Genomic DNA, 261,610 nt, shown 5'->3' on the forward strand with positions numbered 1-261,610 from the left:
CCAAGGGACCCACAGAGCAGCCCTTTGTCTTCCCTCTGGGGAACAGCTGTGAGGAAGAATGAAAAGGGGAGGGTAGAAGAGAGCCCTGTTCTCCATCAAACACACGAGCAGGAGGAGACAGACCCGGTGGTGGGTCTGTCAGAGCTTATAAAGGTGGGGGCTGAGCCTGCCCTACGACCAGCTTCTCGAACTGAGCACTTGGGCAGCACCTTCCAGAAGCAGCCTGTGGACCAGCTTGGGTGAGCAGGACGGGGGAGAGCCCGAGGCCTCAGTGTTTGTCTCCCTTTTCTTTCCCAAGAGACCGTCCCCAGTGTTAGTCTTAGCTAGCTATGGGACCCCTGGGTCCTGGTGCACTGTTCTGGCCGTCGGGACGGGGATTATGGAGGAAAAGCACAGCTTGGGGGCAAAAGCTGTGGATCTGGCTGTGGGTGAGGGTTTGCACCAGGACAAAGGCAGGGGCCGAGGGGAGAAGGACATGTATTAGAGAGACGTCACTCTCTAATGCTGTCATAGGGCTTTGGCAGTAGCTCGGCTTTGGGGGTGAGGGAGTGTCTGAGAACTCCAGCAGTCCAAGAAGACTCCAGAGTTGGGAGCCTGGGGGGCTGGGAAGGGCAGCACCAGGGGCCTTTGGAAAAGGGAGGCTGAGAGTGCCTTTCGGGGCCCAAGGCCGCCCAGAGACGAAGGAAGAGGACTGGGAAGGCCACTGGTTTTGGCCACTAAAAGCTCACTGGCCACACTTTGGGTGGGGAGAGGAAGCAAAGGGAGGAGAGAGGAAGAACGCTGGCCAACAGGGGGAGAAGGATCAAAGAAGGGGAGACTTGGGCAAGTTCATGAGCAGAGAGTAGAGAAGCCCCTCCTCTTCCCTGAGCCTCAGTTTTCCCATTTGTTAAATGAGAGACTAGGTGGCCTTGGAGGTCCCTTCCAGCCTGAGGCTGTGAATCCCTAACCCTAAATTCCCAGCAGCCCCTGCCCTGCCCAGTGATAGCATGGGTCGGGGAGAGTCCAGACTAGGAATTAATTACCTTGAGGAAGCATGACAGGAAAAAGGAAATGGTGAGGCTGGAAAAGGGCAGCCTGCCTCCCTCCCCATCAGGGCACTCCCAGCTCACCAGTGCCAAAGAGCTCGGCTTCTTGATCCCCCCCACCTCACTCCCATGAGCTCTGTCAGGGCCAGGGCTGTCTTTGGCTTCTTTTTGTATCTCCTGTGCTTAGCTTGGTCCCTGGCGCGCAGTAGGTACTTAATAAAAGCTGACTATTTAAAGAGGTGCAGAGCTGCAGGGACCCCTCCACCCGGCCCCTGAGCTGGACTGTGCTCCCCAAACAAATGACCTGGGCCCGGGGAAGGCAGGGGACAGCACTCAGGTCCTCGGGAGCACGGCGAGGACCATGGCGCTGGTTCTGGGTGAATGTTGCTGGCTGGAGGAAGGCGCCCTGGGCCTGTCCAGCTCGGAAGGTTCCTAGACTTGGGAGACTTTGGTCTTTGGTGGTCACCTGGGTCGCGCTCCCGCCATCCATAGGCGATGGCCCCTGCACCAGCACTGCCCCCCCCCCCCCGCCCCCAGCCCCAGAGAGCCCCTCAGGCCACCGGTCAGTGCTACCTCTGGGGCCTTGCTAGGAGATGCAGTGCGGGAGACAGGCCGGCCGCAGGCTGAGGGGCTGGGCTTTCTCTCTGTCCTCTCCATCCCTCGTCCTCTGTCCTCCGCCTTCCGTCCTCCATCCTCTATCCTCCATTTGCTGTCTTCCAGCCTCCAGCCTCTGATCTCCATCCTCCATCCTCCCAAGGGCCTCCACTGCTCCCCTCGCCTCAGCAGGTGCAGTTTGGCTCATTGCCTGTGGGTCTCCCCTCAGGCCTGGCCCTTTCTGGAACCGCCCTGAGCCAAGATGGTGACCCTGCTGCTGCTCTCTGTCCTGGTGGGCCTCTCCAGCGTGGCTGATGGCCAGGGCGTGCACCTGGGCTGGTGTCCTGAGCCTCCCGTCCAGGAGAACTTTGATACCCTGAAGGTAGGACCGGCAGCCCTCCCGCGCCCCTTGTGGAGGAGGCTGCTGGGAGAGAAGGGGCCTGACTGCCCCGGGGGTGAGGACTGGCTGCAGAGGCGAGACGAGGTCCCCAGAACCTGGCCTCCGCCCCCTTCCCCTGGGGAGGCTTCCAGGGCTGCAGCCCTCTCGCCCGTCATGGACGCAGGGACTCGGTCCTCTCCTCCTGCCTGGGCCCCCCAGCCCCCGGGAAAATGCGATTGCTTCCCATTGTGCTTCTGCAGCCAGAGGAACAGTCTGGGCCAAAGGCAGCCTGAGGCAGAGGGGCTCCGGAGCTAAGGCTGAGCCCCGGCCAGCGGGTCTGGCCGTTGGGAGGCTCCCGGTCCCTTGGGCTCAGCTGGGGCCCCCCAGCCCGGGACACCCCCAAGGCTTGGGCCCGAGCCCGGCTCTGAGGCCGTGATCCGAAGCCTCACCCCTCCGTCTGGTGACTCCGTACGTAAATGTCCCCAAGGCCAACCAGCCAGTGAGAGCTCAGGAGCAATCTGGACCAAATTCTGCCGCTTAATGGCGCCGACCCGAGCCAATGAGAGGCCCAGCCTGGGACCCCCCTGGGATCTCGAGCCAAGTCTGTGCCTTCCTCACTGCGGCCCTGGCCGGACTGGCTCCCTCAGACCCCTGGGCCCTCCTCAGGCCACTATGCCGGCCATCTCGGTCTGCCCCAGACCCACTGACCCCCAGGGCAGCACCCGTCCGGGCACAAAGCCCAGGTTCTTGCAGGAAGGATTCTCGTTTGGGCTGCAACCACGGGCGACAGCCTGCCACCCAGACGCCCGCCTCTCCTCGGCCCGACCGCCGTCCCCCAGTCGCCCCGGCCTCGAGCCTCTCGTGTCCTCCCTTTTACAAAGCTCGTGCGTCCCGCGGGGGCTGCTCAGAGGGCCCCTGCTGGGCTTCGAAGGCGCCCCCACCAACCCCGCCATCTTGCCCCTCCAGTACCTCGGGAGATGGTACGAGATTGAGAAGATCCCCGTGAGTTTTGAGAAGGGAAGCTGTATCCAGGCCAATTATTCCTTGAAAGAAAACGGGAAGATCAAAGTGCTCAACCAGGAGATTCGGTAAGTGGCCCCTTAGCCCGGCCGGGCCAGCCTGGCCTGAACCCCCCGGGGAGCACCTGTGGGGGCCGCGCCAGGCAAACTGTCCTGGAAAAGGGCCCGCTGCCGGCTGTGATAAACCGCAGGCTCCTCTGGGAGCCCAGACTCAGAGAACCTCCCCATTGGGCCCTTGTTCTGAGGGACCCAGGACAATCACCCGAGGCTCCAAACGTTTATTAAGCACCTGCTGTGTACCAAGAGCCTCAGCCAAGGGAAAACCATTTTGGTGGGAAAGGTGCCCTGCGTCCCTCTGGGGGGAACGGAGTGAAGCCCTCTGGGAGGGAAGAGAAGGCTGGTCATGAGCCCACAGACACTGGCGACAGCTTGAGAGGAGAAGGCTGCAGGCCCGGGGAGCTGCCCTTGGTTCCCGCCAGGGGCAGCCTGGGAAGTGACAAGGGGAAGGGGAGGCTGAGAGAGCGGGGCAGGACCAGCCTCCCCTTCTGCCCCCTCGCAGACCCGATGGCAGTGTGAACCAAGTGGAGGGGGAGGCTGCTCCCGCCAACCTCAGCGAGCCCGCCAAGCTGGGAGTCAAGTTCTTCTGGTGTAAGTAGAGTCTGTCCGGAAGGACCAGAGACCCGGGAAAGAGGGAATGGAGGGGCGTGGCCCAAAGGGCTCGGGGGATGCTGGGAGCCCTGCAGGGGCCATTGGGGGAGCCTCTGAGCCGGGGGGCGGAGTCACAGGGAGAGCCCGCTGCTGAACCCTGTCTCCTCCCCAGCCAACCCTGGGCCCTCCAGCGGGTCCTCCCCGAGCCTGAGAGCAGGGCCCTCCAGCCGGTCCTCCCCAGCCAACCCTGGGCCCTCCAGCTGGTCCTCCCCAAGCCAACCCTGGCCCTCCAGCCAGTCCTCCCCGAGCCTGAGAGCAGGGCCCTGGCAGGGAGGCAGGGAGGCCCTGGTGGGTCTGGCCCACATCCTGCCTTGTCACCACAGGCCCTGCCCCCTCCCCCCCTTCTGCCCTGCCTCTTGCTCTCCAGGGACAAGCAGACTGAGGTGGCTTTTGGTGGCTCGAAGCCCACCCCTGGGGCTCGGCTCTTCGTTGGGGGGGCCTCAGAGCTCGGGTTCGGTCTATCTTAAATGGGAAGACCTCCCTGTCTCGGCCTCCTCCGGGCTGGGAGCGACCTGGGCCCTGGGTGCAGGGGATGAGGCCCGGGGGGGGGCAAAGTCAGGGCCCTTTGATGGCCTCTGTCTCCCACGAGGCCCTTCACTGGCCAGGGGCAGGGACCCCAAGCCCGAGATCAGCCCCATTAGCGGAGGCCGGAGGAGGTGCCGGGAGCCCCCCCCCCCCAGGCCTAGTGCCCACTCTGACGCCATCCCGCCGGGTCTTGTAGTGATGCCCACTTCTCCCTACTGGGTCCTGGCCACGGATTACGAGAACTATGCCCTCGTGTACTCCTGCACCACCTTCATCTGGCTCTTCCACGTGGACTACGCCTGGATCCTGGCCAGACGCCCGTACCTCCCGCCCGCCATGGTGAGCCAGCTGAAGGGCATCCTCAGCGCCAACGGCATCGACATTGAGAAGATGGTGCCCACCGATCAGATGAACTGCCCCGAGTTCCTCTAGAAAGCCCCCGGGCCGCCAGCCCCCACCTCCCTGGGCCACCAGCTTGCTCCAGCCCGGCTGCCCTGGGGCACCGCCCCTGCCTCTGGCTTTGCTCTTTGGAAAGAAAGCAGCAGCCGGGAAGCTGGGCCCAATCCCCGGCCTCTCTGGCTCCAGGGAGCTGGGATCCATGGGGAGGGGGAGCCTTTGGGAAACGTGGCCTAGAAACCTGGCTTTGTCCCCCTCCTCCCCCCAAGATCACTAACGTCCCCCAGCACTCGCAGCAGCCCCGCCCCCGGGCCAGAGCCCGGCCTCCCTGATGCGGCCCAGGAGGAGAAAAAGCCGGGCGCCCCCCCATCCCCCCCCTGGGCCCCCCCCTCGCCTCTCCCTCCCCCTCCCCCCGGCCTCCCTCAGCCTCCCCAGCGAGGGCACCAGAAGCCGCGTGCTTAGCAAGGCTGCCAATAAAACCTCCAGGGTCAGCCTTAACCCGCCTGGTTCCTGGGCTCTGCTGAGGGAGGCGGGTTCTGGGGCCCTTCACCCCCCGCCCCTCGGGCTCCCTCTGGGCTTCATGTTGGGGGCTGGCTCCCCAGCCCCTTCCGACCCCGCCCCGAAGAGCGGCTGCAGCCTCCGATCTGTCCGGTGGGCACATTCCCATCCCAGCAGGCGGGAGAACTCCAGGGAGCGCAGGGGAAGCCAGCGCACAACGCTCGGAGCCGCCGCTCTCCCTGCCAGAGCCTGGGAAGAGCCTTCTCCGGCGCTGGCTCCGAGCGTCCCGGCGCTGTCCAGGGCACCACCGGCTCTCCGACCCCCCCCCCCCTGCTCTCCCCCCTCCCCAGGGCCCACAGCCCCCTCTGGGCCTCAGCCCCCCCCCCCCCCAGCTTCCACACTGCCCGGCCCCCAATCCAAAGTCCTCCGTGCTCCCTCTTGCCTCTGGGACAAAAGCCAGCGCCCCCTCTGGCCCCTCCGGGGGCTCACCTGTCCTGGACGGCTTCCCATCACCCCCTGGGCGCGCTCCGTCCCCACCAAACTGGCCCCGAGTGACAGCCGCCTGTGCCCGGGCCGGGCTCTGCCCTCGGGTGCCCAGCTTTGGTCCCCTGGGGGCGCCTTTCCTGGCCTGAGGAGCTCCGCCTGCTGCGCGGAGGAGGGGCAGAGAGGCCTGTGGGGGCGCAAGGACCCTCCTCTGCCTAGGAGCCTGCCCGCCGTGCGCATTAACAGGACAGGAAGATGGACGGCGCCCAGGTCCAGCCCCAGCCTGGGGCCCCAGAACTTCCATCCTCCCTCAGTTCTGTGGCATCTCATTCAGTCCAGGATGGAAACCTGGGGATAATGACAACTTATGGAGCCAAAGGCTCCACCCCATCCCACTAAGGTTTCTTCCTATCTTTCTGGGACCCAAAGAACCCCAGGCTCCCTTTGTAGCTGCGAGAACAGGGCCTGCAGCAAAGCTCCTCCCGGCAATTATGGCAAAGGTCTCTCTGAGCTCCCTGCTCCCCAGAGGCAGCCCCTCCGTCTCCTCCAGATCTGAAACTCCAGGGGGGCAGGGGCTTCCCAGAAGCACCTGCAGAGGAAGCCGAGAGACTGCATTCTACAGCCAAATTAATCTTGCTAAGGCACAGGCTATGGCTCTCTGTCCCTCCCTCCCTCCCTCCTCCTCCTCCTCCTTCTCTCTCTCTCTCTCCTCTGTCTCTGTCTCTCTCTCTCTGTCTCTGTCTCTCTCTCTCTCTCTCCTCTGTCTCTGTCTCTGTCTCTGTCTCTCCTCTGTCTCTGTCTCTGTCTCTGTCTCTCTCTCTCTCCTCTGTCTCTGTCTCTGTCTCTGTCTCTCTCCTCTGTCTCTGTCTCTGTCTCTGTCTCTGTCTCTCCTCTGTCTCTGTCTCTGCCTCTGTCTCTGCCTCTGTCTCTGTCTCTCTCTCTTCCAAAGACTCTATGACGTCTAGGATCAAATTTCAAATCCTCTATTTGGGTTTAACCCCCTCCAAACCCTGTCTCCCTCCCGTCCACATTTTCCAATCTTCTTGTACCTTTCTCAACCTTCTTTACACCTTTTGCCTCACCCAGACTCTTCGATCGGTGACCTCCGGGCTCCTCCGTGTACCTTGACCCTGCTCAGACCCAGGCATCTCCCCTGACTCTCCCCCAGTTGGAAGGTGCCCCTTCCCCTTCTCTGCCTCCTGGTCCCCGGCTCCCAGGTCCCGGGTGAAAGCTCGCCTTCTGCAGGAAGCCCAATCCCCATTAGTACCAGTGTCTTCCCCTTGTTGGTCATTTCCAGATCAGCCCGTCTCTAGTTTGCCTGAGCTGTTTGCTTATGGTCTCCCTCATTTGAGAGGTTCCTGGAGAACAGGGACTGTCTCTTGCCTTCTTTAATACGGTGCCTGACACATGGTAAGTCCTTAATAAACATTTAACTGAAAACTAAGGCGGGCCGTCCCAAGGATAGTCAAGCACCACAAACAAGAAAATGGAAAAGGGTTTTTTGGCAAAATCATTTGCAAAAATCGCTACAACAAACTTTTCTTCACCACAGACCCACCTATGGACCCCGATAACACTAAAGAGAACAATGGTAGGGAAGACCACCCACCCGGATCAAAATTCTTCAGAGAAGACCTCTGGGGTGGGGGAGAGGCCCTCAGAAGGCTAGCTGAGGTAGCTGAGGGAGGAAGGACACTAAAGATGGGGGAGAACCCAACTGGGATCTTAATATTTTTTTTAAAGTGTTCAGGAGACCATGCTCAGCTACCTATCTCCCTGCTTTCCTGTCTTTTTTATGTATCCACATACATGAATCAAGGACCTCCTCAATAAGGGTGAGTAGGAAACAGGGTTGAGAAGGACCTCCAGCATGCCGGCAGCAGGCAGAACACTCTATCCGTGCTCTGAGCTGGGAGCACCATTGGCCAGGCTGCCATTATACCTACAATATGGTGCTACTGAGTCACCAGGTGTCAAGGAGAGGCTTGGGGCCATTTTCCTAAGGGTGGAGGGGAGCCACAAAGAACATCAATCAGGGACAGAAAAGTATCTGGGGTGGGGATCTGATCAGAAGTGCCTAAGGGCGTGATCTCTCCTATATAAAGCTCCCTCTCTATAGTCCCCGCCCTTCTATTAACTACGGGACTGACACGCCCTGTCCTGAAAAGAACCCAAGAAAAAGATCTGCTGCTGGCTTAGAATTGGCCCCTGGGGTGGGCTGCCCTGCCTTCTGATGAGGATGCCCGACAGAGGGCCAGGAGCTGGCACAAAATTGGAAACCCTGGGATTGGGGCACGTGTGGCCACATTTGGACCACCCTCCTTACACCAGCCCCCGGAGTCAGAATAAATTCCATTCTCTACTTATGGCTTAAAAGAAAAGAAGAAACTTTTGCAGCAACAACCCCTTCCCCACCCCGCCAGAGACAAAACTAATGAAAGCAAGGCAACACACACAACCATAGCAGTACTTGGCCCGCTCCCGCTGGCCTGAGCGGAAATGTGTCAGGACCTAGGAGAGCAGCCTTTTATTTTGGACGCTTCACAAGGACACTCAAAGGGCATTTAGGAAGGAGGGAACTGACAGTGGCCCCCATCCCCGCTCAGAGATGACTCTTGGGTCCTGGTATAATGCTGAAGAAACTGAGCAAGACAAGAGATTAGAGAGTAATTCAATAGTTTATTAAATGGAGAGAAATACTGGGACCAAAGGATCCATGTTTGATCCCAGGGCTGGACGAGACTATCATCTCAAAGAGTCGGGACAGCAAGCTTTTTATAGAATAACAAGAACAATGACATAGTGGGGGAGGCACCTAGATGGGGATAACCTAATGGTGGGGGAGGTTACTGATATTCTAATGACATCTAAACCTTTATCTTGTCAAACATTAAGAAGGAATGTCTATAACCTAAAGATATAAAACCTTTATCTCAAACATTAAGAGGGAAAAGTTATAACCTGAGACAGAATAACTAAATAGGACAATTGGAGACACTGGGTCACGACATTATAAAGGGAACTTGGGTACAACACCAGGTGACCCTAATAAGCCTTGTTGATGACAGGACTTGAAATGGGAAAATGGGACCTGACGTCAAACTTCTTCCCTGAGCTCTCAGAACTGGTGGTTGTTTACCATTTTGATAATTATATTTTGCCATACTTGGTTTTCTTTTTAATCTCATAGATTTTATTTTATGTTGAACAACATGATTCTGAAAAGGGCCCAGAGATTTCAGCAGCTTGATAGCCCAAGGGGTCTAGGATACAGAAAAGGTTCAGAATTCCTGATAACTTAAATAACGTTTTAAAAAGAGGAACGGGACCATTGCCAGACAGGCAATGAGAAATCAGTTCCAACAGCCCCGAAAGGGAAAGACTGCCACATGTTTGAGTTTCCAGGTGAGCTTAGGTATTAGCTGTTCTCCAGAATGCATTTCCAATCTCTTGCCATTCCCCCCCCCCCCCCCCCCCCGCCCCCTCTCCACACACCTACACCAGATAGACATAGAACAGAATCCTTTCCTCTTTGAAGGCTCAGCTCAGGGGCTTCTCCGGAAGCCTGTTCTGACTCCCCTCCATGGAAATCTCACCTTCACTTCATCATCATCTTTCTGCCATTATGTTTTTGCAAAGATCTCAGACTGCATCGAAAACATTTCAGCAGAAATGAAGCAAGGATGCTCTCAGAGTCTCTCTGAAGAACTTGGGAATTGTGAGGTATGGGAGACAGTGTGGTCCAGGACCACCCAACAAGGCACCTGCGTCAAAGAAGGGAAAGCAAAACTACAGCAGCTCAAAAAACAAACTTTGAAGTACCATTTAAATGTGAGCTACAAGTACTGTTTCTTGAAAAGAATTCACCAAACCCTAGCTTTGGGAGCCCGAAGGGACCTCTGCTGATTTTCTAGGGGAACAGTATTTCTCTGCTGATTTACGGTTTGCAAGGAGCTTTTGGTAGGAGGGTCATCTTACCTGACCCTCACAATGACCTAGTGAGAGTGTGCCCTCAATGCAGGCTCTGAGGCTGAGATACAACAGAGTAGGGAGCGATACTCTACCCCTTGTGCTAATTTTGGCCTAACAATCAACCCCCAAAAGACATCAGTCAGCACAATCCCCTCCCCCCTTCTATATATGGAAGCATTTTGGTTTTTGAGGCAATTGTGGTTAAGTGACTAGTTAGTTCGTGTTAAGTGTCTGAGCCTGGATTTGGACTCGGGTCCTCCTGACTCCAGTGCTCTATCCACTGGACCACCTAGTAACCCTGGAAGCATCGTGACAGCAAACGGAGAAATTGTGAAGCTGTGGGTAAGTTCCCACACTTGGCAGTATACTTTCCAGGGACGTCCACATAGATGATCAAGTGGATGCATACATTGCCAGAGCTAGCTCAGAGTTTTGGAGGCTCCAAAGGAGAGCGTGGGAGAGGAGGGCATTGGACTGACTGCCAAAATGGAGGCCCCCAGAGCCGCTGTGCTAATCCCATGTTGTGTGTCTGTGAAAACAGGACAGTCTACCAGTACCATGCCAGGAAACGGAATCGCTTCCATTTGGATCGTCGTAGGACGATTCTGAAGATCGGCTAGCAGGGTCAGGGGCCAGACACTGAGGTTCTTTCTTGAGCTAAAGTGTCGTAGACATCCCATCTCTACTGCAGAGAGAATGACCCCGGCCGTGTTGTTTGAATGTCGGACATATGTTTGCTTTAAAGACTATTTGACGTGGAACTCGCACAGTGGAGGAGCTCACTCGGAGATCGGCAGAAATGACGCAAGGATACTCTCAAAGTCTCTCTGAAGAACTTGGGAATTGCGAGGTATGGGAGACAGTGGTCCAGGACCACCCAGCAAGGCGCATCTGTGTCAAAGAAGGGGCCGTGTTCTATGAGGAAAGCAAAACTACAGCAGCTCAAAAAAATGAGATGCCCAAATTTAGAGCCGTGTCACTTCCAATGTTAATACGAAGCATTTATGTCTAATCTGTGGTGGAACCTTCTGAGCTTGTACTGGTCTGATCAGCCAAATACACACTAAATCTTGACTCCAATACAGTTTTTGGTCCCCCAGGGAATGGAAGATGACAAATTCCCATTGGACAGAGGAGGAAACTGAGGCTGAGCAAGATGAAGTAACTGGTTCAGGGTGATCTGAGTGATTGGAGTCAGCTCTTCCTGACTCCAAGTGCAATAGGCCATAGACTTAGATTGTACAATGCTTTCTCTCAACCTGTCACCTTAATCCAGCCTATCCCTGAAAGCAATCCTTACTCTAACATACCTTTGAGTGGCCCTCAGCTTCAAGGTGGAGAAGCTCAGTACTCCCTGAGCAGGCAGCTCCTACTTTTGGACCGTCTGAATGACAAGCACTTTTACCTGGTACCAAGTTGCAATTAGGGTCTCTGCCACTTCCACTCATTAAAATGCCCTCTGGGGTCAAATGGAACCAACCAGAATCCTCCTCCACAGGCTAAGTCAACCAGCTTGTCCCCCAAGTCCTCTTTCCCAATCTAACTAACACAAGCTCCTTCAGCTCATCCTCCGGTATTGAAGACTGAAGCCCCTTCCCCAAGCTGCTTGTGCTCCTCAGATCATGAACTAGTTAGTTTATCGAAGTCCTCCTTAACCTGGCATGCCTAGACATTGTTCTCCAGGAGAAATCTGGCAGGTGGAGGACAATAGTACCATCATCCGCCTTGTATTCAGGAAGGGCTCTCTGCCTGGCTCCTCCCAATGCAGCCCAACCAAACAGGGAAGAGCCCACTGGCCTGCCCTTTACAGTTTACACTGGCTGGTTCTCATTACAACCAGGAGACAGGTAAATAGCAAAGAGCAATGAGAAAAATGTAGACAGGAAATAATTGCATATATTAAGTTTAATCTGCATTTTCAACATTTTCTCCAACATTTAAAAATGCAGATTAAACAGATCAAGTGCTGGTTTGTACCAATTGCTGATTTTCAAGGTATAAATGTTCATAATGAAGTCGAATAATTGGTTTTTATATATCCTAAGAGCTTGTTTAAGCACATCTTTGATTCTAACCCTGTGAGCTTGCTAGTGCCAGTGTTATTACCTATCCCCTACTCACACTTGTTTTTACAGAGTGGGAAACTGAGTTGCAGACAAGTGAAACCCATTCCCAGGGACGCTTAGCCACCTAGCCAAAAGCTAGAACTGCAATCGAGAGTTCTTGTAATGTCCGGGCTAGCTTTCTGGAGGTCCTTCGGATGGGTCTTGGTCTCAGCAGATAGACACCATGAGAATGGTCAAGATTCTTTATTCTGGCCCAGTCTTGATCTTAGTGCAGGAGCATGAGAGCCATCATGAGGCTGGTCAAAGACAGAATGTCTCTCTTCCAGTCCTTCTTAGCCCTTATATACCTTATTGTAATTACATCATTAGAGCATACTGATTATATGTGAACTTAGAGAATCATGACATCACCATCCTAAGTACTAAGTATATATTCCAACTAGACAACAATCATCTCATCAATTCCACTGAGTTTACACCTTGTTTCAAGTATACTTCTCCAAAGTTCCACCCTCTACAAGTTCTGATCTCCAGGATTAAGGCTCATCTCTCCACCCATGGCTGCCCTTGCCTGCTGATGGGAAAGGGGCCATGGCTGAAAAGGAGACAATTGTCACAATGAAAAAAAAAAAGCTTATTCCTAATTTAAGGACCAAAAATAAATAAATAATAGAACACTGCATATGTACAGCAGAACACAAGAGGATTTTCATAGAGAACTATCAGAAATGGTAGTTTCATACTATTTGCCTTTTTTTTAAGTACACAGTAAGTTTCTCATGTTATTTTCAAAGCTGATCTGTTTATCTATGTTGCCCTCTGACCTTCTTTTAAAAAAAATATTATATTGGCTTTCTTTTATTGGCACTACTCTTGCTATTCCTTCACCCTTTATATCCCCCTTCTCACATTAAAAAAAAAGAGAGAGAGAAAAATCTTAACAAATAAGGGGGAAAAAAAAAAGAGTCCACTGAGTATCTGAACACGTATGTCCCCTTCAGTATGTTGTGTCTGTCCATTACTTCGTTCTGTCAGGAGGTTGTGTCCTAGATCCTTCGGAGACACAATGAGTCATCACATTCCCATCACCCAACTTGTCTTTTCACATTTTCTTTTCAATAACAACAATGTTGCTCTCCTTATATTCTCCATGTTCTAGGAATTTCATTCAGCATGAGTCCACACCTTCCAACACTGTCTAAAACCTCTTGGGTCATTTCTTATGGAACAATATCCCATCACTTTCATAAATTTGCCATTCCCCAGCTAAGAAGCAATGCAACGAACGCCCTTGCATTCTAATACTGCAAACTCTTCTTTATTCCTTCTTTTAATTTGCCCCTTTGAGATCAGGAAGCTTATTTCACTTGTGACTATTCTCTCCTTGATCTAATTCTTCTTCACTCCATTCCATTCTTTGATTCCCTGCTTGACCCCCAATTGAGTTTGTTGTATTTCTATACCAAACTCCATGTGTATGTATGTCTGTTCTTTGTTCATTTCTGACACCATTGCCCCCAACCTTTCTCCACATTTGCATGTTCTTCTCAAATACAGTTATGAGAAACTAAGTTCCACTCCTTTCTTTCTCCTTTCTACACTGGTGTATTCCCCCTTGTCCTCTTCCCTTCTCTTCCCTTTCCTTATATCCTCAGAACAGAACGACTTTAGCCCCAGGATCTCTATTTTTCTTACTGAACCCCTTCAATACTCTTTGAGGTTATTAAGGTTCCTCAGGAGCACATTTCCCCTTTCTTGTTAAAATGTTCCAAAAGTTCAAGGCTTTTCTAGTCTTTTGTATTTGCAATTCAAGCACTAATCTTTTCATCTGTAAAAATACTCTGTTTTGTTAAGTATCCATTTTCTCCCCTACAAAATTATACTCAGCTTTGAAAGTTATTCTTGCTTGTAAGCCCATGTCTTTTGTCCTATAGAATATTGTAGTCAAAACCCGCCTCTTGTTTAGAAGTCGCCAAATGTTGTTTTATCTTGATTGTGGTGTCTTGGTGTTTGAATTCCTTCTTCCAGGATGTTTGTAGTATTTTTTCTTTGACATGGAAATTTTGGATCTTGTTCACATTTCTGGAGCTTTTCCTTCTGGGGTTCTTTTCAGGAGCTGATCAATAGATTCTTTCTAGGATTTTTTTTCCCCACCTGGAGGCAATTAGGGTTACTCGACTTGCCCAGGGCTACACAGCCCTGGAATTGTTAAGTGTCTGAAACTAGATGTGAACTCAGGTCCTCCTGACTTCAGGTCTGGTGCTCTATTCACTTCACCACCTCGCTGGCCCCCTCCTTTTTTTTTTTTAAACCGAAAGTGTCTTCGATTTTGCCATGGTTCTCAAGGAGTCCACTTAAATTATCTTTCCTGGCCAAGCTTTCTATGCCAATTGCTTTTGATAATAGCTTATCTTACATATTCTCCTTTCCCCCCCAATCTTTTAATTTTCTTCTCATATTTCTTGGTGCCTCATGGAGTCATTGACTTCCAGATTGGTCTATTCTAATTGTAAATTGTTGTGCCACCTTTTGATGTCCTGACCTAGTTTCCCCATTGTCCTTTTTAGTTATTATGCCTCAGGTTATAACCTTTCCCTCTTCATATTTGATGAGATAAAGGTCTTGTTATCCTGTAAGAGTCTTGCTGTCTAATGCTCAAGGCTGGATTCTTTGAGATGATAAATCTCTCCATTTAATAAACTATTAAGTGGGTCTCTAATCTCTGTCTTGCTCAGTTTCTCCGGCATTGCAGAATGAGTCTGCTCCTTGAGCAAGTTTTACTGTTTTTTATTCCAAATTGCTTATTCTCCTTACAAGGTTTCCTCCTCAGCTTTTTATTTTTTTATCTCTAGCTTAATCTTTTCTAGGTATTCATATAGTTCTTATGGAAGACCCCCCTTTTTTTCCTTTTGAGCCTCCACTGACAGCCATCCTCTTCTTGAAATCTGCACTTGGAGGCCTCTCTGGAGCTATGATAATGCTTTATCCCTTCAGTCCTCTCTCCAGCCTTAGTTCTTGGGCGCTGTGCTTTAGGGCAGGACCGCCAGCCTGTTTTTGACCTCATCCCCACCTCCGTGGGCGAGACTCTTGTGGAACCTTCATGCTCAGCATTTATACCCCCGTGGGTGGAAGGGAAGCCGGGCCGCGCCACGGACGCCAAGAGGGTGCGAGATCCCGTGGGACGCACGGAGCTGCTACTGTCCTTCTTCCTTCTCCCCGGCCTTTCCCGGAAGTCCATGTGGCTAAGGTCCGGACGCCTTCCTTGTCTGCCTGGGAGCCGCGGGCTCCGAGGCCCGGCTGCACGGGCCGTACACACCCACACAGGGACAGCGAGGGCCTGGGGGCCGTAACGAGCTGGAACCGCGGAGAATGGCCCTCCCTGGCGGAAGTGTGCGGGGTGGGGGCGGGGGCAGAGTCTCATCTGTTCGCAGGGACCCCTCTGATGTAAAAACACCGGTTTCAGTGCAGTCGCTCGGCCGTGGCCGCTTCTTTTTTCCGTCCGGCGGGACTCTCCCTTGGGGCCTTCTTGGCAGAGACGCTGAGGGGTTGCCATTCTCTTCAGGATCCTCGTTTTGCAGATGAGGAAACCGAGGCACGCAGGGTGAAGGGGCTTGCGCGGGTCACACAGGGAGGACGCTCCGGAGCCACGCCGGAACTCACAGCCGGTGGCCTCCAGGGCTGGCGCGCTACCCCCTGGGCCACATGTGGCTCTTCTGGCCTCAGTATGGACTAAAGAGCCTGCCGCGCACTCGGCGCCTTACAGTCACATCCCTTTGGATGCTCACAACCCCCCTGGGAGGCAGGGCCTCTCTCCCCATTTTACAGGTGAGGTAACCGAGGCAGGCAGTGCCCCCTCGCGGCTGGGCTCTAACCACAGGGGCTACCGTTACCGTAACTACCACCTCCAGAGACTAAATGCACACAGAAATCCATCTCTCCAGAACTCGGGCGTAAATCAAGCAGGGAAGCCGAGCCCTACGGATTGCCTCTCACTCGTGACACCCTTCTCCGCTCTTCCCCCTTTCCCCCTCCCGCGTCCCTCACACCCAATCACACCCAATTCCTCACATACGCATGCTCAAATTCGCACTCCGCCGCGAGCCGGTCAAAGCCGCGTTAGGGCATCTCGGGCCCCGCCCCTGAATAGGCCCCGCCTCGCTCTTCAGCCTCGAATGGGGTGGGAAACCAAGGCGCGAGCGACAAGATGTCGCGAGAGTGTGCGCGGTTGGGGTGGGTGAAAGGGAAGCTGGTGCGTGCCTCGGCCCTATTTCCGGCGAGACGCCAAGAGGCGTGTAAGAGCTCGCGTCAGGACGCCGCGTCGGGACGCCGTGACGGAGGGACGCTCCGCCGCGACGCTCCGCCGCCCCTCCCCGCCCGGCCCGCCTCCGTCGCCTCAGTCGCCGCTTGCTCGGCGGCCTCCTGCCTGCTACGACCTCAAGCTTCTTGAGGCCGTCAATACGCTCTGTCTTACGGCAGACTGAGGCCCGAGGACGGCGGGCGGACGGGTGGGCGCCCTGACGGATCGGGCGCGGCGGAGCGGGAGGCCAGGATCGGAGGCCATGGCGGCCTCTGCAGCCTCCCACCGGCCCATTAAGGGGATCCTGAAGAACAAGGGCGTTACCGACCGCTCCTCCGGCCTGCCTCCACCCACCGCCGGCTCCTCCGGGACGCTCAGGCCCGGCTCCAAGCCCGTCGAGGAAGACTTCGGGTGCGTGGGGGTGGGGCGCGCGGGGCGGGGGGAGGGGCGGAGACCCCCTATGTGTGTGGGGGAGGGGAGGGGAGCTTAGCTGCGTTGGGGAGAGGAGATCCCCAGTGTAGGAGGGACCGAGGGCCGGTTCTGCCGTCAGCTAGAAGGGGAAGGAGGGGTGACTCCTCTTCCTCCAGTTACAGAGTGGGAAACTGAGGCAGGGTTAGCCCTGGGAGTTGAGGTTGGACACCCTCCAGGCCCGCCCATCCTAGGGTCAGCTTTCTGGGAGGCCTCAGGCTTTTTTAAAGCCCCCCCCCCCCCCAAATCTGGGCTTAAGCCGGCAACTGTGGCTCGAGAAAGGGCCGCCTGCTGTGTTCCTGAGTGGCCTCCTTCCTTTGATGCCTTCCACGGGTGACTGGTCCCAGGCCCTCGAACCGGCACTATTTCCACCTGCGCCCGGGGCCGAGCTGCTTCTGTGTCACTTTTCCCTGGCATCCCCGGGCGTGAGTGTGGTTAGTGTTTTTGTGACCCAAAGAGCTAGCGGAGATTCCCCGCCCTTAGGAGGCCCCCATGCTCCGGGACGGACTGGAGACCCCCCCCCCCCCCAAAGTCTGAGGCTGCGCAGACCCCGGAGGCCTGTTCCGAACCTTTGTCGGGTCTGTTTTTCCCCGACAGGTAAAAGCCTGGCCCGGGGACGAGCTGCCCTCTTCCTCCCGATGAGGTGGAGCTTGGACTGTTGGGCAGTAAAGGCGGGGGCGCCCAGCCTTGGGGGCAACACTCCCCCTTCTCCAGGGATCCCACTTTACAGATGAGGAAACTGAGGCACGCAGCGCTATGTGACTTGCCTGGGGTCCCACAGCTAGTGCCTGAGGCAGAAGTCGGACTCTTCCTGGCTCTAGGGCGCCCTCTCTCCCTCCCCAGCTGCCCTTGTTCTTTCCCTAAGTCCCTGGAATAGTGATTATGGTCCAGCCTTGTCCACATTTCTTTTGAAAGATGACTGGAAATCTTGCCCTTACCCCAGGAGGTCAAGGGTAAATTTGATTCCAGAGACTGCTGGGTTTGTTCCGAGTGGAGCCTCTGCTCTAAGTTTGCTTCTTCAGAAAACATTCCTGCTTCTGTGGGAAAGGCCGCTCCGCGGTTACCTGGCCACCCTTTCCCCGCTCTGCACCCAGTCGCTTGCCCCGGACTTCAGGTGCCCTCTTCCTTCTCCACTGCATCCCTCAGCCTAACAAAAACTGCCACGGGGGGGAGGGGCCAGCTCTTTTATCCCAAGGGCAGTACAAATGCACTTGGCTTTGACTGAAGCCTGACAGAGCCAGGACCTCTGCTCTGGGAAGGCAGAACGCAGAACCTGCCATCGGGAACACAACCCATGAGCCCCGGGGCCAGGAAGGATGGTTCTCTTGACCTGGAGAAGTAGGAAGTAGAGGCGGGCTGAAGGGCAGAGGTTGGGACATCCAGGTGGGAGGACTCTGGATTGGAAAGGGGTGTGGTTGGAAAAAGTGATTCATCAGAGAAGAGTCTCTGGGACCACCCAGTCATGGGGACTAGACATGCAGATCCCATGGGAGAGAAGAGGGTCACCAAAGGTCAGAGGTCAGCTGGGATGGGGAGCCCACATCTTTATAGATGAGGAAAGAGCCTTTCTAGCACCTGGTAGACACATAGCCAGTGCTTACTGATTGATTGCTTAAGTTGTAGAGTCAGGAACGGCAGCCACATCCCCTAATCGCTAATCTAAGGTGTCGTATCTTCTGGGAGAAATGGGGTTTCTGGGAGCACTAAAAGTTAGGAAGAGTTTGGGAAGAAGGGATCTGCCCAGGGAAGTCTGTGAACAGTGACCCCTGTCTTGTCCCCCTTACCTGCCTGAGGGAGCCAGCTCAGGGAAACAGCTCAGGTGTTTTCCTCTGGGAAGCCTTCCCAGATTGCACTCCTCTCTCTCTCTGGCCTCTGGCTAATGCTTGGCTAACCTCCTCCATTGGCCTGGTGCCCACCAACATTAAATACTGGACCTTTGGGAGGTGAGTGCTAGGGCTCTGCTAAATGGCCTCTGCCTTTGAGTAGCTGCATGAAGAAGCCTTCAGTCATTGGGAGAAAGGACAACTAGAAAGCCGAGGGTCTCCAAGCTCAGAAATAGGCCTTGTGTTACCCCCAGAGAGGGTGACGTACGAGCCAAAATCGATCCCGGACCCCGGACGAGCATTAGAACAATAAAACTGAACCAAAGATGTCATTATGCCTAAGCTGAGACTGGTGGAGAGTTTAGGATCCTCCCTGCAAGAAGCTGCCCCGGGGGGGTGTGTGCATCAAGTCCCCTTCCTGGTCATAGCAAGTCCATTGCCAAAGCCGGCCTTGGAATTCCGGCCTGGGTCTTCTTGTCTACAAATCCAACGTGCTCCGTTATAATTAACTGCAATAAAATTTACTTAGTTCGGACTGTGCAGTATTTTTAATTTTTAATTAGTATCTTATTTGTCTAAATACTTTTAAATGCTATTTCTGAGCATTTATACAGCCCCAAACTCGTGACTAACAAAGTGTGCTCATAAACTAAAGCTGTAATGCTAAGAGAGAAGCCATTTAAACTTAGACTGTTCATTGTATAAAAGTGCTTAAGGGTTTTTGTAACAGGTTCAACATCTCCTGCAATCTGATTCTTGGGCTGAGCTGCATTTTTAGCTTAGGTTTTTCCCATTGATGAAATCCAAATTTAATGAGACTTGAACTATAGTTCAATTGTGAAGAAATGTCCTTGTGCTACATCAGTCCAACGATTCCTTCTTTGCGCTACCAAGAATCTCTTCCTTGGGCCAGCGATGTAAGGATTTTTGTGATGTTTACATGGAGTAGAGACAGGCCAGATAATGGTGCTCCAGGGATGTCATAACTTTAATAGTGTTTTCTCTGGATCGTCTCATATGACTGTTGTGTTTGGAATCGTCGTTCCCACCACTGTCAAAGGGATTTTTCTAAAGCATAGGCCTGGCTATGTTACTCTCTTGTCCAATAAACTCTAGTGACTCCCTATTAACTTTCATAGCCAAGTACAAACTCCTTTTATCTCACACCATGCTCTTGAGTTCAGCCAAATGCATATATCTTTCCATTGCTCTGCACCTTTTTTTTTTTTAAGTTGCTTTTCCAAATTCTTTCTTTCTCCCCACTTCCTGCACTGAGAGAAGAAATAGAATCACCCCTATATGATAGTCACATCAAGTGTTTCTGACTAACTTATATTTCTTTATCTTTTCATAGGCTGTCCCACATTTTCTTTAAATAGAAATGTCTCCCCCTTCTGCTAGTTTGTCTCTGTGAAATTGTTTTTGTTTTTTCTTTTGTTTTGCTTATATTTAGTATATGCTCATATGTACCTGTTGTTACCTGGTATAGAATGTACATGAAGACAGGGACTTTGTGACCATTTACAGTATCTGTCTCCAACACTTAGCACAGCTACTGCAGCAGCATAGGTATTGAATACATGCTTGTTGGTTGATCAGTGATTGTCATAATTCATTTGCTTTAACTCTAGCTTGCATTTTGCCCCAGAAAACGATTTAAATTAAGATAGAGGTCAACACTTGGAATTTGAATATTTACCAATTTTTGATTGGGAGGGGTTTAGAGTGGAGGGAAAATTAATCTTTTATTGTTTTGAAAAATATTTTTTCCTTTTCATTTTAGCAAAAAATCCCAGAAGTGGGATGAAATGAATATCCTAGCCACCTATCACCCTGCAGATAAAGACTATGGTTTAATGAAAATAGATGAACCCAGCACTCCCTACCACAGGTAAAAAAAAAAAAAAGAAAAGAAAAAGTTTGATATTGAATGTAAAGGTCTGGTGCCTCATAAATTTGTATTCTCTTATGCAATGTGGCTGAACAGTCCACCATGTGATGTCATGCAGAGGTTTCCATATTTGAATCAGGTGTTGAAAATAGGAAAGACTTATGATCGAGTTAAATGGGAAGAGTTGGGTTTGCCAGAAATGACTGAATGAGTACTTGAAAGGTTATTGAACTTGATCTTATTTTTAATAGCATGTGTAGCCAAATCATTTCTTCTAAGTTAAAAAATGAGGCTGTCTGAGATTCTTGCACTACTAGCTAGCAGTGAAAAGAACTTGGGACTACTAATTTATTCCACAGTGGTGAAGAACTTAGAAGGAAATTGGTGGATTATTTGAAACTCCTGCTGGTTGATGATACTCACTTGCGAAGAGGTTATTCTAACCCTGAGAACTCACTTACTGGGTTTGGGCAGCTTGGCAAATCTTGCCGAATCTCATAAGTGCTTTATGTTCTCTCTTGTTCTCGCTTTCTCTGTTTAAGTGTGTGAGGCAGTTAGGGTTAAGTGACTTGCCCAGGGTCACACAGCTAGGAAGTGTTAAATACCTGAAGCTGCATTTGGATTTAGGCGGTGCTGCCTTCTGAGCCAGTGCTCTATCCAATGTGCCACCAGGCTAGCCGCCCCACGTGAGTGCTTGATGATGAAACGAGTGTGGCTGGGCAGACTCCAAGGTGGGTGGATTTGCTGAAGTTCGTGGGCTGCAGTAGGCTGTGCCAATTGGCATCCCCACATCTGATGCCGTCAGACACCAAGAAAGGGTGGGGAAGATTGGAGGTTGGAAAGGGAGGGAGCAGGTGGAGGCAGCCGTGTGTGGCCCCCACCTTCCCACTTGGCTGAGATAGTGAGACCCCATCTCAAAGGGCATGGAGGCTCAAGAAGCAGTCGACAACTCCTTGTGCTTTACATTCTGGCCCTCCTGGGAGGAGAGCCCAGAGGCGTCGCGGTCTGCGAGATCTGACCGTTGCTCAGACGTCGTAACTGGAGAGAGGTTGTAACCCGAGTGGTAGTAGACTGCGTGGTTCCATGCTTGGAAGCAGAGGTGGTGTCTTGTCATTTAAAGCTGAGAACAGGAAGGGCAGTAACAGCCTGAGAAACAAGAGAAGGTCATAGGTCATAGGACCCATGGTAAAGAGAGTCATAGGAGAGGAACAGGAAGACCACAAGGCCTTGTCCTGAGAAAGGGGGAGCTCCTATAGGCAGCTGTCGGAGAAATGTTCCTGAGCTTAGTGGATTATTGACTCGGGATCTCATCTGGGAAGCTCCTGAGCACGTCGTGCAGAGCAGCTGGGAGATGGAGAGGAAGCACATGGCCCAACCCAGCCTACCACAAGTTCAGCGGGTCCCTGGCAAGATGAACTTTCCCAATGGAAGGCACAGGGTTTCTCATGCAGGTCTAGTCTCTTGCCTGAAAAGTGGAGAAGTTGGACCAAGATACCAAATTATTTCTTTGGAACTAAGGTGCTATGAATAATTTTTTAGGGCTTCACGATGGGACATTAATTGAATGATTGGTGCCTGTCTGATGGAGAGTTACCTTATAATGTTGAAATTTTAATTCAATAAACATCTGTTACAATTGTGTGCAAGGCACTTTAATGTAATGTGACTATTTGCAGTAGTGTCCTAACTAACTTCAATCAGTTTGCTCTTCTAAGTAATTAGTGAGTTTTAAATGGCATGGCACTCATCCCAAGAAGTTTTAGAGCACATTTAATTCTTGGTTATATGTGGGAAAATTCTGTCTAGGAATTAGTTCTTTAGCTGGGTGCTTTTTTTTCTTAGTTTGAAAAATGTCTCTTTTCAGTATTCAGTTTAGAAACTGGGAACCAAGGAAGGCGAGCCGAAATGGGTGCACTAAAGAGCTTGAACTCCCCGAGTCAAAACTTGCCTTTTGACAGTTTGGCTGGAAGTCGTAGAAATTTCCACAGCTTTGGACACATCCATGTTCAGGCCTCAGTGTGAAAGTGTATGTCCAAGTGTAAAGTGACAAGAGTGGGTCTGGGTAAATAACTGAGTGGAATGTATCCATACCTTCCAGATGTTCAGGTTTCTAGCCTAATTTTCTCTTCCCATTGGTGATTAACATTATTTTAAAAGTGTTTTCAGATGCAGTGTTCTTCAGCCTGAGCAACTTGGTGCACTCGGTTTACAAACCGGATTGGCTGGCAGTCAGTTGTTCTATGCTAATTAGGCCTGGACAGAAATGTTGTTGTCTCTCCTTGTGTTTTGTGGTTGCAGTCATGCGCTTCAAGCATTTCTGGTCTGTTTGCCATTCCAGTATGATTGGCGAGAACGATGACGACGTCCTGAGTGACTCAGAAACGAACGAAACCCTGTCCCCAGAAGTCCTAGCCCGGAAGTGAGTAGTGCTCTTGGGGTGCTCCTCCCCTGGATGTGCTCAGAGGAGCTTGTCTTTGGCTTCTAGGACAGCTGGCATTTATGTGGGCCTCTTGAGCCCCTTACCCTCTTCTTTGACCCTCAAGTAGCCCTAAGAGTTGTAGGTTCTAGGGGTGTTTTATGCCATCTTAGAGATGTCAAAACTTGAGAAGACATGACGTGTTCCTGTTAGGAAGGGAAGAGCCAAGATTTGGCCCCAGCTCCTCCCACTCCTTATGGAGCCCATTCTACCCCAGCATCCTTCTTGTATTGCGTTTAGTAACGCAAATATATAATAAAGGTGTCCGTTGATTAGCTAGGCCTCTCAATTAGCAGGAATGATCGTCACTTGTAACAGGGACCTGAAAGGGCATAAGATCTAAGACATCCACTGAAGATAGCAGAGGAATTAACGTGGAGAGCTTCAGGATCTATTCTGTGGTTCTCATCACCCACCTACCCACATTCTGAGGGCTCAGCCCAAGAAATGAGAAAGGAAAAAAGATCGCAATCCACCGGGGTCTCTCTTTGTCTTTACTGGCTTCCTCCATCTGCCCCCTTCTTGCCTCCGTTGTAATAATGCCCGGGGGAGGGTGGGGGGGAGGTGTGCACATGTGCATGTATATGTACGAATGTTTGTATGTCGTCGTCCTCTAAACGATTGACTCTCTTGGGTAAGGTTGACGGCTGTAGAAGGCACTGAACCAAAGTTTCTCATTCGGGATGACGAGAGTAGTGAGGAGGAAGATAACCTGACACCTGAAGAGCAAGGTAAAGGATTTTCTTTACTGCTTGTAGTTATTCGTTGGGCCAGGAGGACCAGCCAGTGATTTGCCAAACAGTTCCTATCTTCTCCATTGCCAGGGGACAGGCAGGGAGCGATTTGGGGTTTTTAAAAGTGGCAAATAGCTTTTGGAAAAGGTAATTCATGTGTTCCCTGCTTTCAGACTGTGTGATTAGAAGGGCAGGTTACTTCCTGTAAGGTGGATTCTTGACTGTGTGTTGGTTTGGACAGCAGCAATAAGTGGGTGCAGTTGGCCTCAGGCCAAAATGCATATCACAGAGGTAGCGGATTGGCTGGGGCTGGGGTGGTGGTGGTGGCTAGAATTCAGTTTGGGCAGGTCAGAGCCAAGACGACCATTTCTGAAAGGTAACTGTAGGCGGTTCTGCTTCTTACAGCTCAGTTGTGGGGTTAGGTGGCCGCACCCTCGCTCCCCTTGGAGTTGTGACTTGAGGGTGGTGGGGAAGCAATCCTGCTTGGGAGCTTCTTCCTTACCTCCCTCCCCGCAGGGGACATCTGACCTTTTCCCAGGATGTGTATAGGAGGGAGCTACAAGAAGTAGAGGTTCCCACATTGTCCAAACTGATCAGAGGACGGGGGCTGGCTTGCCAAGCTTTTTCAATACCATATCTCCATGTGTCCTCCTGGGCAGGTGTCACAGAGCTGGGATCATTTGGGAATTTCTATTAACATCTTACCAACATTTGGGGCAAGGAGTAAGTTTTTACACTTTGTTGCTCTATTTTTGCCACCATGTATTATAGAATATTATAATTAAATGCATTTAGATTTTAATGATAAAATAATGTAAATTAACATAAACAATATCATATATAATAAAAACATTATATAACACAAATATGCAAGTATAATTAAAATAATGAATAAATTTATAAATAAGTTTGAATAGTAAGCTATTAAATCATAATTTATTAATGAATAAAATAATTAGAATTAGAATAATAGAATTATAATTAGAATATAATTATAGAATGTCAGAACTGGAAGGAACCTTAAAAGTCATTTAGCCCCTTTATAAGTTTATTGATAACCCAGAAAGTCAGTGACCAGAAGTATTACTAGAATCCAGCACTCCCAGAGGAACCTACCTTCTCCATCAAGTTCCAGAAGCAGGATCCTAAGACACCATATCACCCTGTCTTCATGGAGAGCTGGATGCTTTTTAGCTATGGCCTGGCTTCTGGTTGGTTCCCTGCCCTTCGCTGTAATTTTTCAGGATTGAGGTGGCAGCAGAGATCTTTGCTGAATCAAATCACCTTCCCAGAAAGATCGTGGCTCAGCCAGAGCAAAACTTGCATTTCTGCACTTGGAGTCTGCCTTAGGAAGCTCTGGTGAAGGCAGATTGTGGTTCCGCTGGATTTTGGCTCAGGCGTGGAGCACATTAGCCAGTGGTACTGGCATTGGGTGGACCATTTAAAAGCAACCATGCAGTTTTTCTGTCAGCCTCTTGGCAAGTCTGTGATTTCCTCTTCATGTTTGCATGTTCTCTTCGGTGCATCTCTGCTTTTTCCCCAGACCCTGGCTCAGTTGTCTCTCCAGTGTGCTCAAAGCCTCCCTCTTTTGGGGAGGGGGGAGGGGGCACTGTGTTTCATCACTCATCTGTCCATTAGTCTTTTCAGATAGACCTCTGCTCACCTTCAAATGAGAAGGGGTCTGCAGGGCCCTCGGGCTCCTTGTACCTCAGGTGGATCACTGGAAGGCCGAGCCCCTGCTCTCCCAATCAGTCATCTGGTGTCAGATCGACATTTATCTGAAGCTTTGATTCTGTTTTCCCCAGTCCGGCCTCTACCACCCGACAGCCCTTCCCATGTGCATCTATCCAGCCCTGCAGCATCCTGGCTGCTGTCCTCAGAATGAGCTCCACAGTAGCAAGTTTCTTACTGAAACCTGCCACCCAAAGGTAGTGTGGCCAAGGACCGGCAATGGTCTGCTTTAGTCCTGGAGGAAAAAACAAAAAAGAGCCAGGTATTGTTAGCTCTCCTTACCACTCCCAAACTCTCCCTTCACAACCATTACTTAGCAATAGCTTCCTTTTTTGAGCTTCACGTTATCCAGATTTATCACCCAGTTCAGATCCACATGGCCCTTGCCTCTACCCCTAGACATGCTCCCTGCTGCCTTAACGAGGTCAGTGTCTGGCACGCAGACACCATTATAACTCTTAACCTAGGAGACCTGAACAGCTATTGATGCTCTTTCTACTCTCCTAACTTCCCAAGTTCTCATTCTACTCAGCTCCCACAAACACCACTTCTGCTGTATCTTAGTTACTCCCAGGTATTCTTCTCTGATCCACTGCCATGTTCGTAAACTTTTATTTTTGATCAGAATCTTGTATCTTTCCATCTTTTCCTGCCTGCTTCTCTTTTCCAAGTTTTTCTCACTAAGGCCCCCAAGGCCCGCTCCTTCTCATCAGTTCTCATGGATTTAATTATTTCTATGCAGATGCTTCTTAGACTATTTATCCAGCCTCAATTTCTCTGTAACCTCCACCAGCTTAATGGACATTTCAAACCCAGTATGTCCAAGATTAAACTCATCCCTTTTTACTTCTGACCCTCTTCTGTTCAACTTTCCTCTTACTGTATAGATCACCCCTGTCTTTCCAGACCCCAAACTCCAAAACCGGGAATCATTCTGGATTTCTCTTCCACTTCACCCTACTTCCTGCCAGATTCAAGACATTTGTAGTTCTTGGTCACCTCCCTCCACTCCCATCATCGTGGATGTCCCCATGGTCCAGAACAGGGTCCAGACCCAAGTGACAGTGGGATAGGGTAGGGGCTGTCTTCTTGAGAGAATCTTTTTATTTTAAATCACTCTCTCCATACCCTAATTAGATCTTAGCATTTCTAAGTTGCTCCCTCATTTAAACACTCTTTTTTCTTGATTATGAAAGGGTCAACAAGAAGCAACTATTTTAAGTTTCCGATAAATTTTAAAATGCAGTCTGTGTACCTGTGTTTAGTTTTTTGTTTTGTTTTGTTTTTAGAATCTGGTATTGCTTTCAAACTAGTGCTCGCTCGTTCTCTCTCTTTCTCCCTCTCCTTCTCTCTCCCTTCCCTCCCCCCACTTGTTCTGCGACCGGGGATGGCCTCTGCCTGTCATCTCTTGGCTTCTGTCTCATTCCCTGAAACCTTTCAGCTTGTTCTCCTCCAGGTGTTTATTGTTGTTGGAATCCTTACTAACTGCTAACTAATTAGAGTTGATCTAATCTTACAAGATGTTTTGGCCAGAACCTGAAACTAGGTACTAAGTAGAACTAATCAATACAAGGCTTGTGTTCACACCTTTACTCATTGGAGTCCACAAGTATGCTAGCTTCACAAAGTACACTTTCTAACTTCAAGGGAGTCCACACCTTAAAGCTCTCTGGCCCAAAGAGCTTTAAGGAAGGTATGAACTCATTGAACTCCAATGAGTAAAGGTGTGAACACAAGCCTTGTATTGATTAGTTCTACTTAGTACCTAGTTTCAGGTTCTGGCCAAAACATCTTGTAAGATTAGATCAACTCTAATTAGTTAGCAGTTAGTAAGGATTCCAACAATTGTTATTAATATTTTCTGATATTAGTATTTTCTTCATTTTCTCCTTCCCCGCATGAGCTGACAGTCCAGGACACAGGTGTTTCCAGGGGGGAATTGGTGACCATATGGGCTGGGGACTAGACGCCAGCCGGTTCTTTGGCTTTTCCTCCAGTTCTTCACTGATGAAGGAGTATGGAGGGGAGCAGGTGAAGCTTTGTTCATCTGCTCGGTTGTCAGGATTTTTAAAAGGGTGTCAAGGAGAGGTGACAAGCCCTGTTGCACGAAAACTTGTTTTTGTGTCCCTTAGAGATTTTCCCTTCCTTTTCTCAGTCCTGAGGAAAAATGAGGTGTTGAACAGGATGTTTTCCCTAAAGAAATGTCTGGGACCACAGATTGGCAAACCTTTGAGAAGCCAGACTTCCGATTTAGGATCCCGTGAAAACTACCCAGTGGAGGAGGAGGCAGACTCTTGAGTGAACAGGGAGGGCCTGCCTTTGGGCCGGGACGAGAGCCCCTGGGAGGCTCCTGGGAATCTGCCCACCTGGAGGATTCTGAATGGTGTCCGGAGCAGGCGGGTGAGGCAGGGTTTGAGACCAGCAAGGGAGAAAGCTAAAGAGGAGACCCTTCGGAAACATTTGGGCTGGTTTCTGCTGAGTCCGGGGTTCTGGGAGTGAGTAGTGACAGATTAAAGTGGTAGCAGAAGCCCAAGCTTGTTGGGTTTGGGTATTTGAACAAAGGCTGATGGGTTATTTTTGTGGGCAAAAGGAGGTGGCGTCTTGGATGGGGAAGCAGTGCCGTTGATTACAAAGTCAGAAGGATCGTGGGCTTGAGGGATGGTAGAACTGGCTGGACTTCGGGAGGTGACGGGCTCTCACAAATCCTTCTTTCCACCTAGTCAGTAGGAGGGCCACCTGCAAGAACGTCTGTTGTTCTGAGATACATTTCTTCTCATTGATCGAGGGCAGTGGGTGGTTAACTCAGAGACAAGCGAGTGCATAACAGCAGTAATGCAGAGTAGAATCAGCCCCAAACCAAGGGTCCGGCCCACTGTGCCACTTTTCCCCTTGGAAAATCCAGATGTTATCGGAGTCCTGGGAGAGGGGCGGTGGGTCTGCGAGTGCTCTTACTCAGGCTGCTCCTTCCGTCACCTAGAGAAAAGGCGTCAGTTTGAAATGAAGAGAAAGCTTCACTACAACGAAGGCCTCAACATCAAGTTGGCCCGGCAGCTCATTTCCAAAGAACTTCGGGGGGAAAAGGAAGATGAGGACGACGATGACGATGATGAGGAAATGAGTGAGTCTCCCCGGGGGGGTCAGGCTGCTAGTTTGGGGGAACCCGGCACCACGTGTGTGCGAACGGCCATTGCTTCAGTCACTGAGAATCGAAGGCCTTTTTTTAACAGCAGGCAGAATGAACTTAATGGGAGTGGGGAGTTGTGGGAATTTAATTAGAAATGAGCAGACCCAGCCCCCCTTGTTGATAGGAATCCCTGTGGGAACAGAGAGCAGAGATGAGGCAAGGAGGGAGGTCTGCCCCGAAGGTCTGGCCGAGGAGCAGAGATCTGGGGTCCGGCCGCCCCTCAGGCTTCTCTCCAGGCCCTTGGCTTTTATTGGATCAGATGCCTGAGGCTGAGGGGGATCAGCAGGCTCTGGGTGCCTTGGCTACTTGAGGCTTGTGGGGTCTGTTCCTGTGATTTTATTCTGGCCTCCCTCCAGGAGGGGACGCCCCATCCTGTTGGAGTCCTGCCTCTCCCCCCAGGGTGGTTGGGAAGATCTGCTGAGGTGGTCACCAGGAAGCCTGGGGGCTGTACCCGGCTGGTGGGCCCTGGCTGCCCCTTCTCTTCTCTCTTGACAGTCACACGCACTGTGGGGTCCTTGGCTCATCCAGGGTCCCATGTGCTTGGCATAGGTCTTGGACTTGGTTCTTTCTGACTCTGTGTCTGAGGCTTTGCCCACTGGGTCCCACTGGGAGATGTATTTTGTGTGTCAGAATTAGTGAGTTGTGACCCCTCGTGGAGGTCTCCCTCTTGTTACCTCCCAGGAGAGCATCAGACTGGTGGGGTTTACCCACCTCAGCTCTTGGCACTTTGTAACTTGGGGTGGGGAGGATCTCCTCTGCCCTCCCCCTGTTTAACTCGGGGGGCGGGGGCTCCAAAGCCCAGGTGATCGCTCTGGCCATGTCCACCAGTAACGGTTGCCCCCTTTTCACAGAACCAGGGAGGAGCAGCGAGCGCCAAAGCCAGTCCGATGTTCCCTAGAAGAGGTTGGAATCGCGGCCCCGGACCTCCACTCCTTCACAGCTTCACGTTCTCTGCACTTCACAACTTAGGTGTTGAAATGAATATCAAGTGTATTGCCAAGAATTTTAATGGTAACATGGGCAAGAGACTGCTGGATGAGGCAGAAATGGCGGCGGCGAACACCTGGCGCCTACGATAAGAAGACTCATGTTCACACTGGCGTTTCCAAGTGGCATTCCTTTCCTAAGAACACGGGTTAATTTGTATAGGGTTTTATCACTTTGTATACTTTAAAAGTTAAACAGTAGCTTCCCGTTAATTTATTGCTATAGTTTGAGAGGTGGGATATCACGCATAATTTTTTTTTTTTTAACCCCAATGATATAGCAAGTAACAGGTTGATAAAATCTCATCCTGAGTAAGGGTATTAACCTTTTTTTTTTTTTTAATTGAAAAAGGGATTGTTTTAGCAAAAGCTCTTCTCTAGCTCTGCCTGATCTAGCAGCTAAAATTCTTATACTTTTCCTTTAGACATTAAAAGGAAAGCCTGGCATTTTGTAGCTGTTCCAAAGTAGCTGTTTTCACAGAAGCGTTTCAAGGTTCAGTTTGCACTAACCCCAGCCTCCTACCCTTTCAGACACTAGATGGGAAGATTTTTTTTCTTTTTGAGCAGATACAAAGTCTACAGTCTCTCCACCCCTTCCCTGCCAGCTCCCGTAACGATGCACAGCATCGGCAGGTCCTCGAGTTTAGAATTTCAGTATGGTCTGAACCGAGCTCACACAGACTCCTCAGACACTCCCCATTGTAATCCATGGGCCACCCCAGTGGCCACTTGGGCTTCTGGTCTACCCGGGCAGCAGGTGGCGTTGTCCTCAGGAAGAACAGTCTTTTCAAGAAAATAACTTGAGTTTACCTGAAGAAATCAGTTCTGTTCTCCCCTCCCTGTGAGGAATTTTCAGCCCCTCATTAAATCACTGTTGGAGTGCTTTTTTCTTCTGTCCCTTTTCTGAGCTCCTAGCAGATCCAGACTGCATCCATTTGCATGACCAGGAGAGGACCGTGTCATGTGATTTGGTAGGCTTCCCAGGACTCAGAGGCCGGCCGAATGTGCTCTGATCTTCCGAGCTTGAAGTCCTGGAGCTTTCTCTAAGGTGGGGGATGAATCTAGTGTGTTTTTTGGCCTGGTGACAGCTTCATTTGTAGTCAGCTATCTGTAGGTTAAATTTGATCCTTCTGAAAACAGATTTTCCATGATATGGATGTACTTTTAAAGATGTGTGTGTATCTTGTATCTATGAAACAACTCTTTATTGAGCAGCTTGACTTTGCCACATGTGACTATCGAAACATCAGTGTATGAGTAAATAAAACAGTGAAGACTGGATGCTATTGGAAGAATGTGGTACTTCTTTTAAACATTTTATGAAACAGAAGTATTTTTTTACAGTGAGAATCCAGACAAGACCCTTGGAGCTGCAGTGGCTGTATCCCAACTGATGGAAGTCTTGCTGGGATACCTTCCACTGCTCGTACCCTTCTTCCTTTAATACAGTGTTACCCTTTTTTTTTTTTTTTTTTAAAAGCATTCTAGCCCCGTGGGAAGGGGATTGTCTCTTCTTTGTGTTTGAAAAAAGGTTTTGGGGAATTTGTTTTTTTAAATATCCAAGTTCATATGTATGTGAAAACAGTTGCTTTTTCAAGACCTGATATAGAAAAGGTTCTTGGGGCTAACGTCTTAGCTGATTCTTGACTGCTCTTTAACAAGTCTGGGATTCTTTACCAGAAGCAACGGGTTTAAAAAGTTAATTGGAAAACCACTTTTTTTATTCTAATCCCTATCTTCTAAATTTAGGCAGCCAGAGAAACTTTATTTTCTCTGTAAAACAATACAGAAGATATCTATTACTTGGAATGTGTGTGGTTAAAATCTGTTATTAAATATGTCGTGACACAAACTTGGCCACGTATTTTCATGAAGGGACATATTTTCATAAAGTCCTTGCTGGGTTACTCACAAATTGCTATTACAAAGTTAGCATCTGAAAAAGTACCCGATTGTAAATGTACAAAAACAAATGGATAAATAAAATTTGAAAGACTTCTAATTTTCTTGAATTTTTTTTAACTTGCACGTAATACTTTTTTTTCCCTCAATAGTATTTTATTTTTCCAAATACGTGTAAAGATCATTTTCAGCATTCGTTTCTGTAGGATTTTATGTTCCAATTTTTTTCTCCCTCTTCCCTGCTTTCCCCCCATTCCCAAGAGAGCAAGCAATCTGATACAGGTTATACATGTGCAGTTCTTCTAAACATTTCCATACATGTTCTTTTGTGTGAGAAAAATCAGACCAAGAAAAAGCAAGCAAACCATCAAAAAGCTGAAAATATGCTTCAATACACCTTCAGTCTCCATAGTTCTCCCTCTGGCTGTGGATATTTTCCATCCCAGTTCTATTGGAACCATCTTGGGTCACTGCATTGCTGAAAAGAGCCACGTCCGTCACTGTTGGCCATCAAATAATCTTCCTATTACTGTGTATGATGTTCTGGTTCTGCTCACTTTCACTCGGCATCAGTCCACGTAGATCTTTCCCAGCTTTTCTGAAATCACCCTGCTCATCACTTCTTATGGAACAACAATAATCCAATGTAATACTCTTCCAATAAATTCATTTTTAATGAGCATTTATGCATCATGTCAGGAGAGAAAAATTCAGAGCAAAAGGGAAAAACCAATGGAGAGATAAATAATAGAAAAAAGAAGTGAACAAAGCATATGTTGATTTACATTCAGTCTCTATAGTTCTTTTTCTGGATGCAGATGGTGTTTTCTGTCCTAAGGTTATTGGGATTGCTTTGGATCAATGACCCACCTAGAACTGAGTCATATCACACATTTTTGATGTTACTGTGTACAATGGATTCCTGGTTCTGCTTGTTTTGCTCGGCATTAGTTCATGTAAATCCTTCCGGGCTTTTCTAAAGTCAGCTTGTTCATTTTTTATAGAACAATAATATTCCAAGACCTTCATGCACCACAACTTGTTAAGCCATTCCTTGATTGATGGGCATCTACTCATTTTCCAATTCTTTGCTATCACAAAAAAAGCTGTTAAATATTTAGTTCACTTGAAGTAAAAGGAAATTTACTTTTTTTAGGCTCTAAATATAAGGTTTTTTATTTCAGTTGGAAAGTTAAATCGCATTGTAATGATACAGTCTGTAGATGTGCGAATTTAGGGTCAGGGCCACATAGGTACCCGTTTGGGTGCTAGCTTCGGGACTTGGAATTGCGGTCCCTGTGCAGCTAGACCAAACTTCAAAAAAAGAAAAAATCGACATGCAATATTCCATCCCATGGTTCTCTACCTCTTTTCCCCCCACCATATGAATTATATATTGAATAAATACATACACTGTCATGTAAATTACTTAACAAAAAAAGGATAACGTATAATTAAAAAGTCCCTCTTCCCTGGTTTCCATTTTTACTGGTTGCTGCAACTCTGAAATGGAAGGAATTGTAACAATCAAAAGAACAACTTTCTTTAGTCCAAATTACAGGTGCTACCCACGTGCATCCCATTTGGAGTACATTTGCACTGATATCTTTATTTTTTAAACCCTTATTAAAGCAAGAGAATTGTTATAGAAATTTTCATGGCATAAAAATATAACTGGTGATATTATGTACAGGAAAAAATCTTTTAATTTTTTGAAACATTGAAAACGATACTTTAAACTTTAAGGCACAGGATGTAATCCACATGTACAGATTACCCAGAATTGCTGTTTGAAACTCATTTAAGCAGATTTTTTTTTCCTGTTTGGCTCAAAATGAAGTGTTATGTCCTCTTTATTCACTTAGCACATGTATTAAAAATTAAAACCCAAAAATCAATACAAACTCATTTTTTCCACTATTGAGAATGTGGTTCTAACATTCTAGTCTTCACAATCATCCCATAATCGTATCTTTTGGGTATTTCCTACTCAATCACCCTCCTTTCGTTCCTATGTTTTTATGATACCATGACATCACCTTAAGCTGCCTTTTCATGTTCTACAGTTAAAAGGTCAATTATCGAACCAATTAAGAGACAGACTCTGTTCCTCATCTCTTTGAAGGAATTATCTTCTCATTTGGGGGGGAGGGGTATCTCTTGGTTGACAAATCTCATGGCCTTTGCTCAATCTTATTTTCTCCACCTTGCTAGGCCTTCAAGTGTTTCCTTGTGTAAACATTGGGGTGGGGGAATGGAAGTGGTGGAGAACCAAGATAGAGTAAAATGAAAATTTTTTGCTGAGCTTTCCAACGTGTGTAAAACCAACTTCTTGGCAGGAAAAGCAATTTGAAAAGTCATTTTAAAATTCATTTTTCAGCCCAAGGAAGCTACTTCTAAAGACAAAAAGAAAGGTCTGTAGATGATGGGGTAGGGGCTGGCCAGAACTGGCCCTGACCATGGGCAACAAAGCCTGGCACTGCCCTGAGAACAGTGAAGGTTCCTTGGGGAACCCCCGCGTTAGCACTAGGCATAGGATTTGGTACCAATCGGCAGCTCTGCCTCCCGTTACCCAGCTCCACGTTGAGGTTCCGGGGCAGAGAATGATTGTGGTTGTGTGGGAGCAGGATCCCTACCTTGGTAGGCACTAGGAGGTGGGTGACCAAAACCACCTTGGAAGTACCAAGTACACGATCTAGCTGTGAGCCCAGCAGAAAGGAATCGGACAAAAGCTTAGACCAGATATTCCTCAGGCCTAGAAATAAGCGGACGCAACTAAAAGTAAAATTAAATAAACTGGGAGAAATGGGTAAACAACCAAAAACCCTGATCATCTAAAGTGGTGACAAGGAAGCCCAAGACAAATTCAGGAGAAGACATGCATGTGAAAACAGTTACAAGCAAAACCTTAAGGAAAAAACGCAGATTGGACACAGACCTAGCAAGGATTCTTAAAAGAGCTAAAGATTCTTTAAATTTAAAATTCTTTATTATTATTATTATTTATATATATATTATTGTTATTAAAGAATTCTTTTAAAATTCTTAAAAAGAAAAAAAATTAATGCGTGGTAAAGGAAAAATGAGAAAAAGAAATGAGAATAAGGTTATGTAAGCGAGGCACAAAAATGCTTAGGAAAATAAATTTTAAAAAATGGCATCGGTTGAATATAAAAGGTATAAAACCTAAATGAAGAAAATAACTCCTTAAAAATTAGAGTCGGGCAAGTAGAAGCTAATGACTGAGATACCAAGGAGCAAAGCAAAGTCAAAAGAATAATAAAAAATATAGAAGAAAGCGGGAGATGTCTCGTCAGAAAAACAGATGAGCTGGAAAATAGAGGAGACATGATTGAGGACTTGTTGGACTCCCTCACACCTTTCAGGCTGGCTGAGGTGAGTGTCTTCTCACATCCCTTGGAGGCAATTCTGAAAACTTCCCTTGCAGCTTTGGGGGGAGGAGGACTGGGGGGCTCTGTCCATTCCCAGGGTCCTTGGGTCTTGTTTTCTAGCTTTTGCCGCCCTCCCTCTGCACGAGGTCATTTAGCTCTTCCCAGGCTTCCCTATAGCCATAATTTTCCCCAGCACAGTCATTACCCATTACATTGAGGGAGCCTAGTTTAAGTAGGGCTAGAAATACTTGGATGTCTTCATCCTTTCTTCTTCCCAGCAGCCTCCCCACCCCGCCTTCCTTCCGCAGGAACCTCCGGCCCCGGCTGCCCAAGGCGAGCCGGTCCCCCTTGCAGACATTTTAAGAAGGCGGAGACTCCTCCCTCCCCCCCCCCCGCCCCTTCCTCGCTGGGGGATGGGAGAGATGCTCCCGTGGCGGGGAGTCTGCGGCCGGGGACGGGGCGGCCGGGGACGGGGCGCCCGGATCCGCAGGCTCACTCCCGGATCTGGCGATTCACGAACGCTCATTGCTTCGTGGGGCCGCGAGGTGGCGCCCTCGAGCACAGAGCGCCCAATCCGGAGTCCGGCCTCAGCCCCCGCCCGCTGTTCGGTCCGGGCCGGTCCCGGGTCCGCCTGCCTCAGTTTCCTCACTGTCACGTGAGCCGGAAGAGGAAACGGCCACGAGCCCCAGTATCTCTGCGAGGCCGCCCCAAGCGGGGTCACGAAGCCTGGGCCAGAGGCCCCCTGATGCTGACAGATTCGGTCCGGAGCGGGGCGGGGGGAGGGGGCGGGTCTGGCTGCCGGGGTCCCGGCTCTGCCCGCACCGGAGCGGTCCCGTTACTGGGCCGCGCCTTTAGACGTTGCCTTGGGAGCTGGACCCAGAGCTGGGGTTTCGCCGCGGGGGAGGACGGCTTTCGGGGCAGGGTGGCTGTGAGTGGGAGCGGAGGGACAGGCGGCTTGCCTTTTGTTGCACACGGGCACGCGTGCAGGGGGTGGGGCCGGGGACGCTCGAGCCTCTCTCCCGGAAGCCCTCCTGCTTCCCTCCCTTCTGGCCGGCCGGGTCCGGAGGTGTGGAGCGGGGCGGCCGGGCCGGGGGCGGCGGGCCGGGCTCTGTCCTGCTCTGTCCGTCGGGCTTCCTATGGCCTTGGTGCAAAAGTGCTCTGACAAGCAATTACTGAGCGCCAAGTGCATGCTAGACCTTCCGGGAGGGTAACCCCAAGGGCCTCTGCTGGGGAGGAGGAGAGGGAGAAGCGGTGGGGGCCGAGGCTCTGCTGGGGAGGAGGAGAGGGAGGAGCGGTGGGGCCGAGGCTCTGCTGGGGAGGAGGAGAGGGAGGAGCGATGGGGGCCGAGGCTCTGCTGGGGAGGAGGAGAGGGAGGAGTGATGGGGCCGAGGCTCTGCTGGGGAGGAGGAGAGGGAGGAGCGGTGGGGCCGAGGCTCTGCTGGGGAGGAGGAGAGGGAGGAGCGGTGGGGCCGAGGCTCTGCTGGGGAGGAGGAGAGGGAGGAGCGATGGGGGCCGAGGCTCTGCTGGGGAGGAGGAGAGGGAGGAGTGATGGGGCCGAGGCTCTGCTGGGGAGGAGGAGAGGGAGGAGCGGTGGGGGCCGAGGCTCTCCTGGGGTCTGTGAGAGGGAGGAGCGATGGGGGCCGAGGCTCTGCTGGGTCTGTGAGAGGGAGGAGTGATGGGGGCTGAGGCTCTGCTGGGGAGGAGGAGAGGGAGGAGTGATGGGGCCGAGGCTCTGCTGGGTCTGTGAGAGGGAGGAGTGATGGGGGCTGAGGCTCTGCTGGGGAGGAGGAGAGGGAGGAGTGATGGGGCCGAGGCTCTGCTGGGGAGGAGGGAGGGAGGAGCGATGGGGGCCGAGGCTCTGCTGGGGAGGAGAGAGGGAGGAGTGATGGGGGCTGAGGCTCTGCTGGGGAGGAGAGAGGGAGGAGCGATGGGGGCCGAGGCTCTGCTGGGGAGGAGGAGAGGAGGAGTGATGGGGGCCGAGGCTCTGCTGGGGAGGAGGAGAGGAGGAGCGGTGGGGGCCGAGGCTCTGCTGGGGAGGAGGAGAGGGAGGAGCGATGGGGGCCGAGGCTCTGCTGGGGAGGAGGAGAGGGAGGAGTGATGGGGGCCGAGGCTCTGCTGGGGAGGAGGAGAGGGAGGAGCGGTGGGGGCCGAGGCTCTGCTGGGGAGGAGGAGAGGGAGGAGCGGTGGGGGCCGAGGCTCTGCTGGGGAGGAGGAGAGGGAGGAGCGATGGGGGCGAGGCTCTGCTGGGGAGGAGGAGAGGAGGAGTGATGGGGCCGAGGCTCTGCTGGGGAGGAGGAGAGGGAGGAGCGGTGGGGGCCGAGGCTCTCCTGGGGTCTGTGAGAGGGAGGAGCGATGGGGCCGAGGCTCTGCTGGGGAGGAGGAGAGGGAGGAGCGGTGGGGGCCGAGGCTCTGCTGGGGAGGAGGAGAGGGAGGAGCGATGGGGGCTGAGGCTCTGCTGGGTCTGTGAGAGGGAGGAGCGATGGGGGCCGAGGACCTCTGCTGGGGAGGAGGAGAGGGAGGAGCGAAGGGGGGGCCCACATTTCCCTAGGAGTTAGGGAGAGAAGATTGCAGTTTCCTGGGCCAGCGGACAGCCAGGCCCTCCCCAGCGCACACAGGGCCCGGGGCACTCAGTGCTGACCCAGCTCCCGCTCCCAGAGGTGCCCCCCAATGCTCAGCTCCCTTTTACCTCCACCAGCAGCCTCCCGGGTCCATGAAAGAAGGTGGGCGGATATTCCGCTGCCCATTTACAGAGAGAAAGCCCCAGGCCCAGAGAAGGATTTGCCCAGATCAGTGCCGAGCTAGTCAATACCAGAGTTAGGTTTAGAATTCAAGACCCTGGTTGTGTCAGCCCAGCTCCCACCCAGTAGCTGGGACAGTGGTCTTTCTTCCAGCCTCCTCTGTGTGACCCCAAGTGTGAACTCTGGCCTCCGATGCCTCTGTGGGCTTCCCCTGGCTCCCCCCGCTCCCCCTCAGCTGCCACTCTCCTCCTGGCACCTGCTGGGCCACACTGCCCGGGTGGGGGCCGGGATGGCTCCCAGCCTGCTGGCGCACTCTGCTCCTGGGCAGCGCTCCGGATTCTCTGGAGTCTTTGCTTGGGGCTGCGGAAGGCAGGGGACCCTAGGGAAGAGGCCGAGGGGTGAGGAGAGCGCTCACTGGCTGCCTCCAGAAATCCCTTTCTAAGAGCTGGCTGCATCGCGGTCCCCTGTGCCTCCTCCACACAAGCTGCCATCCAGCAGGGGTGGACGTCCCACGGCACCAGAAATGGCAGATGAGCCATCCCCCAATGGAGGCTTTCTCCAGGCAGGGCTGGGGGGGGGGCGTTGTTGCCTGGCAACAGCATCCCAGATTCTCTAACCGCCTCCTGGCTCAGCCTGCTCCACCTGGGTCGGGGCTGCTTCCAGGACAGACTCCTTGGGGCTCGAGGCTCCTTAGCCCCAGGATTGGGTCAGGGTCAAGTCTGAGAAACTCACTCTGGCCAGCAGCAAAGCTTGCTGGGAAGCTTGGCCTTCGGTCAGGATTTCTGGAAAAGGGCAGCGAGGTGACACAGTGAATAGGATGCTGGGTTAGAGTGAGGAGAACAGGGTTAAAATCCTGCCTCAGACACCGACTTGTGGCCTGTCTCTGGAAGGTCACTCCAGTGTTTATCTCAGTCTCCTCTTCTGTCAACTAGGGTGGAGAAGGAAGGGGCAAACCGCTCCGGTATCTCTGCCAAGAAAATCCCAAATGGGTCGCGAAGCATTGGACCCAAAAGAACAAGAAACCTGGAGAAGGAAAAAATGAAGATTCCTGGGCTCCCTCCTCGGGGGGGTCCAGACTGTCCCGTATCCGATTCGAGGGGCCCTTCCGGCTGCTGTGCTCGCCCTGTGTCCTCAGCAGGTCCCGGGAGCCTTTTGTAAAAGCTAATGAGTGTCGCTGGCTCAGTGACACTGGGGAAACTGTCAGGGGGGCAGTCAGTGATAGAAGGGAGATATGACCATTAACTGTTATCGGCCATTGATATGGGGAGGAGAGAGGGGAAGGGATAGAGCACAATGGAGCCTCCTGTGGCTGCATGGAGAATGGAGGGGAAGGGAGAAACTGAGGCAGGCAGAGTCCCCCTACAGTGGTCCAGGAGTGAGGCGAGGAGGGTCTGCACCAGCATGGGGACAGGGTCGGAGGACAGGAGGGGACTAATTAGAGAGATGCTCCAAAGGGGGTTCGGGCAGGCTTTGGTTCCCTATTGGAAATGGGGGAAAGTGAGAGCCAGTGACGGGTCCAGGAGGGACTGGGGACAGGCGGGTGCTCTGAATAGTAATGGGCCAGTTCAGAAGAGGGACTGGATGGAGGACAAGAGAATGAACTTGGCTGAAGGCATGTTGAGTGGAACATTTGGTTTGAGCTGGTGGCACAAGGCTGATGATCAGCAGAGAGGCTGGGGCTGGACCACGGCCGTGCGGAGGAGACGGGTGGTCCTGGGGGAGCTGATGAGGTCACGGGCCCAGTTGTACTTCCTTGGTTTTCACTTGTCCAATGGAATGCCTCATTTGCCTGAACACAATGACTGAGCTCCCCCAGGTGTCCAGCTCAGTTTCTTCTCCTGACTTTCCGCCTCTGCTCCAGTGAGCTTGACCCCTTCTTTTCCACCCCCTGCAATTGTGACTTATCTCCAAGTGTGGTCTTCCCGTTAAAATGCAAGCTCTTCAAAGGGTGTGTGTGTGTGTGTGTGTGTGTGTGTGTGTGTGTGTGTGTGTGCTGTATTTGTTACCCTGTGCAGTTCTCCTCCCTTTCCCTGTTTCATTTCTTTGTCGCTCTCCATTTCCTTCCCAACTCTCTCCTTTTCTTCTGCCCCATTTCTCCTTCTTTCCCTTTTTTCTCTCCCCCCTCATTCTTTCTCTTGCTCCTCTCGCACTCTTTCCCTCTTTCTCCATTTGGGGGACTAGCCTAGAAGGACCAGCAATTTGTCATTATTATTATTCAGACGCATTTTGGATGAAGCCCCTGACACTGCTCCCTAAAGCAGCCCGGCCCCCTGGGCTTGGTAAGTGCGTCCCCTGAGGGAACAGCTCAGCAGGGACCTCAACTGAAAGCAACGTGGCAGAGAAGCGGGCCCAGGTGAAGCTCTCCTCGGCTGCGGAAGCTCTCGGGAGATCACTGGGGAGCGGGGGAGGGAGGAAGCAGCAGTACTGAAACAATGTCCAATTGAGGACGCCCCTTGGATGTGGGAATTGTCCTGGCTGCACGTGACAGCCACTTAACAAGCATTTATTAAGCGTTTGCTGTGTACCACACACCGTGCTAAGTGTTAGAGCTACCAGGAAGCAAGTTCCTGCCCTTGGGGAGCTTGTCTAACCAGAGAGAAAGCCTGGGTGCAGGGTCACTTTAGAACAGGAGTTGGGAGCCGGGGGAGGGAACTGAAGAAGCTGAGTCTGGAAAGATGGCAGACAAGGGAGCAGGGGGGACATCGGAGTGATGAGCAACGGCCGGTGTGATCCCACGGAGACAGGAGGGAAAAGGTGGGTTTAAGGAAGAGCTGGTGGGGCTGGAGCAGGGAGCCTGGAAGGGAGGACAGATTGTGCAGAGCCTCCCCAGCCACACAAAGAACTTGGCATTTCACGCTGGACTTCACTGAGTAGAGGATCTTGTAGTCAGTCCGGGTCCTACAATGAGCCATGGCCGGCTGCATGTGCCCAACACGTGTGGCCCCACTCTACGTTCCCTGGCCTGTGTGCTCCTGTGTCTGGCCTCTCTCCCACCACTGGCTGGGGCTCACGGACCGGTGGAAGATGCTGCCCCACAATGTGCCTCAAAGCTGGGGGGCTTGGAAGGTGCAGGAGTTGGGGAAGAACTGGCGGCTCTTTCTGCAGTGATTTCTCCCTCTCACAGCAATAACCATTGCAAAGATCTGAATGCAGTCGTGACTTCTGCTGAGGGTACTCTGGGTAGTCCTGCTGCTCGCCAGCCCCAGCCAGTGGGCTCCCATGGATGATCAGCTTTTAGCAAAGAGCATCCACTAAGCGGCTATGACAATGTGCTCTTACCCGCAGAAAGCAGAGTGGGCGCCAACTTACAGTGAATGGGGGCGGAACACGGACCACCAAGGGCCCTGTGAGGCAGCTGTCCTTGGTCCTGAGAGGCCGCTTCTAGAGCAAGGGTGCTGACCACTACCTAGGGCCCTAAGAGCGAGTGATGGTGAGCTGAAAGCTGGCCACAACAGCCTCCCACCGCAGGGGGTTTTTAGTTTATAATTTTGTACGGACCGCAAATGGTGTTATAAAGATCCATGTGGCCTTGGCAGAGAAAAGGCTCCAGCCCTGCTCTGGAGGGTCCAAAGCCAGAAGGGGACACAAGTCCTGAAGCTCATAAGGACTGGGGGCTTTTAGTGAATAGTATTGGGGCACAGGGCTGCAGCTGCCATCCTTAGCCCTTTTTGGCAGCCACTGTTTCTGGATCTGATGAGACCTCGGCTCTCCCAGATACAGAATCCCTTGGAGTGGAGAGGAGAGGGAAGAGAAGTTCCCAAGCTGTTCCCTCTCAGGGACTTGGTTGGAGCTCCTCCATCACTCTTGGCTTGTCTCTGGCTTGTCTGGGAGAGGGAGAAGGCTGATTCTTTCAGCTGATCCCAAGACCTGTCCCATCCGGTGTCCTTGGGTCTATGAGCTTTATGAGAAAGCACATTATTCATTTAAGTGCATTTAAAACTTTGAGCCTAGTTTCAGTGATCTCGTGATGAAAAGAGCCATCTATACCCAGAGAGGACCGCGGGAACCGAGCGTGGACCACAACAGAGCATTCTCACTGTTGTTCGCTTGCATCTTGTTTTCTTACTCATTTTCTTTCGTTTTTGATCTGATCTTTCTTGTGCAGCAAGAGAACTGTACAATTATGTTTACCGATATTGAATTTAACACCTATTTTAAGATACATAACATCTATTGGATTACTTGCCATCTAGGGGAGAGGATGAGGGGAAGGAGGGGAAAATTTGCAATACAAGGCTATGATCAATGTTCAAAAATCATTTGTGCATATATTTAATTAAAAAATAAAACTTTGGGCCTTATTAGAGTTTTGATAGATTGGTTCAATCTACCTCTCTGATCTTTCTGGGATTATATTATTAGGGATAGGGGGTAGGAAGGGAAGGCAAGAAATGTTTACAGAGCACTTAATAAATATCTTATTTGATCTTCATCCTATGAAATAGGTGCTCTTATTAGCCCCATTTTACAGATGAGAAAAGTGAGGTCACATAGCTAATAAATATCTGAGGCAGGATTCAAACTTAGGATCCAGCTAATGAGATCTTCAAATAAAGTAGAGAAGATAGGAGGATGCCAGACAGAGCCTTGTGGACTCACAACTCAAAAGCATGATCTGGATGAAGGTGAAGGTGGGGCGGTGGACACAGTGCCAGACTCGGCACCGGGGAGATCTGTGTCAAACTTTCCCTCAGACACCTATTAGATACGTGGTCCTGGACAAGTCACTTTCCTCTGTTTTCCTCAGTTTCTAAAACAGTAGGATGGGAATAATAACAGTACCTGCCTCCCAGAGGAATCAAATGAAATACTTATCGTGAAGTGCATAACACAGAGTTAGTGTTATGGAAATGTTATTTATGTTGTCGTCCAGCAAAGGAGACTGAGAACAAGCCATCCAAGAGGTAAAAGAAGAACCAGGAAAGAAGAGAATGTTAGGAAGAAGGTGATCAGAGGCTGCAGAGATACTGAGGAGGGTGGGGTTAGTCCTATCACACTCTCCTCCTAGATACTCTAGGTTTTTGGGGTGCTGCTCTCTCCTCATTCTCCTCCAACCTCTTTCACTACTCCTTTTCAGTCTCCTTTGCCTGATCTTAATCCAGGTCACACCCACTAATCAAGGCTGTCCCCGGAGTCGAAGGTGGAGCTTTAATGGCTAACTCACCTTTCTAACCATTTCAAAACAAGACCTGCCCCTCTGGGCTCCAGGCCTTCTTTTTGCCTCCTCCCTCCCCTGCTCTGACCCCTGGCCTCCCCCTCCACAGCTCCTTCTCATTCTAGCTCTCAATTCCCTCTGTTCATCATTTCCCATCCACCCAGGCTGTGGCCTGTTTTGTCTGTATTTGTTTGCTTGGTGTCTCCCTTTGGACTGTTGGCTCTTTAGGTTCTAGGCTCTCTTCCCTGGAATGGAGGGGCTCCCACTGAAAGCATTCTCCCTGCCACAGCACAGCCAGTGAATGAGTGAGCCCAACTCCGGCTTCGGCTTGGTGGGGCGAAGAGGGTCCCCCTTCAGGACCTTGGATACCGCCTCCTCAGGCTCAGCCTGTCACATGGGATGTGAGCCCTGCACTCAGAGCAGGGCTCAGGGTTAACCCCTGCCCTCACTCTAGTCCATTCTCCATTTAGTTGTCAAAACGATCTTCCTAAAGCCCAGATCTACCACCTCATGACGCCCCACTGGCTCCCTATTACATCCAGGCTCAAATGTGCAAAGCCCCTGATCCCCTTGTCCCTCCCTCCCCTTTCCAGGCTTCTTACACCTTACGCTCCCTCCTCCAAGTGCTCTTTGAGCCCATGGTTCTGGCCCCATTGATTCCCCTCAGACAAAACACTCCATTTACCAGACCTGCAGTCTTCTCCCTCCTCTCCTCTCCTCCATGGCTTTTCTCGAGTCTCACCTGAACCAGCAACAGGAAGTTGGGATGGGTTAGGGCACAGGCAGCCGAGGCCCCAGAGCCTCATTCATTCCCCATCATCTGCTCCCATAGCCTTTTTCTAAGGACCAGGAGTAGCCACGATGGTGAGAACCAAAGTGAAGGGGCCTGGCCCGTTGTGCCAGATGTGGTGCTAGTGGGGGGAGTTCTCAGATTTTATCTTTGGTCTGGCCCAGTCTTTCAACTCTTCAGCTCCCTTTGAATTTCACCGGGAATTGGTTATTTGCCCTCTGAGCTACATGACATCTACACCTTCAATAAGTGTGCTAAGGGAGCTTTTATCTGTTGGGGTTTTTACTCTGGGGCCCCCCGACCAAGGGGTCTGTGGACAGACTTCCCAGGATCAGTGATCAGAGATGGGAAAATGTGATGTCATTATTTTCACTGAGCTTTGCCTGGAATTGAGCATTTCCTTCAATTCCTTAACAGCATCCTTTGAAGAAGGGTGCGCTGATTTCACCGGGCACCTCTGGAGGGCCCGGGACGGTTTCCGATTCTCTCAGTGGCCCGGACCCGGGCCAGCTGTCTGAGGCACTCCGCTAGAGACATCCTGCCAGGCTGACACTTTTGGAGTCTGGCCTATCACCTGCTTCTACTAGCAGCTCATCAACAGCCCTTCATTTTTTTGTCAAGAATTGCGGGCCTCACAACCCATCTCCTGGGTCTGCTTTGAGCTGGGACCATGCCTTCACCACTTCCAGAAAGATGTGGGCTTTGCTCTCTTGCATAACCTCAAGCCTCTCCTCAACCCCAGGGGGAAGGAACTCCATGATAATGGGGCTGTGTCAGAGAGAGCATCAGCGATGCCCACTCGGGAGACTTTCCAGGGAGAGATGTCTGCCCTCCCTGCCTCTGACTGTGTGGCTTGGGGCTCTGACAGGTCTCCTCTGGACTTCTCATGTGATAGAGAAGGGGATTTCTTCTTCCGCTCCCCCTCTGTCACTGTGGCAGCAGCTCAGACGGGGCGGTGAGAGCATGGCTTTGTGCAGGGGAGCCCGAGGCTGCCTCTCGGGCTCCCAAGAGCCTCTCTTGCTTTGTTTTCTCCTTCCTCAGCACAGGTGATCAAACAATGCTCAGGGAGAGGGTGGCTGGTTGTTTTCTAAGCTGCTACTGTCGGTCCCCCGTCCAGCCCAGATTGGCACTGGAATACAGAGAGCCGTTGTGGAGAACAGGGGCTAGCGAGGAGAACGCGGCATGCTTTGCTGCATCCCCAGGGAGAGGCTGGGTGCTGTTTGGGGCAAGAGCAGGCTGCACCTTCATCCCGGAGCCCTTCAGTGGAAACTAAGGCCAGCTGGCAGCTCTGTGAATTGTTCCCCATTTCTGAATCATAAAACCAGGGCCTTCTGAGGAAATGCCCTGTGCCCGGGTGTGGTCCAGGGGGAGGAGCCAACGCGAAGCCTCCAGCTCTGTCCCTCTGACTGGCTGATGGGGGAGGCCAGCAGCATCTGCAGGGACTCAGGAGGCCCCAGGAGGGCTGGGTTGAGCTAGATGCCCTGAAAGCTCAGGGTGGCAGAGGGCCCAGGAGAGCTGGATCAGCAGCGTCAGGTTCCAGATAGAGCTTGAGGAAGGCTGATAGAAGACTGTCCGAATGGAGGATTATAAGCGTGTTGGCCACTGTGGAAGAGGCGCTTTGGGTTGAATGAACTCAGGCAGCAGATCAAAGGCTTCAGAAGCAGCTTAAAAATAACCAGCCACCCTCCCCGAGCACTGTTTGGTCACCCGCCGGAGGAGGCTTTGCACAATTTGGAAGCTTGTTGGACATGGCTCCAAATCGCTTTCCAGAGTAGTTCAATCACTTCACAGCTACGCCAAGAGTGCATTCATGTACTTCTTTCCCCCGGTTTTGTTCTCTTTCCTGGCCTTCTGAGGGCGAGTCTCCCTGCCTAGTAGCTAGGTGTGTGGTAGAAAGACTACTGCTTCTAGAATCAGGAGGCTCTGCGTTCAAATTCGACCTCAGGTCCGGCAGACTCGGTGCTCCACATTCCAGGAGGTGCTCCATAAATGCCGATCCCTTCCCCCCGTTTTCTCTCCGTTACATTTCTGGAATTATGGGTGGTTTGGAACATTTTTTCAGGCAACTGTTGATTCTTGCCTTTTTCCCTTCCAAAGACGCCCGCTTCTATCTTTTAGCCCTTTATTAGGGATGGTTCCGGGTCTCATGGATACGAATTCCTGGTGCTTCATACAAAGCCCGAGTCTCGCCAAGCAGCATCGATTAAACGCTTACTCTGCGCTTGGGCGCCACAGTGCTGGGGGCCCCAGGTCCCGGTCCGAGGGATACAAGGTAACTGCGGACGGATACAGTGTAGCGGAGACTGTAAGCACTTCAGGGCCCTCTCGAGGAGCCCGCCCTTCTCATCCCTCGCTTGATCGAGGTGCTCCGACGGCGCCTCCCCATTGGATGGTGCGCTCCTTGAAGTGCACCCTCAAGGGGATTTGGTATTGCCAATGTCCGGCATACAGTACGTGCTTAATTCATGCTTGTGGCTGACTGGTGCCACCTTGCCCCTCGGACTGCCCCCGGAAGTTGATTAGGGATAGACAGGGAAGTTCTGAGGGGGGTCGGGACACATAAATGAAGCCCCCCAAGTAAGGAGCCAGAGTGGAGATTGGAATACAGATTTCTGACTCGACTGAAGGGGTCAGCTCTGGGCCACGTGGGCTGCTCTAGAAAGTCACCTTTCTGCGCCGGCACTTTAAGGAGGAAAAAAAAATTCCGCTCCTGCCAGGGTCCTCTCCACTGCGTAGCCGCCAGAGCGCAGCCGCAGTGGGGGCCGGGAGAGGCGGTGCGAGCGAAGGGAGGAGTCACGTGAATTCCTTACCCAGGCAACTAAGGCCGCCCGCTTAATCCCGACCGGGCCGCAGGCCCGCCCTCTTACAGCGTGGCGTTGCGATTGGTCCGCCTTTTCTCGGCGCCGCGTTTCGATTGGTCTGCTGTCGTCAGGAAGGGGGAGGGATTTCCTAGTGCTTCCTCTCGCCCGTGGGCCCTGGGAGCCGTCGCTCATACGCGTTGCCATAGCTCTCGTGAGCGCCCGGGCACAGGCTCTTCTCATTGGCCGGCCAGCAGGCTCGGCCTGTTCATCAGGGCCGACACCGCCCCGCGCCGCGCGGTAGACCCAGGCCCCGCCCCCGGCCCGCCCCGCGCCGGCGCGTCCTTCCCGCGGCCCCGCCTCCGCCTCCGCCTCCGCCCCGGCCCGGTTCCCTGAGTCTCAGCCTCCGCCCCGGCCCCGTTCCCGTGTCCGTCCCTCCGCACGTCAGGCCCGTGCCCGCGCCCGGCCGAGGCAGCATGAAGGTGACGGTGGACTTCGAAGAGTGTCTCAAGGACTCGCCTCGCTTCCGGTGAGACCCCCGCCCCGGGGGAAGGGGGAGGGGGCCGCTGCCAAAGGGGGAGGGGGCGGGGCCGCCGCTGTCAGGCTCCCCTCCCCCTCCCTGCGCCTGCGCTGTAACGAAGGCGGGGGGGGGGGGTTGGGGAGTGGGGGCAAGTCTGGGAGAGTATGGGGGCACTCTGGGCTGGGGGCGGAAAGGGTCCGCTTCGCAGCATCCCGAATCCGAGCCGGAGCCCCGGCCCTTGGCTTTGCAGCGGAGCAAACTGAGGCAGCCCCGGGAGGACCTCGAGGGGAGGGCGAGGGGCTCCCCGGGTACCCCCCCCCGGAAGCTGCTTTCTCACTGCTGGCTTGGCTCCAACGCCCTCCCTGCAAAGCCTGGGCATGGGGGCAAGAAAGTGAAACCCCCGGGGGTCTGGTAGGGGGGCCTCACCGGAAGCTGTGGAGGACCATGGGGGGCCCGACGTTCATCAGACCCCTGGCTGATCCCCTTAGACGCCCCCCAGGCAGAGGCGATTTAGGGTTGGGGTCACCCTTGGACGCCGCAGAGTCTTCCCTCTGTAGGATTGGGGTCACTCCTTAGGCAAAGCTGAGGCTTCTCTCTAGCATTGAGGTCACACCTTAAATACCTCCTAGGTATCTTCTCTGTAAAAATGGGGTTTGCTAGCACAGCCGGGCTTCTCTCTGTGGGATTGGGGACCCCTTAGACACTGCTGGGCTTCTCTGTAGAATTGGGGACCCCTTAGACACTGCCGGGCTTCTCTCTGTGGGATTGGGGACCCCTTAGACACTGCTGGGCTTCTCTCTGTAGAATTGGGGACCCCTTAGACACTGCCGGGCTTCTATAATATTGGGGACCCCTTAGACACTGCCGGGCTTCTATAATATTGGGGACCCCTTAGACACTGCCGGGCTTCTCTGTAGAATTGGGGACCCCTTAGACACTGCCGGGCTTCTATAATATTGGGGACCCCTTAGACACTGCCGGGCTTCTATAATATTGGGGACCCCTTAGACACTGCCGGGCTTCTCTCTGTGGGATTGGGGACCCCTTAGACACTGCTGGGCTTCTATAATATTGGGGACCCCTTAGACACTGCCTGGGCTTCTCTCTGTGGGATTGGGGACCCCTTAGACACTGCCGGGCTTCTCTGTAGAATTGGGGACCCCTTAGACACTGCCGGGCTTCTATAATATTGGGGACCCCTTAGACACTGCTGGGCTTCTATAATATTGGGGACCCCTTAGACACTGCTGGGCTTCTATAATATTGGGGACCCCTTAGACACTGCTGGGCTTCTATAATATTGGGGACCCCTTAGACACTGCCGGGCTTCTATAATATTGGGGACCCCTTAGACACTGCTGGGCTTCTATAATATTGGGGACCCCTTAGACACTGCCGGCTTCTCTCTGTATTGGGGACCCCTTAGACACTGCCGGGCTTCTATAATATTGGGGACCCCTTAGACACTGCTGGGCTTCTATAATATTGGGGACCCCTTAGACACTGCTGGGCTTCTCTAATATTGGGGACCCCTTAGACACTGCGGGCTTCTATAATATTGGGGACCCCTTAGACACTGCCGGGCTTCTATAATATTGGGGACCCCTTAGACACTGCCGGGCTTCTCTCTGTGGGATTGGGGACCCCTTAGACACTGCTGGGCTTCTATAATATTGGGGACCCCTTAGACACTGCCGGGCTTCTCTGTAGAATTGGGGACCCCTTAGACACTGCCGGGCTTCTCTGTAGAATTGGGGACCCCTTAGACACTGCTGGGCTTCTATAATATTGGGGACCCTTTAGACACTGCCGGGCTTCTATAATATTGGGGACCCCTTAGACACTGCCGGGCTTCTCTGTAGAATTGGGGACCCCTTAGACACTGCTGGGCTTCTATCTTTAAGATTGGGGACCCCTTAGACACTACCAGGCTTCTTTGTAGAACTGGGATCAGTTCTTAGACGCTGCTGTCTTTCTGTAGGATTGGGGCCACCCCTTAAGTACTTCCTAGGTGTCCTCTCCTGAGAGTTGGGGTTACTCTTAGACTTGCTTCGGGATCTCTCTTTGGGGTTGGGGGTCACCAATCTCTCTGAGGCAGCCTCACACTCAGTGGCTTCTGGCAGGCTCGAAGTCCTGGCCCTGACACACAGAGATTGAGCCTGGCACTTACCTAACCCTTGGATGGGCCTGGGCACTTGCCCAAGAAATTTCCTTATGGGGAGGGGGCCCGGCAGCTCTTCTTCCCAGCTGGGGATCTGTGGGGGGGTGGGGCTGGAGCACATCTGCCCCAGGGCGGCAAGCTTGTCTGGCCCCTGTGGCTGCTCTTCCTTTGAGAGAAGAAAAAGCTTTCCCCACTCACGAATTCAGACTTGGGAATCATATTTTAGAGCTGCTGCCTTTTGGGGACCCAGTTGTATGAGGAGTAGGACCCAGGCTGTGGGCTGATGAGAATTTTCTGCCGTTTTTCTCTTGGTCTCTCTCCATGTGACTTGGGCAAGCTCAGCTGGCATCGGGCTTCCTGTCGTGCCCAGATGGGAGCCTCGGTGGCCGGGCTCGTTTAAAATGTACCCTCTCTGCTCGTGGCAGCCGAGTCGGGCTCTGGAAGTTCGAGTTGCTGTGACTCAGCAACTTACTTATGGGAAGAGGGAAGCCAGTTTCCCTTCAGATGTGCTTGTGCTGGGTTTGTCTCACCCTTTAGTTTGGAGAGCATCTTGGATATTAGGAAAAAATTCCAGCCACTAGTGTCAGTCATAGGTCATGTGAGAGCTCGGGACTTTGTGGAAATAGAGGAAACCACTGGAAGGTCTTTGGAGGCTGAGAGCGGGAGAGAAGAAGCTCAGAGATTGGATTGTGTGAGTCACGGAGCAGTCGGGGGGGGGGGGCATCTTTTGTGGCTGGGAGTCCGTGTGGTTTGGTTGCTGCTCCGGGCAGGCTGCTGTCGATAGAAGATGGTCACGGGCATAGGGTGGACTTCCTGAACTCAGCCATTGTCAGCGGGAAACTAAGGAGACAACACTTTAAATCCTTGAAAAGACGGAGTGTTTTTTTCCACTTAGTCTTAAAATGCCCCTTCTTGGCCGGGCTCAGGGAGCACGGAGGAGAAACCGTGGCCTCGGGTTGTCCCAGGGTAGCCAAAGTCTGACGGTGTTGTGTACGTTAGCTGCGGCCCAGCTTCGCAGCCATGGCAGCATTTGAGTCCGTGGTGCTGTCAGGTGCCTAAGCATTATCGTCTCATTTGGCACTTGAGAAAACGGAGGCTGAGAGTGAGTGAGAGCTGGAAGGGACCTCGGAGATCCTGGGGACCCCGGCAGCCAGTGGTCCGGTGGAATGTGAGAGCCCTTCTTCTAACCTTCCGGGCATGGAGAGTGCCCTGCTGTCTCACTACTAGGACATAGCAAGTCTGAGAGCTGTGTTGGCCACTGTTGAAACAGGATCGCAGATTTAGAGCCTTTTAGTCTGGGCTCCTTCTTATTTTACTGTCATGGAAACTGAGGCCCAGGAAAGTTAAGACACCTCCTTGAGGATCAGAAGCAAGTGGCCAGGCCAGGATTCCCCCCCCATGTCTTCCCCCTTCCAGATCCCAGCCCGCTTCCTGTCGTGATGATTTTACACAAGAAGGAGAGGAAGAAATCTTTCATGGGGAAGAGTAAGAGGCTGATAAAAAGTCTCATCCCGTTAACTTGAATCAAGTTAATGGTTAATTTAATTTACTGCCAAACATCACTTAAATTTTAATGGCCACATTTTAATTGTATGCATGTGTGCTTCCAGTTCATTTTGAAGTATGTTTTAAGTTCATAACTAGTGTAAATGTCAGCTTCCAGCTTAAAACATGCCTCCAAAATTAGATTTCCATATCTTTCCCATCATGGGCATGTATATTTTGACCAGGATTTGTTGGAGAATATTCCCCCGATTTACACCTGGATTTTTGTATTTGCCTTGGAGCTTTCAAAGTTGACAAACACTTTATGGAAATGATGTCTCTTTATTTGTTAAACACATCTTCCTTTGGAAACCAAAAGCTGAACTCGCTGGTCGGAAAAACGTTCTGTACCTAATACTCAGTATTGACTTGAAATCCTTTTCCTTATGCTTCTGCCCTGGGTGCTCCCTTTTTTGGGCAGAGGGAGTGACTTGGGAGCTCCTGGTGAAGAAATGCAGGTTAGTCATGCAGGTCAGCACCTGCTCTGAAGCTGAGTCTTGCTGAGAGGGATGGGGAGTGCGTGCAGGGAGGACGGGCCCTGAAGTGATGTAAGAGGGGAGCCTGTCCCAGTTCCCCACCCTGCTGCCTCCCAGGTCCTCCCAGCCATGTGGATAGACTGTTGACAAGCTTCCTGAGAGCTGGACTGGTTTCCTTTCTTATCTTTTGAGTCCTCCTGGCACGTAGTAGGTACTTAATCAGTACTTGTTGATGGAACCCTAAAGAGCCTCCATTTTAGTCAAGAAGGAAGAATGGAAGAACACCCATAGAAATACATGGCTCCTACACGCACACTCTAGAGATGGGTCGGCCTTGCTTTCCCGGGTCTGCTCATTTCATGTTGTATCAGCTCACATTACTCTTTCCATATTTTTCTAGTCCACTCTTGATGAGTTTGGTTCTCCTTAAAGAGTTTGTCTTAGAGGAAATCTAAGTTCTGTTTTGACCACGTGGAAGCCAGGTATTGGAAATATCTTGTAGGCAACGAGAGAGATGAGATTCCCTCAGGAGATGTGAAGGTCATGTGAGGGAGAGCATGGGAATGATGGAGTTTCAATGATTAGACTACAGATAAAACATAAACTAGATTTAGGGACAAAACCATGGGCATCATTGTGTAAGTGAGGGAGGAAGAGCCTCAGAACAAGAAGAGTGGATCTGGGAGAGGGTGGGGCTCTTGAGGCTGGCGGAGAAGAGCTGACCTAAAGTTGAGTGGTAACTGCTGAAAAGAGCCGTTCTTCCTGGTATCCTACAGCCGTGGCCCAGGAGGAGTAGAACTTTCGAGGGAGGGGAAGCATTCTGGCCAAAGGGGGACCGTGGGGTGTCACAGAGTGGCTCATAGAGCCTTAGCCCTGAAAAGCTGAGAACTCATTGTAAGTGGGTTTGGAGACATTGAAGCGTAGAGAGCTTGACTGCTTGCTCATTCCCTAGTATTAATTTAAAAATGTGTGGGACTACTTTTAAAGTTCCTGCTAGAGCCATTTCCCATTCTGCTGAAAACCATTTGGTTGGGCTCTTTTTTCCCTGTGACATTTTTTAGCCTCACAACTGGAAGGGCGGAGGCCACTTATCCTCCCGTGGTCCAGTTCCTCTGCTGAGGTTTGCTCCTTGGGTTTTTATTAGAAGGTCTCCAGAGGATGTGACCCCAGTGCCTCCTTTCCTTGGGGAGTTTTCATGGTCTGGTCTACATCTGCCTGCCTGTAATGGATGCAAGGCCAAGCGAAGTGTGGCTTTCCTGGATTTAAAGATGGCCCCTGCGTCTCGTCTTCCCTAGACTTTCTAGGTCTGGCGCTCCGAGCTCTTGCCTTCTCTTGGTTGCCCTTCCCTGGTATTTTCTGCTGCATGGCAGCTTCTGAAGGGGCGCTCTCCCTGGCCAGGGCACGGGCCTTCGCTGGGCGGGGAAGCTGCCTGAAGCCCGCTGGCTTTCATGCCCATTAGCCTCTTAGCTCATCGAGCTTGCCCTTTCATCCAGGACCATCTGCAGCCGTCCTGGTCTCTATCTGGCCCCCGCACCCAAACGGCTCCGGAGGAGAAAGTGAGCAGCCTCCCTCGCTTCAGCCCAATTCACTCGTCAGTCATGGCGTCATGTCCCGGAGGTCGTGGCTTGAGAACGAAGGACAAACCACCAGCAGCATATTGAGCTTGCCATTCATTCTGCCTTTTGTGAGCCATCTGATCCCCCCTCAGCCCATATATGTCCTGCAGGTTCACATGCACGGTTTTACAGATGGCTCCATGGAGTTTCCTTATAATGGTGTTGGGACCCTTTTCAGACCCTGACTCTGCCTTCTGGGAGTTTCCTTTCTCTCCCAGCTTTAGGGTGCCGCAGACTTGGCGAGAATGCCCTCCCTGGCTTTTTCTAAGCGATTGAGCAAAATGTTAAACTATTCAAGACTAAATCCAGACTCCTAGAGCGGCTGCTGGGGCTTCCTAGCTCTCCGACTCTTGGGGTGCAGCTTTTCACCGGCTTTGGGATTCCCCGGGCTGCGTCAGAACGAGAGTGTTGTAGTTGCAGCGGAGAGTGTTGGTGACTTAGCTGAACCTGAAGCAGCAACAGCTCTGGCATTCCCTTCCTCTCACATCCCAGTCAGCCCATCTCTCCACACCTCTCTCGCCCCATCCCAGCCCCTTAGCACAGGCCTTCTAGGGGCCACCAACTCTGGCCGTTGGGACGACTGCTTGCTTCTATTCCTTTCCTGCCCAGACTCATCTATTTTTTGTAAAACATTTTTCTTTAAAGTTTTGAGTTCCAAATTTTATCTCCCTCCTTTATCCTTTCCCCTTCCCTGAGATGATAAGCAATTAGGTTCCATGTTAGTTAGTACAAGAAGACTTGAATAAAAGAAAAAATGAAAAAGTGAAAAAGAACATGCTTCAGTCTATTCAATCATCATCAGTTCTTCCTCTGGAGGCAGATACTCTTTTGGGCTTGTCTTGGGTCATTGTATTGCTGAGAATAGCTAAGTCATTCATAGTTCTTCATCATAGTATCGCTGCTACTATGTAGAACATTGGCCTGGTTCTGCTCACTTTATTGTGTGTCGGTTCATATAAGTCTTTTCAGATATTTTGGAAATAATTTTTCTTATAGCATAATAGTATTCCATTATAATCATATACTCCAGCTTATGTAATCATTCCTCGATTGATGGGCATCCTTTTGATTTCCAATTCTTAGATATCACAAAAAAATTGTTCTATTTTTGTACAAATAGGCCCTTTCCCCCCCTTTTAAAAAAATGTCTTTTTGGGTTACAGACCTAGTAATATATTGTGGGTCAAAGGGTATGCACAGTTTTATGGCCCTTTGGGCACAGTTCCAAATTTTTCTGTGGAATGGTTGGATCCATTCATAACTTTACCAACAATGCATTAGTGTCTCAATTTTCCCCACATCTTCTCTAGCATTTGTCATTTCTCTTTTCTGTCATTATCTACTCAGAGAGGTGGGAGGTCTTACCTCAGAATTGTTTTAATTTTCATTTCTTTGATTAATAGTGATTTAGAGCATTTCTTTCTGTGACTATAGATAGCTTTAGTTTCTTTGAAAACTGCTAAGCTTGCATAGAGCCTGTTTTTGTCCCGCCTCTGCTCCTGGATCATTGGCTTTCTCCTCAGTGTCCAGCCTGTAGTTCAGGCCCTTCACAGTTGGTTGTCATCCTGTCTTTTGGTCCCTCATATTATTCTCCTCAAACTTTATGTTTTCACCAGCCCATTCTCCTCTGTTCCTTAAATATGCTTTTCTTCTTCAGCAAAAGAATGATTCTTTCTTTCTCTTTACTTGTTCAGTTCTTCCCCAACTTCTAAAGCCCAATTTGAATTGTTAGTTCCTTTGGGAAGTCTGGCTTCATCTGATTGGTGTCATGGAGCCTTTTGTGAAAGTCTCAAATTTCAGACTCTTTCAGGTCTGATTTCCAATTGATTCAGAATAATGTGATATTGAAACCAGTTGATTTGAGCAAACCATGGGAGCTGGAGGCTTGGGGAGTTCTAAGTGGTGAGGATGCTTCCCAAAGGAGGGAAGCAAGGCTTGGTGGTAAAACCTGGAATGCCAGTTCTTGGGTGGTGGCAAGGAGATGTCAGAGACCCAGAGGAAGGAGAACAGGACCAGGCAGGAAGCCACGTTGGACAGGCTGGGGAGGCTTCCCGGGACATCGGGCAGGCTGCAGTCGAGGTGTTAATGTATTGTTGTAGGGAGTCCTGGCTTAGGTGTTAGAGGGCTTGTTTGGCTTCCTGACTGGGAAATGAGGCTTCCGGGGCCTCCTTTCAGATCCAGATTGTATTGTCCATGTTGGCTTCGAACTTAGTGGTGATGAACATAGTGGAATGTAATGGAATAAGGTATCTCATGTTTAGATTACTTTAAAACTCGCCCCATATCTCCCTCATAAAAAAACCAATTTGATAAAGTAGGATAGGGAATTATTCCCATATCACAGAGTGGAAAGTGAGACTCAGGGGCTTATGTAATGAATGCACATGGAATGGAGCTTATTGAGTAGGAGTGTATGTGCCATGGTCAGACTATGCTCTAGGGAATGTCTCAAATCTAGTGCTCTAAGCTCTGTATCATGTTCCCATATTAGATTAAAGTTCTATGAGAGCCAAGGTAGTATCTTCTATAAACTTGTGTGGAATGGGTGAAATAGGACTAGAATCTATCCTTAGGAAATATCAGAGAGTATATAAAAAAGCTGGCTTTTCCTTCTTAGAATAAATTTAATTGATTTGAGAAACAGAATTGGGGTTTAAACTATTCCTTTGCATCATGTGATCCATTTGCTCCTTTTAAAAAGTCCATCTTCAAACAATGTCAAGCAGAGATAGCTGAGAATTAGAAGACGAGTATATTTTATGATAGTGCTAAATAGCTTGAGACTACAGATTTTATTAACACTCATTAGCCAGATGCTTATGAAGTGCTTACTGTGTGCCAGCCCCTGCTAAACACCGGGAATAAAAAGAGACAGGCCTTACCCTCAAGGAGCTTCCCATCTAATAATATACCCAGCAAGCTCTCTAATTAACAGAGGGAAGGTCTGGTATTAAAAGGAGTGTTGGGAAAGGTGTCCTGTAGAAGGTGAGATTTTAGTTAGAATTTGGGAGATCAGTGGTCAGAGCAGACAAGGGGATGGGGGACAATCAGAGAGAATTCTGGGAGCAGGGAGATGGAGGGGCTTGTTCATGGAACAGATAGGATGGAAGGGGATGAAAGAAAGGAGAGGGACTAAGGGGTAAGGAGGTTGGGAGTGGAGTAGACTTGGTTATAAAGGGCTGGGCTTTTAACACCAAACAGAACATTTCATATTTGATCCTGGGGGCAGTGGGGAGCTTAGTGAGTAGGAGTATGTGTGCCATGGTCAGATTATGCTTTAGGGAAGTCAGTTCAGTGGCTGAATGGTGAATGGGCAGGAGGGAGATGGGGAGACAGACTCAAAGAAGGTGACACCTCAAGTAGGTTATTGTAGCGATCCAGGCTTGGGGTAATCAGGGTTTGTACCGGGATGGGCAACATGAGAGGAGAAGGGCAGATAGGATGCAAAGGGGAAATCCATAGGCCTTGGCAGTCTGCCAGTGAGGGGAGGGGGTTATGGAGTCCAGGATGTGTCTTGGTTGTCAGAGAGCCTGAGAGGCTGGTGCTGCCCCGAACTGTGATAGGAAAGGCAAGAAGGAGGGTTGGGGGGGGGGAGGATAACAAATTCCCTTTTGGACATAAGTGAGTTAAGATGTCTACTGGACACCCAGTTCGAGATGGCTAAATGATTTTCTATCCTGACCTGACTGTTCCTATACTGAGATGATTTTCCATATTGACTTGGCTGTTCCTATAAATAATAGAATACAGCAAACACTTTTGACTTTTAAAAAATGCCCGATTTTCCTTGCTACTTATTTTTTTTACATCACCTTCACTTTTGAATGTCATCTTCCTTTCCCTTCCATCCAGTGCACCATTCTGTAAAAGAAACAAGTGAAAAATAATGAAGAAAAAAGAAAGCATTTTAGCAAAATCAAGCAGCACATCCCCAAAGTCTGACAGTATTTCCAGGGTTTACACGCATAGTTTTCCACCTTTGAAAAGAAAGGAGAGAGTTGTCTTTATTATGCAAGTAATGTTACAGAACTCTGTATCGGAGAGAAATTTTAGACATATTATAGCCTCATATTTAAAATCCTTAATCTGTTAAAGCCTGTTTTCTTCCAACATTTTATATGTATTTAGGGGTATTATAATTTTTATCCTTAATGATGTATTTTTTTCAATGATCAAATTTTAAAATTCTCCACATGTATCTTCACTCCCTGCTCCTATTAAAAAGAAAAAGAGAGCCCTTGTTAATGAGAACTAGAGTCAAAGATAACAAATTCCTGCACTGGCCATTTCCAAAAAATTATGTTTCAGTTTCTCCTACGAGTCCCCACTTTGTATGTCTGGACATGGGTAGCATTTTTCCTTAGTTCTCAGGACTAAGGGTTGATCTTTATATTTATCAGAGTTTGTAAATCTTTCAGAATTAAGCATTTTTACAGTGTCAGGATTATGGTATCAGTTGTGCCGTTTACTTTACCCCGCATCGATTCATACACATCTTCCCAGGTTCTCTGAAATTGTCTCTTCATTTATTATTATTTGATAATATTCCATTCTGTTTATAAACCACATTTTGTTCTATTCTTCCCCAATTGATGTCCACCCCCTTATTTTTCAATACTTTGCTGCCACTGCTCTATTCTTGTCCTCTTTCCATAACCTCTCTTGGGTATATGCAGTCAGAAGCTATGCATAGTGAAGTAACTTTATGGACATCATCCCAAACTGCTTTCCAAAACATCAAGACCAACTTTGTGCCTCCACTGATTGTGTATCAGTGTGCCTGTTTTCTCCCCTCCCCTCTAAACGGTAATTTTTCTTGCTGGTCCTTTTTGCCAATCTGATAAGAATGAAGTGAATCCCAGAGTTTCCTTAATTTGCATTTCTCTATTAGTTATCTGTAGCATTTTTTCTTATAACTCAGATATCTTCTCTCGGGGATTACCTGTTCATACCCTTTGGCCATTTATCATTTAAGGCAGGCATTTTATTTTTATAAATTTAAATCAATTCCTTGTCTATCTTGGAAATGACACCTTATTAGAGAAGCTTGCTGCAATGCTTTTTCCTCCCAGTTCATATTATTCAATCTTTTCAGTCATGTCTGATGGTTCAGGAACCCATTTGGAATTTTCTTGGCAGACTTACCGGAGTCGTTTGCCTAGTCAGGCTCATTTTACAGATGAAAAAATTGAGCAAACAGGGTGAAGGGACTTGCCCAGAGTCACCCAGCCTGTGTCGGAAGTTGGATTTGAACTTGGGAAAATGAGTCTTCCTGTCTCTAGGGCTGGTATTTTATCCCCTGCAGTGGCCCCTAAATGTCCAGATAGCTAATGATTCCCTTAAAATCTTAGCTGCATTCAATTTGTTTGCAAAACCTTTTAAAAAATGACCATTTTTTCTTTGGTGATTTCCCCCCTCCCTTGTTTGGTTTTTAGTCGTAGATTTGTGAGTAATTTCTTCCTGTTCTTCTAATGTGTTTGTAATGTGACCATTAATATGTAGATCTTGTAGATGTTTAGAGCTAATCTTGGTGTATAGTGTAAGATGCCGTTTTAAAACTGATTTCTGCTGGACAGTTTTTGTGAGAATAAATCCTTACTCTACTAGTTGGGTCTTTGGGTTTACTACAAGAATATGCTAATAGCTAGAATTTATGGAATGTTTCTGGCTTTGCCAAGGGCTTTACTTTTGACCTCTCATTGGGTCTTCCTCTAAGTTCTACAGGACAAGATTCTGGTCATCCCCATTTTATAGTTCAGGAACTGTACGTTGACAGAAGGGAAATGATTGAAACAGGATCCCTTAACGTGTCTAAGGCTGGATTTGAACTGAGTTCTTCCTGACTCCTAAGTCCAACACTGTCTCTACTGGTCAGCCATCCCATGTTTATGTCTCTCCTGTGTGTCTACTTTGTTCCATTTTTGATCCCCTCTGGTTTTTAAACAGATATATACTGTTTATCACATTAAGGAAAGATCCTTTAACTTCTGTGTTTTCTGTCCCTATTGATGTGATCATATGATTTTGGTTCTTGTTATTAATATATTGGCCAATTTATTGTGATCCCCATGTCACAGTGGATAAAGCTTCGAAGTCAAGAGGACCTGAGTTCAAATCCAGCCGCAGACACTTAACACTTCCAAGCTGTGTGACTGGGCAGATCACTTAACTCCACTTGCCTCAGGAAGAAAAAAAAAAGAAAGAAAAAAACAAAAGACCGATATTAAACAGTATCGCATTGTTCTTTATGATTTCTGCTTTGCAGTATCTTTCGAGATCTGATGCTGCTTCCCTTTACCTTCCTTATTTTTCATTATTTCTCTTTTGTTTCTCCAGATAATTTAATTTTTGTAGTACTATAAAGTAACTTCATTGGTGAGGCACTGAACAGGTAAATTAATTTAGCTAATATTGGCTGTTTTTATTGCATTGGCTTGGCACATCTGTGAGCAATGGAGATTGCCAATTGTTTAGATCTATATTTCTGCAAACAATGTTTTGTAGTTGTATTCATATAATTCCTGTGTACATCTTGCGTGCACAATGAGTATTTTATATATTCTTCAGTTATTGTAAATGGAATTTCTCTTTCTGCCTTTTCCTGTTGGCTTTTATTATAGTATATCAAGATGTTGATGATTTATGTGGCTTTAATATTCTGCAGCTTTGCTGAAGTTATTGTTTCAATTATTTTTTGGGTTGAATCTCTAGGATTTCTTTAAACACATCATCATATTGTCTGCAAAAAGAGGTTATTTGATTTCTTTTTTGCCCATGATTGGGCAATTTTCTTATTTCTGGAACTAGCATTTCTAGCACTGAGTCAAATTGGAGTGGTGCCAGTGGACATCGGTGCTGTATCATGACTCTGATGAGACTCAAGTTTACTCGCCTTGTATAGAATGCTGGCTCTGTGTTTCAGATATATACTATTTATCACATTAAGGAAAGATCCTTTAACTTCTGTGTTTTCTGTCCCTGTTGATGTGATCATGTGATTTTGGTTCTTGTTATTAATATGGCCAATTATATTTATAGTTTTCCTAATGTTAAACTAATTCTGAATTCCAAACTTAGAGTGTTTCACCTTTGTCATATGTTGCTGCAAGGTTTTTGCAGAGTTTTAAAATATGTCAGTCCTGATATTTTTTAGGAATATAGATCTGTAGTTCTCCTCTTTTGCTTTGACTCTCTCTGTAGATTATCAAGACAAGAATTGTGTCAGAAAAGGAATTTGGTAGGATCTGTTCTTTGGTTATTTTTGCAAAGAGTGCATGTAACATTGGAATTAAGTGTTCCCTGAGTTTGATAGAATTTCCTTATGAATCCATCTGGTCCTGGGTTTTTTTTTTTTTTTCCTTTGAGAGTTCATTTAGGGCCTGTTTAGTCCTCCCTCTTTTCCCTTGGAATTTGATTGCTTCATTTTCTATTTCCTGTTTTCTTAATCTGAATAGTTTGTATTTTTGTAACTGTTTATCCCGCCTCCCCCCTTTTTTTTTTTTTTTTTTTTTTTGATGTGTGAGGCTGTTTGGGTTAAGTGACTTATTCAGGTCACATACACCAGCTAGTGAGTAGCAAGTATTTAAAGTTGAATTTGAACTCTCTCTACTGCAGTGCCATTTAGATTCATCTATTACATTTAAGTTTTTTATTAATATATAGGTAGAAAAATATTTCCTAATATCCTTGATTTCTTCATTTGTTGTGAACTATTCTTTTCCTATTTGGTTTTCTTTTTAATACAGTTAATGACATTTTATTTGTTTTACTTGCTCTTAGTTTTATCTATTTATCTATTAAAACTTGTTTTTCTTTTTTCTTTCAGTTTTGTTGATCGCCTTTTTTTCAGTATTTCTATTTTGGTGTCCAGTGGAGTTTTAAACATTAGTTTTTTTGTGTTTTTTTTTTTTTTTTTTGTAAAGGTGTCAAGCAGAGTTGAGAAATAGGTATCCTTTCTATTTCATTCAGCAATTCCCCAAGTATTATATCTAATTTTTCTAAAATTCTATTCAATAGCTTCTCTTCCTTCTTGTTTATTTTTTTTCTAGCTTTAAAAGGTGGCAACTTAAGATCCTCCCTGTAGCCTAACTTTAATGTCACCCTGTAACTAGATTAGCTTTTCCTATTAAGCATTTAGATGCTTTGCCATTTGTTGCATATGTTAAATATTAAAATTAATTCATTGTTTATGGTACTTTTTAGTTTTATGTAGTTTTTCTGTTTATCTTTTTAAAGTAAGTCCATTTCTGTGATTGTTTGAGCTCATGATTGCTACCCCTGAGTTTTTGAGTTCAGTTGGGACAATACAGTGTTTTGCATCAATTTCTTATCTTTATTCTATGTGAGATTTTTTATTTACTTAAATATATACATAATATATAAATAAATATAAACACTTAAAATAATTGCTTGCAAAGAACCTATTAGATACTGCTTTTTAATCCCCTTTGCTATCCTCTTTGTTTTATGGATGAATTCATGAGTAAGGATTGTTAATTGTATATTTCCTTCCATTCTACTGGGTATTTTTCCCCTCTGGTATTGGACCAGAATTGTTCTGTATGCCCTTTGTTCCCAAGGCAGGAAACAGAGTGATATACAGCTATTCAGTATAAAAAATTAGAAAGATATGCCTCAATTCCATATTGTGAGAAAGAATGGGAGGGAATAGGAGAGAGACGGAAAAGAGAAAGGGAGACTGAGAGAACAAGACAGAAGAAGACAAAAAGCACTGGGAAAGAGGCCATGACTCCTCACAGTCTTCTGTCTAATTAATAGATAGACTTTTAGCCTAGTGAGCCCTGAGCCTCCCACCGGTTTCTGAGTCTTTTGCTTATCCTGAGTCCAGATGTCCTGAGCTCCAGAGAGCTCCAGTAACCTATTTCCCATTCATTAGTAAACTGACTTGTCAAGAAATTCCAGCATCTCATTGCCTGTGCTGTTACAGGGTACGAGTTCTGCCCGAGCACCTGAAGAAAGGATCCCCATCATGCTCTGTATAGTCTGGCTCCTCTTTGGAGCTGAGAGTCTATATTTTACTAGGACCTCTTATCAGAAATTGCTATTATATAAAACCAGGCTTCCCCAGAGTCCTAGTTTTAAGCTTTAATAGCTAGATGAAAGTTGAAGTCAGTCTTTGGGGGCACCCTGTGTATGTGTTATATAAGACATAAATACAAAATGCAGATATTCCCATATGTGCATATTAATAATATAAATATGTATTTCATCTATAGGTTAGCAGTGAGGATTCAGGGATGAGCTACAGATGTTTAGTTGTACCTAGCCAGGAAGGTTTTCAAATTAAGCCACTGGTCAGATAGTGCTTAGAGGCCAGTCCTCCATTTCTGATTTAGAAGTGTGTGGTGGATCTGATCTCGGATGCACTTGAGGCTCAGCTCTGCTACTTGTTACTCTTGTAATCTTGGAGATAAAAATCCCTTGTAATAAATAAGCCTCATTACAAAACAGATCCACATGGCTGACATCTCCAGAAATGTACACCTCTGCTCATTGTATCTATCACCTTACCTCTCTGTTCTGAGATGGGTCCCCTGGAGATAGCAGGATCCTTGAGTTTTTCCAAGTTGTTTTTGTTATAATGTTGCTGCTGTTGAGAAAGTTGTCATTTTGGTTCTACTCGCTTCACTCTTGCATCCTGTCCCAGGATTCTCTTGTCATACTTGATGACACAGTGTACCATGACATCCATGGACTGTGGCCTGCTTGTCCAAACAACGAAACGAAACCAGATAATAATTTGTAAAGAGCTTTGTAAAACTTGAAGTGCTGTATAAATGCTGGCTATTTTTGTTAGTGCTTTTGTTTTCATTTCTTTTTCATTCCTCCTTTTAATTGTCCTTTCTGGATCTGGAAGTTTATTTTGCTTGTGCCAGTTTGCTCCTGGGCATTATCTTCCTTCTTGACCTCCTGGTCCCTGCTTGTTTCCTTGTATAACTTACCTATTTCTACCTGTAAGGTCTCTATTAGTGTGAAAAAGAACCTTGATTTGGCCCCATATGTTCAAGTCTGTACTATTTAAAGCTAATTATGTAAAATATCATCATTGGTTTTAGCCCAATAGAAATTTGCACCATGCATTTGAATAGTGCTTCCACTTCAAATGGAGTGCACTAATTGGCACCTTGCTGTCCGTCTGTTGTGTCCTTATATTCTGTGTATTTTAGGTAAAAGTGAGGTTCATCTGTCACCTGTTTCCCCTACCTACTTCTTCATGTTTATATTGTCTCACATACCCAGGTATAGAAAACCAGCCAATTCTACCCCTTCCCTCTCCTTTCTAGAGCAGTGTATTACTCCTTTTACTCTCCCTTCTCTCTTCCTCCTTTTAACTCTGTTAACCTCTCTGTTCCTTTTGTAGAACAGAACCAACCCATCCTCAGGTTCTCAGCTTTGAAATCTGAGATCACAATTGAACTCAGGTCCTCCTGACTCCAGAGCTGGGGCTTTGTCCCCCATGTCATCTCACTGCCCTAATTAGCAATAATTTTTGATATGGGATAGTGTTTTATTCAATTTCTTCTTTCCCCCAGCTTTAGGTTCTGAATTGGGCCAAGCTCTGTCTTCATGCATGTTTGGGTGAAGTATATTCCTATTAGATGTTGCTCTGGGTTCTTTCACCCAATCTGTACTTACTGTTTTTTGCCACTCCCTCCTAGCCTTGTCTTTGAGATTCAGAATGATGTCCTTTCCAGCCTCTATTAGTTTGCTGGAGCTCTTGGGCCCTTGAGAGTTGGGTTTGAGTTGTCCACTTTGACATTCTGTGGGTTGTTACCTGCCGCCTATTTTCTCCAGGACTTTCAGTGCCCTCTTCTCTTTTCTTGCTGCTTTGTTGTTCAAGGGTACCTGACACAGCTTTGAAGGATCTAGTAAATGTCCAAGATCTGTTTTACTGGGGGAGAGGGGGAAGCCCTTACTGCCACAGGCTTCTGGCCTATTTTTTGTGCTTCTAGTTCTCATTGTGGTTTGTCACGATTTGGCCTGGTGTGAACTTCAGGCTTGTGTGTGGGACCTGGGAAACACTCTGCTTTAGAGGGTCATCTTGGGAGACTCAAAATACTCACTTGGCAGGCTTAGAATGTTCTCAATTCCATATATATATGTGTGTGTGTGTAATATCAGGGGTAGTCAGTCTTCAGCCGAGAAATTTAAAACAAAATCGTTTTCCACTTCATGATTTCCCTATTGAATGTCATTGCATTGTTTTTTTTTTTTTTTTTTTGGGGGGGTAGGATGAGTGCAGAAAATTTTCCATTTTAAGTATTGAGAATTATTTATTCTATCTTTTATGATCCTCTATAGCCCTTGTTGTAGTTTTTTTTTTTTTTTTAAAGAATTCTCTTCCCTTTTTTTTCCAGAGTTGTGAAAGTTATTACCCTTCTCTTCTGTTATTTCCATGACCTTTATACCTGTCTTGTATCCATTTGGAGCTTCTTGTGGTTTATGGTATGAAATGCTGGTCTAAGCCTCACTTGTACCAGTTTCCCTTTCAGATTTCCCAGAAGTTTTGGCCAGTGAGCTAGATCTAATATTGGATATCCTGTGGCTAATTGAAAACTGCTGAGACCAGTTGCTTTTGTGTGTTGCTTATCTGATATGTTGTACTGATCAATTTCTCTGAATTTTGCCTAAATAGTTTTAATGGTATAAATTGGTAGATTTATAATGTAGTTTGAGACTGGTACTTTTGGGCTTCTTTTATGTTGGAATCTTTACAAACTGTTAAGTCGTTTGAGTTGAGATGTTTTGGGCCAGAACCTGAAACAAGGTACTAAGTAGAACTAATTGATACAATGCTTGTGTTCACACCTTTACTCATTGGAATTCACAAGTATGGGAGATTCACAAAGTTAACTGTGTAACTTTGTAAATTCACACCTCCCTTGAAGCTCTTGGGGCCAGAGAGCACTCTGGGAAGAAACCCATAATCCCTCTCTCTCGAAGAAGCATAAATAGAGCTTCAATGGGCCAGTCAAGAGAGTTTTTCAGAGTGAAGAAGCTACGAGTCGAGAGTTCAGCTGATTTTAGATCGAGAGGGGAGCGTCAAGTGAGGTCAGCCAGAAGCCCTCTCTGAGTGAAGAGTTTTTCTTCTGAACATTGACTGGGGTCGGAGAGGAGCACTCTGGGAGATTGAGAGCCAGAAGCCCTTTCTCAGAGGCGAGACAGATTCAACTTGGTGCTGGCTCTGGAGACTGAAGAAAGCAGAGGCAGAAGCAAAGGACAAAGCGGCAAGAGCTCTTAGAACCAAGCAGAGAGATAGGTCTCTAAGCTAACTGGGCTATATTGGAGGCAATAAAAGATCTGAACTTTTATCACCTGGCTGCGTTTTGGGTGATTATTTACTCTTAATTGAAACTAAGGCTGCCTCCAGAAAACTTCCCCAAGAAACCTGCTTTCTCCCAGAGAGAACCGTTTTTATGTTATATTTTAAAGAAGGAAAACACCACACTTTTATCCCAGCTTTTCTTTATTTCTGACCCTTGCGGTACTTAACCTTTTATTGCTCTAAATTAATTTTCTTCTTTTGTTTAGTTCTATAAAATAATCCCTTGGTAGTTTAGTGTCCAGCCTGCTTTTCTTTTTCTTTTTCTATTTTTGGAGGGGACAAGGGACTATAAATCATTACACTTTCTCAAAAGTCTCTTCGCCACCTCATGCCTACAATTTAAAAAAAAAAAAAAAAGATCGTCTCACAGATATATTCCAGAGATATTACACAATTTCAGTCCTAAATGACATTTTGTTCACATTTGGAAGCTCTATTGTGATGGGTTTTCATTTTATGCTCCAAAAATCCAACTATGTTAGAATATGTTCTAAGCAACGAAGAGTGAAATCTCTGTATGATGACCACAACCATAGAAATGGAAGGAACCACCTCAAAACAGTAGAAAAAAAATAATAAAGCCCAGATGCTGCAAAATTTAAAAGAATAATCCTGCCCCTTCCTTTGCAAAGTTAGGAAATCTGTGGGTGGGGAATATTGCATATATTTTCAGACTTTTTTGATGGATTGATTGATTTTGCTGATTCCCTCCTCTCTCCCCCCCCCCCCCTTAAAATATTCTGTTATGGGAATACTCCTCTCTTGATGTAAAAACCCTATATATACTTATTATTTATTTATTTATTTGTTTGTTTCTTTTTGCTGAGGCAATTGGGATTAAGTGACTTGCTCACTTAAGGATCAGGCAGCTAGGAAGTGTTGTGCCTAAGGTCAAATTTGAACTCAGATCCTCCTGACTTCAGGACTGGTGCTCTATCCACTACAACAACCAGCTATCCCCACCAAAATATATTTTTAAGATTTATTAAAAAAAAAATAAAGGCTGTAAATTCAAAGTTAGATCCCTTTGTGGAAAATTAAAAGTGCCATAACAACTGTTTATGTTTCTCAGCATCATTCATTATGACAGATGTGGGGTAAGAAAACTGGTTTCCAAAACAAATTCAACTAAAAAATATAATAAACACATTACTGGGACATTATAGATAAATGTTAGAAATTTTCTTTTTTTTTTTTTTTTTTTGTTGTTGAGGCAATTGGGGTTAAGTGACTTATTTGCCCAGGGTCACAAAGCCAGGAAGTGTTAAGTGTCTGAGGCCAAATGTCTTCCTGACTTCAGGGCTGATGCTCAAAACACTGCTTCACCTAGGCTGCCCCTGGACTTTTTTTTTTTTTTTTTGGAAGTAGATTAATACACCCCTTGAAAAAAGGGTTCCCTGAAACGCTGAAGGGAGTATAGAAGCAACAGGAAATTTAAGACAACTTGATAAAATAGTAACTTGCTTTATCTTTGGAATTTACAAGTATGTTGTTGATGGAGAGGATAAACTACTGTCTTGTTTCGGTAAATGTCTAAACTACACATAACATGAAACAAATGGAAATTACAACCTTGAAGTCTGTTTGTAGAATATATTGGCAAAAGTATAACACGAAGGATTGCTTGCATAATATAATGTTATTTGCCAAATAATTAAGTATAAAAAGGCTCATTCAATAAAGCAAATGATGCTCCCGGCATCTGTTGATATAGTCAGTCAATCAAGCATTTATTAAGAGCTGACTATGTGCCAAGTGAGTTCTAAGCTCTGGGGATGCCAAAAAAAGGCAACGTCCTTCTGACCTACCAGCAGCTCCTGTTTTATTGGGGAGAGGCCACATGTAAGTAGCCACGAACACTGAATATACGCAGCATATCTGGACGGTCACCCCAAAGGGAGGACCGTTAGGGGGGGAGGGAGAGAGGACCAAGAATGGCCTCCTGCAGAAGGTGATCTGGGTGCTGATTCGGGGATGATTTCAGGAAGTGGAGGAGATAAGGGCCACTCGTGTCAGGCCCCAAAGTTGGGAGATATGGTATTGTGGGGGAGCAACAGTGAGCAAACTGATGTAGCTGGCTCCGAGAGGACGTGGAGTTTGGGGGGAGGGTGTTAGGAAAGTCCCTTTGACAGGAGCAGAGAGTGCTGTGGCGTAGTCCAGACATCACGTGAGAGAAGGGTCTGCCCCACAATGGGTAGGGAGAGAAGTAGGCAGAAGTCTACAGGGCAGTTGCGAAGGCCCAGGGACCAACACTACACAAGAGACTGGATCTCTGAGAGGAGTTTGCACAATGAGGGCTGAAGGATGATACTGAATTGGAGGCACGTTGATGGGTATTTTGTGATCCTGTCAGCGTGGATTTCAGGCTGTTACCAAAGTCAGAGAACCTGATTGGACACAAATTTCCTCCCTGGGATTCCACCTTGTGTCTTTGTACTGTCCCAGATTTGTTGGACGACAGCCCTCTGACAGGACTAAAGCCACTTTCCTTTGAATGCATTTCTCTGTCTCTTTCTAATTAAAAAAGTTTTTAATTTTGAGTTCCAAATTCTCTCCCTCCCCGAGATAGTAAGCAAACATATTTAGGTTATACATGTGCAATTATGTAAAATGTTTCCATATTATCCAAAAGATAGAAAATTCAGAAAGGGGTCCCAAATAAGTCCTAAATAAGTAAATATGCGCCAAAGGCAGACTGGGACCATTGCTGGGATGAAGCTACTATGCTTTTTAGTGTCCTTGTGATGTATGTAATTAAAAAAATTGCATGAATATTTATTAAGGCAATTTGTCTATAATTTTCTTCTCTGTTTTGACTCTTTTTGGCTTGGGTTATCAATGCCATATTTGTGCTGTGAAAGGAATTCGGTGGGACTCCTTCTTGGCCTGTTTTTCCACATAGTTTATATAGTATTGGAATTAATTGTTCTTTAAATGTTTGGTAGAATTCATTTATGAATCCCTCTAGTCTTGGAGATTGTTTCTTTGGAAATTCATTGATGACTTGTTCAATTTATTTTTCTAAGATTGGATTAAGAGTTTTATTTCTTCTGTTAATGTGAATAATATATGTTTTTGTAGATATTTATCTATTTCATTTATTGTTATATATTGTGATAAAATCAGGCAAAATACCTCTGAACAATTGTTTTTATTTCCTCTTCATTAGTAATGAATTTATTGCTTTCATTTTTCATACTAGTAATTTGATTTTCTTTCCTTTGATTAATCAGATTGGTCATTGGTTTATCTATTTTATTGTTTTTTCCCCATAAAACTAGCTTCTAATTTATTTTAGTTCAATTTTTTTTTCAGTTTTGTTAATCTCTCCTTTGATTTTCAAAATTTCCAAGTTGGTGTTTAATTGGGGATTTTTTGGTTGTTGTTGAGGCAATTGGGGTTAAGTGAGTTGCTCAAGGTCACACAGCTAGGAAGTGCTGAGGCCAGATTTTAACTGAAGTCCTCCTGACTTCAGGGTAGTGTTCTATCCACTGGGCCACCTCACTGCCCCATTAATTGAGGCTTTTTAATTTGTTCTTTTTCTATTTTTTTTAAGTTGCATACCTAATTATTTGATATGCTTTTCCCTTTTAATCTGAATTTCTTGTTTTTTTCCTTGCTTTTTTATGTTTTAATATTTCTCTTGAATCTTGTATTAGTTCACTTTTTTTTTCCAGCTTTGTTCTTTAGAAATGGTTGAAAATCCTCTATTTTGTTAAATGTCCATTTTCCCCCCTGAAAAACAATATTTAGTTTTGCTGGGTAATGATTCTTGGTTTTATTCTAATTCTTTGCCTTCTGGTGTATCATATTTCAAGCTCACTAGTCCTATAATGTGGAAGCTGTCTTATCCTGACTTTAATTCCATGATAGTTAAATTGCAATACTTTCTTCTTGATTTGTGAGCTGTAGAATTTGACTATTGTGTTTCTGGAAATTTTCATATTGGGATCTCTTTCAGGCTGTGAAAGTAAGTCTGTTTTGCTCCCTGGTTCTGCTATATCAGGGCAGTGCTTTTGGGTAGTTCAGTAATTCTCATATTATCTTTCCTGGATATATTTTCTTGGTCAGTTGTTTTTCCAATAAAAGAATTTCACAGTTTCATATTTTTTAAAAAAAACTTTTGATTTGATTGATTATCTTGTGTCCTATAGAGTCATTAGCGTCCACTTGTTCAATTGTAACTTTTAAGGAATTATTTTCTTCAATCAGCTTTTGTATTTTCTTTTCCATATGGCTGATTTTACTTTTTATAGAGTTATTTTATTCAGTAAATTTTTGGATGTCTTTTCTTATGCTATTGATTCTTTTTTAATGCACTACTTTCGTTTTTTTTTCTCAGTTTTTCTTCTGCTTCTCTAATGTATTTTTAAAATCCTTTTAAAACTCTTCCAGGAATTCTTTTTTAGGTTTGAGATCAAATTACATTTTTTTTTTTTTTTTGTTGAGGCTTCACATATTTTGACACTATTGTCCTCTTCTAAGTTTATACTTTGATCTTCCCTATCACCATAATAACTTTCTGCATTCAAGCTTTTTTTGTTTTTTGCTTATTTTTCTGGTGGGTGTGTGTGTGTGTGTGTGTGTGTGTGTGTGTGTGTGTATGTGTGTGTGTGTGTTTATGTGACAGTTGGACTCTAGTATGATCGCATCTCTTGAGTCAACAATAGCTTTTCTCATGATTGGAATCTAGCAGCTGTGGCCCGACCACAGAGGCTTTACTGAAGTAAAATGATGACACTGAGGAAAGCAGATTTTGGTCACATCGATGATGTTACTGTTTTTCTAGCTGGTGTTGCATAATTCAGTCTCATTCTTACAGAAGTTATTTTGTTGTCACTTTAATTTTTCATCATTTCAGATATAAGTATGGTAGGATTTATAATTTTAGAAATTTCACAGTAATTGCTTATTTGATTAAATAAAGCCACTTGAGCAAACGACCATAATTAAATGGGGAAAACTAATGCCTTTAAAATTGGCCCCAAGATGAGCTAATAGCAGTTGAAAATGAATACTAATCAGCAAGCATTTATAGTCTTTTATATGACAGGTACTGTGTTAAGCATTGGGTATAAGAAGTAAACCCTCCTTGTGCCAGGGAGGGAGCTGACATGTAACTGAATACATAGTACATAATACATATGGAATAGAAGGAAAGAAGCATGGGGATCGGGGGGGAGGCTAATAAGGCAAGGAAGGGAGATGGACCTAAGATGGGAGATTATCTGCAGAAGCTGCATTGGGAAGGTTGGAAATCTTGAAAGAAGCAGTGGAGATGGAGAGGCAGAGAGTTCCAGGCATGAGAGAGATGGAGGTGGAGTGGTGGGTTTGAGGAAGAGCATGAAAAAATTGGAAAGGTAGAAAGGGGCCAGATGGAAAAGAATCTGAGAACCCCAAGAGAGGAGCCCACCTCCAGGCTTTTTTGCCCTTTTGACTGTCCATACAGTGCTTTCTTGATGGTCTCCCACAGCTTCCTTGTTAGCCTCTTGCTTGCTGGCTGAAAACCAACTAACCACCAACCCTTTGGTTTCCCCTTGCCTGACAGTTGTTTGTTGAGCTCAGTATTCAAAGTTCTTCCTGGTGTGGGATCCTCCTATCCTTCCTGGCCAACCTGCTTTCCTACTTTTCTCACTGGAAAATCTCGGTTCTAGCTAGGTGAGTTTCCTTACCTTTTCCTCAAGGTACTTGGTTGTGACGTTAAGCATTTGCTCCTGGCCAGAACCTTTCCTTTTATCTAAGCCCTGTTCTTTTGGGGTGTATTCTGTTTCTCTATAAGCACACTCTTAAACTGCTGGTGTTCCTAGGGACTATCTTTATAAAATATTTCCTAGTCTTTCTACGAAAAAATTCTTTGAATGGGGCTTTTTGTCTCCTACTCTTCCTTGACATTCTCATCCGGTTGGGTGCTTTCAAACTCCATCATATGCAATGATTTTTAGAACAACACATGCAGTGGATGTGGCAGAGAAAGGTGATGTTGTAGAGTTCAGAAAATGGACTTCTTGAAAAGTTACAGGTCACGGATCCAGGAACTCAGAAATCATTTGGGCTAGGATGTCTTTGACAGCAAATTATTAGTCATCCAATACTTGAAACTCAGGTGATCCTTTTTGCACTTTAGAATTGGTGCCTTTTTTTTTTTTTTTTTAACATCTGTCATTTCCTGATCTATGTCCCTCACCCAAAGTGAAACATAATGGGCAGAAGAAAAAAGTGACTATATTTGACCATGTGGGCTATATTCCACGGTCCATAATCCTCTTTAATAGAAATGGTGTACGATATACCTCCTGTTGTGTGAAATCAATATTGTTCATTGCAAGTAATCAGTGGAATGGGGTAAGGATGCTGGTGGAACCCTCCTCTCATTGAGCTTCTCATGAAAATAAAGGCCTCGCTTTTCAGTACTAATATCTGACTGACTTTCCTATATGGGAGTAAAAGTGAAAGTCCCTTGCAGCTCATGCACTACCTAGCAGTGGGCCACACTCTAAGGGACTGGAGAAGTGCACGTTGGCAGGGATGAGGGGCTGCAACATGCCATCAATGAAGAAGGCTAGAAAATCAAACTCCTGTTCACTTTAAAGTATATTTCTAAAACATTCCAATATTAGCCAAATTGCAAAAAAAAAAAAAATCATGAAAAGTAAAAAATAATATGCTTCAGTCTTCACTCAGTCCATCTCTCCCTGCAGGTGGCTAGCAATTTTGATCGTGGGTCCTTTGAAGCTGTCTTGGATCATTGCCTTGATCAGAGTAGCTAAGTCCTTTGCAACTGATGGTTACAGTATTGCTGTCAGGGTGTATACTGTTCTCCTGGTTCTGTTCACTTTGCTTGCATCAGTCACTTTTCCACTACTTTTTCCTGGTGCACTTGTTACCTCTTCCAGCAGGACGTCAGCTCTTCAGGGGTTGGGATTATTTCTTTGTTCTTGTACTCACAGGACATCACACAGGGTTTGCCATAGACTGTGTGAGTGATTGGCTAGGAATGAATGATGTCATCTGGCATTTGGAGGTCAGGGGGGTCCCATGGGAAGAGTGAGCGATGAGAGGTGGGCCCTGGGCTGCTTGCTGAGACCTTGGGAGGAAGCAAAAGTCTCCTGGTGAGACTGGGGTGCGACTGTGAGGTGGGGAGGCCGTGGCCCTGAGTCACAGAGGATGGGCAGGGCCTGGACGGCTGGTGATGGGCTTCCTGCCACAGTTCTTTATGAGTAAAGGCCTCGAGCCAGGGAGGCCAGTCTGACTATGAGGCTGCTCTGATCCATCGTGACAGGCGAGTTCCGTGGGCTCCCCCTTGAGTGAAGTGCTGGGAGCTAGAATCTGTCAGGGTCCCCATTTTACAGCTGAGGAAATGGAGGCCATGGAGGGAGGGACTTACCCAGGTTCTCACAACTGGCTGAGGGGTGGGGAAGGGGCGTTCCTGACTCAGACCCAGCACTTTGTGCACGGCGGTACCCCCGGCTGCCTTGACAGGACCACCTTGTGTCCAGTGCCATCAGAAGAAGCAGCTTTTGTACTTGGCACCCATGGCTCACCGAGCCCGTTTTCTGTGTATCCTAGGACGGGTGACATTGATGGGGACCCAGCCATGTCCCCATAGGCTCCTCCATTCGATCCTCGCTGCCCTTCTAGAAAGGGCGTCTTCTTCCAGGAGCGTCTCTGGGACTGAGGGGACGCTCCATGCTTCCAGGCCATCCTGCTCAGAGATGTCCGCCCAGCACCGCTCCCAGGCTTGCCTTGGGACCGTGAGTGACCGTGCCCATGTGGGGCCCTCCACGCTGGCGCTGGGGGCGAGAAGTGGAAAGGGCAGGTCCTCCTCAGCCCCTCGGGCATCCTCTTTTCCCAGGAGCTTCAAGAGGAGGCCTCACTTTGTGCTGACTCACACTTTTCAGAGCTAGAGCCAGTGAGGGGCCCAGTTGTTGTGCCCGAGGGGGCTCCTCCCCGGGCTCCGTCTCCCCCGAGTTTTTGCCGCGGCTGCTTGTTAGGAAACTTGGCCTCGGAAAACAGGAAATTGGGCTGCCACAGGAAGTAGAGATGACAAATGGTCGGCACGCGGGCTTGGCCGGGCCAGGGGTGAGGGCCCGACTACACAGCGCTCACCCTGGGCTGCAGTCCCGGTTCTTGTTTCTCAGTGTGTCTGGGCACATGGCGGATACAGCATCACCTTAAAAATGTGATAGATTGCGTCTTTCCGGGTCCCCTTCCTTTGTTGTCCTTCGGGGGGGTTGGAGCTATGATTTGCCTCCACCCAGTCCTCCCCCGCATCGCCCTGAGCGGCTGCCAGGGAGAGGAGGGCACTTGCCCAGGGTCACACAGTCACCATGGACCTGACTCCACCCTGTCCCGGCCGCTTCACACAGGAAGTGCCTTGTGGGCCTTCCTGAGCTTTCTGGTCTCTCCCAGAGGGAGCGGCCTGCCAGCCCTCCTCTCCCCTCCTGGCGTGCTTGGCTGAAAGGCCCTTTCCGAGGAAGTCCTCCTGGTCCCCCTCCACTGCGCCCCTTTTCTCTTGGGGGTCACCTCTCTCAGCTCTGGGGTTTTGCCTTGCTTTGTATACCAGCACTGAGCACAGGCCCGGCAGTAGAAGAAGGCGCTTAATAAATGTCTGTGGGCTCAGGACAAGCTTGCCCCCTGCCTCCCGGCTTCCTCCTGGTTAGAGCTGCCGAAGGCCGCTCTCCCTTTGTGTTTCCAGGCTCATGTGGCTGGGAGCATTTGCCCAGCGTGCACCTGCCTGAGAAAGCGCCAGAAGGTTAGTCACTGTGCCGTTCTAAACCAAGAGCTGTTGACCATGGCCTTGCAACAGACGACCTTTTCTTATCCCTGGGACCCTTGGGACCCCACGTGGTGCGGGGTATGTGGGGTCTCAGTTGGGGGGTGGACTTGGTGTTGGACCAAGTGACTGCTGGGGCTTGGAATCCTTGATGGTCAGTGCATTTGGGGGGGGGGAAGAGGCGGGGATGGCGCCAGGTGACCCCTTAGGCCTCTTCTTGGACCCTTGGTTTGTGACAGTCAGTACAGGGGGGCCCCTGAGGAAGGAGCAGGTGGTCGTCATCCCTGAATGGCTGCGGCCTCAGTCAGACTGGGGCTTGTTAAGACCTGAGCTTAAAAAGGCCGAGGGCTCCCATTGCTTCCATCCGTGTGAGAGTTGACGAGTTTCTTTTTCTTCTGGCGGTAGTGGGGCTCTTCAGGATCCCATGGGATCTCACCAGAACCTCGGTTGGTTTTCAGTGAAGATTGCCTCTCGGTCCTGCCTGGTGAACGCCAGGCTCTCCATCCCCATCAGCTACCATTTGCTCCCAGGAAATCCAATTGACTTTTGTCCCTTCCATCCCAAAGCAGTGTTCACCAAGCCAACGGAGAAGGGAATCTTGGGTGAAAGGTCATCCTATTTTCCCAGTAACTTGCAGAATTAACCTGGCTGTGTGACCACCTTCTTGCCACATCGGAGCAGTCTTGACAGGGTTGAAAAGGCTGAGAAGAGAGAAAGCCGTATTGCAGGTGCTTGAGCTGACTCTTGGGAATTTTGTCTGTTCACCAAAGTGTTCCAGGGCCTGCAATTTACTCTCTTTTCTTAAGTTGTCTGTTTTCTTCTGCAGATTATTACCTTTGTGACTCTGGACAACTCACTTCAGCTTTTGGTACCCAGTGTCCTACTCTGTAAAATAGGGTGAGGTAGTTGGCCTGGGGGCCGTGGGCTCTTTCCATCTCTGGCTCTGAGCCTCTGGGGGGGGCTCTGGAGGGAAGATGGAGGCTGAGCTTCCTGACTCCCATGCCAGCCTTTTCATCACCGCGCCAGGCCGCTTCTTGCCCATGGAGAAAGTCCAGGCAGCCGTGAAGCCAGTGGGATTTCGTGGGTTGGTGCCTGGCACAACTTAGGAGACGGCTACAATGTGCAGTATTGTTTAATATTATCCAAGGCTGGGCGGTAGTTGATTGAATAAAATTTCACATACTCATGCGCTTCTACAAACTCACGCTCTCGAGGACATGGAGCTCTTCGATGCTCAAGTCCCATTTGTGCTCCTTCCATCCTGTTTCCAAGCCTCGGGACGTCACCAGGTTAGGGAAGCACGTGGCCTGGCTTCTGGAAACACGGCTGCGCGTCCCAGGTTCGCTCAGCCCCGACATTTGTTGGAAAGCGTTGCTGTCTCGTTTTCCTTCCAGCTCTGACATCGTAGGACTTCTTTTGTTTTCTTTTGGTTCGTCTGCCCTTCCCACCATCATTTTATTTCAGTGTCATTAAAGTTCCCGACTTCTTTGCCTTTGCACTTTGACAATAAACATTTATGGCTCCTTGTATTTGTTAATTATTACAACTGTGGAGAAAGGCAGTGGTGGAGTTGAGAAGTCCTGCTTTTAAATCTTTCTAGGCCGCTTGACTGAGTGAGTTACTTAACTCTCTCAGCCTCAGTATCTTGCTCTTTAAAATGGGATTAACAAGACTTCTAAAATTGTGCTCTAGGATTTTTCTTTTTCTTTTCTTTTCTTTTTTTTTGCTGAGGCATTGGGCGTTAAGTGACTTGCCCAGGGTCACACAGCTAGGAATTGTTAAGTGCCTGAGACCAGATTTGAACTCAGGTCCTCCTGACTTCAGGGCTGGTGCTCTATCCACTGAGCCATCTAGCTACCCCATGTGCTCTAGGATTTTGAGGGTCAGGCAGGTGCTAGACTGGAGAGGCAGTGCTTCTCAGCTCTTAAGTTTCTCAGTTTAGAGTCTTGAATTCTGCTGGTGATGCTAATTAGGTCTGGGACCAGGGGCAAATGAGGAAGAGGAGGAAGCCTTTATCCCCTTCCTTGCGAGATTCCTGGGGAGCTTGACTTCAAGAATGGCTTTCGGATGTACAATATAATACTTTAGAGCACTATGAACCTAACCCTTTGGACCAGTTCTGCTTTTATTGGTATGGAAGGAAGTTCTTTTCCCAATGAAATTGGGCACCTGCTCTGCTACTCGTGGATTAAGGAATTGTCAGTGAGTAGCCGGCAGAAGAGACCAGGGACCCAGGGCTTTCTCAGCCAGTGAGGCTGGTTTTCTGCTCCCTTTGCCCTCTTTTCTTAAATTTTAAGACTGTTCAGATGAAATGTAACCTGTGGCAGCTACTCAGCCCTTGTTATTGCATCCTTTCATTGGCTTTCTGGATAGTAATACTTTTAATAGTCTTTAAAAAAAAATCCCTCAGGAAAGTGGAATTGAGGAAGTGATGAGTGAGAAAACAAGCTTTTAGAATATACTCCTCTAATAAAGGCTATGTGGGTACTCCTCCCAACAGGGCAGATGGCCTTTAACCTGTCAGTGCCCACATGTCCTGTGTGATTGTTGCCATCAGCTACTGGGGACTCATCCCTTGTGGCTGGAGGCCTACTTCCTTCTCTTGACCTTGCTCGTGTACTTGTGGGTCATAGAAACTGTCCGTCACTCAGTGCTGATTTTCGATACTTTGCCTCCCTTTTCCTGGATAGATTTTAGATTTTAGATATTGGGGCCTGGTTTCAGGAAGATGACAAGTTTCTCAGGAGTGCTTCAGCCTCTTATGGTTGCTCTATGCCCTCCTTGCTTTTTTCGAGTCCCAGCTCAAATCCTACCTTCTAGAAGAAGCCTTTCCTGGTCCCCGTCATGCCAGTGCCATCCTGTGTTAATTATCTCCACTTTATTTGGCTGTAGCTTTTCTGTGCTTTTTGTTTTGCTTGTGGTCTCCCTCACTAGACTGGGAGCCCTTTGAGGTCTGGGCCTGTCTTTTACTTTCCTTTGTACCCACAGGGCTTCATCATAAATGATTGCCAACTTGACTTCTCCTTTTCCTGTGCATATTTATTATTGATTTTGTGTGCATGTGTGTATGTTATGCATAGACAGAGCGAGGAGAAGGGGGATGTCAGCACAGCTTTTGTGGGAGAGCCGAAGTCTCTCTTTCTCATAAACTGTATTTCCTTAGCAGGCATCCCCATTAGTAAATGAAAATGGCTCCTTCCTAAAAATGTGCTAGACTCATAAGTCCAGTCAGTGGGAAAGAGGGGGGAGGCCCGCTGCACGGAGAGGACGAGCCTGGGTGCTCTGTGGCCTGCTGGATCTGCAACTCTGATGTTGACCCAAAGAGCGGGAAACTTTGTTTGGTGGTCCGCAAATAATGTTTCTGCTCTCTGTTTTAATAACCCACTTCAGGGTTAGAATTGTCAGAACTGAGATTTGGGGGATTATTAAATGGATTTTTGGCTGTTTCTGATGGTTTTGTAATCAAGGCAGCCTAGGGGAAGTTTGGGGATGGGGCAGTGGGCAGAGTCCTGGCAGACCTGAATTCAAGCCCAGCTTCAGAGTAGCAGTGCTAAGCTTGGCAAGTCATGGAACTTCTCTCTTAGCCTCAATTTCTCCATATGTAAAATGAGGAGACAGATTTTTCCGAATCTCACCAGATTGTTTAAGGGTCAAATGAAATAACATTTGTAAAGTGCGTTGCTGACCTTGAGGTGCCAAATAGTGCAGTTATTATCATTATTGTTATTATTGCGGTTTTTGATAGAATAGGTGTTAAGTGCTTCCTGTGGGCCAAGAACTCTGATAGTTGCTGGAAAAAAATACAAGTGAGCAGGAAAGCCTCATCCCTAAGGAGTTTGCATTGTAATGAGGAAGCTGGGAGCCGGGAGGAGTAGGGGTCCTCTACAGGAGTCAGAGGTTGTCTGTGGTTAATGGAAAAGTCATGTGAACCACTAACTTGTGCTGCTCCCAGAGGCACACGTATTTTAAAGGGCTGACTAGGGAGAAGATGATTATGGAAACTCCATCCCCCAACAGCCCGGGGCCAGCAGGTCCCTCCTTGAAAGGCCCGAGTGAAGCTTTCTCCAGACAATGACATTAATTGGAAAACTCTTTGTTTCCCTTCTTCATTATTTTTAGCTGTGAGGTGTCTCAATTGGCGGCTGAGCAAGCTCTGGCAGAGGGAAAGGGTTTTAGTGACAGACTCAGGAGCTGGGAGAATCCTGCTTTAAGAAAATCACATCCCCATGCTGTTTGCTGCACCTTGGCACATAATGGTGATTCTAGAGGCTTAGAATTCCAGGATTTGAGGGCTGAAGGAGACTTGGAAAGTTCTTGTGGCTCACAGCTTCCTCCCTTCTCCAGCCTGCTGCCTCAGGCTACACAGCTACCTAGCATTAGTTATTCTGGGTGTCTCTGACCTTATTATTATTATTATTTTTTAAAGGAGATAGACACTTTGTTCCTTAAAGACTTCTGAGAATGGAGGGGCAATCTTAAAGAGAGCCCTTCGGTCATTTTGACTAAAATCTGTTGGTTTTACAACTGGGACTCTGAAGGGCATGAAGGTTTTCTCTTATGTCTCTTGGGCTGATTTTAAGGATGGTCTATATGAAGTTGGGGTTACTTCTACAAGACTAGGTATGAGTGAGTTTCCTACTTATGTCCTATGCCATTGGCCACAGAAGTACCCCTTGGGAAGGCCCAAAGGTGGCGACTATACAGAGAGGCCATTGGGTGAGTCTACATGGAGTAGTTTTAGAACAGAAAATGCTGTTTCCCCTTTGCAGGAAGAAAGTGGACTCCTGTTGTCTGTGCAGATTTGTGATGGATGGTGGTATTTCTCCCAGCCTTTGATCTCTGATGCATGTCTTTTTAAATTCAGAGAGTTAAGAATGTAGTTTTTGAGTGAGGAAGAACTAGGATTTGGGTCTAGACTTCCTGGCTCTGAGGCCAGCTTTTTGTGCCCTTGGACATAGATTAACTTTTGTGGTGGCTTGTTTGGTTCCCAAATTTACTGAATAAATGAGTGGCTGATCACCTTATAAAAAGGATTTTGTTAAAAGGCAGACTTACGTAGAACATGATTTGGCTTGAGGAAGACCATATTATACACAGATTTTCAGGATTAAGTCTGAGCTCTAAAGCACAGAATATCTGTATTTGAAAACACTAGTAGTGTTAGCAGTTTTAGGACAAAAGCTGATGCATTTCTCCACTGTATTCCTTCTACTCTGATATTCTTTCCAAAGTGTCTTCTTAAGGGGCCTTGGATCTGATGGGGGCCTTGCTCTGGAGCGGCAGGGCAGCAGATCCTTGCTTGCAGCACACCTGGATCCCTGGTGAGCCTGTTCATGAGTGTTGCTGCCCCCATCAAAAGCACTGATGCTGCTCAGGGGGCACTCTATGACCCTCCCTGTCTGTCCTGAGATGGAGCAAAGTGCTGGTCTTCCAAATAGATCTTTGTCCTCAGCTGGGGCAAGAAGGCCCTGGCCAAAGGACTGGGGTTGTCCTGACTTCCCAGTTCTCACAGGGCCCTGCCCGGCTCCCTCACCTCACCTCCGTAGCATCCTTTATATCCACGCCTTTCTCTTCAGGTAAGCAGCAGAAGCATCTCCCTCTTGCCAGACTCTCAATGACTCTCCAGTTACCTCCGTAACTCCAGCCCCCCATCTGCCCTCCAGTTAAATGGACTCATAAACTTCAGCTGCTGCTTGTATGCTGGGGACTCCAGGCCTTCCCTGGTTGCTCTCCTCAGGATGCTGTCCAATGTCCAAAGCCTCTGAGTCATGCTCCCGTGCTGACCAATCTCCAGAGGAGCTCGGCAGGATTGCCACCCCCATCTTGAAAGTTGTGCATTTGCCTTCACTAAGCTTTCTCCAATTGGGAGGCCAAGTGTAAGACTTTGGCTTAATCTCATTTTCTGTTCCTCGTCTCTGTGCTTTTATATTGACAGTATAATCTGTAGCCTGGATAGTTAACTTTGGGCTAAATTATCATCATTTATGCAGAGTAGAATTTACCGTTTTTCTTACTCTGTCTTTAGAAGGCTTCCAAACTTTTTTTATTTCAATAGAATTCCCTCCCCCAAATACATGCAAAGATAGTTTTCATCATTCACCTTTGCAAAATCTTGTGTTCCAAATTTTTCCTCCTTCCTCTAGACAGCAAGCAATCTGATATAGGTTAAACACGTGCAGTTCTTCTAAACAGATTTCCATATTCAACCTTCTGGGCAAGAAAGATCAGATCAAAAGAGGAAAAATGATGAGAAAAAAAAAAAAAAACCCAAGCAAACAAACAAAAAAAAAAAAGCTGAAGATATCATGCTCTGATCCACACTCGGGCTCCATGGCTCTCTCTCTGTGGATGCAGATGGCATTTTCCATCCCAAGTCTGTTGGAATTAGAAGACTTTCACATTTAAGGTACTTCTTGGATGCTTACATCCAGGAGGTTCTAGTATGCTCTGACAACTAAATGCTTTTCTTCCCCCCTCTTTTGATTATCGTCCATTGGGCTTTTCCTGCTCTGATTCCTGGATTTCCTTACAGAATTGTCCCTGCAGACTAATGTCCCCTCCACCCTCTTTTCTTTGGAATAAGCTACAGCATCTGGAGCCATGTCCCCGGCCTCAGTTTTATCCTGCTAGCTCTTAAAGATGAGATGGAAAGTATTTCGTCCTGCATTGATCTCCAGTTCCTTTGGGTTGTTGCAGAGTAAAGGATCTAATGAGCCTGTTGTCAGATTGTCATGAATAAGTAAGGAGCCTAAATCTGCAACTGTGCCTCCCTGACTGTTAGGTGATGATTCACATCAAAGGAAATTTGGAGTCGAAGCTTCTTGTAAAATGTCAAATAACTTTTCATACATATGAGAAAAAGTATTTTTCTATTATGTCAAAATAAGTGGATAGTAAGAATTTTTTTCCAAGCTTCAGATTTATTATTTTAAAACATGTTCTATCTTTGAAACACTAAAATTGATTGTTCCAAAGTTTAACTCATTAAAAACACAATTTACAAACATTTAACCTGCCACAAAAAATTTCCAAGTTAAGAATAAAAATATGTATACACTATATACAGTCAAAATACCTCATTAAAGCTTCAAATTCCTTCAGCTCCATGATTGTTTTTGGTTCTTCAAGGTCTTCTGTTAAACCTCTGAAGCTGTTTTCCATGACAACAGAAGGAATAGAAATTCTCATCACTTTCTGGATCCCATACATGCTCACTCTGTCACCCGGGGTTACTTGCTGTAGCAAGAAGTTTTCTATGCATCTTTCCAAGCAGAGATTTTAGTTTTCTAGTAGAAAATTTGTCTTGACCATCCTGAGTTCCAGTGTCCAATAGTGGTCTTTATATTAGGTGATCAATTACTCTCCAGGTCTGTCAGTTTTGTTCAGAGGTTCTGTGTCTTGTTTCTGCTCTTAGGATTTCTCTTCCCCTCCTCTCCCTCCCTCCCCCCCTCCCCCAAGATCACCTTCCTCTGCTACTTCCACTTCTCCTTGTTTCCTTTTTCTCTGTCCCTCCACTAACAGGCGGTCAGGAGAGTGGATGACTTGGCCTCTTGATGCCATGGAAGGGCTTCGAAAGAATGCTTACCTTGCTCTGTTAAAAAAGCAGCAAAAAGGAGGGTTTCCTTTTTTTTTTTTTTTTTCTGTGATGCTTTTGTTGTCCAGGATTTAATAGTTGTTTAAGAGATTAAATTCCTCACATTTCTATTTTATGACTATTAAATTGAGCCTCATTGGTGCATGGAGTTTCCTCCCTGGGAGCTTATGGGATTATAGATCTGGTCCAACCAGAAAAGGAACAGAAAGAGAATGTGCTAAGAATGTCCCAGGTCAGGGTCAGCATCTGACCATGTCCCTTTTTTAGAAGGGATTTGGTGACACAGACCTCACCGTCTCATTTGTCAGAGCATCCACTTGACCTTCCTGCATGGCACAGACGTGAGCCTTTCAGTGTTCCAGGGAATTCTGTGGCCAAAAGTTTGCTCTTTAAGTTGGGAAGAAGGTGATGGAAGTCCTGGGAATGGGACTGATGTAGGTTGGGAAGTGAAGCCATGTTAACTAAGTGCTTTATGGTAATTTTTGCAGGGCTGCTTTGGAAGAGGTGGAAGGAGATGTGGCCGAATTGGAACTCAAACTCGATAAGGTGAGTCCAGTCAGACTTCCCCTCTCAATCTACAGACTCTCAAAATCTTTAAGCAAAGATTGAAGTCACCTTTGTCTTCCATTGTTTCATAGACCCATGCAAGAAGGTTGGGGGATAGTGATATTGATCCACAAGATGGCAGCTATCATTGTTACTTTATAATCTGATAGTGAAATCGTTATGTTAGTAATCTGAGGGTACAGATTCGGCTCCACCCAGTTTCACACCACTTTATAGTAAGAAAAAGTTTGTTTCCTGTCTGTGGCTTTTCATTTTTAGATATTATTCCAGAAATGGTCACGGTCATGAAGAAACCTCAGGAAATCAGTTTGCTGATTACTGATCTCTGTGTTGCTGCTGTTTTCTCTGATCTTGCTTTTGAAAATTTCCTCTTTAATTATTGTATAGAGAATTAGAATATTCCTGAGGTTCATAGCACCCAGTGATATGGTTCATGTCAAAAAATGCTTATTAAGTACCAGCTGGAACAAGAGTGCTATGCTGGCTTCTGGATCCAAATAAAAAGATTAGCTAAGACACAACTTTTATCTTCTGTTTGTAGTCCAGGAACACCAAGAGTACTAGAACTTACTGCAAGATGCAGGAGCAACACAGGGAACCAGAGACCTGGCTTCCTTTGTCTTGGTTCTACCAGCCACCTGACTGCCTCAGGTGGGCACCTCAGGAAGCCCTTTCTTTATTGTGCCTTCCCATTTCCCAGTTCCCACCTGGCTCTAGACACACCCACTCTTGTCTGGATACTCTCTTTCCTGAGCTGAAGTCCAAATCTTGGGTCTAAGATATTCTTCCCAGCAGTCAATTTTTTGGGGGCCATCTGTCCTCTAATTGCTTCCTAAGCTCTGGTGGGTCTTGCTGCTTCACTTTTTGGACCCTAAATATCATCTGGCATTTTCATTGACTATAAAGTCAAAAATCAAATCTTCCTTAGTGGGTCCCTCTCAGAGTGCTTGCTGAAAGTTGTCATTGTTGATGTCATCCTTCCATATTCTCTGGGCTTTAAAAACCAAGGTGATTAATTAGTTTCCAATGTATCAGCATTGGTCTCTTTAGGAAAAAATTTTTTTCCTCATCTGAATTATTTCTCTTTGTTCAGAATTTACTTTTGAGCCTTTTATATCCTTTCTCTAGTCCTTTGAAATCTGCTCTTCTTGACTCTAAAGAGCACATCACATTATATCCGGCTTTTCCTCCGTTCTCTACCACAGATTGTGAGCTAGAAGCATCTTTTTCCCTGTATTCTTAGCACTCATTCCTCTGTTAGTAGCTCTTCCTTAGTGGTGAGATCCATTCCCTATGCTTCTTGTGCCCTTTGGACATTGTTATTAGCTCTTCTGTTTTGGATTGAGTAAGAAAGAGCTCTGCCACCAAGTCTAAATACATGAAGTCCCTTTTCCCAGATTATGCTTCTCTGTCAGGCTTCTGGTGTTCCCGTGACTCCCAGTCTCCTACTTCCTTCTTCGTTCTTGCCTGTGTTGCCCTTTACACACACCATCTGTCTTCCACCATGTCTCCTTCTGGTTCCTGGATTTCCTTGGGAGTGTATCTTCTCTGTACCCAAGGCTGCTCTGCTCCTTCTTCTCCCACTCTCACTTTGCTCCCTATCCTACCTTTGTTCCTTTCCTGTAGACTTTGATATACTTTTCCAGAGTTCTGTGCCCTTCAGGGGTTCGATTCAGTGATCCCTGTGAAACCCGTTCCTTTCATCATGATCTCAGATTCACATGGCTTGTTGCCCACACTCGGTGCATTTTGAAGACTTCAGAGGCTTGGGAGTGAAGTGGTTTGCTCCTTTCTTAGACTTTTTGTCACATGAATTTCTGGATGACTTTGCTACTTTTCACACTGTGTTGTAACTTTTTAAATTTGTTTCCATCTTAGTGGGTATTTACTAAATAGGCAGTTCTCTCCCCTTCTCTTACTTTTTAGGTTTCCTTTTGATTGGAAATTATCAGATATCAGTCAAGCATCCTTTTTTTCTTTCAAAAACTGCCTATTTTCTTGTAAAAAACTTCACAAAATAATAAAATCAGACATTATAGTAACTTAAGTTGTTCAGTCATTCCGCTTGATGGGCACTCGTTCCCAGTTCTTTGCTACAACAGAAGCAATTTAGGGTTATGTGCATCTTTTCCCTCTTTGCTTAACTCTTTGGGTTGAATGCTGAAAATGGTATCAGCTCAAGAACAAGGGAATACCGATGATGATGATGATGGTGATCAGTATTTCTGTGGCACCTACTATGTGCCAGGGATACTATCTCCTCCGATCCTCACACCAGCCCTGGGAAGGAGGGGCCAGTCTGATCCTCCTTGTCCAGATGAGGAACCTGAAGCAAGTAACAGTGAAGTGACCAGGGTCACACAGCTCACAGGGGTGAGGTTCTCCTGCCTCCAGGCCTTACACTGTATTTGATGGATGTCAGTAGAACTTCAGTTATTTTTATTAATATTCATTGCATTATTAATCATTTGGAGAGGTGATTTTCCCCTCATGTAGCCATCGATTGTTTGGCTTTCTTCCCTTGAGAATTGACTGTTTACAGACTTTGACTGTTTATCTATTTGGCAATGGTTCTTGCTCTTTTTTACTTGTAGAATTCCCAACATCTAATTGGCTGTTAGAGTTTTATTTTCTCCAAAGATTTCCTCCCCCCAATTAACTGTTTCCCTGCTGTTTTTGCTTTCATTGGCTTTGTGCTAAAGCTTTTGATTTTATATAGTTAAAATTGTTCATTTTTTTCTCTTCCCTTTGGTGAGTCAAGCATTTTCCCCCCCCAAATGTAAGAAAGGCATCTTCTCTAACTTGTCTCAGTTTTATTTCCATTTGGAGCTCACTGGAGTGTATGTGAAATGCTGATTTAACTCTAATTTCTGGGAGATTGCTTTCCAGTTTTCTATTCTGAAACCCTGGCCTCCAGCAGTGCTTCCTCATATCTGTGAGGATTACAAGAAGGTGGGTGGTAGGGAGCAGATTTTCTGGCCGGCCTGCTTGGGATCAAGCTCTGGGATTCAGCTGAGCTGCTCCTCTGAGGCCTTGGGGGTTTTGTTCTTAACCGATAAGAGTTTGAAGTGAGTTTGAAAGGGCTCTAACTGGGCCCCAGGGGCTTAGGGAAAGTTTGGTAAACTGGAGCTGTTTCTGTGACTGGTCATTTTGTTTACTTAATGATGAAATCAAGTGATCTTTCATCTGCCTTGCAAATAAGGTGTTAAAACTCTGTTATGTAAAGGATTTGTAAAATTGAGATTTGTAAAACTCTGGGTTGTGTTTTTTTTTTCCCCCAGCTTGTAAAGCTTTGTATCGCAATGATTGATACCGGAAAAGCCTTTTGTGTCGCAAATAAGCAGTTTGTGAACGGAATTAGAGACTTGGCTCAATATTCTAGTAGAGATGCTGTGGTGGAGGTGAGTGTGAAAATAAAGACAATTAGAAAACCCAGATTTTAGATAAGGGCAGCCATCCTCCTTGTGCCCAGAGTGGTCCTGCTGGCCCCAGAGAGCTTCTTCCTCTGCCCTTCTTCCCCTCCGCCGAGGCCCAGAGAGAGATGGGACTTAGCATCCATGTCTCCATCTCCTTGGCAAGTCTGTGGGTCATTGCGGTGGCTTTCTCACCAGTGGGGGATGCTGATGCCATCATAGATGACCGTCCATCCCAGTCAGATGTGCCCACACTGGGACTTCATTCTAATTTCACAGTATTGGGAGGTCAAGGGCTTTCTTCTTCAGGACTTGGAACTCAGACTTTGCAATGTTTCACTTTAAATCCCGGGAATAGTCAGACATCATTCATAGGCACGAACAGGCTGAGAGCAAAGCCAGGCAGCCTGTTCCTTGTTTCAGGGGATTCAGAAGGCTACAGGCACCTTGATTCCAGTATATTCCTGCCTTCACAACCTTATTGGCTTAGACTGCGCAGTCCGTGTCTGGCGAGTCATTGGGAGATTGTCCTTTTGGTGATGGGGAGAAGTATTTGTTCCCGCAGATCTTTGCCCAGCTGAACCACAAATATCTGTGGCCTCTATTTTAGTTTTTTATACTAAAAGGAGAATAATATTTATTCAAATAAAAGTGCTTAGCCCAGTGCCTGACACATAGGAGGTGCTTTATAAATGCCTTTTCCCTTTGCTTAGATCTGCTCTTGATTTCTTTCTTTTGCAGACAAGCTTGACCAAATTTTCTGAAAGTCTTCAGGAAATGATCAACTTTCACACAGTAAGTGCTGCCACTAACAAGAATGTGAAGAACTATGAGCAATATTTTCCTAAAAATTCCTTAGTGATGTCCAAGTTCTGCAGTTGGGAAGGGAGGGGGCAGTTGTTTGGGACAAAGTTGGAATTCTCTGAGTATCATTTCCTGATTGGCTGCAGACTGTGTGGCTGGTCTGATCATAGATCTCCTTTGCTCTTCTTACTTTTGGAATTTTGGATTTAATGGGGTTACTTTGAAATGGAGTGGATTGGGGCATTGAGGGTGGGGTCAGACTCTTGAAATAACTCCATTTAACTCATTAGCTTTGAGGAGTTTCTTTTTTAAAAAAAGAACATTTTATGATTTTTGCTACAAAATCTCTATAGCTTCAATTTGTTTTAGGATGGAAGGACTGCATTGACTCAGAAGTAATGTCTCCTATTATCTGAATTTTAAAGAAAATAACAAGTAAAAAAAAGTTAAACACTCAAGTTTTTTAGAATGCACCTTATACATTGGTCATTTAAAAAAATCTTTATTTAAATATTAAATTACTATGTCTCATTTAAATTTAATTTTTGTTTCTATATTTATTCCTAATAAGCTCAGTGAGTATAAACAGCTTATATTTTGACAAATGATAAATAGTAATTTTGATTTTTTTTTCCTTCTAAAATTTCTGATTGTTAATTTCTTTTTTCATTTCTTTCTTAGCTCTTTTTAGTCAGTCTCAGGAAATAAATTGCTTATTAAGATTGACTTTTGGAGGAGCCATTTCTATCCAATTCATGCCTCCTGCTTTTTTTCTCTGGGGAAACATCCCTCCAGTCCCCATCCTGGTCCTTCTTCATTCTCTGTCCTAGTTCTTGGTGACCTCGTTGACTCACTGTACACAACTGATGAGGCCCAGCGGTAAGTGCTAGACTTCCATCTCAGCCAGTCACGAGCTCTGTGGCCCTGGGCAGATGGCCGGAGCCTCAGTTTTCTTGTATACGCAAAGATCTTAAATGGGACTTCAGTGAGATTCTGTGAGGTTTTTCCCATCCTTTTCTTTCTTTCTTTTTTTATGAGGCAATTGGGATTAAGTGACTTGCCCAAGGTCACACAGCTAATAAGTGGTGGCCAGATTTGACCTTAGGACCGGTGCTCTAGTCACTGTGCCATCCAGCTGCCCCCTTTCCTGTGCTTTTTATATGAAAATGCATGTTAGTGTTTTTCAAGGGTATAATAACTTTTTTAAATTATAGCTTTTTATTTACAAGATATATGCATGGGTAATTTTTCAGCACTGACAATTGCAAAACCTTTTGTTCCAATTTTTCTCCTCCTTCCACCTCCTCCCCCAGATGGCAGGTTGACCAATACATGTTAAATATGTTAAAGTACATGTTAAATACAATATATGTATACATGTTCATACAGTTATTTTGCTGCACAAAAAGAATCGGACTTTGAAATAGCGTACAATTAGCCTGTGAAGGAAATAAAAAATGCAGGCGGACAAAAATAGAGGCATTGGGAATTCCATGTAGTGGTTCTTAGTCATCTCCCAGAGTTCTTTCTCTGGGTGTAGCTGGTTCAGTTCATTACTGCTCATTTAGTTTATCTCATTGCTGGAGATGGCCACGTCCATCAGAATTGATCAACATATAGTATTGTTGTTGAAGTATATAATGATCTCCTGGCCCTGCTCATTTCACTCAGCATCAGTTCCTGTAAGTCTCTCCAGGCCTTTCTGAAATCATCCTGTTGGTCATTTCTTACGGAACAATAATATTCCATAATATTCATAAGAGTATAATAACTTTTAAAAACTTCAAAAAGCATTCGTCAGTTAGTAAGGAGATGGGCTGTCCTCCAAGAGCAGCTAGGAAGGCCGGGCTTGCCGGGTGTAAAGTACATGAACCACAAAGTTGGGAGGGAAGAACCAGGACGGGTCACACTTTGGTGAGCTCTGTTTGACCCTGGAGGTCCTAGGGAGTGGTGGGGGTGACAGTGGCCCTATCTGCACTTGAGGAAAATCCTCTCGGTGCCAGAGCAGGGAGAGGTGCCAGGCAGACCCATGGCTGCGGGGACCTAGAGGACAAAACTTGGAGACAGATTGTCTACGTGGGATGAGCTATGGACACTGCCCTTAGCAGGTGCAGGGAATGGGGAAGAGGAGCTTTGGTGAGCGAGATGAGGACTTCTGCTTTTGAAAGGGGAGTTTGCTTATGGGACATCTGGCTTGAGATGTCAGAGATGTGAGACTGGGGCTCGGGCTGGCTCTGTGGGCCCTAGAGAGCTCCTGAGAGCTGATGAGCTGTGCTGTGGACATCACAGAGAAGGGGAGGCTCAAGAGGGAGCCTTGAGCATCTCCCCTGTGAGGGAGCTGGATCAAGATCCAGCAAAAGAGATTGAGAAGGGAGGAGGAGAGCTGGGGGAGAGCCATACTGTGGAAATCAAGAGGGAAGGGGGCTCAATCATGTCATACCACAGAGCAATCAAGAAGGATCAAGGCCAGGAAAAGAGATTTGGGGATTGTGGGAGGAGAGTTTTGAGTCTGGGGGAGAGTCAAAGCTTGATTTCTGAGAAGTTAGAATAAAGCAAGAGGATAGGAAACAGGTGCTGATTGCAGAAAGCACTCAGCCCAAGAGGAGAGGAGGTGGCTAAGACATTAGCTAGTGGGGCTGGCTTCTGAGTGTTTGTGGGGAGCAAGGAAAAGCTAGCACCTAGGGAGGAACTGGAAGCTTAGAGGGAGAATGAGGGTGAGGGAGGGGACACACAGATGGAGACGATGGGATCCCAGTTGCACATGGATCTGGCTAAAGACCTCTTCAGGAGAGATGTGGATGCTGGGGGAGCTGCTGGAGGAAGGTGTCTGAAAGATGTGAGATGAGCAAAGGGAGAGAAAGAGGAGCTTTCTTCCATGGTTCTTCTGTGTGAAATCCTGAGAGCTAGCTGCCCCTTGGCTGAGGGAGTGGGGAGATAGGGAGCCAAGGAAGGCTTTGGGAAGCTGCTGGGGCAGTTGATTAGGAGCAGAAGTATTGATTGCTGCAGTGAGAGCCCTGAGGAGATTAGGGAACAAAGTCATAGAGACTTCGTGACTCTCTTCACTATAGCACACAAAATCATAATAGAGACAGGACGCGTAGGTGCAGGATGTGTATTCTCTCTGACCTGTGTGGTGGCTGTGCCTCTGCGCCCAGAGACACAGACACATGGAGTCGTGTATTGGAGGTAATGAAGCCAGCTCTCCCAGTGCTTTCCTTGCCTGGGCCCTCGGGGCTAAGCTAGCCCCGTTTTCCCGAGGGGTGGCAACAGTGGAGACATGAGAAACTGAATTTTACAGAAAAAGAAAACGGGTCTAGGAGTGGTCACTGCGGGGCAGCTTCCAGATCTCCTGCCGGGCATTCGCGGCTTTTTGACTGTACCACAGGGCTGTCGGTGAGGGAAAGTCAGCTGAAGAAACATTGTCCATTAAAAGAAGCTGACAGAACAGGCCCCTCCGCAGGAGGTCGTTCACCCTGCATGGTGTCCTAGCCCATGTGATTGCCTTGTTTCGAGCAGTCTGCTCTTGGTTCATTGAACTGTTTCAGACAGGATCAGATTCCGGAAAAATGGCAAGTTTGCCAGGTTACTTGTGAAACAAGTCGGGCCCTTGGCTTTTGTTTAAAACAGAAGCAGAATCACAGAAATTAGATGCGAGGCTCTCCCTGCTCCATTCCAGCCTTCCCTCACCAGCAGAAGGGATTTTCCTAACACTGGGGTTTAATTGCCACCTCTTCCCCCTCAGTAAACTCCAGTGACTCCGCAATAATTCTTGCATTGACTATGAAGTACTCCCGCCTTTAAAGAACTTCAGAGTTGGTCCACTCTTACCTTCCCCGTATTCTTGCCCTCTGTGATCCAACCGTACCGGCCCACGTGCTGTTCCTCGTGTACACCTGTTTGCTGTCTTTATGCTTTGGTATTCGCTGGTCCCATAGAAGGTGCCCATTCCTCTTCTCTCTTTACCTTTACTTCCTGGAGCCTCTGGCTTCGTCAAGGCTCAGCTCAGATGGCCCTTTCTGCAGGAGGACTTTCCCCATTTTCCCAGCTGCTGTTACCAAGATTTTCTTGCATTAACTCTATAAATCTTATATGTACCAATTATTTGCACCCTGCTTCCCCACTAGAAAGTAAGTTCTTTGTGGGCAGGGACTATTGATCCTTTATAGCACTTCCTTATCAAGAAGTGCTTACTGCTTAACATGAGCAGGCCCACCTGGGCTGGGATGCTTCCCCTGACTCATCGTCTCCACACACAGCCCATCCCAGTTAGAGAGAACTTCCCCAGCATAAAGCCTGAAGTCGCCCCTTGGCAGCTGCCACCTATTGTTCCTGCTTCTAGAAAATGAGAAACGCCATTTCCAAACTGAGTTAGCTTTGACAAGCTTTAGAAGCAGATACAGCCATGGGGCAGCTGGATGGCGCAGTGGATAGAGCACCAGTCCTGAAATCAGGAGGACCTGAGTTCAAATCTGGTCTCAGACATTTAACACTTCCTAGTTGTGTGACCCTGAGCAAGTCACTTAACCCCATTTGCCTCAGCAAAAAAGAAAAAAAAAAGGCAGCAGCAACAGCCATCAGGGGATCTTGTCCCTACTTGGAGCTGTGTTGGGGGAATGTGAATTTTGGCTACTAGAACAGTACGCTAGAACCGAAGACATAAGTTCCAAAGGAGGTTGTGTCCAGTGACCTCAAATAGACTTGGAGTACATTTGGAACAGGCATCTTGTGGAACTTAGAGGTTTCTGTGACGTCGTGAGTGACTTTGGGTTCTGAGCAGCCTTAAGTTCTAAGCTCCTTTGTATTATGGTTCAGTTATATCTTTGTCAGTTGGATGAGGTTTCATAATGGATTCTTGGATAAGGCACATGGAAAATGCCTGACATAATTTGGTAAGTTCTGGAAGCAGTCGGCCTTAGCCTGCTCTAGTCAACCACAAATTTGTAATGCATTTCTTTCATTGGAAAAGAGACCCAGCAGATCTGTCACAGGCCTGGTTCATTTGGACTGTGTGAGTTGGGTTATTTAGTCTTTTTTTTTCTAACTGCAACAACATATTACTAGACCCAGATATATATTAAGCATATTAGGTTGAGGTAAATGTGTTAATGTAAAAAACATTGTGACAATTGTTAGGGTTTAAGAGTATTGGAAATCTCTTTGTTTTCATAAGATGCTGTAATTTGCCATTGAATTTTGGCCTTTAAGTGACTATAGTCAAGTTGGAAGAACTCAAGCAGCAGCCTTTTTTTTCCTTTCTATTTTAGGAAGTTGGGTTGTATGTCACTAAGCTGCCTCCTTCTCCTGTTCCTCAAAAAAAAGACATTAAAATCATTTTTTTTTTAAGATCTCTTTTAAAGATCTGAAAATGAGTCAGTCATTTAAAATCATCAAAATTGTTTGGTACTGGTTGAAAAATACAAAAGTCGACCAGTGGAGAAAAATTAGGTATATGAGCTCCAGAAGCAACTGAAAAGAGTAGTATGGTATTAGATAAACCCAAGGATTGCTAGTGCTAGAGTATGGATTCACTGTTCAACCGAAAATCTTGGCAGAGTTGGAAAGTTGTCTGTCAGTAGAGGTAGACCAGTGTCTCACACCATATGCTATAATATGATCCAAATGGATTGAAGACCTAAATATGAAAGATCACATCATAAATAAATCAAGGAGCAAGAAAGGTGATATTTTTCTTAATTATGGGATGTGGTTAACAGTTTTGGTTTTTTTAATTTAAAATTTCGAGATCCAAATTCTATTCCTTCCTCTTTTCCCTCTCTGAGACAGAAAGCAGTCTGATATAGATTATACATGTGCAGTTATGTACAACATTTCCACTAATTAGTCATTTTGTACAGGAATTCCTGAGTAAAAGAAAGAAAGTGAATAATAATAATGTGCTTCCATCTCTGTTCAAACAATCAGTTCTTTTTCTGAAGGCAGATAGTATGCTTCATTGTTAGTCCTTTGGGATTGTCTTAGATCATTGCTGAGAATAACTAAGTCATTCCTAGTTCTTCATCAAACATTGTTGCTGTTACTGTATATGACATTCTCCTGGTTCTGTTCACTTCACTATGCATCAATTCATAAAAGTCTTTTTAGGTTTTTCTGAAATTATTCTGCTTGTCCTTTCTTATAGCACAATAATATTCCATTACAATCATATACCCCAACTTGTTTAGCCCCATTAGTCCAATTGATAGGCCTCCCTTGGATTTCCAATTCTTAGGCACCACAAAAAGACCTGCTATAAATATTTTGTGCAAATAGGTCCTTTTCCTTTTTTTGAAAGTCTTTGAGAAACTGACCTAGTAGTGGTATTGCTGGATCAAACAAAGGATATACACAGTTTGGTAGCCCTTTGGGCATAGTTCCAAATTACTCTCCAGAATGGTTGCACTGCCAGTAGTGCGTTAATGTCCCAGTTTTCTCACATCACTTCCAAAAGCTAGCATTTTCCTTTTTTGTCATAGGAATCACTCTGATAGGTGTGAGGTAGCATCTCAGAGTTGCTTTGTTGTATTTCTCTGAGTGATTTAGAGCATTTTTTCATATGACTATAGATAGCTTTGATTTCTTTGTCTGAAAACTGTCTACTTATATCCTTTGATCATTTATCAATTGGGAAATGCCTTGGATTTTAATAAATTCAATTCAGTCCTCTATATATTTGAGAAATGAGATCTTTATCAAAGATACTTGTAAACATTTTTTACTGTTTTCAGTTTTTCTTATAATTTTGGTTGCATTGGTTTTGTTTGTTCAGAACCTTTTTAATTTTATATAACCACAATTATCTGTTTTTGATTTTGTAATGTTCTATCTTCTTTGGTTCTAAAGTCTTTCCTTATCCAAATCTGACAGATAAATTATTCCATACTCTTTTGATTTACTAATGATATTATCCTATATGTCTAAATCATGTACCCGTTTTGATCTTAGCTTGGTGTACAGAGTGAAATGTTCTATAGATTGTCCTATAATTAGTTTTTCCCATACTGTTTTTTTAGTTTTCCCTGAAGTTTTTGTCAAATGATGAATTTTTGTTCAAAAATAATGAGTTTGGGTTTATTATATGTGTAAGATACTGTATCATTTTTTATAATGTAATTTGTATCTAATCTCTTCCACTGATCCATCACTTTTTTTCTTTTCTTTTTTTTTTTTTTTTTTTTTTTTGCTGAGGCAATTGGGGTTAAGTGACTTGTCCAGGGATTACACAGCTAGGAAGTGTTAAGTGTTTGAGACCAGATTTGAACTGAGTACCAGATTAGCACTTTATAATACAGTCTGATATCTGGTACATTATTTTTCCATTGATTCCCTTGCTATCCTTTGAGCTTTTGTTCTTCTAGATGATTTTTGTTATTCTTTTTCTAACTCCATAAAACAATTTTTGATAGTTTATTTGATGTGGCACTTAATAAATAGATTGATTTAGGTAGAATTGTCATTTTTGTTACATTGAGTTGCTTACCCATCAGCAATGAACATTTTTCTAATTGTTTAAATATGACTTTATTTGTGTAAAAAGTATTTTATAGTTGTATTCTTATAGTATAGTTCCTGAGTTTGTCTTGGCAGGTAGACTATCAAATATTTTATTTTTTCTACAGTTATTTTAACTGGAATTTCTCTTTTTGTTTCTTGCTGCTGGACTTTGTTGGTATTATGTAGAAATGCTGATGATTTATATATTTTGTGTCCTGTAACTTTCCTAAAGTTGTGAATAATTTCAAATAGTTTTTAAGTTGAGTCTTTAGGACTTTCTAAGTATACCATTCCTGTGGTCTGAAAAGAGTGATAGTTTCCTCATTGCCTATTCTAATTTCCTTAACTTCTTTTTCTTATCTTCTATATATAGCATTTCTATTACAATATTATATAAAGAGGTAGAAATAGACATCCTTGCTTTACCTTGATTGTAATGGAAATGCTTCTAGCTTATGCCTTTTATGCTTGCTGATGGCTTTAGGTAAATAGTACAAAACGTTTTAAGGTAAGCTCCATTTATTCCTGTGCTTTCTGTATTTTGTCAAAAGTGGTTTTTCTGCATCTATTGAGATAACTATATGATTTCTCTTGGTTTTGTTATTAATATTGTCCTAACATTAACTCAGCCCTGCATTCCTGGCATAAATCACTTGATTAAAGAAAGGATAGAGATTATGAAAAATAAATTTTCATTGCATAAAATTAAAAGTTTTAGTACAAACAAAATCAGAGCAGTTAGAATTTTTTTTTTATTTTTTTTTATTTTTTTTTTAATTTTTTATTTAATAATTACATTATATTGACACTCATTTCTGTTCCGATTTTTTTTCCCCTCCCTCCCTCCACCCCCTCCCCTAGATGGCAAGCAGTCCTTTATATGTTGGATATGTTGCAGTATATCCTAGATACAATATATGTTTGCAGAACCGAACAGTTCTCTTGTTGCGTAGGGAGAATTGGATTCAGAAGGTATAAATAATCCGGGAAGAAAAACAAAAATGCAGATAGTTCACATTCGTTTCCCAGTGTTCTTTCTTTGGGTGTAGCTGCTTTTGTCCATCATTTATCAATTGAAACTCAGGTCTCTTTGTCAAAGAAATCCACTTCCATCAAAATATGTCCTCATACAATATCGTTGTCGAAGTGTATAATGATCTCCTGGTTCTGCTAGAGCAGTTAGAATTAAAAGAGAATGTAATTAGGAGAAATAATTGCAGCAAATTTATCTGATAAAAGTCTTGTATCTATGAAATATATATGTGTGTGTGTGTGTATGTGTGTATGTACGTGTGTGTGTAATTGAAATAAATAATTACGAATACTAGCCATTGTCTAATAAGGGTATAAACAGGCAGATCTCAAAAGAAAAAAAGACAAACTATAAACATTCCTGTGGGGAAAAATGCACCTCATGAGAAATAAAGCAAATGTAAATTAAAACAACTCTGTGATTCCATCTTAGACTCATCATATTGCCAAAGATTACAAAAATTGAAAATGACAGAGGCGCCACTCCAGAAAGATGAAACCACTGTTACCTTCTTATATTGAATTTGTGAATTGATCCACTCATTCTGAAAAACATTTTGGTGACTATAAATAAAAGATTGTTACCGTGACCCATAGTTGATATCCCTTCTGGGTATATATCACAGATTAATCAGAGACAGAAAATGGCCCTTGAGTACAAAAATATTTGTATACTTCCCCCTAGGAACTGCTTTGGCTAAATCCCATAAATTTTGGTATGTTGTCTCACTATTGTCAATCTCTTGCATGAAATTAGCACTTGTGTTTATGATTCCTTGTTTCATCAACTCATTCTTTAGGATTAGATTATTTAGTTTCCAATTAATTTTTGGTCTATTTTTTCCTGGCCCTTTATTGCATTTAAATTTTACTGTATCATGAGCTGAAAAAGATGCATTTACTATTTCTGCCTTTTTATATTTGATTTTGAGGGTTTTGTGCTATAATACGTGGTCAATTTTTGTGTAAGTTCTATGTACCATGTAGAAAAAAATATATTCCTTTCTTTCCCCCTTCAATTTCCTACAAAGATCTGTCATACCTAACTTTTCTGAAATCCTGTTTACCTCGTTAACTTCTTTATTTTTGTGATTCGATTTATCTTGCCTCTAGAAGGCAAGGTTGAAATTCCCCACTAGTATAGTTTTGCTCTCTGTTTCTTCTTGCAGCTCTCTTAACTTCTCCTCAGGAATCTGGATGCTATATCTCTTGGTGCATACATGTTTAGTATTGATAGTATTTCATTATCTATTATATTCTAGCAAGATGTAGTTTTCTTCCTCATCTCTTTTAATTAGATCTATGGCCCATGCACATATCTTGTAAGTAAAAAGCTATAATAATAATAATAAAAAGAGATTAAGGTTCACACAATGCTCATGCTCCTTCCTTCTTCCCTCAATTGTAATAGGTGTTTTTTGCATTGTCATATGATGTAATTTACCCAGTTTTACCTCCCCTTTACTCTTCTTCCAGAACAATCCCTTTTCCATCTCTAGTTTCTTTTCTATATTATCACAATAAAGTCAAATTATACCTATACCCTCTAAGTATATATTTTTTTCTGAGGCATTTGGGGTTAAATGATTCATCCAAGGTCACACAGCTAGGAAGTATTAAGTGTATGAGGCTAAATTTGAACTCAGGTCCTCCTGATTTCAGGGCTGGCATTCTATCCACTGCACCATCTAGCTGTCCCTTTAAGTATACTGCTAACAAAGATACAGTTCTCAAGAGTTAAACATATCTTCTTCTCGTATAGGAATGTAAACATTTTAACCTTTTAAAAATATTTTCCCCTGTTTCCTTTTTATATGTTTATGCTTCTCTTGAGTTCTATAATTTAAGATCATATTTTCTGTTCAGCTCTGGTCTTTTCATCAAAAATAAATGAAAATCCCCTATCGAATGTCGTGTCTTTTTCCCAGAAAGATAGTGCTTAATTTTACTGGATAATTGATTCTTGGTTGCAGTCCAAGCTCCTTTGCCCTCCAAAATGTCATATTCCAGGCCCTTCGATCCTTTTAAAGTGGAAGCTGTTAGGTCCTGGGCAATCCTGATTGGAGCTCCTCCATATTTGAATTGTTTCTTTCTGGCTGCTTGTGGTATTTTCTCCTTGAGCTGATAATTCTTGAATTTAGCTATGATATTCCTTGAAGTTTTCATTTTGGGATCTCTTTCAGGAGATGATTGGTGAGTTCTTGAAATGGATATTTTACCCTCTAGTTCTAGGATATCAGGGCTAATTTTGTCTAGGCACTTTTTCATTGTGGTTCTCAGGTAGTCTAGTAATTCTTAGATTATCTCTTCTGAATTTCTTTCCAAATTGATTGTTTTTCCGATGAGATATTTCACATTTTCTTCTATTTTTTCATTTTTTTTTTGTTTTGTTTGATTGATTTTTGATGACACATTGAGTCATTCACTTCCATTTGTTTAATTCTAATTTTTAGTGCATTATTTTCTTCACTTAGCTTTATACCTCCTTTTGTATTTGGCCAATTGAACTTTAAAATGAGTTGTTTTGCTCGTTGGATTTTTTTTTTTCATTTCACTGATTCTATTTTTTAGGGAGTTGTTCTGTTTCCATTTCATTCAATTCTGTTTTTCAAGCAGTTGGATTTTTTTTTTCATTTTGCCAAATCTATTTTTTAAGTAGTGATTTTTTTTTTAATTAAAGCTTTTTATTTACAAAACATATGCATGGGTAATTTTTCAACATGAAACTTTGTAAAACTTTCTGTTCCAATTTTCCCCTTCTTCCTCTCACCCCCTCCCCTAGGTGGCAGGTAGTCTAATACATGTTAAATGTTACAATATATGTTAAATTCAATATATGTATACATAGTTATATAGTTATCTTGCTGAGCAAGAAAAATCAGGTAAGAAGGGAAAAAACTGAGAAAGAAAATAAAATGCAAACAAAACAGCAAGAGTGAGAATGCTATGTTGTGGTCCACACTCAGTTCCCACAGTTCTCTCTCTGGGTGTAGATGGCTCTCTTCATCACTGAACAATTAGAACTGGCCCGAATCATCTCATTGTTGAAGAGAGCCACGTCCATCAGAGTTGATCATTGTATGGTCTTGTTGTTGCCATATACAATGATCTCCTGGTTCTGCTCATTTTACTCAGCATCAGTTCCTGTAAGTCTTTCCAGGCTTCTCTGAAATCCTCCTGCTGGTCGTTTCTCAGAGAACAATAATATTTCACAACATTCATACACCATGACTAAAGGTATGCAAGAGAAAATCAACAGCTTGGAAAAGGAAGAACAAAAACATTTTTAAAAGTAGAATTAGCCAAATGCAAAAGGAAGTAAAAAAGCTAACTGAGGAAAATGATACAGTAAAAACTGGAATTGGGCAATGAGAAGCTGATGATTTGATGAGACATCAAGATTCTGTCAAGCAAACTAAAAAGAATGAAAAAATAGAAAAAAAAAAAAAACCTCACAGGAAAAACAAACAACCTCGAAAATAGATACTGGAGAGGCAATTTAAGAATTATTGGACCATTGAAAGATGTGATCAAAAAAAAAAAAAAAAAAAAAAAAAAAAACCCTGGACAGTATCTTTTAAGAAATCATCAAAGAAAACTGCCCTAGAACCAGAGGGTAAAATAATGATTGATCACTTCCAGAAAGAGATCCCACAAAGGAAATTCCTCTAATTTATTTATAATCTCGTTCTTTATGCCTAAATCATGGACCCATTTTGATCTTATCTTGGTATATTGTGTTAAGTGTGGTTCATGCCTAATTTCTGCTGTACTAATTTCCAATTATCCCATCAGTTTGCACAAGGGAAATTCCAAGAAATATTGTCACTAAAGTCCGGAATTATAAAGTTAAGGAGAAAATAATCTCATCAGATTTGGCTTAAAGAAAGAATAACATACACACTTAATTGGTTATAGAAATTTATCTTACCCTATAGGAAAGTAGCAGAAGACAGGGCAAAAAAAGGGAGGGGCTAAATAGAAGGGAGGGCAAAAATAGTAGGAAGAGGGTTGATATAAGTGAGGGCAGATTGAGGGAGGGACCTGATCTTCAGAGAGATAGTGAGGAGGGATAGGGTGGAAAAAAAGAAAAACGTATAAATAGGAGAATATAGATGTAGGGAAATACACACGTATATATAATGGAATGGGATGAACTCTCCCACAAAATGGAAGCAAATAGCAGAATGGATTAAACAACAATCCTATAATATGTTATTTTTAAGAAACACATTTGAAACAGAAATACAGAGTAAAGGTAAAAGGCTAGAACAGAATATATTATGCTTCAGCTTAAATTAAAAAAAAACAAACCAAAAAACAGGGTAGCAATCCTGATGTCAGACAAAGCAAAAGTAAAAATAGATCTAACTAAAAGAGATAAGAAAGGAAATTACATCTCGCTAAAGGATACCATAGATAGTGAAGTAATATCAACACTAAACATATATGTACCAAGTGATATAGCATCTAAATTCTTAGAGAAGTTGTCAGCTATAGGGAGAAATAGCAAGAATATACTAGTAGATGACTTCAATTCCCCCTTCTTAGGGTTAGATAAGTTTAACTATAAAGTAACCAAGAAAGAAGTTAAGGAGGTGAATAGCATTTAGAAAATTTATATAAGATAGATCTCTGAAGACAATTGAATAGAGAAAGCAAGAAATATGCCATTTTCTCAGGAGTGCATGGAACCTACATAAAATTTGACTATATCAGGGCATAAAAAACTCATAATCAAATGTAGAAAGGCAGAAATATTAAGTCATCCTTTTCAAATCATGATGCAATAAAAAATACATGCAGCAAAGGGCCATGGAAAGATAGACTAAAAACTAATTGGAAATTAATAATCTCATCTTAAAGAATGAGTCGACCAAACAACAAGTCATAAAAACAATTATTTTATCTAAGAGAATGATTCAGCAACATATCAAAATTTATAGGATGCAGCCAAAGCAGTTCTTAAGGGAAATTTTATATCTCTAAATGTTTACATAAATAAAATAGAGGAGATCAGTGAATTAGGCATGCAACTAAAAAAGCTAGAAAAAGAACAGATGAAAAATTCCCAATTAAATATCGAATTAAAAATTCCGAAAATCAAACTAACAAAAATCATATGATTATATCACTAGATGCAGAAAAAGCATTTGACAAAATACAATATCCATTCCTATTAAAACCACTAGAAAATACAGGAATCAATGGAGTTTTCCTTGAAATGATAAGTAGCATCTATCTAAAACCATCAGCAAACATCATATGTAATGGGGATAAACTAGAAGAATTCCCAGTAAGATCAGGGGTGAAACAAGGTAGCCCACTATCACCATTACTATTCACTATTGTATTAGAAATGTTAGCTTTAACAAAAAGAGAAGAAAAAGAAATGGAAGGACTTAGAATAGGTAAAGAGAAAACAAAATTATCAATCTTTGCAAATGTGTGATAGTATATTTAGAGAACCCTAGAGAATCAACTTAAAAAATGACTGGAAGCAATTAACAACTTTAGCAAAGTTGCAGGATGTAAAATAAGCCCACATAAAACTTCAGCATTTCTCTTTGTATCCTGGAAAATATTATTCCAAGTCCTCTAGTCTTTTAATCTTGTGTTTTCATGCCACATCTTATATTATTATGGCAGTTGTTCCATATTTGAATTGCTTCTTTCTGGCTGCTTGCAGTATATTCTCCTTGACCTGAGACCTCTGGAGTTTGGTTATAATATTTCTGGAAATTTTCATTTTGGAATCTCTTTAAGGAGGTGATCAATGTATTCTTTCAGTTTGTTTTACTCAATATCTTGGCAATTTTCCTTGATAATTTCTTGAAATATGATGTCTAGGCTCTTTTTTATCATCATGACTTTTAAGTGGTCCATGAATAATTAAATATCTCTCTTCACTCTGTTTTCTAGGTCTATTATTTTTCCAATGAGAGATTATATATTTTCTTTAATTTTTAAAAATGTATTTTATCATTTCTTGATGTCTTATAGAGTCATTACTTCCCCTTTATCCATTTCTGATTTTTAAAGACTTTTTTTCTCTAGTGAGCTTTTATTTCTCTCTTTCAGTTTGGCCAGTTTTGTTTTTTAAGGAATTCTTTTCTTCAGTGAATTTGTACTTTAATTGTACAGAACAAGCAAATGGGATTTACAGAATTGTGGCGTTCAAAGAACCAGTAGTCCAAACTATTTGAGATTTCACGACAGTAAAACAAACATTAAGATTGATGCGTCAGGTTAAGTCTCCATCTTACAATTAATCCCTAATAGGAGGTTCTGAGGCAGTGAGGTGAGGAATATTGGGCATAGAGTCCAGGAGTCGGGCACTCTTATCTCCAGTTAGCTCAATGAGCCTTGTGGCAAAGCATTGAAAGGCTCTCAGCCTCAGTTTACTCATCTTCAAGCAGGGTGACACTACCCGCCTCCGCAAGTGATTGACATATGTAATGCTGGGTGTGGTGGCGCACTCGGCGCTGGTGTCTCGGGGAGAGACTGGATTGGGGCTTCCCCATCCATCTGGCACCAGCTGTGGCCTCAGGAGCAGGTCACTGGCATGCTTAGGACCGTGAGAGGCTGCCGCAGTGCCGCCAACTCTCAAGCAGTGTCCTCCGAGGCAGGAACTGCTGGACAGAGCAGTGGGTTGGCGGGCGCAGCTAGAACAGAGAGCTCTGAGGAGGCTGGGGCCTCCATTTGGTCATTTTCATTTCTACACAGGGAAGAGTGATGCAGAAATCCCATTTTCTTCATGTATTTCCAACCCCTTAAAGAGGCAGTTGTCCTCTGTGCCAGCTTGGTTCACAGTCGGGGAGGGTCTGAGAGGCAGCTGACGGGGTGGCTGAGACCCACATGGTGCCTCGGAAGGAGAGGGTGCTGCGCTGTCCGCTGGCACAGCGTGCTGTATTCGGGCAGAACAGGAAGCAGAGGGTTTGCGTTTGGAAGTCCCCAAAGAAGGAATTCTGGGAGGGCGGGGAGAGCATCCTCCTCAGCCTTTACCAGTGCTCACGTCCTCCTCTGGGGGTCACCTGGCCCAGAGACTTTTCTCTCAGAGTCCATCGGCCTAAACATTTCCTCCTCTTGTTCTCTAGATCCTGTTTGACCAGACGCAGAGATCCATTAAGGCACAACTTCAGACGTTCGTTAAAGAGTAAGTCAGCCCTTGGTTCTGTTGCCGAGGCCGGGGAGCTCCATAAAGAACAGAATGCCATCAGATAGTGGGGGAGTTAGGAGTCTCTGCAAGAAGTCATGGAGCTTGAGTCCCAGGGCCTGGGGCCAGGCCGGTGGCCGCGCTTCCAGCGGGTAAAGAGAACATTCCCACGCATGGGCGAGAGCAGAAGAGAAGGCCCGCCCCGGACGACCCTGCCGGGTCTCTTCTGTCCCTGGCATGTCTCTTTAAGGCAGCCTGAAGCCTGGGCAGCCTGATGCACTTCTCTTGGCTTTGCTCGGGCCTCGCTCTGTGCTGCTTTTCAAAGGTGCTTCGGGGGCCCTTTTGCTGCTGCGCTCAGGGTCTCTGCCCCCTTCCCATTGGGAAAAAAGAGCTTTGCATTGTCACACAACCACATCCCCCTTGGTTGGGTCTGGGTATGTGTCTGGCTTCCAGTCATTCCTCTTCATCAAACTCCCTCCTCTTCTGTGACCAGGCCCGAGAGCTACAACTCCTCCCCTGGCAGCCTCAGGCTCCCCCCTGTGCTGGGCGGTCTCCCGGAGGATGGCCATGGGATGGATTGGCACGGACAGGGTCCCATATTACTGTTCTGGGCTTCTTGGGCTTCCTGATGGGGGCACGCCAGCTATTCCTGTGGGTGCGCCAGAATCAGAGCCAGTGACCTGGAGACTGTTGCTGGTCCTCTTGGACTGACCTGTCTGCCCAAGGCATTTGGCTCATGGTTGGCAGTGGTGGTGAGGGTTGGTACCTTTGGACAGTGGCTCTAGGGGGTAGAGGGGAAGGATGGTCAGTGGTCAGGACTGGCACTTCTGGTCTGGGCCTCCAGGATAGTGGGGAGATAGACCCAAATGTAATATTCCGCAGCCTCCACTAGGGCCTGTGGCAGGGGCTGCACCTAGAGGAAAAGGTCTGGACCTGCTGGTCATCGACTGCCTAGAGTGGTAGACAAGAAACTGTTGAGATTGTCAGCTCAGAGACTTAGTCAGGGATAAATGGATGTTTAGAAGTGTTTCATCCTTTCTTCAAAAATTAACTTTTATTGCGTGCTCTTGATTTTTATATTGCCTGCATTTCCCCATTTGTCCCTCCCTGCCTGTCCCTTCCCAGTGAGATCATCAGAACACAGGAGATGTCTGGCTCGGTTGTTACCCTCCTGGGTCTCTGGCTCAGCAGGTCAGGGAGCCCTGCTCCTTCTCTCAGCTCTGGGAGGGCCTGCCTGTCGCTCTGACCATTCTCAGTAGTTGTCTTATTGGCCGCCATTTTGAAGTCCAGCCACATTCCTTTGCATTCATGGCTGCCATTGCTTTAGCTGGGGCTGGCCCATGAGCATCTTACGGGGTCTCTGTACAAGAGCTGCTGTGAGGCAGTGGGTGTCTGTGGGGGCCTTTGTCCATAATCTCCTTGGGGGATGTGCCCAACATGGAATCACTGGGTCAGAGGGTCTGGGCATTCTCAGCCCAGAAGATCTGGTGTTTCTGAATTGGGAGAGACAGACATGGGGTACAAACAGAGGCATAGCTGAGGGGCAGTGGACAGAATGATTTTAAAGTAGATTCTGCCAGACTTGAATCAGTGACCTTCTTCTTTTCTAGGGATCTCAGAAAGTTCAAAGATGCCAAGAAACAGTTTGAAAAGGTCAGTGAAGAAAAGGAAAATGCCCTAGTGAAAAACGCCCAGGTTCAGAGAAATAAACAACATGAAGTAGAAGAAGCCACCAACATTCTGACGGCCACCAGGAAATGCTTCCGGCACATCGCCCTGGACTACGTCCTGCAGGTAGGCTGGGGAGCTGAGCCTCGCGGGCTCCGGGCCACAGAGGCCCCCGTGGGTGGAGCCTGGAGGCAGAGAGCGGGGTGTAGCCTCAGAGCAGAGGGGGACCCTCTCCTCCTCCCTCTCAATTTTCTGTCCAGGAGAGGGCAGGTCACCACAGAATTTCAGAGTGGTCGAAATTCATTAAATGTCCCTTATGTGCCAGGCACTGGGTTAAGTGCTTTTCAAATATGACCTCACTCGAGCCTGACAACAGCCCTTTTGTTATCCTCATTTTGCAGTTGAGGAAACTGAGGCGGGCAGAGTTGCAGTGAGTTGCCTAGAACCACACAGCTAGTGAACTCAGGTCTTCCTGACTTTAGACCCCATACTCCGCCCTGGGTGTCCCCCTCACTGCCTTCTGCACACAAATTTCTCTCTCCATCATGTACTTGTTTAGTGGATTTTTTTTTTCCTGGCCCAGGGTCAGTATTCTGGCCTGCTTGGGCTTTCCTGCACCTTCCACTCCCGGCCATGCCATTTGTAAATGTGGTAGGAGGTCCTACGGACCCATTGATAAAACTGAAGGCCAGCTGACACATGTGGCAAGGGCCCTCCCACCACCTGCCTGGCTCTAGGGCCTCCTCTGGCTTGCCGCCATCTTGGTCACAGAAGACGCATAGAAACGCTCTCGAATGCAGTTCGAGCTTGTTAAACGCTGCCTTCCTTGGCTTTCTCTTGGGCTTAGGAAGGACACAAGGTGTTTGTTAGCCTTGAGTCGCTTGTTGACCCTGCTCTGTATGTGCCTCTTGGGATCGTCCCCTGGCTCAGGGGCCGCTGAGTCAGGAGACTCACCAAGTGAGGAGAGCTGGAGAACAGAGCACGACTCTTTGTCTCTTGGTCACTGGGAGGATTAGGATCAAGGCCCTTGGTTCCTGCCTCTTGTGTCCCTCTGAGAGCTTGACTCCCCTCCTTAGCAACTCTAGGCTCATGAAGAAGTTAACTTAAAATAGATTCCTTGTAAAAAATTCTCTGGGGAAGGTGGGATTTTTTTCTTTTTTGTTCAGATGCTTCCAGTTTCCCCCCTTCCCTGCCCCACTGCAGCTTCTGCAAGGTGTCCTGGTGGAACCCTCTGCACCGGTGTATAGCATCGGCTTCCCTGGAAAGCTCAGGCTAACCGGGGGCTGGGGGAGTTGGGTGGCTTTGCGGTGGATTTGTGGCCGGCTCAGACTCAGAATAACTTAGTCACTCACAGTTGTTCTCTGACCAGTCTGACTGCTCCTGGAGACAGTATTCTCTGGTTCTGCTCTTTTCCCTCTTCATCATTTCATACAAGACTTTCCTTGTTTTTCTCAAAACAGTCTGCTTGCTCTGTCTTAGAGCATGAGGGCATCACACCATGGCGTGTTTAGCCATTCCCCAGCTGGTGAACATCCCCTCACTTTCTAGTTCCTTGCCACCACAAAGGGAGCCGCTATCAGTAATTTAGAGCATTTTGCTCTGAGCATCTTGGGACGGAAACCTAAGAGTGCTCTGCCTAGAGCAGCTTTACAAGCCTGGGCCGTCCTTCCCCGTCGCCCCATCTTCCCAGGTCTCCTCTCACATTTGTCATTTTCCCCTTCTGCCTTTCCGGCCAATCTGATGGGTGTGAGGGGAGAGCTGAGATTTCATTTGCAGTTTTTTCACCAATGAGGAGGTAGAGCCTTTTTTCTGACTATATACATTTGATTTCTTCATTGACCTGCCCGTTCATATGATTTATTTGATGGAGAATGGCTCTTATGCTTATAAGTTTGATGGAATTCTCTATCTGGTGGAGATAGGAGGTCTTTGTTGAAGAAACTGCCTCTCAAGCCCTTCTCCCAGTGTTCCATCTTCCTTCTGAGCCCTTCTTCCAGCTTGGTCTTTCTTGGGCTCACACCGGTCTCTTCTGATTTGGTTTTTCAGCTGTTCCCAAGGGGTTTGCACTGTCACAGTAGTCATCGAACTGTGCAGGTGTGAAGGAGACCACCCTTGGCAGGTCCTTCACAAAATCCCATTGACTGGTATTTTGGGAGAAAAAACCCCCGTCTGCTTGTGTTAGCTGCAGTTTCATGAATTCAGCTTTCTGATTTAAGTCTTGACTTTTTTATTTGAGGTCTAGAAGAGGATGAGAGGTGGGAATTTTCTTTGTTAATTTGCCACTTTCCCTGTGAGTACAAAATATCCAACAAAAGCCCTTGGAACCTGAGGCTGCCCTGGGCGAGCCCTCCTGGAGACCTTCCTTTGAGGCCTGGGTGAATGAGCTGGTTTCCCTGGCATGTGTCTTTGGTCATTTTCCTGAAAGGAAGCACTTAACCGCTTCCTCTTTTTCTCTCCCCAGATCAATGTGCTTCAATCAAAAAGAAGATCGGAAATCTTGAAATCAGTAAGACATTTTATGAATCCTCTCAATACTTCTGTATTCCAATATATAAAAGGAGACCCAATTGAATCCCCCTGGGCTTTTGGAAGTGGACACCATGGCCTGTAAGCCTTGAAACTATTGCTTTATTTAGGGATGTTTGTGAGTGCTTCAGATGTATCCATTAAACAGGGATAAAGACTCCTACTTTACACTAGTCTTCCTTTGTAGCAGTTGGCCTTTTTTGTCATCCAAAGCTTTCTGGGTCTCCAGGACAATCCCAAATGTTAAAAATAGTGTGGGCTCTGGAGAGACTGGCTTCCTATTACAGACTTTGGGGAGCTGACTCCCCTGGAATCAAGGCCTAAAAGGAAAAAATCCTCAACGCAGATTTGCTTCTTGCCCAATTGAGTAAATCTCAGGAAAAGCTCCTGGCTGAGAAAATTTTGGATTATTTCATTCAGGATCAAGAACCTTTCCATTTGTAGGGTATGTGTGTGTATGTACAAGTGTGTATGTGTGTGTGTGTATTTGTGAGTGTGTGTATGTCTGCTGGAGAGCCAGGCTCAATCTAATAAAGGGATGTGCATTTATCTAAGTCAATGTGCATCAAATCGATCTGGTAAAAAGCAGTCAGGAATCCACAAGCTTCGACAGGAGTTTGCAGTGGCCTGTAACAAAGGTCGATTTGTGTTCTTTTCAGTGGGGGCAGAAAGTGCCACTTTTGTTTAATTTGATTTGAAAAATGTGCACTCTTCCCTGGAGACACTTGGGATTGATTCACAAATGTTACCATGAGGTGGTAATGCAGGCGATCTTTAGCTGGAGAAAATAATTCCCATCATGCTCCAGATTATTTCTCTTAACACCATGTAGTAATGTTCTTAATGAATCAAGTCTGGATTTAATGATCTTGATTGCAATTATTGTGAACTGTTTTTCTCCCTCCAGATGTTATCTTTCATGTATGCCCACCTGGCCTTCTTTCATCAGGGATACGATCTTTTTAGTGAGCTCGGGCCCTACATGAAGGATCTTGGCGCACAGGTAATGCCCGTTCCCTCGGAGGGACCCTCCTTGGTCTCCCGTGGGGTGTCGAGGGTTGCTAACCCACGGTGCAGCCTGAGGACCATCTCTTTCCCAAGCTGCCCATGATCTGGGTTTTCTCCCAGCGCAGTTTTTTGTGTGTTTACGGGAGCTCCTTGAAGGCAGAGACCATTAGGTTTGTTGTCAGGACCTAGGACACTGCTTAACACATAGGAAACCCTTAGTTGGTATCGGCCTTGGATCAGATGGGTTAAGATGTGAAAACATGGACTTTATTAAACAAAGATTTCAGATGTAGCCATTAAACAGGGATAAAGACTCCTACTTTACACTAGTCTTCCTTTGTAGCAATTGGCCTTTTTTGTCATCCAAAGCTCTACCCCGAGCCTGAGAAACAGGACTTTGGAATCGTGTTGCCACTTGACAATGTTCATAGAAAGGATGTTTTCTTTCCTTATTTCTGACGTTCTATAGCTCGTGAAGCTAGTGTTGTTGCTGCCGCTCTGTTGGCTACGTCAGCACTGACATCACAGGCTTCTGAGCATCATCAAACAGAATTTAAAACCCTCATGACTCCCAGGAAGACATGAATCCATTTCTGATGTTTTAATTCCTCTGATGATTTTGTGATGTGCTCCCTTGCTTTCCTCTTCCCCCACAGCTGGATCGACTGGTAGTGGATGCAGCCAAAGAGAAGAGAGACATGGAGCAGAAACATTCCACCATTCAGCAGAAGGTACTGTCCAGCTATGAGGTGCTGGGAAAGATGGTGGGCAACAAGTCAGGCTCCCATGGAGAGTGGGGGAGAGAACCTTCTTTTGGGATGAGTTAGCTTGTCTTGTCTTGGGGATGAGGTCTTCCCTCTGACCCTTTGAAGACATGAGCCTGCTGGTTATGATGACGTGTTTTAATGAGAAGGCGAGCCAAGGGGGCAGTTGGTCTTGGACCTGAGGGCCCCTGTTACCCAAGTAACTGGAAAGGAGTTACTGACTCGAAAGGAAGACCTTTTGGTGGGACAGAGCCCCTGGATCCAGGCCCTATTACCTTTGCTTAAGGGAAGGGAGGCAGTGGTGGGAAGTGTATTCCTTTAAATGAGACTCTGGGTCCTCATCCTCTTGGTGCTTCTGCATTCACTCACATTCACCCGAGGATAATGAAAGGACTTGGCAGATAGTCCTAAAGGCACAGTACTAAAAGCTGCTTTTTCCCTGAGGAAATCTGAAGTTGCCACAATCCACCATGACAGGAAACTCTGTATGCCCAGCAGGTGCAATAGAGAACACATTCTTGCAGAGGTTTAAAGGTCTCAGTTTGTTCTGATTTATCAAGAGTAGAAAGGAGAAACTGAGCCAGAGGATACAAAGAAAGAGGAGGTGATTATTGAGGAAGAGAATGTTGCCATGGATGGGACCAGAGCTCTGCCCAAGAGCATCGAGAAGTTCAATCCCCTCCTCAGGAACATTCTGTAGACCCAAGATCCCCCAAAGTCAGAAGGATTCCATTTCCATTTTAAAATATCAAAAATCAAATTTGTATATGAAATACTTAGATGATCAGTAACTTTTGAAATATGAAAATAGGCTTTATTTTTGCTTCAAAATGTCCTTGACCAATCCCTTTTAACTGGAGAGAACCGTCCCCAAATTCTCCTGAAGATAGAGGTTTATTCAGAGTATTTCAAACCAGTATTATGTGAGGTACCCCAGGATGTGGTCAACATCTGTGATGGTTGCTCCCTCTCATTATTCAATTGCATGAGCAAAGTCTTTGCTTGTGGAGCTAAATGTAATTTATTTTTAGAGTAAAACCCTGAATGGAAGAGAAGAAAACTAAAGACAAAAAGGATTGTTAAGTAGTATTAGGTAGAAAAAGAGGATTGCCAAAGAGATGGGCCAGTGCTCAGGGGGCCTGGAAAGAAGGTGATACTCAACTAAAACAAGGAAAGGCAAGCCTACCTCTGGCTACCGTGGCTCACCTCTTGTAGGCCAGGTGGTGGAAGGAAATTGTGGTCAGCAAGACTTGGCCATGGAGGTTCTTGGTTGTTGGACTGAGAACCATCAGAGTGCCAGACTGAGTCGTAGACCACTGGATGTAATTCTGATTATGACTTTTCAATTTCAACTCTACTTTTTAAATTGGTTTCCTTTCAAAGGTATATTTATATTAATCATGATGTATATTTTATTCTTTTCTTTTAAATGCTAACACAAGGCCGCATTACAGGTAAAAAACATCAATTAATCAAGAAATTATTCTTAAAAGCTGTTTTATAAAGGAAAAAGTTTCTAATAGTTCTTATTTATGCCTTATAGACATTGTTAGTTTTAATATTATACTTTTCAATGATTTCTACATATTCTTTATGTCATTCATTTGAATTTAAGTGTAATTATAGAAACATTCACTTCTTTGCATTGTGTATTAGATTTTATTCACTTAGGAAAACCATATCTGATAAACTTTTTGATATTAGTACGAGATCAAAGCCACTATGAAAAATCAGTGCCCTGGGTATAATTCACAGCCTTTTGTTCTTATTCTGCATTCATTTCCTCCCAGCAGCAGTTATGTTGGAGACTCTCTGTATAAGGCTCTTGAGAATGGATAACATGGAATGATTTGTGTTGTTTTTCCCTTTCTTTGTATCCCCAGCGCACAGGAAGCACTTAAGAAATGCTTGTTGGCCAACTGTTGCAAGCTGAAAAATGTCCTGCCTGAAATGGTCATTTAATTTCTTTGTGGTCATTTCTTTCAAAATATGGGTTTAATTAAGCTTTATGCCTTGGTTCCTTCCTGGTTTGTTGAACTCCCTTGTTGTCACTTGTAAAATGATGAAGTCTTCGTCATTTGTACTTAGAGATTCATTGGTTTTCAAAAGCTCATTAGAGATATCTTGCAAAGATTTTTTAAAACGAACTCCTCATTCAGGAGAACGTCTTGTCTTTAAAAGACTTTGTGTTTAAGATGTTGTCATAAGTGAAGGCTGTGGGGGAGAGGGTGGCAATTTTAAAAAACAGCCAGGAGACACCTCCAAGACTGTCTGAGGTGCCACAGAGTCCCTAGAGATGGAGCTATTGGCAATGGTTTCTGCTGTTTTGTTTGCCCCACACTTGTGCTGGCTGTGCCCGTGAGCGTGCATTGGTGTGTTTGCAGCAGGAATATTGTGTTCCGGCTGTGGAGGTACCTCCTGAGACCTTAGATTGCCTGCCTGCCAGAAGGGCCACAGAGGCTCTGTGAAATCTGGACCATCTGCCAGCGCCAGGTCAGGAAACAGACGCTTCCGTTTGGATTGTCTTAGGAAGATTCTGAAGATCGCCAGGCAGAGTCAGGGGCCAGACACTGAGGTCCTCGCTCCAGCTGAACTGCCAAGTGTCCACATGCTACTGTTCATGGCCCCATCCCATTGGGCTGGCCATGTGGTTTGCCTAAAAGACAGTTTTACAGAGAATTGCCACTTGGTGCTCACTTGGAGATCAGCAGAATAAATACAAGGACACTCTCAAGGTCTCTCCAAAGAACTTTGGGATCGATTGTGCGATATGGGAGACCGTGGGCCGGGATCGCCCAGCACAGGGCGCCTGCTCAAAGAAGGCCCAAAAGTAGAGCTGTCCCCACTCCAGATGTTGACGTGGACTGTGTGTGCCTGAGGATATGGAGCCTTCTGAGCTGCTTTTGGTCCTCTTTGAGCATGAAGGGCAGCAACCAACCCACCTCCTGTTCCAAATCAATTCCAACGATGAACATCTGTTAAAGGGACAAAAACTTGTCCCTTTCAGGGGGGGGGGGGGGGGGGGGGATATAGCATAAAGGAAGATTCCATGGTCTGTGTTACCTGTTTTGAAATACTCTTAAGGATGTGTCCTGATACCTGATTTCTATTGAAAAGATTTTTTTGTTGATCCCAAACAATATGGTGAAATAAGAAATCACTCATAATTAATTCAAAAATTTCAAGGAAGAAATGCTGTGTGTGCATTTTGAGATGCTTCCTTTGGCAGGGATCCAGGGTGTCATGCCTTCCCACCCCCAGTCCAGTGCACTTAGCAATCTTTCCTCAAATTCTCATTCTCTGTCCCTCTTGTCCGTGTCTTCCACATGTTTGCTGTGGGAAATTGTGTGAATTTGTTGGAGTTCTAAAGAGTTCTCGAGCAGCCTCTGGGATGCCCATCTGTCCTTCCATAACTGTGTCCTTGCTTCTTGGATGGTGTCTTTTTTTTCTTTTTTTCCATGGCACTCTACAATTGGTTGATGATCCTGTGCTCCTTCTTCTCTCCTCCCCTTACCCCCCTGAACAGATGTCCCTCCGTTGTGAGCGTGCTGATGGAGGCCCCAGTTTCTGACCATGCTACAGAGAAGAGCCGGAGAATCTGACATGTATGCATGTAGCATCCAGGGCTTCATTCTGGCCTGTTGGAGCCTGCTCAGTTGGTCTTGTTTAAAAAAGCAGTTTTCAAACAAGGAAATCATAATTTCACGATTTTAAAGTGGAGGAAGGAGAAAAGGAAGTAGAAAGGGTGTGGATCAGTTCCCTTTTCTGTGTTACTTGAGTGAGTGACTTCAGGAGAGAGTTACCACCTGCAAAATCAGACTCCGCAGGCTAGGGCCTTTGCTCATTTCTGTTACAGAAACATTAAGTGTCATTGAAGTGCGTTGGTTGTTGGGGTCCTGTCTGCTCAGGTGGCTCAGAGAGGTGGATGAGGAGCATTAGGGCGGCCCTCGCGCCATTGACTGAGCCTCCCTGTGCTTTCCCTGCTTTATAATTCCTAGGAGAAGGTGGCAGCCCTTGAGTTTGTTTTGTTTTCTGAGGTTGTGATGCTGACTTGTGGGGCATCTTGGTTTTCATCGAGACCAGTGGGGTGGATGTGTCCAGGACATGGTCCTGCTGTGAGGAGGACCTGAGTTCAAATGCAGCCCCAGACAGTTTCTGGCTGGATGACTCTGGGCAAAAAGCCTAAAGCAGTGTAGGCCTTGGAAGCGTTCTCTGTGGTGCATTTGTTGTGTTTGCTGGAGAAACACAGCAACATGCCAATCTTGGGGGCCTTTATTGTGTATGGAGAGGGGTGAGTGTGGAAAGGGGCAGCTAGGTGGGGCAGTGGATGCTCTCTGGGCCTGGACTCAGGGAGTTCATTCTGGATGTTTGGACCCAGAAGAAAGAAGACAAGTTCAGGAAGTGCGAGCTCTTCCTTTGCCAGACCCTCTTCTCGCACCGCCCCCTGCTTTCATGTCTGTGGCTGTGTCTACCACCCCTGTGTCCCCTCCGCAGGCACCCACCTGAGCAGGCTGAAAAGGTCCCATTTCCTGCAGGGGCTACCCCTCCAGGTGGTCCTGGCTCAGCCACAGATGGAATCACCTGCCCCTTGTCCCTCATTGCTCCCAGCTGGCATTTCTTGTCTTGGTCCCATTGTGCATAAATATATGGGAGGCACATAGCTCCGTCATCTTCGATATCTTTGAGAAGCAGAATCGGAGCTGAAGTACTTGCCTTTGCTTTCCCCCGCTCGCTCATGTTCCTTTGCAGGGGTATCTGAGGCTTCCGAGCAGATCCAAAGCAAGCCTCCGCTCAGCCTCCTCCACAAGGCCTCTCCCGGAGCTGCAAGTGCTGCGCTCTAAGGCAGCCGCCATCATGGACCTCGTGTGTTCTGGCTCCAGTTACAGAGAGACCGAGGAGAAATAGAGGCGCAGTTTGCAAACCAGTCCATGGTGTCGGTGTTGCAGCAAAGGGTGCTCCTCGATGTCTGGGAGGATCCTCCACCCCTGTTGTAGTGACGGGCAGCATGGTGGCTCCAGACTCCCTCGGCTGCCGTCACTCATTCCGAGAAGGCGCAGGAGTGTGTCCTCGTCCCTGGGCTCCCCTCTCCCAGATTGACGCCTTGGTGTCCATTGCTCAGCGCTCCTGGCTGCGCTGCTGCTAGCCCCCGCCTTGTGCTGGATCCCACCTTGCTTCTTCAGACCTGCTCTCTTGGGTCTCCCGTCTCTTCCAGAGCACTCTAAGGGTGTGAGATCCGCATCCTTGGCAGAGCAGACTGCATCTTCTCTTTGGGATCTGCCTTCCAGTTTCATCCCTAAATGCTCCTCTGTCCTGTGAAACAGTCCCATTCGAGGTCATCCACCATCTTGGTTTGTCAGCTGGCTGATGGGTTTAGTCCTGATCCCTGCCTTTGGCAGCCATTTCTCCATTTGGAAACTGAGTCACATAGTTATTGAGTAAAGGACTTTCTGAACTTTGGGGGCTTATTGGGACATTTAATTTGCATTAATTAAACTTCTAGCTACAGTTTCTATTGTCTGTTTCCCCAGATTTCACTTTTTTTGAATAGTTTGAGGTTAAGTTATTTCTCTTGTACACCATTGGTTTTTCTCGTTTTTCTCTTTGCTCTTCACTTAGGTCGATGGTCTGACTGTCCACAGCCAGTTAACTCTCTGTAAGCCTGGGACAGTCACCCTATTAATCACCAGCCTGCCCCTGGCCTTGTTTGACTTTGGTGGCAGTGGGGAGCCTCTGGGGCATGTGCCACACCCATCCCTTGGGAGATCCGCCCTCAGTCCGCTTCTGCCCCCCTCACAGGCCTGACCACTGAAGAATCAGTTTATCTTTGAACAGGTCCAATACCAGAGAAGCTCCTGCCCTCTGGGGGACCCTGAGAGGTGGTGGTCCAGCTTCTGCTTAAAGGCCCCCGGTGGTTCCCACCACTTGCCCTTGAAGCGCTAATGGTCTGTTGGCTCTCTTTAGACTAAAGATGCTTCTCCTCTCGAGGAGCCAAAGTCTGGCTTCTTGCCATTTCTGTTCTGGTTCAGCCCGGGCCTAGAGCCAGGCACCATAAGTCCAGCCTCTCCTGTCGGGGCCCTCCCTGCACCCCCACGCCTTTCCCTCCAAGCCTGCATCACGCTCAGACGAGGGAGAAGCCGATCGGGGGCCAGCCCCCGAGGGCGGCCATCAGATACCGTGCACGCAGGTTTTAAAATTTGCCTGATGCTTTTTGACCAGCTGAGAGTTTTCGGTGTCTCTAAACAATGGTGAGGGTAATTCTCCCATGAGGATTGTCCAGCCACGGCACCAGTCTCCTTGTCTTCCCGAGCCTTTGCCTCCTGTGCCGCAGGCGTAATAATCAGTCTAGAGCCCAGACCCGCCGTCTCCAAAAAGTGCCCCGCCTTGAACTGAAACGCCATTTAAAGATTCTCTCTGTCGTTTGACCTAGGATTTCTCCACGGACGATACCAAGCTAGAATATAACGTGGATGCGGCCAATGGCATTGTCATGGAAGGCTATCTGTTCAAACGAGCCAGTAACGCCTTCAAGACTTGGAACAGGTAACGTGTTTTAAATACCCACTTCTCCACACTCCTGTGCAACCTCCATTTTCTGTCTTTCCCCTGCTCTCAGGCTTTTACACTTGATCACACAAGTTGTATTTTAGGGAAAAAGGTGGGGGAGTCATTATACCAGGAATCTTCAGTTCTAAAAATTAAAAGAGCCCATTTGTTTATGTCAATGACACCAAAAAGTCTGCTGGTCCTTACAAATGACCAGGCTTGTGCTCTTTTTTTCTGCACAGTATAGCCAACACATGGGACCTGCAATACTCAGTTGTAGGAATCTTTACAAATTAAGTCATTAGAGTTAATAGAGACAATGATTATCTAATTTAGCCTGGTTCAGTATCACTGATCTGATCTTACAAGATGTTTTCGGCCAGAACCTGAAACAAGGTACTGAGTAGAACTAATTGATACAATGCTTGTGTTCATATCTTTTCTCATTGGAATTCACAAGTATGGGAGAGTCACAAAGTTAACTGTGTAACTTTGTAAATTCACACCTCCCTTGAAGCTCTTAGGGCCAGAGAGCACTCTGGGAGATATCCCACACTCATGGGGTGCGGGTCTCACTTAGCATCCATCAGCCCCGTGTAGGGAAGCCGCCAACAAGCGAGGTTTGATTTGTCTGGGACTGCCACAGTGGACGGGTTTCCTAGGGACTTTTCTGAGTTGGGAGCAATCCTGTAAAAGTGATCGAGCCTCTCTATGCTTTGGTATCATTTAGGGAACAAGCAGCAGGGACATCATCGAAGAATTAGGGAGAATAGGATGAGACCTGAAGGCCGAGGCCCTTGGAGCCACTTCTGAGGGGAGTTAGTGTTTTGTCCCAGCTCACTAACTGCAGCTTCTCGTGTCCCAATTCATTTTTCTCTGAAAAGAGAAGGGCCAAAACAAGATGGCTAATTGAGCATCCGTGAGAGTTGGAGTCTCTTTTGTGTGTGGGGGGTTTTTTTTTTTACAAAATCTGCTTTTCGAGGAAATTTAGTGGTGGGTTTTTACCGTATCTGCAGGTTTTAGTGTTACATTTAGTTAAATGTTAGACAGTAGAGAAACACAGTTTTGTTTATTTGTTTATTTATTTATTTGTTTATTTGTTTATTTAAGATGTAGACTAAACCCTGGGTGTAGCTGTCATTTTTGTTACTGATTTTTTCCAGGTCTGTAAGCTTTTCTTAAGCTCCTCCTATGTATTCCAGGTCCTGTGCTAGGTGCCAGTGTTCACAATACATGGCAAATCCTTGCCCTCTAAAGAACCTGATTTTGGCTTCCTGGGGGGTTCACATGTTGTGGGAGATCCATGCCCCTCTTGGGAGTTTTTTCCTGATGGCAGTGACTTCTGGGAGAAAGACCTCAGACTGGAGATGGGTCTATGCCAGCCACTGACTTGGTTCTTCTTGGGTCACATGACTATAGCTGGCTAAGACTTGGCTCAGAACAGCTCGACTGTGCTCTTGGGAAGAGGGCAGCTCTGTTGCCCGACACAGGGCTGAGAACGAAGGCCTCGAGTTGTCAGGGACTGTCCGGAGAGAGCCAGGAAGGAGAGACAGCGTTGCACCCACTCAGCCATCCTGCTGCAGGGCCAAGATAGCGGACCTGCCAAGTGGAGACTTGGAGCTAACAGGGGAATCAGAGGCTAAAGGAGCCAGTCTCCTCTTGGGGAAGAAAAAGTAATTTTCCTTAAGGTTGTTATTTTGTTATTTCCATGAACTGATATAAAGAATCAATAAGACTAAACTGTTCAGAAAAGAGACTTCTTGCTCATCACTTGGTCAGAGGGAGCCAGCTTTAGAATCAGAAAGATCTTGGTTCCAGCAGAACCTCTGCCCCATCCTGAGCGGCCAGAGGGCCTGAGGGTCTGCCAGGTTTCACCCTGATGAAGTCATGGGTCTGCCTAACTCGGAGGTTCCGGTGTGATCCTGCCCGCTTCTCTAAAATGAGCACCGGTGGGTGCAGCTAGAATGCTTTCACCTTGGGATTGGAAATGGCAGCTCTCAGTTTCGGAGAAAAATCTCTTCGTCTTCATCTCCGTTTGTGTGATATTCACGGGGTCATCCCGTGGTCCAGAATGACCGGCCATTTCCATCAAAATGCTAAAACAGACAGGATTCACGAAGAAGGACGTAACGGTCTTCTCTGGATGACAGAAGAACTAGTGGGCAGCTGCTACGATACCCAGAGAGAAGTCTCTGCCGGGCTGTGGAGCCCGCTCCCAGCAGGAGGCCTGGGCCTCTCAGGGCTGCAGCAGCAGGCGTCCCTTCCTCTCTCGGCACTGCCTTTAGCTGCCGCTCCGCATTCCCGGCCCTGAATCCACTGCGGCCTTTGTGCTTTTTGGCTCCGAACCTTGAGTGTGTAACTTGTCCCAGATCTTGCCTTTTCCTTCGGCTGGTTCGGCTCTTTCCCATGCCCCTGGCTTTTGTCTTCTGAACCGGAGAGGGTGTGTTGGAGGGGGGCCCAGCTTCACACGCTCCCGTCAGCTGCCAGGCGCCGAGGCTTCTTTGTCTCTCAGTCCATGGGGCTCACTGGGTCCCGGAAGAGTTTTCAGTCACCACGAGGCTGGACATCAAATATGACACACTAGGAGAACAGGGCAGATATGCTCTAACTGCCTGGGAGGCCATTTGGATTCAAGACCCGGGGACTCTACTTTACTTAGGGGGAAACTTGTTGCCCCACAGATTACATCAGTTGAAAGAAAAGCACCCATATAAACAAGAAAACTACTGTATGTATAAACATTGGTCTAGGTTCCTCTGTAGACTACTCTCTAATAAGAGGTCTCATTAAAAGTGATTGAAAAACTAGACCTGATATGCTCCAGTCATCATTTTTAGTGGTGCTTTCACTACTTTTCAGCCTTCACTGGGATCCTATTGGCCCAGCTTTGGTTAGAAAGGATTTCAGGCTTTGGGGAGCTCACAGGTGTGTGCGTGTGTGTGAGCACCCCTGGAGAAATCATTAGAAAAGAAAGCATTCATAGGCGGTGCAAAGTGAGTTGGGATGGGCCAGAATCCTTATTGACTTTTCAGGGCATGAGGGCCCTGAATCAGGGAGGAAGGTGCTTTTTGGGATTTAAGCAAATTAGAAAGTCTGGTGAGGTCTAGGACATTTCAGGTTTAGGAAACTGAGTGTACATGTGAGGATTTGTAGAGGTAGTAAGTAGGCTACTTTGAGGGGGAAAGGAAGAATAAGCATATATGTAATTCAGATAGATAGCAAAAAAGACTAATCACTCACCCCTAAAGTATTGATTCTGCACCCTGTGCCCCACCAATTTCTGTTATGAGAAGATTATACTTAAGAGAAGAACATTACAAATCTCCACTTTCCAAGAGGCTTGTACAAGCCAATCCCTCAACTTAGTTACATACAACCACTCCCACCACTTTCCCCCTCTTCCCCTGCTCCTAGTGCCACAGAAAATCAAAAAGCAGAAACTTGTTCTTGCTGGTACTGAAGCATGGCAGTGTGTGAGAGTGAGCAACAGAAAGAACTTCTTGGTGTGGGACACCAGAGTGCCTATGGATCTACCAGACCTGCTCAAAGTAAAGAGTGTAGCAGCAGCACCAGCTGGAGCCCTTCTGTCTTCTCTTCTTCCTATCCTCCCATGCAGAAATCATTTGAGGCAGAGACTAAGACTGGTATCATGACCAGCTTGGGAAGGGAATGAATCAAGCTTCAGGTCTAGTCCCCAGGGGAAAGTTCAGTCTAAGGGGACTGTGACAATAGGGGAATATAAAGAAAAAGAGGGAAATCACCCAAGAATTCAGTTAAAAATCTTGAGTATAAGCAGATAAACCAATAAGGAAGATATTAATAACAGAAGGGAATATGACCTCCATCAGTAAAATAATTCTAGATATCTGTAAATAAATATTATAAGTCACAGGAAAATGAATTAGTCCTCTGGTACCCTGTGGATTCCTGAGAGAGTGGAACATAGCAGGTGTGCCTGAATGATTTAAAAGAGAAGTAAGAATTATGCAAGGCTATGGCTAATGGAGCGGATGTAATTGGAAGAATAGAAAAAACTCGAATCCACATTGGCAAGTCTTCAGCAAAAAAGAGAATAACTGATTGGGAATGCAAATACACAGAAATGAAGGACAATCTGAAAGAAGAGAAGTGAAATGTTTTTAAAAATATGATTTCAAAGACAACTTAAGGATTATAGGTCACACAGAAGAATTACAATACAAAAATCTGAATGCCAAATAAAGAAAACTGCCCAGAACTTGAACACAGAAAACTAAAGTACCAATTGAAAGATTTCATAGATTGTTTTCAGAAAGGGGAAAAAACCCATCTCTGATGCAAACTCCAGGATATATGGTTGTTAAAATATATAATTTCAATGTCAAACAACAAATTCTATATATTCCCAAGAAGAGGATCAAACATAAAGGAAAAGCGATTCTAATAATGCATAATTGTTGTGACTCTGCCAGAAACCCTAGAACAGAATGGTATAGTGTATTTTAAAAAGAAAAGGAGTTCTAGGTAGAATCCAAGGTGACCCACCCTGCAAACCTGTTCCTAATCATGAATGAGAAAAGGAGGCTATCTAATACAAAAGGGACACTCAGAGCTTTCTTAGAAAGAAACCAAACCTGAACTAAATATTTGGGACAACTCAATACCAGAGGCAAACAAACTGAGCAGCCTAAAGCAACCAGGAAGAATGAAGCAAATAGAATTGACAATAGAGAAACAGACCTGAAACAGGAAAGACTAAACTTCTTAATATCCTGTCTCAAGATAGATCACTGTTTTTATGGGACTAAATTTCAGGATGAGAGGGCTCATTTAAAAAAAAAAAATGAGAGGAAGAAGATAGAAGGAAATATACTTGGGTTAAGTCAAAAGAATAACAGAGAAAGTATAACTCCCATAGTCTCGAGAAGAAGAGAGCTTACAGAAGATTGGGTAAAGAGGCAAAAGAAGGAAGAAAATCAATCAATAAACATTTATTAAGAGCTTAGTATATGTCAAGTGGCTTGATTAGATGGGGCAGTGGATAGAATGTAGAGTCTGGAGTCAGGCAGGAATGAGTTCAAATCCAGCCTCAGACACTAGCTGCGTGATCCTGGACAAGTTTTTTAGCTTACTTGCCTCAATTTTCTCATCTGCAGAATGAGCTGGAGAAGAAAATGACCAACCACTCAAATATATAAATATGTGTACCACAGAAACCTCCCAATGGGGTCACAAGAACTTGGATACAACTGAAAGACTACATGTACCAATTATTATGCTAAGTGCTGAGGATGCAAAAACAAAGTCCCTGTCCTCTAAAAGCTTACAGTTTAATGGGGGAAGCAACAGTTTATACAAAACAAGCTATATACGGGATAAGTAGGAAATAATTAACAAAAAGTAGGATTTTACTTAGGACTTAAAAAAAAAAACTAGGGTATTCAGTAGTTGGAGTGGAGAAGTGAGAACATTCCAGGCCTTGGGAATGCTTAGAGAATGCCTCAGAATCAAAAGGTGGAGATCTTGTTCATGGAACAAACACAAGGCCAGAGTTATAGGGTCAAAGAGTATGTACGTGGTAGCAAGTAAGATTTAAGAAAACTGGTAGATGTAGGAGGGGCTAAGTTATGAAGGGGTTTGAATTGCCCTTTTTTTTTGGTATGTGCTGGAGGCAAGAAGGAGCTACTGGAATTGGTTAAGTAGAAAGATGAGAGGATCAGATCTGCACTTTAGAAAAATGACTGGTGGTTGAACGGAGGGTGGACTAGAGTAGGAAGAGACTTGAGGCAGGCACAGTCACTGAAAAGGCTATTGCAGTAATCCAGGTGTGAGGTGAAGAGAGGTGAGGGCTGTGTCAGAAGAAAGAAGGCAAGTATCGAAGAAATGCTGCAGAGGGGACATTGGCCAGAGATGCTGCAGAAGAGAAATCAACCAGGGATGCTACAGAGGGGAAATCGACCAGAGATGCTGCAAAGGGGAAATTGACCAGAGATGCTGCAGAAGAGAAATCAACAAGGGATGCTGCAGTGGGGGAATTGACCAGAGATGCTGCTGGGAGGGAAATTGACCAGAGATGCTGCTGAGAAGAAATAAGAGGTCTTGGCCACAGCTTGAATAGGAGAAGTGAGAAAGAGTAAGAGATCCAGGATGATTGTTAGGTTGTAAGTCTGAGGGACAGGAAGTAGGGCAATTGCCTTCCACAGTAATTAGGAAAGTAGGAAGGAGGGGGAAGGTTTAAAGGGAAGGAGAATGAGTTCTGGTGTGGATATTTGAACATCTGCTGAACATCTAGTTTGAATTGTCTAAGAGGCAAGTTAAGTGATGTGAGATTGGAGGTTAGCAGAGAAGCTGGGGCAGGATAAGTAGGTTTGTGAATCATTTACATAGAGATGGTCATTCGATCTTTTGGAGATGATGAGCTCACCAAATGAAGACATCTAGAGGGAGAAGAGTAGAGTTTATTTACTGAAAAATAAATGATGAAATTAGATGACAATGGTTACCAGGGATGGAAAGATCCTAGAAAGGGTTTTATCAGTCCAAGGGAGATGTGAAGTCCAGGTTAGCACCCTGGATGCCTTAGAATCAGCCAGAGTCAGGATAAGCAAAAGTCCTTGGTCTTTATTCTTGGTCTTTAGGGGTAGAAGTCAAGGGAATGGAAGCAAGATCTCCATGACCTTCCTTCTCCTTGACTACCGCCAAAGTGACCCTGACTTGTCTTATTCCACCCCCTAATCCCTCCTACAATTCTCTCTATACACCAAAAGATCGAGCCAGCCCAGAATAGTGGGAAGGGCCATTTTCCAAGCATAAGCTAATAGAGTATTGTACAATGGGTAATTAGTCTTAAGTGCTCAGTTAACTGAATCCAGTGCGCTTACTCAAAGTTTCAGCCCTTTACATTGAGACTAGAACATTTTGTGGGAATTAGGAAGTAGCCAGTAGAGAGGGAGAGATAGAAGACAAATGAAAGTAGGGGGCAGTTTGCTGGGGGATATAGAATGAAAGGGAATCAGTTGTGCATGGAGAGGATTGATTTTGGTCAGGAATGAGGTTATTTCATCATATGAGATGGGAAAAGGAGGAAAGAGGGACAGAAGGTATCTGAATGATGGGAATTGGGGAAAGGGGAAAAGAAAAGAACTAATCCAGTTTTTTCCTATAAATTATGAGGCAAAGATCTCAGCGAAGAGGATTGAGGGAGAGGAAGCCATGGAAGGTATGAAGACTAAAACAGGTAGAGAGAAAGGGGGAATCTTATTTCAGTTGTAGAAGGAAGTATCATGAAAGAACACTTCTACAGGGGAGGAGAGTGTATAAAAGGAAATGTGCTGACTTATTGTTTAGAACAGAAGCCCTCCTAAAATCAGAGGACCATAAAATATATGACATCAGAAAAGATAGAAATTGATCCTCCTAGCAGGACGGAGCCCCTAGAGTTTTTGAGTAGAGAAGCAATAGGTTAGTTTTGTGCTTATCACTTTGGGAACTCTTTGGAGGATAGCTAGAGATGGAAGGGGCTTAAGTCAGAGGAATGGTAGCTGTGATAGAGCATCATGACATATCAGAGAAGTGCTGCTCAGCATCCCTGAGATGCATCCTGATAAAATTCCCAAACCCTCTGACCCCCAATGTCTTCTTAGAAACCCCATCATTTAGATCTTAACAAAGACAAGTTCTAGGTGTAGAAGTGAGAACAGAGTGGGAAGTGTTGGCTGCCTGGTTCTGATGGCAGTGGGACAAAACTCCGGAGTCAGATCGAAGACTGCATGAACATTTGTGTCGTGGATCCAAGATTGTCTCTTACATTACTGCAAAGGAGCCTGGAATAAGGTCCTCTCAAAATCTGTAGTATATTTTTTTGGATTAAAAAAAATTACTTGACCCAAATTACTGAATTCTCTGAGTAGAATTTGTGCCAAATCTGGGACTCATAAACTTTAGGAAAAATATCTTTTGATCATTGTATCTCACTAGAATGGTTTCCCTTGTATGCCTCTGTATTTTATTTTGCTCTTTGACAAACATGACTCTAAGGAGGGAGATTTCCCAAGGCTGCTTGTCCCCTGGGGCTAGAGTCTGATGTTAGGCTACGTGAGGGTTGGGTCCGTGTGAGTGCAGGCATTTGGCTGTGACCTGCAGGGCTGGGCTGACCGTGCCTTTTTTTTTCAGGCGGTCACTTCATTCTTGCTTGGTTTTCACATCATGCTCGGCCTTTTGCTTATTTTGCTCATTTGCATTTCATTCTTTTTTTCTCCCTTTCCCTTATGTTTTAATCCTGCCCCATTTTTTCACATGACAGGAGAAAGCCAGATCACATCAGGTACCAATTAGCTTCTTTTCTTTTTCCGCCCTTTCCAGTGTTCTCTTTTGGCATGAGAAAGCTCACAATTAACCTCTGTTGACTTTTCATGTGGATTACTTGCAATGGATAGAAAGTCTCTTTTTATACCAAATCTGAACCATCAAGATGGAAGAGCTCTTGGGAAAATCTATTATTACAGTGTCCCATTTTTAACCTGTCGAGGAGTATTTGTCGTATCCCATATCCCGTGCCCAAGAGAAATAGACCAATCTCTGTACCACTTCATGATGGCCGTGAGGGAAGATTGTGGCGGCTGCTTTCAGTAGGAACCCCTAGTTCTGTGACCAAAAAATATTGAGTCTTTTCTACATAGCTTCCAGATCCTTTTGTTTACATAGTCTTGCTTTAAAAAGACAGAAGGGAAGCAAATAAGTAGAATTTGACATTATCAGCATTATATAGGTTGCCCACTTTCAGGCGTATTCTCTTTTCGGCTGCAGTGTCTCCCATGAGAACATGAATGAATTAGTCCTTTAGGCCACCTCTTGATGTTGGGGATGAAGCTGAGCTTAGTGTGGAAATAGGAAGCTGACCTTTGTTCTTGACTTCAAGCATAGCTATGAGACTAGTGTGCACCGAGAGCTGAAGCTGGTGGGGCAGAGAGCAGTGGACCATTTGGTCGCACTGCCCTCCAAAAATTTGATTTTAAAGTCCTCATAATCTATTCTTTTAAAAAAAAATCAACAGGAATATTTCATTTTTCCTGATTTGATTTTCTGGCCTTCAGTCCTGGCTGTCTTTCTTACATATGAAGTGCATGATATTAAGCTGAGACTATTTCTACAGTTGTCTTAGGTAGACTCTGTTTCCTTTCCTGAAGTTCATGTATTATATGCCTTTGGCTTTCATTGTAGTCACTGAAAATAGAAAATTCTGGTGTTCACATGATAGCAGTGTAGCTGGCATCCCAAAATTTGGGGTCACAGTTGGATGTGGCCATTTGAAGTTGGATTCTTCACTTGCTGAGAGTACTTCCAGGATCAGGAATTGTATAGTGTCAAAAATAGATTTCCTTGTTAGTTGGCGGACCTTCGTATCCCCCCCTTCCCAGCCACTGCTCACACGTTCACACTGATCTGCCGTATGTCTATTCCCTAATGGAATTTAGGGGGAAAAAAAGAATCTAGAGTCACTTGAGAGCCAGGGGGAGTAGGGAAGGACCACTTCATGAGGAGTCGAGAGGAGCGATGATTCCACCCACCCTTTTGTTGTTGCTTTGGCTCTGAGATCTGTTATTTCATTTTTGTTTTCCTCAGTAGCTTCCCTAGTTTTGTTTGCTAAGTTAATCTGCTTTCTTCAAGTGTACAGAACTGAGCAGAATCTCAGCAGACTGGGCCAGAGTGATGTCAGGGTAGAATTGCAGAGTGAATGCGCACAGTCCGCAGACAGAATTCCCCATTGCCTGTAGCAGTGCCAGGCAGATGAGCTCAGTGGCCATCTTTCCCATGATCCTTTTGAGAAAAACATTCTAAAATAGCCACAAGTTTGGCAGCTTGTCACATATTTCCCATGAGGCCTTGCAAAAGCAGAAACTCTCGGCCACTCTCTCTGTCCGCGACAACACAGCAGATGGAGGCGGAATTGAGAGTCGCTCTGCGTCCCTGAGCGAGTGCAGGCATTTGCTCATTACCAGAGATCTGTTCCATTGCATGTTCTCCAGTGTGGCTGGGCTGGGCTCACTCTCTTGCGTGTGTAGACATCACTTTAACCCATCTAACCAACTGTGGCCAGGAGCAAAGAGTAACTCCCGAATGTCTTCCTTCCCTAGCCTGCACTTTGGGGATTTTCCTATAGAAGTGACATGTACCGGGCGGGCACCTGGGTGCTTGGCTCTGCCAGCTGTCTTGTTAGATGGCAAAGGCAATACAAGAGGAAGAGAACTTAATAGCAAAAGGAGGAGCTGGCTGAACCCACTGCCTTGGGAATGGAGGTTTTCCCTGCCTGTAAGACGTGGCTTTCATCTTGGTAACTGGAGGGCTCTTAGGAGCCGCAGTTGTTCTGTGGAACACTTCTGTGTGTCGTAGTTAGAATGAAAAGGCAGAATTTCCACCTGCTAATAGATTAAGTACTAACATTTGAAATTGAAACCATCTTCCGTGAGGCTAATGGAAAGTGGCTGGAATGGCGTAGCTTGAAGCTCAAGGGATTTTGCTTCCTTTAATGGGTGGCCTGATGGAAGCGGCGAAGTTACAAGAATGGGGGTCCTTTAGCTTTGGCTTCTTGGAGCTCAGAAGGAGTCCGTGTTAGCACATCGGATCTTTTTTTCCGAAGGAGATCCCAGGCACTCTGGTGAGCAGGAGCAGCGCCCGTTGCTACACAATGCACAGGGAATCAGCCTGGATGACAAGGCGTACGGGCCGCCTAATTTGGGGCTTACGGTTTGGAAGCATTCAGAGCGGAAGTTGGGGGTTGTATGGTCTGGATGGACGCACATCCCCGGCCCCCACACAGGCCTGGATTTCGGTTTTCTCCAATTAAGTGTGATGAGTTGTCTGCCCCTCTTCAGTAGGAAAGCTTAGCAGTTACAAAAGAGCATTGATTTGACATTTCCTGTAATGGATGGGTGACATGGAATAGAAAAGTACCTTCTCATCCATTCTTTCTCCCTTTTCTACTCCTGCAATGTTCATCTCCATCCAGACACAAAAAATAACAACCCCATTATTTGAAGTTCTTTACAAAGAATTACTTTAAAAAGATGGGGTGATTTTTTTTTTGCAATGCTAATTTTTCTATCTAATATGGGAATACTAAAGAATAATATTTGTTAGCCACTCATGTGCCATAGAGGAACTAATTCCAATAACTGTATTTCCTTTAATCAAAATTAAACTCTGCAGTTTAAAAATGCTGGCTTTCCCCCTTTTTCATCCTTCTGTTTTGTCATATGCATCTCCTACTGACAAAAATGGTCATGACTTAGTTCTAAAAATTTCATTTTGTGGCTGATTTGAATTAGTTTTCCAAAAGTAAAAATGTTATTTTGATCAGCAAATGAAATAAAAAATGTTCGCAAATAACTCGGTTACTTTCTGTTTGTTTAGACGCTGGTTCTCAATACAGAATAATCAGCTGGTATACCAGAAAAAATTCAAGGTAGGTGCCACTCTGGCTGGGGAGTCCTGGCCATTTCCAAAGGCTCGAGCCGTGAGTCTTCCTGAGCAGCTGCAGGCTTCGGGAAGTGCCCGCTTTGTGCTCAGCCTTACATACAGATGCAAAAAAAAGTGCAAATGTGACCCTTTCCCTCCTGGAGCCCGAGGGGGCCGACTTCAGATCTGGCCTCCTGCCCTTCCTGGCTGTGGAGGCCTTACGCGCCACGTAACCCCTCTCTGCTGAAAATAGGGCGAATCACAGCACCCGCTGCCACACGGCGTGGTCACTGTGACGTGCTCAGCGTGTAGGGAGCGCCATGTTAACGTTAGCTGTTAACGAAATGGGGCGTGACACACGCAGCCACCAATCTCGGGGAAGGCGCTGGCGTGAGTGGGGACCAGGAAGGGCTCACTGCAGGACGTGGAGTCTGAGCTGCACCTGGCACAGAGGAGGGAGAACTTTCCAGGCCTCCAGCCTGTCCTTGGGCAAACAAAGGGGCCAGTGTTGTGAGTGGAAAGGGCGAGGAGGAGAAATAGGGATTGATCTTTTATCCTGGAGGTGACCGGAAGCCAGTGGGGTTTATTGAAGGGAGGGAGGGGTAAATGGTGTGATCTAGCTTCCCTTTCGGAAGATCACTTCGGGAAGGGCTGGAAGGGAGAGACTGGAGACGCACGGACCCCACCCCACAGCAACCCTTACAGTAGTCCAAGCATGTGGGCTGAGGGGCCTGGGCTGATCTGAGAGGAGGGACGTATGGGGGAGATGTCCCAAAGATCTGATTGGAGATGATCCAAGAGGACGGCAGCAGGGAAGAAGGGAGGCTGAGCGGGAAGTCTGTGGGGCTCGGTCTGGAGGCGTGTTGAGTCCATGATGTTGATGAGACGTCAGGTGGGGATGTTCACGAGGTGGTCGGAGATGTCAGGTTGGAGGGCAGGAGGGGTGAGGGCTGCAGGGTAGATCTTTCTCGGGATGAGAATTGAACCTGTGGGAGCTGGGGTGATGGCCCAGGGCGAGAAGTGATGGGAGGAGGGGCTTAGGAGCGAGTTTGGAAGGGGAGGGTTGGGGAGAGAGGAGCAGGGTTGGGAAAACGGAGAAGAGGCCGATCCCTCGCCCAGGCTGTCAGCAGGAATGACAACTAGGATCATTGTGAACTCTGGAGAGGCTGGTGGATGATGGAGCTGGACCGCGGGGTTTTAAGGGGATTGAGGGGGAGCAGCAGAGGCCCCTCCTGTTGGTGACTCCTCAAGGAGGTTACTGTGAAAGGGAGGGCGATGAGCTGGCACAGGGCCTCCATACCATGGCTGTGGGCAGTCGAGAGGGAGAATGAAGATGAATGGGGAGTGGTCCTGCCAGACGGCACAACACCAGCCTGGGTCTTGGTCTTTGCAAATGGGCCCGTGGCTAAGCCCTGCGGCCTTCCGGTACGCCCGCCTGTGGCGTACCTCTTTGTTCGGGAGAAGGGGAAGCTCCTGGCGGCTCTGCCTGGTTGACGTGCCCAGGCTCCTTCCCTGGGCCTGGGGCAGGTTGGGGGCTTTTTGTCCCTTGCCCCCTCCACCATGAGGCTCATTGCCCCTCGAGGCTGGCCTCGGTCGCCCACCAGCTTGTGCTGTGCTTCCCTCCTAGGACAATCCCACGGTGGTGGTGGAAGATCTGAGGCTTTGCACTGTGAAGCACTGTGAAGATGTCGAGAGACGGTTCTGCTTCGAGGTGGTCTCACCCACAAAGTGAGTCTGGAGCATTCCCGGTGACCCCCAAGGCCGGGCCCTGAGCCCCTTCCCCTGGGAGGATTAGGGGGGCTGGATGGGGCAGAGGGCACGTGCCCTGCAGAGGGGATGTGCAGACCTGCCCCCCGGGCCTGGCACGGCCCCCATCACTGGTCAGCGCGGTGCCATTAATTTTTTCCCTCATTCCTCAAGGGCAGAATCTGTCCTTTGCCTTTCTTTGCATCCTGGCACTGAGCCCCAGACCTGGCATGTGCTTATTGGCTGACCAGCTGGGTTGGACTTTTCCTGCCATTTGGGCACATTTCCAGAATTGCTGCCCCGGTTGTGACCACCCCCTCAGGCCTTCTCACAGCCCAGAAACTGAACTAGGCTCAGGCTGGCGAGGTTGGCGTCCCTTTCCTGCTCTGGGGTGCCCATGAGCCCACAGGGTCAGTGACAGCTGGCATCAGTGGCAGGCTTTCGAGTCTGCAGGACAGTGGGTAGTGCTCGTTTTCCCCTTGCTGCAGTCACTGGTGGGCACTCTGCTGGGGGAGCCAAGGGACTTGTGTGGGGTCCCACAGCTGGGAAGCATCCTGGCCGACCGCAGGCCCAGCCCTCCGGTCATTGTGGCACCCCTGGATGCCTCTGAGGTTTTCCAGGCCTGAGAAAGGACCCAGAGCTTCATTGATGCCCAAGTCACTGGTTGGTAATCTTGTGGAGGGAGGAGCTCAGAATCCCTTACCCAACTAGTGGGGGCGATCTGGCTGTCGTTTCCTTGAGCAGGGCTGCCCCCAGCCTTGCCACCTGTGACAGGGCAGCCCCTCTGCCCGCCCAGAAGCCTGACTCTGCACCCTGGTCTCTTTGCAGAAGCTGCATGCTTCAGGCCGACTCCGAGAAGCTGCGCCAGGCGTGGATTAAGGCCGTCCAAACCAGTATCGCCACTGCGTATAGAGAAAAGGGGGATGAGGCGGAGGTGAGTATTGCGTGCTGTCTGCTGGGGGCGTTGGGGGCCCCTGGCACGGGAGCCCCCCAGGACCCCACTATCTGAGTGGCGGGGGAGCTCTGAGCGATGTGGTGGCAGGGCGCAGCTTGAGGCTGGAACTTAAGAAAGACTAGACCATTGTGGGGTGGAGGCCAGTGGGAGCCCTTCGGCCCATACTGGGCACACACCCAGGCCCCATCAGAGTGGAGCCGCTTGGCCCTGGGGGCTTGCAGGTGTTCTGGAAGATGTGCTGCCTCCACGTAGGCTCCCCTAGGAAATGGTCTCCCCAGCCAAGCCGGACGTGGGGCTTCCCCTGTGCCCGGCCCTCTCCAGGTAGCCCTCCTCCCTCGGGGCTGCGGGAAGTCACCACCCACCGGGCACCATGCCCGCTCAGGGATCTCAGAGGGCAGATTGTGCCTCCCCCACTTCCTGGCGGTGTGAGCCTGGCCAAGTCATCAGGGATAATCCCTTCCCCGGGGTTGTGAGGATCAGGGTTAAGCATAGTGGGCGCCTCGGAGCCACAGCCCTGCTACTCCTGCTGCAATTTCCATCCAACGTGGCCCCTTAGATGGGAGTCTCCCCAGTGCCCGGTGCCCCCTTAGCCTCTTCTTCTCTCGTCGTGTTTCCCTGTTGGGTTAAACTCTGCAGCCGGCCTTGTGGACGCCTCCCCCTCCGACCAGCCGATCACGGTGCCAGAGAGCTGGAGAGGGCTGGAGAGAATTGGACAGATAGGGAAATTGAGTCCGCGGAGAGCGGCTTTGGTGAGAGTTAGGAGCCGCAGGGTTGGCTGACCCAGCTTTCCCCGGGCACTCCGCCCGCTCGTTGCCGGCCCAGCCGGGGGTTCAGCACGAGGCACCAGGAGCGGCCGGTCCGTGCTTTTCTGCGCGGCGTCTCTTCCGTAGAACTCCACCGTGGCTTGTCTGTAGGGTATTTCTGTAAAGTAAAAATATGCGGAAGCTCCAGCAGAGGCGCGCGCCTGAGAGCCTGCTTCTTCCTTTCCTTCCCCCAGAAGCTGGATAAGAAGTCATCTCCCTCAACGGGAAGCCTGGAATCTGGGAATGAGTCAAAAGAGAAATTATTAAAAGGAGAGAGCGCTCTCCAGCGGGTGCAGTGCATTCCCGGCAACGCCAGCTGCTGCGACTGTGGCCTGCCTGACCCCCGGTGGGCCAGCATCAACTTGGGAATCACCCTGTGCATTGAGTGCTCAGGTATACACCGGTAGGTGCTCTCCTCCCCCCGCCCCTCCACCTGCCGAACCCTGGGAGCGGGGGCCCCTCGGGTGTCCTGTCCGCGTGCTGGGGAGAGCCGCTTCTGGGGGCCAGAGGCTCGCCCCAGTGCTTGTGAGGAGTGTGGGCAACTCGCGGGGGCTCGGGGCCTGGTCACGTGGCTCTGAGGGGTGAGGGGGGCCGGGGAACGTCGCCGAAGCGGGAAAGAGTTTTGTTTATTGATGCCGTTCCCTTCTGTTCAGGAGTCTTGGGGTCCACTTTTCCAAAGTGCGCTCTTTAACTTTGGACAGCTGGGAGCCGGAGCTTCTCAAGGTACTCGTAGCTGCTTTCATTTGCCAGCATTTGGGGTTCTTCATCACTTTCATTTCCATCTCTCTCCCTTTCCGACCAACCGAGTCACCCTTGACAAAAAGCATAAAAAAAGGGGGAAACTACCTGTGAGCCCCCAGAATACATTGAGGTTTCGGAACTCTCCAGGTCCAGCCCACCAAATGCCGGGGAGCAGGGGCTTTGGACCCCCAAAATAGAGTGGTGTCTGGGGCCGGCGAAGCAAAGTGTCTCAAAAGAATTTGTAGCTTTTGACTGTCTCCAAATGAAGAGGCAGAGACCTCTTCAGCTCTTGAGCTCTCAGCGGGCTGATTTCCATGTGGGACTTTTAGCCATTAGCAGAGGGCTAAGTTCCCTAGTGGAACTTGTTAACAAGATGGCTCCTAATGAGCCCTGGAGAGAAGTGGGGTACCAGGAAGTTCTTTTATAGGAGAAAAATAATCTGGGAGGTTAACATCATAATCTGGCCTTTTGATTGGCTGCAGCAACTGGGGGTCATGACGATTTTGTCAATGCAAGGGATTCCCAAGGAATTGCAAGCTCATCCTGTCAAGTACTCCTCCCTGCTTGCTGTGGGAATTCCAGCGGGCAGCGCCATTACCACTTAAATCCCACCAAGTTCCTCCCTATGGCCCACTAGGTACTGCATAGTAGTGGGGATGTGGCCCTTTTCTGGGGTCTTACCCCATCTTCTCCACAAAACTAAACAGAGACCTCCACCATCACTGATGTATCCGTCTGTGCCATGACCAGAGTTGTAGCTCTGCTGTCTGTATCTTCATGTTTTCATGGCCCTTTCTCCCTGGGCTGCTCCCATTTCTCTGGACTTGTTGGTTCACAAAGCACAGCACGGTAGTGATCCATTATATCAATGTGCTGTAATTTGTTTAACCAGGTGATTGGGCGAGTGAGAGGTGCCATAATCTGTACAGAGGGCACGGTGGGTATTAAGATGAGAACGCCTTCTTCTCAGGCTTGGCTTTCTGGTTTGAAATCCGCCTGTTGCAGAGTCAGAAACCATGTAACACTTGCTGCATGTGTTTTGAGCATTAATACTGTGCTTTAAAGACTATATTACCTCTCTGTTGTTTTCTTGCCATTCAGCTTATGTGTGAGTTGGGAAATGATGTTATGAATCGAGTTTATGAAGCCAAAATTGAGAAAATGGGAATAAAGAAACCACAGCCTGGACAAAGGTACTAATTTAGTTTATTCTATAATACCTCTTCTAAATGCAGGAATTAAATGTGATTTTTTTATTTTGATTTTTTGAAAGAGTTTTCTTGGAATCAGTTATTCAGTGAGCATTTAATTAAGTGATTGTTCTGTGCCCTGAAGTAAAATACAAAAGTGAAATAGTTCTCAGAGAACTTTCATTCTAATTTAGGAAATAAGGGGCATAGACAGAAATACAGATCATTATTATTTTTATAATAATAGATTTTTGTTTAAAAAAATTAGATGTTTGTTTAAAAGTGGTTTTCAACATTTACCCTTGCAAAATCTTGTGTTACAGATTTTTCTCCCTCCTTTCCCCTCCCCCTTCTCCTAGACAGCAAGCAATCCAATATATGTTAAACATGTGTGATTCTTATATATAGCCACATTTATCATATTGCACCAGAAAAAAATCAGATCAAAAAGGAAAAAAAATGAGAAAAATCAAGCAATAACAACAAAAAAGGTGAATGTACTATATTATCATCCACATTCAGTCCCCTCTTTCGGGGTCTCCAAACAAGTTTATTGGAATTGGACAATACAAGCAGAATTTACAAAAATACTGAAAATCCATTTTTCCTGAGAGATTCAGCAGAGAAATGAGAATTAGGAGAGCAGAATTTATGTTCAGCTCAGCAAAAGTGACAAGCAGAATGGAAAAATTGGAATCTATATTGGCCAACTACTGCAAAGAAACAAAGTGCAAATCCACAAAAGTGAAGGAAAACCTAGAACTATTAAAGGAAATATGCACAAGTGGAAAAGAAACAATCTAAGAATCTTCATTCTCTCCTTACAACCAGATGGGATAGTATACCTTATTATTATTTTGAAGGAAATAAATGAAGAGACCAGCCCAGAACTTCTAAATATGAATGATATTCCAGTTGAAAGAGTTCGCACATTGCCTCCAAAAAAAGTTATAAACTCCTAGAAGTTGGTTAAATGGTACCATTCAGTTAAGAAGCTACTTCTGTACTCTATCTGGAGAAAGACCTTCAAAGAGAAGGACATTGCAGTAACACAAGACTGTTGTACATCCTTTAGAAAAAGGAGGAGAGAATGGAATAAAGTATTAGGAAGAGCACTAAAGATCTGAGTGCTGCCCTCGGTGACCTTTCCTGGAGGCTTTCACTTATAAAGAAGAGTTTGCAAAACTTTTTTGAAAGAGAACCAGAACTGAAGAGAGCCTATGGGTGGCTAAAGTAGAGGAACTAAAGGAACCCAGTACTGTGCTTCTGATGTGATTAGATGAAGTAGATTTGAGAGAGCACAGTGGTTCAGTTAATGACATGAAACCATCATAACATAGACATTTACCACAGGTTACAAAGATTTGCCCTTTATTACCTGATGTAGATCATGGGCTTAACCAAACATGACTAGCAAGGCAGAATCATAGGTAATTAAGCAACTCGGTTAACGGAAGTTTGGGAACCTTTCAGGGAGTGTGGGAAGAGTGGGAGAGGCCAGAGAGGGATCAAGGAGGAGACAAGTGTGACTGACCAGATCCCAGACTTATCTAAAGATAGGTAGAGCCAGATGGTCTCTGGGAGACGGATAGAGGGATTAGAGTTTCTAACCATGGAGGTTGAATGAGCTGATGAAGAGAGCTACAGCTTCACAGTTTTATATGCTTAAAAAGACATTTTGGGAAAACTGACCTCTAGCATTTCCTGACAAAGGGAACAGAATGAGCTGGTTTAGCGTTCACATCACTTATAATCAGAAGAGGGGAGAAAAGATAACTTGGGGGAAAACACCCTAGTTTTAGAGACATGGAGGAAAATATGAACCTAACTCTTATAGCTCTCAATGTGAATGGATTAAGTAATCCAGAAAAACAGAAAGAAGTGACAGACTAGATAATAAACAAAACCCTAAAATCTAATCTGTGGCTTACAAAAAACATTAAAAAACGACACACAAAATAAAACTAAGTGCACACAAAATAAAACTATCTACCAGATGAATCTGAAAAAGCAGGAGTTGTCATCCTTCTATCAGACAAAGCAAAAATAAACATTCAAAAAATAAAAAGGGATGAGTAGTGAAACTATATTTTGCTGAGAGGAACCATAGATGAGAAACCACTATTAGTAATAATCTCATATTCTCCCAAGGCCTCAGCATCCAAATTCTTAAGGGAAATATTATCTAAGCTTCAAAACTTGGGAAATAACACCATAGTGAGAGGAAACTTCAGTATTCTTCTATCAGTTCTAGATAAGTCTAATGGAAAGATAAACAAGAGGGAAAATAGGAATGGAACAAACATCTGGATAAATGAATAAAAAGACTTAATGGTATCTTCCAAATGAGGCAGCAAAAGAATATTCCATATATTCTTTATTTCTCTGCATCATGAGGAATTTTTATACAAAATGACTGTGTAGGGTACAGAAATATTATTGATGTAAAGAAACCAGAAATAGTTATATATTCTTTACAGATCATAATGCAATAAAAATAGAACTTGGTTCAGACCACCACAGACCCAAATGGAGACTTTGAATGGGTCAAAGAACAAACAGTAGAAAACGAATAAAATGATATATGATGAACAATGTATCAGAATTTCTGAGATCCCCCTAAAGCAGTCCTCAGGTTGGTGGAGGGAGATGGCTGCTGGTGGGGCTGTGGATGGTGGTCTGGATGGTGGAAATCATATGCTATTGAAATAGAAAAAGAGAATAATGAGCTGAATATGCTTTTTTTGTTGTTGTTGTTAAAGAATAGAAAGATCATTGAAATTGAATAGACAAAAGAGATCTAGAAACAATAGAGCTGTATAACCTAGTGTTTGATTAAGTGGAAAAGACAAAGTATTCTAGGGGACAAAGTACTTAACGTGCTAAAAAGTGCTGGGAAAATGGAAAAGCATTGTAGTTAAAATTAGACTTCCCTGGGTTTCTACCATACTCCACAGTACATTCTGAGAGTACCCTTAAAATTTTAAAATTATGATGTAGTTGTAGGCACTGAATAATGTGATTTAGGGGAGCAATTCTAGGTAGGCATCAAATGTTGTGGTTCATGTGAAGAATTAACATTGACCATTTCTCTTTGGCAAAAGATATGTTTATTTAGGAGAAAGGTAAATAAAAAATACAGTAGACAACAGGAAAGCTGTTGGGAGAGCTTGTAGTTAGCAAGGAAAGGGGTTTTTAATCATTAGTGATGGAAAAGACAAATTCCCTTGTGGAACTTAAAATTAAACAGAGAAAGGGAGCACCCCGAGAGCTTGGGGCATGTCCTTATGTTGGCAGTTAAATTCTAAAAGGGATTTAGCAAAAGAGTTAGCTCTAAGAAGGAGAAAGATACCATAAGGCATAGAGAAGAAACACCACATGACATGGGGAAGGGATGAAGGGAAAGACACCATGAGGAAGAGTTCTCTGGTGGCCTGTGACCCCAGAAGGGATTCAGCAAAGATTGGCTGGGCCAAGGACAGATTTATAGGGGAAATTTAATCTTGGATATGATAGAATTTGGATTTTCTGGCTGGACACAGCAAGGTGGGGCCACATATAGGAAGGAGAGATGTCTATCTCCATAGCGCATGGGACCATGAGGCTAAACTTTCAGTTCCCTTCCTTAGGAATCAAAAATTTTTTTTTAATTTACAAAACACGTGCATGGGTAATTTTTCAACACTGACCCTTGCAAAACCTTCTATTCCAACTTTTCCTCTACTTCCCCTTGATGGCAGGTAATCCAATACATGTTAAATATGTTAAATCCAACATATATATACATATTCATACAGTTATCTTGCTGTATAAGGAAAATTGGATCTAGAAAGAAAGAGAAAAAACCTGAGAAGGAAAACAAAAATGCAAGCAAACAATAACAGAAAGAGTGGAAATGCTATGTTGTAATCCACACTCATTTCCCACAGTTCTCTCTCTGGGTGTAACTGATTCTCTTCTTTACTGAACAATTGGAACTGGGTTTGAATCATCTCATTGTTGAAGAGAGCCACATCCATCAGAGTTGATCGTTGTATAATCTTGTTATTGCTGTGTACAATGCTTAGGCATCAATTCTACCAATGATTCATTCTTTCTTTGATGTCATCAATTATGCTATTAAAACATTAGAAGAGAAACAGATCGCGTACCTTTCACAACTATAGGAAAGAGATGTGTACATATTTAGAGGTTGGGAAGGGACCCCAAAAGATTGGGGGTCACAAACCAGTGTCACGAGGTGTCTCAAAAGAATTTGCGTGCTTGAACCCATATCCAAGTCAAGGGCCAAGTTTATTATAATTGCAATGCCAATTGAAGTGGGCTAAAGTCCAGAAGATTTAGCAAGGAACCTAGGGAAAGGGAAGGTTGAAGCTCTAAGATACATAGATCTCATTGATTTAGATACAGCAGCACCTTCTGAAGTACATCCGAGAGGGGCCATGAGTGTCATGGACTTAGGAAACCAAATTGGATGGGAAGCTGGTGTTTGCCAGAATGAAGAAAAACACTGACTTCCTCGCACTCCTGAGGACAGGGAGGGACTTTGCTGCTTTGCTGTGTTCTCTGTTTACCAACTGGAGCCTGGCTTGATGTTCTTAATGGCCTACTTCCTAAGTGCCCACCAGTTGGGAAGTATTTTCAGTAAAGAAACAATGGGAGTTCTTGGGGTGTGGCCAGACCATCATTTCATAAAGCTTCTGGGGCAGTAGGAAATCCCTGGATGTTATTGAGTAGAGAAGACACTTGCATGACTAGATCTAGGTATCTTTTATCCTGACCTGGCTCTCTGATGTCCTTGTCTACTGAAGGCCCAAAACGGTATCTTCATCCACTGAGGTGTACCTTCCAGCTGAGGGAGCTGTCTCCGGTGCTGAAGACTTGAATGCCTTGCCCCACTTGGTGATATGGACGGTTGGGCTTAAAACCTTCAGGACAGTTTGAGTCAGCTGTGGGATAAAGCAGGGATGGGGGAAAGGGGAACATCCCACGCTCTCCGTGCTAGAGAATCTCGTGATGTTCAGAAAATGACAAAGTGTTTAATGGTCTCTTTTTGATTTGGACCAATAGTCACTAGGGAGTCGTCTCACACATCTTCTGTTTTTATGTATCAGGCAGGAGAAGGAAGCATATATCAAAGCAAAGTATGTGGAGAGGAAGTTCGTGGATAAGGATTCTGCCTCTTCATTACCTCCAGAGGAAGGGAAGAAAGCTCTGTGCCACGGTCGGGAGGAGAAGGGGCTCATCACCTCCAAACCGGGCCTAGAGGACCAAGTTGGAACATCAGGCAAAAGTTTAGGTGTTGATCCTTTTGGTAAGTAAATGTGTCACACAGATGGTCTTTGTTTTAATGAGCTAAGTTTATGAGTTGTTAGCTTATGGCAGGTAACCCAATTACTTCCTTTTCAGTCTTTACAGGAAATGGTAGATTTCTTTGCTAGTTGTCATTCTTCATGCCCTTTGAGGTACGGCTCTAATTCACGATCAGATGTTGGGCCCATCCCCAAAATCAAGCCGTCACCTTTAGCTAGGCTGACCAAAAGGGCATGTGGTTCATCGTCTCCCCCGAATCTAACCCCACGCCAACAACTTCTTAATTACCTGACTTCCTTTGTGCTCTAAATCTGCCCCAATAACACTCTTTCCTGCCCTTTTCCCTCCTTATTGCCTGCTCTGTGCTTTGATAACTTGCATGTACCCAGCGGTGGCTGTAAATAGCGACGAGGCCAGGCGGGAATCTCTGTTCTGTCCTGATGAGCTAGATTCACTCTTCTCCTACTTTGATACCTCTTCAAAACTACGTAGTAGTAAGTACTCCTCTCTCTGGCGGAGCCTTCTGAGTCTATGCTAGTGGTCATTGTGTGGTGGGACCATTTTTTTTTACCTGTGAACCCATTTGTCTCAGAGCATCACTCAGAACCATGTCAGAAAATCAGCATTTTGCTTATCCTGACATTTTGCTGGGATCAGACTCTTTAAAAGCTCTCGATGTATAGGCCGGTTTGAGACTCTGGTGATCCGCAGATCTGGATAAGCTAAGTGCTTAAAAATTGTGAAGTCTGGTAAATGTATCTCATTGTTTGCAAATTCATCGGTGGTGGTCGAATTCTGGATGAATTGGAGGCCCCAAGCTTGAGCATGCTGTCTGTGACACCCAATCCCTCCCTGACAGAGACTTATTTCTTGTTTACCTTTTCTTTCAAACAGTCAAAAGCAATGACAGTGGAATCCAGCAGTGTGCTGATGAGGCCCGAGAAGGTCTATCTTCAGTGGTTTCAGCTAATAGCTTATATGAGCCAGGTGGGTTTTTTCGATTACATTGTATTTAACTTGGCTTTGCCCAAACGTATGTCTGAAAATGGCACTCGCTTGTTTTTGAAAGAGTCACCGAGTAGAGCCAAGGGCCGATCGGAGGAGCTTCCCACTGGGTCAGGAAGGTCCCTGCCTTTTCTCCTTGGGGCTCCATTTGCTAGCAAGACCCCAGAGTCAGTGCTAAAGCCCCCACTAGCAGCTGGAGAATGCCGGATTTAGAGTTCTTCCTCCTTTCTTCCCTTTGCCTTGTGTCCCTTGGATACTCTTCCAGGACACGGTAGTCTTCCCGACTGGCTTTTTTTCCTCTGATGTTTACTTGGTGCCAGTATTCAAGACCTTCCGGTTGGTTTCCCAGCAGAAACTGTTGTCTCAGCAGAAGCTGGTCCTTTCCTAGTTGTCTCCTGGAGCATCTAACCATCCACTGGATGGTGACCGTGTTCCCAGGTTGTCAGCCATCGCCCGTCATTTCTGTCTGGAAGACCAGAGGCCCATTGGGGGATCTGACTAAGGCTCACCATTCCCCTAAATCCATGGGCCTTGGAGTTCGCCTCTGGGAGGCCCTTTAAGCAGTCCTGCAGGTGCAGTTGGCCCTTGCAGCCCAAGGCAAGTATTGATTGGTGTGCTCTGGTCCAAGCAGAGTTGCCTCCCAGGCCCCCGTGAGTGCTTCTGCACCACAGATCGTGGCTCACGGATATGTTTTCTTTCCAGAGGGAGAAAGACGAGATTCTTCGGTGTTTCTTGAATTTAAGCATCTTCATCCAGGACTCCAGCTGTACCGGGCTTCCTATGAAAAAAAACTTCCCGACATGGCCGAGGCGTTGGCCCACGGAGCAGACGTCAACTGGGCGAATCCTGACGAGAACAGATCCACCCCCCTCATCCAGGCCGTCTTAGGGGTAGGGAAGCCACGCGTGTGCACCGGCGGGGCGGGGGAAGGGGGGAGGGGAGAAGGAGGGAGGCGGGGCGGCTTCAGAGAGGCGACCTGGCGCATCTATCTGGGGAACAGTTCCAGGGTGACTTTTGTTGTCATGCTAGATTTAGAACCGGAGGGGACCTTGGAGGCCGGCTCCCTGATTGTGCCCAAGAAGAAGCTGAGGCAGGCAGATGTTAAGTAGATAGCCCGGGGCAGGATTTGAACCCAAGCTCTAACTCCCAAGTGGAGTGACCCAACTGCTACACCTGGTGCACCTCTGGAAGCAGCAGAGAAGTGGCTCAGGATTGAAAATGGGCATTCTGGGTTGTGTTCCTGCTTAATGGAACTTTTCTGTTGCCGAACTTCATGTGCTCACAGGTCAGGCATTCATTAGCGAAGACTTAAAGAAAGCCGTCTCCTTGACGGGGTCACTGAGGGGGAAGGGCAGGAGGGGCTGTTCCCTGGCTGCTCCTCCCCGGGGCCAGAGGCTCTGTCAGGTCTCAGGCCCTTGCCATTCATTCGGCTGCCCGTTCTTTCCTAGGGCTCCCTGGTGACCTGCGAGTTCCTCCTGCAGAATGGTGCTAACGTGAACCAAAAGGACGCCAAAGGGCAAGGCCCTCTGCACCACGCCACCGTCCTGGGGCACACGGGGTAAGAGCAGTGACTGGGGGGCCCTGGGGCTTTGGGCCCCTTCTCGGTCCCTGTGTAAACATTGAGGCCATCCAGGTAGTGAGGATTGTGTCAAGCACTGTCCTAGGGGGCCTCTACCCCTGCCTCATATTCTATGGGAGTGGAAGGAAGCTCACCACAGGGCGGAAGGCTGTAGAGGTTGGGGGGATCACCAAAGGCCTTAGGCAGAAGGGAGGGTTTGGGCCAAGTCCTGATGGTAGCCAGAGGTGGGGGGAGGGGGAGAAGGACACCAGGCCCAGGCCTGGAGAGAGAAAATGAGCAGAAGCGGTGATTGCTGGGCTCTTGTTGTCCTCCACCATGACTGCTGCGAGTGGAAGCCTCTTAGGTGTCCTGGGAGGGGCCCTGTGCCTGTATTTGTTGTCTCAGCCACATGCTTCCCCCCTCCCCGGTGAAGATTCAGGTGGTTTCCATCATGGGGGACCCTTGTCCAAAGACGGCCCAGCCTGTGAGCCCCCGGTGGCTGGCTTGGTCACATGGTCTTTTCAGGCCTCCCCACACGTGCCCGCCTTTGCCAGTTAGAAAAGGTGGCGTGAAATGCTTGGATCAGAGGATGAATTGTCATTTGTATCCCTTTACCTGCCCCTCTGGTCTTGTACCCGGGCACTCCGTCCTTCTCCATTGAGGGAGGAGAGGCTCTCTATTGAAAAGCTGCTCTTGGGGTAAACGGAGCTCTCCGCATCTATTCCTTCTGGGCTTGTGGGGCCCCTTCTCTTACACAGGCAAGTGTGCTTGTTCCTGAAGCGAGGGGCCAACCAGCACGCCAGCGACGAGGAAGGGAATGACCCGCTGAGCATTGCCGTGGAAGCCGCGAATGCCGACATTGTGACCCTGTGAGTCTGCTGGGTCACGCCGAGGGGTGGGTAGAGATGGAGGCTGCAGGAGCCGTGAGAGAGAGCCCGGGCCCCCCTCCTGCCCCTTCTCAGGGTCTGGCCTGGCAGAGGCCCCGGCTCCTGGGGGTGGGGCCTGGCCGGCTCACGGCTCTGGCATCAGCCTCTCCCAGAAGCGCTGAAGAGACAGATGGAGGGAGACCCCTGAGCCAGGCTTGGCTGTTTTTCTAGAGCAGGTTATCGAGAGGCGTACGATGGGGAAATTCACATTAAATAAGTCCTTGGTGAGATCCTCCCTCGGTCGTCATTTGATTACGGCGGATGATGATGCCAGTGAACTGGTTATTTCATTTCTTGGGCTCTGGAAAGGAGGCCTCTGCTCCTCTGACACTCCCTCAGGCCTTTTGTTAATGGATCCGTGGAGCATCTTTGTTCCGGGGATCGAGCCCTTGCCACCTCTGTCCAGCGGTCTAGGGACGCAACTTGGTCTCACTGACAGCTGGAAGCTGACTTCTGTTTCCCCCTGTTTTCCTCCCCCTTGTCTTTGGGCTCCCCAGCTTAGAGACATGAATTCCTCCACTTTTTACCTTTGCCATCTTTTGCTGGAAGCTCGGTTGTTGCTGCCGTGAAGTTCATTGAGAGGTAGAAATGGCAGATTTGTCAAGTGTGACAAAGCAGACAGAATTGAGGGATGGACAACCAGTGTCGGCCCCGTGGGCCCTGAGGGGAGAGGGTGAACGGCCTGCAGTGACGTGTAGAGCCTTTCCACCCTTTTGTCTCTTGTGGAACCCTTTGCCACCCCCTCCCTCACCTCATATTTGTCCAAGAAGCCCCCTACCGCACTCTGCACCAGACTCCAGGTCTCCCCCTTGGTACCAGGGATGCCCAGTACTCTTGCTCCGTTCCTGCCTCCTCTTCTCTGGTCCCATATTTCTTTGATGGCTTTTCTGGGATTTGGGGCTATTCACAAGGAGTTGGGGAGGTGCGCCCCTCCCCCCCCCATATGTCAGAGGAGATCAGCTGGGATCTGTAGCCATGATGGGAAAGCCTCTGGGGTAGTGGTCCCATTGAAGCCCCATGATCCTCTTCGGGCCATTTCTTGGACATGCGTTGTGTCTGCTATTTTGAACAACTGCTTATAGATCATAAGAACCCCTTCTTTTAAATTGCACATTTTTCTGAGTGGACCAAGCACATCTGGGCCGCCTCCTGGGCCTCCTTTCTTAACCTCTATAGGAATAAAGGCAGCCTCCCTTCATGTGCATTAGAGAGCCATGGGGAGGGAAGAGTGCTGAGTCCCAAGAGCCTTTCCTTTTAAGCCAGCTGGCACTGGAGGCGCTCAGAAAAAAAGCCCTTGACTGAAAACTCCAGAGATCAGTGGTCTTCCTTCTCAGCCTATCGGAACAAATATGACAAAATCATGACGTTCTTGATAGACTTTTTAAAATCTTAAAAGCAGAGGGCCGGCTGGCCATGATTTTGTGTGCTTTTAACCTCGGCTGCGGGGAGGCTGAGGCTGGCGGACAGAGGGAGCTCGGAGCTGATTAGGGGTCCCCACAAAGTCTGGCACCAGACGGTGACTCCCCAGGAAGTTGGGCCCGAGCAGGTCAGACATTCCAAGGGTGAGATTGGTCTGTGAGGAGCTGCCGCCCTTCCCGGAAGACTGGGCCCAGAGGAAGATGAAGGCCGCCGTGTGGGAGCCTTCTCTCCACAAGTTTGGCTCAGGGTGGCTGCGTGACCTTCCAAGTGGCCGGGAGGGTGTAAAGCTACCCGTGGCCGCTCTGCTTTCTCTCACTCGGTCTTGTGTGTCTTTTAACTCCAGGTTGCGTTTGGCCCGGATGAACGAAGAGATGCGGGAGTCGGAAGGCCTTTACGGACAGCCAGGTCAATATTCTCCTAATAATCACACGGAGATGCAGTATAAGAAATGCATTCAGGAGTTTATCAGTTTACAGTTAGAAGATCCCTAATTCTTAGCAGAATATGTCCTCTTGGTACAATCGTGTTTTTTAACTTGACTTGTAAGTTGTGACTTTCTTGGCTGATACGTGTACAGTATTCAGTGGTTTCCCCAGGGCTCCTTGGCAGGCCTTTAGACACCTCCCCACCTGACGGGCCCGAAGGTGGCTCCCTCCTGCCCGCCGTGGACTTTGATTCTCTGCTGTCTGTCCTTCTTCCATCCTTAACTATTCCAGTGAGTGGGCAGGGGGCCAGGCCTACTAGACACACTCACAGAGTTTTCCCTGGAGGAGCCAGGTTTTTCAGGTGGGGGAAACTGAGGGACTCCATAGTCCTGGTAACAGAGTCCTTCCTTGGCCAAAGAAATCCTAGTCTTTTTGATACATGGGGAAAGGTCAATTTGGGGAATACAAAAAGAGAAAAGTTTTTATGTCAGAAAAAAATCACTTAATTTGGGAGACCTTGAAATAAAACTGTCAAGTCCAGGCCAGAGTGGGATTCAGTAGCTAGTTTATGGACGGAAGACTATTCCAGGGGGAGGCTTAGCTGTGCTTCAGGCTCTGGAGTCTCCACAACGCCCAAGAACTGATGGAAGCTGTTTAAAATGTCATGCCCCATCTGGTTTAGTTGAACAAAACCTCGAGTTGCTGACATCGTCCGTTCTCAAGAATGAGTAGCCCCCAGAGGCATCAGCGTGCAGAACTGGGGGCGCCCCCGGCCTGTCGGCCGTCTGCACTTGCTGTTCTCCACGACGAGGGCGGTCAGCGGGGGGCCTCTCGTGCCGTTCCATCTTTTCAGTCTTAGTGATTCAGTTAAATTCTCATTCCTGTCCACCTTGGGGAGATTCTCAGGTTCAGACCTTTGTGTGACACGGGGACCCAGGAAGTTCTGGGAGGCGTTTTGGGCTCAGGAGTACCCAGAGACTTTCTCGAGCTCACAGAAGGAGGCCTCCTCCCTTTGCTGGCCTCCATCTTTCTAGTCTCAAGGTGTCTCTGGTCTTTGAGGACAAAAGGCACTCCCCTAGGTGTTAATCAGATGCTGCTCTAATGAATTTAGACTGAAAGCAAAGCCGAAGGCCGCCCTCTTCTCAGTCGGTCGGTCTAGGTGGAGGCCGAAACCTCCAGGGAATGAACAGCTCTGGCTTTGTCCTCCACCTGAGACAACGGCCCAGACTCTGCAGCTCTTGGGCTGTGGTTCTGAATGTCGCCCATCGGTCTACACTTGAATATTAAGGGGGAATTTTATATCAGATATTTAAATTATTTTATGTTTAGTGGGCCATTTTTGAGGCCTCTGTATTTAAGCACTTTAAAATCGACTGTGTGTGTGTGCGTGCGTGCGTGTGTGTGTGTGTGTGTGCGCGTGCGTGCATGTCTATACATAGATCTGTATATCAAAGCTGGCATTTACAGGATGGGCAACATTCAGGTTTTCAGAATTTCCCTGACATTCTCGACTTGCCCACCTCTGGGTCGGCTGGCCCTTTTCCTGCTGTGTTTGCTGAAAGCCGTTGCTGTGATTTTGGGGGGTGGGGAGCAGGAAGTTAGGAATTGGGGGGGCCTTCCTGGCATCCCTCCCAAAGTCTACCACTGTAGGACCCTCTCAGAGGTTTCCTTGGACCTTTCTGGGGATTCAAAGCAGAGAAAAAGTGATCATGCCGGTCTGCTCAACTGGAAATGGGAAATACTTTCTTAATAAGTGTCTGTCTTTCAAATTTTACATTTGGATAATTTTAAGAATAAGTTTCTCTCGTGATAGTGATATGGGCAGACTAAAAGTGAGCTGGGGCCCATCCTCAGGTCACCTTTCCCTCCTGGGAGGGCCAGCGCTTTCTCTCTGCTATTTGGCCTCGGGGAGGTCGCGGAGGAAGGGTCTTGGGGGCTGGCTCATCAGGTAACCTTCATTTCTCACCTCGGCCTGGCAGGTGAAGTCAGCTTTCTAATTTTGCCCGTGAGACCTTCCTTTGGGTTTGCAGGGCCAAGGCTTCCTGCTCGCTTTGAGGGGGAAGTGAAAAGGGATTCAGGTCTTGCAAAGCGAATCCCTCTGATCTCTTTCCAAAATTCTGGGAAGCCCTGCCTTGGAGGCCTTGCTCCAAGAGGAGTGGTGCCAGCTTGCTCTGGTTTGCCTAAAGAGTTGATGTATCCCAAGGGGATTCCTGCGCTCAGCCCATCTCCGGGGGACAGCCGTAGACAGGTCTGCCCCCGTCCCTGCAGTCCCTTGGGGCATCATGCCAAGGCGACCATGGATCCGTCTGTCTCTGAAGGAGAAACTTCCCCAGATGCTGACTAGCCAGTGTGGGAGCCGTGGTCAGAAATCTTGGGGAGAGTCGAGTGGAAGCTCAGGAGGGGCTGAGGATCCCGAGTGTTCAGAAACCCCCCAAAGGGAGCTCCCATTTAAAGGGAGAGAGAGATTCCAGCGGGACCTGAACCGGGGATCTTTCCCGGAAGCATTGCAGTGGGTCCTTCCGGAAGGAGTGATCCAGCAGGAGAAGAAAGCCAGCCTGGCTTTTGGATAATTAAATGCCGATTTGCTGTAAGGAGTAACGTTCAAGCCTGACTGTTACCGCCCCTTTGTGTGTGTGTCGTCATCCCGTTTCTTCCCGACACTTCATTTCTGGCCCTTCCTGTTGGAGAGAAGGTGGACGAGGGAAAATAGGGTTCTGGTGTCCGTTTCTTGTTAAAGTAGGCTTCTGTGTGTTCCGTGTGTGTGGGGGCGAGTGGGAAGCCTCGTCTTGCTTGGTCGCCTCTCGGCACTAGCACATGTGGTTGAGCGTAATCTTGCCCTGGGCAGTGGTCCTCCCCAAGGGGCCGCTTCTAGCCGGTGGGCCTGGCCGGGAGCTGGAAGCGCGTCTTCTGTCCTCGGGATGCTCCTTCCCGAATGTCTCCCGTGTGCCTTTTCCATTCCCTTTGGTGTTGAAGAGTGAAGCTTGTGCTAGAGTATTTTTGTATTAAACTGACCTGCACTTTAAACACACTTTCTGGAAGCTCCAATGCCAGACTCCGGTTTAAACAATGGGGATTCACGCTGTTTTGCACTGTTTACAATAAGTATTTTCCTGTAGCAGTTAAGAGAAACTTTGTTCAACTTCTCTTTTCTAGAATGAATTCCTCTTGGGTTGCCTCCTTCGTCTTGTTTGTTTTTATCTCCTCCAGGCTTCCCGAGACCTCCTGAAAGGCTTGGCTGGGGTGTGTGTGTCCGTGTGTGTAAGGGGGAGAGGGGCCAGCATGAGGGTGGTGTTCCTGGTGGGGAGGTGGGCTGCCCCTCTGTTCAAACACTTGAATATGGATCCTGCTGGTCCCTTCGTTACCTGGGCTCGATGTTGGCCCCCTCCGACCGTGGCAGTTCCTTCATTCTCACTTAGACGTGGCATCAGATTATTGGGGGTTCAACTCAGGAAGAATCTCAATCGTCAGTAACTCAGTCGTCAGCCGACTGACTTCCGTAGTTTGGAGATTTATTTTAGCGTGGGGATGTGTGCGGAGGGAGACTTTAAAAACTTCTCCCGTCTCTTCGATCAAACGTACGCAGTTCAGATAAGTAGGAGATGTTTGACCGCTTCCCCCCATTTGGGGGGCCGAGAAGCCCGGCCTCGTTCCTTGTCCTGCCCGCGTGGAGCTTCTCGGACAGCGGGGCTTTGCTGTGGGCCGAGGGTGGAGATGGGCAGCCGGCCGGCTCTGGAAGGGCCATGTCATTCAGACGGCCTGCTCACCTCCACTTTGGCTCCAGGGCTCAGCCCCAAGCTCCTGTATATGTTCCCCCACCCTTCCAGCTACGTCCTCTCTCTGGGGGTAGGGGGGATTAAGTGTATCTCAAAGGATGCTCTAGCCAGATGTCATTCTGAGAGACTTTGTAAGAGTGCCTTCCAAAGAAGGGAGAAGCCTGGGAAGAGGAACGTGGACCCCCCCCCCTTCCCATGCTCACTCTGGCTGCCTTTGGAGCTGGACACATCTGTCAGGGGCATGAGGAGGCCCATGGGAGGTGAGGTCCAGCCTGGGATCCCAAGGCCCATTCCCCAGGACGGCAGTCGCTTGTGCTTTTCGGGGTGCTGACTCTGAGGATCCTTTCCTTAGAAGGCTAGAGAAGGTTTCCCAAGGTTGTCCCTGCTTGCCCCTTCAACTCCTCTCTGCTCTTTGCCCTCTCTAACTCTGCCCTTTCTCCTCTGGCTGCGCTGAGGCACCTCTTCCAGGTACTGCTTTACTGTTTCCTTTTCTGTTGTTGACTTGGAACTCGTTTCTTGTCTCTAAAATTGCTTCGTGATTTTGACTCAGTAAAAGCACGAACTTCCAGTTGTACAGAGTCCTAATTAAGAGACATCAGATTTCATGTACGTTTTGCAAATGTGTCACACGTGTCTGACGAGTGTCCTCCTTTTATTTTTATGCAGGTGATGAAACTTACCAAGACATTTTCCGTGACTTTTCCCAAATGGCCTCCAATAATCCAGAAAAACTAAACCGTTTCCAACAAGATTCACAGAAATTCTGAATTTTTTTAAAGACGGGAAACAAATTAAATCTGGTCCCCTCTTCTTCACCCAGCTGCAAATGCCCATTTTCCTCCTGCTTTCATGCTGCACATTCAGGTTTTCTAGATATTGAACGAGTGACAGGAGAAGGTACATTCCTTGCCAGTTCCACGGGGAAACATTTTTGTGAATTCTTGTCTCGGTGCCTCTGCAGCCTGGGGGGGAGACCCTGTTTGGGGCCTGTTGGGGATGGGTGCAGTCCGCTTTAGGGGCTGAAGCCAGATCAGCTGGGTGAGGGACCTGTGGGTGCAGATGTAGTTCGGGGATGCTTTTCAAAGCCCTCCTTTTTTAAGGGGGGACAGCTCCCTCTTTCCGTGACTTATGCTTAACACATTCCACTAACCACGTCCACACAGCTGGTGGAGCTCGGGCCAAGGCTGGCTCTGTGGCCCGGTGGGACAAACGCCTCCTCCCCTGTGTGGTCGTCCCGGGGCCCGATCCCAGGCGTGGCTCCCGTCTTCGTGGCCCAGAGAGGAGAGGTGTTTGAGCTCCCACAGCCGCAGAACGTAGCGCTCGGGAGGCTAATTTGACGGTTCAGCTTCCCGGTCCCTTGCTCGATTTAGGGATGTAATAGAATTCTTCTCCAAAAATGACTTGAACAGTTTCCAAATTAAGCCCTAATTAAGATGTCCCTTTCAAAGTAGCTGATGGACAAGGAAGTTTTTAGAGGTTTGCTCTTCCCCAATCGAGGGCTTACCTTCCTCCCTTCTTGGCTCTGACCTCACAGGGAAGGAACCCTTTCAGCCCCACTGGCCAGGGGCCGGCCCTGCCCCGGCTCTGCCTTAGCTGTGAGACGCACGTTTTCTGTTCGCAAACCATATTGATCGTAGTTCTTTTCGTTCCAGAGCATCAGAGAAGTAGCTCTTGACTTTTTTAGCACAAGGCTCTTTTTTCATGTCTGATGTCCCAACATCATCCCGTCCGCTCTCGACGCTTCCTCTGTGATTGTAGCCACCCTTTGTGTTTAATTGTCCATTTCCCATGAATCATGTCACTAAGGAATAAAATTGGAATGCTGACACGGTCTCCAAGGAGAGCTTTGGAAAGTTGACTTCATTTTTGCATAAGTGGAGAAATGTTATGTTGTTTGAGGAGCTCATGATTTCCAACACTGGGTTTTTAAATAAGGCATAATTAAGTTGTCAAGTGATTTAATGTCAAATCGAGTAGTTTGATGAAGTAAAACCATGTTAGAGACAAACTTGAGTAATCTCATTTGTTTAAATTCTATAAATTATTCCAGCTGACCTAGTGATCAGGAAACACTGACGTCTTGGACAAACGTGAGACGTCTTTTTAAAAGTAGAATTGAAGTTCTGTTGCTTCCCTGCAAGATGGCTAAGATAAAATGGGAACTTGAAAGCATGTTTTTATATTGCCTTTAGAATTACTTCCTTAAAAAAAAACCCACCTTCTCAGTAAAAACCTTGATTGCAACCTAGAGCTCTGAAGCAAAAGAAAGTAATAATTTGCATAAATAAATGCAAGGGCCCAAACCAGAGCTCTCTTTAAAAATCATTTTAAAGGAGGCTCTGATTTCTCCCCAGTGCTCCAGCCCTGCCCCATCTGTGGACCTGCAGAGCCAGGCCCCGTTCCCACCCTAAGGCTCCTAAGCCTCTGCTGCTCTGGCCCCTCGGTGCTAAGTAGCTTCCTCTGGTGCTGGGAGCCCCTCACCTCTCGCTCCCCTGCAGGCAGCTGCTTCTGGCTGCCCTCGCTTGGTTACACGCTTAGAATCAATGGGAAGCGCTGACTGCAGCCGCTGCTTTCTAACATCTTCAGTGCAGGCCTTCTTTGGGGACGAAGTTTTGGCAACAAGCTGCCACCTTGCCGCTGCTTGACCTCTTGGGGTGGCCGGGAGGGTGCCTCGGTGGCAACGTTGGGGAGCTCCCGGAGAGAGAATGACGTTCTGGGCTCGGCTTCCGGACACACAGTAGGCCGGCTCCTTTCCGAGCTGTGGCCCGTTTCCAGCCAGCCGTGGTACAAACCCTATGCCATAATGGCTTTTTACTGTATGTAATACACCTGAATCTTACTAAATGGTGACATCGAGTGGGTCAGGGGACAGATGCCTGCTCGGCCTTGGGGGGCGGGCACATGGGGACCATCCAACTCCCTGTTGGTGCTGCTGCTTGTAACTCCATCACGGCGCAGATTGTCTGGCTCATTAGCATTTTAGAAATCTGAACGTGTGAGAAAAGAGCCTTGAATCTGAACAGAACACAGAAGATGAAATTAATTTTGAGAGCTCTAATTGGTTTAGGTTATCCGCTGGTTCAGTATTTTTAATGCCTTCATTGCAGCAACAGGTATACGCTAATGAACGCTAGCTTTTCTTTTTTTTTTTAATTACTCTCGGTACAATGCTTCAAAATTCAGGTATTTCTGAGTCCACTGCATTACAGTGTGTGACTAACCGGTCTCGGGCTTCCTTTGGTCTCAGTATCTTCTGTGCTTTCGGAAGGTTGTACATACGTGCTGAGATGAGCTTCTCATGAGTGAATTTTAAAGTTTTCTTTTGTTTCATTACCTAAACACTTTAATGATCTGTAATATGTTAAGCAGTATTGTAAAAGGTAATCCTACACATGTAGCAACGTTTTTTACTTTTTTTGTAAAAGGACATGATTATAATAAACCAAAAACGATTGCCACTATTTATGTTTTCATTTATAACAGAATGTAATCCCTGTTTTGAAGAGCAGCATTGTTCCCAAATGGCTGCACTCATTAATATCTTTAAAGTTTCGTGATCATTCCTTTTTCCAATATGGATATCGACTCCAAAAATGGCCACGTGCCCGAGGCTCCGCGCCTTGGAAACAGGCTGGAAAGATGTGTCACTGTGCCCGGCACCCCTTCACCAGGAGAAAATGGAGGCAGGAGCCCAGTCTCCTCTCCCAGGAAGCTTGCGCTACTTTGATCTGAAATGGTTTCATCTCCTGGTGGCCCGCGGCCCTCGGTGTTACCGCGTGACGGGCGGGGAAGGATCACCTCTGGGGGCAGTCTGGGCTTTTTAGAAATGTGAAGATTTTAACATTTTCACCACATCAGAATTAACCTGTTGATGTATTTTAAATTGAATTTCGATGAATCAGTTATACAATCGATTTTATTTTTCTTAGACTGTCTTTTCTGTTTACATAAATTTGCTGTTTTCAGGTATATAGTGAGTAGTTTTTCTAATTGCAAAAAACGAATTTTTTGTGTTGCCTGTATCTTTCTAGCTTCCTACCATATTATGTTCCATCTAATCCTATTTTTTCCCCAAAAGAAATAGAACTTAGTCAAGCCACGTGCTTGTAGGAAAGGCGGCCACCGGTGAGGAGCTTCCCAGAGCTCTGAGGGCCGGAGCAGCCGGCCCTCCCTTGGAGCTTCCGGGCCCACTCCTCACTCCAGGGGCCTTCATCAGTCTGTAGTTGGGTGTGTCAGACTAGGCGGTTATTTGTTCTCATTGTAAATGCGATTGTAAACGTACATGCTTGTTACTCTACAATGTACATGATGTAAGAAGTGTAAATAGTGTACTGGAATAAAGACTTTGTATGCTGAACTACTCACGCATCGGTCAGTTAAAAACCCTCCGCATCCAGGCCTTGCTTGGGAATGCAAGGGCGGCCGCCGTGCAATGGCCAAGGATTTATCAAGTCCCCCGTGTGCCAGGCTCTGTGCTGGGCGCCGGGCACAAGTACAAGGGTGAAATGCCCAAGAAAAGTCCCGGCCAGGAGCCTCCCGGCCCCACGCGAGGGTTTGTCCCTGAGGCCCGGGAAGCCCCTGGCAGTGGCGGACTTCTGGGGGCTGCGGTGAGGGCCAGTTGGTAAGGCGTCCTTTCTGGACCCTGCATGCCGCGGCCTCCAGTTCTGGCCCCGGGCCCTCTCCTGCACCCCTTTGTTCCGGTCTTTGGCTGCACCCCCGGAGTCAGGGGTCATCCCTGGGCTGCTGAGGCACATCCCCAGCTGGAGGTCCAGGCCGAGCTCCTTCTCTTCCTGTGCCCGCCTCCCCCATCTTCCCTTCTCCCAGGGAGGGAGCCGGAGGGTCGGGGAGGACAGTAAGCAGGGGGTGGGGTGTGGGGGTGTGGCTGTCATTAGGGGAATGAAGTTCTGTTAGGAGCCCGTTTCAGAAGTCTCCTTGGGAAGGGGGGCGCTGAAGTCGGGAGTCAAGAGCCTGGGGCCCTTCGGCCTCTAAGTGGGGGACTTGCCCTCCCCTCCAGCTGGGCCTCAGTTTCCACTTCTGTGAGAAGGCACGTTGGATGGGAAGGACTCTCAATGCGGATCAATCGTGGGTCCCACAATTCCTCCCCGCTCCAGCTCCAGGCCCTCGCCCTCCTCCCCTTCTCCCGGACCCCTAAGGATGAGTTCGGCCCCTGGTCTGAGGGAGGGGATCTGGGATCCTTCAGCCAGAGGTCATTCTGGGTTCTAGATCGCTGAGCCTCGGTGCTCCTTTCCCTCCTCCCCCCTCCCCTTCCTCTGCATCCCTCTGCCCCGGCCAGGAAGAGCTCAGTTTTAGGGAGGGAGGGGCTCTTCCAAGTCCAGTTCTTGGATCCTAAATCGTCCCCCCTCGCCTCCCCTCTCCCCCCCATCTCAGTCCCTTCCCTCCCAGCTCAGTCCCAGGCGGGGGTGGGAGGAGGGGCGGCTTTCCCAGCTCTAGATCTCCCGCCCTTCGCGGGACGGATGAACTCAGATCCGGGTGGGGGAGAAGGGAGCTCCCAGGGCTGAGATCCGGGATGCCCCTCCCCCGTGTCAGGGTGCGCTCAGTCCCGGTGGGGGAGGGGAAGGGGCGCTCTCCCAGCTCGAGATCCCGGGGGCCTCTTCCTCCCACTGCTTTCTAGCTCCTCCCCCCGCCCCAGCAGAATGAGCTCAGCCGCAGGTGGGGGGAGGGGAGGAAAGGGGGCGCTTTCCGAGCCCTAAAGGTTTGTGATCAGGGTCCCCCTCCCTCCCGCCCCATCCTGGCGCCCTCCGGGGCAGCCCGAGAGGTCTGAGAGGCGGGGTCCCGCTTCCTCTCGCCCCTCCCTAGCCCCGCCCCGGCCCCGCCCCCGGGCCAGGATGAGCTCACTGGCCTGGCCCCGCCCCGGGTGGGCAGGGCGAGTTCTGGGCGGCCTGCTCGGCCCGCAGGCTGCGGGCGCTGGGGCCCCCAAGGCCCGGAACTGCCGCGGGTGCCCCCCCTCCACCTTTCACTGCCCCATCCGGATCCCGCGACCCTCCCCCGGCGGCCTCTTGCGCTCCCGCGGCGCCAGCGGGGCCAGATCGGGCCGAGGGGGCCGGCATGGCCGGCGGCGGGGCCGGGGGCGGCCCGGCGGGCGCGGAGGGGAAGGGGCGCCGCGGGGCCCCGTGTGCCCTGGGCCGCCTGGGCTCGCTGCGCTCCCACCAGTGCGCGCTGCTGCTCGCGGGGCTGCTCGCCGTGTGCGCCTTCTATTACGTGGGCTCGGGCCGCGAGACCTTCTCCAGCGCCACGCGGAGGCTGAAGGAGAGCCGGGCAGGGGCCCCGGGCGGCCCCGGGCCGGCCCCCGCCTCCGACGCCCCCTTGGCGCCCGAGCCCAAGGCCAAGCCGGCCGACGGCGGCCCCGCGGGGGCCGGCCAGCTGGACTACCACGTGCTGATGATGTTCACCAAGGCCGACCGCAGCCCCGCGCTGCAGGCCAAGGGACGCACGGCCCTGCGCTCGCTGCTGCGCCTGGCCAAGCTGGACGGGCAGGAAGTGCTCAACGTGCACTTCGTCAGCGAGGCGGCCAGCAAGGAGATCGCCAAGGAGCTGCTCCGGGAGCTGCTGCCCGGGGTGCCCTTCAAGTACAAGGTGAGCGCGGGCGGGCGCGGGGGGGCGCGGGGGGGGCGCGGGCGGGCGCGGGCGGGCGCGGGCGGGCGGGGGGGGACACGGGGGGGCGCGGGCGGGCGCGGGCGGGCGCGGGTGGGCGCGGGTGGGCGCGGGCTCAGCCCGGACCCTGCCCGCCGTCTCCCTGCGCCCCCGCCCCCTGCGGGCCGAGCCTGGCAGTGGGGGGCTGGGGGGAGTGGAAGGGTCCAGCCCACCTTGGCCTGAGGGTCACAGGCTGTCCCGCCGGCCCCCAGACTCTCCCAACCCAGCCCGAATCGCCAGTGTCGTGGTCGCCCCAGTGGTCTGGGGGTCGGGATCGCCCCTTGGGCCCGGGCCGGGCGCTCTGTCCAGGCTGCCGGGGGTTTCTGAAAAGGGGCATCTTCTCCCGGAAGGTCACTTCTATCTCCTGAAGAGTCGGTGCGATGGCTCGCCTGCCATCCGCAGGGGTCCGTGGGACGGGGACCTCTGTGACCATGGAGTCGCTCTAGAGCTTGAACAAGAAGTCCCTCCTCTCCTCAGCCCGCGGGGAGGGGGAAATGGGGGGGGGGTAGCGGCTGCAGCTCACTGGCCCCTTCTCTCAGTCCGCGGGCTCAGATCTCTCTCCCCACTGCCATCCCCTCTCCCAGCCTTCCCCGTACCAGGCTTTCTCCCCCTGGATAGGAAAGAGCCTTTCCTTTGGGCTCCTGGCCCCAGCCTCTCCCCCCCTCCCCATCCTCTCCCCTCCTCCCCAGCCTCCCCCCCTCCAGCCTCTCCCCTCCTCCCCGGCTGTCCAGGAGTTTGCCTTGGTTTCCGCTGCTCAGAAATCTGCCTCCTTGGTGCCCAGTCCGCGGTGCCCCCCCCCCCCCCATTTCATTTATAGGCAGCCAAATGGCCGTTGCTGCCTCCGCTGGCCTTTAGGCCCCCGAGGACCAGAGCCAGGGAACCGCCAGAGGGAGCCGGGAGGAGGCTGGATTCCTCCGCACCCGGGCCCCTTCCCCCCCTGCCGCTGATGTGGCCGGGGAGCCCCCTGAGGGCAGGACTGTGTTTCCTGGGGTGCCGAGGAGGAATCGCAGCCTCTCAGACCCACCAGGGCCCGGCTTCCATGGGCACAGCCTCGGGCTCTTGGAGGGAACGTCCTTCCCGGATTTCTTGAGCTTCTGGGGCCCTCAGGTTCTGTCCTGGGGGGCCGTGAGCAAGGAGCCGGCCTCCCCCCTCCCCCCCTTCAGAGTTCTGGCCCACCCCTGTTTGCCCAGAACTGGCTCCCATTCTGCCTTTCACAAACACACTGGCTTTTTGTGATTGGGACCTGAACTCCCACAAGCCCTTAGGGGAGATTGTAGGGACAACAAAGCAGCTAAAGGGAGCTTCCTGGGGATTAGTCAGTCAGTAAGCATTTATTAAGGACCTACTGTGTACCTGCTAAGTCAATTGGATATAAAGAAAGCCCCCCCCCCAAAAAAAAAAGCCCCACCAATAACCAAACCAACCCATGTGTCCGTGTTCTGGAGATGCCCACAGTCTAATGGAGCGGCCCAGAATCCCAGAGAGAGAAGGGACCTGGAAGCCATCACACACAGCTTGTGTGACCCATAATCCTCCACAAATGACCCCTTGGGACCTCCTCCTCGGAAGCTGCTCGAGCCGGGAGGTCTGATTGGTAGGAAGATGTTCCTGACTTCCAGACGGGCTCTTATTTGTTGGACCTTAAGGTGTTACACCAATGGCAGCTGTTACTAGTGAGCATCACTTTACTCCTCAGCCCCTTGACTTCTGCCCTCTGGGCCAAACAGGATCTTAATCAAACCCTCCCTAACCGGACAGTCCCCAGCACAGGAATGACAGCGATAATGGTAAAAGCTGCCGGAGATACACGCCCGCCGGGTGCCAGGAACCGACTGAGCACCGAGACCTTCCGCTTTTGGTTCCTGCCCAAGCCAGGCAGGGGCTGTTATTACCCCCATTTTGCAGAAGGAAATGGAGCTGGAGACATCTTGCTCAGGGTCACACAGCTAGGCAGCGCCTAGGGTCAGATTTGAATGCAGCTCTTGCCCAGCGCTCTGTCCTGCAGCTCTTGCCCAGCACTCTGTCCAGCAGCTCTTGCCCAGCGCTCTGTCCAGCAGCTCTTGTCCAGCGCTCTGTCCAGCAGCTCTTGTCCAGCGCTCTGTCCAGCAGCTCTTGTCCAGCGCTCTGTCCAGCAGCTCTTGTCCAGCGCTCTGTCCAGCAGCTCTTGCCCAGCACTCTGTCCTGCAGCTCTTGCCCAGCGCTCTGTCCTGCAGCTCTTGCCCAGCACTCTCTCCAGCAGCTCTTGCCCAGCACTCTCTCCAGCAGCTCTTGCCCAGCGCTCTGTCCTGCAGCTCTTGCCCAGCGCTCTGTCCTGCAGCTCTTGCCCAGCGCTCTGTCCTGCAGCTCTTGCCCAGCGCTCTCTCCAGCAGCTCTTGCCCAGCGCTCTCTCCAGCAGCTCTTGCCCAGCGCTCTCTCCAGCAGCTCTTGCCCAGCGCTCTGTCCTGCAGCTCTTGCCCAGCACTCTGTCCTGCAGCTCTTGCCCAGCGCTCTGTCCTGCAGCTCTTGCCCAGCACTCTCTCCAGCAGCTCTTGCCCAGCGCTCTGTCTGCAGCTCTTGCCAGCGCTCTGTCCAGCAGCTCTTGTCCAGCGCTCTGTCCAGCAGCTCTTGTCCAGCGCTCTGTCCAGCAGCTCTTGTCCAGCGCTCTGTCCAGCAGCTCTTGTCCAGCGCTCTGTCCAGCAGCTCTTGTCCAGCGCTCTGTCTGCAGCTCTTGCCCAGCTCTCTCTCCAGCAGCTCTTGCCCAGCTCTCTCTCCAGCAGCTCTTGCCCAGCGCTCTGTCCTGCAGCTCTTGCCCAGCGCTCTGTCCTGCAGCTCTTGCCCAGCACTCTCTCCAGCAGCTCTTGCCCAGCTCTCTCTCCAGCAGCTCTTGCCCAGCGCTCTCTCCAGCAGCTCTTGCCCAGCTCTCTCTCCAGCAGCTCTTGCCCAGCACTCTCTCCAGCAGCTCTTGCCCAGCACTCTCTCCAGCAGCTCTTGCCCAGCGCTCTGTCCTGCAGCTCTTGCCCAGCGCTCTGTCCTGCAGCTCTTGCCCAGCGCTCTGTCCTGCAGCTCTTGCCCAGCGCTCTGTCCTGCAGCTCTTGCCCAGCACTCTCTCCAGCAGCTCTTGCCCAGCTCTCTCTCCAGCAGCTCTTGCCCAGCTCTCTCTCCAGCAGCTCTTGCCCAGCGCTCTGTCCTGCAGCTCTTGCCCAGCGCTCTGTCCTGCAGCTCTTGCCCAGCACTCTCCAGCAGCTCTTGCCCAGCGCTCTCTCCAGCAGCTCTTGCCCAGCGCTCTGTCCTGCAGCTCTTGCCCAGCGCTCTGTCCTGCAGCTCTTGCCCAGCGCTCTGTCCAGCAGCTCTTGCCCAGCTCTCTCCAGCAGCTCTTGCCCAGCTCTCTCTCCAGCAGCTCTTGCCCAGCGCTCTGTCCTGCAGCTCTTGCCCAGTGCTCTGTCCAGCAGCTCTTGCCCAGCTCTCTCTCCTGCAGCTCTTGCCCAGCGCTCTGTCCTGCAGCTCTTGCCCAGCGCTCTGTCCTCCAGCTCTTGCCCAGCGCTCTGTCCAGCAGCTCTTGCCCAGCGCTCTGTCCAGCAGCTCTTGCCCAGCGCTCTCTCCAGCAGCTCTTGCCCCGCGCTCTGTCCAGCAGCTCTTGCCCAGCGCTCTGTCCAGCAGCTCTTGCCCAGCGCTCTCTCCAGCAGCTCTTGCCCAGCGCTCTGTCCTGCAGCTCTTGCCCAGCGCTCTCTCCTGCAGCTCTTGCCCAGCGCTCTGTCCAGCAGCTCTTGCCCAGCTCTCTCTCCAGCAGCTCTTGCCCAGCTCTCTCTCCAGCAGCTCTTGCCCAGCGCTCTGTCCTGCAGCTCTTGCCCAGTGCTCTGTCCAGCAGCTCTTGCCCAGCTCTCTCTCCTGCAGCTCTTGCCCAGCGCTCTGTCCTGCAGCTCTTGCCCAGCGCTCTGTCCTCCAGCTCTTGCCCAGCGCTCTGTCCAGCAGCTCTTGCCCAGCGCTCTGTCCAGCAGCTCTTGCCCAGCGCTCTCTCCAGCAGCTCTTGCCCCGCGCTCTGTCCAGCAGCTCTTGCCCAGCGCTCTGTCCTGCAGCTCTTGCCCAGCGCTCTGTCCAGCAGCTCTTGCCCAGCTCTCTCTCCAGCAGCTCTTGCCCAGCTCTCTCTCCAGCAGCTCTTGCCCAGCTCTCTCTCCAGCAGCTCTTGCCCAGCGCTCTGTCCTGCAGCTCTTGCCCAGTGCTCTGTCCAGCAGCTCTTGCCCAGCTCTCTCTCCAGCAGCTCTTGCCCAGCGCTCTGTCCTGCAGCTCTTGCCCAGCGCTCTGTCCTCCAGCTCTTGCCCAGCGCTCTGTCCAGCAGCTCTTGCCCAGCGCTCTGTCCAGCAGCTCTTGCCCAGCGCTCTGTCCAGCAGCTCTTGCCCAGCGCTCTGTCCAGCAGCTCTTGCCCAGCGCTCTCTCCAGCAGCTCTTGCCCAGCGCTCTGTCCTGCAGCTCTTGCCCAGCGCTCTGTCCTGCAGCTCTTGCCCAGCGCTCTGTCCTGCAGCTCTTGCCCAGCGCTCTCTCCAGCAGCTCTTGCCCAGCGCTCTCTCCAGCAGCTCTTGCCCAGCGCTCTGTCCTGCAGCTCTTGCCCAGTGCTCTGTCCAGCAGCTCTTGCCCAGCTCTCTCTCCTGCAGCTCTTGCCCAGCGCTCTGTCCTGCAGCTCTTGCCCAGCGCTCTGTCCTCCAGCTCTTGCCCAGCGCTCTGTCCAGCAGCTCTTGCCCAGCGCTCTGTCCAGCAGCTCTTGCCCAGCGCTCTGTCCTGCAGCTCTTGCCCAGTGCTCTCTCCAGCAGCTCTTGCCCAGCGCTCTGTCCTGCAGCTCTTGCCCAGCGCTCTGTCCTGCAGCTCTTGCCCAGCGCTCTGTCCAGCAGCTCTTGCCCAGCGCTCTCTCCAGCAGACCGCTGGGTCCCCGGGGATCATTCCTTTTTCAGTTGAAACACTCCCAGGCCACACCTAGTGTCTGCCCAGGGGATGCTCCCAGGAGATGGGAACGCCAAAGTCCTCCCTCTGAGGAAAGCCTGGGACTCGGCTCTCTCCCCTCCCCTGCCCCCATTTTGGTTGTTTAGCTAGAAAGTTTGTATTTGTAAGGAGGATAAAGTCCCATCACAGGAGGGAAGGTGACCTTGGGCTCCAAAGGGCCAGACCTTCAGGCGGGGGATGGACCATCTGTTTCTTGCCATAGCAGGCTGGCCCCCACCTCCGGCTGGACCGAGCCTTGTACCAGAAGGTGGAGACCTTCCTTCCACTCAGGGGCCTGTCCCTGGTGACCCCGTGTTCTCTGAGCACAGTGAGCTCATGGGAGGAGCTGGTAGAGAATCTGGACTGGGGGGAGGTGGTGGCTTGTTTTATTTCCTGGGCCTTGGGAAGATGAATTAGACCGAGAGAGGGGGGGTCCCCCTGCTGCTGATGCCCGGATCATGTCGAGTGGGACCCGACTGCTCCTCCTTCCTCGGGTGACTGGCTGTCAGATAAAGGTGCCCCATTGTAAGAGAACCTAATAAACCCAAATCGGAGCTAAAAAAGCCCAACCCAAACCAAACAACATTAGCAAGTAAGGGGTTTCCACGGTGAATCCTTGTTTTCCAAAGGATTCACCTCAGAATAGCAGAATTCTGCTGGAGGAATTAAAATGTAATTCTGATAAGAATGTTGATTATTATTCTTGAACGACCCTGGTTGCTTAATTCACCAAAAGCACTGACTGTGTGCATATTATTGTAAAAATGAGTTTTTTCAGTTCCAAATTCTCTTCCTACCTCGGCTCCTCCCCCCATTGAGAAGACATGGGCAGTCAGGCAGAGCATTTCTGCATTAGCCACATTGTGGGGAAAAGGAAGAAAAATACAGAAAGAAAAAATGTGAAAGGTCACCAAACCGGAAATGAACTAGCTCCTGCCCTCAGGAAGCTCCGATGTATTGGGAGAAGACATGTATACAGAAAAGGAAATATAAAAAACCTTTGGAAGCCATTACTCTAGAGAGAGAGGGGAGGGGAGGGGAGGGAGGGGGAGAGGGAGACAAGAGGAGGAGGAGGAGGAGGAGAAAGAGAAGGAAAAAAGGAAGAGGAGGCAAGAGGAAGAGGAGGAAGAAAAGAGGAATAGGAGGCAAGAGGAGAAGGAGGAGAAAAAAAGGAAGAGGAAGAAGAGGAGCATGAGGAGGAGGAGGAAGAAAAGAGGAATAGGAGGCAAGAAGAGAAGGAGGAGGAGGAAAAGGAAGAGGAGGAGGAGGAGGAAAAGGAAGAGGAGAGGAGGAGGAGGAGGAAAAGGAAGAGGAGAAGAGGAAAAAAAGAGGAGGAGGAGGAAAAAAAGGAGGAGGAGGAGGAAAAAAAGAGGAGGAGGAGGAGGAAAAAAAGGAGGAGGAGGAGGAGGAAAAAAAGAGGAGGAGGAGGAGGAGGAGGAGGGCGCCTGGGTCCGGGGATGCCATCTGCCATAGGGAGAGCTGATCAGGTCGTGTGATCTGATGGCGATGAATAAGAAAAAATGAGAAGGAAACATGGGGATGGAAGGAGATGCCCCCGGAAGCCCATGGGCGACGGTCTGAGGTTCCTGAGCCCAGCGGGCTTTGGGGGCCGGCGGCGCTGCCCAGATGAGCCCGGGGCGAGGGGCGAGGGGGGAGGGGGAGGAGGGACGGGGGGAGGGGAGGACGCCGCCCGGGCCGCGGTGGGGAGGATGCCCTTCCGCTTGCGGGCAGCAGGGAGCACTGGTGCTCCGCGCCCGGCCGCCTCTGTGGCAGCTGCTGCCATTCAGGCAGAGGGGGCGGTTGCGCAGCTGGGAGGGTCGGGCCCAAGAAAGCTGCGTTTCTGTGGTTTTCACAGCTCCCCGAGCAGGGAACAGAGAGAGATGGTGGGAACCTCCTTCTCCCCCACGTTCGGCCCAATGTTTAGGCGGATCCTGGGGGGGGGGGGCTCTGCCCCTTCCTCTCCGCTGCCCTGGGGCCGCTTTCCGCACGGGGGCTGACGCCCAGAGCTCCCGGGGGGGGGCGCGGCTGGGTGGGCTTTAGGGCGCCCCGAGTCCGCGCCCTCCGCACCGGAGGCAGACTGAGGCTCGCGGAGCCCCAGAGCGCCCGGGAGCTCCCCTGTACTTTGTGGCCATCCCCTCATGAGAGAAAGCGGACCCCCCACACCCCCGGGCTCCGTCCCTGCGCAGAGCTCACCGGGGCTCCCGGGAGGCCGAGAGAGGCGCTGCCCCGGCGCTGGGAGAAGAGACTGTCCCGGGCCCCTGGAGAGCCCTAAGCCCGCCCGGAGAGCTGGGGCCTGGGGGGAGGGGGAGGCAGAGTCCCCGAGGGCAGGGACTCCAGGAAGGGGTCGCGGGAGGAAGTTAGGGAGGGCCCGCGGTGGGGGCGGGGCGCAGGCTCTTGGGGCTCATTTCTGTCAGTGGGCGTGTGAGGCCCTTGGGGGCCCCGAGAGGGGGAAGGGGGTGGGCTGCAGGAGGCCAGCCTAGAACCCCCTCCCGAGGCCGGCAGCCCAGCCCTGGCTCGGTTCAGAGGCCCCCTGACTGGCCAAGGTGTGGGGGGCTCTAGCCCACCCCGCCCCATCCCCAATACCTCTTACACAGGACCTCCAAGATGGGGAGCGCTCCTTCCTCCCCATTTCCTCCTCCCCTCTCCCCGTCCCCCGTTTCTGCCCACATTTATCTGAGGGGTGGGGGACGGGCCCCCTGACCACCCTGGGCCTGTGAGATGGCTCCAGGACTCCGGGGCCCAGAGGGGCTGAGCATCCCTCCCCTCACTGTGCTCTCTCCCCACGGTGTCTGTGACCGCCACCTTCCCAGCCACGCCAGGCGGCCCCTGGGCCCGAGGGGAGTCAAGGGCCACGTCCTCAGGGCGCTGAGTGCCTGGGGGACCCTGTGCTGAATGCAGAGGAGCCAGACTGCCCTCGGGGGCTTCCTCCTGTGGAGGACAGTGAGACCCCCCAGCTCTGACTGCCATCCTAGGCTGCACTGGGGGTCCCAGAGGGACCCGGTCCACACACATGTGCAGCGGCTGCCTCAGATTCTCCCTCCGTCCTCCGAAGGGACTTTCCTGAAGCTCCGTCCCTCCCCTGTGGCTCCCCCACCCCCAGGAGCAAGCTGGATGCCCTTGGGTGGTAGGACACGGCTGCCTGTGGCCCTCGGCTCCCTGCCGCTCCGGACAGACCCGGGGGCCTCGGTGTCTTGTGCTTCCTCCGGGATGTCCAGTGGGGCTGGGGGCCGGCTGGGAGCGGGGCCCGAGCTGATCAGGCGGGAGAGTCCCTCAGTCAGGTCCGGGTTTAAGGAAAAGCTCTTGGGCAGCTTCCCCTGGGCCAGACCTGAGTGGGGAGAGGCCAGTGTCTCAGCTACCAAGATGGCGGCCGTGGGAGTAAAGGAGGGTCCACGTGGCAGAGGCCGGGCACGTGGGAAGGGTCTTATGGGGCCGTGGAAAGGTGCTTGTCTCGGCCCTGGAGACCTGATAACAGCCTGAGGCCTGTAAAATGGAATTGTGGAGAGGCAGAGATGGGGAGAAAGGGAGACAGAGACGGGGAGAAAGGGAGACAGAGACGGGGAGAAAGGGAGACAGACGGGGAGAAAGGGAGACAGAGACGGGGAGAAAGAGACAGAGACGGGGAGAAAGGGAGACAGAGACAGGGAGAAAGGGAGACAGAGACGGGGAGAAAGGGAGACAGAGACAGGGAGAAAGGGAGACAGAGGAGGAGGGGAGAGCATTAACCCCCTTTACACTCTAGCTCTGCTCCCTTCACTTCGCATCAGTTGCCATAAACCCTCCCAGGATTTTCCGGAGGCGTCCCGCCCATCATTACTTAGGCCGATAGCGTTCCCTCGGTTCCTGCACCGCGGCCCGCTGGGCGTCCCCTTTGCCCCCCCACAGAACTGCTGAGCATGTTGGGTCCTTTCCCCTCTCTGATCTCTGTAGAACTGCGTGGTCTCCTGGGTTAAACGGTGTGCACGCTCCCCGGTGACCCCGGGGGTGATGGGGAGGACCCAGAGAGGCTGTTCCCGGCTTGTTTAAGGAGCATTAAGTCCCTGCTGGGAGCCAGGCCTTGGGCTTGGAGCTTGTGGTCAGTCCCGCCAGGCTGAATGGCTTCAGACAGGGAGCTTCTGGTGAAGGGCCGGGGGCCGAGCGCCTGCTGCAGGGGGAGGGGGAGGGGGAGGCAGAGGCAGGGGCCTGGGCGTGACCCCAGGTGTGCCGGGCCCCCCCTCCAGGCTCTCCCTTCTCGTTCTCCCGCAGATCATCTTCCATGATGTGGGCGTCTTGACTGAGAAGCTGTTCCCCGTGGTGGAGGCCATGCAGAAGCACTTTAGCGCAGGCTCTGGGACCTACTACGGGGACTCCATCTTCTTCTTGTCGGTCGCCATGCACCAGATCATGCCCAAGGGTAAGGAAGCTAGGGGCCGGAGGGGGCGGCTGCAGGGCCCTTCTTTGTCCTCGTCCTTTCCTGAAGTTCCCTGGATGCTCCGGTGGAAGGAGTGGAGATTGGGAGGTGACCGGGGGAGGGAAGAGGCCCCGTTTTCACTGGAAGATGGGGGGGCAGTCGCTGGGCTCTGGCCTGGGCCTGAGGAGGCCTAGTTTGGAATTCAGGCTCTGCCATGGCAGACTGTGTGACCTGGGCCTCACTGGGCTCAGCCATAACCCGGTGTTCCCCACTGGAGTACAGGACTCGCCCCCGCAGTCTTTCTGCTGGGTCTGCCTTTTCTGCCCTCTCTATCTCATCACTAGCTGGTAGAAAGGATGATTGCTGCTCTGCTGCCAGGGCTGGGGACTGTCCTTGGTCATGCTGGGGGATGGTGTGCTTGGTATAGGTGGCTTTGTGAGCCCTTGGAAACCTGGTCTGGTCCAGGGGATCTTGGATGGAGGATGTTCTGGGGAGGATGGGGATTCCTTCAGAGTCATTACCAATTGGATCCATGGAAAGATCTGTGCCCAGTGACCCCAAGACCAACCACAATGGGGCTGGTTTGGGGATCAAGTTGTGCCAACCAGTATGGAGGAGAGAAGGACAAGCATGCACCTTCACTTCCCAGTCATTGGCATAGACCTAGCCCTACTGTGGGGTCAGAAGGGAGCACTTCTTACTTGTAAGTTAGAATTTGGCACAAGAACCACTTCCAGTGACCAAGTTGTGTGTTTGCACTAATGGGCTCCAAATTTTTTGGCTTGGTCATCACAACCATGAAAAGTTTTCAGGTATGCACCCCCAATATGTATATGCTGTTTGTTATTTTTCAGTAGTTCCGTAGAACCAACTTTTCATGGTTCTATTTGGAATTTTCTTAGCAGTGATAATAGAGTGGTTTGCTATTTCTTTCTTTAATTCATTTTACAGATGAGGAAACTGAGGGAAACTGGGTTAAGTGATGTGCCCAGGTCCATATAGCTAATAACTACCTGAGGCCAGATTTGAACTCAGAAAGATGAAGGCTTCTGTGCACTGTGCACTGTGGCACCACTTCACCCTATATACTCACCACTTTATAATTTTTACAAATAAATGGATCATTCTTATTTGTAATAATGAACCTTTTTACAACTAATAACAAAAATGGAGATTTAAAAAGGATGATATAAAGATGACAGTAATTGAGGTGATGGGAGCCATTGGGATTTATTGAGTAGATGGTTGACATGGTTAAACCTGCACTTTAGAAAAAGACATTTTTATGGCTGAATAGAAGATGAACTAGAATGGGGAGAGGCAGGCAGACTCTTCAGCAGCTATCCCACTTGTGAGATGACGGTGGTCTGCAGCATGGTGAGGGCATTGTCCAAGGGGAGGGAGAGTATATTGGAGGGATGCTGCAGAGATGAAATAGAGAGAGAAGCTGCAGAGGTGAAATAGATGAGAGATCCTGCAGCAGTGAAATAGATGAGAGATACCGCAGGAATAAAATAAAATAAAATAAAAATAAAAATAAAATAAATGAGCAATGCCACAGAGGTGAAATAGATGAGAGTGCTGCAGAGATGAAATAAGTGAGATGAAATAGATGAGAGACGCTGTAGAGGCGAAATAGATGAGAGATGGTGCAGAGGTGAAATAGATGAGAGATGATGGAGAGGTTAAATAGATGAGAGATGCTGCAGAGGTGAAATAGACAGGAGATGCCACAGGGATGAAATCAACGAGAGATGATAGAGAAGGGAAATAGACGAGTGATGATGGAAAGGTGAAAAGAGGAGAGATGCTGCAGAGATGAAATAAATGAGAGATGCTGCAGAGGTGAAACAGTTCAGAGATGCTGCACAGGTGAAATAGCTGAGATGCTGCAGAGGTGAAATAGATGAGAGATGCCGTAGAGGTGAAATAGATGAGAGATGCCACAGAGATGAAATAGATGAGAGATGATGGAGAAGGGAAATAGATGAGAGATACTGTAGAGGTGAAATAAATGAGAGATGCCACAGAGATGAAATAGATGAGAGATGATGAAGAAGGGAAATAGATGAGAGATGCTGCAGAGGTGAAATAGACAAGAGATGCCACAGAGATGAAATAGACGAGAGATGATGGAGAAGGGAAATAGATGAGAGATAATGGAGAGGTGAAATAGGTGAGAGATGCTGCAGAGATGCAATAAATGAGAAATGCTGCAGAGGTGAAATAGATGAGAGATGCCACAGAGGTGAAATAGACGAGAGATACCATAGAGGTGAAATAGACGAGAGATGATGGAGAAGGGAAATAGATGAGAGATGCTGCAGAGGTGAAATAGACAAGAGATGATGGAGAGGGGAAATAGTTGAGAGATGATGGGGAGGTGAAATAGATGAGTTGCTGCAGAGGTAAAATAGACAGGAGATGACACAGAGATGAAATAAACGAGAGGTGATGGAGAAAGGAAATAGATGAGAGAGCATGGAGAGGTGAAATAGATGAGAGATGCTGCAGAGGTGAAACAGATCAGAGATGCTGCAGAGGTGAAATAGATGAGAGATGCTGCAGAGGTGAAACAGATCAGAGATGCTGCACAGGTGAAATAGTTGAGATGCTGCAGAGGTGAAATAGATGAGAGATGTTGCAGAGGTGAAATGGACGAGAGATACTGTAGAGATGAAATGGATGAAAGATACCACAGAGATGAAATAGATGAGAGATGCCACAGAGATGAAATAGATGAGAGATGCTGCAGAGATGAAATAGACGAGAGATGATGGAGAAGGGAAATAGATGAGAGATACCATAGAGGTGAAATAGATGAGAGATGTCACAGAGATGAAATAGATGAGAGATGATGGAGAAGGGAAATAGATGAGAGATGATGGAGAGGTGAAATAGGTGAGAGATGCTGCAGAGGTGAAATAAATGAGAGATGCTGCAGAGATATAATAAATGAGAGATGCTGCAGAGGTGAAACAGATCAGAAATGCTGCAGAGGTGAAATAGATGAGAGATGCTGCAGAGGTGAAACAGATGAGAGATGCTGCAGAGGTGAAACAGATCAGAGATGCTGCAGAGGTGAAACAGATCAGAGATGTTGCACAGGTCAAATAGTTGAGATGCTGCAGAGGTGAAATAGATGAGAGATGCCACAGAGGTGAAATAGACGAGAGATGCCACAGAGATGAAATAGATGAGAGATGCTGCAGAGATGAAATATACGAAATGATGGAGAGGGGAAATAAATGAGAGATGATGGAGAGGTGAAATAGACTAGAGATGCTGCAGAGATGAAATAAATGAGAGTTGCTGCAGAGGTGAAACAGATCAGAGATGCTGCAGAGGTGAAATAGACAAGAGATGCTGCACAGGTGAAATAGATGAGAGATGCTGCAGAGATGAAATAGATCAGAGATGCTGCAGAGGTGAAATAGACGAGAGATACCGTAGAGGTGAAATAAATGAGAGATGCTGCAGAGATGAAATAAATGAGAGGTGCTGGAGAGGTGAAACAGATCAGAGATGCTGCAGAGGTGAAATTGATGAGATGCTGCACAGATGAAATAGATTAGAGATGCTGCAGAGATGAAATTGATGAGAGATGTTGCAGAGGTGAAACAGACAAGAGATGCTGCAGAGATGAAATAAACGAGATGCTGCAGAGATGAAATAAATGAGAGATGCTGCAGAGGTAAAATAAATGAGAGATGCTGCAGAGGTGAAATAGACAAGAGATTCTATAGAGATGAAATAGATGAGAGATGATGATGTGAAAAAGAGGAGAGATAATGGAGAGGTGAAATACATAAGAAATGCTGCAGAGATGAAACAGAAGAGAGAGGTTGCAGAGGTGGAATCAATAAGCCTTGGCACCATACTGGATCTGGAGGGTGAGAGAGTTAGGAGTCCAGGGCGATCTTAGGTTGGGAGCCTGAGAGTCTGTGAGGATAGTAGTTCCCTCTGTTATAAGAGTGTACATGATGCAGTGGACAGAGTATGGCACTGGAGTCAGGAGGGCCTGAGTTCAAATTTAGACTCAGACACTTAATACTTCCTAATCAAGTCACTTAACCCCAATTGCCTTGCAACCCCCCCCCCCCCCCAACTAAAACCAAACAAAAGCATAAGAGAGAAGGTAGGCAGGGTGTGGGAGAAGTTTTTGGGGAAAGATGACATAATGAGATCTGCCATCTATCACAAGCCATCCATGCCTGCTTCTTCAGTGAAATTCAGTTTGTCCCATTCAAAACAAACAGGGGCTGGGAGTTGGGCCATCATTTAGCAGTAACTCCTGGGCTCCTGCGAAAGGCAGGAGTGATCTAGTCCTGGGGGAGCAAGGACTACTAGGGGTAGTAGTGCTGGAGGTTTCCTACTGACCCCTGCTCATCTAGTGGTGAGAGTTTCTGGTGAGCATTTCAATTATAATTGTCTCGAAGAGTCTGAGATCTGTTCAGGACGGGAGAAGGTGGAAGCTTGTACAAGAGGAAGGGATGAGGCAGTATTAGGGTCAAGGGCAAGAGTGAAGGCCCATACTGACCACAGCTGACACAGGAAGGCCTGGATAGTCCATCTTTCTGCTGGTTCAATGAGATTATAGTTGTAAAGCCCTAGCATGGCAACTGGCATATGGCAGGCACGCAATGCTCATCTTTCCCTTCCCACTTTCAGGTCCATTCATCACCTAACCCCTGTGAAGTCTGGCCACAGCCCCAACCCCAACATACAAGGTTAGAGTGTTTTATGTCACACACACACACACACACACACACACACACACACACACATACCATTCACCTCTGACTGCTCATCCACTCATATCTATGTCTTCTCATCTATCCCAGTAAGGCCAAAATTTGTGTCTCTCCATGGCCAGTACCAGGAATGCAGTAGGAGCTTACTAAATGTTCTCTGAATCAGATTGAAAGCTGGAGGCCCCATTGACGCATTCTCCCTCAGTCAACCTGACTCGTTAGAAGTACACGTTAGGAAGATCCATGTTGCCGAACACATGTGTGTGCATTTTGTGTGTGTGTGTGTGTGTGTGTGTGTGTGTGTGTGAGATTTCCTTTCCACTCGAATGGGATGTCCTTTCCTTGAAGTATATCCTGGGTCTGTGCCCAGCCCCCGTGAAGCATTCTGCCAAGCGAGAATCTGCAGAGATGTTACTCTTGTGTATCCCAGGGGCTCTGGGTTTGGGGGGGGTGGGGTCAATGGATTTCATTTTGGACTCTTTGCTTCAGCCCTTGCCCAGGACTTTCCCAGTCTCACCGTTTTCCTAGAGGAAAGAAAAAGGAAGCCACGCAGCTCTCCATTAGGCCTGAATCTGGCAGCTCTTGGTCTCTCCTTGTCCTCCTAGGGGGCTGCTAAGTCCTCCAAGAAGAGCCAGGCCTTCCCAGGGCTCCTGATGCTCCCCGGCAGGTCTGACTCTTGCTTGGGGGTCCCAGAGTGACTTAGAGATGCTAATGCTCCTCCCCTACCTGGATCCCTGAGGAGGAGCCCAGTCAGGACCCCCCTTCTCATCATGGGGCCCTTAGGGGCTCACGCAGGACCGGTTCTGTCTCCTGGCCTTTCACTTAGGCCAGGGGCTTTCTTCCTGGCTCAGACGTTGGAGTCTTCTGGGCCTTGGGGTTGGACGTGGTCCCCTGACTCCAAGGCCAGAGTCCTGCTTCCTCATCTGCCCAGCCCCTTGCGTTTGTGCCTTCTTCATCTTCCTGCCCAGTCTGCCAGTGAGGTCAGCCTGGGCATCCAAGGGCTGTGGGGTCTCACCTGTGCCCAGTGACTGGCAGGCTTTCTCCTCCTGCCCTCCCCCAGCCTGGTTGTCTCCTGACCCCCTGTGGCTCATGGTCTCCCATCCTCACCATACCCTCCCAGCGGGGCTAACCCCCTGTGGTCCATGGCTTCCCCTCCCCCCACCCCCTGTGGTCCATGGCTTCTTCTCCCCCCACCCCCTGTGGTCCATGGCTTCTCCTCCCCCCACCCCCTGTGGTTCATGGCTTCTCCTCCCCCCACCCCTGTGGTCCATGGCTTCTCCTCCCCCCACCCCCTGTGGTTCATGGCTTCTCCCCCCCCCCACCCCTGTGGTCCATGGCTTCTCCTCCCCCCACCCCTGTGGTCCATGGCTTCTCCTCCCCCCACCCCCTGTGGTCCATGGCTTCTCCTCCCCCCACCCCCTATGGTTCATGGCTTCTCCTCCCCCCATCCCTGTGGTCCATGGCTTCCCCTCCCCCCACCCCCTGTGGTCCATGGCTTCCCCTCCCCCCACCCCTGTGATCCATGGCTTCCCCTCCCCCCAACTTGCATATTTTCCCGCTCAGGACCTCTGGGGAGCTTCGGCCCTTTCCTCCGCGAGAGATTGGGGTGGGGGGGTCTCCCCCCCCCTCCCGCCCCATTCATTGCAATCCAGGCGTCCGCTTCTGAAACCGCTACTCTGGGCAGGATTAGGGGAAGCCGCTAGGGGGCGCCGGAGCACTGGGCCTTGAGTTCAGATGCCTCCTCAGGCGATTCCGGGCCTCGGGCGCTTCGGCCCCTTCTCCCTCACCTGTAAAATGGGGCCGAAGTGCCCGAGGAAGCCTCCGGCCTCCTTCCCAGAATAACGTATTTAAATGCAGAGGGATGAAGGAAATCATTTCTTCTGGAAATTATGGACGTTTGGGCCTGAGCAGTCCGCAGCCAGCCCTCCCCTCCCCCACGTTAAGGGGTCCTCGCTGCTCTGGGGGATGGGCGTGGAGCGGCGTTCTCCCCCCTCCCCCCTCGCGGCCTCAGCCCGTTTGGCGGGAGGGGAGGACGGGGGACCATGAGCCTCTGGGGGTCAGGAGGCAGCCAGTTCCGTCCCTGCCCCTGGACCCCCGTTCTGGGCATGCGTCTGCGGCCAAGGCTCGAACCCGAGGCTTCCTGGCCCCTCCCCCTGTCAGCCCTTTCAGGGAGCCGGCCGTGCCCCCCGCCCTTCCCCGCTCCCCTCAGGGCGCGCCTGGGGCTCTTTAAGGCCCCCGTGCGGGGCGCCCGCTCCGCGGCGCAGTAACGCCGGGCTTGGCTGGGGAGGGGGAGGAGGGGGGAGGCCGCCGCGGGCAGGGTTTCCCTTGTTTTCTCTGCTCCTGCCGCGGCGGGGGGGGCACCGAGCCGGCCCCTGCGCCCCCCATCCGGAGGCGGCCCGTCAGCCAGGCTGGGGGCTGCCCCGGGGGGAGCCCGGCCGGCGGGGGAGGGCCGGGGCTGCTCGGGGGGAGCGCGTGATGGACAGCTCCCGCCTGCCGCAGAGGGGCTGGCGAGGAGGAGGAGGGAGCCGAGGGATTGGCGGACGCGCGCTGCAGAAGAATCCTGCTGGCGACGTCCTCGAGATGCTCCGGAGGCTGCTGGCCGGGAGACGCGGACCCTGGGGCCGGCGCGGGGACCCCCTCCCCCCGTAAGCCTTTTCTGTGGTTCTGGGCGCGCCGCCCTGGGGAGCTCGGGCCGGGGCTGCGGCGGGGGCGGGGGCGGGGTCCCCCCCAGCGGGGCCGATGCGATGTCGGGCGTTCTTAGGGCGCTTTATTAGGAATGGGGGTTTCGTGTCCGGGCCCGAGAAGGGGCGGGAGAACCCCAGCGACCGTCCATCTGCTCACAGATTCAACAGGTGCCGACCCAGGGCGTCCTTCGGGCCGAGCCCCGCTGGGCAGAGGGAAAGCGCGGTCTTTCGCCCGGGGCGGGGGGGGGGGGGGGCTCCGGATTTCGCAGGGAGAGCAACATTTAAGTAGAAAACACTAAATTTGTGGGATAGCGGAAGGGTGACCGGCTCTGCGCGGACACTGGCTGCCCACGTGACCTTGGGCAATCGGCCTCAGTTCCCTCATCTGCAGAGGGCGGGGAGAGAGCTAGATGGCACCTGGGGGGGGGGTCTCAGCGCCAGACACAGCATCCTTCCAGCCCTAATTGTGGGAGGGAGCGGGCACAAGGACCGACTTTTGTAAAAGGGTCTGGGAGCGTTTTGGTGGGTTTGGCCCAGGGCCCCACTGATGGCTGGTTCCCCCAGGGCTCTAAGAACCAGCCCGTGGGAGCAGATCTTCTTTTCAGCAGAGATTAAGGCCGTCTTTAAGCTTTTGTTCCGAGGGAGGTTTCCGGGGCCTGGGGTTTGAGGGGCCATTGGAGGCTCAGAAGGAGGCCGTGAGGCCCCCGGAGAATGGAAGCAGTGAGCCGCCTCCCTTCATTAAGTTCCTACGTCACGTGGCCGGGGCTGGGGGGAGGCGGAGGGAGCCGGTTTCTGCCCTCAGCGGGCTTCCATCCTCCTGGGGGAGAGGCCGGGGCACTGGGCATGGGAGACAGACTGTGCTGAGTCACTCCTCGGTGCTGGGAGCGCTGCCTCCGGCCGCTTCCCCCCCCCCCCCCCCAGTCTGGGGCTTCCTCCCCCTCCCCCCCAGCATTCCCTCCTGAAATGGTCGTGGGGAGATGGGCTCCAGCTTCTCCCGCAGATCCGCCCTGACGGGGCCGGTTTGGAATCGGGAGGAAACGAGACCTTCCTAGGCCCTCTGGCCACAGCCCAGAGGATGCTCGCTCCTGGGAGGCTCGGCCCCCCCTCTCCCTGGGAAACGAGCCCAGGGCCTGTCGGACTTGGCCCCGACTCCTGGTGCCCTGGGCCCCTGAGATGCCTCGAGCAGCTGAGGTCTCATGCCCGGGCCTGTCAGAGGCGGGAGCAACAGGTTCTGCTTCTGGAACATCACCGGCTAGTGGGGGAGGGGGGCAGGGTGCCCAGAGTGCTCCCTCATGGCAGAGAGATGGGTGCTTGAGGGATTACGCCTCTCAAGCTGCCGGAGGGAGGGAGACTTGGGGTGGCAGGGCTGGAAAAGGCCCCGCTTGTCATGGGACCCTCGGATTGGGGGCTGGCGGGGACCTTGGAGAGTTCTGTGTCTAAGGCTGGTCTTTCACTGAGGAGGAAACTGAGACCCAGAGATGGGAGGGCTCAGGTAGGAGGCAGAGGCAGGGTTACAACCCAGGTGTTCTATGTTCTTTCCACCGTATTAAGTGTTCTTAGCAGCTCAAACCTTTTTTTTTGGATGATGGAGTTAAAAACTTATAGAAACACTTCTCCCTTCCTCCTTTCTTCTCCCTTCTCCTTTCTCCTTTCTTTTCCCCATAGCCTTCTTCCTTCCTATTTCCTTCTTCCTTCCTCCTCCCCCATCTCCCTTCCCTTACCCCCTTTCCCTTCTCTCTTTCCTCTCTTCCCTTCCTCTTTACTTCTTCCTTTTCCTTTCCCCCCTGCCCTTCTTCCTTCTTCCTCCTCGCCCACTCTCCCCTTCTCGCCTTGGATGCTGGTCTCTTCTCCAAGGATGTTGGGACAAGTTATTCAGAAACATGTCCTTGGTTGGTGTAGGACAGGTTGGAGACGAGAGGAGATTTGAGCTTCCTAAAGTGACAGGTATCAGCGCAGGTTGACAGTGGTCCATTTTAGATGAGCTTGGCTGTATTTCACCAGTCAGTTTTCTGGGGGTCCCCTTGGTGTTTGCGATTGAGATTTAGTCTGTTCTCATCACGGAGGCTGGTCTGATGATCCCCATCAGGGGACTGGGATGGACACTGGACATGACGTTCATGGTCAGCGTGGTGGCAAATAAGTAGAGTGTTGGGCTTGGAATAAGGAAGACTTGAATTCAAATTCTGCCTCAGACACAAACTTGCTGTGTGACTCTGAGCAAATCATTTTAATCTTTCTTTGTTTATTCAACTGGAAAGTGGGATAATCATAGTACCTGCCTCTCAAAGATGTTTGTGATCACATGAGAGAGATAACTCATATGAATGCTTCACAAGAGAAAAAGAAAAGAAAAAACAACTTGCCTCACTGGCACAGTACATAGAACAAGCTGTCCTTCCTTTGTAAAAAGGGCGGGTGCCGAGTGGGGCAGGTTCTTAGTGATTTCACAATGTTCTCTTGACACTGTATGTCATCTTTCTTTCAGTTTACATGACTATAGTTACATGTCTAATGTGTTCTTGGTTCTGCTGCGTCAATTAATTCGTATAAATCTTGCAGGCTTCTCTGTTTTTATCACATATCATTTCTTACAGCATAGTCATATTCTGTTACATTAATGGACCACATTCTGATGAGCCATTCCCCGATCATTATGGGCATTGACTTTGTTTCCAATTCTTAGCTATCACAAAAGTTGTACCATAAATATTTTGATAGATGGAGACTTTTTCTTAAAGATAGCTTATTAGAAAAACTCAATAATGGAATCTCTGCTTCAAAGAATATGGATGTTTAACTCACTTTAATCACATAATTGCTTTCCAAATGATTGTACCACTTCACAGCTTCACCGATAACATTAGTGTGCTTATCATTCCAAAATCCTACCAACATTGACAACTGCCATTTTTTGTCATTTTTGCCAATTTACATCCTGGGAGGTAAAACCTTAGTGTTGTTTCATTTGCAGTTTTTTTTAAATTAGTGATTTGGAACTTTTTTCAAATGTTTGTTACTACTTTTCCATTCTTTTGAAAGTTCATATCCTTTGACCACTTATCTATTGGGAAAAGGTTTTGGCTGTTTTTTTTTTTTTTTGTATGTATGTGTATACGTGTGTACATAGAAGTATCTGTTATGTGTACATATGTGTATCTATTTATATAACTTGGACATCAAATTCTTATCTGAAAAATTTGGTAGTCTCCTTCCTCCCTCCTCCCCAAAACAGTAAACAATCTGATATAAGTTTAACATGTGTAATTCTTCTAAATATTTCCTTATTCGCTATGCCGCAAAAGAAAAGTCAGTTCAAAAGTGAATAACAAACAAACAAACAAACAAACAAAAAAAAACATGAGAAAGGAAAAAAAAAACAAGTAAATAAACAAAAACAACCCAAAAAAAAGGTGTAAAACTGTTTTGATCCACATTCAGTCTCCATAGTTCTCTCTCTAGATATGAATGGTACTTTCCATCACAAGTCTATTGGAATTGCCTTGAATCGCTTCAAGAGCCAAGTGCATCAGTGTTGACCATAACATAATCTTCTTGTTATTGTAGATAATGTTCTCTTGTCTGCTCACTTTGTTCAGCATCAGTTCATGTAGGTCTTTCCAGGCTTTTGTGAAATCATTTATCATTTCTTATAAAACAATAATACTTCATAACATTCATAGACCATAACTTACTCAACCATTCTCCAACTGATAGACAGCCACTCAGTTTCTAGTTCCTTGCCACTATAAAAAGGGCTGCCACAAACATTTTTGCACATGTGGGTTTTCCCTTTTCTATGATCTTTTTGGGATACAGATCCAGTAGAGACATTGCTGGATCAAAGAGTATGCACAGTTTTATGTTCCTTTAGGTATATTCCAAATTGCTTTCCAGAATAGTTGGGTTATTTCACAACTTTACCAACAATGCATTAGCGTCCCAGTTTTGTTACCTCTCTGCCAACATTTATTATTATCTTTTCCTGTCATCTTAGTCTGAGAGGTGTGAAATAGTATCTCAGATTTGTCTTAATTTGCATTTCTCTTATCAATTAGAGCATTTTTAGTATGACTAGATATGGCTTTAATTTCTTCATTTAGAAATTGTTATATACTTTGACCGCATATTAACTGGAGAATGGCTTGCATTCTTATAAATCTGAGTCAGTTCTCTATGTATTTTAGAAATGAGGCCTTTTTCAGAAACATTGGCTATAAAATTTCCGCCCCCCCCCCCAGTTTTCTGCTTCCATTTTAATCTTGGCTGCATTGATTTTGTTTGTGCAAAAACTTTTCAATTTAATTTTAATATAATGTAATCAGAATTATCCATTTTGCATTTCATAATATTCTCTAGTTCTTCTTTGGCAATAAATTCCTTCCCCACAGCTCTGAAAAGTAAATTATCCCTTGTTCTTCTAATTTATTTATATCATTACCCTTTATATCTAACTCATGAACCCATAAAGACCTTATCTTGGTATAGATTGTTAGATGTTGGTCAATGCCTAGTTTCTACCATACTATTTTTCAGTTTTCTGAATTTGTCAAATAGTGAGTTCTCGTTTGTTGTTGTTGCATGTTCAATTTGATTTTTTGTTCTTTCTTTTGTTTTTGAAAGTGTTCAGAGATATAACATTATCCCAAGTACTGCTTTGGTTGTATCCATTAAATTTTGATATGTTGTCTCACTGTTGTCATTATTTTAATGAAATTATTGAATATTTCTATGATTTGTTCTTTGACCCATCTATTATTTAGAATTAAATTATTTAGTTTCCAATTAATTTTTAATTTTTGCTTTAAAGGCCCTTAATGAATTTATTACATTATGGCCAGTAAGACATATGTTTAATATTTCTGGGTTTTTGTATTTGTTTTATGGCCTAATTTATATGATGATTTTTTTTTTTTTTTGTGAATGTGTCATGCACAGTTCAGAATTATGTATGCTTCTTATTGTGTCTGTTCCGTATTCTCCAGCGGTTTTGCAATTTAACTTTTAAAAAATTATGTTCAGTTTCTTAGCTTCTTTCTTGTTTACTGGGTTTGTTGTTGTTGTTTGTTTCTAATATGATTGATTATATTGACTGTTTTCCTAATCTTGGTCCAGCATTCCTGGCTGCCACACACCCCAAGTCCAACAGATGTCTGTGTGTGGCCGTGGTCAGTCACTGTTTGTCCGTGGCTGTTCAGAACTGGGGCTGGAGGCTCCTGCCTGCTCCGTCCGGGGACCCTGATCTTGGGAGACGAGATGGCTGCAGAAGCCATGCTCTCTGTGGCGGGGAACCCCAGGTGATTTGGACCATATTTCCTGGATTGTTTAGCTTGGCTAGCCTCAGGAAACACTGACCCGAGCTCCCAAAGGTTTTTGATTCGGGGCCACAAATCCCTTGAGGAGGGCAGCTGCTTTCACCCATTTGGGACTTGTCGCCTGTCGTGGGGCCAATGCAGAGGATTGGCTGCTGCCTGCTAGGGCTCTGGGCACTCTCCGTGGTCCTGCCGCTCCATCCCCCTCTCATCTTCAGCTTCCTCCAGGCCCCCAAGTCTCAACATGGTATTTTTTGTCTTGGTCCAGACCCATGTCAAGCACTCAGTGTGGACATCCCCCCCCCCCCCCCCCCGCCCTTCCCCTCCAGAAGCTCTGTAATGCCCCCTCCTCCCCCCAATCAATTCCTGGGATTTGGCTCCTGGCCCAGGTGACTGTGGCTAAATCACATTTCATGTCTGTGGACCTCAATTTTCTCATCAGGAGGATGGACTAGATTAAAGGTCCATAGTGGCCCCCTGATTTGTGGAGGCTGTTCTTATGAATGAGGCGTGTAATGGTGGGGAGCCAGTCTTTCGGTTGGGATTGTCCAGAGGTGGCAGCCCAGCAGTGTGGGGGACTGCAGGGAGAGAGAGACATTCAGAGACGGTCATCCTTCCTTTCCCGGACCTGCTCTTTATGGAATATCCTTCCTTGAGACCTGTTCCTTCTCCCTTCTCCCATTCCTGAGTTCCTCCTGGAGCCTCCATGCTGTTAAGGACCCCGGCCAGCCTGCCCTCCTGCCCCTGTGCCCGGTACCAATGCCTTCGTTCCTCCCCTTCCCTCCCCCATCCTCCTGCCATCTCCCTTTTGGGGGCTGTTTTTTTCCCCATCAGAATGGAAGCTCTTTGAGGACAGGGACTGTTTTTCTTGTATCTCTGTCCACCTGGCACACAGTAGGTGCTTAGTAATTGTATGTTGATTGACTGTATATATTATATGATTGACTGTCTAACTTCTGGTAAATCCCAGCATGGACTCCAAGTCTACTGTATGGGCTTAACTTTTGTCTCAGTCTGCCCAGAGTCTTATACAGTAGGTGCTTAATGGATGCTTCTGGATTAGTTCAGTGCTGCTCCGACTTCTCCTCTAGTATTCTCCGCCCCCTCCCCCCATCTTCCTATGCTGCCGGCCCGGGCCCCTCTCTCTTCTATGACGTCCTCACCTTGGCTCCTTCTCTTCCCCACCTGGGCACAGTTATACAGTCATAGTTACATATAGTATACCGTTACGGTTATACAGGTAGTATATGTGCCCAATGGGCATTGGTCCTGTTTCCTCCTTAGGGACAGGCGGCGTTTAACGGGGCAGAGTGTCTGTGTGCTGTGCGCTGTTAGTGACTCCCAAAGTGGTCTTCGTTTCACAGCTCTACCAACAATGCACCAGCGCGCCTCTCCCCCACTGACGCCCCCACCTTTTGTTCTTTGTCACTTTGCAGGGTGAAGAACCTCGGGGTTGTTTGGAGTGCATTTGTCTGTTAATATGTTGTTAATGTGACTGATAATAGTTTGTAATTCTTCCTTTGAGAATGATTTATTCTGGGGCAGCTAGATGGCTCAGTGGGTAGAGCATTGGTCCCCGAGTCAGTAGAGGAGAATATGAGTTCAAATGCAATCTTAGATACTTATTAGCTGTGTGACCCTGGGCAAGTCACTTAACCCCAGTTGTCTTGTCAAAAAAAAAAAATCCCTAATTTTGAGAATGATTTATTCGAATCCTTTGATTCCTTTTCTACTGGGAAATGGCATTTGGTTTATTTGATCTCTCTTTGTCTCTTTTTATAGATATAGATATAGATATAGAGAGATCTTTATATATATTATGTATAATGTTAATACTACATAATAAAAATATAAAAGTATCTAGTTGTGCATATATATGTATATATTCTGTGTGATTTATAATATTAACAAAATGCTTGGTATTCTATAAGTGTCTCTATGATATATGCATATATATACATAGAGCCATACATGTATACATATGACTTATTGTCTATATATCTTGGATATCAAACTTTAAAAAAAGTTTGCCCACTTCCCTTCTTATCCTGTGTTTGTCAAAGTTGACTATCTGCTCTTTATGGTTGCCCCGATCCCTCCTTTGGCTAAAAATCCATTTCCTGTCCATATCTGAGAAAGGTATTTGAACTATTTAACTTTTAAAACATAGTTTGCTCTTTAATATGAAAGACATGTATCCATTTCGAATATAATATGGAGTGTGGTCTAAGGTATTGGTCTGAACTAATTTTTGCCAGATGGCTTTTCAGTTTTCTCAGGAGGTTTGTTTTTTTTTTTTAATCAATAGGCAGTTCTTTTCTAATTTATTTATCTAACACCAGGTGATCGAGTTCCATTTCTTCCTAGACTCTTGTCTAGTCTGTCCTATGGCTCTCTGTCGCTTAAAAAAAAAATTCTAAATGGTTTTGCTGATTGCTGCTTCTTAGTTTGGGGCCCTGACGTGCTGTCTCCCTCTGCCTTGACTCCTATTCATTATTTGCCTTGATATTGTAAGTTGGGAGAGAGGGATGAACAGCAGACAGACGGGGCCTTTGTGCTTCAAGATCAAAGAAAGAATGAAAGAATATTGCATCTGTGGGAATGTTCTGTGGTGTCTAATCTGACAGAAAAGGGACCCCCAAACTGAGGGGGATCCCTCTGGGTCCCACAGTGACTTACAAAACGACACGGGAATGCCCCGTGTCCTGCTGGATTTTTATTGTTGTTGCTCAGTTTTTCTCAGTTTTATTTTAATCCAGCTCTGGGTGCCCTCATGAATATTGTGGCCCCCGGCCATGGTTGGATTCTGGGCCTTAGTGGCTCCCTCCATGGTTATTTTGATGGAATTTCCTATTTATTTTTATTATTGCGTCATGGCTTTTACTGTTTTATGAGGAAATACTGATTTTTGTGTCTATTCTGTCGCCTGAAACTTTGCCGAATGGTCCTCAGCCAGCGTCTCTGCTGATTTTCTAGGACTTTCTCAGTGAAACAGCATCTTGTCAGCAAATAGTGTTTTGTTTCTTCTTTGCCTCTCTTTATACCCTGAATATCCTTCTCTTGTCTTCTTGCTTGTCCCAGTTCTACGCCTTCCTCTCTAGTGCTCCTAGCTGTTCCAACACTGTCAGGTGGGGAGGGGGGGAGGAGAGGGAACCTGCTGTGACTCCCCTTTCCTGGGGAGTCTTTTCTGTGTCTCTTGCCCATAACCCTTACTTTTGATTTTTAGTAGATATTCTTTACATTAAAAAAGGTCCCTCTGCCTACATGGGACCTTTTAAAAATATATAACTTTGGCTGCCTAATAACTAATCGTAAGGCAGCTGGGTGGTGCAGTGGATAGAGCCCCGGCCCTGAAGTCAGGAGGACCTGAGTTCAAATTTGATCCCAGACACTTAATACTTCCTGGCTGGGTGACCCTGGGCAAGTCACTTAACCCCAATTACTTAAACAAAACAAAAAATTAATTATAGTTTTACTCTATAATAATAAATAAAAATCTGCTTGAAATTTCCCGGCAATCAGAGAAATGACAATCCAGAATCTAAAGACGCTGCTGAGCGTCTCCATTGGCAGAAATGGCTGCAGACTGAGTGTGACTGGGGGCTGCGGATGGCCAGGGCCGCGTCCTTGGCCCAGTGGCCACCTCGGGCTCCGAAAGCCTGTGCCGGGTGCTGGGGCAGCGCCCCTCAGTCCTGAGGGTGAGGGGAGAGCGCCGCTGCACAAACACGGCCAGGGCTTGGGTCTGAGAATGAAGGCTGAGGAGTCGTCTCCCTGGGCAAGGAAATTGTGCCGCGTGGATGGAGATGGGGGGGCGGGGGGAGGCCCGGGCCCGGTGAGAGCAGGCCACCCAGCAACTGCCCCAAACAGTCAAACCGGGGCAGAACCACGCACAGAGCACGCGGTGCTCACGGCGCGGGGAGGGGCGCCGGGCTGAAGGCCCCGGGCTCTTTGCTCGAGGGCCCCGAGCTCTGCGCAGGCCTGGTTGCCTCCGGCCCTTTGCCCCCGGCTCAGTTCAGGAGTCCCCGGCGCCAGGGCCTTGCGCGCTCTCTGCGCTTAATGCTCCAGGTTGAGTGGGCACCCAAGCGTGCGTCCCCCCTTTTCCTTTGTTATTGTTTGTCGGCTCGTTTTTCTCGGAACCGCGTTTTTCCCAGGTCTGATCTTCCACAGAGTGAGGAATAAGGAATGTCCTAGGAGACCGCGGGCGTTTCCCCTCCGTCCCATTGCTGGTTTCTGCCGCCCTGCCGGCTGCCCCCCGGGCTGCTCCTGCTCTCACTGGCCCACGGGGAGTTTCCAGGACCCCCGAGAAAGCCTTGGTGCCGCCCGAGGCTGGGGCGACCTCGGGCAAGTGGGGGAGCCTGGGGAGCTGGGCTGGATGGCCTCTGGGCCTCCCACGGGCCTCCCGCTTCTGCTTCTTTGGCCGGGGCGCGCCGCTCCGTTCCCTCCGGAGTCGGTCAGTTGGTAACTGGGCCAGGCGGCGCAGGTGGGACTGGCTCCGTGTAAGCCTCGTTGGCCCCAGCCCAGATTCCCAACCTGTGGCCGGCGGAGAGAACGGCGTGTCCAGACCGTGGACTCTGCTCCCCGCTGTTTGCGCCCGAGGCCTTCCAGAGCGGGGCAGGACAGGGGCGGGCTCCTTGGCAGAGTTCTTGGGGCCCCACCTTCTGGGCAGGTCATGGACACTCAGAATCATGGCAATTATTTATTTCTGTTTTGTTGCTGCCTTGGTGTGTTGGGTTTTTGTTGTTAATATTGTAAAGTCTGTACAGCCCCAGTACTTCATACGACTTGCTATAGAGAGAAAGAATATTTTACCTTTCCTTGATATTCGTTTCTGGGATCTCCTCTTAGCTGATTTTTGTCATTTGATTTTTTTCCTTCCCTTTTCTTTTTTGAGAAAATTGCCTTTTATTGGCCTTAAAAATATAAACATGTGGAAGAAACCATCAGCAGGATGAATACAGAGACGTTTGGAGAGTCTTACATGAACTGATGCCGAGTGAAGTGAGTAGAACCACAAGATCACTGTACACGGCCACAAAATCAATTCTGATGGATCTGCACCCATCTGCACCCAGAGAGAGGACTGGGAACTGAGTGTGGGTCACCACATCGTACTTTCACCTTTTCTGTTGTTTGCTTGCTTTTTTCTCTCAGAATTGTAATATATGTAAACCCCGTGCTTTGATTTTCCAATTTAATTAGCCTTTTGATAGCTTCAAAATTTCAGTGTTAGAAAGAACCTTAGGGCTGTCCATTGAAGGAAGCTCACTTAAATTTTTTTTATTAAAGCTTTTTACTTTCAAAACATATGCAAGGATAACTCAACATGAATCCTTTTTTTCTTTTTAAAAAATTAGAGCTTTTTATTGACAAGATATATGCATAGGTAATTTTTCAGCATTGACAACTGCAAAACCTTTTGTTCCAATTTTTCCCCTCTTTCCCCGTCCCCCCTCCCCCAGATGGCAGGTTGACCAATACATTCAACATTAATCTTACAAAACCTTGTGTTCCAAATAGTTTCCCTCCCTTCCCCCCAACTTCTTTCCCAGACAGCAAGTAATCCAATATGTGTTAAACACGTGCAATTCTTCTCTAATTCCACATCTATCCTGCTAGCCAAGAAAAATCAGATCAAAAAGGAAAAAAAAAGAGAAAACAAAATCCAAACAACAACAAAAAGAGTGAGAATGCTCTGTTGTGGTCCACACTCTGTTCCCATGGTCCTCTCTCTGGGTGTAGACGGCTCTCTTCATCACTGAACAAGTGGAACTGGCCTGAATCATCTCATTATTGAAGACAGTCACATCCATCAGAATTGATCTTCCTATAATCTTGTTGTTGCCGTGTCCAATGATCTGGTTCTGCTCATTTCACTCAGCATCAGTTCATGTACGTCTCTCCAGAACTCTCTGAAATCATCCTGCTGGTTGTTTCTTATAGAACAATAATATTCCATAGCATTCCTATACCATAACTTATTCTGCCATGATGGGCTTGCACTCAGTTTCCAGTTTCTGGCCATACAAAGAGAGCTGCCACAAACATCTTTGCACATATGGGTCCCTTTCCCTCCTTTAAGATCTCTTTGGCTAGAGAGGGATCTTACTTTAAAAACAAGCTGCTGGAATACTCCCAGTGATGGGAACCTGCTTCATGAACTACCTCTCTGCATTTGGGGCTGATTCTGATGGTTTTGGAAGGGTTTTCTTAGGCTGTATGCAGTTACTTCCTTGTCACTCTTTCCCATCCTCTTCTTGCCCCCAGAAGAACATAGATATGCATCCAATCCTATGCCAGACCTTCTCTGTGTCTGCCGTTTGTTGATTTTAGATCCTGATTCCCCAAGATAGGAGAGTCCTTCGAGCCTCTCTTTTGGCAGATGAACAAAGTTTGGCCTTCCTTGGAAAATGAGCTGTACTTGCTTACAGAAACAGCTGGGAAGAAGGGTCTGTTAAGGAGCTTTTGGGGGCTGCCATCAGTGCCCACCGTGCTCTGGGGGACTTGGACAAGAAGAGCCCCCCTCCTTAGCCTGAGCTACTCTAAGGTCTGGAGGATGGAAAACAAATCAAGCTTTTTCAGTGGGTTTGCAGTCAGAATGAGATGCAGGGGCTTTGGTCACTCCCCGAAGGTCCCTCATTTTTAGAAACCATAATGAGAAGCAGAAGCAGACAGGGTGGATTTCGGGGGCTGGCAGTTTGTCCCCCCTTTCCCCTCCCCCCCCAGAGGGAGCATTACAATGCCAGGAACACATAATTGGGTTTATTGGGACTTTCCTAACAAACCCATGATTTTTCAGGACAGAAATCTGTGGCTGTCATTACCCAAGTGGGAAGCTAAGAAGAAGCAGGAAAAACAGAAAGAGGGGCAATGAGGGCCTTCTGGGTCATGTAAATAGCAAGATGAAAGACTCTGTGTTTTCTCCAGGACTCATGGCCTTTTAAACCTCTTCAGAATAGGAGTTTGTGCAAGAAAGAAATCAATTTTAGCTATCTTGACACCAAGAAGAGCCAGAGTGGTCACCCTCCTGCCCACGGAAAGCTTGCAGCTTTTCATTCTTTGGATGAGTTGAGTCATTGCTGTTGAGAAGGGCTGTGCTCTGCCCCGACAGATGCTGGGATAGCATCCCACTTGACACTGGGAGCAGGGGCTCTCCATTTTCTGGCAGTGTCTTTTCCAGCTGTCCCGGGGCCTTCTGGGCGGGGAGATCTTTTCCAAGTTGACGTCATGTGAAGGTCCAGAATTCCTGGTTTTCCATTTCCCACTATTTGACCCTTTTCTCTCCCCTTGAGAATCTTAGGCTGAGATTTAATGTGCCCTCAATATTGTAAATATTTTTCTTTGGAAAGGTCTGGAATGATTTTAAAATGGGAAGGGAGGGAGGGAGAGGAGGGAAAGGGAAGGAGGGAGGGAGGGAAGGAAAAGAGGGCAGGATGGGGGTGGGGATAGAGGAAAGAGAGAAGGGGAGCCCGGCATCCTCAGCCCCCATTTATTTCCCGTCCTTGTTCCTGCCCCATCATTCAGCCCTGGGCGCAGTAAGGTCAGGCTAATCACAATTTCCTGATTGAATTTACGGCCTTGTTTTTGTTTGGGATTTGCAGCCGGAGGGGCGGGATGGGCTTCCCCCTCCCCCTCCCCCTTGGGATTTGGGCGCTTGTTTGGACTTTTGAGTGACAGTCACGGCCCCGGGCGGTAATTCCATCCCCAGTCAGATGACGGTCCCGTGGCCGTTTAATTGGAAGCTGCTGCGACTCCGGGGCCAGGTTTCCACTGGCCGCTTCTGGAGCCGTTTCCGAGGCCTGAGCGTCTCTGGTGGCAGAGGGGGGGTGGGCGTGGGGCTGTGGAACCTCCGGCAGAGCTCAGGCCGCTCAGCAAGTGGGTGGGGGGAGGGGAAGAGGTTCTTTGTACAGAGTCAGGGGCCTTTATTTAGCGCCTGCTGTATGGCAGGCCCCGGGGCTCAGAGACTCCCTGCTCCGGCCCCGGGCCCAGCCGCGGCCGGGGCTGGCTGTGCTCCTGCGGGGAGGGGCCAGCGGACGGATGGCTCTCCTTCACTGGGGGCTGCCGGCCCCAGACTGCGCCCCAGGAGCCCTCCGCCTTCTGGTACTTTCTGGGCGACTCACTGAAAGCTGTCATAAAAACAGGAAATTCCGGGATGTGCCAGGGCAGAAGTGCCCGCCTCCTCTCCAGGCCGGGCCGCTCCGCGCTGACCACTGACCTCCCTAGCAAATGTGAATATTTATCGCAGTGTCTCCTAGTCCCTCCCAATGGGCCGCCCCTTAGTTCCAGGAGCCCTGGCTCGGCTCCGGACACCCACATGGGGGGAGGGGCCTGGACGCCCCGGCCCTTCTGCTCCCCTCCTGGGCCCTCCCCGCCAAGGAGGGGATGTCTCATCTCTCCTCACCTGGGGGGCACCCCCTGCTGCCGAGCCCACTGGGGAAATCCCGGTCCTGCTTCCTCCTCTCAGGACTTTCCTTCCAGGCTCTGGTCCTTTCGGGGGCGCAGACTTCAGGGTCACCCCGATCTCGGCCCTCAGTGAGTGCCCGGCCCCGCCTTGATGCTGCCATTCTGCCAGCTTTGCCCACTGTGGGCGAGGAGCCGCTGGCTGGGGAGACACAGAGTTAAGCCTTTTTCATTGGGGGCTCTCTCTGGGGTCCCCTGACCTATCCGGAACACGGCTTGCATTGACACTTTTTGATGACATAACCAGAAAAAGCCTGGAGCCCTGGAACAACAGCAAAAGGTGCTGCAAAAGCGCCGAGAGTGATTGTGGGGAACGGGATGCTCTGCCCCGGGGGTCCCTCGCCTCTGTGCTTGGAGGGGCCCTGCTCTCTCAGGCCTGGTCAGTGTGCCCGTCTCTGCGGGCACGGAGCGCAGCTCACGGCCTTCGTGGTCGCGACTCCAGCCCCTGAATCTGCCATAGCTCCGGGCCCCAGCAGTGGCCCTGCCGTGCCTTCCTTTCCGGCCCCGCCGTCGGGGCCCCGGGGACCCCTCTGAGCCCGGGCTAGAGCTCCCTTGAGCCAGGCTGGGCCCTGTCTGGGGGTCAGCCTCCCCCACCTCCCTGTGCCCAGGCCATGGGCGCTGCTGGCAGAGCCCTCCTCCTCCCCCCAGCAGCCCTGGGCCCAGCGCCATGTCTGAGCGGAGCTTGGAGCTGCAAAGACCTTTCCAGGAAATCCTGCGCTGACTAAGCCTGGAACCCGGGCCGGGACAGGCCCCAGTGGGGCGGCTGCTCCCCCCTGGAAGGAAGCCCCACGCTGACCTCTGGCCTCTGCAGGAGTCAGAAAAACAAGGTTTTCTTTCGTTTTCGGCCCTCTTCCAAGGAGGGACTGAGCTCAAGCCAAGGTTTTCCAGCTCCCATTGTTGGGCAGGCTCCTCCCCTGTGCTTCTCCCCTTCTTCTGACGTTCTCTCCTCCAGACAGCCGGGAGGAGAGTCAGCGACCAGTTTTTACAGAGCCCTTTGCTGTGTGCCCAGCCCTGTGCCAGGTGCAGTGGATACTGTGCCCACTCTGTACCAGGTGCAATGGATACCACGGGGATTGTGCCCATTGTGTGCCATCCCTGTGCCAGGCACCACAGGACAGTGCCCACCGTGCCTAGATCTGTGCCAGGCACCATGGGGATTGTGCCCATGTGTGCCCAGCTCTGTGCCATGCACCACAGGGACAGTGCCCACTGTGCCTAGATCTGTGCCAGGCACCATGGGGATTGTGCCCACGTGTGCCCAGCTCTGTGCCATGCACCACAGGGACAGTACCCACTGTGCCTAGATCTGTGCCAGGCACCATAGGGATTGTGCCCACGTGTGCCCAGCCCTGTACCAGGCAACCTCGGGGATTGTGCCCACTGTGCCTAGCCCTGTACCAGGCACCACAGGGATTGTGCCCAGCCTTGTGCCATACACCATGGGGACTGTTCCCACTGTGTGCCCACTCCTGTGCCAGGCCCAGCTCTGTGCCAGGCAACACGGGGACTGTGCCCATTATGCCCAGCCCTGTACCAGGCACCACAGGGACAGTGCCCACTGTGGCTAGATCTGTGTCAGGCGCCATGGGGACTGTGCCCATGTGTGCCCAGCCCTGTGCCAAGTATGTGGGCTTGTCTCATTAAGAGGGCGGGACAGTGCTGCTGTTTGACAGCCCCTTTTAGCGTGGGCACCTCCTCTCAAGAACCTTACATGGCTCAGCTGGCCAGTGAGTCAGGGAGAGGGAGGGGTTGAGGGATCAAGGAGAGGGGGGAAAGTGATTGAGCTGTGGCCGGGTGTTGGTTCGTTTCTTCATTTTGCCCCCTCCTCCTTCTCCTCCTCCTTCTCCTCGGGGTCTCTGATCTCACTGATATGTAGATTTTAACCCCCTTCCTCCATCACTCTGTGCCTCAGGCCACCCACCCTCCTTTGCCTCCATAATAGCCCGCATTTATTTCCCACTTTCAGATTCAGCCCAGGGCCTTCCACCTATGATCTCCTCCAAGCTTCCTTTAAAGCCGGCTCAGGTACCACTTTCTACAGGAGATCTTTCCTGACCACAAAGGAGATCGGAGCTTTTGCTTCCCCTGATTCAAAGGACACGGATTAAACTCCGTCAGGCCGTTTGGGAGGTCTTAGGGCAGATGGAGGAAAGTTCTTCTCGGGTTACTCTTGAAATGACTTTGTAATTATCTCTTTACTCCCAGGTAGTGGAGGAGAGCGGCGTGATGCTGTGGGGGAAAAGCCCCAGAACTTACTCAGCAGTGGCCCAGCCCTCACCGCCGCACTTTCTGGCCCAGCTCAGCCTCTGAGCCCGTTTCCTCATCTGTAAAACTGCCCTTGGGATCTCTGAGGCTTCAGAGCCGCGGGATCTCTGAGCACTCTCGTTTTACCCCCGAATTACTGGGAAAGCTTCCAGCGGCCCCCCCGCAGGCCACGCTGGCTCTTAGCTTAGTAGGCTTTTCTGGGCCGGTCCCTCTGCAGAAAGCTGCCTTGCCCTTTGATTTCACCTGACGCTCAGGACGCCAGCAGGAGAGGGAGGGATGGTACAGCTGTGCCCGGCTTGCAGGGCTCTTCTGGCGCCGCCGGGTTCCCCCGTCATCCCCCCCAACTTATCCTTTCCCTGTTGGGGAAGGAGCCTTTGGCGTGGTCCCTCCGTGCCCAGGTGGGCGCCCCAAGATCCTTGGTCTGAACAGCCGTTCTCTCCCCCTTCCAGAAATCTCACGGATAATCCAGCTGGACTTGGACCTGAAGCACAAGACCAATATCCGCGAGCTGTTTGAAGAATTTGATAATTTCCCTCCGGGAGCCGTCATTGGGATTGCCCGAGAGATGCAGCCGGTCTACAGGTACTGACGTGGGGGACGGAGGGCGGAGAGTCTCCTCACTTGGGGGCTTTTCCCCATCACTGGGGAGGGGGGGAGCCCTCGGCTTTTCCCCGTCACCGGGGGGCCCTCGGCTTTTCCCCGTCACCGGGGGGCCCTCGGCTTTTCCCCGTGACCGGGGGGCCCTCGGCTTTTCCCCGTCACCGGGGGGCCCTCGGCTTTTCCCCGTCACCGGGGGCCTCTGCTAGCATCCTGGGCCTGAGAAGCTTAGGATCCCTCCCGGCACGATCAGACTGTGAGGTTTTGGAAGGCAGGTCTCTGTTGGAGGCTCCGCGGGCAGGCCCTTATGCCAGGGACGCCTAATAAATGCGCGCTGAACTGAAGCCGGCCTTGCTGGGCTTCTAGGTCTGCCCCCTCTCTGATCTAGGGCCTCCTGGGCCGTTGGAACCGTGGGTGACTTTTGAAGGCTTTGTTCTTCATGTCCTGTGGCTCACAGAGAGGGGAGGACCCTCGGACCCCCAGCCGGCCCTGCGGGGGAGGCCCCCCAGTGTTCTGCCCGCCTGGGGGGGACGGGACACCGCTGGGCTTTCGTAGCCATTGGAGTCCAGAGAGTCCAGACCTTCCCCTTGCATGGCCCAGAGCCCTCAGGCTCGCCCTCCCTGTGTCTGGGGAGCACAGTCGCTGTGAAGGCCGAGACGAGGCTCCTGTTTGACCGTGAGGGGCTGCGGGGCTATCTGACCACCAATGGGATCATTATTATTATTGATGATTAACCATATGAGCTGCGGCTCCACATCCTCCCCCCCTTTCTGCCTAAACTCCCTCTATCTGTCTCTCTTGGTCACACTCTGTCTCTCTCTCTCTGTTTCTCTCTCTCTCTGTCTCTCTCTGTTTCACTTTCTGTCTCTGTCTCTCTCTCTCTCTGTCTCTGTCTTTGTCTCTCTCTTTCTCCCTCCCTCTTCCCTCCTCCCTCTCTTATTACCAGTGATCACTCACTGCCCCCTCTTCTCAGTCCTCCCCCCCCCCCCCCAGCCTTGGCCACGATGGCTCCTCTCTTGTCTCTGAATTGTCCCCCGCTCTGGCTGCCCCCAGGACCCTGCCCCCTCCCCCTCCCTGCAGCCGCCTTTCCGGGTGAGCCCATCAGTTCTCGGGGGTCTTTCGCCGTCTCCCTGCTGTTGCTCCTCAGGTCTCTGTGTCCAGCCCCGGCTCCTCTGCGGATCTCTGGCTTTTTTCTCTGCCTGTGGGAGGGTGGGAGCCGCCATGTCTTCCCCATTCCCTGTTACTGAGGGGGTCGGGCCGAGGCTCTGTCTCTTTGCTGCCATCTTGTCTTGTCCCCAACACCCCATGTCCCCCCTCAGCTGGACCGTCAGTAGCTGGAGTGGGGGTGGGGAGGGTCTCCTCACTCCGTCTCCTCCGCGGCCAAAAGCCCAGGTCTGGCCCCGCCCAGCCCACCCCGGGCCTCCCCGGGCCTCTAGGATCCTCTGCTAGCGTTCCTTCCTCCTGCGCCCTCCTCCCTCCCTCCCCGCCTAATGTCCCCAGTTGGCGCCTCGCCTCCGGCTGGTCCCCATAGAAGGCACCCCCGTCTCCCTTACCAGCCCCATCTGGGAGCCTTCCCTCTGAGAGCCCCGGGCTAAGCGGGGCCCTAACCCCCCCCCCTCCTCCCAGGCAGAAACTGGCTTCTGCCTTTCTTTGCGTCCTAGTCTTTTGCTTGACCCAGAGCCTGACACACAGCAGGCGCTTAATAAATGCTGGCTTCTTCAAGGGAGGGATGCTGGGGATCAATAAGTGTGTGTTTGGTGACCCAAAATGTCCCGGACCAGGAAGAATGGTCAGCCTGAGGAAGCTGCCGGGCTTCCCCTCCCTTTGCCGCTGCTTCTGTCTGCCAGGAGGGAAAGCAGAGCCCGCCGAGGTCCCCGCCGCGGGGCCCGAACCAGCCGAGGCCCGCCAGCCTGCGGGAGCTGCTCCTGACGTGAAGGGTCTCAGAGGCTCCGCCCCCTGCCCCCGGGCACCCCCTGACCTTGACCTCCCTCCCCCTCCCCGGCCCTTTCACACCGGGACCTTCCGCCGGGGCCTTCCTCCTCCCCTCCCCCCCCCCCCCCATGAGTGTCCGGGCTGGAGCCTCTGCTGGGGGATCCAAGAAGCCCGGGGCAGCACCGCCCCCTAGAGGGCGGAGCTCCCTGCCCCAGGCCCGGGACTATTTCTTCTTAATCAAAACTGAAAGATGAGGGGCGCCACCCTGCGCCCGGGCTGGTCCGTGCGCCTCTGAGGGAACTTCTGCTCGGCGGGAAGCCGGGGTTCCCCATCCGGTGGCGGCCAGGGACGGCTGCTGGAGCGCCTTTTCCTCAGCCGGCGCCGGGCTTCCCTTCGGCACCTTGGGGGATTCAGGATGGGCGTGGCCCGAGGACGCCCCCTTTGTTAGCTCCGCCCCCGAGTGGGCGGGGTGAGGGCTGGCCGGGCCAGAACGGTCCGGTTCTCTGGGCAGCGCCTGCCTCTGCGAGGCGGGGGGCGGGGGGCGGTCTAGGACAGGGCGTGGCAGATGGAGGCCAGCGGGGAGCTCCGGGCTTAGCTGCCCACCCAGGCCCCCTGCGGGCCCCCGCTAACCCCAGCCCTCCTTCCCTCTGGCCGCTCCTTGCTCCAGGCCCTTTTCCCGGGGGCTCCTCCCTGGGGGGAAGGACAGCGGAGAGGGCTGTGTGTGTGCCATAAAGACCAGGGAGACGGAGGCCCGGAGCCCGGTCCTGGACCGGCCCACGGGCCCAGCCCCTCGTCCCGCCTCCCGATCCCCAGCCAGGCCCGGTCTGGTCCAGTTCCAGGTGCCGGGTTTTCTGAGGGGCCGCGATGCCCAGAACTGGTCCTGAGGCCTGGGCCGGGGGAAGGGACTTGTCGTCGTGGGAGGTCCGGGGAGGAGCCGAGTGCTCCTTAGTAGAGGAGGAGCAGTGGTGGGAAGAGGGGCCGAGGGGGCGTCTCAGGGGGGCGGACCGACCCAGGCTGAGGGGTTTGGCGACGGGTCACCCGGTGACTTCACCGGACGGACCCATGAAGAGACTCAATGCAGGATGAAGCTCCCAGGATGTGGCGGGACCCAATGGCCCCCCAAGGCCCCGGACGCAGGAAGTAGCCACGGGGAAGGTGCCTGGTGGGGGCCCCTCCTCCGACGGACCCCGCGGGCTTTCCCTGGATTCTCAGCCCAGCAAGTGGCCCCGGCCTCTGCTTGGAGCCCTGGTCCCCTCTGGGCAGCTCTCCCAGGGGCTCCCCCGCCCCCCACAGCTTGCCTCGTCGGAGATCCCCCCAAGGTGCCGGCCTCGGCCCCGAAGGCAGCTGCCCTGCCCCTGCCGGCCGGACAGACGTAGGGGGCTGGGAATGAGGGCAGACGGGGGCACGTCCCGCTTCTTCCGTCAGGGCCACGGAGCGGCGATCTCGTGGTCGGGAGCAGCCCCAGCTGGAGCCAGAGAGAAGGGGGGAAGCTCCTTCCCCTGCCCTGACCTGGGGGACTCTGGGTCCAGAGGACAAGGGGGAGGGGAGATTGGCCCTCCGAGGTCGGGCCGGACGCTGCCTCCGAGAGGGGCCCCCTCGCGCCCGCTCAGGCCTGCTGGACGGAGGCCTCCGGGGAGCTGGTGAGAGGAAGGTCACATCTGTCTGCCCGGGGAGCCTGGGCCGGGGCACCCCGCGGGGGCTTCCACAAACAGGCTGGCCTCCAGGAAGGGGGCGCAGCCCGCTCCCCTCCTCGGCCGCCTCTGCCACGGTCAGCTGTGAATGTTGTTCTTGGAGAACCTTCCGTCGTCTTCAGGCCTTTGATAGAAGAACAAAGAGTCACTGCCATGGGGGGCTGCCCGGGAGGGGGAGGGGCGCTGGCCGAACCATACGAGTAGGGCCTCCCTGCCCCCCCACTATCCCTAACAAGCCTCTGCTGGGGAACCTGCTCCCCCTGAGGGAGGCACCCTGCCTTGGAGTGGGCTGGCGGGGAGGGGGGCTCAGGAGGGCAGAGAGCTCCCAGTCAGGGGTGTGCAGCAGTGCCAGCCCTCGGGGGCGGGTACAGTCGCCAGTGTGTGCCCCAGGTCCTGAGGGCCGGCTCAGTGAGACATCAGCGAGGGAGTGGGCAGAACGACCGTTACCTCCTCAGGCCCGTGGGGGTTCGCCGCTGCTACGGTTACAGTGGGGATGTCTTCCGCCTGGTCTTTCCTGGCCACCCAGCACTGAGGGATTGGGGGCAGCTCACCGGGATGGGGGAGGGGGCCTTCCCTCAATTAGGATCCATTTATTTATTTATTTATTTTTATTTTTAAATATTTAGTTTAATTTAATAATAACTTTATATTGACAGAACCCATGCCAGGGTAATTTTTTACAACATTATCCCTTGCACTCGCTTCTGTTCCGATTTTTCCCCTCCCTCCCTCCACCCCCTCCCCTAGATGGCAAGCAGTCCTTTATATGTTGGATATGTTGCAGTATATCCTAGATACAATCTATGTTTGCAGAACCGAACAGTTCTCTTGTTGCACAGGGAGAATTGGATTCAGAAGGTAGAAATAACCCGGGAAGAAAAACAAAAATGCAGATAGTTCACATTCGTTTCCCAGTGTTCTTTCTTTGGGTGTAGCTGCTTCTGTCTGTCATTTATCAATTGAAACTCAGGTCTCTTTGTCAAAGAAATCCCCTTCCATCAAAATATGTCCTCATACAATATCGTTGTCAAAGTGTATAATGATCTCCTGGTTCTGCTCATCTCACTTAGCATCAGTCCATGTAGGTCTCTCCAAGCCTCTCTGTATTCATCCTGCTGGTCATTCCTTACAGAGCAATAATATTCCATAACATTCATATACCACAATTTACCCAGCTATTCTCCAATTGATGGGCATCCATTCATTTCCCAGCTTCTAGCCACTACAGGGCTGCCACAAACATTTTGGCACATACAGGTCCCTTTCCCTTTTTTAGTATCTCTTTGGGGTATAAGCCCAGTAGAAACACTGCTGGATCAAAGGGGATGCACAGTTTGATAACTTTTTGAGCACAGTTCCAGATTTTTCTCAGAATGGCTGGATGTGTTCACAACTCCACCAACAATGTATCAGTGTCCCCGTTTTCCTGCATCCCCTCCAATATTCATCATTATTTTTTCCTGTCACTGTAGCCAGTCTGACAGGTGTGTAGTGGTATCTCAGAGTTGTCTTAATTTGCATTTCTCTGATCAATTGGAACACTCTTTCATGTGAGTGGAAATCGTTTCAATTTCATTATCTGAAAATTGTCTGTTCATATCCTTTGACCATTTAATTTAGGATCCATTTAAATGACCCGACTCCTTGATGCTGCATCTGTTCCCCAGAAGCTGCTTTGTCTTATCGCGTCGTTTCAACGGTAACGCTCCTGGTGAAAGACGAGCCTCGGGAGAAATGGGCCCGGGCCCGGCCGGGCGAACCCGTGCCTCCATCTGCCCTCCTGGGAACGGCAGCGGCGAGATGGGCCGGGAGAACACGGGAAGGGGGATTCCGCCCCAAGCGCCCCTTCCTCCCAGAACCGTGAATGCTGAGCGGTCCGGCCGGGCAGAAGCGCTCCCCCAGCCCTGGGGCCCCGGGGCCGGCCTCGGAGAGCCACGCGGGGCTCCTGGCGAGATCCCCCCACGGGCGTCCTGGGCGCGGTGACGCTCCCACGTCTGCTGGGGACCTTTGCAGGGCTCTGGCCCCTGACCGCAGGCTGCCTGGTAGGGGGCGCCTCTGGCTCCTGGGAGGGCAGACCCCCGGCCTTTCCCTGTGCGCTGACCCCAGATTCAGGGACGTCTCTGCCTCCCTGGGGCCGCCGTCCTCCTGCAGCTTGTGCTCGCGGGCCATGGGGGCAGATGCATCCTCGGCAGAATCTGCCACGCGGGCGAGTCCGGAGGGAAATTAAAGCGCTTGTGAGGGAGGTCACGGGTGAAACCTCGGGAGTGCCCGCAACGCCAGCCCCAAGGGGAGCAGAGCTTCCCACCCCTACAGGAGAGGGGTCACAGGGTGGGCGTGAGCCCCCATGACTCCTGGCGATCAGGCTGGGAGAGCCACTTGCTGTGCTCCTCCTCCTCTTCCTCCTTTTCTTTCTACTCTTCTTCTTCCTCCTCCTCCTCCTCTCTTCTCCTCCTCATCTTCCTTCTCTTTTCTTCCTTCTCTTCTCCTCTTCCCTTTCCTCCTTTTCCTCCTCTTCCTCTTCTCCTCTTCTTCCTTTCCTCCTTTTCCTCCTCCTTTTTCTCCCTCCTCTTTCTCCTCTTTATGTTTTGACAACAGCTTTCCCGTTGTAGACTCTCGGGTCGGGGAGCCCCCTTTCCTGTCCCGGTTCCCTCCATTATGTCCCTTGATGTCCCCTGTGTTTTTCCCAATGACTTTGTTATTCAGGGAATAATAGAAATAGAATAAATAGAAAGGGAGAGGAGGAAAAGGGAAGGGGAAGAAGGGGAAAGAGAGAGAGAGAGACAGGGAGAGAGATGGAGAAAGGGAGAGCAGGAGAGGGAAGGGGAAGGAAGAGAGAGGGAGGGGGGAAGGGAGAAGAGAAAGGGGGAAGGAGAGAGAGAGAGACAGAAAGAGAGAGGGGAGAAAAGGGGGAAGGGGAAGGAGGGGGAAAAGGGAGAGGGACAGAGGGAAAGACGGAGAAAAAGACAGACCCAGAGAGGCAGAGCGAGAGCCCCCCTCCATGCAGGGCTGAGCCTGCCCGGGAAGGCCCTGGCCTCTGCATCCTGCCCATCCTGAGCATCTCAATGCTGGGAAATGCTGGGCCCCAGATGTTTCCTGGCGGAGCAGAGTCTGCCGGGGAGGAGGGACTGCACCGGCCCGGGAGTCCACACGTTCCTCCTGCTGCCGCGGGTGCCCCCGGGGTCCCCAGGCTGTCGGGGTCCCTGCAGATTACTTTAGACACCCCTCACTAAGGGGCTCTGGCTGGGCCTCCCGGGCAGGATGCCTTACTCCTGGCTCTGGGCCTGGGCTTTCTGCCCGTGATGGGGCACTCTCCAGAACCCCCTCTCGCTGGCTGCTTGTCGCCTCCCTGTCCCCCAGGGACCAGCCTGGGCTCCCCGCTCCCCCCGACTCCCAGGCCTTGTGACTGGCGCCCCGTTCCGAAGCCTGCTGGGCCCCGAGTTTCGCTAACGGCTCCTCTTCCTCCTCCCAGGCACACCTTTTGGCAGTTCCGCCGCGAGAACCCGCAGACCAGAGTCGGGGACCCTCCTCCCCACGGACTCCCCGGCTTCAACAGCGGCGTGATGCTCCTGAACCTGGAGGCCATGCGTCAGTCGGCGCTCTACCATCGGCTGCTGGAGCCGGCCGCCCTGCAGCAGCTCACCGAGAAGTACCGCTTCCAGGGCCACCTGGGCGACCAGGACTTCTTCACCGTGGTGGGCATGGAGTACCCCGAGCTCTTCCATGTGCTGGACTGCACCTGGAACCGGCAGCTGTGCACCTGGTGGAGGGACCACGGCTACGGCGAGGTCTTCGACGCCTACTTCCGCTGCGAGGGCCACGTCCGCATCTACCACGGGAACTGCAACACGCCCATCCCGGAGGACTGAGCCGGGCCCAGGGTGCCTGGGAGCGACCGAGGCCTTCCCGCCCCCCAGGTTCTCCCTCGGGTTCTCCCCGTGTGGCCAGCCGTGGTTCACCACCGGTGCCCTCGGGTGACGGGGAGGAAGGAGAAGCAGAGGATGATTGTCTTGGCAGGGATGAGGGACGGTCGTCCGGCTGGCCGGAGAGCGGGGATGAGGGACGGTCACCTGGCTGGCTGGAGAGCGGCGCTGCCTGGGAGGGAGGGGCAAGAGGAGAAGAAACACCCGGAAGGTTTCTTGTTGGCCATCCTCCCCGAGCCAGACCGTGTCACATCAGTGCTCCCAAATGTCATCCTTGCTCAGACCACACACAGACCGCCCTAGCAATCAGGGGCTGCCATCTTGGCGGGCACCCGAGTGTTGCCGCGTCCCAGGGGTGCCGGGGCCGGGGCAGGCTGGCTCTGTGCTTGGAGGTCCCACCGCATGTTGATGGGGGCGGCTCGTGTACCCTGGCTCGCTCAGAGGAGCGGGGAGCCCCGGAGCCTCCCTGTGTCCACTTCGAGCTTGGGCCTGCGAGGGCCGCCGGCTCCCGATCGTGGTCATTATTCACTGTACTGTGGCTGTGAACACTCCTGCCCTGCAGACGAGGAGGACTGGGTTCTCCCCTTGGGAAAAGCCGGTCCACCTGGCATTATTGCACCCTGTGGCTCAGCATCCCGGCCCGGCCTTTGGCTCTGAAGGTCGGCTGAGGGAGGCGGTTTCTCAGGGGCTGAGCCAAAGACAGCGGGGAGCGGAGCTCACGCAGGAGACCGCCGAGATGGGGACCGTGCCCTTCCCGACTGGGCCCAGCTTGGTCAGATGGCTCGTCTGCAGACCTTGTAAGTAGCCGCCCCGCCCCGGAGGTCAGTGCCCATCTCTGCCCTCACCTTCAGAGGGGACGCACGGACTTGTCCATCGTGGAGAGCTCGAGGGCATCATCAGAGCCCTAGGACGTGCCGAGAGCCCTCCCTTTGTGCTGGCGCGTAGGTTTGCCCAAAGCACGCCGCCAGGGCCGTCTCTAATGTGCGCCGAGGGCTCCGGGACAGAGCTAAATAAATTCACTGGAAAGAATCTGTCCTCCTCCATTGATTGTGTTGGGATGTGGGAAGCCACAGCCCTCAGCCTTCATGGGGCCGTCGCGGGCCGCCATGCCGAGGGACGGGCCCCAGGCCCCGATGTCGAGGGACGAGCCCGATTCTGAGGGACGGGCCTGATGCCGAGGGACGGGCCCGATGCCGAGGGACGGGCCCGATGCCGAGGGACGAGCCCGATGCCGAGGGACGGGCCCGATGCCGAGGGACGGGCCCCGATGGCGAGAGATGAGCCCGATGCCGAGGGACAGGCCCGATGCTGAGGGAAGAGCCCCAGGCCCCGATGCCGAGGGACAGGCCCGATGCTGAGGGAAGGGCCCGATGCTGAGGGAAGGGCCCCAGGCCCCGATGCCGAGGGACAGGCCCGATGCTGAGGGAAGGGCCTGATGCTGAGGGAAGGGCCCCAGGCCCCGATGCCGAGGGACGGGCCCGATGCCGAGGGACAGCCCGAGGAGTCTGCTCCCAGAATGGGAAGGAAGCCGTTGGCTGCAGCATCGAGTCGGGATGCTCGCCCATCCGTGGAGGAGCCTCCCCTTCGCCCCATGTTGGTTTCCCAGAGAAGCAACAGCCACCGCCTGTTTGCATTTGGCGAGCCAGGCTCGGGCTCCCCTGGAAACCCGTTGGCTGAGGGGCCCAGGCTGAATGGCAGCATCCCCGCCCTCACGGCCTTCATCACAGACGGCTGCGGTGTGGCCAAAACAAGCTGCTTTTAATCTCTGCATGGACCCGCTGGCTGCCAGTCACTCGTCCCCAGGCAGCGCTCTGCGTTAACCTAAGGGGGCTCGGCCATGTAAGGAGACAGACGGTTCCTTCTGGTAAAGAAACGGCCACATCCCTCCTCCCCCTCCTTGCTGGCGTGGCTGCCTCCGTGGCCCTGGCGGCGCTCCGTCAAGCTGGATCTGCTGGCCCGGGGAGACCCCCCACCTCTCTCCTCCCTGGGACGCCCAGGCTGTCCCCACCGGAAGGGCCTCGGCATGGCGCCCCCCCTCCTATTGTCCGTTGTCCCCGTTACTCCTTCGGGCGGCCTCCCGGGAGCCTCCTGTCTGCAGAGTGAGCCTGGCCCCCGCCCCGCCAAGAGAAAAGGGCAGCGGATGGGCAAACGGCCTCTGCAGTGCCCACGGGAATTGGCCTACCTTGGGGTTGCAGGCAGTGGAAGTGTGGTGAGTGGGGGTGAGGGACATCTCCCCTCGTTCTTTGGGTCACCGGGAAAGCCTGAAAGGGCCTGTGCCCCTCGGGAGCAGAGCTTGGACCTGCACCGGGCATGTTCTGCCCTCAGCCGGGGCTCCCAGAAGCCTGCCCGCCTGGCTGCAGGGCCTAAGGGGGTCTGGGAGGGCAGGAGGCTCTGGGCAGTAGCCATCCTCATCTCTTGTGGGGAGCAGGAAGCCCCTGTGGGGCTGGCAGACTCTCCAGGTGTCCTTCCTCCTCCCTCACCCCCAGTTTACCAAGAAGCCCGGGCATGGGTTTGTGTTTCTGTGTGCGTGTGTATACATATGGCATGCCATGTGCACGAGTACACACACACACACACACACACACACACACACACACACACACACACCCGGAGGCAGCCAGGATTCAGAATGACTTGAGTTCAAGACCTGAGCCTCAGACACTTCCTGGCCGTGTGATCTCGGGCAAGTGACGTCTGTTTGCCTCAGCTTCTTCAACTGTAAAATGGGAATAATCACACCATCTACTTTGCAAATTTTTGTGGGGATCAAATGAGATGCTATTTGTGAACTGTGTCCTACAGTGTCTGCCATATGGTAGGTGCTTAATAAATGCTTATTATTACTGTTATTAGAGTTTTGCATGTTTTTTCAATAAATCTCAAAAAATTTTAAAGTTAAACATTCAATTCAACAAATATTTATTAAGCGCCTATTATGTGCTTAAGAAATTACTCTGCTGTGGACGGGGGTGGGTGGGAAGGCAAAAAGGAAATGGTTCTTGCCTTTCATGACCTCACGTTCTGCATGAAACATGTGTCAGGTAAGTAAATGAGAGCGAGAGAGAAACAGAGAGAGGGAAGGGGGAGGTAAAAGGAGAAGTAAATAGAAAGATAATAGGTAGATGGATAGAGAGGGAAATAAATGGAGAATTAGAGATGGATGGAGAGAGACGGAGAGAAGGGATGAATGGATGGAGAGAGAGATAAATGGAGAATTAGAGATGGGTGGAGAGGTAGATGGAGAGAAAGATGATAGAGGATAGATGGATGGAGAGAGAGATAGTAGACAACTGGATAGCTGGATGTTTAGAGAGAAAGGTGGATGGATGGATGGATGGCTAGAGAGAGAGAGAAGATAAATGTTTACCTGTCTCTTTCATGTCTTACCTGTGACCCATTTGGGGTTTTCTTGGCAAAAAGACTGGAGAAGTTCTCCATTTCCTTCTCTTTAGCTCATTTTATGGACGACAGAACTGAGGCAAACAGCGCTAAGCGACTCCCCCAGTATCTGAGGCTGGTTTTGAACTCGGGTCTTTCCGGCTCCAGGCTCGGCTCGCTCCCCTCTGGGCCACTCAGCCAGCTGTTACATCTGCGTTCAGGGCCGCGGCCTCCCTGCCGTTCTACCTGCTGCAAATTTACCTGACACCCAACAGACGCCGTGCTCTGCTCCCGTCTGCCTCCCTGCAGTGAAATCCCCCCGGATCGCCACCCGGTGCAGACCCTCCTCTTGGGCATTCACAGCCCCTTGCCTTGGCTCCTTCCCAGCTCTCCATTCTCTGTGTCCAGGAGCTCCCTCCACGTTCTGTGGTCTGCACTGTTCTCTGGGCCTAAGACACCCCCTTTTCAGCCCTCCTGGGATCCAGCTTGGGTACCCCCACCATTGCCAACCGCTAGGCCCCCCAGCTGTGAATCTTCTCTGACCGCCTGCCATCCCCTCCTGGTGGATCTCTGCATCCCTTGCTTCTCCCACTAGACCGTGAGCTCCTGGGGGCAGGACCCATGCTCGGTGTGCTCAGTGCGGCAGCGCCTGGCGCAGAGCTGGGCCCCATGAATGTTTGCTGAGGGACAGGGTGGAAGGAATCAGACTAGCCTTGACCTCCTCGGCCGTGGGCCATGTGGCCTCTGCCCACAGGCCGGTGCTTCGGGAGCCTTGGAGCACTCCCGGGAGGACGGAAACTCAGTGACTCTCCTAGGACCACACAGGAGACTCACACCCTCCACTTCGAGCAGCTCCAGGAGCAGACTAGGAGGCGTCTGCTGGGTGCAAAGACCCTCCCATCAAGTACAAGGAGCCTTAGAGCTCAAGCTTCAGCTGCTGGACAGCTCCTGCTTCCCAGACTGCAGGGCGGGCTCGGAGACCCATGGCAAAAAAAATCTTATGTGCGCATGGGGGAGCAGAAATGTGAGCCTCGATGGGCTCTGGACTCTCCCTGGGCCTTGCCCAGCCCGGTGCCTCCTTCCTCCTGTGGCATCTTCCCTGGCTGGAGGGGAATGAACCCGCACTGATCCCACTTGACCCTCGCTGCCTCCACTAGGATCCTGGGGCCATTCAGTCCAACGCAGACCAGTCCATCACCAGGGAGTTCTGGGAAAACAGCCGAGCTCCCTCCGGCTCCCTGACTCCCTCTGTCCCGGCTCCTCTCACTGTAGCTCACCCCCTTTGTCTCCAGGCTTTGCCTGGGGGGATTCCCTGTCCGGGTCCTGCCCTTCCTGTCAGGTTGGACTGGAGCGTCTACACCCCAAGGGGAGAAGGTTCTTGGATGATGACAGCAGAAAAAGGAAAAGTAAGTCCCCGAGGAAGCCGTTGGGAGCCTTCTCAGGCTCCTTGTGGCTCTTCAGCACAGCCTGAGGGCCAGGAGTTCAGAGAACATGGGAGCTGCGCAGAGGCCGGACGCCTCAAGGGCCGGACGCCTCAAGGGCCGGGTCCTTTGGGTTGTCTGAGCCACAGCTGGCCCCTCTCTCTTAAATGGCTTCCCAGTTCCACCGGCAACTGGGACTTTGGGCGGCCCCGGCCTCCTCGGAGGAGCTGTGGCCGTGTTCCTGCCCAGGGCCGCCCCGGACCTTAGCTTTGGTGAGAGACGGCGCTGCAGTGGGGAACCGGGCGGGGAGCTTTTCCCCTGGAGCCTTTCTCCTGGACTTCCATCCTCCCAAGGACTGCTGGGGTTCCCTAGCACTGGGACCTGCTTGGTCTGAAAACTGAGAGAGGGAAAGACGCCACATGCAAGAACCCCAGAATACCCTGCCGTGAGAAATGGAAGTCAGAGATCCAGGAGGCCAGAGAGCCAGCCCGGTCACCCAGAGCCGCGGGCGGAGAGCCAGCCCGGTCACCCAGAGCCGCGGACGGAGAGCCAGCCCGGTCACCCAGAGCTGTGGTAGGAGGTCCAGGAGGCCAGAGAGCCAGCCTGGTCACCCAGAGCCGCAGTCGGAGAGCCAGCCCGGTCACCCAGAGCTGCAGTAGGAGATCTAGGAGGCCAGAGAGCCAGCCCGGTCACCCAGAGCCGCGGTCGGAGAGCCAGCCCGGTCACCCAGAGCCGCGGACGGAGAGCCAGCCCGGTCACCCAGAGCCACGGACGGAGAGCCAGCCCGGTCACCCAGAGCCGCGGACGGAGAGCCAGCCCGGTCACCCAGAGCCGCGGTCGGAGAGCCAGCCCGGTCACCCAGAGCCGCGTCCTGCGGCACCCTTTTGCCACCTGTGAGAAGGCAGCCGAGCAGGGTGCTCTGCCCCTCACCCTCCCAGTCTGCCTATTGGACCAAAAGTTAAAAAGCTGCTGGGAATCTGTGTTCATGGAGTGCGGGCAGGTGCAGAAGTGACGGGGAGAAGTGGCCATTGTGGGACAGGACTAAGGGGAAGGGGGCCTGGGATGCTCTGTCCTGACCTGGGTCTGCAGCCAGGGCCAAGCCCCCGGAGCCCTGAGGGACTTCCTGCTGCTCCTGCGTCCCGGGGGCGCCCCCCTCCAGGGCCGGGATGGGGAGCAGCTGGAGAGCTGCAGCTTTGGGCCTTCCCTTCCGCTTTGATTCATCCCTTTCTGTTCAGCGGGGCTGGCCCTAGGTGCTCATTCCTTTTGCTTTATCCATCCCCTTGCTCTTCCTTAACCAGTGAGCGGCCCCGTAACAAAGGAGAAGAGGGGAAACCTCCGAGCGCGGTCCCACCTCGGCCAAACCTGGCAGCGCCCGGTGTCCGGCACCCATGGGCCCCGCCTCGGCACAGCGGCGCGTTTCCGTCTCCTTCGGAGCCTCGGCCAGTAGCACGTTTAGCTGCTCGGGGGCGTCCCTTTTGTGGCCGCGTCTGCCCCGGGTCCCCCCCCTGCCTCCCCCAGGACTTGGGCGCCTCCATCATCCTCCCGGGAGCACAAGCCGCCTCCCGGGCCCGGCTTCCCAGCGTGGCCGGTGTCCCCAGCGATGGGCCCGCTGCGGCCCCTTTCTGCCCTCGGGGTTGGGGGGCCTGGGACTGGATAGAATGCCCTTTTCTGACGGTGAGCGCTCTGGCGCGTTCCTTTTTAGGCGGACGAGCCCGGGCCCTCCGGTCCTTCAGCGCCCGCGCGTCAGACGAGGAAGCCGAGGCCGGAGAGGGGCTGGGGCCCCCCGGAGAGACGACGCCCCCGCTGCGGGCCCGGCCCGAGGAGCCCCTTGGCGCTTGCTCCCTTATGGCATTGTGAGCGGCTTGATGGTCCTTGCAGCTTCAGCCTATCCCTGCCATTATGTGCAAGACCCCAGACGGCGACGCGGCCCCAGCTCCGGCCGCCGGGAGGAAGCCCCGCCGTGTGAGGGGGCGTGGCAGCAGGTGATTGCTGAGGCTGAGGCTTCTTTAGGCCCCAGCTCTCACCTCCCACTCTCCCTCACAACCAACTCCTCGCCCGCCCGGCCAGGCCCGGCCCCGCCCCGGAGGAGGTGAGCGCCCGCCCGCAGGTGAGTCCGCGAGGGGGAGCGGCCGGGAGGGAGGGAGGGAGGTGGGGGGCCGGGCCGTCCCCACGGGAGAGGTCGGGCTCACCCCCCGCTCGGCTGTGACTCAGGAGCTCGGGCGGGATCCGAGCTTGTGCCGCGCACACAGTGGGCACTTAATAACGGCTCTCTCCTGGCTCCGATTTCACGCCTTTGTGTTGGGAAGTCGGGCAGCGAGCACTTATTAAGCCCCTACGTGCGCTGGGCGGCCCAAGTGCCGGGATGCAGAGACAGGCCGGGCGCCCCTTGGCTCTCGCCATTTAGCCCGGAAGCGGGGGTCTCTCAGGCCGGGGGGCCGCCCATCCCCCAGAGACAGCTCCGACATCCCGACTTCTCGGGTTTGCGTAAGAGATTTCTCTCTCGGAGTGGAAGCTCCTGCGGGGAGAGTTCATTTCCTGCTCCTACATCCCAAGCACCTGGCACATAGTAGTGCTTGACACATAGTAGGTGCTTCATAAATGCTTGTTGATTGTTTAGTTAATTTTAGCGCCCAGCCAGCCCCGTCCCCCCCAGTACCTCCCAAACCTGGGGAAGCCGTGAAGGTCAGAGCCCTTGGAATGTCCAGGGAGACAGGCGCTTTTGAGCCCGGAGCCATGTTACGAGGCAGCTTTACCTGTAAGATGGGTCCCGGAGGGGTCTGAGGTCCTTCCGGCAGCATGAACAGGCGTGTGCTTGGGGGGGATGGTGGCTGTTCATGGCGACCTAGTGAGCAGGTTGGAGACTCATGTGGAGTCAGGACCTCCAGGTTCACTGGCCCTCCCTGGCCCCAGTCTCCTCTTCCTGGGGGGACAGTGCTAAGGTCCCTCTCTGAGTCCTGGGGCACAAGATGCCCTGGTCCTGAGCCCTGGGGGGCTTTGGGGCTAAAGGGAGAGAATGAGGAGAGAGGGGAGACCAGAGGCTGTTGGGGCGGCTCGGGCTCTTCCAGGGATGAGGTGCCCCCCCAACAAGGGCTCACAAAGTCTCGGAGAAGTCGGAGCGTCCGGTGTGAAGTTCCTGGGCTTCCTCCTGCTCTCTCCTGCACAGTGAAGGAGCCCTCTGCTCCCCAAGGGGACGAGGGATTTCCACTGGAAGAGGTTCGGGTGGAGCTTTCCCCCATGGTCCTCACCGCCCCGGCCTCGGCCCGTGTCCCGGTTCTGTGGGTCTGCCGCGCTCTCGGTTTAAGGTTCAGGAGAGGCCGAGCGTGACTCCTGCCCCCGTTGGGCCCATCGTCCCCCCGGTGGGCTGCGGGCTTGCGGCCGGCCTGCTTCCCGGGGTGACCCTCCCAGAGGGCGCTGCTCCCCCCAGAGCTTGCTTAGTGACGGCGGTGACTCCCTGCTTGTCCTTAGGAGCGGGTCTCTCCTTAGCGCGGGGAGTGTCGGGGGCGGGGGCGGCTGCTCCTCCCTTCCTCTGCAGGTGCTTCAGGGGGCAGGGCCGGGGGGGGGGGCGCTCCCGGGGGAGCTCGCAGTGGGATGTTCTCCCGCGGGCCAGACAGGAGTTGTCCCTCCCCAGGGCTGGGGAGAATAAGCAGTGACCGAAAGTGGCCAACGTGGAGCTGAGGAGGGAGTTTACAAATAGGGGGAAGGGTTACTCAGGCCTGAGACATTACTTGTAAGAGGGGGTTTGGGAAGGGCCTTCAGAACTTGTAAGTGAAACCGTTTTTCTGTCACTCCCCGAGAGCCCGGTGCTTGTAAGGGGAGCTTGTGACCTCCCGGTGGCATTTCTGTCAGACACGCAAGGTTCTGGGGTCCCGGGAGAGAAAAGCATCAGCTCCCTAAAGAGCCTCTAGCATTCCAGGGCTCCGGGTCTGGAGCCGAGGCGGAGCCTTCACCCGGACAGAGAGGTGGCCTCCCGGGTGGGATGGGGAGCCTCGGACTCGGGAGCCGCTTCGGGCTCATCGGCGGGCTGGGCTTGGCGGGGAAGGCGGTGGCGGCTCTCGCCGAGGTCCCTTGTGGCCTGCCCTGGGCCGTGGTTCCCGGGCTCCCTCCCAGGCAGGTCTGGCCGACAGGAAGGGCTCAGTGCAGGCGGAGCATCGTTTCTCCTCCCTCCCCTTGTGTGTGACTTATTCACAAGCCTCCGGCCTCCGGCGGGGCCTGGGCTCAGCTCTGGGCCATCTCCTGGCCGAGGTCCCGGGATCCACCCGACCCACATCCGGTGCTGGGCGGCTAAAGGGTTAGTTCTGTCCCGGACTGGGTCCTGGAAGCCTCCCACGGGGAGCCGAGTTTCAGCGGCTGCTGCCGGACAGGAGGAAGGCTCGGGGCCGGCCCGAGGTGGTCAGGGACGGCCCCTGAGCCCGTGGAGAGGGCACCGTGCTCCTCGCTCCCTCGCGGGCCGGGCCTCCGGCTCTTGTTCCCAGACTTTAATTGTTTATTAATAAGAACAAAGTGCTCAGAAATGGGATCAGGGGAATAAAGGCTAATTACAAGCCCCAGGCAAGGGGGCTGCAAAGAGGGAGCCTCGTTTCAGGCAGGGGGAGGAGGTGCAAGGACGGGTAGGTCCCTGCGTGGAGGGATGGGCCGGAGGAACGGCACCCGGGTGGGGAGGGGCTGCCCCGTCTTCCCTGGCTTCTTGCCCCGACTGAACGAGGCAGATCCCAAAATGACTCGCCTGGCAGCATCTGACCCCGCCCCCCATAAGGACAGAAGAGTAAAAGCTGGTGGCAGCGGGCGGGGGCCTGAAAGGGCCAGCAGGGGTCCCGAAGGCTCTTGGAAGGGGGGGAGGGCGCTGCAGACCCGGAGAAGAGCAAACGCACCAACTGTAGGCGGAGGAATAGCATTTATATATCACTTACTGTGTTCCAGGGGCTGTGCTAAGCCCTTTACAGACATCCCATTTGAGCTTCACAACAAGTGGGGGGCAGGCGCTGTTATTACTCCCATTTTACAGATAAGGAAACTGAGGTGTAGACTGTTACTACTCCCATTTCACAGATAAGGAAACTGAGGCTAAACTTGAACTGAGATCTTTGTGACTCCTTGCCTCATGTACTCTCCACGGAGCCACTAGTCACCTCTGCAGGCCAGTGAGCTTGACTTTGGTTCCTGGGGACATTCTTGAATGAACTTGCAGGGAGGCGGGGTGTTCTCGCTGGCCAAAACCAAAGCCCAGCAGTGCCCCCGAGAGGTGCGTAATTAGGACAGGAAAGTTGGGAGGTGGGTGGAGGACCCTGACCTCGGCTCCTCGGCTCCTCGGCTCACCTTTGTCCTCCAGAGCTCATGTGCCAAGTCAGAGCATCTTGGGAGCGTTCTAGGGAGTGTCCCTAAATCCACAGAGAGATGGGCCCAGAAAACTTCCTGGCTTTGTTAGCTGAGAGGAGCTGGCGGCCTTTCCCCAGGTCTGGGCTTGCCGGCTTCGGTCTCCCTGCAGTGGCGAGGGCAGTGCCAGGAGTGGGCAGTGCCCGCCGGAGGCTTGTGCTGCGGCCACATGGGCCAGCAGGAACCAGTGCCAGCGGCAGCAGACGTGGGATGCTCGTTGTCTCCTCGGGGGTCTGCTTGGGAGAGGGAATGTTTTTAATAATAGCCTTTTAGTTTCAAAATCCATGCAGAGATAGTTTTCAGCATCCCTCTTGCAAAACCTTTTTTCCAATTTTTTCCCTCCTTTCCCCCCAGCCCCAGCCCAGTAATCCAATTTATTCTTCTCCACTCATTTCCACATTTATCACACTGCAAAACAAACAAACAAACAAACAAAATCACATCAAAAAGGGAAAAAAATAGGAAAGAAAAAAAGCAACCAAACAAACAGCAGAAAGAGTGAGAATGCCGGGCTGTGATGCAGCCTCGGTTCCCACGGGCCTCCCGGGGTCAGGCGCTCTCTCCATCTCAAGATCCTGGAACTGGCCTGAATCACCAAAGAGCCCCCCGTCCATCAGAAGGGACCTGCGCATAATCTTGTTGTTGCCGTGGACGTGATCTCCTGGTCCTGCTCACTTCACTCAGCATCACTTCCTGCAAGTCGAGAGGACTTTTATAGTTCTGCAGGGACAAGGTCCCGTCTCTGGGGGGGCCGGTCCCCTGCGGCACGGTACCGCCGAAGCTCTGAGCTCATGGGGGCCCAGTCTGGCCCTGGCGGCCACCCCCATCATGTTCTTTTGATTTGACCCCAGGTCCTCACCTGAAAGTGATCCTGGGAGATCCCTGGACTCCCTTGGGACACGGTGCCCCCTGCCTGCCGTGTTCCCGCCATGAGTGCCCTGGGTGCCCTCCCCTTTGGGGCTGGGAAGGGCCAGGCCCGCTCAGGACTTTGCTCTCTGCCTGTGATCTGAAGACCGGCGGCCATCGTTTCTTGGACCCAAGGCCAGTAAGGCGTCTTAGGCCTTTGGGTCCAAGCCCCTACATGTCTTGCTTTACTAAGTAGTCAACATTTATTAGGCACCTACTGTATGCCCACACTGCTAAGCACTGGGGACACAAAGAGGCAAAACCCGGTGCCCGCTCTCGGTGCCCCCTTGGCGAGGAATCAGCCAGCCCCTCAGTGAGAGGGAGGGACCCTGCCCCGCTTGGGACATCCGTGATGGACAGCTTCTGCAGACACCGGGCCCAAGTCTGTCACTTTGCCTCCTCTGCCCACCTTGCTCTCCTGCTTCTGCCAGGTCAGGATGGTCTTCCCACAAGGCAGAGGGCCCAAAGTGGCCATTCACCCGGAGCCTTCCCTTCTCCAGATGGCACAGTCCCCGTTCCCTCAGTCTATCTTCCTGTTGCTTCCTCTGGAAGCCCTCCAGCTTACGAATGTCCTTGTAATGGGCGCCTCGGACCTGAATGCGCCAAAGTGGTCCAACTGAGGCAGACCGTGGCAAACTTGGGCCCGGTAGTTGCAGAAGGCTTCTTTCAGCTCTGAGATCCCGAACTCCTGGCTTGGTCCGACACATTTTGTCCTGGTCTCCCCCTGAGCCGCCTGACCCTCCAGCAGGGCTTCCTCCCCGGCCCATCGCCGCAGCCTGTGGACGTCAGCGCTTCCTCCACCTCTGCAGCCTCTGCATGATGCTCCAGGAGAAATGGGCAAAATCGGGCCAATCCCCTCTCGCTCCTTGCTCTCTGGGGACCCGGAGGCCACCCAAGAGGCCGGCCTCCTGTGGAGAACTGACTCTGGATGCGGGAGCCCTGTTCAGGAGCCCACTTATCCCGGTAAGTGAGAGCCCTGGTGCGGGGGGGGGGGGAGGAGAGGGGGACCCGGGCTGGGCCGGGGAGGGGCAGGGCCGGGCCGGAGAGGGGCAGGGCAGGGCCGGGGAGAGGCAGGGCCGGGGAGGGGCAGGGCCGGGCTGGAGAGGGGCAGGCCCAGCTGGCTATCTGCCTCTCAGAGCCTGGACAGGAGACTGAGGGGAGAGGTGCTGGGTGAGATCATGAGGAAGCCGGAAATGCCTCCTGGGCAGCTGAGAGGGGGAGATGGGAGCAGGAGATAGCAGTCTAGACAGTGAGTGACTCAGCCCCCTCGGCCTCCCAGCCTGGAAGGTCTCCGTGCTGCCTGAGGGAGGGGGTGACCTGGACAAGCCCCGGGCACTGCAGGCTCCTGGTGGGCGGCCTGGCAGAGGCCGGGAGACGGACGCCCCTCGGTGCCGTTGGGCACTGCGGACTTCCTCCCCGTCTTCTCTCACGCCCCACGCTGCTGACAAAACCTGGACCACCGGGCCTAGGGCCTGCCTCCTGTCGGGTGCACCCAGGCAAGGGCAGGAGGAGGCTGGAAGATGGCCAGAAGGGCGAAGGGCCCCGGATGCAAGGCTAAGAGCGCCCTTTCAGAGCGGGAGGACCCTGAGGGGCCTAGAGGAGCCCTGCCTGACACGTGGATTTGGGTGCAGGGGCTGGCCCTGCAGGGGTTCCGTCTGCTCCAGGAAGCTTCCCCTACCGAGAGCCTGGGAGCGCTTTAGGGGATTTCTCGCTCCTCTTGCTCGGGCCCGACCTGGGAAACTGAGGAGCGCGCCCCTCTTCACACAAGTCACCGCGCCCCCTTGTAAGCACACGTGGCCAGAGCTCACGGAGAACTTTTATACACAGGCCGAAAGCAGCCAGGGCAGCTCAGGGGAGAAAGGCTCCCCCATGGCTTAGCACCCAAGAACTCACAGGCAAAGGTACGCAGATGAAGTGAGAAGGAGCAGAATAGCTGAAGGCCCAACACATCCCCTTTCAGACCTAAACAAGTAACAGTGACAGAAAGGGGCTCAAGACAAGAGAAAAGTCCGATGTGCGGGGTCTCGGGCAGTTAGTGAGTCGGTACAGAACGAGATCTAGACCTCCGGGACAGAAGGAAACCTCCCAGCCACGTCCACCTGTCCCCGGAGCCTCCGCCACAGAGAGATGGGGGCTGTCCTGTAGCCGTCCACTTAATAAGTGCCCCCGAAGGCCTGGCCGGGGCACTGCCAGCCCCTGGGCACCCGCTCTCACTCTACCGAGGAGATTCAACAGCAAACAGATCAGCGATGCAAAATGCTTCCGGAGAGACGGAGCGGGGAGTGGGGGCTCCAACAAGGCAGCCCTGGAGGGATTCTAAGAAAGGGGAGTTGGGGAGGGAGGGAAGGAGGCGCAGGCCCAGGGGGCAGCCAGAGACGGGAAGCCCATGGGGCTCGGGCAACATCCGGGGCATCAGTTTTTCTGGGTTGGAAAGGCAAAGGGCAGCCGGGTCACAGAGAATGTGGGGAGTGTGGGGGAACATGGCAGGACCTGGCTCTGGGGCAGGACGGGCTGTCTGGGGTGGGGGGGCCTGGCCATGGGGGCCAGTGTCATCCCTCATCCGCAGATCTCTCTCAGGCGGCTCCCTCACTTCCCAGCAGGGGGCGGCTATGACTTCTAGGCTCCATGTTGCAGAAGGGAGTTCCCTAATTTCCAGGAGACACACCTTCCTCTCAGCTTCTATAACCTGACCTCACCCATCTTCGCCCAGGATCAGAGTCTGCTGGTCCTTCCCAGGGATGGCGTTTCTTACCCGAGTGAGTGCTTTCCTTAAGTCTAGATTTGGGGTTTTAAACTTGGGGGGGGTAGAGGGGGTTCATAAATTTGAATGAGAAAAATATCTTTATTTCAATATAATTTTATTTCATTTTTAAAAAATTTCAATATGTAAATGTTTGCTATTGTTATTGATTTATTTAATCCTATTCCTTTTATAAATTGGAAAACATTCTAAGAAGGTTAGTAGGCTTTAGCAGACTAAGAATTTGTTCATGACACAAAGGAGGTTAAAAACCTCTGATTTACAGTTTTCTTTCTCTGCTTTGTCTCTCTCTGATTTAAGTCTCAAGATCAACTTTGTACTGTAGACTTTGGGAGAGACCCTTTCTTTTCTATTTTTTGCATATTGTTTGTTATATTGAAAATATTTTTTCTTTGAGTGTTTGGTAACTTATTTCACTGTAAATCCACCTGTTTGGACGAAGAGATTCTTTGAGAGTTCATTTATGACATGTTTAATTTATTAAATTTATCTATTTCTTGTTCTATTAACCTGAGAGTTTTATATTTTTGGAAGCATTCATCAGTTTCATTTAAATTGCAGGTGTTAAAATTATTCGATGACCAATTCTGACAGACTGGCTCCTTCAACAACGAGATGACTCAGGGCAGTTCCAATGGTCTTGTGATGAAGAGAGGCATCTATACCTAGAGGGAGAACTGTGGGAACTGAGTGTGGCTCACAACATAGTGTTTTTATTCTTTTTATTGTTGTTTGTTTGCATTTTGTTTTCTTTCTCATTTTTTCCTTTTTGTTCTGACTTTTCTTGTGCAGCACGATAATTGTGGAAATATTTATAGAAGAATTGTGCATTTTTAACATATATTGAATTACTTGCTGTCTAGGGGAGTGGGCAGGAGGGAGTGAAAAGATTTGGAAAACAAGGTATTGCAAGGGTTGTTGCAAATGATTGAAGTTTATGTTGAAAATTATTTAGGCATATGTTTTAAAAATAAAAGGCTTTAATAAAAACATTAAAAAATAAATTGCAGACATTCATTTCATTTAAATGGATAAAATGTATGTTTTGTTGGTGATAATTGGACAACAGTTTCTAAAATTTCCACTTTATTTGTTGTAACTTTCCCTTTTTTATTTTTGATACTGATATTTTGAGTTTCTTAAGAATCATGTTCATTGTTTATTTGATTTTTTAAGTTCATAATTTTATTGAACCATTCAGTTACTGTTGTTTTACTTTCAAGTTTTGTCAGTAAGTTCTTTGATTTTCAAATATGTTTTACAGTTTGATTGTATTTTTATTTTATTGCTTTTTGACATTTTAAAAAGTTGTACATTTCATTGATCTGTTCTGTCTCTGTTTTTAAGATGAGAGTGTTTAGAAAAGTAAATATGCCCCTCAGGTTTGCTTTGGCTACATCCCAACAGTTCTGCTATCTTGTCTTATGACTGTCATCTTCACTGATGAAATTATGTAGTGTTCTGTGGTTTGTTCATTAAATTAAATTATTTAAATTATTTTATTTCTAAGTTTGAATCCTTTTTTCAAAGACTATTACTTTAATTATATTACTTTGTGAACAGTAAAAAATTTACTTGATATTTTTGCTTTTCTATACATGTTTATGAGATTTTTACGCTCTATTACATGGTCAATTTTTTAAAAATAGAACCGTGCCTAGCTGACAAAGGTATATATTTCTTTCTCTACCTATTCATTATTTGCCAGAGACCTATCACGTTTAACTTTTTCTGAAGTTCTATTTATCTTTCACTTCTTTTTTGTTCATGTTTGTCATTGTTCGATTTCGTTTAGGTCTAAAAGGGGATATATTTAGGTCTTCCACTATTATAGTTTTGCTATTTCTTACTATAATTTGCTTAATCTTTCCTTTAAATTCTTAGGGATTAAGCCATTAGGCAATTACATACACATGTATATATGTGTATAAAGTATTGTTAATATCTCATTATCTGTGGTGCCTTTAAGGAAAATGTAATTCATCTATGTATCTCTTTTTTTTTTTTTCTGTGTGTCTCTTAATCTTGTCTATTTTCATTGTTGCCGTTCATAAAATCATTATTGCTAGCCCTACATTTTTTTTCCCAGTCCCTCACTTTAACTCTGAGTGTATCTTTATGTTTCAAGTGTGTTTCTTGTTAAAAGAAAACATATTGGTACATTCTGCTTTCTGTTTAATTCTGCTCTTCCATTTTACTGCTTGTGGGTTTTCCTTTATCATATCCTCTTATAGCTTTTCCCTCCCTCCCCATCCTCTTTTTGATAAAAGATAACTTATTTTTCTTCTATTTTTCAATTGTTTGATTTTGTTCTGATATTTCCTTTTTTCTCATGCAGTTGTTCAAAGAGCCTCTTGTTTCTACCAAGTTTTCTGTTTCTGTTCTAAATTATTGTCCTTCCATTTCTTTGTTCCAGAGCTTTAACTTCACTCATCATTTTGTCTTTATTTCTTGCTGTTTCTTCCAGGTAATCTCAAAATCCTGGTGACTGCTGGCTTGTTTTGTTTTTTCCCTCTGGGGGCTCTACTTTTAGTGGTTGTGGAATTATTATTTCCTGCTGCGTCCTTCTCAGGAATCTCCTAACTCTTATCTCCTTATACTATTTGATGTCTTCCATTTACTCACATCCTCGGCATCTGTTCCTGACTTTTGGCTTTTGCCGCAGCCAAGGATTTGAGCCCTTCCTGCACTTTTGGATGGGATGACTAGGACAGGGCAGTCCTCGATCACCTGCGCTCTTGCCTCTGGTTCCCACTTCCCCTCACGGGTCTGTGTCCCAGGAAGGTCCGATGTCCCTGGTCGGCGGCCGGCTGCCTGGGAGGATGCTGGTCCACGGTTCAGGGAGCTCTGGAGAGGCGAGAGGCAGCCGGAAGCCAGTTGGACCCTGAGGAACTTCCGGGCGACAGTAAGATGCAAAAAGAGTCACCTTCCTCCCTTCTGCCTTCGAGGTTCAGCTCCGATGGCGCCTCCTCCCACCTTCCCAGTGGAAGAGCCCTTACCCCAAAAGAGCCCCCAAAAGATGCAGGCTGGGACTCAGCACCCCAAACTGTTGGCTTCCCCGAGTCCGAGCTCCAACTCTCTTGCCCCCACCCAGGGTTTCCCCCAGCATCCCTGAGCAGCCTCCACCCTCATGCAACCTGCAATGTCCCCGCGTGACGTCCCGATCAAAATAAAACGTAGCCCCCCCGACACGGACGTGTGGGTGATCGATACAAAGGAAATCTATGAACACATGTGGTTTCTAAGTCGATGCACGAGTTTGCCGTCCCTGAGCCGGGGAATGACGCCTGGCTAGGACCGGGGAAAGCGTGGGCAAGGGGCCGGTTCCCATTCGCCGCCCAAGGTAACAATGCTGGTACCGGATCCCTGGGGGCGGCTTCCCATGGTCCCTGACCTTGCAAGGATCACTGGGGCTCTCGCTGCCCACCCACCATCCTTGGCTCTCGCCGTAAATAACTGCTGCCCTTTTTTCTCTCTCCTGGGACTTGCCGCTTGGGACTGATTTGAATTAATTCCTTGTGAGCCCCACTTTCCCTCCAGGGATCCATTCTGGCTTCTAGCCTGATAGCAGGAACCTGGACTCGGAATCTCCTGGGAAGGAAAAAAATCCTTCAGGTTTCTAGAAGTAAGTTTTTCCCACTGGCCCGGAGCGAACCCCTAACTCCCGTAATAGTAGAGATCAAAGTCTAGGCCTCCTGGTCCCCCACTGGGTGGTTAGTTTCTTACTGTTGTTCTGGTTCTGAGGTCATGGGAGAAATCCTTTTCTTCCCCAAATGCTGGGGGAGCCGGGAGCGCCTCGTCTCTAGAACCGGCGCCAGGATCCTCTTCTCTTCCTAAGGCTGCCCCCAGCACAAACATGCAAACCCCGCACACACGTGTCCACATACATGTATACATGCAACGCAAGCACTGCACACATGTGCACCCACATGCTCACATGCATACATGCAACACAAGCACTGCACACGTGCACCCACATGCTCACATACATGTATACATGCAACGCAAGCACTGCACACAGTGCGCCCACATGCTCACATACATATATACATGCAAAGCACTGCACACAAACGCACCCACATGCTCACATACATGTATACATGCGACACAAGCACTGCACACATGTGCACCCACGTGCTCACATACATGCATTGTACGCACCACACACAACCTCACACCCACATGCACACACACACACACACACACACACACACACCTGCCTCTCTCTGGAATTGCAGCGCTCTGGACCTCGGGACTGCTAGCAAGGATCCTGGTCCTGGCGCTGCTGGGAAAGCCCCCTCTGGAAGGCCGAGGTTCACACTTGCAGCCCTGGCCAAAGCCCCCTCCGGGGTCACGGGGTTGAGGCTGCCTCCTTGGGGTCCAGCCTCCTGCTCCTTCCCGGCTGCTCCGGTCCCTGCCTGGGGAAGGGGCCGTGCAGTGAACAGGCAGCCCTAACCCCAGCCCCTTCAGGGAGCCGAGCTCACTCTTCTCCCCCCTCTCTTTGGACCATTGCAGAGGAGGGCTGGGAAGGGCACGGAGGCTTCCAGGGAGGTTCCCTTTCCCAGAGCAAGCACAACGGAGCCCGGGCCTGCAGGAACCCTGTCAGTCACAGCCATTAGGTTTCTGGGTCCCAGGGGGCACCTCCAGGCATGGATCTGTATCTGGCCCCTGGACCCAGAGGGCTCTGGAGGGGAAGATGAGGCCGGACACCTTGTCCAGCCCCCGTCTCCAAACCCAATTCACTTGCAGGTCCCGGCCCCCCTCCTGATGTCCTGCCCTCCCTGAGAACTACAACCCAGGCCCCAGGGACACAGCTGCAATAAAGGGACTTTCCCCCCGGCCAATTCTTCCCCAGAGAGGCCCCCCAAGGAGATGTCCTGGTCACGTTAATGAGAGGGACCAGGGGCCGTCCCAGTACGTGGCCAGAGAGGAGGCCGGGAGAGCGCTGGACATGGCTCAGTGCCTGGGCTCCTGTCCCTCGCCCAAAGGATGCTGGGATTGCACCAGACAGTCTGAGCCCCTTCCGGCTCTAACTGGGCTCCCACCCTGGGGTCCAAGGGAGCCGTGAAGTGGATCCTGCATGATCCAGTCACTCCATGGGGAGGGGGGAGCGTCAAAGATGGCCCCTGTGGAGGTGAGGGAATGGCAGTGCTGCGGGGAGAAGGAGCAAGGCCAGGAGGAGCAGGAAATGTCGCAGCAAATGCTCTTCCTGGAGCTGGGGAGCCGATGGGAAGAGAGACTCGCCCACGCTGCCGGTGGGGAGTGGGAGGGCTGTCCTGCCGGTGGGGGGTGGGAGGGCTGTCCTGCTGGGAGGATGGGAGGGCTGTCCTGCCGGTGGGGAGTGGGAGGGCTGTCCTGCCGTGGGGAGTGGGAGGGCTGTCCTGCCGGTGGGGAGTGGGAGGGCTGTCCTGCCGGTGGGGAGTGGGAGGGCTGTCCTGCCGGTGGGGAGTGGGAGGGCTGTCCTGCCGGTGGGGAGTGGGAGGGCAGCCGCTGGCTGTGCCGCGGGCTGGATGAGGGACTCTGGGTGGGGCTGGCAGGGAAAGCCTGAAGCACTGATAATATGACTTCCGGAGGCAAGCAGGGAAGGGCCCTGAAGGGGGTCAGCTCAGCCCCAGTCTCCCCCTGTGAAGGTCTGGAAAAACTTACTGTATCCAATCAGAAAGTCAAGGGATATCAGCCCTCCCCCCACCGAGGTGGAATTTCCCCTATTAATCTGCCCATGACTTACACCATCTATGCTGAATTGCTATGGGGCCCTGGCTAGTGGTGCCCCCCCCATCCCGTCCCCTTTCCTCATGGTGTCCCCCCTCCCTCCCCCACATCCCATGGGGCCTTTCTCCTTTGGGATAACTTTTGGGGTGCTAAGCTCCCCTGTGGGTCTCGCCTGCTGTGGGGCATTCCCTTTCTCCTGAGCGACTGGGAGTTTCCGGGGAACTTCTCTTTTCCACCAGTAACTGCTAAAGCCCCTTCCCGTGCCAACCGTGGCGCTCCCAAATCCAGATTTGCCGTCCCTGCTGCTGGTGCATCTGTCTGCAACTTCTTATGAATAAAAGTTCTTTTTGGCGAAGAGGAAGCCGCTGGGAATTCTCCCCAGACTGAGCCCCCACGCTTGGTGCCCAGGCCAGCTCGTCAGGCTGGCTTGGAGCGCGGGGCCGACGCTGCAGGGACAGGGGCTCTCCCCCCCTCCCCCTGAGGGGCTTTGGACCCTTTGGTGCTGTGGACTAAAGAGGGAGCAGCCCTGGGTCTGGGAAAGAAGGGCAAGGCTTGCTCGGAGCCCAGGCCACTTGGCTCTCAGGGTGTGCCTGCCCGGCGCCCTCACTGTATGGCCACTTGGGCGGGCTTCCAGAGCTGGGGGAGCGTGGCGGGAGCCTGACTCAGGGCGGGGCCAGAGGAGAGAACCTGCAATGATGAGGGGTAAAAGGAGGGAGAGAAGGAGGAGGAGGAGGAAAGCTCCCTTAAACACCTATAGCAATTCCCTTTTCCTGCTGCTCCCTCTGCTCCATCAGCGGCCTCTTCCTCATTCCTGGACTTGGGAGTCTTCTGACACGATGACTTCAGCCTCTCATGTTCTCCCTAGCACCCAGGGAGATGCCGTCTCCTTAAAAAAGCTTTTTATTGCCTATCTGTTGGATCAGTTCAATTCTGCCTCCCCTACCCCTTGGGACTCGATGCCCAATGCACCCCGACTTCGTCAAGTTGGATCCTCATATAGGTGGTTGCTACCTCCGTGGGAATCAGCCCATCTGTCACTCTTTCTCACACCGATTCACCAGCTCCTTTGAGGGATCCTATTAAGCATCCTATTTAGGGGCTTCATCCCCCTCCCCAGTCAGCTGAAGGCTGAATGTTTGGATGCAAACGATGTAGCCAATAAGAAAACATTTTCCTCAACAGCAGGGGCAAACATTCCCACAAAGCTCCCCAAAGTTCAGGAAACTGGACTTCAAAGCACAGAAGCCGTGAGCTACAAGTATGGGGAGCACTTCTGCACAGGATGTCACCGCTCCCAGACTTCGGGGTGTCCTTGGTCTCCTTCCCTCCTTACGCTCCCATTTTTCCTTCAGGTGATCCAGGGTTCACAGTCCATATTCCCTCGGGAAGCTTTTGAAGTGGAATAGCTGGGGACGGAGGTAGAAAGCAGTCTACTCCCTGGAGACAGGTTCCGTGTCTTGTCACCATGGCATTCATGCCTTCCAGCTTTTCTAGATAGGAGCAGCTAGATGGTGCAATGGGCTTAGAATCTGAAAGACTCGTTTTTATTTTTATTTTTTTAATTCAAATTTGACATCAGACACTTCCTAATTGTTTGCCTGGGCAAGTCAGTGAAGCCTGTCTGCCTCAGTTTCCTCATTTGTAAAAAGAGATGGAGAAGGAAATGGCAAAACCACTCCAGTGGCTCTGTCCAGAGGGAGCCACAAAGTCAGATGAACATCAAAAAGTTCAAAGCACTTTGGAAAGTGTTGGAGACTCAAAAAAAAGCGTCTCCAAACTTAGAGATCCCTTTCCAATGAGGGAATTTGTAAATGCTGATTGATGTTAATTGGTTAACTGAAACTGAGGGCTAGCTGATTGGTGGAGAGAAAACACCCGAAGGAGCTCCGGCTGAAAACAATGGAGAGAAATGGCCTTGAGCCTCAGGAGTTTGCCTGGGATGGGGAGGAGGGGGGAGGAGCTGTAGCTGAGGGGCGGAGTTCACTCTGAGTGGGAGGTGAGATAATGCACCTGTGGTGGAAGCTACAGGGAAAAGGAAGGAGGCAAGCAGATGCGGGAGCCCCTCAGAAGAAAAATGGAGGAGTTTACCTCCTCATTGATCTGTAACTAGAAAGTACCCCTGAGACCACCAAGGCCAGCCCAGGCCTGGCTGAGAATCCCCCCCAAACTTCCCCCACAGGCAGGCAGCCAGCCCAGGGAGCTCCTCCCCAGTTCCCAGCTCTCCTCTCTAAGTCCAAGTAGAGAAAGTCCAAGTCTTCCTCCAAGACCTTTCAGACTCGCCCCCAAGTCAACGTCACTGGAAGAAGCTCCAGATGGGACTGAAAAGTACAGTTTGGAGTGAGAGGAGGCCCTGAAGAGCACCCAGGTAGGCCACATGAGTTGGATTCTAATGAAATCCAATGCTTCCCCACCTCCTCAAGCCTCTCTCTCTCTGTGTATGTGTATGTGTGTGGGGGGAGTGTTCATGTGGCCAGATGCCCCATCTCCACCTGCTCCCCCCATGTCTACACCCCAAGAATTGTGGGAGTTTGGGTACTGGATGAGAATTAAGTAACCAGTCATAACCCATAGAGCAATTTGTGGGGAGGGTAGGAAACATGTATCCCGCCCCTCTCCCCCCTCAAAACTAGAGCCCATCTCATGGTACTTAATCTTGAGTGATCTTGTCAGACAGGCAGAGTCCTGTCCACCCTCTGCCTGTCTGTCCATCCATCAGTCTGTCTGCCTGTCCCATCCATCAGTGTGCCCCATTCGTCAGTCTGCTTGTCTATCCATCATCAGTTTGCCTGCCTCGCCTGCCTATCTATCCATCAGTCTGCCAGTCTGTCCCATTCATCAGTCCTTATCTGTCCATCCGTTAGGCTGCCGACTGCCTGTCCATCCATTAGTCTGCTTGTCTGCCTGCCTGCCTGTCCATCTGTGTGCCTGCTTGTCTGCCCATCCGTCTGCCTGTCTATCCATCCGTCTGCCTGTCAGCTTGTCTGCCCATCCGTCTGCCTGTCCATCCATCAGTCTGCTTGTTTGCCTGCCTGCCTGTCCATCCATCAGTCTGCTTGTCTGCCCATCCGTCTGCCTGTCCATCCTCAGTCTGCCTGCCTGCCTGTCCATCTGTGTGCCTGCTTGTCTGCCTGTCCATCTGCCTGTCTATCCATCAGTCTGCCTGCCTGCCTCTCTTCCTGTCTATCTGCCTGTCAGCTTGTCTGCCCATCCGTCTACTTATCCATCACTTTGCCTGCCTACCTGCCTCTCTTCTTGTCCATCTGTCTGTCAGCTTGTCTGCCCGTCCGTCTGCCTGTCCATCCATCAGTCTGCTTGTTTGCTTGCCTGCCTGTCCATCCATCAATCTGCTTGTTTGTCTGCCTGTCTGTCCATCCATCAGTCTGCTTGTCAGCCTTCCTGCCTGTCCATCCATCAGTCTGCCTGCCTGCCTGTCCATCTATGTGCCTGCTTGTCTGCCTGTCCGTCTGCCTGTCTATCCATCAGTCTGTCTGCCTGCCTCTCTTCCTATCCCATCTGCCTGTCAGCTTGTCTGCCCATCCGTCTGCCTGTCCATCCATCAGTCTGCTTGTTTGCCTGCCTGGCTGTCCATCCATCAGTCTGCTTGTCTGCCTGCCTGCCTGTCCATCTGTGTGCCTGCTTGTCTGCCCGTCCGTCTGCCTGTCTATCTATCAGTCTGTCTGCCTGCCTCTCTTCCTGTCCATCTGCCTGTCAGCTTGTCTGCCCATCTGTCTATCCATCAGTCTGCCTGCCTGCTCGCCTGCCTGTTCATTTATCCATCTGCCTGTCTGTGTCATCCATCTGTGCTGGAGATACTCTGGCCCCTCCTTGTTGCTCCCTCTCCAGGGCCTCTCTCTGCACAGTTCTGATTTACTCCTCCCAGCTCCCGTCTGTCTCCCTTCAGCAGAGCTCATGAGTTCAGCTCTACCCAATTAAGCCTCTGTTTTCTTTGGGGTTTTGTATTAGTGAGCTGAGTTTTGGAAGAGTCGTTTTTCTGTGACTGTGGCTGCTTTCAGAGGGAAGGGGACTTTTCCAGATGAACCAATTAGCTGCGGAAGTCCCCTGGGAGTTCAAGCCCCGGCTGGTTCTCATTGTTGCCATTCTGGGTCCCGAACCATCAATGTTAAGGAGACTTTTGCTTTGAGAGTTCTTCAGGAGGAGAAACCTCACCCCATTCGGGTAGTTCTCCGAGTTGAATTCAAAGAAGGAGGCAGGGAGGGAGCAGGAGAGCTGCCCTCCTGTCCAGGAGTTTGCTGCCCTGATTCTGTATCGCCCTCTGAGCTGAGAAAGCACCGCGCAGGTGGAAATGCCCGGGGAGGGAGGCGTGTGTTCATTGCCTGCTGCTTCTGGGAATCCTTTCAGTTAAGGGGGAGCCATGAAGGTCTGAAGATGGAGAGCTCCAATTTATTTTAGGTTTCTGACCGTTTTATCAAAGCGCTCTCGGATGAACGGATGAGTGGGTGGATGAGTGGCTCGGTGGATGGATGGATGACAGCGTTTCTCAAGCACTTGCTTTGTGCCAAGTTTGGGACTAAAGTCTCAGCATGTAGCTGCCAAAGCAAGAGAGGCTCCCGAGTTTGCACTCTAAGAAAGAAACGTATTATAGGTTCTTAACCTGGAGTCATAAACTTATTTTTCTAACATATATTTTGACAATCGTGTTTGATATCATTGGCTTCCTTTGCAATCTTGTATGTTTGCTTTATGCCTCTAAAGGCCTTCTTCTGAGAAGGGGTCCAGAGGTCACATCCAACAGCCCCCAAGGGTCCGGAAGATCCCCTGTATCGGTGGGCACTGGCTGGGAAGAGGCGTAGCAGGGATGGGGAGTGGAGCCGCTGGTACGCCCTCTGGGATGAGATAATATTAGTAAAGTGCTTAGCACCGAGCCGGGCACTTAGCGGTTTCCTTTCCCTTCAGTCCCTTTCTACAAAGCATTGGGAATACTGATTCGATGATGCTTCCCAAAGCCAGAGGTGGAAAGGGGAGGAAGGGGTAGGGTGGGGCCCAATGAGGTCCCCCAGGAATGGCTGACTGGGTGGAACTTACAGCGTGGCGGAGGCCAGCTGGATCCAGGGGGGCTGCAGTGGGTGCTCGCTCACGGCTGGGCCCCAAAAGCTGCTTCTTGGCCCCTGGTTATGCGAGAAAGTCCCAAAGCCTGGCCCGCTGACTCAAATGGAAATCACGCCTACAGCAGGGGCAGGGTTGGGGGAAGTCCAGGGCAGGTGCCACAGGGGCAGGTGCCAAGGCGGCCAAAGGTCCAAGTAGTAGAAAACGGAGCGCCGGAGCTAGAAGGGAAGAGCAGTCAAAGATGTGTGTGCGAGGATGAATTGTGGTGGGGATTTTCTTTCAGGGCTGGGTTGGCTTTGATAATGGACAAGATTTCTTCTCGGTCTCCAATCTGCTGATCCTGGTGGAGGACAAGGCAGGGGCGGCAGCAGCAGTCGGTATCTTTAAAAGGGCTCCTTCTGTAGAAATGAGGGCCAGACTGGCCAGGTTGGAGGTCAGCGAGGAAAAGAAATGGAGAGAAATATTTATCAATAATTCTGTGTAAAACACTGGCCACGCAAACACAAAAAGAATCGGTCTGGCTCTGGAAGAGAGGAGCTCCCATTCTATACAGGAAGACATCACCGAGGGAAGATTCAGTGCAAAGCAGATGAAAAGATCCCAGGGTCCTTAGGGAGCAGCTAGAAAGCAGATGGCCTGCCTCTTCACTGTTGTCATTTTTCAGCGACATTTTTGTCCATTTTTCAGTGGACACACTGATAACATCCTCTTAATATCTAATGTTGAACTATTGGACAGGACCAAGGACTTCAGGGGCAAGAACTTTCTCTTCTGGGTCTTGAGAAGCTGCTGGCTCTAACCTCTGAAGGAGCAGGTCCAGGCGGGTCCCTGTAGAGGAGGGTGGTCACCAGGCTAGAAGCCTGGCTCTGATTCAAGGCCATTCCGGTAGCTTTGTGATGGAAAGTGCCATCCACGACCAGAGAGAGAACTGTGGCTGGAGACTGAATGTGGACCACCTTGTTGATGGTGGTGATTTGCTTGTTTTTTCTCTTACTTTCTCATGGCTTTTTCTTTTTGATCTGATTTTTTTGTGCATCAGGATGAATGTGGAAATATGTTTAAAGGAATTGCACATGTTTAGCCTATATTGGATGGTTTGCTATCTTGGGGAGGGAGAGAGTTAGAATACAAAGTTTTGCAAAGTTGAATGTTGAAAACAATCTTTGCATGTATTTGGAAAATAAAATACTGTTACAAAATCAGTGTCACAAAATTACAAGGAGCAAGGTTGACCTCTAAGAAAAGCTAGTGAATGTTCCCTCTTCCTACCTCTGCCCCTGTATGCAGTGTATTACACCACTAGCCCCCCACCTCTGCAAAGGAAGGAGCATCCCTGTCTTTTCTTTGGGAAAAGCTTGGCTTCCGTCATTTCCGAGGAATCGGACTCCATTGTTCGCCGCGTCGTTGCCATCCTGGCTGTTGTTTTCCTGGTTCTGCTTATTTTGCTTTTCAGGTCACCCAGTCTTCCCTTGTTCCATGCAGGCGCGCCAGTTGCTGAGCCACTCCCTGGTTGACACGTGTCTACCTTGTTTCCAGGGCTTTGCTACCACAAGAAGGCTGATGGTCATGTATTTGGGTCCCTACTTTTTGATGTGGACTAGCCCCGGCATCTCTGGGTCAAAGGCTTATCTAATGTAATCACTCTTTCACCTGCTTCTGGATCGCTTTCCAGAACGGTTGTACCAATAACAGCTCCAGCATCAGCCCATTGATCTAGGCCTGTCTTAGGCAGTCTGGGAGGGGAAGACCTTCGGTATCTGGCCAAAACGGAGATGATGCCATTTACATTCACTGTGGGCAGATCAAGACCTAAACCATGACCAAGCGAGGCTCGAACCGGCTCCAATTGTTGGTCAATCCGGGAGAGCCGGAGGGATTTGAGTTGAAGGCATCGTCCTTAAAAAAGAGATCTAGCTGGTGAAACTCAAGATATCTTGGGAGGTTTCAATGCTGGGGAAAAAAAAAACTTGGTCCCTCCCAGATAAGGATATGATATCTTATGAAGAAAGAAGGGAGGGAGGAAGGGAGGGAGGAAGGAAGGAGAGAAAGTTAAGATATAGGTCAGGATGACTCAGCGTGGCTCTGGATACAGTGCGGGACCTAGGCCTTTTGAAGCTAAGGCCTTTGGCAGGTCTCAGTTTGACTGGGGCAACACCCATACAGGGATTCGGGCTAGGTAAGAAAAGAGACAGAGAATGGCCTCTTTTACCTAGTTAAAAGAAGTCAGACTGGAAGAGGAAATTCCCAGCATCCTGCTACCTCCATCCTTGACTGGTCTACCTCCTATCCCCTAACTGGAAGGCCGGCCACCCAACACCTTCACTTGGGGAGGACAATGCCTCCATTCTGTAGTTGCTGTTCTGCCCGGGAACTCCAGGAACAAGATGCCCCCCGCCCGCCATGCTGGGTACTCTCTGCCCTCCTTGTTCCCCTGCTTTTCTGCCTTTTGTGTGTCTCTCCTCGCCCATTAGCTTGTAATCTCCTTGAAGGCAGGGGCTGCCTGTCTTTTTATTACTTGTAACTGCAGTGCTCAGCACTGTGCCTGCTATGGCACTTAATCTTTACTGGATTGGCTCGGGGAAGCTTCTAAACCATTTTCCTTGGCGTCGTCAGCCCGGAGAACGCATTGTTCTCCTGGTTTTGCCCATTTCATTCCCTCTTAATCCCACAAACCTTCCTGGATTTCCTTGAAACCATTCCTTTCGTGATTGCTCACAGTGCAATATCATTCATATGATCATAAATTATTCAGCCATTCCCTAAGTGATGGGTATCCTGTGAGTTTCAGGTTCTTTGTCACTACAAAATGCTATGTATATTGTTGTACATATGGGTTTTTCCTCTTTCTTTGCTCTCTTTAGGCATGAGGGCAGGGATAAAGTGACTTTTTTATCCATTTCCTTTGATTATCAATCGGGGAATGATTCTTTTCTTATAAAATTGAACTTTGAAAATCAGAACTTTATGAGAGAAACTTTCTACAAATACTTTTCTCAGTGAACTGTTTGCCTTCTAATATTAACTTATTAGTTTTGTTTATACAAAACCTTTTAAATTCCATGTAATCCAAATTGTCCATAATATCTTATGTGATTCTCCCTATCCGTTGTCCAGATGTGAACTTGTCCTCCTTTCATAGATCCAAAGGACAGTTATTTCATTATTCTTTTAATTTGCTTATGATGACTTTTTATATCCGTCATGTGTTCATTTGCAGTTAATGTTGGTATACAGTAGCAGATGTCCTAGATTGAATTTCTGTTTTCTGGATTGAATTTCTGCTAAGCCACTTTTTTTGTTTTCCCAGAAATTTTGGTTAAAACCTGCCTGAATCTTTGCTTCAGTAGCTGAGGACTTGGGTTAGCTGAACAATAGACCACTAGTTTCATTTACTTCTATATATCATATACATCATCTATTCCATTGATTGCCCATCTAATTTTTAATTAGCACAAAATTGTTTTGATAATCCCTGCTTTGTGGAATAGCTTGAGATCTGGGGCTAGGAGGCCCCTTCTTTGGACTCTCCCTCCATTATTTCCCTTGAGACTTTTGACCTTTTGTTTCTCTAGATGAATTTTGTTATCTCCCTTCCCTCTCCCTCCTCCCCCACCCAGATCTTCTATCTTTGGGATTTTGATTTGTATGGCACTGAATAAGGAAATTAATGTAAATGGCATTGGAATGTTTATATATTGGCCCAGCCCACTCTTAAGCAATTCCTACTTCTCCGATCGCTCTTTCTTACATCAAGAATGTGGGTAATTGTCTCCATGTTGTTCTTAGGTACTTTATACGTTTGGCCATTATTTAAAGTGGAGCTTCTCCACCTGTGTCTTCCTGGGGGAATACTTCGGATTCATATCATTCCCCCTTTTTTTCTTTAGGCTCCACATCTCCCCACTTCTATAGACAAGCCTGAGACCAAATCTCCCCTCCTTCGTCCACGTGGTCCTTCCTATGCGAATGGCCAGACCGAACTCCTCCGGGGAATTCTAGTTCTCATTTCAGAGACGTTCCAATGGGGGGGATGTGTCCCTGTGCCTGCACTGGAACCTTCTAGAGCCTTCTTTGTAGAGACAGGATGTCCTCCCCTGCCTAAACTCCCATGAGACACTAAAAACCGCCCTGCGAGGCAATAGGCTGAGTGCTGCATTTGGGGGCAGAGGGCTGGGGTCACATCCGACTTCTGATGATTCCTATTGGGCCACCTCCTTTAGGCAAATCACTTGACTTCCCTGGGCGTCAATTCCCCCATCTGTAAGACTGGACTAGTTCCCTTCCATCTCCAGATCCCGGGTCTCCTGGCCTTATGGCCTTGCTTCAGAGGTCCATGACTTCGTCCATTCTATGATTCCCTTCGTGGCCCTCAGAATATAGATCCCCGGCCTTTGCCAGACCGCCCTTGAAGCCTTCCGGTTTGGAGGGACCCGACCTCTATGGGCCTGGCTATTCTGCCCTTGGGTTCCCCCATCCCCTCAGCCATACTGAGGCTCTGGAGGAGGACATAGGGGAGACAGTGGTCCTTGGAGCGATGGATAAAACTCCCCCCTCCCCAGTCAGCATTAGGATTGGGGGAACCAAGGATCCCCCCATTGTCCTCCCCAGGATCCCCCCATTGTTCCCAGGATCCCTCCATTGTCCTCCCCAGGATCCTCCCGTTATCCCCCCCAGGATCCCCCACACTTCTCAGGGCTCAGTCACTCGGGCAACGACCCCATTTCCTGGAGAATGGAGCATGTTTGTCATCCCAGAGGAGGGGCCCGACTGCGGCACGTTCTTTCAAACTCTGAAAACCTGTTTAGAGGTTTTGAAAATGACCTGGTTTTGAACAAACATAAATGAGGAATTGAAATGTTTTTACAATCTAAAAAAAGAAATTGGCACAAGCAGGTCAGTGGGGATCCACGCAGCCCTGCTGCCCCAGAATCCATAGCGGGGGAGGCTGTCGGGGGTGGGGACGCCAAGGAACAAAACTGCAGGGAGTGAAGGGAAGGGGAGGGCTGGACAGGGAAGGGGAAGGCTGGACAGAGAAGGGAAGGGCTGGACAGAGAAGGGTTGGACTGGACAGAGAAGGGTTGGACTGGACAGAGAAGGGTTGGACTGGGCAGGGAAGGGTTGGACTGGACAGGGAAGGGGAAGGCTGGACAGAGAAGGGTTGGACTGGACAGGGAAGGGGAGGGTTGGACAGAGAAGGGTTGGGCTGGACAGAGAAGGGTTGGACTGGGCAGGGAAGGGTTGGACTGGACAGAGAAGGGGAGGGCTGGACAGAGAAGGGTTGGACTGGGCAGGGAAGGGTTGGACTGGACAGAGAAGGGGAGGGCTGGACAGGAGGGCCTGGCAGGTGGGGTCAGCCAGCTCAGCCCAGTCAGCTGACCTCTCTGGCCACAGGCTTTACTGAGGATGAGGATTAAGAAAATGTGCCAGGCCTTGGACTAAAAGGTTCCCTGCTGAAATCCTACATGGAAGATCCCAGCATTCAGGACCACAGATCATAGCTTTCTCAAGGAATCTTAGAGAATGATCCCTGACAATGTAAAGAAGAGGGAAATGGGCAGAGGAAGACTCCCTGGTCCAGTAGGGAAGGTTCTGGAGTTGCCTTGGGGGGGGTTCCTCCCCCCACAATGCAGCAGGGGCCTGCCTGCCCAGAAGGACTTGGGAGTCTGACTAAACAAAAAAGACTTGGAAGCGGAGGGAAGGGTGGCAGAAGAGCCCGTGGCCTAGCCAGATGGCTCTGGGGTCCCTGCCAATGTGGTCTTCAGCCGCGCTCCAGCAGAGGTTCTGTCCCGGCCCCCAGAGTGCCTGGAAGCCCAGCAGCCTTTGTGGCTGTTCCTGTGCGCCCTAGAACAGAGCCCTGGGGGTGGTAGCAGAAGGTGGGCCCTGACCCTCCGAGCCCCCTCCTCCCCCCCGATAGGCAGGCCACAGGCTGGCTCAGCACCAGCCAGTGAGGGCCACGAGGGCCGGGGCGCAGGTGACAGGCGGGTGTCTTTAGCTTCCATCTGGTCTGTAGTGGACTGACTGGGTGCACTGTCCTGGCCCAGGACCTGAGGCTGAGCCGTTGTCACTGTCCTTGGTGCTGACCGTGCCCTCCCTGCTGGGCCTGAAGAGCAGGAGGGGGAACGAATGGAGGCTGGTTTCAGCCCCCGCTGGGACAACAAGCCAGGGGCCAGTTAGCAAGCTGAAAGACCCGGAGCAGGAGGCTCCGGCAGACACAGGACCAGACCAGTGGCCTCAGCCCGAGGAGCTGGATGCCAGTCCTTGGACGCCTAGGCCTCGGTGGGTGGGTCTTTGCTAAGTGCTGACCGTGTGCCAGGCGCTGTGCTGAACTCGAAGCCCTCCCTTACCGCTGCTGCCCAGCACAGGAGGAGCCCCTCCGAGGTTTCAGTCTCCTGGGAGCTTTGCAAGCCCACACTAGAGGGCAGCTTGGTGGGGGGAGGAGGGAGGGCTGCTTTCTCCACGTCCAGACTTGACCAGAGGCCTCGGAAGCCCTTCCTGCCCCGGACATTGAGCTCTGCCACCCCACGAATTCTTTCTGCCCATCGCCGGTATTGGGCCCGGTGGGCGTGGGCTGTGACTCTGGGCACGACGGGGCTGGTGGAGTGCACGGGGGAGGCGCCCGGAGGAGGGGGGCCGTCACTGGTGGAGCGCTGAGGTCACTGCTTGGACATGGGCGAGGGGCCTGGAAGCTCTGGCCATCCGCAGGCTCCAGCCTGGAGTTTCCTGGCAGCCTGCATTGGCTGCTCTTGGGTTCAGTGTTCCTTGGCCCCTATAAGGCATCAGGTCAGTCGACCATGCGGATTGTAACTGACCCATGTACTTACTCACCATGAGGTGGGGGTGGGGTGGGAAGAGAGGGATGATGGAAGGACAGGGGAGAAAAGCCTGGTTTGGGTGACTGGAGGCAATGGGGAGCCAACGATGGCTCTTGTGCAGGAGGCTGACTGCTCTCGGACAGCTCGGTGAGGGATGGATGGGAGGGAGGGGAAGGGATGGGGACAGGGAGGCCAGTGACAAGGGTTTGGGCTGCAGTGGTCTCTCAGTCACAGGGACCCCTCGGGGACAGGCTGGATCCCTGCAACCCCATCAGAAAAGCCCTTTGGGAACTGAACTACAGCCAGGGGCCCGGGCTGCTGCTTCGCCCAGGACGGCCGGCGTGGACGTAGCTCTTTGTGGCTCGTTGGTTGGCCCTGCAAAGAGCTCAGTGGCGGGCCTTGGTCACAGCCTCCACCAAGCAGGGGAGGCTGGAGTCAGTGTTCACCTAAGTCTTGGCAGATATTCCCCACAGGCTTAAGGGTCAGAGCTGGAAGGGTCCTCTGAGGCCCTCGCGTGCAACCTCCTTCCTCGTCTGACAGATGAGGAAACTGAAGGGTAGGAAGTGGGACTTGAACCCAGTACCTCTGAGTGCAGAGCCCCCCCCCCCCCCCCCCCCCCCCCCCCCCTGCCAGGCTACCCTCCAAGCCAGGAGGTCCCAGCTTCCAGTCAATGGATCAGGAGCCTCGCCTGCTCCTCTGACCTTGAGTCCCTGCCAGGCGAGGGAGGTCTCTGGGGAACGGAGCTGGCGGCCCCCTTCTCTCCCCGGGAGACGACTGCGGGCAGGTGGGAGAGCGCCCGGGCCCCTCCTTCAGGGCAGCAGCGCAGCTCTGGGCCCGCTGGAGCAGAGGAGTGAGGCGGAGGCTCCCTGCGCCGGAAACAAGACATCAATCAGGCCGGAGCCGCTTCCTGAATCCCAAGCAGGCTCCAAGCCCCGGGAGGCTGCCTTCTAATGGGGCCTGGGGGAATGTCCTGGGTCGGGGAGGGGGGTCACTGCGGCTGCCCATTCACTTACAAACCGAACATGAAAACCTCGGGCTTTGTTACAGCTTTATTTCTGTGGCGGATGTTTCCCAGTTAGATTTTTAATTTAATGTAACGTTCTCATTTTTCCTGTTCCATGTAAAAGGCAAGTTTTTAACATTCGTTTAAACAAATTTTTAATTCTCTCACCTAGCGCCTAGACACAGGCTGTGTGTGCAGTCGTACAAAATCCTTCCTTATTAGTCATGTTGGGGAAGAAAACCGATCCCCGATCCCTGATCCATGAAACCCGATCCCTGATCCCCGATCTCCGATCCCCGATCCCCAGAACAACAAAGAAAGCACCAAGAAGTCTGCTGGAGTCTGCATTCAGCCGCCCTCAGTCTTTCTCTGGAGGTGGCTGGCGCTTTTCTTGGAGAGGCCTCGGGGATCGTCTTGGATCACATACTGCTAAGTCGTTTCCAGTTGACCATTGAACTAGTTGAAATTCTGAATCCGTTTTAATCTGGTCGCGCTCCGTTGGGGAGTGTCGCTGGCCTCAGGTGTCCCTGGGACAATACCTCGGTTGGACCACCTGCTTGGGAGAGTAATTCTAATATTCCCCGTTTTCCTCCCAGATTTCTCTCTTTCTCTTTCTCTCTACTTGCTCAGGCTCACACAGCCAGGACATGTCAGATAGCGTCGGAGATCCGATTTGAACTGATCCTCCTGACTTCAGGGCTGGAGCTCTGACCACTGCGCCACCCAGCTGCCCCACAGATTTCTTTTGGATAGACTTTTCTTTTAAAGGGACCTTCCTTTTAAATCGAACTTCTGATTAAACCAAACACAGAAGGGAAACCAATCGAGCAATCCACAAGCATGTATTAAGCACACCCTGGGTGCCGGGTACCGGGCCAGGATCGGGGAGGCGGAGATTAGAACGGAACAGCCCCTGCCCTCATGGAGGTTTCTTTAGCCGGGAGAGGGAAATGCTTTGGCAGCTGGTCTACTGAGGCAGGAAGCAGCTCCCTGTGTGACTCTGTATCGGCAGAATAGATTCTGGTTCGATAATCCAATGTATTAAGTGGCTATTGGGTTTCAGGGATAGTTCCAGGAATGGGACAAATATAAAGGCCCGTCCCGGGGCGGGCGAGGGGACTTGCTGGGGCCGAGCTCCCAGAATCCTCCCTCAGAATGGCGCAGGATCCTCTGCAGAAGTGCTCGGATGGGAGAGGGTTTGACCAGCTGGAGAGCGAGGGAAGGGGAACTAAGAGGCCTGGGAGGGGAGACGGGCTCCAGACCGTGGAGAGCCTGAAACGGAGCCGGAGGAGCCTGGATTTCGCTGCTAGCAGCAAAGGTAAGTGCAGCAACATTTGGAGCCGCGAGATAACGCAGCACGTCGGCGTCTCCAGAATACCAATGTGCCGGCCGGGCGCAGGGCAGCTTGGGAAGGAGGGGGCCGCGAGGAGGTGATTGCCACGTGAGCTCCGGCTTCATGCAGGAGAATTTGCTGCTGGCTAGGGGCCAGCCAAGGGGCCCCGGAGCTCGCATGGACCCCCAGGGCCCTTTCCTCCTGAGGTCTCCCCGCCTCGACGTCTCTCCATCCTTCCTGAAACCTGGGCCCGCGGGCTCTGTCTCCTTCCCTCCCTGCCTGAATGTGCAGAAGCTCCCCTGTGCCCCTCCCCAGGGCAATCCTGTAAGTCCTGGACGCTGGCACAGGCTTCTGGGCACGCCAGCCCGTTTGATTTCCCGTGAGTCCTTTCTGGGTCCTTCCTAAGTAAATGCACTCTCGTTGTTTGGGAGGGGCGGGTCATCCTGCTTTTTCTCCGACGCCCCCTGTCCTGGTCAGTGACTGTCCTAAACCTTCTCTCCTCTCCTCTGAGCCAGTTGCAGCTCCCTCCGCCTCTGCACACGTCCTGGCTTCCTACTGTCGGGGAAACTCAGGAAAATCTGCCCTTAGTCATCTCCCTGATCTACTTAACTACCTTCCAGCCCCTGTCTCATGTCTGCTCCTCCTCCTGGGCTACCATCGTTTGTTAAGCACCTACTGTATACTTGTCTACGTTGTTTTCTAGTCATTGTGTTGGGCACCTGGGGTACAAAGAAAGGTGAAAGTGCTTCCTGATCTGTAGAGCTCCCAGCCCACGGGAAAGACAACGTGGAAACAGCCTTGGACTTCAATAATGTCCTGGGGAGAATGGGCAGAGGGCCAGGGCTCTTCCCAATGACGTAATAATCATGAAGGGAGATGGCCAAGGCTTCCTGTAGGAGGGGGACTTTGCCAGAGGAGTCAGGAACAAGGATGAGGAGGGAGGGTGTCCGAGGTGGGAGGCACAGCATGGACCTTGCCCAGCGTCGGGAGAGGGAGCGCCAGCAAGCCAGGGCGCTGGCTGTCGGCTCCTTGGGGGCTAAGGAGGCTGGGGGGGGGGGAGTCTGGGAAGAGCTTTCAAAGCCAAATACATGATTTCCTCTTTAATCCTCCAGGCAATAGGAAACCCCGGAGGTTTGTTTTAAATTTCTAAATATTTGTGTTTGTATTTGATGACATGGGGTGGGGAGAGAACAGCCAGCTTGGAATGTCGGTGGGTAGCCGAGTGGGGGATGGGTTGGAGTGCAGAGAGGCTGGGAGCCCCCATCGCCCCTCCCCAGCATGGGGGTGGGGGGTGAGGACTCAGCCCTGCAGGGTGGAGGGGCAGAGGGGAGAAAGGGCCATATGTGAGAGCTCTCCCTCTTCCTTTGTCCTTAATCGCATCTCTCTGTCTTCCCAGAGAGCGACTCCCCCTCCACACTTTCCTTCTCTGCCTAGCCGTTGGCTCTCTGTCCCCAGGACCTGACCCTCTCGCCTCTCCATGTCCTTCCTAAGACACAAAGACCAGAACTCTCTTTCCAGAGGGCGCCTGGGGGCCACTAACACCTTGAGATCCTTTTCAGATCCTGCCTCCCCCTTCTTGTACTTGTGAAGTGGATTGTTTTTTTGCACCGCAAAGAGATGAGAGACCTGAGGGATGGGAAGAGCTCCAGCCTTGCTCAGCTTAACCAGCGTTTGCTGTTTGGATGGGATCGAATGGCGTTCCCCAGTGACCGCGTCTTTCCATGGTGATGGGCGGTCCTGGGACCGAGCCCACGTCCCGGGGTCTGATCTCCCTCCATCCCCCCCAGGGACTGTTTGTTTCTCCGGGTTCTGGATGGGGGGACAGAGAAGGGTTTCTCAGGCAATCGCTTTCCCTGCTTCCGTCTCCCACTCTGTTCTGCCAAGCCCGGAGCGTGATTTCCCTCCCACGCCCGCCGTCTCGCCGCCGAGCGGAGGGAAGATCTCCTCCCTCCCCCAGAGTCGCCGCCTGCGGAGCGTCCCGGGCGCGTCTGTCACACCGTGAGATTCCTATTGGGCTCCAGGGCCCGGGAAACTGTTCTCCCTCTGGGTTGTTCAGGGTCTGGTCTGCGGCGAGCGGTTTCTTTTCTCCAGAAGTGACTGGTGACCGTGAAACTGTCCCCGTCTCCACGATTCTGCCCCTTCCACGGCGGCTCTTACAAACTGAGGGAACACGCCCGGCCTCCTTGCAGCACAAGAGCACCAGGGCCTGGCTTTTTCTCCAGCTTGTTCTCAGTCAGACGCCCGCTGCTGCTGCCGCTGCTGCCGCTGCTGTTTTATTGATTTATTTAGCAAGCTTTTTATTTTCAAAACATCTGCACGGAGACTCTTTCCACACTGACCTTGCAGAGCTTTGTGTTCCAGATTCTCCCCTCCTCCCCGCCCCCCCCCCCCCATGGCGACCGATCCAATAGATGTTAGACAGGTTCAAATAAATGTGAAATCCAAAATGTGTGAACTCATTTACACAGTGCTCTCGTTGCACAAGAAAAATCAGATCAAAAAGGAAAGAAAATGAAAGGCAAGTGAACATCATCAAAAAGAGAAAGAATGTGGTCCCCATCAGTTCCCACCGTCCTCTCTGGGTGCAGAGGCTCTCTTGGTCACAACATCACTGGGACTGCCCTCAATCACCTCAGTGTTGGAAAGAGCCCCGTCCGTCAGAACTGATCATCACACAGTTTTCCGTCACTGTGTACGATGTTCTCCTGGTTCTGCTCACTTCCCTCAGCATCAGTTCCTGTCGGTCTCTCCAGGACTCTCTGAAATCCTCCTGCTGCTCGTTTCTTACAGAACAATAATGTTCCAAGACATTCATATACCGTAATTTGCTCGGCCATTTCCCCACTGAGGGGCATCCGCTCACTTTCCAGTTTGTTGCCACTACAGACAGGGCCGCCACGAACACTTTTGCACTCGTGGGTCCCTTTCCCTCCTTTAAGGTCTCTTTGGGATGCAGGCCCAGCGAAATCATGGCTGGATCAAAGGGTCTGCACAGTTTGATGGCTCTTTGGGCAGAGTTCCAAATTTCAGCTGTTATTTTAAACAGTAAACATTATGGTGGTTTGTGACGGGGTCGTTTGGTTTGTCTCCAAATTCTGGTCTGCGCTGCACTTTTTGGGTTAATGTGTGTGTGTGTGTGTGTGTGTGTGTGTGTGTGTGTGTGTACAATTGTAACAGCTGGAGGGACGGGTATTACAGTCTCCATATCCGTAATAGACAACTGTGTTTTCCTTGCCTTTAAATTCATTAATGACTTGAAGGAATGAGCTTATCTTAAAAAACAACAAAGTCAGACATGAAGGGAGATGGTAGATTAACGTTCCAAAGCCTCCCCCAGGCAGGCGTGAGGAGCTCAGGCCGGTGGATCTCTTTCCAACCATCTGGAACCAGCAGAAGTCCAGAAATGACTCGAGTGATTCCTGGGAATGACTCCTGAGTATTCCTGCCGAGTTCGCGGGGTCCCCGGCCCCAGAGGCCGGGAGTTCAGGAGACAGCGTCGTTTGTTGGGGGGGTGTTCAGGGCTTTGGAAGCTTTCCTGGAGGTCCGGCCCAACCCAAACCCAAGGGCTTGTGGGAAGTCCAGGGGACCGGACGCGGCCCCGGCTCCGTGCTTGTTAGCGGAGCTGCTCGGCTCTGTGGGTGTGGGACCGGCCCCTGCCCCATCCCTGGCTTTCAGGGGCAGTCCAGAGCAAGCTTTTGGGATAGGAGGGCCCGCCGGCGGCCTGGGCCTGGCACTGAGGCTGCTGAGCTCCAACCCCCTGTAGCCTGAGCCAGCCTGGGAGGAAATTACAGAGTATTAAAATGGGCAAATGTTATCAGGCTCCTTGCAGCAGATAAGATATTGTCGGGAGCAGCCTTGGGAACAAAGGGCGGCCCAGCCAGGAAGAATGGGAGGCAGGAGATAACCCGAGGCTGGGGGGGCCAGGACCCAAAAAGCCCCCCTCAGAGCAAGGCCTTCATTTCCTGTCAGAGACCTTATCTGTACCATGACTGCAGCTCCTCCAGGCTGATCTGGTTTTTCCCAGAATGCCTCCTGCTTCCCCAGGAGGGGACGGGGGGACCCTTGGAGAGGACGCTTTCCCTGAGAAGCCCCCAGAGGGGCCCCCAGATGGTTACATTTGGAGACTGGCTCGTTAGGACCGGGTCACCCACCGGGGGCGTTGGCCGGCAACTCTGACCTTTGCTGGGGGTGTTTGGGCTCATCAGAGAGGATTCCCCCAAAGTGTGTGAATGGGGTCAGTTTGGCAGCAAGGTCCCAGATGTGGAGCCCCGGTGGCTGGGGCCTTCTGGAGGGGGAGAGGGTCGTTTGGGGTCACAAATGGGACTAAGGCAGCCACCTCTCACTGGGCTGGGACACTGAACCCCCAGAAACGGTGGCTTTTTCTTGGGCCTCTTTTGGCTAACAGACAGCAAGGTGGATCTTACTGGGGCTCGCTGTGCCCCTCTGATTTGGGGCTCCCAGGTGTAGGGGAGGCAGGGGGTGCGGAGGCCCCCCACCGAGGCGGGCAGCGGGCGTAGGGGAGGCAGGGGGTGCGGAGGCCCCCCACCGAGGCGGGCAGCGGGCGTAGGGGAGGCAGGGGGTGCGGAGGCCCCCCACCGAGGAGGGCAGCACCAGGGCAAAGACCCAGGGCAACACAAGGCCCTTCCTCCACCTCTCTGCCAGTGCCGGCTGCCCAGACCTGGAACCTCAGCTAGAGACGTGTCCAGGGCGTGTGGATGCTTTGAAGTGCAGCCTCCGGAAGAAGAAATGGCCGTGGTTGTCAGTGAAAGGCCTCCGTCCGGAGGTGGACGCTCAGAGCTTGGATTGCTCTGTCTGGGACTCGTCCCTGGCCTTCCGCTCCCCAGGTGACCTGTCCTCCTTCCGCCCCGATGTCCAGGGATGTCTCTGGGCCACGTGGACAAGCTCCTTCAGTGGGGACACACTTTAGAATACTTATATGCTGTGTTTAAGGGGCCAGTGGTGAGCCTCTTTTGTCATGGAACGAATGGACTGAGGACTTCCAGAAGTGGAAGTGTGGGGCCTTCTAAACAACTTGGATGCTTGCCTGGAGCTCCCTGGTGAGCACAGTCCCTTCACTGGTGCAGGCTGTGATCCCTCCACGTCTCCTTCCCTTAGGAGTCTGAAGGGTGCTCGGGCCCTCAATGGTGGGAGGCTCTGGTGCTTCCTGACCTTGGCAGGGGTCGGGGAGCTGGAGGAGGGGCGGGGAGACCCCAGTAGGCAAAGAAGACTGACCAAGCCCTGCTTGGGAGAGGGGTCCCTGCCTGGCCGGGCGAGGCCGGGGCGGAGGCAGAAGTTAGGAGAGACGGGTTCCTCTGTGTCCTCTGCACCGGAGGGAGCTGGAGTCTCTGGCTTCCATTTCCATTTAGCAAATAAAACAGTGGGAAGGCAGGTCAAGGAAGGCGTCCGTAAGTGACCCCATTTCCTTTTCCAATTTCTAGGAAACCAATTTTTCAGTTGTTTGTCAGCCAAAGATTTCTTGGTAGAAACCAATTTCAACAAGAAAAATCTTCCTGCGCCCCGGGAAGCGCCCGCTCCGCCGAGGAGGCTCCCACTGGGTGATCAATATCTCTTGCAATTCTCATTAAAGAGGTGAGACCCAGCCCCCCCCCCCCACGGGCCGCGGGCCACGGAAGCAGGAGATGAGGCTTGGGGCCCCCTGCTCGGGAGCTAATCCAGCAAATCTCATTAGCAGAGCACGGAGCATTTCGATTTCTCCTCCTCTTCCTGGCCGAGGGAGCTCGGGCCCAGGAGGTGTTCAAGGCTGGGCCCCTTCGACCTTGGGGATTTTCAGGACACAAGAAATATATGTGTGTATACGTGTTACATTATAACGTACATATGTAGCGTGCACACACACACACACACACATATATACACTCATGGGCAGAAAGATCTGAGATAAGGGAAATTTTGTGAGGGTCTCAGGTCTGTTTCTGGGGGGGGGGGGACAATACCCGGCGTTCCCTCTGCTTCCAGGCTCTCCTGCCAAAGGAAACAAGCCCTTGCTGAGGGCCGGGCTCACAATTTGCCTCCACCGTATTAGGAGCTTCCAGATGGAGTCGACCCAGGCTCTACTTTTGCTACATCATGGAGACGGAGCCATGTTTCTTCCCTCTCCCCAGATCCCGCCCTGGGCTGCGGCTAATCCCATGAGATGAGAATTAGGCAGATACCAGATTATCTTTATATAAAGAGGAGAGGAGAGGGTGCCAGAAAGGAGAGTGAGCCGGGACCGTTCGTCTGGAGGGGAACAAGCTGCGGCTCTAGCTGGCCGGCACACAGGCAGGCTCGGGATTCTTCTGAGCTCAGTCACCCACCATCAGGATAGGAGAGTCAGAGACAAAGAGAGACAAACACACGCAGAGAAAGAAACAGAGAAAGAGACAGAAAGAGTTAGGGAGAGAAGGGGGGAAAACAGCAAGGGGGAGAGAGCTCTTTAGGTCAATCTCTAACAGGCAAGTGAGAGCAAGCAGCAAGTTTCCTCTACACTCTCACCATGCTCACACTCCATCCCTTCTCAGCCAGGGTGCAGAGAGGCTAAGCAATGGTTGCCCATTCTTGCTCTCTGCCCCTAGAGTTGAGCAGCTTCCTGGAGATGAAGGGGTGGGGCTCAACCCAGAGAGCGATCTCTCTGTCTCTCTGTCTCTGTCTCTGACTCTGTCTCTGTCTCTGTCTCTCTGTCTCTCTGTCTCTCTCTCTCTCTCTCTCTCTCTCTCTCTCTCTCTCTCTCTCTCTCTCTTTCTCTCTCTCTCTCTCTCTCTCTCTCTCTCTCTGTCTCTCTCTCCCCCCCACCCCCAAATACCCCTTACTGCTGCCAGTCTTTGGCATTCAGGGCTGGTGGTGTTGAAAACCACCTTTCCCCATCATCTGGAATCCCCTCAGCTGGACACAGGCTGTTTTTCTTGAATAGAAAGAAAGCTCTCCCAAGGCAGGAGCTGTCCGCTCATTTTCTCTCTGCTTCGGTATCCCAGCAGGTGAGGAAGGCTTCTCGCAGGTCATAGAGGAGTCATGGGGAAGACCTTACCAGTGGGCCAAGCTCTGCCTCAGTTTCCCCCCTATAAGAAGGTCCCGGCATTTGGCTCAAGTCGGGCAGCCAACAGGATGCCAAAAGGGCGGAGCCCCAGCTACTCTTGGGCCTGGATAGCAAGGCTGATGGTCTGCCCGCTCTGAACAATTTATTTTAAAAATGCTATTTCCATCAATCATTTATTAATGACTCTCCCTAGTGAGGTAATTAAGGAGTCCCCTCTAGGATAAAAAAGCCCGCTCACCTTTGTTATACCTAATTACCCCAGTGTGTATTAATCCTCTAGTAAGTCGGCTGGAGGGGCTCCTGTGCTTTCAGCCCAGCCTTGGCCAAGAGCATGTGGCCCTTGGTGATGGCCGGCAGAGCGGGTCCTCTTAGAGGGAAGGCAGGCAAGGTCATGTTTCCTCAGACAGAGAAACACAGAGAAATAAACAGCAGGTCATGGGGATCCCAGAATCACCTAGTTTAACTCTTTCATTTCCCAAAGGAGTCCCAGAGAGCAGAGTCACTCTGCGAGTGAAGAGGGAGCATGCTGGGTAAACCAAATGCACAGCAAATGCTCAGATGGGGACTTGGAGGGAGCAGAGCCATTGGCCTCCAGGTTGCTGCAAACTGCCTCCCATCTCCAACCCTGTAGTATCTGGATTTGCGAGTCCACACCAAGCTCAGCCTCCACAGACATCAACCAACCAGTGTCTGATTTACTTTCTTTCTATCTATCTATCTATCTATCTATCTATCTATCTATCTATCTATCTATCTATCTACCTACCTATCTATCTATCTGTCTGTCTGTCTGTCTGAATTTTATTTGGCAGGATCATTTGTTTATCTGGCTCTCTAGCTATTTATTTTTAGTGACCATCCTATAGGGTTTGCTTTGATGAGGATCAAAAATTGGAGTCTTTCCTCTTTCTCAGAGAGCTCTTCTTCTGGTCTCATCCCCCACAGGACTAGAAAAACCAAAAGATCAAATGATATTTTCAACATGAAACAGAGATCCCTGCTGGCCCCCAAACCTTAGGCACAAGGGATTGGCCTAAGAAGGGAGGTAGGAGCAAGTCAAACAAAAAGGAAAAGGAGGGAGAGGGAGAGACAGAAGAAAGAGAAGAAAAAAGAAGGGGGGAGAGAATGTGATCAGAGAAAAAGAAAGGGGAAAATTAATGAGGAAGGGAAGGAAACCTTATGAAATAAAACAAATGCTGGTGAGGGGATAGATCTTGTGTTCAGCTCTTGGCTTGGCCACTTATTCTTTGGTGACCTTGAAAAAGTCCCTTTCAAAAACACAAATTTGGCAATTTGGTAATTTGGCAAATTTGGTAAAAAATGACAAGCAGGATGATTTCAGAAAAAGCTGGGCTTACATGAACTGATGCATGATAAGATAAACAAAACCTGCACTTGGCTGTTCTCAGAAACGCAATGATTTAAGACAATTCCAAAGGACTCATGATGAAAAATGCTATCCACTTCCAAAAAAGACCTGATGTCATCTGAATACAGACTGAAACATACTTCTTCCCCCCACCCTCCCCTCTCCCTCCCTCCCTTCCTCCCTCCCTCCTTTCTTTCCTTCCTTCCCTCCCTCCCTCCCTCCTTTTCTCTTTCCTCCCTTTCTCCCTCCTGCCCCCCCTCTCTCTGAAAAATGTTCTCCACCTCCAGGGAAAGAATTGATGGAATCTGAATGCAGATGGAAGCGTGTTATTTTCACTCTATCTTTTTTATCTTTTTTTCCTTTGAGTCTGTGTCCTTTCACAACACAACTAATAACAGTAATATGTTTTGCATGATTGAACATGTAAAACCTATATCAAATTGTTTCCTGTCTCTGAGGGGAGAGAAAATTTGGAACTCAAAGTTAAAAAAAATGAATATTAAAAGCGTCTTGACAGGTAACTGGAGGAAAAATAAAATATTATTTAAAAAATCAAATTAACAATAAAAAAGTTATAAGAAACATGAAAAGAAAAAAATCCTTTCCTTTGTTTGGCAAAAGCTGGCTTCATCCTTCTGAATCCCCCATCTCTGCCATCATGGAAGGGGCCTGTCTGAGGTTCGAAATAATTGACATGAATCAGAAATCGGAGGTTTGGTCTTTCTATTTTTTGGTATCATGTATTTTGCTTTATACCAGCTTATCCAGAAATGATTCTGCTGTATAGACAAAAGACACCCACAAAAATAGCTTTTACAAGGAAAAACCAAACCTAAAACTAAACACGTTCCTAGGACTGTTTGGTTTTCAATTTGGTTTGCACTTAAAGGATTAAATCCCTAATTCAAGCATGTGAATTATAATTACAAGGCGATTCTAGTTGCCGATGACTGGAGTCTGTTCCCATGGCCCCAGCCGATGCTGGCTTCCACTTTGCTGTCAGTGAGCAGTGGGTGCAAGGAAAGGCAGAGCCCTTCTCCCCCCAGAGATCTCTGAAACAGGAAGCCGAGACAGAAACCAGCGCAGCGCCCGCCCGCGGATTTTCTGTGCTTTGGACAGCTTTTCTTGCCCTTTTCTTGCGTATTGGAACTATCATCTTTAACTATAGCCCTCGTCGGATGAACTCGTGATAGAATAAAGAATAACAGCTCTCTTCAAGCCTCGGCCATCACAGATGAGCCAAGCCCTAGCTATCGGGAGCCCAGGACAGCTGTTTGTGGCTAACCGAGGGTTTGCCTTAGCGAAAGGCAAAAGTAAATATCTCCGCATAAATGTTATATCTCTCTCTATATCTATACACACGCGCGCGCACACACACACACACACAGGCGGGGCTAGGGTTAAAGACGACACAAAGTAATGAGAATATTCATGTGCTGCTCCCTGCTCCCATGGACCACACACTCTCTGCCTGGGGTTTCTGACCCAAAGTAAAGCTCTGCATGACCCGGGGCCATTAGCACCTTCCCCGGGGTTGACACTCAGCTCTTTCTATTACTGGTGTCAGTAGAGAGAAGAGAAGGCTGGGGACAGTTTGGAGGCAGCACATGGCGGAGGGATCTCCCTCACTCTTTTTGGCTCTATTTGCAGAGCCAGGGAGGAAGAGGGATGGGAAAGCCATCGGGGTGTGGGACGGCCATCGGGGCTCAGGTTAGGAAAAGCTCCTGGGTTGAGAGCCGGGTGCCTCGGGAGCCCAGGAGTTTCCATTTCTGAGAGGCTGGCTCACAAAAGGCAGCCAGTGATGTTGTTACAGCGGATGAAGATCTTTTCCCCATCCACTCTTGGTTTCCCATCGCCCATGGCTTCCCACGGGCTCCTTCCTCCCCTGGGTGCTCTTGGGAAGTAACTGGACTTGCCCGGCCTCCATTTCTTCCTCTCTAAAGCCAGGGGCTTGTAGGGGGGCTCCCTCAATCTCAAGCATTACTCCATTCCCAACCTCCCCCGTGGATTGAGGGACTTCTCTGAGATTCTGGTTGGCCCCTCTTCCTCTAAATGATCTCAGTTTGAGGGTGTGATCCCAGAGATGGGCCGGGTCGCTTAGGGGAGCCGTCAGTGGGTGACGGAGGCAGGCAGGGCTCGTGGAGTGGTCTGCGGCTGCAGCCACTGGCAGCTGCTGGTCTCAAGCCTAGGGCAGGACACGTGGGAGGGCAGGACACGTGGGGGAGCGTCCCCCTGGGACTCAGAACCAGGAGAGAGCTTAGAGGCTGCGGACAGTTCGCTCCCCTGCTGGGAGTCCCACGGGAGGGAGCCACAGAAAGGGAGCGGGGCCCAGATTCCCTTTCTAAGCTTTGGCTGGCCCTCATGGCCCCAGGTGGTTCCTTTGGCCTAGTCCGGGTCTCTCTGGAAAGGAGTAAGTTCTTCCTCAAAGCCTCCCTTATGCAAGGGCTGGAGCGGGGCCCAGAGGCACGGGGAGGGCTGCCCAGCAGGGCCGGTTACCCAGGTTGCCCGCGGGCATCTCTTCTGGTCTTTCCTGCTTCTTGTCCCAGTCCGGCCTCCCTAGGGCTGGGGGGTGGCTTGGGAAATGTTCTACGAGTACAAGTTTCGGCGGCTCCTCAGCATTTCCCAAAGCAATTACGAGGCTTTGGGAGGAAGAAATCGTTTTGCATTTAGGTTGTAATTACCTAATAATCTCGGGGCTCCGAGCTCCTTGCAGGCCTGGGCACGCTCACCTCCCTCTCACCTAGAGCCAAGCGCTTTCTCACCCTGTGCCCGGCTCGGGTGCCCAGTACTTGGGCACTCACATCCCTGAGCTCCCCAGCAGCTTCCCTGAAAGGCCCACTGGCCCCAGCATGGGCAGCAGGGAAGCCAGACCTGGGCCCCTCCCTCCAGGAGCTTCCCCCAGTTGTGCCTTTACCCTCTGACCTCTCCGATCTCCCCCTACGTGTGTGGGGGTGTTGAGGGGGTCACTGAATGGACGCCAGGCTGGCTTCTGCCGCTGGGCAGGGAGTGAGTTCACAGGGTGCAGGAGACAGGGACTCCTTGGGCAGCCAGTCTGGGGAAGCCTTGGACCCTTCTCAGAATCAATTTTAAACGCGAAAAACAAATACAAAAGATGACAAAGGAAACCCATGATGGTGAGATAGGCATCTGCTTTTTAAAAAGTGCCCCGGCATTAAGAGTTAGACATTGAGGGGATACCCAGTGGTGGGAGGATAACTGAGCAAGCTCCGGTCTATGGCTGCCATTGTGCACTACGGGAAATGATGGGGAGGCTGATTTCAGAAAAACCTGGAAAGACTTGGATGAACTGATGCAAAATTTAGTGAGCTGACCCAGAACAGCGACCACGGTAAGGGCAGTGCTGCCCAGTGGTCAACTGTGAACGACTCGGCTACTCTAGCAATCCAGTGAGCCAAGATAATCCTCAAGGACCCGTAATGAAAAATGGCATCTGCCTCTAGTGAAAGATGTCATCCCAATACAGACGGAAATGTGCTCATTTTCTTTCTTTCTCCATCTTCCCTCCTTCCTTCCCTCCCTCCTTCCCTTTCCTTCCTTCCTTCCTTCCTCCTTCCTCCTTCCTTCCTCCTTCCTTCCTTTCTTTCTTTTGTTTGTCATCTTGCACAAAGTGACTAATATGGAAATGTTTTACATGATTGCACACGCACAACCTGGATCAGATTGCTTGCCATCTCAGGGAAGGGGGGAGGGATAGAGTTTGGAACTCAAAACTTAAAAATGAATTTTAAAATTGGGGAGGAGGATAAAGTATTAGTGAAAAATAAAAAGTGCTGCCCCCCGGAGTGAGGGCCTGCTTCTGGTGTCACCACCAGCTTCTGCGTGCTGAGAGCCCGTAACCTGGGCCTCTCTCGGGAGTCCAGGCCGGGACAGGTGTCTGCGTGGGTGAGTGCAGGCTACACCAGGAGCTTAGAAAAACTGGCTTAGCCATCGTGTGGGAGGGCAGTGAGGAGAGACTCTCCCTCTCTGGTGAGACTCTCACCTTTTCACTAATCTGACAACCGGGCGTCGCCCTTTTAAGCCGCTAGAAAGCCTGGGGAGTCTCCCATCCGAAGAGTCAGGGTGGGACCCCCCTTCCCGGCCTTTAGAGCTGTCTGGAGGAGCATCTTCAGAGAGGTGGAAAGTCACAGGAGCGCGAAGGCGTAGCCCCAGTTCCCTCCATCTTGCCGCCTTTGCAGAGACACTGTCGGCCACGCCAACGAGCCCCCTAGGAGCCCCAGCCCTGGCAGATCCCCCCCAGCACATGGGTGGGTGGGGCGGTGAATGGGGCCGCAGCTAGACAGGCCCTGGCCAGACTAAGCTCATTTTCTTTCTGGATGAGGTCATCGGGCTTCAAAGTCGCCAGGGTCACCCCCTGTGCATCCTGGCTGTCTTGCTGCTGGACTTCAATGACCCTAGAAGGGAGAGGGAGGCTTCCCAATTCAGATCCAATTCAGAGCAGGGAAGGCGAGGTCAGGCCCTCGTCTTCCCCATGCCCTTGGTCTCTTCACAAACCAGAGGACCAGCACCTTCAGCATCGGGCCAGCTCAGGGGGACGCCGTGGGCAGGGCTGGCGCCACACCTGGGGACGCAGATCCCCTTCCCGCAGCACCTGTGGTCCAGATACCTGAGGGGGGGGGGTCTAGATCAGGCCCAAAGGAGAGCAGGAGGGGCTCCTCCCTAACTAGGGAGAGGGCTCGAGGAAGGCCCCCAAAGCTGTGCCATTTAAAGTTCTTATCTGGGACCTGGGGGAAAGTACAGCTTTAAAACCTGTTGAACTTAATTATGTAGCATGTGAATCAGTAATAACGATGATTTAGAAATACAAGTAGTGTCCCTGTTAACTTTTCTGCACCTAAATCACTTTTATTTTCATTAAATACTCCCTGCTGATTGTCCATAACAGACCCATCACTGGTATTCCCCCACCCACTACACACACACAGACACCCCCACACACACACCCCCCCCCATCCTGGCTGCCTTGTCCTACTGCTCTTGTCCGTGCAAGCACAGCCTCATCTCCCTGGGACGGGGACCCAGTGCTCCCACGGCAAGACACTGTGCCAAATATATATGGCGGATAAATTGGCGTTTTGGGGGCTGTTTTACAAACTTCTCAGTCCTCACTTGTCTCCCCACATGGAGAAAATAAGACCCCCCCAAATAATACCCACCTGCATGATCTAGTAGAACAAATGCATCCCTCTTTCTTCTCCCCATCCCAGCCATAGCTGCCACTCTGCAATGACCTGGGAACAGAAGGAAATGAAGAAGGCAGAGAGGAAGGAAGGAAAGAAGGGAGGAAGGGAGGGAGGAAGAGGAAAGGAGGGAGGGAAGGAAGGGAAAGGAGGAGGGAAGGAAGGAAGGAAGGAAGGAAAGAAGGAAGGAAGGAAGGAAGGAAGGAAGGAAGGAAGGAAGGAAGAAAGAAAGGAAGGAAGGAAAGAAGGAAAGAAGGGAGGAAGGAAGGAAGGAAGGAAGGAAGGAAAGAAGGAAGGAAGGAAGGAAGGAAGGAAGGAAGGAAGGAAGGAAGGAAAGAAGGAGGGAAGGAGGGAGGGAAGGTAGGAGAAAGAAAGGAAGGATAAACTAAGGTAAATGCTCTCTTTAGGGAATTTAGATCTTTCTGTCTCCCAAAAGGGAAGATAACCAGAGAATGTAAAATCATTTCTTGAGCTTTAAATTCCTCCTTTCCTTAAAAGGGAAGAAAACCAGAGGAAGATGATGATTGTGAAATTAAAGGCTTTGATTAAGCAGGGAAGTGAAACGTTCAGGGGTTGCCCACGTGTGTAGACAGTCCGCCAATAATGGATGGGGAGAGTTTAGAAAAAGGAAGGTAAAAAGACGGGATTGGGGAGGGGAGATGGACTTAGAATGAGTCAAAGTGCCCCAACTCTGAGGGAAGAGAGTGCCGAGGCTGTGGCCCTTGGCTGCACAAATCAAAAGGTAGACTTGGTGATAAGCAGCTTAAGGCTTGATAAGATGATGTCTCCCCCAACGGGATAATTCCTAGAGCTCCGAATCAAAGTCAGGGAGTCTCTGGAGATGAGGGTCTCTGAGATCCACAGTCTTTGAAGAGAGGGATGTCTCTTGAAACCATGGAACAGCCGGGACAGCTTCAAAGCTGGTACGAGCCTAATTGGCTTCCGAGCCGCTGCTGGGTTTCCCCTCGGTCGTCACAAAGGATTGTTGGTACGTCAGCCAGCACAGAACCAGCCCTCATGTGCTTCAGGCAAATCGAGGCTGCCGTTTTCATAGGAAGGAATGCCAAGGAAGGAAAAAAAGGAGGAGACCAGAGAGACTGTCCTGGATGATCCTCTGTTGGGCAATGATTGAGCCGAATGCTGGAGATGCCCGAGATCTGAGGGGCAGAGGGGAGACCAGGTGCGCCTTCCAGACGTACAGAAACCCGGAGGTGGGCAACGCCTGTTGTGCACAAAGGCCACGGAGCCAGAGGCTGTGGCCAAGGGTGAGGGGCAGGAGGGAGCCCCCGAAGCGGCACGAGGAGCACGCGTGCTGTGGAGGTGTCCCAGTCCTGGGGAGATGCAGGGACTGGAACTGATTTGAATGGAAAGAAGGGACCAGAGGCAAAAGAAACGTAGAGTTGGTGAGATCTGGCTTCTCTGTCTGGGGCAAGACCAGGCGGCCTCTGCATTATCCGAAAATCTCCCGGGATGGGCCATTTCCTTTCCTCCCATCCCCACCCACGCCCCAGATGGGGATGCAGGGCAGCTGAGGAGCCTGTGTGGGAGGGGGAGGAGACTAGTTCTGGGTCCCAGGGCAGAACAAGGCGGGGAAGGACCGGCTGAGGTCGAAGTCCATGGGTGGGCTGCCCCTGGAGGACAGAGGCTGACAAGCCCGGCGGGGGGATGCTCTGCGGCCCTTCCCTTGGGACACAGCTTGGGTGAGGAGGCTGCAGAGGCAGCGGAGGCCAGATGTTTGGCTTCTGGGCAGGCCCCCTGCCTCCCCTCTCATTCCGCCTCTGTCCATCCATGCTTTCCTATTGCTCACACGGACTCAGGCCCACGAAGCAGCAGCCCCTGCCGCTGTCCTTGGCAAAGTTACCTGTGGGGGCCGTGGGCCAAGGTGGATGGCCCAGCCTCCAAGTCTGACTCCCACCCCGTGGAGTGGCTTCTGCTGCTCTGGGCGGAGAAACGCTGGGGCTGAAGGTAGAAATCCAGCCTCAGACACTTACTGCAAGTCATGGGGCCTGCCATTTGCTTCCATTTTCACAGCTGTAAAATGGGAACAACACTAGCACCCACCTCCCAGGCTCTTGTGGGTTCAAATGAGATAATTTTTGTAAAAAGAACTTGAGTCCATCCAAAGCCCCAGGCTTGTTCAATGTGTCAGTCAATTTTCCTGAAATTTTTTCTATTATTTCTCTTTTCCTTCCTTCCTTCCTTCCTTCCCTCCCTCCTTCCTTCCTTCCTTCCTTTCCTTCTTTCCTTTCCTTCCTTCCTTGCTTGCTTCTTCCTTCCTTCCCTCCTTCCTTCCTTCCTTTCCTTCTTTCCTTTCCTTCCTTCCTTCTTCCTTCCTTCCTTCCTGTCTAAATTATTTGTTAAAAGGCATTTCTCTCTGGAAAGAAAGATGAGGAGGGATGTAAAGGGAAATCTAGATAATTAAAACAATTTATTTTAACAAAAGAAAGGAGGCAGTGTAGTATAGAGGAAAGAATATTTAGACTGGATTCTCATCCCTCTCAGGGCCTCCTTTTCCTCTTCTTTAAGAAAAGGAGATTAGACTAGATTAGCTCTAAGACTCTGCTATCCTATGCTATGGTTCTGCAAGTCCGGATCGAGCCACATAAAAAATGACTCAATACATTGATTTAATAGTTTACCACAGAGTTATGCACGATTGGAGGAAATGTATTAACTCAGTGATCCACACGTAACTTTATCAGAAATGCTGCTGAGATCATGAAAATATTAATTAACTACAATCTGAAGTATATAAAGTACAAAATTATTCCATATGTGTCCTGGGCTCTATTGGACCCTGCCTGAATATGAAGCCAAGTGGTCCTCCAAGTGAGGAGAGTAGGGGAGAGAAGGCTGGAGAGGAAGGGAGGGAGAAGAGGAGAGACAGAAGGAAACAGAGAAAGAAAGACAGACAAAACCAGAGACAGAGAGACAGAGACAGAGGAATAAAGACAAAAGCAGAGACAGACAGAGAGACAGAGACAGAGGAATAAAGACAAAAGCAGAGATAGACAGAGACAGAAAGAAAGACAAAAGCAGAGACAGACAGAGAGACAGAGACAGAAGAATAAAGACAAAAGCAGAGACAGACACAGACAGAGAAAGAAAGACAAAAGCAGAGACAGACAGAGAGACAGAGACAGAGGAATAAAGACAAAAGCAGAGACAGACAGAGAGATAGAGACAGAGGAATAAAGACAAAAGCAGAGATAGACAGAGACAGAGACAGAAAGAAAGACAAAAGCAGAGACAGACAGAGAGACAGAGACAGAAGAATAAAGACAAAAGCAGAGACAGACACAGACAGAGAAAGAAAGACAAAAGCAGAGACAGACAGAGAGACAGAGACAGAGGAATAAAGACAAAAGCAGAGACAGACACAGAGACAGAGACAGAGGAATAAAGACAAAAGCAGAGATAGACAGAGACAGAAAGAAAGACAAAACCAGAGACAGACAGAGAGACAGAGACAGAAGAATAAAGACAAAAGCAGAGATAGACAGAGACAGAAAGAAAGACAAAAGCAGAGACAGACAGAGAGACAGAGACAGAGGAATAAAGACAAAAGCAGAGACAGACACAGACAGAGAAAGAAAGACAAAAGCAGAGACAGACAGAGAGACAGAGACAGAGGAATAAAGACAAAAGCAGAGACAGACAGAGAGACAGAGACAGAGGAATAAAGACAAAAGCAGAGACAGAGACAGAAAGAAAGACAAAACCAGAGACAGAGACAGAGAAATAAAGACAAAAGCAGAGACAGACACAGAGACAGAGACAGAGGAATAATGACAAAAGCAGAGATAGACAGAGACAGAAAGAAAGACAAAACCAGAGACAGACAGAGAAATAAAGACAAAAGCAGAGACAGACAGAGAAATAAAGACAAAAGCAGAGACAGTCTTTTAAGGTTGGACTTTGATTTGAACAAAGTTTGGCAATACTGAACTTATTTCTGTATTTTGATTTTTAAAATGAAATGAAAATGTTTGTTCACACAAAGATGTGGACAATTTCACAAACCTTCTGACTATGAGATATTAATTCAATTCAACCAACATTTATTAAGTGCCTGCTATATGCCAGGAATTGTGCTAAGTGCTGAGTATACAAATACGGAAAAAGGCAGCTCCCACCCTACAATCTGGTGGGGAAAGACAATGGCAAAGGGAACGAGCGGGCACGGGGTAGAAGAATGTCTCCCCAGGAGACCCTGGTTGGGGTGCGATGTTTTCTGGAGCTGCTGATAGAAAATGACTTTAATGGCGCAGTTCCCATTGTTTTTATTTAGTCATTTTTCAGTTGACTCTGATGCTCTGTGACCCCATTTGGCATTTTCTTGCCATCCCCATCCCAGATCATTTTACAGATGATTAAACTGAGGCAGCAGGGTTTCGTGACTTGGCCAGCCTCACAGAGCTGGGAAGTGTTTGAGGCTGGATTGGAATTCAGGGCTTCCTGATTGTAGCCGGAGCGCCACCCACTGCGCCACCCGGCTTCCCGGCACATTTCTGGCCCTCTCTAGAGGCGGCTTTCTGAAGAGCTTATTGTTCCGCTCCCCAGCTGTGCAATTAGAGGGGAAAGGCTATTGAGGGAGTGCTGAGTATCAAAAATTGAATCAATCTGCATCAGCTTCTCCTGGGGGGACGCAGCTGATGGAAAATGAGAGCCGGTAATTCGTTTTCCATTTTTAGTGACCTAAATCAATTCATGAAAAGGACCAGCTAGTTGTGATAGACACTATTTATTTTTCTACTGACTAGTGACAAATGGCACAGAGTGATAAATGTACTTAAAGTTTAATTACAGACGTTACTTTTATAAAAAATAAATATATATTTATGTAGAAACTAACTTTTGTGAGGAAAGAATCTTTTCTCATGAAATTCTCTCCTTATGCTGGCTACGTTCTCACAGAAACTCTATGAAAGATGGCCAGAGTCTCAACCAGTTCATTGGAAAATCTTCCAGAAAGAAGGGGAACATGGGAGGAGGAAAGGTGAACCGGGGAAGCCAGAGGCCATCTGAAGTTGTTTCTGCGGAAGCTTTGGGATCCTCCATGGCCTCTCCAAGCAGACTTGTCAGGGTGACGCCCGCCGTCGCGGCTTTGGAGAACCGAGGTCCAGGACGCGGGAGCTCTGACGCCGACCAGACCCAGCGGGGGCCACGGGAAGGAGGGAGCTCGGAGGCCGCTCCGGATGCCCCTGGGCATCGGCGGCTGCTGGCTTGTCCAATGCTGCCGGTGGTTTGGAAACACTTCAATGACCAGAAGACATCGCTCTCGGTCAGAAGTCAGAACCCGGGGTGATCGTTGGGCACTATTAGGACAGCTTGGGCAGAGACGAACTTATACCTCTGCCTCCTGGGCCTGGCCACCCTCACCCCCTGGTCCAGATCAGCCGAGTTAGAAGGAAGGTGGTTCCCCGCTCTGGGACACGGCCCGAGCTCTTGGTGCCCTGCCACCCAACCTCGCCTGTGTCTGCCTGCGTGGTCAGGATGGGCAGCTCTCGGCTCAGGGGAATTCGTGCCCGCCAGGCTCAACCTGGGGCTGCCCCGCTCAGGCGGGTGCCCACAAGGGAGAGGGAGGCGGAGATCTGTGTTCCGGAGGGGAGGGACTGGGGGGCAGAGGCTGGTGCCTGAAGGATCCCAGAAGCGGCAAACAGCCGTCCCCCAGCCGCCCAGCGGGTGCGCCAACCACAGGAGTTACAGGCCAGGGGAGCTCCTCCTTGGGCCGGGCGCCGTGCTGCCCTGGGAAGCTTCTGGTCATTCGCCTCAAGTGACACCATTATGGGAACCTTGGGAAGCGGCTTCTAGTGTCAGAAGGGGCAGAGCCGCTAATAATCACCCTCAGAAGGAGCTTCTGCTACCTCGGAGAGGGCCCAGACTCCCCCGGAAGCTTCTCGCTCTCGGAAACACAACGGGCGCAAAAAAGTTGTTGAAGTTAGAGCCGAGCCGGGAGGCCACGGATCCAGCCCGAAACAGAGGCAGTTTCCCCAGGGAGAGGCTGAGCAACACCGCCCTCAGTGCCAGTTGTCTCTAATAGTGAGAAAATAGTTTACAGTCATATAGCACTTGCCACTTGCTGGGTTCTGCGCTAGTTATTTTATAAATCTATAGATGTGGGAAACTGAGGTAAACAGAAGGAAAGAGACCTAGGTGCCTTTTAACTGGACTCCACAGATGAGGAAAAGGCAGCGGGAGCTTGAGGGATTTGCCCAGATTTGCTCAGGAGGGCCAACCTCCTGACCCCCCAGTCCCGGCTCTAGCATCTGGCCCCTTGGACGATGGCACGGCTGCAGCAGTGGCCCAGAGCACCGCGACCCAGCTCGAGGCCCCCCTGCCGGGCAGGACCCCCCAGAACTGTGGGAGCCCAGCTCACCTTCCCCAGAGCTTTCTCCCTCCCTCAGGCGTGAAGAACTGAGCAATCAGCCCCCAAGGAAGAGTCTTGTGCAAATGACATTGGAAGTCCAGGTTACACCCTCGGGATGGGAAGCCCTGGGGGTCTTCAGTGGGGGCACTGGCTACACCAGGGGGGTGGGCTGGAGCAACCGGAAGTCCTCCCACAGGAAGATTCCTCCCTGCTGTGCTGGGGCCTGAGGATGGCACCATCCCGCTCCCCTCCCTCAGGGTCCTGGAAAGGTCACATCCCTCTCCCCCTCCCCTCAGGGCCCAGGGATGGATGGTCCCTTTCCCCCTCCCCTCAGGGCCCAGGGATGGATGGTCCCTCTCCCCCTCCCCTCAGGGCCCAGGGATGGATGGTCCCTCTCCCCCTCCCCTCAGGGCTGAGGAGGGTACTGTCCCTCTCCCCCTCCCCCAGGGGGTCAGGTAGCAGAAGGGCCCCTGTGGCCCAGACCACCGAACTATTTTTAAGAAAAGAAGCGCCGGTCTCTGCTTGGCTGAGGATCTGGATGGGAACCGGGGCTCTCCGGGCTCTGTGAGCGCCCAGCCGGGCCCCCAGCTGGCCCCATGAGGAGCCCTGCTCCTGTTTGTCCTGTTCTGGGCTTGTCTCCTCCCTGCAGCTCTCAGGGGCGGCCCCCGCCTGTATCAGCTCGGGGGTCTGTCTGCAGGAGGCCTTGCCAAGATCAAAGAGCAGCTGGACCTCAGTTTCCTGCTCTGTCTCTTCCAGCTCTAACAGCCCATAATCCCTCTCACTCTTGGTCTCCGGAGAGATGCTCCAGGTGGGGCAGAAACAGCTCCAATCCCCCACTTCTGTTCTCTGCTCTTCCTCTTCCTTTGCTCTCCAGGGCTCCAAGTGCCCCAGGGGTGCTGGGGGCGGGGGGCACCCAGAGGGTCCCGTTCTCCCTTCCAGAGCCGGATACCCTCCCAGGCAGGACCTCCCCGGGGGCCCAGAAGGTGGATTGTGAAGTTCTGGGGAAGCTGAACCCAGGGTCTGATGCTTTCATTTTATTGGCAAAGAGGAGAGGCTCAGAGTGTGATTTAGACCACGAGAGAGCACAGACACAGCCCTGGGATCATGCTCCGGCCCCCGGGACGCCGGGTCCCCACATGCAGCAGTTACTCCGAATCGCCGCCTCCTGGGGGCAGGGCCAACCCCAGCCATGGCCACCACACCCGGCTGGCAGGAATCCCGGCGGCGGCCCCAGGCTCAGAGGCGCTCTCGTCCCCCAAGTCTGGGCAAAGATCAAAGCTCTCACAGAGGGATCTCACCCAGGAGCCTCTCTGCCTTAGCACCTCAGTGGGCCTGAGCCGGAGCCCGGGTGAGGAGGGAGGCTCTGGGCGCTCTGCCACCTGTCCCGTCCCCCCACCATCGGTCACATCTCTCAGGGATACCTCACTCTGACGCGGCATCCCCGACAAGGGCAGACACCAGTCAGCCTCTGTCCCAGAGGGGCTGCCTGGTGGTACCTGAGCTGAGCCCTGGAGGCAGGGAGGCAGGGAGACAGGGAGGCAGGGAGGCAGGGAGACAGGGAGGCAGGGAGGCAAGGAGACAGGGGGGCAGGGAGGCAGGGAGTCAGGGAGGCAGGGAGGCAGGGGGGCAGGCAGGCAGGGAGGCAGGGAGGCTGTGAGGCAGGGGGGCAGGGAGACAGGGAGGCAGGGAGGCAAGGAGACAGGGGGGCAGGGGGGCAGGGAGACAGGGAGGCAGGGAGGCAGGGAGGCAGGGAGGCAGGGAGGCAGGGGGGCAGGCAGGCAGGGAGACAGGGAGGCAGGCAGGCAGGGAGGCAGGTGGGCAGAGGGGCAGGGGGGCAGGGAGGCAGGGGGGCAGGGAGGCAGGGAGACAGGGAGGCAGGGAGGCAGGGAGACAGGGAGGCAGGGGGGCAGGGGGGTAGAGGGGCAGGGAGGCAGGGGGGCAGGGAGGCAGGGAGACAGGGAGGCAGGGGGGCAGGGGGGCAGGGGGGCAGGGAGGCAGGGAGGCAGGCAGGCAGGGAGGCAGGGAAGCTGTGACATGACAGAGTTCTCTCCAGGACAGCGGCCTCGGGGCTTCAGAGGCCGGGGCCAGATGCTGCCCACGTGATTGCTGAAGCAGCTGCCGGCCCCGCTCTGGACCACGCTCTCTCACCCCACACGTCCGGCCTGGGCTCGTCCCAACGGGCTTACTCCGGCCTTCACATCCTCCTGGCCCTGAGATCAGCGGTGGGAAGCCAGCCATATGGAAGGGGGTGGGCTTATCCCCTCCCTGGCAAACCTCTGACCTTCTCTGCTTGGCCCAGCCACCCTGGGTGAGACCCCAGACTACCCAGCTGGAGGGTGGGGCTGGGCAGTGTGGGGGGAGGTGGGCAGAGTCTGCCCCTGCTGTGACCTCCCTCTAGCTTGGTGACATCTTCTGCCTCAGGCCCCTCCTCCCTCTCCCCCACCCAAGTCACTCATTTTAGGCCTTGGAGCTTTCCTTGTGTGGGTGAAAATGTGATGTAACAAGCCCACCTGACTTTGGGGAGAATATCCTCCAAACTTCTGGGACAGTAAGGGTCAGAGAAGGAAGGTCAGCCTTAAAGTCGGGGAGCTGTTTCACGCTCTCCCTCAAACACCTACCAGCTCTGTGACTCAGGTCACTTCACTCCCCTGTGCCTCAGTTTCCTTTTTTGTAAAAACAGGGATCAAATGAAGTGACACAGGGAAAGCTCTTTGCCAACTGAAAAGTGCCACATAAATGTTGGTTTTTAATCATTCCTTAACCTCTCTGTGCTCTAGGAAGCTCTTCAAGTATAGAGGAAATGCTGACTTGTAGAGGGACTTTCTTCCCCTGGGAGTTCCCTAGACTCCTCTCTAGTTCTGAGCCAAGGAACAGACCATCTTTCCAAGGACCGTGGGCCATCCAACATGGTCTCTTCAGGGTGGCTCTAGATGGCAAAGGGAGAGGAACGGTTTCTCCTCTCAAAGGAGACAACATAGAGGGAGAGAAAAGGGGAAGAAAATCCTTGTCTCATAGTGTTTCTGGAAGGAGGGAAAGGAGAGGGGGAGGGAAGGGTTTTTTGCTTCCTCCTCCTGATCTCCTGGGAGCATCCCTCGCTCCAGGGCTCCCGACTCAGGGAAGATTGCTGAGTCTTGAGGGCACCTTGCCAGGAGTCAACCATTTGGAGTTAAAGAAAACACTGACCAGAGAGAGATGTGGGGGGAAGGAGGAAGTCGACTCTTACCTAGACCCCACATCATGGCGCCTTGACTTCTCTGACCAGGAGAAAACAAGGTTGGAGGAAAAGTGAATGAAGATCATTGTGGCCCCGGACTGAAGGGAAGAGAAAGATTGGGGGGGGGGAGAGAGAGAAGCTGCTGCCTGGAGCCCGGGGAGCGGAAGCGACTCCCGGCGACGGTTGTGAGGAGCCGGCAGGGGTGGGAGCCCCCTAATTGTCCTGGCCTGGGCGGGGGCTGCAATGGAGGCTCCGGGGTCTGCTCATTGGAGACCTTGTTAGATCCAATCCATGCATCCATATTTATGCCGTTGTCTGATTGCGCAAGAAAAAGCAGATCAAGAAGGAAGAAAAATAAAAACAGAAAAAAATGCGAGCAAACACCAGGGAGAGTGAGAATGCTGTGTGTGGTCCCCCCTGTTCCCCCGGTTCTCCCTCTGGGGGTAGGTGGCTCTCCTCATCACTGCCCAGGTGGAACCGGCCCGAGTCATCTCAGGGTTGTGAGAGGTGGCGCGATTTCTTCACGAGCTCAGAAGTGGGCCCTTCGGTGCTGGAGCTCTCTGGGGGAGCCGCCAGCGCGCCCGTCCTCTCACCAGCCCTCGGAGGGTTAAAGGCCTTTGCCTCCGCAGACAGCCTGGGCACACAGGCCTCCCTCAGCAGCAGCGGCGGCAGCTCTGACCGGAGACTGGGGAGGGCTGCAAATGGCGCCTCTGGCTTGGAGCCAGGATGACCCTCTCTCTCTGGTCCCTGGCTGGACTGACAGACCGAGCTGGATGGGGCGCGCCCCGTGGGGACGGCTTATTGCTTCTCAGTCACTTCCCGTCATTCAGGTGAATGTCCTGGCCAACCCTCCGCCAGCCATTGCTTAGAGCTCCCGGGACTGCCCACATGGGCAACTTTTAGTCCTTTCAGCAGGTGTGTTGGGAGGGATCCGGAAGGGGCGGGATCTGGATGCTGGGCCATTTCTGGAGAAATGCGTGCTCTGGCCTTGGTGCTGAAGACTTCAGCCTTGGGATAGCACGAAAACCCCTCCCTCGTCCCCTGTAATGGCGGTTCTATACTTCAGGACTGAGCAGTGAGCCAAAAGAGTGATCTACACAGGATTGATTCTTCAGGCTCTCCCTCTTCCCTCCCTCTCCCTTTCTGTTTTTTTCTCCCTTTCGCTCTCTCTCTCTCCCTCTTCTTCCTTCCCTCCCTCCCTTTCCTCCCCCTCTTCTCTTTCCCCTCTTCTTCCTTCCCTCCCTCCCTTCCCCCCTCCTCTTTCCCTTCTTCTTCCCTCCCTCCCTCCCTTTCCTCTACTCTCTCCTTTTTCTCTTCTTCTTCCTTCCCTCCCTCCCTTTTCCCCTCCTCTTTCCCTTCTTCTTCCTTCCCTCCCTCCCTTTCCTCCCCCTCTCTCTTCTTTTCCCTCTCCCTCCCCCTCTCCCTTCTTCCCCCCTTTCTCTGTCTCTCCTGGGTTGAGATTCTGAATCTAATACCGCCGAGGCGGCTGTGGCAGCGTCATACGTGGTGGTGTGACTTGTGCCCTCCAGGAAGTTTGGGACTGAACTCCTGCCTTGTATTTCTTTCCCTGAGCATGGGTGATTAAATAATGATCCTGAGATGCCTTTATGGCCTGGCAAAAAGCTCACAACCTGGGTCTGAGCATCAGAGGGACCCTGAAACTCAATCAGACATTGGAGTGCGGTTGGCCCCAGCCGAAGCACCCCGGACTCGGGGATCAAGGTCAGCCCAGATTTGTGTTGGGCAGCAGCCAAGGGTGCCCGGTGAAGCAGGACCGGAGTGGGAGAATTAGGGGATCTGGAGCCTGAGGGAACCTGCCCCCCTTCATTTTACAGTGAAGGAACCTGGGGCCCGTAGCCACACACTCCCCAGGGGCACAGCCAGATTGGCGCTGGGCCCTTGCACTGAACACAGGTCCTCCCCCTCTGCTATCTCGCCCATTCTCCCGCCCCCTCCATGTTACAGAGAAGGAAACTGAGGCTCAGTGAGCAGAAGGATTTGGAGTCATAGAAAATTAGAGACCTTAGAGATCCACAAATCCAATTCCTTTTTTTAAAAACTAGGTGAGGGAGCTGGGATTCAAAGGAACAAAGGCTGTGGCTCATAAAATATCAGAGCTAGAGAGGTGGGAGAAACTCCCACCTCAGTCCCCTCCCCTCCAGAGAAGGGCTGACACTTCCGGGGGGGGGGCACACAGCTCTCCAGGGAGCCCTTGCCCCAGAGCCCACATTCCCCCCTGGGGTGGACCCAAGGTCTCCACAGACCCACCCAGAAGGAATCCCAGGGATGCTAGTTCTGCTGGGAAACTGGAGCCAGACAAGGTGCTTTTGGATGGAGCTGAAAGAAGGAGGGAGACATTTGTAATTTCCCTTCGATTCAGTTCTACAGACGAGGATTGTCCGGGGAAGAGAGACTGACTGAAGAAGTTCTTGGTGGATGGAACAAATTTTCCTCATCAACTGGATAAAATTACAAGAGCTGGGCTGGGCTGAGCTCCCCCCTCCCTCCCCTGGAGCTCACAGCAGTGACAGAACCAGGACCTCACCGGCCCTCACTCCTTACTGGTGCCCTTGTCACAGCACAAATAAAGGACGGATGGTGGGTGCGGGTCCATTCTCAGGCTCCCGGACACGTTCTGTCCGGTCTCGGGAGGCACCAGTGGGTGGACCTTGGCAGCAGGAAGGGCATACACACCCCGAGCTGGCAGCTTCCGTCAATCAGCACGGTCCTGAGGGGAGGAGGTCTGCTCATTCTTTCTGGCTCGAAGGGCTAGGCCACAGCCCCTTCCTCGGGCCGGAGAGAGGCTCCCTTTGCATTTCCAGGCCCGTGTGCTTCAGTTGGCCTTGGGACGGGGCTTGCGCCTCAGCTGGCCCGCTTGGCCCGAGCCGAGTCCTGGCCGGGGTCTGGGCTGCTTTTGGCCACTGCATTTGGAAACTTCCACTCGGGCAGAAGAGCTGCTAACGTGGTGTCGGCTGCATCTTGGAAGGGCCTTTTGGAAACTGGCTCAGCAAGGATTTTCCCCAAGGATGCATCTTGGCTTGTGACTTGGCGCTGAGATCTGTGGGGGAGGATGAGGAGGGGAAAGAGGAGGGGGAGAGGGAAGGGAAAGGAAAGGGAGAGAAGTGGGGAGAGGGAAGGGAGAGGAGAAGGAGGGAGAGAAGGAGAGAGAATGGGGAGAGGGAAAGGAGGGATGGGGGAGAGAGAAGGGAGAGAAGGAGGAAGAGGGGAAGGAGGAAGTGGGAGGATGGGGAGAGGGGAAGGAGCCCCATTAGTCTTTTTCAGGAAACAATGTTACTGAGCCAAATCTTTTTCTCTAAACTTCCCCAAACACTTGTCCCATCACTCTTTGCTCCTGGGGATGGGATTCCTGCACCTCCCCGGGATTTGCCTAAGCTTTGGGCTCCAGAGCTGGACTTTCCTATTAGCCCGAAGAGTAAAGGAGTAGGGAGGGGCAATTCTTCCCTCTCTCACAAGTCAGCCTGCCCTTTTTTGGCTTTCCCTTTCACTGTTTTCATGGACGTGTCAATAAAGCCACATTTCGACAAGGGGGAGCTCAGTGTCTGATCTGCCATAGGCCCATTTCCCTCCTGGAGCTCCCATCACTCCCCCCAAAGCCTCCTCTGGGCTGGAGCCCTGTGGCCCTTGGAGGTGGGGGGAGGAAACTCCCTGGGGAGATGCCTCTTCCCAGATGCTCTAGCGTCCCCTGCAGACACAGCCCTGAGCAGGCAGGCGGGCAGATGGGCCAGTTTTGGAGCTTAAAATAGAGATTCTCATTGGCTTTGGTCCTAATGAGCTGCTGAGAATGTGGGTGGAACTTTGTAGTCTCTTGGCCTTAAAGAACCGTATCCATTAAAAAGTTCAACAAATACTAATTAAGAGCAGATAGACCCCATTCATGTCCCTGCCAGACTCACCACCAGTTCATGGAAAGAATGCTTGAGAGAGGACTGGCCGCCAGGACGTGCTGATGCTGGACGGCCGGCTCCCTGAGGACAGGATCCAAGTGTCCTGCGGGCTTCGGGCCTCCCCACACTGTCGGCGGTTAATTGGTGCACATCAATTAGTTAGGTCAATGAGGTGTCTTGGACCTGCCCATGTCCCGGCTCCTTGCACCTGCTCGTTCCTGCAGGTAATGATGGGCAGGGAGCTCGCCGAGCCCAGATGTGAGACTGGCAAAGCCTGCGCTGCATCGAATGCCCCCACGCAGGTGCATGGTCCCCTTCTGCTGTTGCGGGAACCCCATGCAGGCCATTGTGGGCTCCCTGCCCTGAGGGTCCAAGGATTTCCCCCTAGAATTAGGAGTAGAAGGGAGCTTTGCTCAGGGGGCCGAGTCAGTTAGCCTTCCTCCTAAGAATGGTCCAGAGGGAGTGTCCTGCCAGCTCGGTGCTTTGCACCTCACTTCTCCATTGGTGTGATCCCCATGCAGAGCAAAGCCCCTCCCCGTTCCCCAGCTAGCCACCGAAACCGCTGAAAATGTGAATTTAAGGACTGTCAGCCTGGAAAGATTTACACCAACTGATGCTGAGCGAGACGAGCAGAACCAGGAATAATACATTGTGTACAGTAACAGCAAGAATGGCGGTGATCGACGGTTCTCCTCGGTGGTTCAGTGACCCGAGGCAACCCCAATAGACTTTGGATAGAAAATGGCATGTGCATCCAAGAAAAACAACTATAGACACTGAACGTAAATCAATGAAAACAAATCAAATTTTAAAAAATCAAACATGAAAAAGACCCCCAGATGCTCATTTGACTTCCAAGTTTTATGGGAGGAAGTTGGGAGCAGGGGCAGGAGAAGGGAAAAGCATCTGAAGAAAGAAGAAAATGTTGCAGGAGGCTTGGAGGGACTGGGAAGACTGAAGCAAGGCCGAGACTACATTTAGAGAGAAATTGGGGCGGGGGGATTGGAAGAACATTCTCTAGTCCCAGATGTTACCGCTGGTGCACAAGGAAGGAGTGGCAAGCAGGGATTTCTTCTGGAGAAGGAGAAGGACAAGGCAGTTGGCAACGAAGGCAAAGTTCCGAAGAAAAGGCCAGTGGGATCATTAAGTAAATTGATAGAAGCAAGAGATTGGGTCCAATCTGGAGCTCGCTGTGGCTGCGGCTGCGGCGTGGTTGAGACAAATGGAAGAAACTATCTAACAAGTTGTGAGGAGATGCTTGGGGGGAGGCAGAAACCCCTCCGGATGGGAGCTCTCCAAGCAGGGATGGTCCTCCCCTTTGCTTTTTTTGGATCCTCCATGCTTGGGGATGTTCTCCTGGCTATTCTGAGTGTGTGAGGGCTGGTTGGCAGGTCCCCTGATCTCGGGAGCCTGAAACCTTCGGGCTCCTGGGTTCTCTTCCCAGCTCCTCCCTCATCTGACATTGACAGATGGTGCCCTGGATCATCCTGGTCCATGCAGGGACACGGGGCCGGCCTACGTGGGGCCGGGCGCTGTGGGCAGGCACCTCGGGAAGTCTGGCTCTCTCTGTGAGTGGGCGTCCTGATGGCACTTGTGCCGAGCGTCCTGGAGGACCCTGGGCCTGGAGAGCGGCCCCTTCTTGCACTTGACCCTCGAAGCTGCCGCTGCAGCTCTTGGCAAAAAGGAGCTCCAGGAGTGGGGACGGGCCAAGTGTAAATAAAGGCTCTGTGCTGATCCCTCGTGGGCTCGAGCCAACTCTGGTGTAATTATCCGGAGAGACTGAGCCTGTCTCTGTGGCCCGATCCCTGGTCCGACGCCTCCAGGAGCACGTAGCCATTTGGGGAGCCGATAGGCACTGAGCCCCCCCCCCCCACTGCTGCCGGAGAACGTGCTCCCTGACATCAGAGAACGTGCTCCCTGACATCGGAGAACGTGCTCCCTGACATCGGAGAACGTGCTCCCTGACATCGGCTCGGAGTGGGGGGGCACGTTGGGAGATTTGGGGCATCTGGGCCTCTTCTTGGATCATAGATTTAGAAGCAGAAGAAATTTTAGAGGTCCCCGCTACACCCCCCTCATCTTACAGATGGGGAAACTGAGGTCTGGAGGAGAGGGATACGAAAACCACAGCTCACATCGCCACATCCCCATAAGGTTTGCAAAGCGCTTATCACTCCTACTAGTGTCCCCATCTGCCTGACAAGGAAGCTGGGAAGCCCAGTGACTGGCCACGTTCTCAGCGGCACCGCTCTGCTGGCCGAGGTCCCAGGCTCCCCGCTGTCCCCGGGCTGAGCCTTCCCCTGTCTGTCGGGCTGGGCTGCTGGGTGACGGGAGGCTGGTGGGAAAGATCCGGGGGCCGGCACCACTTCTTCCTTTGTCCCAGCGCCGCAGGGATGGGGGCTTCCCCGCCTCCCCCTGCCCGGCCTCTCCTCTGCTTGCCTGGGTTCTCCCAGCCACCCTCTGCCTCCCCCCGGCCCCGGGCACGAGGCAGCATCCCCCAGATCGGGGACTCTCCGGGGTTTTGCCCCCCCCCCTTTCTGACACGTTCTTTGCCCCCACGGAGGCGGCCCTTGTGTGCGCAGGAGCTTCCCGGATGGAGGCAATGACCTTCCACGGTGATCTGCCGCCAAGTTCGCAGCCGGAATGGTTGGAAAAGCCCCACCCTTTCCTTCTGCTTTGTCCACGGTGCCCCACGGAGACCCACTGAGGCTGGCGGGGACTCCCCCCATCGCTACACCCCGCCTCGGGGAAGCTCCAGGGACCACGGATCCTTCTGCTTGGCGTTCGGAGCGCGCGTTTGGCCCCGCCTCCCTCCCCAGCCTTCTTGCCCCCAGCTCCCCCCGGCCCCGCCCCGGCCCTCTTCCCCTCAGGGACTTCGCCTCCTGGCCCTCCGCGTCACCCAGCGCCCTCGGCCCGTCCTCACGCGGGAGCGCACCCTCTGCTCTGACCACGGGCCCCCTGCCTGGAGAAGGTCCCCTCTTCTCCAGGAAGTCCTCCTCACCCCCTCCTCATCCCGGGCCTTCCCTCTGTCCTTGGTCTCTTATCTATCCCGTGGATGTATCTCCCCTCTCCTCTGCCTTGATTGATGAAGTGTCAGAGAAATAAGGGAAGATTCCAATTCAGATCCTGGGACTAGCACCTCGGACTGTTCCTCGGCAACCCCGTGCAGCCGCCTTCTCCCCTATGGCCCCTCCTTAGTTCCGTTAATTCCTCCAGCCCCTCCCTGGCCTCTCCTCCTGCTCCTCTGCCCTTCCAGGTTCTGAGACATTGTGCCCCCCCTCCCCCCTGCTCTCCTCTGCACTCCAGCCTCTCCACTCTGACCCCCGGAGGGCTCCGTGCTCCTGTAGCCTCTGGGGACCACCCCCAGGGCTCCTTGCGCCTCTGCTACACTAAAAGGTCACTCATGTTTTCAGCTGGGTTAAGGCCTATTTGTTGTCTGCAAGCGCCCCTTGGACTTCAACCACATTTAGAGACATGGCTAAAACGTCAGATTTTCATCCCCACCCAGGGGCCCCCTCCCTCCCATGCTCCTCTTTCCCACAGTCACAGAGGCCTTTGGGGGATCAGGGAATATTTATTTGAGAGCAGCTGCTGACCCCTCCAGGGATTCTCAGATAAGTCGCCCAGAAATGATGGGCTCCTGTCCAGTCCCCACACTCTGCCTTTCCTGCTGTGTGAAAGTGGACAGGAACTGCTGACCTCTGACCCTGGGATCAGTGGGGTCCAGCTCCCAAACAGATATCGCCCCTCCAGAGAAGTGATGCTGAAGCGGGGGAACTCTACAAAAAGTGGGAGGAAGGAATGGAAAGGAGCAGCCAGGAGAGCTCAGCTCCAGCAGAAGGTGGCCCCTCTGTCTCTCTGCCTCTTTCCCTCTCCATTGCTCTGTCTCTGACTGTCTGTCTTCCACCTCTCTCTCTCTCTCTCTCTCTCTCTCTCTCTCTCTCTCTCTGTCCATCTCTACCTCTCGCTTTGTCTGTCTGTTTCTCTGTCTCTGTTTCTTTGTGTCTCTGTCTCTTTTTCTCTTTGTGTCTCTCTATCTTTGTCTATCTCTTTGTTTCTCTATTTCTTTGTCTCTATCTCTGACTTTGTTGCTGTCTATCTCTCTATCTCTGTTTTTTCTCTTTGTCTGTCTCTGTCTGTCTTTCTCTCTCTGTCGGTCTCTCTCTGTCTGTCGGTCTCTCTCTGTCTCTCTGTCTGTCTGTCTGTCTCTCTGTCTGTCGGTCTCTCTCTGTCTCTCTCTCTGTCTCTCTGTCTCTCTGTCTCTCTCTCTCTCTCTGTCGGTCTCTCTCTCTCTGTCTCTCTCTCTCTCTGTCTGTCTGTCTCTCTCTCTCTCTCTCTCTCTCTTTCACTCTGTCTCTCTCTCTCTATCTCTCTGTCTGTCTGTCTGTCTCTCTCTGTCCATCTCTACCTCTCGCTTTGTCTCTGTTTCTCTGTCTCTGTTTCTTTGTGTCTCTGTCTCTGTTTCTTTCTCTTTGTGTCTGTCTTTCTCTCTATCTTTGTCTATCTCTTTGTTTCTCTGTTTCTTTCTTTGTCTCTATCTCTGACTCTCTTTGTCGCTGTCTGTCTCTCTATCTCTCTTTCTCTTTGTCTGTCTCTGTCTCTCTCTTTCCCTCCCTTCCTCTCTCTGTCTCCCCTACAAACTGCAGCTTTCTCTCCCTTGAAGTGTCCATATCCCTTTGGGACCTTGCCCTGCCCTTGCCCTTGACTTATCTTCGCCAGATTCACTGGGAGAAAGGCTTTTGTTAGAAAGAAAATAGCTACCCACGGGCCATTTGTCCAGCGCTTCTCTCTTGGGCCACCAGGATCTCTGGCTGTGCTGGGGTTGCCACAAGTCCTCTCTTAGTCCGACTCTGAATGGACCTGGGCCATATAAACGCTCCTGGGACGTGACTTCACTTCGAACGGGCTTGGACATCTCTCCCGAGACGAGTGGAGATCTCTTTCCAAGCAGAGTGCTCACTCGGGGTGACTTGACTTCTGCCGCCTTCCCTACATGCAGACAAAAGGCACCACAGGGGGGGCTCTGACCTTGCCACGGACCGCAGTGATGGGCGTGGAGACCCGGCCATCTCAGGTGGACTCGGGGTAGGCCCCCAGCTCCGAGGCGCTGGAGTGTTTTCCCAGGACTCACACGTCCTCCCTGGGAGCGGGGGGCCATCAGACAGGCCTCGGTGCCTCCCCCAGAGGTAGCGCCGTAGTCTGGACTCGGACCCACTTGTAGTCAGTGAACTATTTTTATGTGAACAAAACAGCAATGAATGACCATCCTCGCAAAACCAAGAGGGAATAAGCATCCAGATGGTGCCTAATGTGTGCTGGGCCCAGTGGTGAGTTGATTTTTATGAATATTAGTTATTTGGTGAAAAATATCCCATAGAGCGAGATGGTGAAATGATGAGAAGGTGGCTAATGCCACCTGACAATTAGGAGTCAAAGTAGGTGGGGCTTAACGGGAAGGGGCGGGTCTCCTTACGTTTCTCCCATCCAGATCCCAGCATTGTGGACATAGGAGGTTTGATTCAGACTCAGGGGGTTTCAGTTCACCTGAAGCTATTCCTGGCCGGGGGTACCCACAGCTTGGGGTCAGGTCCCCTCCATGGCTCACCTGGGGTCCCAATCAAGTCTATCAGAGGTCAACATGCTCTCAGCCTCATCATCTTTTCAACGATGGTCGATGGGACTTTTGGTCACTGGAGCCCACTGGATAGACGAGCAATTCTGAGGTAAGGAGCAGAGGAAGGGGAGAAGGGATCTTAGTGCAGACGAGGAAGGAAATGGATCTGGGGAAAGTTTCTAACAACACAAAGACGGGAAGCCATCAGTGTGTCACTGATGATGCTTTTTCGCAGCAAACCCAAAGGTGTAAGAGCTGACGGGAAGTGGAAGGGAATCTGGTCACCTTCCTGCTCACCGCTGCTCCCAGCTCAGCACAAGACCACCCGGACCCCCAGCTTCCAGGAGCAAGAGGAAGAGATGCTTGTTTGGGCTTTTCTGGTCTGTCAGGGAGAGTCTGTCACAGAATGGGGGAAGGGCAGCGCTCCTCCCTGATGCTCCGGGGAGGACCAGAATAAGCCTGAGCAGAGAAGCCTCCAGAGAGCTCTGCTCTGAGGCCCTGCCCACTGTTTCTAGCCTGCTCATGTCTCAAGTCCTGCCTGAGAAACACCAGACCTCCATTCTAAGTTCCAAACTCAAGACTGTATCAAGAGACAATTGCGTTTTGAATTGGAGGTTCTGCCGTCACCGACAGAAAGCAGCCTCCCCAACCTAGCCACATAACTCATTGGGAGCCACTTTTTCTGGAGAAATGAGTTCTTTCAAATGGCCACAATCTAACCTGGTCCTTCTTGTAATCAGAAACCATCAAAAAACGTCTAATAGGCAGCCAGGCTTCTGACATCCTGCTAGTCTTTCAGGACCATATCATGCCTGGAAGGGATGTAAGGGGAGGAAACATTAATGAGTTGTTGGTGGGAGTTGTGGGCTGCTCCAGCCCTTCTGGAGAACGATCTATTAGTCTATAATAATCTTTGGTCCAACAATACCTCTGTTAGATCTGTAACCCCCCAAAGTTCAAATTAAAAGGAAAAGGACCCATGAAATGACTCAGTTGTTCTCTGGAATATAGTGATCTGAGACAATTCCAAAGGACTCACAAAGGAAAAAAAAAACTACAATCTATATCGAGAGAAAACTGATGGACTCCGAGTGCAGACTAAAACATGGAGTCATAGAAGACCAACTCTTGGGCCGGCTTTGAGGTTTAAAAGATAAAAACATAAGAAGAAAACAATGACGGGGAACTGAGAAGGGATGTAAAAAGATGATCGGAGTCTTTTTTTTCTTCTCATTTTCCTTTCTTTTCATGCAAAAAATATTCATATTGTAAAAAAGCAAGAATGTTTAATTAAGTAAAAAGGGTGTGTTTTAGTCTGCACCCAGAGTCCATCAGTTTCCTCTCTATTTAGAATATAGTTTAGAAAATTTTCAAGAAATTAAAACTATTTCTAGTCATATGAAAAGCTATTTCAAATCACTATTGACCAGAAAGTTCAAATTAAGACAACTCTGAGCTACCACTACACACTTCTCAGATTGGCTAAGGTGACACAAAAAAATAATGACGAATGTTGGAGGGGATGTGGGAAAGCCGGGACACTGATGCATTGTGGGTGGAGCTGAAATGATCCAACCATTCTGGAGAGCAATTTGGAACTATGCCCAAAAGGCTATCGATCTGTGCACGCCCTTTGACCCAGCAGTGTTTCTTCTGGGCCTGTATCCCAAAGAGATACTAAAGGAAGGAAAGGGATCCGTATGTATAGGAATGTTTGTGGCGGCCCTTTTTGTAGTGGCGAGAAACTGGAAACGGAGTGGCTGCCCACCGGTGGAGAATGGCTGAACAAGTTATGGTGTATGAATGTTATGGAATATTATGTTCTGTAAGAAATGATCAGTAGGAGGATTTCAGAGAGGCCTGGAAAGATTTACGGGAACTGATGCTGAATGACATGAACATTATACACAGGGATATTATACGATGATCAATTCTGACGGACGTGACTCTCTTCAACAATTAAGATGATTCAAAGTGGTTCTAATTGTTCATTGATGAAGAGAGCTATCTGCACCCAGAGAGAGGACATAGCATTTCACTCTCTCTGTTATTTGTTTGCATTTTGTTTTCTTTCTCAGTTTTTTCCCTTCCTTTTTGATCCGATTTTTCTTGTGCAGAAAGATAACTATATAACTATGTATGCATATATTGGGTTTAACATATATTTTAACATATTTAACATGTATTGGACTACTTTCTAGCTAGGGGAGGGGGTGGGGGAAGGAAGAGAAAAT

The 261,610-nt window shown here is 50.3% G+C and overlaps 6 protein-coding genes across 13 annotated transcripts; all 6 read left to right on the forward strand.

Annotated features, from left to right (window-relative positions):
* Nucleotides 1-101: 101 nt before the first annotated feature.
* APOD (apolipoprotein D) lies at nucleotides 102-5,144 on the forward strand. 2 transcript variants are annotated; one of them, XM_051991587.1, is made up of 5 exons: nucleotides 102-239; nucleotides 1,746-2,001; nucleotides 2,965-3,086; nucleotides 3,577-3,665; nucleotides 4,447-5,144. In XM_051991587.1, the coding sequence occupies exons 2-5, from the start codon at nucleotides 1,882-1,884 to the stop codon at nucleotides 4,680-4,682; spliced, it is 567 nt and encodes a 188-aa protein (XP_051847547.1). In that variant the 5' UTR covers nucleotides 102-239; nucleotides 1,746-1,881; the 3' UTR covers nucleotides 4,683-5,144. The 2 variants fall into 2 exon arrangements, with proteins under 2 accessions (XP_051847547.1, XP_051847548.1); XM_051991588.1 differs by having other exon boundaries at nucleotides 1,849-2,001.
* Nucleotides 4,978-10,219, forward strand: LOC127554093 (uncharacterized). The gene is made up of 2 exons (XM_051985328.1): nucleotides 4,978-5,897; nucleotides 10,141-10,219. Exons 1-2 carry the CDS (start codon nucleotides 4,978-4,980, stop codon nucleotides 10,217-10,219), a joined length of 999 nt encoding a protein of 332 aa, XP_051841288.1.
* A 5,805-nt stretch (nucleotides 10,220-16,024) lies between these two features.
* On the forward strand, nucleotides 16,025-31,257 carry PPP1R2 (protein phosphatase 1 regulatory inhibitor subunit 2). The gene is made up of 6 exons (XM_051991589.1): nucleotides 16,025-16,373; nucleotides 20,037-20,144; nucleotides 22,483-22,563; nucleotides 23,260-23,351; nucleotides 28,063-28,203; nucleotides 29,121-31,257. The coding sequence occupies exons 1-6, from the start codon at nucleotides 16,225-16,227 to the stop codon at nucleotides 29,165-29,167; spliced, it is 618 nt and encodes a 205-aa protein (XP_051847549.1). The 5' UTR covers nucleotides 16,025-16,224; the 3' UTR covers nucleotides 29,168-31,257.
* Nucleotides 31,258-46,417: 15,160 nt separating this feature from the next.
* On the forward strand, nucleotides 46,418-149,680 carry ACAP2 (ArfGAP with coiled-coil, ankyrin repeat and PH domains 2). Of its 6 annotated transcripts, none has more exons than XM_051991590.1 (26): nucleotides 46,418-46,559; nucleotides 81,550-81,607; nucleotides 84,910-85,029; nucleotides 85,783-85,836; nucleotides 101,466-101,524; nucleotides 103,135-103,318; nucleotides 105,654-105,698; nucleotides 106,626-106,721; nucleotides 107,383-107,457; nucleotides 108,933-108,944; nucleotides 113,918-114,030; nucleotides 122,315-122,335; nucleotides 125,422-125,473; nucleotides 127,094-127,194; nucleotides 128,041-128,146; nucleotides 129,165-129,373; nucleotides 129,624-129,693; nucleotides 130,813-130,904; nucleotides 136,016-136,215; nucleotides 136,604-136,708; nucleotides 137,109-137,201; nucleotides 137,922-138,109; nucleotides 138,668-138,777; nucleotides 139,536-139,646; nucleotides 141,466-141,527; nucleotides 145,987-149,680. In XM_051991590.1, the coding sequence occupies exons 1-26, from the start codon at nucleotides 46,507-46,509 to the stop codon at nucleotides 146,085-146,087; spliced, it is 2,490 nt and encodes an 829-aa protein (XP_051847550.1). In that variant the 5' UTR covers nucleotides 46,418-46,506; the 3' UTR covers nucleotides 146,088-149,680. The 6 variants fall into 6 exon arrangements, with proteins under 6 accessions (XP_051847550.1, XP_051847554.1, XP_051847555.1 ...); XM_051991594.1 differs by having other exon boundaries at nucleotides 137,976-138,109; XM_051991595.1 differs by lacking the exon at nucleotides 136,604-136,708.
* A 1,706-nt stretch (nucleotides 149,681-151,386) lies between these two features.
* Nucleotides 151,387-195,762, forward strand: XXYLT1 (xyloside xylosyltransferase 1). The gene is made up of 4 exons (XM_051985509.1): nucleotides 151,387-151,914; nucleotides 161,160-161,307; nucleotides 185,223-185,355; nucleotides 192,463-195,762. The coding sequence occupies exons 1-4, from the start codon at nucleotides 151,387-151,389 to the stop codon at nucleotides 192,857-192,859; spliced, it is 1,206 nt and encodes a 401-aa protein (XP_051841469.1). The 3' UTR covers nucleotides 192,860-195,762.
* A 5,514-nt stretch (nucleotides 195,763-201,276) lies between these two features.
* On the forward strand, nucleotides 201,277-208,246 carry LOC127558304 (uncharacterized). 2 transcript variants are annotated; one of them, XR_007952749.1, is made up of 3 exons: nucleotides 201,277-204,951; nucleotides 205,816-206,744; nucleotides 207,311-208,246. XR_007952749.1 is itself a non-coding variant. In XM_051991608.1 (3 exons), the coding sequence occupies exons 1-2, from the start codon at nucleotides 204,822-204,824 to the stop codon at nucleotides 205,864-205,866; spliced, it is 729 nt and encodes a 242-aa protein (XP_051847568.1). In that variant the 5' UTR covers nucleotides 204,727-204,821; the 3' UTR covers nucleotides 205,867-206,744; nucleotides 207,311-208,246. The 2 variants fall into 2 exon arrangements, 1 of the variants encoding a protein (XP_051847568.1); XM_051991608.1 differs by having other exon boundaries at nucleotides 204,727-204,951; nucleotides 205,268-206,744.
* Nucleotides 208,247-261,610: the final 53,364 nt, after the last annotated feature.

The sequence above is a fragment of the Antechinus flavipes genome, chromosome 3, assembly GCF_016432865.1.
Source record: "Antechinus flavipes isolate AdamAnt ecotype Samford, QLD, Australia chromosome 3, AdamAnt_v2, whole genome shotgun sequence".
Taxonomy (NCBI): Eukaryota; Metazoa; Chordata; class Mammalia; order Dasyuromorphia; family Dasyuridae; genus Antechinus; species Antechinus flavipes.

Excerpts from the sequence above, each read along its gene's own strand:
- APOD (XM_051991587.1), top strand. The coding sequence starts at position 1,882 with ATGGTGACCCTGCTGCTGCTCTCTGTCCTGGTGGGCCTCTCCAGCGTG. Across the intron at positions 2,002-2,964 it reads AGAACTTTGATACCCTGAAG|TACCTCGGGAGATGGTACGA; the intron begins GTAGGACCGGCA and ends TTGCCCCTCCAG. Across the intron at positions 3,666-4,446 it reads GGGAGTCAAGTTCTTCTGGT|TGATGCCCACTTCTCCCTAC; the intron begins GTAAGTAGAGTC and ends CGGGTCTTGTAG.
- LOC127554093 (XM_051985328.1), top strand. The coding sequence starts at position 4,978 with ATGCGGCCCAGGAGGAGAAAAAGCCGGGCGCCCCCCCATCCCCCCCCT. Across the intron at positions 5,898-10,140 it reads GGAAGATGGACGGCGCCCAG|GACAGTCTACCAGTACCATG; the intron begins GTCCAGCCCCAG and ends CTGTGAAAACAG.
- PPP1R2 (XM_051991589.1), top strand. The coding sequence starts at position 16,225 with ATGGCGGCCTCTGCAGCCTCCCACCGGCCCATTAAGGGGATCCTGAAG. Across the intron at positions 16,374-20,036 it reads CCCGTCGAGGAAGACTTCGG|CAAAAAATCCCAGAAGTGGG; the intron begins GTGCGTGGGGGT and ends TTTTCATTTTAG. Across the intron at positions 22,564-23,259 it reads CCAGAAGTCCTAGCCCGGAA|GTTGACGGCTGTAGAAGGCA; the intron begins GTGAGTAGTGCT and ends CTCTTGGGTAAG.
- ACAP2 (XM_051991590.1), top strand. The coding sequence starts at position 46,507 with ATGAAGGTGACGGTGGACTTCGAAGAGTGTCTCAAGGACTCGCCTCGC. Across the intron at positions 103,319-105,653 it reads CCCTGGACTACGTCCTGCAG|ATCAATGTGCTTCAATCAAA; the intron begins GTAGGCTGGGGA and ends TTCTCTCCCCAG. Across the intron at positions 136,216-136,603 it reads TTTAGGTGTTGATCCTTTTG|CGGTGGCTGTAAATAGCGAC; the intron begins GTAAGTAAATGT and ends GCATGTACCCAG.
- XXYLT1 (XM_051985509.1), top strand. The coding sequence starts at position 151,387 with ATGGCCGGCGGCGGGGCCGGGGGCGGCCCGGCGGGCGCGGAGGGGAAG. Across the intron at positions 161,308-185,222 it reads GCACCAGATCATGCCCAAGG|AAATCTCACGGATAATCCAG; the intron begins GTAAGGAAGCTA and ends TCCCCCTTCCAG. Across the intron at positions 185,356-192,462 it reads GAGATGCAGCCGGTCTACAG|GCACACCTTTTGGCAGTTCC; the intron begins GTACTGACGTGG and ends TCCTCCTCCCAG.
- LOC127558304 (XM_051991608.1), top strand. The coding sequence starts at position 204,822 with ATGGGCAAAATCGGGCCAATCCCCTCTCGCTCCTTGCTCTCTGGGGAC. Across the intron at positions 204,952-205,267 it reads TCAGGAGCCCACTTATCCCG|CCTGGAAGGTCTCCGTGCTG; the intron begins GTAAGTGAGAGC and ends TCGGCCTCCCAG.